Source organism: Petromyzon marinus, chromosome 24, assembly GCF_048934315.1.
Source record: "Petromyzon marinus isolate PM22_M1 ecotype Great Lakes invasive population chromosome 24, UKy_Petmar_22M1.pri1.0, whole genome shotgun sequence".
Taxonomy (NCBI): domain Eukaryota; kingdom Metazoa; phylum Chordata; class Hyperoartia; order Petromyzontiformes; family Petromyzontidae; genus Petromyzon; species Petromyzon marinus.
In genome coordinates, this window is record NC_133690.1 from 7,793,780 (window position 1) to 8,037,572 (window position 243,793).

At 49.5% G+C, this 243,793-nt stretch overlaps 2 protein-coding genes and 1 non-coding gene across 3 annotated transcripts; all 3 read right to left on the reverse strand.

Annotated features, from left to right (window-relative positions):
• Nucleotides 1-94,744: 94,744 nt before the first annotated feature.
• On the reverse strand, nt 94,745-98,143 carry LOC116945509 (uncharacterized). Its single transcript, XM_032959844.2, has 2 exons — nt 97,040-98,143; nt 94,745-96,263 (listed from the first exon to the last, which is right to left on the reverse strand). The coding sequence occupies exon 1, from the start codon at nt 98,024-98,026 to the stop codon at nt 97,055-97,057; it is 972 nt and encodes a 323-aa protein (XP_032815735.2). The 5' UTR covers nt 98,027-98,143; the 3' UTR covers nt 94,745-96,263; nt 97,040-97,054.
• Nucleotides 98,144-116,306: 18,163 nt separating this feature from the next.
• On the reverse strand, nt 116,307-243,174 carry LOC116945510 (inositol 1,4,5-triphosphate receptor associated 1-like). The gene is made up of 24 exons (XM_076069385.1): nt 243,010-243,174; nt 230,695-230,792; nt 182,519-182,659; nt 178,789-178,933; nt 175,723-175,846; nt 170,085-170,166; nt 168,250-168,375; nt 162,834-162,940; nt 159,818-159,903; nt 158,737-158,916; nt 158,190-158,258; nt 154,683-154,775; nt 146,425-146,462; nt 132,208-132,660; nt 128,416-128,512; nt 127,710-127,818; nt 127,151-127,178; nt 126,542-126,682; nt 125,169-125,300; nt 124,441-124,594; nt 123,095-123,150; nt 122,520-122,627; nt 119,777-119,877; nt 116,307-118,079 (listed from the first exon to the last, which is right to left on the reverse strand). Exons 1-24 carry the CDS (start codon nt 243,020-243,022, stop codon nt 117,926-117,928), a joined length of 2,835 nt encoding a protein of 944 aa, XP_075925500.1. The 5' UTR covers nt 243,023-243,174; the 3' UTR covers nt 116,307-117,925.
• Nucleotides 224,999-225,103, reverse strand: LOC116945683 (U6 spliceosomal RNA). The gene has a single exon (XR_004403359.2). It is a non-coding gene; the product is annotated as a U6 spliceosomal RNA (small nuclear RNA).
• Nucleotides 243,175-243,793: the final 619 nt, after the last annotated feature.

Genomic DNA, 243,793 nt, shown 5'->3' on the forward strand with positions numbered 1-243,793 from the left:
TTCAAGTCAAGAGGTCATCGCAGCCGCTGCTGGTGATGATGCTGCCACACAACGTGCCATCGCCCCCTTCTCTCTGCCAGAGCCCTCGTTCGCTGATGAGGGATCTGCATTCTTTCACGTTCTGTAGTTGAAACAAATTTGTAGGCAAGCGACGAACATCGACACGAAGTCACAAGGAGGCAAGGTCTGGTTCCATTTCGTTCAACTCCACTTAGTCCTGTTTCTGTATTCACATCCCAGACGAAACACTGCATGTGTTAGTAGTTTCTAGGTGGAGGCTCGTGAAGGACGCTACTGAGCGGTCAGTTGGAGGCAGTCGCTCTCCAACAACAACAGAGGGCAGAGGAAGTGACGCTCACAACAACGAGCGGATAAAATGGAGCAAGTTGGCACAGTAAGGGGGTACAGCTGGCACATCTGCCGGTCATCTCACTCAGTCAACCCATGGCACCTGGGTCTGTCCCGTTGACCTCCTCTCAACGAGCCTTCGACACTTCACGTGGCCTTAAAGTGCACCTGGCTTGGCACAGGCTCCGTGGTGACGTCACCGTCACTTAGTGGTGAATGACGGGTATTGGATTTTGGCTGGGTTGTCACTCATCCAAGCACTATCCAGGCTCAAAACCTGCTTAGCTTTTAAAGGGGGAGCCAAAAGAAGCCGGTTAGAGGGGACAGCAGGGGACAGAGTTGTTGTCCTGCTTAGCAAAATCGCGTTGCGGACACAAGTGAAGGAAATGTTCGGGATCAGGTTTTGGAGCAAATAACGAAGAATCCGAACACCGCTAGAGGCGAGAACAGGGTTGGACTGAGCAAAGCAGTTTTAACAAAAGATATGTTTTGCCTGATCTTCATATCAACTAGAATGCGCCCCATCTCACAAGGTCTCGTGAAGCTTTAAAGACCTTGTGAGATGTGGCGCATTCCAGATGATATGAACATCAAGCAAAAAATATAATCGGATTCTTCGTAACGCGCTCCAAAACCTTGTGTTTGCAACGCGAAACCGACAAGCAATATAAATGATTAATATCGATCAATCATTATTTATTTCACGTGCCAATATCGCCATCAATAAAGTAGTCATTGGTGCACATTACAGCGGAAACGGGAGCGGCACAGGGCCGTAGAGCAGCAACAGGGATGAAGAAAGAGACCCGTCACGACCTCAGCGGCTAACAGCAACAGAGCAGAGCAAATTTCAACCGCGTGCAAAATAAAGTGCAACCCTGCGCAGCGAGTAGCGTAATAAAGGTAGTAAATCAAGTAAATAAAATAAATACTAACTGAATGAATATGTCTTTATTTTATTTTAGATGTTATGGGAGGGGCGCGCCTTGCACAGACCACGAGATCGAGAGGCGCTCGGCGCGTTTCGGAACCCCGGTGGCAGGCAGCGAGGTGGCGTCCCTCAATGTTTTGTGGGCGCTGCTTGAGGAGGCTTCGTGCCCCCCCCCGCCCCCCCTCCCGGCGTCGCTGGGTCAACCACCCTGGGCTGGGCCAAGCCTCGCCGGTCCCCGCGGATTCACGGAGTGGACACAATGTGTGCCGGGCGATTGGAGGGAGATGCGGTTTTTGCGGGGAGACAAAGGGGCGAAGCCACGCAGTGCTTTGTAGATTAGGAGAGCAAACCATGATTGTCATTATTGCTATGAGCGATTATGGACGTGTGATCACGCAGCGGAAACAACGCGGCTGACCGAATAATAAACGCTCGCGCTCAAGGGACTGTCTAATGCATCAAGGCAATCGGCTGAAGTGTGCACTGCGTTGTATAATTATTATTCACGAGTGTGGGAGCTCCCTGAATGATAATTCCAGGAGCTCACACACTCGTGCCATCGACCCTGCAAACCAAGGCCTCGCCTCCCTCGCAGTGCCCCCGCCTCCACAGCGAGAGAGGACCTGTGGCCATGTCCCCTCTGTGCCCATCCCTCTCAACCCACATCCCCTAACTAGCACCCGTGCCTCCCCCCCTACTCAACACACGCCTGTGTCACACTGTGGCACTCTGCCGTGGTGTCATGGTCAGCATTCTGGACTTGCCGTTTAAAAGTCGCCGGCTCGATCTCCCGGCGCGGCTGCTTGGACCATGGGCAAGTTGCTCCCTCTGCCGTCTCTCCACCCGGCAGTATAAATGGGCACACCGCAGTTAGAGTGAAGGCGATCCGTAGGGTGTGGGCGCTCTCACTTGTTCCAAGAGCACCGTGTTGAAGAAGAGTCGGCGACATAACCTCGAGAAGCACTCGCTCGAGCCTCATCTTCATCATCGTCATCATTGCAGTCGTCGTCTGCCACCATGACGAGTGCGAGATGGGGCCACCCGTAGGCAGCCGGGTACTCGGCGGGGGGAGCTGGGACCGAAGCACATGGGCCCTTCATCCATCCGCACTGCCCAGTGTCGTGGGAATTTAATTAAAGCATTCGGTGACGCTGTTGCTGCTGCTGCTGTATTGGATAAAGGCGCGAAAGGCCAAATAACAAGGAGAACGTCAACGCGTTCGTCAATAACACCGGCTGAAAAGGGAAAAAAATAAATTCAAATCGTTGACGTTTCGGGCAATGGCCCTTCTTCACAGCACCGTCCCCCTCCATGAACGACACACATAGCAACCGTGATTGCCTTGAATGTTTAGGGGAGGCGGTGCCTGACCTCCAGGGTGGGTCCAGATGTCTCGTGATCACCAATTAATTGACCCACAACATTTTGTGCTCCTTTGCATATTTTCTTCCCTTCTAAATAAACCTCACTTAAAAAAGTGTCGCGTTTCAGAGAATTAAATGGGGGTCACAAGACATCTGGACCAACCTGTCCGCGTAACATTTTGATAGGACAAGCACCGCACCTCCTCGACCACCTCTGATTGATTGGTGTATTTTTTTAAAACATGTTTATTGACAGTTTCATGAAATGCAAAATTTACCAAAACCAAAGTAAGTTTTAAAACCTGGAATACGCGATTATGTCATTGATTAACTCTCACGATCATCGATATAGATTATTGAACGCATCAAATAATACTGAAACAGTTTCAAAAAATGCACACACCTCTCTTCCCACCTGTGCCCCTGGACGGGAGGTGATGGGCGGGGCTTGGTGATGTCATCGGCATGATCAGCTGAGTCGTGCTGGGCGTGGCTTGTAGGGGGTTTCCTGCCTTCAGGAAGCCTCAATGTCGAAGCAGCTGCCGTTGTTCAATGGGGCCTGAGTAACATGCCGCAAAAACAGTGCTCATTTACCATTTCAGTGGCTTAATCCACGTATCGTGCCGACTAATCGGAAGTTAAAGGGCCGATGAAATGCTGCTCAAGAAGTCAGCGAGAGACACGACGCTTTCCTTTGCTGTAAAAGCAAGTCCTGCAAAACAAACCTACCACAGACGCCTGCTGCAGCTGGCAAGATCTGTTTTTCTTTAAACGAAGATAACTTTGTGCCCATCACCTTGCTTAGGTGTAGTATATTATTTTAACCAAACAAATATTGACGCGCGCACAATGGGCTGAAAGGAAGAGCCGCTGACAGCCTGGCGAACGGCTTCACGGGGAGCAGGGGCAAGAGGGTGCTTGCTGTTTGTTTGCGTCTGTCACGGCCGCTTTAGGAACGTCAGGACGAGATGAGCGGGGCGTAATAGAAACGGCGGGTTGTTTTCCCTCTCTGCCGCCACGGGGAAATCGTGCAGCTCGCGAGAGGCTGGGGGAAGCATCACCGTCAACCAGAGCCGGGCCCGACGGCACAGGGGGGTACGGGGCAGGGTTCTGCCAGGGCCACACACGGTTGAAGGTCGCGGGGACTTTCAGCCGATCGCGCACTTTCAGATAACGCTTCTGCGGCCGTCTGGAACGCTCTTCCTTCCGATATTAATGCTGTCCCCAGCACACAATGAGGAATATTGAAATACATTTTTTTTAAAGCAAAGAATCGAACCGACTCGTTTGGTAAATACTGAATGTAGGGTAAATGGAGTTGTAATTTTGTGGATAATAGCTCAGCCACATATTTCACGTGTGAAAAGTACTTTCATTTGTTCATAATAAAGGTTTTTGGGTTAGATCGCGTTATTTATAAATGTGTCGTAACCCTCCACCACCCGACACGGCCAATCAGCAAAAAAGGTGTCACGTTGACAAAAGACAAATAATTCACTACTTTAGCCCACCGGTGTGTTGAAGAGTGAATCCACAACATTTAAAGTTTGAGTACGACGTTTCGCTGGTAATTACATCCAGCATCATCGGGCAATTCGCCAGAATGGTAAAGCCCTCGCTTGCTCCCGGTTTTATATAGAGCAGCAGGGTGACGTCATCATTTAACTCATTTCAGGTGGAGTGATTTGAGGCGGAGGGGGGGGTTATTGTAATTATATAATCGATTAGTAATCAGTCAATGGTTATGATTAGTAATGAGTTGTAGATTAGTAATTAGTTGTAATGTGTGTTAGTGATTATATGCTATGTTAGTAATCCGTTAATTAGTACGTGTTGCCCCTATAAGGAATTGTAATGTGTATTATTTAATAATACGCTTCCATCTGTTTCTCCATCCCAGGTTAAAATGTGCAAACGCCTGAGCGTCTCAGATATTCTATCACTGGCTGCAATGAGGGCAGCCTAAGTAAAATTGCTCCCTTTAACAGTGGAGAAGCAGGACAGGACCTGGATGGGCCTCCAGCCAACTGTATTATTGTTATTATTGTTGTTGTTATCTCCCGGGACCCCAATGTTTCTCTCGACAGAAGTGACCGCAGCATCCCCCCGGTCAACGTGGAGACAGGACACAAGTTTGTCGCGATCGCAGTCTGCCGGGTAATGCATGCATTGCTCGTGAATGGAACAGAACCGCATCCCTAAAAATGCCCTGAGGTGGACGCCTGCGGGCAAAATAAAACCGGGGGGCCCAACTAACCACGTGGCGAAAAATAGTCACCGAAGAACTTGGTCAGATGAAGCTCCCGTGGGGGAGAGGCACAGCATGCAGCCAAGGACAGGAAAAGATGGAGAGAGCTCATTGTAGTATAATGTCCCATAGCGGATGAAGAGGAGTAAGCATAGGCTCGCGACTGGGAAAATGTGATGATTTCTTGTCATTATCAAGTGAGCCACCAGTTCTACCATCTGCCTCAAGAGAAGAGGCTGAACCATGAGTGACGATAGAAAATGACACTGCTTTGTAATGTAAACATTATATATGACACGTTTACAGCAATGGCCCAGCTTGTGATGAAGTCCGTTCTCTTATAACGTGGTAGTAGTTGCGTTCCTGAAGAATATGGCATTATGGAAAAAATCGCGTGATAATAAATAATATAGGGTAAGGCACAGTCCACGGTATAACGCGTGAGATGCGTGCGCAGGCTGAACAAAGACCGAGGCGCTTGGGTAGCGTCTAGAAGTATCCAGCAGCATCCCGCCTCGTGTGATGCTACGGCGAGGCGGCCGTACGCCCGCTTATTCCTACTCACGCGGCGTTGTTCTGTTCGCACGATCGCGTTATAACCAATTCGCGTTATGCAAACAAGCTTTACATTCGAACAGACTGCATATAGTTCAATCTTGATTGAGTAAAACTCTTAAAAAAAAAAGTTGCAATGGTGAATTCTCGTGGTGCAGCCCCTCGTCTCATCCACCCAGAGTGCTATCGGCCGTACAGATGAACTCAGGCTGCGAATTCCCACTGCCACGTTTCCCTTTGCTTCCCCTGTCCAACACCCCAGTGCGGTTCTGTATTTGGATATCTGACTTGAAGTTGATCGAGAGAATATGGTGGTTTACGGAAGCCCAAGCAGTAATCAGATCCAATCACAGGGATCTGTAATTTCAATCGTGGCTTTATTATTACGGGCCACCCATCCACACTCCTGAGGCTCGGTCACGCTTTTCCGCCTAAAAAGAAAAAAAATCACATTGGTCATTAGTATATCACCGTTATTATAAATGAGTAAGCCTCTGAGCGATTGAGCAAAGCCCTCAATCGCACGTTCATTCGCGGAACGTGGTGATGTTGAATCTCTCTCTGTGTGCGTTTACTTGAATCCGAACGCGTCGATAGGCGGCACGAATTAATGTGCGGAATCGCCCACGCCTCTCATTTGGGAACCACGGTGGCGAGATGTTGTCTCTCTCGCATGCTGGACAGGAGGTTGTGTACATTTGTGTGTGTGTGTACGTTTGTTGAACTTCTTTGGCACCGTACGTCGCCGACCGTGTTAATCGGAGGTGCGCGGGAAGGACAGCAATCTAAACACAAACAGCAGTTCTAGAGAAATTAGTCTTTTTTTAAATCTAAATTTTAAAGTGCACAGCTCCAGTGGCTTCCTAATATCGAAAGAGAGAGAGCATTCTAGACGGCGCATCTGAAAGTGTGCGATGCCGTGACCGTATAAGAATGGGTTTCACCCATTATGGCAATAAAACAGTTGTGCTGAGATGTTAAAACGCCAACCTGAAACCATTTGCAAGGAATCCTGTCTGCATGAACCACATATAATTGTGGTGAACATGCAAACAAAGCAACACGCTCCGGTAGTATGTGCATTGACTTTGAAACTGATTGGTCCACACCAGAGAGAACGGTGGCCGTCTTTGTTCGATGGCTCGCAGTCAAAAGCCACTCCCGACCCTGACCCCTGTCTCCCTCTCTCTCTCTCTCATTCTCTCGCTCCTCGTGGTCGCGTGGATTTTCTTCTCCGTGTCCTCCGAAGTTTTCCCCTCCACATGTTTCGTCCGCATTCACTTAAAGGTGTTTTTTTGGCAGCGATACATTTCCACGTGATAATAATAATAAGCCACTTCGTCGGAGCTATCATTTGTGATGGTGGCGTCGCTTCTGAAAGAGAGCGATACAGCTCAAGTTGGCCTTACATGGTAAATGAAAAATAAAAAAGTTAATAAACCGGCTGCAAGGTCACCCTGCGGAATATGGAACGGAACAAAGCCATGCACAGTGTCGTGAGTACAGGCCCGTGAACACAGGCCCGTGAACACTGCCCCATCAACACAGCCCGGTGAACAATCCCGTGAACACAATCCCGTGAGCACAGGCCCGTGAGCACAGGCCCGTGAACACAATCCCGTGAGCACAGGCCCGTGAACACAATCCCGTGAGCACGGCGTCGTGAGGTCGCCTGGTCACGGAGTAAGAAACCGCGCACTCTCTCCGCTCTCTTTTGTTCAGCCCGTCCGCCGTGTTCCTTCAAAGCACAGCACTCAACAGCTGCCGTCAGCCAGCGCAGCCCGCCACAGCGAACCTGACCCACCCACACTCACAGGCACGTCCAGCAGCATACCTGGCCACAGCCATCATCAGCAGGTTGGAGACCCCTGGCACAATTGAGGGGTGGGGGGGGGGGGCTTTTCTAATGATAAATACGGGCATAATCAGACGGGACACACGCTCAGCTGAAGCTGCCCCCCTCTCTCCCTCCCTCTCTCCCTCCCCAACCCCCCACCGTCGCTCGCTTTGTGCTCGTTCTCTAAGCCGGCGTGGAAGAGCCCTCCCCTCCCTTACACCACACAACGACGTAAATGGTGCTGACAGCGCTGCACGTGGCCACCCCCCTCCCTACCCCGAGCAGCCCCCCACCCCTAGCAGTCACCCCCAGCCCCCCCCCCCATCTAGCAGCCCCCTCCACCAATTGCAGGCCCCCAAGCCCCCCCTCACCCCTAGCAGCCCCCCCCAGCCCCACCCTCATCTACTGCAGCTTCTGCACACTCACACAAAGACAAAGGTCCCCCCGTGTAGCCTGTAACAGACTGTAGGGGCAAGTGCTGTTAGCGAGCACCCATGAAGGCCAGATCGGCACACGAGGGGGTGGGTGACCAGCGCCACGCCCGGCCACCTTTGTCTCCCCAGTAGCGATGCTTACACACCGCGCCGTGTACTCTCGTCTTAGGCTGAGTCGACCCTAGCGGAGGTCGAAGACCGGTTCAGATAATCGTCACTGGAGTTGGTGGCCGTCAGCGGGACTCGAACTCGTGTCGCCGGGTTTTCGTAGCGCAACGCGCTAACCGCTGCGCCACCTCTCCCCACGAACACAAAGATGCCCCGCATAGCATTGACAGACCGTCGGGGCAAGTGCTGTGAGCGAGCTCACTCGCTCACGCGCAGACAGCACAGGCACACAGGGAGACGCACGGAGCGGCGGTCCCAACTTATGAACGCCCAGCGCGGAATAATGAACGAATGCCCCGGAGCGGCCGAGTCAAGCGGACCTCCGCGGATTATGCAAAATAATTAATACGTCCAACGTCACGGAGAGTGATCGCTTTAAATACGGTGCTGTGTCAGGCAGCACCGCCGCGGTAGAATGCTCAGCAGAGAACTGGACTTGCGATACGGAGGCTCACCGGTTCGATCTCCCGGCACGGCATTTGAGACGACGATCCTCTCAGTCGGGGCAGAGTGTTGCGCTCGTCCGGGAGCCCGTTCGCAAAACTGCCAGGTGCACAATTAAGCACGCGATGTGCATCAACACTGAAGCTCTAAAACCGACGCCGATCCCGTGGCTCCTGGCCGCGGCGATCATCCTGCCGCCAAATATCCGCAGAGGCATCGCGTGCACTGCAGGGAGGGTGTGCACGTTTCCTTGCCAACAACGATCGACCCATCAACCAAGACCTCGACAGTGCACCGCGCCACCGATTCAGGTCCCGATTCCCATTGTGCGATCGCGCCCTTCTCGCCAACCCGAGAATCGCGTCCAGATCCGGAGGAACGCTGGCGATCAGAGCGGAGCAACGCGGACGTCCGGAATGAATACACTATTCGAGACCGAGACATCATCGCACATCTCCTGGCTTTGACATTCCTCCTCGAAGACACTCGTTGTGTAACCATCAACTGCATCAGAACATCAACAGCAGGCTGTTGTGCACATCCCCTCCACAAGCCACAATGCGACTTTGGCCATGCAACCCAAAAAGCATGGACCGTATTGGTAAACCACTGAAGTCTGCGCTCCTTCAATGGAGGAGGAGCAAAACCACAAGTCTCTCCTGAAGCCCTCTCGTGGCGAGCAGAGCTCGACATTGGCATTTAGCTCCTGAACTTATGGGAAAAAATACCTGAACATATGAAATAAAATATCCGAACATATGGACTAAAAACCTGAACATATGCAATAAAATACATGAACATTCCTGAACATATGGAATTAAATACCTGAAAATAGAGAATAAAACACCTGAATATATGGAATTAAATACCTGAACAAATGGAACAAAATACCTGAAGCAATGGGGAAAGTTTCATAAATCCGCCCCCACCACTTCCGTCCACTCAGCAGTGTAAGTGGGTTCACAGCAGTCGGTCGATCAGCAGGAAGGCGCGTGCGGCGGGCTAAAGTGTGGGTGCTCCCTCCTCTCTCAAGACATCTGGCCAGTGTGGAGGGGTAGCCCTATATCCCCCTCGTCAAGGAACGTGAACGCCATCGAACAATGACGGCCACCGCATCGCGCGCTTTCGGATGCGCTTATGCGGCCATCTGGAACGCTCTTCTTTCCGATATTGGTAAGCCACTGGAGCGATGCACTTTTAAGTCAAGATTAAAAAAAACAAAATTCAAAACTGCTTTTTGCGTTTAGTTTGTTGTCATTCCCCCGCACCTGCGATAAGCACGGTTGGCTATGTACGGTGCGAAAGAAGTTAAACATACACAAATGCGTAAAAAAAATTACAAGAAGAGACATTTTTTGTTTTCTAATTCTGGTTAAAGTCACGAAGCATGCGGCTTCGTGACCCCTGCCCGAGGGGCATGGACGCTTTCTCGAGCTCCCGTGAGCAGTGGCGTGAGCGGGCAATTGCAGGGCCGCGACTTTACCCCGTTGCCACAATTTTTTACCGGGCGAGACAAAGCAAGCGATGCAAACCTACCTGTGTCTCTTGCCCTGTGGGCTGCACATCTCGAGGTATGTGTGTGTTTTGCCGCTCGCTGTCGTCGCAACATCAGTCGCACGCCACCGCGGGAACTTCACCTGAAGTCCATGAGTGAGCCCCTTCGACTCGTTTTTTTTTTCCTGCTCGTTACCAACGCTTCTGACTCGCACCGGGCAGCTCCGGGACACACGGCCCAGGCGGATATCTCTCTGGGCTTCTGTGGCCAGGCCCGGACTGGCCGCAGGCGAGCAGTCCTGGCCGGTACATTCATTCTGAGGGCCGGTCGGTGTGGGAAAATAGCAAAACGTGATGAGAGTAAACAAAATCTATAACAAAATTCAAAATATTGTATGACCTCTGTCTACGTTTCATTGCTAATTTACGCTCTCCATTGGAATTAAGTCCCCATATTCCGCAGCCCCAAACAGTCTTCCTCACCGGCCCATTTATTTATTTTTGGACCCAGCCCCAAATGGGCCAATGAGATTGCACGCAATTTGGGCCCCTCTGTGTGTTCACAATGCCTGGTGCGACGTGCAGTCCCAGTCCGTCAGTGGGATGTGGCTGGTGTTTCTCTTCGAAGAGACATCAGCAACGTCTATGCGAGCGCACACAGCCACGCTGTAAGCGGGACAGCGTGATGCGTCGTGTTGCCGCTGTGTGCTCACTCCACGTGCGCGTGGCTGCATTCATTCGCAAACAGCAGCAACTGCAGCCAGTGGGAGCCCTCGCTACCAGAGGCATTCATAGACACCGCAGATATGACAGTTACAGACAAGCGGCTATAGATGCCCCGAGCAATAAACGCAGGAATTGTCTGTCATTGAGAGGGAAACGTCTCGATACGTTTGGCTATTTTTTTCTTTTCTTCCTACCATGAACAAAAGTAGAGACACCGTATTCTGCGGATTAAAAGACGCACTTTCTCCCCCTGCATTTTGTGTGTGTGAACCAGGTGTGTCTCTTTATTGTCAACGGGCACAAAATTTTGGGTGTGTCTCACTTTCCAGCGCATTTTTTTTTATAATGCGACGCAATCAGAGAGTGCAATGTCATGGAAAATTTTTGCCAGTATCAAAGTATGAAAAATAAGAATAGGTTTCACCCGTTCCGACAATAAAGCAGGTGTTAAGATGTTCAAACACCAACTGACTTGTTGAATAAACATCCAACATTCACCCCGCGTGTGTGGGGCTCGGTTCTTGGTTCGTGGGTAAGGCAGAGAGATGGATGATTGTGGAGGACCCACTGGAAGTAGCCGGCGCTGAGTGACGCCTTCCCACCTCCAACATCCCCATCTCGACACCCCAGAGTGCACCCCCTCCCGCGTGGCAAGCACCAGGGCCCCCCATCCAAACCCCCCTAAAACCGATTTGACGAACCGAATGTAAAGTGAGGGAGGCGGGGAGTCTAAAGGCTCCACTTGGTTCAGGTTTCACGGATTCCCCCGAGCCGATGTTGGGTGAATGTCTCCCCATGCCCTCTCAGTCGCGGGGGGGGGTGTTTAAACCACTCACGAGGTGGTGCATCTGGCAGTCATCTCGGTCAGTTCATCCATAGAACCTGACTGTTTTCCACGATTTTTCTCCAGGTCCTCCGGTTTTTCCGTCCACATTCAGAATCAACATCACGCGTTTAGAGCATTTGCCTGCTATAAATTTCCAAATCATGAGCCACTTCGTTGAACTATCATTTGTGGGAAGGTTGCTTCTGAAAAAGAGTTATATAGCTCAGTGGGCATTAACTGGTAAAATAAAAATAACTATTAAATCTACAGTTTAATTTACTCATTGCCGGCAGTGCGAGCAGCTTTTCACACTTCACGTGGCGGCCTTAATGTGCACCTAGCCTGGCACAAGCGCCAAGGTGACGTCACCGCCACTTAGTCTCGAATGGCACTTGTTGTTTATCATACTTCGCTATGCTGGTCAGTGCAGCTTCATCGGAGTGAGAACCGGTCAAGTTGCCGATCCTGGGAATCGAACTAAAGTCACCGACGATGCTTCATCGCCTTCTCTTATTATTATTATTACCATTATTGTATTCATATCGAATTAGATCAATATTATTCTTAACATTTTTCTTATTTGGCTCCGTGATACCCACATTTTTATTCCTTATTTTAATTAAAAGCACTCTTGCAACGGACAATGCAGCCTATGCGTGTATATGTGAACCAATTGAGGGCCTCTCCTCTCGATAAATGAATCTATTTTTTATTTCACCAGGTAAGGCCCACTGAGCTATAAATCTTTTTTTCAGAAGCAGCTTGGCCACAAATGATAGCTCAACGAAGTGGCTTATCGTGTGTAAATGTATAGCAGCCAAATACTCTAAAAGCACGTTTCTAAATGTGGAGGGAAAAACTGAAGGACCCTAATAAAAATCCACACGGCTACGGGAAGAGAGACGCGCAATCTCCAAATATACAGCAGCAGGTGTCAGGGTCGGGATCGAACTCACGCCCTCCAGCACACCAGGCGAGGTAGTTAACATCTCATAGCCACCGCGGTGCCCAGCTTCACCTCTTCTCCGGACTCACCCCACGCTTCCCGGCTGTCCGTGGCGAAGAGAATTCGTCTCTCTCACCGCTGTCACTGCTCCGTGAGCTGGTCGCCCATGGGCCAGAGCAGACCTCGGTACCTACCGCATTAAGGTGCCGAAACGTCGGTCGTGCCGACTTACTGACGTGGCAAACGAGAGTGAATTACTCGATAAGCTCAATCCTGTCAATTCATTACCGCATTATGTATTCACTGTTACTGGCCACGTGATCAAATTGGAACCGCTAAAGGTGACGCCGCCTCCTGTGGTGCCGACGTGAAGTGACGCACCCGGTCTGGGGTCATGGACTACGCACGCTGAACCTTGACCCCAGATTTAACACCACGTGTGGCCCTCAATGGAAGCCACACTCGTTGTTGTGTTTTCTCTCTCTCTATGGCTGTTGAGGGACTGCAGTTATTCAATCAATGTGTGCATGTGTATACTATATAGGTTATTTGTTTTTATTGTTATTTAATTTCTTTATACTTGTCACCGAGTCTCAAAGACTCTTGTTGAAGAGGGTCCTGCCAAGTTTTTCGCGTTAGCGGATGGGGGGGGCTGATTATGCCGCTACTGCTGTGTGTGTAATCCCCCAATTGAGTAATTTTCAGGTCATTTTTCAGCATTGGGATGTTTGGCCAAAACCAGTTCCATTGTGCGGATTTTAGCTACGGGAGGAAACCGGATAACTTGGACAAAACCCCGTGCAGAACAGAGGCAGAGCATACAAAACGCCAAACAGAGCGGAACCAAAGTTGGGATTCGAACCCAGGATATTATTGATGTGAGGCACAACTGTTACCAATGCACTACCCTGCCACCCTAAGCGAATCGATTTTACTTGCATCCTGGTGTGTAGAAAATGCGTAAAACACGATGGCAGTTAATAGAGAAGAGAAGAGGGAATACCCGGAGAATACATTTTGTTTTATAGACACGATGCGTTTGGAGGGACTGGCAATGAGAACTTAAAGATGTCATGATGTTCGAAGCAAAATATAACGCTACTGTGATTTGCATGTATGTTATATTTAACTGAACTTATTATTTTACCAGGTAAGGTTCACTGAGCTACGTAGCCCTTTTTCAGAAGCGAACTGGCCACAAATGATAGCTGGACTATGGGGCTTATCGCGTGGAAATGTATAGCAGCCAAATACTGTAAACTGAACTTTCGCACCCATACGTAGCCAACCGTACTCATCGAAGGTGCGGGATTTATATCTCCAGGAAAGCCTCACTGAGCCGGAAGACTTTTTCAGGACATTCCTGCATCGGAATGATTGCCCAATTCCATTGTCAGTGAGTGCGTGTGCGTAGGTACGTTGAGGTTATTTTTGCGCCGTACGTAGCCAACCGCTGGCCATGTGGAAGGCAACATAAAGACACCCCAACATACACGACGGCATGACTCTCAAAATCCGCCCACACAGATGGGTTCACGATCCCCAGCTGCTGCACTGCCATTTCGTGGCCAACTTGCAACACATTGACGTTCCCCAGTGTCACAAATCTGCGTGGTCCGCCAGAGTTGCGTGCCACCACCGTGCCCGGCTCCTCGCACGATGGGGCACAGGCTCGCGAAGGGTTACGAGACAAATTGCAATGGTCTGGGCTAAGGGATGCATTTTGCCTCTCCCGTGTTGTTTTTAACGTCGTGCTGAAATGTATTCGCGAAAACAATTGATAGTTGATACTGGCTCAGTGATTATTTACAGTCGAAGTAAGAACACGGTTGTGAATGACGATGCAGGCAGTGATGAGCAGGAAACTGGCACCACTTGGACACACGTGTAGGATGGACAGCAGGAGGACAATTAACAAGTGCGTCGTTTGGAACTGTGGAGGGAACTAGAAAGAGAGGAGGACCCAACAGAGAATGGCTTGACGATGACATCATAAAATATTGGTGGCACTGCTTGAGTGTATTGGCACAGTAGACAGAGAAGAAAGTGGAAAGAAATGACGCAATGCACAGTGGACACCTACGGGATATCTGCCCATGGATCGTGATGATGATGATGATGAATAATGATTTACAGCGCTTTGTCAGTTTGTCGCTTGATCAAGCTGGTCCATGCATGGGGGGTTTATTTGACCATATTTTGACGAAAACGGTCACAGCAGGTTGGTGAAGGTGGGACCTGGGACTTGTTCAGCTATAACTCACCGCTGATGTAAGCCAGAGCTGGAAATCCAACTCCAGCGACCAGGTTCATAGGCGAGGACACGAACCGCCGCGCGGGAGAAAACCCAGCAATCACAATGGGTCATGCGTGCCCACGAGACTCGGAGCATGCCAAGAAGATACGGGATTATTAGCGAGGAGCTGGGGCATGGCAGTTTGCAGGTGAGCGCTCCACTTCACATTTTTCCTCGGTCCAAAGAGCCCATCTTTACCTCGATGTTCTCACCGCGATTTCACCGGTCTGAGTGCGTGTAGAGTGAGCCGCTTCACTCTGTGTGCGTGCAGGTTTCTCCTAGGCTTAGCGGCGGGCGGCGCACTGGCCCTGCAATCCAGAGGGTCGCCGATTCGATTTCATCTCACGGCGCAGCAAGTTTAAAGAATTGGCAAATTTCTTGAATCACCACCCCCACCAGCACCTCCAGACACACACCTATCGCCTGTGTCAACCCAGCAGCGTTAATGGGTGCACTGCAGTTAGTTCGGCGGCAGTGAGAGTGTGGTGGGGTAAAGTGTGGGTGTGCTCCTTACTCCTACCTCTTCCAGGGTGCGCGGGCCGCATGGATGGCGCGGTTAATATCCTCTCACAGGAGCTGTGAGACCCCTTTTAGCCGGTATGAAGATGATGGAAAAATAAAAGGGGTTACCCTTCACGACGATAATACAGGCGGTGTTAAGACACGCCTATTACAAGGCATCATCAAGTCTGCATTTACCACAGATGCGTATGGTAAAACGTGCGCGCAAACGTGCTTTGATAACAACGTGCGCATTGCCCTTGAAATTGATCGTCCTGCACCAGAGAGAGCCTCAAACACACACCGAAAGGTGAACAGTACCGAGGGCGATGCAAATGTCCAAAGCATTCACACTCGCAGCCAGCTACGGCCCAATCTCCCTCCCATCAGTCCCCTACAACATCCTCAAACGCCTCATTCTCTACCGCGCATCCCCTGCCGCTGAAGACGTCCTCGGCGTGGAAAAGGGACGCAGCACAGCAGGACAGGTTCTGGCCCTCAGCACTTACATCGCAGAATGTCTTCCAGAAATAAATAATAAAAACACGACGACAGGAGCTGTCTTCCTCAACCTCACAGCCGCCTATGACACCGCCTGGCGCATTTGGCTTCTCTTCAAGCTGCCATGGTCCCTCCCCAACCGGGACAACGAAAATCATCACCACACTGCTGAGCATTAGACGTTTCAAAGTTCACCTCGGAGAGGCAAAGAGCGCACGGAAGGGACAGACCAACGGGCTCCCTCAAGACTCCAGTGCTGGCCCCCCACTCTCTTCAACCTCGACACAAATGACCTCCCAGAAACCACCTCCCGAAAATTCATACACGCTGACGACATCTGCCTGGCAACGCAAGCTCCCAACTTCGACACCCTGGATCAGACCCCCAACTCGAACAATAATTACGCAACACGTGGCGACTCAAACCAAGCCCTGCAAAAACTGTGCCCAGTGCATTCCACCTCCACAACGCCAATAAGGAGCGCAACATCGATGTGGACAGCCACAAGCTACAGCACCACCCCCACATGCCTCGGGGTGACCCTGGACAGGTCACTCACCTTCCCGGGAGCACCTGAGAACAGCAGCATCCAAGGTCAAAACCAGGAAGGGACCTCATCTCCAAACTAGCCAGCTCAACGTGGGGCGCCGCTACCACCACCACCACCACCCTCCGTACCCCAGCGTTGGCCACTCTCATTGTCAGCAGCACAATAGCGTGCACCCGTCTGGTCAAGGTCGTCACGCGCACACACAGAGTCGACACACAGCTACACAACACCGTGCGCATCGCCGCTGCTACACCACGATCCACCCTCATTCCCTGGCTCGCTGTCCTGGCAAACACCCCCCCCACCACACACACACACACACATATCCGGAGACTCGCAATAATCCACAAATGATTGAAAAAGTCCGCAAACGCGCCGCACCTGCCGCTCCACGAGGACCTCTTCAACGCACCAAAGATGACGCCTTCCCCTCAAGAAAGCCGATTTTGAAAGACCCAGCCACCCACTCGCCCAGCCATCCACTCACCCACTCATTTACTCATTCACTCACCCACTCATTCACTCACCCACTCACTCACTCAGCCACCCACTCACCCAGCCACCCACTCACCCAGCCGCCAACTCACCCAGCCACCCACTTACCCAGCCACCCACTCACCCACCCCCTCACTCACCCACCCCCTCACTCACCCGCTCACCCAGCCACCTACCCACTCACCCACTCACCCAGCCACCCACTCACCCACCCCCTCACTCACCCACCCCCTCACTCACCCACCCACTCACTCACCCAGCCACTCACCCACCCACTCACCCAGCCACCCACCCACTCACCCCCTCACTCACCCACCGACTCACTCACCCAGCCACTCACCCACCCACTCACCCAGCCACCCACCCACTCACCCACTCACCCAGCCACCCACTCACCCACCCACCCACTCACTCACCACCCACCCAGCCACTCACCCACCTACTCACCCAGCCACCCACTCACCCAGCCACCCACTCACCCAGCCACTCACCCACCCACTCACCCAGCCACCCACCCACTCACCCAGCCACCCACTCACCCACCCACCCACTCACTCACCCACCCACCCACTCACCCAGCCACTCACCCACCTACTCACCCAGCCACCCACTCACCCACCCACTCACTCACCCACCCACCCACTCACCCAGCCACTCACTCACGACGTCAACACAAATCTCACCTGGGCACAAGAACGGGAGTCACTGGACCAGGCAAATAACTACCTCATTACTACCGCCACACAACAGCCTCCCGAAGAAAGCAGTGGGTCCACCCTTAACAGGTCCAGGACCGGTCACGGCCCACGCCTCGCTAACCCCCACCGATGATGGCATAAGAGCGAGCCCGCTCTGTCCCTGTGGGGTGGTGCAAACCGTGACAACCGCATCCCAGAAGTCTGCCCGATCCACCAACGCAGAGGAGGCCTGCTCAGCCTCAACACGGCAGGAACGGAAGCAAATTGACATCTCGGTTTTGTTTGTTAAGCAGGTCCGGTATGCATCCTCTGCAGCGTTGATGGAAGAAGGGGGCCCCTCTGTGGAGGCATCTTTCCTGGGGGGGGGGGGCGGGGGGGGGCAGTTGGGTGAGGGGCCCGTGAGCAAAGCAATTGCAGGGCCGCGCCTCGACTCTGAGTGTGCGTTGTTTATTGTTGTTGTGGTTGTTGTTGTTGTTTCCTCTTGGCGAGGCAGAAGGACGCGCGACGCGACACTGCCGAACAATTTGCGGCGGGCCCGCAACAGGGAGCTGGGAGCGATGTCCGAGCGTCGGCGGCTGAGCGCGCGTGGACTTTATGTCCGGGTACGGCGACTCGCAGTTCAACAACAACAACAAACAACAAAAATCAACAACAACAACAACAACAGACGCGCCCGTCTTCCAGCAGCTCGCGAGCAAACCGAAGCACTTCAGCACCGCCAGCCGGGAGCGCGCGACTTTGTGAGAAGAGAGGCTGGGAGGGGGCACGACGACTTCGAAGGTGGACGAATGTTGTTGTTGTTGTGTCGCACGCACGCACACACACACCTGCTAGCGTTTCTTGTTTTGTTTCGTATTCCATGCGAGTCAAAGAACCAGGGAGGGACTTATGGGGGTGTTGTTGTTGTTACAGGAAGAAACAAAAACTTTGGAGTGGGACTTTGGAGTGGGCCTTGTCTCTCGCCACTGGTTTTCTTTTGTCGCTTTCAATTTAATCCAAGAAGCAGCCGCAGCGGCAGCAGCAGCAGGCGCTCGGCACGAGAGTGAGCGAGTGGGTGAGCGAGAGGGTGAGCGAGAGGGTGAGTGAGAGGGTGAGTGAGTGAGCGAGAGGGTGGGTGAGTGAGCGAGTGGGTGAGTGAGAGGGTGAGTGAGTGAGTGAGTGGGTGAGTGAGAGGGTGAGTGAGTGAGCGAGAGGGTGAGTGAGAGGGTGAGTGAGAGGGTGAGTGGGTGAGCGAGAGGGTGAGTGAGTGAGCGAGTGGGTGAGCGAGAGGGTGAGTGAGTGAGTGGGTGAGTGAGAGGGTGAGTGAGTGAGCGAGAGGGTGAGTGAGTGAGCGAGTGGGTGAGCGAGAGGGTGAGTGAGTGAGCGAGAGGGTGAGTGAGAGGGTGAGTGAGTGAGAGGGTGAGTGAGTGAGTGAGAGGGTGAGTGAGTGAGTGTGCGAGAGGGTGAGTGAGAGGGTGAGTGAGTGAGAGGGTGAGTGAGAGGGTGAGTGAGTGAATGAGAGGTGAGTGAGTGAGAGGATGCGTGAGTGAGCGAGAGGGTGAGTGAGTGAGAGGGTGAGTGAGTGAATGAGAGGGTGAGTGAGTGAGAGGGAGAGTGAGAGGGTGTGTGAGTGAGTGAGTGAGAGGGTGAGTGAGTGAATGAGAGGTGAGTGAGTGAGTGAGAGGATGCGTGAGTGAGTGAGAGGGTGAGTGAGTGAGAGGGTGAGTGAGTGAGTGAGAGGGTGAGTGAGTGAGTGTGCGAGAGGGTGAGTGAGAGGGTGAGTGAGAGATGAGTGAGAGGGTGAGTGAGTGAATGAGAGGTGAGTGAGTGAGAGGATGCGTGAGTGAGCGAGAGGGTGAGTGAGTGAGAGGGTGACCGAGAGGGTGAGTGAGTGAGAGGATGAGTGAGTGAATGAGAGGGTGAGTGAGCGAGAGGGTGAGTGAGAGGGTGAGTGAGTGAGAGGGTGAGTGAGAGGGTGAGTGAGTGAATGAGAGGTGAGTGAGTGAGAGGATGCGTGAGTGAGCGAGAGGGTGAGTGAGTGAGAGGGTGAGTGAGTGAATGAGAGGGTGAGTGAGTGAGAGGGAGAGTGAGAGGGTGTGTGAGTGAGTGAGTGAGAGGGTGAGTGAGTGAATGAGAGGTGAGTGAGTGAGTGAGAGGATGCGTGAGTGAGTGAGAGGGTGAGTGAGTGAAAGGGTGAGTGAGTGAGTGAGAGGGTGAGTGAGTGAGAGGGTGAGTGAGTGAGTGAGAGGGTGAGTGAGTGAGTGTGCGAGAGGGTGAGTGAGAGGGTGAGTGAGAGAGTGAGTGAGAGGGTGAGTGAGTGAATGAGAGGTGAGTGAGTGAGAGGATGCGTGAGTGAGCGAGAGGGTGAGTGAGTGAGAGGGTGACCGAGAGGGTGAGTGAGTGAGAGGATGAGTGAGTGAATGAGAGGGTGAGTGAGTGAGAGGGTGAGTGAGAGGGTGAGTGAGTGAGTGAGAGGGTGAGTGAGCGAGGTGTGTGTGAGTGAGTGAGTGACAGGATGAGTGTGTGAGTGAGCGAGGTGTGTGTGTGAGCGAGGTGTGTGTGTGAGTGACAGGATGAGTGTGTGAGTGAGTGTGTGTGTGAGCGAGGTGTGTGTGTGTGAACGAGGTGTGTGTGAGTGTGTGAGTGAGCGAGGTGTGTGTGTGTGTGTGAACGAGGTGTGTGTGAGTGTGTGAGTGAGCGAGGTGTGTGTGTGTGTGAACGAGGTGTGTGTGTGAGTGAGGTGTGTGTGTGTGTGTGTGAACGAGGTGTGTGTGTGTGTGTGAGTAAGGTGTGTGTGAGTGTGTGAGCGAGGTGTGTGTGAGTGAGTGAGTAACAGGATGAGAGTGAGTGAGCGAGGTGTATGTGAGTGTGTGAGTGAGGTGTGTGTGAGTGTGTGAGTGAGCGAGGTGTATGTGAGTGTGTGAGTGAGGTGTGTGTGAGTGTGTGAGTGAGCGAGGTGTATGTGAGTGTGTGAGTGAGGTGTATGTGAGTGAGTGTGTGAGCGAGGTGTATGTGAGTGTGTGAACGAGGTGTATGTGAGTGTGTGAGTGAGGTGTGTGTGAGTGTGTGAGTGAGCGAGGTGTATGTGAGTGTGTGAGTGAGGTGTATGTGAGTGAGTGTGTGAGCGAGGTGTATGTGAGTGTGTGAACGAGGTGTGTGTGTGTGTGTGAGTGAGGTGTGTGTGTGTGTGTCAAGGCAATTGAACACCTCGCTGCACAATGCGCCCGCTTCTACTCGCAGCAGATGGATGGAGAATCCCAACATTTTTTTTCTTTAAATCTCTTTATTTTGTTTCGCAAAAGCAGACTCCTCCACATTCACTTGTCGCAGTCGCAAAGCGTTTCATTAATATTATTATTATTAATATGCCCGGTGCAGTTTTGTTGACGTTGTTGTTTTCACATCGAGTGAACAATTGTGTTAAAGATTACTATTTTTATGCCTTTATACCTGATAAGAACTTTAACGTTTATGTGTGAGGTAATTGTACACCCTGCGTCCATTTAAAACGTTCATCTTTTTCACTTTCCCTGAAGATAATGGTCAATAATCTGTAAAAAAATATATAAATACATATGTTTTCCTTTTTTTAAAAAATGACCGTTTTTCTTAACAAGACCCCTTCTTATTTCCACGAAGACCAAGTGTGGGTCCGTTTGAAGCTGGTTGCGTTATTTACATCTCGCTTCGCATCGAACGGAAATACAGAGAAAGCAATCGTGAAGCCAAACGAAACCGCCACTGAAACCGCCAAAAATCACTCGCCTGCCGTGGAGAACACACACTTCGGGTAAAAAAAACAAAAAAATTATTGCTGTGGTTTTCACACCTGATGATGAGTGCTTGTGTTGCAAGCGAAACGTCGTGATTTAAAACAAAAAAAAAATTTCCACGTGCGTGACTTCACGGAAAGCACCAAAGAGTATAACTCCGGTGCCGGAGAGACCGCACGGCGCCGATGTTGTTACTGGGACTGCCTGGCGCCGGAGACATTGGTCCGTGCAGCGTGGAAATGCGGCTGGCCGCCAGGCAGCAGTGCTCTGCGTGAGCTTTGGGGTGCGCGTTTTTGACTTTCGCGAGGGATTTTAGAAACCGTTCCATTATTCGCGGGACGCGGGTTTATCCGCTCCCCCCACCTCGTTCGCGAGACACCACGGTGGGATTCCCCGTCGAGAATTTTCCCCTGCCAAGTGACGGTGTTATTTCCCGAGTCGTGACCACCAACACAAATAAACACTGGCCAATGTTCATCTGAGTACTTAAACACCATCAATATCAGAAGGGGGAGGAGGGGGCAAAGGTCACCAAATATAAAATAATCGCTCGTCCTTTAGACGTGACCAACCGTACGTCCTGCCATCACTCCCAGCCAGCCAGCAAAACTTGTAATCTTACATAGGGCCCTTTCTCTTTCCACCGTTCTCTGAGCTGTGTATCTGAATTGATCTCGATTTCTCGCTTCGTCACTGTTGCTCTGTCCGCTCTTCGACCTCTGCTTCCACTCGACATGCTTAAATGTGGCCGTTGAACGGATACGACAAATAGATCATAAGTAACGGATGTATAGCAAATAAATACAACAAATAAATAATAGCTAGTCGAACAAATAATGAATAAATAACGAATAAATATAGTGCATAAATAATAACCAATTAATAAATAAATAGCGGGCGGAAATGACAATTAATTGAACTAATAACGAGTTATTATGCCTAATAAATAAAAACTACCAATTTCTATAAAATGTTAATATAAATTGTAAATAAAACAAAAAAATAATATGTATTACAAATATTAAACTCGGTTTTCTATCGCACAATTCCCACAATGCCTCAAAACGCTTCGCATGAAAACGGACGTTATGGAGAGTGCCTGGAGTGAAAAGAGGTGAGTTTTAAAATGTGATTTAAAAATTGTAACAGACTCAAGACTCCATAATGGGCCGAGGAAGGGAAATTCACAGTCGCGGCACCTCCCATTGAGAGATTTCATTTACACCATTGAAACCTCCTTTGCCAGTAGCAAAATATGATAATAGATTTTGTACCCTTTTATCTGGCAACAAAACTGACACCTTTTTTGCAAGGAGTCATGTTTGCATTGACCACAATACCTGCGGTCGGAATGCAAACAAAAGACATAACTCTGATAATGTATTGGCACTGTCCTTGAAATTGATTGGTCCACACCCGAGACAGCTTTCCTTAGAGCCTAGTCTCACGTGGTGTTGGACCAGATGACGTCATGCACTCCGGCCGCCTCCACCAATGTGCACTGACCGGCGTGGTGAAGTAATGATCAAACATCCCTCCTGGCATTCACGGGCGGAGGGAGGCCCCCATCAGCAGCGGACTGACACGGCAGGGCTGCACATGGCCAGTTGTCAGTCTTGATCACACCCGCCACGGTGGCGAGATGTTAACCACCTCGCCTGGTATACAGGAGGTTGTGGGTTCCATCCCGACCCTGACGATGCCTGTATATATTGAGTGTGCATGTGTCTCTCCTCTCCCCCTGGCCGCGTGGATCTTTCTCCGGGTCCCGCTGCTTTTCTCCAACACATCTAGAATCAACACCACCACGCGCTCAGAGTTATTTGGCCGCTGTTTCATTTCCTCGTGGCGGTAAGCCACTGTCGTTGAGATAGCCAGGTCATTTGTGATAGCCAGGTGGCTCCAGTAAAAAGAGCTATATCGTAGCTCAGTGGGCCTTACCTGGTAAAATAAAAAAACAGAGCTGTTGTAACCCCACCGGATACGGCCACAGTCGCCAGCTCAGGCGTCTTCTCGCGCTCGGAATGCACTCACCACGACCTCCGCGCGTTCAATCGAAGCCCCCCCCCCCAAAAGGAATGGGGGGTTGGCTCTTCAAATGCGGCCCGTTCTTGAGGGAGACCCCTTTCGGAATTAAAAAACACATCGCGATGCCTTTCAACGGGAAATGTTTGCAACGACGGAGCTGTGACACGCTGCTGCGAGTCTACATTCCTTCCCAAACGGCGCCTCCTGGCAGTGTGCGTTGACCTCGTGAGTGTTTGTGTTGGGGTGATTGTCTTGTGCAGGATACGCCACGGCAGGGGCTGCATACCGCACGTGTACAGCACTGCATTCGGTGCAGCGATGGCGGGATGTTAACTATCTCGCCTGGTATACAGGAGGTCGTGGCTTCAATCCCGTCCACGACGATGCCTGTATATTTAGAGTTTGCATTTCTGTCTCTCCCCCCGTGGTTTCGTGGATTTTCCTCCGGGTCCTGCGGTTTTTCCCTCCACATTGAGAATCAACATGCGTTGAGTATTTGACTGTTATAAATTTCCACGTGATAATAAGCCACTTCGTTGAGCTATTTGTGGCCAGATTTCTTCTGAAAAAGAGCTGTATAGCTCAGTGGGCCTTACCTGGTAAAATAAAAAGAGTTAAGTTTTACTGTGTAATTTGTAAAACACATTCCCACACCTTCGATCAGGACGGTTGTCTACGTATGGTGCGAAAAAAGTTCAATATCCTTACAAAACAGGGCAAGGCAAAGGTGCAGGCCTGTACCTTCATGCCCACACAGACACTAGACAAAGAGCCTCCACTGTGGGAGCTCTACGGGGTATTTTTTGCCTACTCTTCCATGCATCTGGAAGTTCCTAAAGAACACCGCATTATGAAAAAAATAAAGTTGTAATAAATCATATAATATAGGGTACAAGGCCGTAATTGTAATATATATTTGGGGGGACACATCCCAGACATCCCCCCCCCAATATTCAAATATGCTCAAAATGTCCCCCCCCAATATGTCGCTATAAAATAGATTCGTTTATATGATTGTGGTTATGGTTGTACTTTATTAATCCTTAATCTCTGCCATTACATACAATGAAACAGGAAAAGATAACAAAGAAAAAACAGTAATAAATACACTATTATACATTATTGTAAAAAATAAATAAAAATCCCATAATCTGTATTAGTGATTTTTTTTCATATTTTAGGCAGGATATTCGTTTTCAAATTTAGATTTTTTTTCTGGGGGGGGGACCCCAGACCCCTCGGAAGATTTGGTCTCCCCCCAATGTTGACTCCATGGCTACGGCCTTGATAGGGTAAACCACAGTCCGCGGTAACACGTGAAATGTGTACGCAGGCTGAACAAAGACCGAGACGCGTGGGTAGTATCCAGAAGCATCCAGCAGCATCCCAACGCCTCGTGTGATGATGCTACGCCGAGGCATCCGTACAACCGCTCATTCCTACTCGCGCGACGTAGTTCCGTTCACTCAATCGCGTTACATTCAATTCGCATCCGCGTTATAAACAAATTGTTCCCTAATGCATTCATCACGTTATATCCAATTCGCGTTATGAAAACAACACGCGTTGTCAGAGGAGAACAGCCTGCACTGTACTGCACTTTAGTGGAACTTTTCTTGTTTCGATTGCAACGCGCTGAGCAGTAACGCTGGCCTGGTGCCTGCTGTGGCACCCTGACGCGACCTCGTCGCTCCCACTCGTCCAGTCCCCGGAGGAGCCGCGGGCTCTCACGTGGGCCGAGGAGCCACTCGAATCGTTCACAATCGGACCGGGACCTACAGACGTACGCGTCGCTCTCCGCATCTGCTCCTCCACTTCCATCACTCTCGTGAAGAGATCAGCGACCCCGCCGCCATCACCGCCGCACTGCCCGGTTTCCATCTTCCACTAAAACAATGGGCACCGCTTAGCCGGGTTCGCACAAAAACTCCCCCCCCCCCTCCCCACGAAAGATGTGGACACCTGACGCACAAGTGGAGAATGAAAGGCTCTCTCTCTCTCTCTCCTGTGTGTGTCTGCGGCTACGAACACTAAAAGCCATTGAACGCGTAACTTCGCACGGCCCCAAATGTAACTTTGAAGGCGACGTGTAAGTCATTCGCCGACTCTTAGACAAAGCATTTGAATTGGCTAAATCACCTGGAACTGAATCTCTAATACGTGGCGCTCCAATTGGCCGAACGAAATCATCATCATCATAATCACCGCCAACGAAGAGAAGCGAAGCAGCGTTAGCTCTATGCCCTGTTGGGTGAGTGCGCGGCCCGTGGGGGCGGTCTGGCTTTGTCATTGTGTGGACAATTGCATTCACGCGGTGCCGCTTGGATAAGGTGTGAGAACAGGCGAGCAGGAGTGCCTCTGTACCTGTGCAGGTGTCTTTCATTGCCACCGCTTCCCAGACGGCGAGCAGATCTGATTACCGCTTTGAAGAAACGTCCGCTTTTGCGCGAAGCAATTCCTGTAAATGGGCGTGGAAATCAAAGAAAATATTGGTGCCGCCAAGAAATCAGAGAGACACAAACGCCTTTCCTGTTTTTTTACAATATTCTCTTCCACGCTTATGGAAATAGCAATCTTGAATATCTTCATACGGCATAACTTACTTAGGTATCTTACTTTATACACAAATCCTATTGAGGATGTTATTGGATCTGCAATAATGGTCAAGAATTAACTCTTTGTTTTGTTTCTATACCGTGTTGTTCGTAACCTCTTTTTTTAGCTATCGTTTTACGGTTGTGTTCATTCTACTGGCCTACGGATAAGACGTGGATATAATTTGTGTTTCATTTCACAATTCAGAAATAACAGATATAATAACACACATGATTCGATGCATGTATCGCGACCGTAAGAATGCATTTCAAGTGATGAATCAATGCATCACTCCATTTAATTGCTGCTGTTTACGGCCATGATTAGATATTAAATGATTATTTTAAAACATTGTGGTTAATGTAGCGGCCACTAGTGTCTGCAGTGCTCAGTGAACCACTTGGACACAAAATACACGAATCGAACAATATTTATCCTTGTGCACGTAATTTGGTTCGTGTCTACCAGTTGAATGATCGATATCAATTGATGCGTCGTTACACTTCCAATAACCACGATGAAGTGGACATTATGGTTTGCCATAGAAGGACACTCCTTACAGGGCCTGAATGCGCTCCATTCGGTGTTAGGTGCAAGTTCGTCCTCACAGCAGCGGATTTTGGCTGCTGACCGTCGAACAAAGACGGCCACCGCATCATGCGGCGCTTTCAGATGCGCTTCTGCGGCAGTCTGGAACGCTCTTCCTTCCGATATCAGGAAGCCACTGGAGCTATGCACTTTTAGATCATCTTGTATGAAATCTAATTTCCTTCAAACTGATTTTTGTGTTTAGTTTGTAGTCATTCCCCCCCCCCCGTACCTCCGATTAGCACGTTTGGGTACGGACAGTGGGAACCAAGTTCCACATAGGTGCATGCGAGGGGCCTTTTGAAGGGATCCACAATGGTCGTGTGGCCAAGCGGTAGTGGCGCTGTAAAGTGCTGATACTAACTTGCGATATATGGAAAAATACATCATTATTATGATGCGAAGGCGTGTCGTGGCGAAACACGGATACCCTGGGGGCGTGTAATTGCCCATATAAGGAGTGGTGGAGCGTTAATTGAGACTAAGAGCAGTTCCACTGGAAGCTAAGGTCAAACCCATGCTCAACCCCAAGTTTGAACCCATACTCGAACCCATGCTCCTAATCCTAACCAGGTTCGTGGGTTTGAAAATGGGTTCGAGTTTGGGGTCGGGCACGGGTTCAAGCATGGGTTCGAGTATGGATTTGAGCATGAGTTTGTGGGTTCGAGGGTTCAAATACAAAAACAATACGAGTATCAGAGCACGTATAGCTCGGGTCGAACAGTTATATCTATGGTACCTTTTTCGCCAGTATCAAATATGATGACAAACAAGAATAGGGTTTTCCCCTTTCTGACAATTAAACAGGTGTAACGATGTTCAAACACCAATTGAATACCTTTTATTACGTATCTATTAAACATCATTATTAATCATGCGCGTCCAATACAACTGCAGCGTTCAAAGCGTACACTTTAGATGCAATAACGGAACTCGGCTGCTCTCTTATCTTGTGTGATGTGTTCAATGTACACGGGGTTTTTTTTTTTTGGGAGAGAGCGAGAGTCCCACTAGCACCTGTGCACAACCGGACAGCGCATGTCAGCGGGCAAGCAATCCCCCGCCGTGTGTGTGTTCTTTAGCTGTTTTTTTCGCCACCACTTTCCCTTCAGTTCCGACCACTTGTGGCGTATAAAAGGGTGACATTTACACTTCCCTTCGTGGGGGGAATTTAGTGCTGTGTACTTTAGCAAGCAGGACGCGCGAGATTGTGCTGCACGCCATGCCAAGCGTTGACCTTACATTTTAAGCCTTTCTTAAAGCAGGTATGCGTCTAGTTCGTCGGTGAATGTTTTACTGTTATAGTAACACGTAAAGAAAAGGATAACAACTATATCCCTGCAGTGTGGCAGACACCTGTACTCCTTTGAAATGGACCTGATACAGTACCAGCAGTGTACGTTTTGAACAAAAAAAGTCACTCTCCTATATAAACACAAATGTATTTACTCTTTACAGCGAATGGCCAAGCCTGTGGGCTAATAGAGCGTTTATATAGGTCGGGTTAGATACCCTCGAGAGCAGTAGCTAATATCGCAGGGGAAATCCTGGATTTGAATATTAACGGACACGTGTGATTTATCCCAATTCCAAAGTCTGTCCTCGCCCTAATCCACATTACCAATGTTTCCAAATGTCTGACCCAATCGGCAGCAGGAATTTCCCTTAATCCGCTTGAACGTGAGTGCGTTGGTGATTATTGAGTCACCAACTTGACATATATATGTTTTTAAATTGGTGTAACTTTTCCATTTGGATTAGATGGTTGATCCATTTTTCCAAAATAAATGTACAACATTGCTTTGTTTTTTTGCAGTGTAAGAGGCAACTTGCAGAACCGCAAGTTACTGTAATCTTCTTTGGTTCTTTCGGTAAAGTCACGTAGAATGATAATAAAATAATAAAATAACAATGAAATTCTCACGACGTTTCGGCCACAACACAAGCAGCCTTCTTCAGGTGATAGAACATAACTGTCGGGACGACAGAGCTTCAATGTCGTCCCGACAGTTCTGTTCTTTCACCTGAAGAAGGCTGCTTGTGTTGTGGCCGAAACGTCGTGAGAATTTGATTGTGTTATTTTATCCTATTATTTAATTATTTTATTCTCATTCTACGTGACTTTACCGAAAGAACCAAAGAAGATGAATCCTTGCAGTCACGAAAGCTTTAAATCAACATTTTTTACTGTAATCTCTCATCACTGTTGTGATTCCCATATAAAAGTTTCACAAACATAAGAGCGAGCCAAACAATACAAGCCTGATGAAGCTGCTTGTAATTAATTACCAGCGGAACGTAATACTCGAATTGTAAATGTCGCGGATTTACTTTCCAACACACCTGTGTGCTGTACTAGTAACTAACCGGCATGTTTTGATTACGTGACAAACCTTACTGATTGGCTGTATCGGATATTGGCGGTTTTAACGACGCATTTATATTAACGCGATCTAACCCAACCAACCTCTGCTGTGGATAATACAAGCTTGATTTGCCATTCGACCGAAGTGGCAGTCAGCATTCCGAAAGGTTTGTACCCAAATTCACACGTACCATTATTCATTAGATGACTTTGAAACACGAACAATAATCCACATTGACATTACATATACACTTAAAGTACTGGCGTGTGTAAGATCGTATGCCCTCTCATAAGTTTGCAACAGTCTCTGCATACTATCAACAACAATGGGTGGAAGCCTACACACATCAAAGTCACCGTAGACAATTGTCCTTTAGCATCATGTACACAAAACGAGATCTTGTTTTAGCAGGTTGAGAGCATGTAACGCGTGGGCCACAGCTCTCCAGCACAAGCATTCACGTTAAGTCAGTTATTTTCGATGCGATGTTTTATTTTCCGGTCACGATTAGTTTCAGTGGCTTTTAAACCAACCAACCAATCAACAAAAAGTGGAATCGTCCCATTTGTTTAAAACGACATTGGAAGAAACGCATTGAAGAAGAGTATTTCGCCAGGGTGAAAAAAAATATGCAGTTCGCTCCCCGCCCCCACCAGACCCCCTCCTGGGAGTCTGAGACTTCTAAGAGACGGGGAAAGCGGACGGGCAAAAAAAATAAATGAGCGCGCGGTACACAAAGTGCGCGGAGGCGACATCGCGCAGTTTAAATCTGCGGACGTTTCACAACGAGGCCCCCTTTCAGATGGATTCACAGCTGCGCTGAATGGCCCCGTGTATACCGAGGCGGGCTGATGTCCGCTGAATAGCTCCACACTCCGGGGCCTTTTCTCTCGCGCGCTCAATGGCTGCCACCTCCATTCACCACCCTATTTTCAAGTTCAAGTTATTTTCAAGGGGTTGGGCAAAAAAAAATTTTTTTTTTGGTAATCCACCACCGCCGCCGCTACCACCACCACCCTGGTAAAAATGTGAACCCACTTTTCATCGACGTGCAGGGGCGTTGAAGAGTGGGGGTGGGGGGGGCGGCGGGTTAACGGGGGGGGGCCGAGGGCAAACTCGCACGCAATTATCAGCCCGTTCGCCACGCGCGAAACGTCAATCGGGGCGACGTTGCCGAACGAGGGCCGCGCCCGTTGCCGCTCTGCGAATTCTAAAGCCGTATTCCTGTTTGATGTACGGAATGTAAAGCAATGTACTTGTGCGTTGTGCGAAATCTATAGCCACGCGCCTATCCGCTGTATACAATCTAGAGCCATACCTGCGCGCTGTTGAGTGTCGCGGTTCGCTGCACTAAGTTCGATTCCCGCTCACGGACAACGCCGGCGACGATTATCTGAACCGGGTCCTGAGCCTCCCCTAGGTCGACTCAGCCTCAAATGAGTACCTGGTGCGGTGTGTAGTAAACATCGCCACTGGGGAGACAAAGGCGGCCGGGCGCGGTGCCGGCCACCCACCCCGGCGCGTGCCGTGCCGTGCCGGCCTTTCGTCGGCGCTGCTCGCTAACAGCACTTGCCCCCACAGTCTGTTGCAGGCTACACGGGGGACCTTTGTCTTTGCCGCCACAGTGGCGTGAACGCCGCAGAGGAGCGGCCGGGCAACGCGGCAGCGCCAAGTCGCTCGCATCGCCACGGTGGTCACCGCACGTGGCTCTAATGGGGGGGGGGGGGGGGGGGGCTCCCCCCGCGTTCAAGACGATGGGTTGTTTTATTTCGATTTGAAGCTTTCGTGACTGCAAGGATTCATCTTCTTTGGTTATTTCGGTAAAGTCACGTAGAATGAGAATGAAATAATAAATTAATAAAATAACATAACACTAAAATTATCACGACGTTTCGGCCACAACACAAGCGGCCTTCATCAGGTGAGACAGTCTCGTCCCTTAACCTGATGAAGGCCGCTTGTGTTGTGGCCGAAACGTCGTGAGAATTTTATTGTGTTATTTTATTATTTTATTATTTTATTCTCATTCTACGTGACTTTACCGAAAGAACCAAAGAAGATGATGGGTTGTTGTTGTTATTTACACGCTTTTATTTAACTCACTCTGTCTGTTGTTGTTGTATTCTCAAATCTTGTAACTCAATTTTAACCCACTTCCCAATGTGGTATCGACTGTAAACTCGGCACACTTATGTCACACTGATGACAATACTATATTCTATCATACAAAATAAAAAAAAACACACATTTTAAAGCATTATTTTTTTTATATGTTATGTTTCGGCTTGGGTCTAATTGTCCACGCTCAACTGACGTTGGCTTTAAATCACCACGGCCCTCTTAAAGTTGTGGCAAGCTTCGGGGCCACTTCCTGGAGTCGTGGAGTTATTCCAAGTTTTTTTTTTTAATATTACTTATTTTTGTTGTGTATTGTGTAAAGGCCATCAGGGTAAAGCGGGATCCACGGTGGCGAGATGTTCACTTCTTCAGCGCGGTCGCGTGGTGGATTTCCTCCGGCTCCTCCGGTTTTTCCACCCAAAACATTTAAAATTACCATCACGCCTTTTAAGAGTATTTGACCGATATACATTTCCACGTGATACGCCACTTCGTTGAGCTGCCATTTGCGGTCACGTCGCATCTGAAAGAAAAGCAGCTACATAGCTCGGCACGCCTTACCTGGTAAAATAATAACAATTGCTGAGTTTCGTTTTAAAGGTACAGCAATTACTCGCAATCAGGCAGACGCTAGCGGAAGGGTTGCCACGAGAGAGAGCTCAAGAGATAGCCTCTCTAGAGGACATTGAGCCTGTCCTTCAACGCTGGCCAGATGTCTTGGAAGATGTGGTGGGAGTTCCCACGCTTTGCCCCACCACACGTTACCTGCCCATCGATTAACCGTGGTGAACACTTTTATACCCGCTGGGTGGACAGAGGGTTGGCGCTGTGACGAGATGTTAGCTCCCTCGCTTGGTACGCAGGAAGTCGTGGGTTCGATCCCGACCCTGACGCCTGTTCATTCGGAGTTTGCGTGTCTTTCTCGCTGTGGTCTCGTGGGGTTTTCTCCGGGTCCTCCGGGTTTTCCCTCAACATTTAAAAAAACGTGCGGTTGGAGTATTTGGCTGCTATACATTTCCACGTGATAACCCACTTGGTTCAGCTATCATTTGTGATAACCAGGTGGCTTCTGAACAAGAGCTTACCTGGTAAAATAAAAACATGCAGTTTAGTTTTAGAGGGAGGGAATTTAAGAAACTTGGCGATCGTTTCAACTACCATGCCAGGAGATCGCACCGGCGACCTTAGGATTGCAATGTCACTTGAAACCAATTTCCATTTCTCTCTTCCAGCAACTTTGCTAATGTCAGTCATGTTGTAAAGGGGCCGGCGCTGGGAAAACTGCCTCGCGTGATTGTACCTGTACAGCACTTTGTCTATCTTCTGCTGGATGAGGGCCGCGCTGGTCAATGCACGTTGGTCAAGGGCAGACTCCGGATTGGTTCAGATAACACTCGCCACTGATGTTAGCCATCTGCTGGGAATCGAATTCAGGTGAGCGTGTTCATCGCAAACCGCACTAGCCACTGCTCACGTGCTATTGGGTAGGTAAATGCGCCTGCATGCCGCCCAACGAAGGCGACATCTCATGGCTGTGCCGAGTGATGATGCCATTGGGGTCAAATACATCCTAGCCAATTACCATGGGGGCTCTAGCTGTGGTCACGTATGACTCACGGAGGTCAATGGGCCTTATCTGGTAAAATAAATATAGTTGAATGGTTCTATGTTGAACTTCTTTCGCACCGTAGGTAGCAAACCGTGCTAATTGGAGTTGCAGCAGGAAGGACGACAAACTAAACACACAAAAACTGTTCTGAAAAAAGGAGTTTTCAATTTAGATTTAAAAGTGCATAGCTCCAGTGACTTCCTCATATCGGAAGGAAGAGCGTTCCATGTGTACATGTGTACGCATACATGTGTACATGTCTACGCGTACATGTGTACACGCGTACACGTGTACATGTGTACGCGTACACGTGTACATGTGTACATGTGTACACGTGTACGCGTGGCGCGACTGCATGACGTGGTGCCAGCAGCTACCGAGACAGAGCACAGAACGTGTGCCCACCTACACGTGCAGTCCTTTTGTCACTCCACTGCCGGTCGAGGGCCTTCTCAGGCCACGCGCGTCGTGAGGATTGTTTGACCATGCTTCACCACGCTGGAGAATATAGGTGGGAGCATAGCAGTATAGTGCAACAGCGGATTTTAATCTACTGCCCTGGACTGCCTGCACCTTTGACTCAGGGCCTAAAACAACTTGCTGTGCATAGTTGTCACCTATCCATGCACTATTCAGTCTGAACATCTGCTTAGTTTGTGCATTATTGAACGCATGTATTTGGTGGTTTAGGTTGCTGTTAGTGGTGCAAAAGCACAACAGACTCAACACATTCATCAATAACACAGTGTGGCTTTATCAGGAATAATGCGTCATAGGTGACGTTTAGGCCAATGGCCCTTCTTCATAGCGCAAGAGGTAAGGCCATTGCCTGAAATGTCGTTGCTGAATGTGACGAGGTCCATGTTGTTGTTGTTAACTTCGGCAGAGCTGATGAGCTCTGACCAAGGCGGCCAGAACGCAGCACCAGGTGAGTTGCAGTCACTGAGTGGCTGCAATTGCGTCGCGACGGCGTTCGTCTGGCTGCTTATTGCTTCCACAAATGCAGAAATGACATAAAACGCACACGTGTGCGCGCACGCATACAACAAGACACTCCTCACATTCGCCAATCTCTTAAGAACTTGCTTCGTGCGTTTGGCTTGTTGTCCTTCCCCCGCAGCTCCGATTAGCACGGTTGGCTTAGGTACGGCGCGAAAGAAGTCCAACATAGATACGTACTTGCCCATAGTTCCGTGCTGCGCGCTCTGGAGAAGGGCCATTGCGCAGAACGTGGCGGCGCGTATGTATCAAACGAAGGCGGCGTTACTGACGAACGTGTTCAGTCTGTGTGGGGTCATTTGTCCTTGCGCAGCGACTGATGAATTACTTAACGACACTATCATCATCGTCGTCGTCTCTAAGAGAGGCTTTACGAGCGCGACGAGGGCAAACGCGGCAGTGCTTGCCTTTCCTTTGGATGATCCGTGTACTGTGTGTTGAACTTCTTTCGCACCGTACGTAGCCAACCGTGCTAATTAGGGATGTGAGGGGTGCATTCTGAATGCCACCACCACCACCCCACCACCGCCGTCGCGGCCGCGGGAAGTCTGCACCCCCTCCACTCCATTGTCGCGATTGAGAAAGGGGCGGGCAGCGTCCATCGCTCACGAGTCGACGCCGACGTGGCCCAGCGTGAGTCTTTGTCGCGCCCCTGACCCCTGAGCCGATGGCCGGCTCACCTTGTTGTTTGCGACGCAGGGAAGTGTGCGGTGTTGCGCACGCGTCTCGGTGCGTGTCGCCGCGAATGTGACGCCAGAAATGCTGGAAATGTCACAGCTAAATAGAGGGCGGAGGTGACGGGGGGCGGGGGGCGGTGGTGAGGAGGAAGACACGCGGGGGGCTCCCTGCTGAGCTCGTGCTGACGATGAGTCTCGAGCAGCTGCAACGAGGAGTGAGAACTCCATCACTCGGCCTGTCGGCAAAATCCAGACTCGCGCTGCTTGCGCGCCCGATATCACTGCTCGTGGCGATGGTGCGCGCGCCTGTGTGTGTTGGACTTCTTTCGCGCCGCGCTAAGCGGAGGTGCGGAGCCTTAATCCGGAACGGTGGAAGTAGCAGCGAGAGTTTGCGGATCGTACGAATCCTGTGAACCCGCCTTATGGTTGGGCGTCCAAGTGCCATAAACCGCCTTCCTGGCTAGCCAGGAGAAGGCAGGACAGCAGGTGAACTAATCGCCATCTGTTTCCATCTGCACGGGAATGGAGCGTTGTCCCCTTGCGTGCGTGGATTTTCTCCGGGAGCTCCGGATTGCTCCCCACGTGTATAATAAATGCAACCCCTCATTGATGAGCTCAAAACATTCAAATAATAACCAAATGCTGCGGTAACCTTCTGAAAATAGATTTGCAACTCAGTGCGGCCGCCGCGGTGGTGAGATGTTAACTACCTCGCCTGGTATACAGGAGGTCGTGGATTCGATCCCGACCCTGACGCTTGCTGTATATTCGGAGTTTGCATGTTCTCCCCGTGGTCGCGTGGATTTTTCTTCAGGTCCTCCGGGTTTTCCCTCCACGTTTAGAATCAACATCACGCGTTTAGATTATTTGGTCGAGATAAATTTCCACGCGTAATAGCCACTTTGGTGGGCTATTACTTGTGGCCAGGTCGCTTCTGTAAAAAGATACATCGCTCAGTGGGCTATAAGTCGTAAAATACAAATAGGTAGGTTATAGTGTGTGTGTGTGAAGACACGGTAGTGTAGCGGTTAGCGCGCTGCACTACGAGTTCGATTCCCGCTCACGACCAATACAAGTGACGATTATCCGAACAGGTCCTGGACCTCCCCTATGTCGACTCAGCCCCAAATGAGTACCTGGTGAAATGTGTGAACATTGCCCCTGGGGAGACTAATACAGCCGGGCGTGGTGTTGGCCACCAACCCCCTCGTGTGCCGTGCCGGCCTTCATAGGTGCTCGCGAACAGCACTTGCCCCAACAGTTTGTTAAAGGCTACATGGCTTATATTTGTCTTTGTCCTGTATCGCGGCCATGCGCCTTACGTGACGCCAGGAGGTCATCGTAAATGAAAGCTCGACTCAAAGGAGCGACTCTACATATGATGCATGCAATACGTTGGTCAATTTGTCCGGGGCTGTAATTCGTAGTTATGGACAATGATTAAACTAAAGAGTTTGTGATGATGTTTCTGCGTTGGCAGTGGTGCAAAAGCACAATTAACAATAAACGTAACACATTCGTCAATAATATTGTGTGGCCTAACAAAGAAACAAAAATATACAATAAGCGACGTTTCGGGAAATGGCCATTTTATATAACACGTTTCATTGATGTCCTATATTAATGGGTGCCCCCATCACCGCCCCATAATGATGGGTATTTATTGTTAATTTTTAAGCACGATGCGTTGCAATACTGCGCGAAAACTATAGTTTACCCCAGCGCTCGTTTACCATGGGGCCCGTGATGCAAACCATTGTTGTTGTCATCTTTAATTGCCACGTTTGGTTCTCGACCGCATTTAGCTCACGCTCAACGTATGAATAATTGGACCTCCCCCCCCCCCCCCCCCCCCCCCCCCACATTCTCCCCCTCCCCCTTACAGCTGAAGCCCTCCATCACTTCCAGTTGTCAGTGGAATGCACGCACACACAAAGATCCCCCGTGTAGCCTTAACAGACTGCGGGGGCAAGTGCCGTTAGCGAGCACTGATGAAGACCGGCACGGCACACGGGTGGGGTGGGTGGCCAGCACCACGCCCGGCCATCTTTGTCTCGCCAGTAGCGATGCCTACACGCTACATCAGTTACCCATTTTAGGCTGAGTCGACCTAGAGGAAGCCCAAGATCGGATTGCATAATCGTAACTGGTGTTAGCCGTCAGCTTGAATGAAGACAAAGATTCCCCGTGTAGCCTTAACAGAATGTCGGGGCAAGTGCTGTTAGCGAGCACCTATAAAAGCCGGAACGGTACACGAGGGGGTGGATGGCCAGCACCACGCCCGGCCGCCTTTGTCTCCCTAGCGGCGATGTTTACACATCCCTCCAGGTACTCATTCGAGGCTGAGTCGACCTAGGGGAGGCCCAGGACCGGTTCAGATAATCGTCAATGGGTGTTGGCCGTGAGCGAGAATCGAACTCGGGTCGCCGGGTTCGTAGCGCAGCGTAGCGCTAACCGCTACACGACCGCCATCCCTCCTTGTCCCGTCGATCATTCTCTCCGGGGGGTCGTGCTCTCACCCAACAGCTGAAAACCACCGGCTCTTAGACAACGCAACACCGAGGGTAAAACCGCAATGAAACCTTAAGTCCCTTACTTGTACGGCGTTGCACATCAACCACTTTCTCCAGTTGTTTCCAGAACCGCCCTTAGCTTTGGGATTGAGTTTCTGCGCACAGCCCCATCCATATCTTACCCCAACAGATGGCTCATTAGGCCGGCCAGCCCTTTGCCATAATAGTCGCCAACTCCTCCAGACTATACAATGGAGCCGCACAGTTCAGCTAAGATGAGTAGGGCTGGCAGCCCCCGCCATGAATGTAAACTTACCCTTCCACAATGGGAGCCCACAATCAGGGCGGGCAATGGCTGGGAGCTTAATTAGAGTGCGCGTGAGGGCTGCCCACGTGCGTAATCCCCCCCACCCACAGGCCCTGCCACGTCGCGGTGACCGGTAGTCACATCCACACCAGGGGCCAAAATGCCAGCAAACTTACCAACGTTGAGCTAACGTTGGGCCAACGTTGATGCAACGTTGCGCCAATGTTGAGCCAACTTTGGACCAACGTTGGGCTCACGTTGATCCAACGTTCAACGCTGAGCCAACCTTGGAATGTAGTTGGAAAGGTTGGACCAACGTTGACCCAACCTCGGCCTAACGTTCCATGTTTACTGTGATGCTGTTCATCAGCTTGTGGCGAGGAAGTGCCAATACAAGTTTCGGATGGCAAATCTGGACAATAATTTGTTAAATATGTCTATTAGCATTGTCCGTTCTTCCGTTCAAATAATTTTAACTAATTTTCTCATGAATAATCAACTCAAGTGTTTCAGAAGCACAAGTTCACATGGACACATGGCACGCCCCATACCTCCACATGCATTGTAAAGATCCTTTGCATTTAGTGCTTTGAAATTATTTACAATTGACTTGCTTTACCCATAGGACTTGGCCACAGCGGTGCAACTCTGATGGTGTACGTGTGTGGTTTACGTGTGTCATGTCTCAATGTTTGTAAACTGTAATTGTACAATTCATCGTTTAAACTATTTAATTGAATTAATATGAAGGGAGTGAAGCAGTGGAATAATTGTTCTCTATTGATTTGAAACTTTCGTGACTGCAGGAATCCATACTCTTTGGTTCCTTCGGTAAAACAAAATAAAATATATATATATCACTGTGATATATTATTTTTCTTTTCCTTTATTTTTCTACCTACGTGACTTTACCGAAAGAACCAAAGAGTATAATTGTTCTCTTACTGAGCTATGGCCCCTGCCGCTGTGATCTGAGTGTGATTCCCGGCCGGTTTAGACATCACTCTGAGTTACATCAAAACTAGGTTCTGTGCTCTGTCTTCACGAGGCCGCACCTGTTAGTGCGCTGTTTGTGAGATAAAATAGCAGTGGATTGCCAAAGGGATCAACGTGACTATTTGGAATTCTTTACATTATCAAACATATTCTTAGTTTTTTCGGTAAAGTCACGTTGAAGAGAAACAACAAAATAACAAAATATATATAAAACAATAAAAAAATTCTCACGACGTTTCGACCATAACTCAAACGGTCATCATCAGGTGTGTCGGTTTGCATAAATTTATTTTTAAAACGGCACATTTATTTATTTAAAAAAATGATCTGCTACGGCCGAGGTGTTGGTCCTACCGTGTTTAAGGTCTGCTTTATGTTCACGAATGCGGTCCGAGACATGGCGTTTGGTTTCTCCAATGTAACTACTACCACAGCGGCAACTTAGTTTGTAGACACCAGGGTATTGTATGTCCGGAATCACATCTTTTACAGACGGAACCAGATCACGGATTTTATGTAATGTGTTGAAACGGACCTGGATCTTGTGTTTATTGACTTTTCCAAGACGGAGGTTCTTTGTAAGCCATCTGGCTTCCATGAGAGATTCGTTCATGAGGCTATCCACATATACAAGCACAGAGACAATTTCAACCGAGAAGATGGATTCTATCTTAGCAATCATTGGAAAGATTTGATAAATCATTTCAGTTCTTGATTGATTGTTCACGCTTACAGTGGCTTTCAGACAGCATACATTATAAAAAATTTCGTCTCCCCCCTCCTCTTTTAAAAAAAAATAGATGGACTAGTCCTGGGCAAACTGCCAATCGCTGCGCGTGACGCCAACGTTTTTTTTTTACTAAATAAATGTGCCGTTTTAAAAATAAATTTATGCAAACCGACACACCTGATGATGACCGTTTGAGTTATGGTCGAAACGTCGTGAGAATTTTTTATTGTTTTATATATATTTTGTTATTTTGTTGTTTCTCTTCAACGTGACTTTACCGAAAAAACTAACAATATGAATTACTGCAGTCACGAAAGCTTTAAATCAAAATTATCAAACATGCTTGAATGTGAGCACAGTTGTGTTGAAGGGAACGCACGGAACACCCGTGACATGACAGAGCCACAGCTCTCCCTCTCTCCCGTCGAGCGTCATTCGTGCAGCGCAATAATCGCAGCATCTTAACGATTATTGGGATTTAAACATCGTCAATGGGAGCACCCCCCCCCACCCATCCCTATCCCCCACCCCCATTATCAAACTCTTACGCGACATTTGGCCATTCTGTGTTTCTCAGACCAGCACATCATCCGCCATGATCAAATCCAGTGCTGGATGAGGGCATTCCCAAGCAGTCGCCGTCTCTCACAGTCTTGAGATGCCACAATCCATCAAACGCCTGCCAAGTCCATCTCCTCGGCGTGTTCCACTCACGAGGCTGCCACTCCGGTCTCGACCAGCAGACACGGTGGTCGAGATGTTAGCTACCTCTCCCGGTATACAAGAGGTCGTGGGTTCGATCCCGACCTTGACGCCTGCTGTATATTTGGAGTTTGCGTGTCTCTTCCCGTGGTTGTGGCTTTTTCTCCGGGTTCTCCAGTGTTTTTCCCTCCACATTTAAAAAAGAAAACACGCGCTTAGAGTTACTTGGCTGCTGAACATTTCTTAAGATGAGCCACTTCGTCCGTCGAGCTATCATTTGTGGCCAGGTCGCTTCTGAAAAAAGGGGTGACGCAGCTCAGTGAGGGCCTTACCCAAGCACCGTCACTTTTTTCAACAATGTGATGTCTCGAGCTGGGTGAAGTGAGCACTGGGCAGAGGTATCCATCACATTTCGCAGGTCTCACTCTCTCTATACGGCAGTATGAGTAGTAGATGCGTTCCAAAATGATGGCGCACAAATCGAAACCGCCCGAGAAAACAGCTGCCTGCCGAGTAGCGCACACAGTACACACACAGTACACACACAGTACACACACAGTACACACACAGTACACACATAGTACACACACAGTACACACACAGTACACACACAGTACACACGCAGTACAACATCAACCGCCATTCGCCACTAAGTGGCGGTGACGTCACCACGACGCTTGTTCCAGGCCATGTGCACCTTGAGGCCACGTGAAGTGTCGAACGCCCGCGGGCAGGAGGTCACGGGGCAGACCCAAGTGCCACAGGTCGAATGACTAAGATGACTGAGATAACTGGCTGATGTACCACCTGTGCCCCCTACTGTGCCAACCTGCTGTGCTTTAGCCACCCGGCGCTCCGCTCGTTGTTGTGAGCGTCGCTCCTCCGCCCTCCGTTGTTGTTGGAGGGCGACTACCTCCAACTGCCCAGTAGCGTCCTTCACGAGCCTCCTCCACAGAGGCCGATCTTGACACCGCTGGTACCAGTCATCGGCAAGTCCACTCAGCTCCACGTCCTCCCGTACCACATCACTCCATCTCTTCTCTAGCCCGTGCCGCGCCTGTTTAGCCCCCTCGATCCGTCCGAACAAAAGCTGTTTCGGCATGCGGTGGCTGGGCATGGGGGCTATATGACCCAGCCAACGCAGCCTTGCCTGCCGGAGGAGCTCACCAATGGGACTTTGCCCAGATCTTTCAAAGATTTGTGAGCTCCTCACACAATCCAGCCTGGTTAAACCCAGGATGGATCGTAGGCAGGCTAGCCTAAATGTTTCTAACCGGCGAAGATGTTCCATTAGGGGGGTCCACGTTTCGCAAGCGTAGAGAAGGGAGGGAATGACCGTGGCCGAGAAGACCTGAAGCTTAGTGCGGAGCGACAGACTAGGTAGCTTCCACACAGCGTTACACAACCGATGAAAACATATTGCCGCTCGACTGATTCGGAGTGAGACCTCTGCTGTTAAACTGGAGCCGGTCATAAGCACACTGCCCAGGTATGGGAAACTCTCCACTCTCTCCACAACTGCCCGATCACCGATTGGGAGTTGTGGGGGTGGAGTGTCCGATGGTACAAAATACCCAGGCAGGTGCTTAGTTTTGGTGGGGCTGATGGTAAGGCTTCATCTCTTAGTAGCATTCTCCAGTCTCAGCAGCAGCGTCTCCAACTCCTCCTCTGAATGAGCAGCTATTACCAAATCATCGGCATACATAACGTGGTTGAGCAATAGGGAGCCATCCCTTGACTGCACCCGGGCATCGATCAGCCTCCCATTATATCTGTACCATATGGAGATTCCCCCGGTACAGCTATTGAAGGCTTCACGAACTACGTGGTCAAAATAGATGTTAAATAATGTGGGAGCCAGCGGACATCCCTGTCGCACCCCAAGGTGTACAGGGAATGGCTCTGACTCCCGACCATGTAGTTTTACCCGGGCCCGCTCACCATCATGAAGGTCCTTAATGATCGTGAGCAGAGGGTCAGGTACTCCAAAAGCACGAAGAACAACCCAGAGCCCAGGCCTACTGATGGTATCATAGGCCTTGACCAGGTCAATAAAGCAGAGATGTAGGTCTTGCTGGAATTCCCTACACCTCTGCTGTAGCAGACGGACAGAAAATATGGCATCTGTGCAGGACCGCCCTTTCCTGAAACCGCATTGGGGCTCCGCAAGCCTCTCCTCAGCGTGCCTGGCAAGGCGATGTTGAATAATCCTTGCCAGGACCTTTCCCGACACACTGAGGAGTGCGATGCCCCTGTAGTTGTTACAGTCTGTGCAGTCCCCCTTCTTAAAGAGGGGGACCACCAGGGCATCCTTCCAATCCTGCGGAACCCGTCCAGTGGTCTAGACTGTTGTTATGATGTCATATAGGGCAATCTGTGCACAAACGCCATCCTCCCTCAGCATTTCGCTTGGGAGATCATCTCAGCCCGCTGCCTTTCCTGGTCTCAGACTCCGGATCGCCTTCAGTACTTCCTCAACAAATGGCACTTCAGCCAGCCACTCACAGGGGGTGACTTCTTCCAACATTTGAGGCACCGCAGCCTCAACAGGGTCATCCTCACTTTGTGCCACGATGTTTTCCTGGCTGAGGGATTTTCCTTCCCCCAGGACCTCACAGAAATGCTCAGCAAATCTGCAAACCTGTTCCTGGGGGTCGGAGATTGGATCACCGTTTTTTCCCCTAATGATGGTAATAGGTGTGGCGCTGCAGGTTACTTTTTGGATGGAGTTAAATAGAGATTTGTGATCGCGGGCCACTGAGGCAGACTCCATCTCCTCAGCAACCCGTGACCACCACCCATCCTTGCAGCGCCTCACGGCTCTCCGAACCTCCGAGCGAAGGCTGTGGTAAGCCTCCTCATTCTCTGACGTGGGATTCTGTAGCCGATGACAGTGGGCCTGTCGCTTTTTCACAACCATCCTGAACACCTCCTCTGTCAGCCAGGGTCTCTGGGGAGGTCTGGACCGCGTACCCAAAGCAGCCATTGCAGCTGCATGAGTCACAGTCCTAAACCTCGCCCATTTACCCTCGACATCAGGAGGAGTGGGGGACGATGCCAACCCCAACCGCAAGCGATGATGAAAATCTCGCTTGCAACTTTCATCAGATTACTGAGACCAGGCCACTTCAGGTTGGAATGGGGTCCTGGGTGTACACCCACCACCGGAGTAGAAGAATGGCAGGCGCATCTTACAGATGACTAGTCGATGGTCAGAGGGCAGATCAGCTCCACGGTAGGTCCTGGTGTCAAGGACATGGGCTGGCATCTGCTGGTCCGTCACTATGTAGTCCAGCAGATGTTCTTGCTTGGACCCGCCATGCATCCATGATGTTCTGTGGATGCACCGATGCCGGAACAGCGTGTTGGTAATTACAAGCCCATGGGCTGCACAAAAATCTAGCAGCCTCCTACCGTTGTTATTGAGCTGATCTGGCCCATGCCCTCCAATCACTCCAGACCAAGTGCCAGCATCATGACCAACTCGGGCATTGAAGTCACCCAACAAGATTACTCTATCCCGAGGGGCCACTTTATCCAGCACCTGTGACAGGAGGTCATAGAAGGCATCTGACTCATCGGCTTTGCCTGCATCCCTCCACGGATTTTCGTCTTCGGTGGGGGCATAAGTAACTACGACCACCACTCCTCGCCTCCGGTTGATGGGAAGGCGAGCCCAAAGTAGCCTGGGGCTTACAGCTTCCCACACCTCACCGCCACGCTCCCATGCCCCCTTAATTATTTTGTACTGTGTGTGTACACACAGTTCACACGCAGTACACACATGTCACACACACAGTACACACGCAATGTTGTCCCACGTACGACTGCATCGCCACCTATGAATAAATTAAAACAGCATATCGAGAATTTTAGGGCAGCTGTGGGTTAGCCGCATATGGAGCCACGAAATCTCACAAACGACGGAACCTTGCGCTGTTTCATTCCAGGTGACTTTAATAGCCCACGGGTTAGCCCATGGGCTTTGAGGATCTATCGCTTTTGCAAGGATCATATCCACCAGTGGTGAGCATTTGGCAAATAACTTAAAATTATTTTTTTTACCGAATGTATGTTTAAGCTGTAATATATGTACAAAGTCAACGCAATTGTAAAGAGGAATGCAACTTTATTCAACCGCGTGACACCCCGAAGCAGTACGAGTGTTGCCAAAGCAGACGCATCTGTTTCTTAACAATGCAGTGCGATACAGACGCATGCGTGATACGCCCTGAGATCATACGCGAGAGATTAGATTACATTTCACTTGCTTCAAGCTCCACGCCTGGCCGCTTCCTTCCCCACTCGTCTGTTGTTCCCCCCTCCGAGTCGCTCGCTCTCTCTCTCCTCTCTCTCTACGAGAGCGAGCAAACCGCGTGCGGTGGCAAGAGCCCCAGTGCCGGATTCTCCTAGTAGCAAAAGTAGCTACATATGTAGTAGCTACGGGCCTCGCTAAATGCTTTCAAGCTATAAATTCCGGTTCAGTGATTCTGCACTTGCTCTCTTACTATAGTACTATACCGCCTTCAGCTTTTACGAACGACTGGGTTTTTAAGGTTAGCAATATGTCGTATTATCTGGCTGTATATCAGATTTTAAAATCCAATTTCTTTACTATGTAAGCTAAACATTTGTGTTTTAATATTTGTGGGGGGTTTTTTTTAATTTATTTTGGGTCCCTTTATAACATATGCTACAGGCCCCGCACTAGCTTAGTCCGGCAATGAGGAGCCCGTTGCAAGTTGAAGTCGTTCTTATTCTCATCATTATAAGTTATTGTAAGTGAACTACCACACAAAGTGCACACCTAAACTCGATCATTAAAATTGAAAGCTCGTTGTAAAAGCGTATAATTATTACACTGTATATAATCTCCCCTTGACTTTACGTGCTTACGGGAGTCTATGATTTACCCAATTTGCACGTTAATAGGAAAGGTAAAGCAAAGTCTCAGTTGTGTGGCACGTGGATCTTTATTTTGGGTTACGTGGACAATTCCATCGCACGAGTCGGAGGTCGCCGTTTTGAAAACAAAACAGTCGAGCGCGTTACGCAGAGTATCGGGGAAATCTCACGGCAGTGTATCGATGCGTCGATTCAATTCGATTCTCAAGCTCGCGATACATGGGGTCAAGTATTAGGTGCAGGAAAAAAAATTCCTTGTTGCTGTTCAAGGGGCGCTTAACCCATCGGCCACTTGAGGCCTCGGAAACAAGCGACACCCAGTGAGAAGCAGTTGGGAGCGTGTTTCATACTCTCGCAGTATTAACCAGTGCGGCCGCTGGAATCCGAATCGCGAACATCCACAATGAGCGGGGGGGAATGCCACCACTCTGTGTTGTGCACAGCATTGGAGTTAAAGTCTGCTCCGTATTTAAACCGAATAATTGTCCCTGGTATGCTGGAACTCAACAAGGACCCAGGACACACGAGCGGGACGGGCCACACCTCACTTTCCCTGGCAACACTCCGGCACTACTACACTATACACTACACTATACACTAGTATACACTACTACACTATACACTACACTATACACTACATTACTATACACTACACTATACACTACACTATACACTAATATACACTACTACACTATGCACTACATTACTATACACTATTATACACTACTACACTATACACTACACTATACACTACACTATACACTACATTACTATTTACTATACACTAGTATACACTACTACACTATACACTACACTATACACTAATATACACTACTACACTATACACTACACTATACACTAATATACACTACTACACTACATTACTACACACTAATATACACTACTACACTATACACTACACTATACACTACATTACTATACACTACACATTACTATACACTACAGTATACACTACACTACTATACACTACACTACTAACACTACACTACTATACACTACACTATAGACTACACTACTATACACTGCATTACTATACATTACACACTACTATACACTACACTATACACTACATTACTATACACTACACACTACTATACACTACACGATACACTACACTACTATACACTACACTTTAGACTACACTACTATACACTACATTACTATACACTACACACTGCTATACACTCACGATACACTACACTACTATACACTACACTACTAACACTACACTACTATACACTACACTAAAGACTACACTACTATACACTGCATTACTATACACTACACACTACTATACAGTACACTATACATTACATTACTATACACTACACACTACTATACACTACACGATACACTACACTACTATACACTACACTATAGACTACACTACTATACACTACATTACTATACACTACACACTACTATACACTACACTATACACTACACTACTATACACTACATTACTAAACACTACACTACACTATACACTACACTACTATACACTACTATACACTACACTATGTACTACACTATACACTACACTATACACGACACTACTATACACTACACTACTATACACTACTATACACTACACTATACACTACACTACTATACACTACACTACTATACACTACACTATACATTACTATACACAGACTCTGGGGAATTTCCAGGCGTTCCCAGGCGAGATGAGCGACGTCGTCTCGCTCGTGTGTCCTGGGTCCTTGTTGAATTCCAGCGTGCCAGGGACAATTATTCGGTTTAAATGCGCAAGTGGCGCGATCCATCACAACCCGCAGGCAGACACCGACTCACTCCACTTGCGATCGAGAGACTGCTCCCTGCCACGCAAGAGGCTGCTGAGAGGCACGCGACTCTTGCTTGGTCTCTGCGCGTGTCCGTGCGGCGAGTTGTTACGCCGCCAGCAACATCGAACCCCATCGAGAGACAACAAAAAGCAAATCCATCTTGCACCCGGTCAGTTCAGGGTGTAACGTTTGTTCAACACTGATTGTGCCTCACTCCCTCACTCACTCACTCCCTCCCCCGCCCCCTCTTTGAACAATGGCACACCGCTGCCAGGGCCGAATGCACGAGGCGTGCGCCGTCTCCTCCTCCTCCTCATCATCCCTCGCGCGCGCGTGAACGCGACCCGTACGAGACGCGCGCCTCCACAAAACAGCCACCACCACCACCACCACCCCTAAGTGCAGAGGCGGGCGAGTCACACTTTACAAGCCCGGTACGCCGACGTTAATCCCACGAATTGTGTGTTGATGTTCTGACGCTTTCTTTGACCTACACTCTTAACCTATGAAAACAAGCAGATTTTTTTGTTGTTGGTAATACCATCTTGTAGACTTTTTGCCACTCTTTTCGTAAGTTCATGGTGGGGTTTGTTGTTTTCTCCAACCTTGCAGCCGGTTTCAGAACAAAGCCCCACGGGGCAACGGATAGTGGCGAACTTTGAACTTGTACAGCCGAGACGCCCCGCGCCTTTGGATGTGAGCTGGATCGGGCCCTGCAAACGCTACGGGACAAGTATCTCGTTGAATCTAGATAAGGATGTTATTAACCAGGTAAAACCCTAACTGCTTTGTAGTGGTAGTCGTCTATTATATCTGCCAGGTACTACTACACCACGCAGCGCCCCCCCTACCCCACACCCCTCCCTCTCCCCCCTTGCACCTCCCCCTCTCTTACCTCTATAACCTCTTACCACGGCAACTCTCTCTCCCACTTCAGCAAAACAAATTCTTGCTGTGGTTTTCCCACCTGATGATGATTGCTTGTGCTGCAATCGAAACGTCTTGATTTAATTTATTTTATTTTATACCTACGTGACTTTACCGAAAGAACCAAAGAGTAATTATCTCGTTGGTGGTTCGTAGCCGGTGTCGTCTTTGTTGTAGAGAGAGCGCCTCATCCTGCCACACACTGACTAGGGGCATGGTGCGTGTTGTAGAGAGAGCGCCTCATCCTGCCACACGCTGAGTAGAGGCATGGTGCGTGTTGTAGAGAGAGCTCCTCATCCTGCCACACACTGAGTAGAGGCATGGTGCGTGTTGTAGAGAGAGCTCCTCATCCTACCACACACTGAGTAGAGGCATGGTGCGTGTTGTAGAGAGAGCTCCTCATCCTACCACACACTGAGTGGGGGCATGGTGCGTGTTGTAGAGAGAGCGCCTCATCCTGCCACACACTGAGTAGAGGCATGGTGCGTGTTGTAGAGAGAGCTCCTCATCCTACCACACACTGAGTAGAGGCATGGTGCGTGTTGTAGAGAGAGCTCCTCATCCTGTCACACACTGAGTAGGGGAATGGTGCGTGTTGTAGAGAGAGCTCCTCATCCTACCACACACTGAGTGGGGGCATGGTGCGTGTTGTAGAGAGAGCGCCTCATCCTGCCACACACTGAGTAGAGGCATGGTGCGTGTTGTAGAGAGAGCTCCTCATCCTGTCACACACTGAGTAGGGGAATGGTGCGTGTTGTAGAGAGAGCTCCTCATCCTGCCACACACTGAGTGGGGGCATGGTGCGTGTTGTAGAGAGAGCTCCTCATTCTACCACACACTGAGTAGGGGCATGGTGCGTGTTGTAGAGAGAGCTCCTCATCCTGCCACACACTGAGTGGGGGCATGGTGCGTGTTGTAGAGAGAGCTCCTCATCCTACCACACACTGAGTAGGGGCATGATGCGTGTTGTAGAGAGAGCTCCTCATCCTGTCACACACTGAGTAGAGGCATGGTGCGTGTTGTAGAGAGAGCTCCTCATTCTACCACACACTGAGTAGGGGCATGGTGCGTGTTGTAGAGAGAGCTCCTCATCCTGCCACACACTGAGTGGGGGCATGGTGCGTGTTGTAGAGAGAGCTCCTCATCCTACCACACACTGAGTAGGGGCATGGTGCGTGTTGTAGAGAGAGCTCCTCATCCTGCCACACACTGAGTAGGGGCATGGTGCGTGTTGTAGAGAGAGCTCCTCATCCTACCACACACTGAGTAGGGGCATGGTGCGTGTTGTAGAGAGAGCTCCTCATCCTGTCACACACTGAGTAGAGGCATGGTGCGTGTTGTAGAGAGAGCTCCTCATCCTACCACACACTGAGTAGGGGCATGGTGCGTGTTGTAGAGAGAGCTCCTCATCCTGTCACACACTGAGTAGAGGCATGGTGCGTGTTGTAGAGAGAGCTCCTCATTCTACCACACACTGAGTAGAGACATGGTGCGTGTTGTAGAGAGAGCTCCTCATCCTGCCACACACTGAGTGGGGGCATGGTGCGTGTTGTAGAGAGAGCTCCTCATCCTGCCACACACTGAGTAGAGGCATGGTGCGTGTTGTAGAGAGAGCGCCTCATTCTACCACACACTGAGTAGGGGCATGGTGCGTGTTGTAGAGAGAGCTCCTCATCCTGCCACACACTGAGTGGGGGCATGGTGCGTGTTGTAGAGAGCTCCTCATCCTACCACACACTGAGTAGGGACGAGCCCCCCCCACCTCCCAGGCCACTGTGAGTCATGGGTGCCATTGAGACCATACTTCACCACGCTGGTCAGTGCGTGCTGGTGAAGCTGGTAAGCAGAGGTGTAGATGCATGGCCGCAATGAGTGGTTGGTTGTTGCAGTCATCCCGTGAAGTGAACAAAGGACCTCAAATGGGCAAAATGCTCCTCCATCTTCACCAATTAATTCCTTTGCTTGGTTGTTGTTGTCCAGTAGTGGCCTCCGAGCTCTGTGACTCCATCTCAATGCCACCACCACCACCACCTCCTCCTCCTCGCCTCTTCCCTCGCACTCCACTCAAGGAGTCACTTGTCCTGATCTCCCGGCATGCCGTGCGCCACCCATTTCCTCTTCATTTCCATTGATGGAGCAGTAACACCACGTTGAATTGTTTAATTGACACGTACGCAGTGGTGGATGTCCACACCCCCCGCCCCCTCCCACCGTATGTATTTCAGCAGCCAGCGTGAAGAAGACTCTCGTCTCATTGCTAACACGCGATAGTGCCGTACGCGGCTACACCTGTTCAGTGCGTGCGCGTGCGTGTGTGGGGAGCGGTGGTGTAGCGGTTAGCGCACTGCGCTACGAACCCGGCGACCCGGGTTTTTGACTCCTGCTCACGGCCAGGACCAGCGACGCTTATCTGAACCGGTCCTGGGCCCTCCCCTGGATCGACTCAGCCTCAAATGACGTGTAAGCACCGCCACTGGGGAGACAAAGGCGGCCGGGCGTTGTGTTGGTCACCCCACCCCCTCGTGTGCCTTGGCGGCCTTCATAGGTGCCCGTCAACAGCACTTTCCCCGACAGTTTGTTCAGGCTACACGGGTCATCTTTGTCTTCGCGTTTCATGGGTTTTAAGCGGCCACTTTCCTTCTCCGGATGTGTGACTCTGACCGCGCGGCCGCGAGACGCGCCGCGCTCGGGGCGGAAAGTGGCCGACCAACGCCTCTAATTTGCGGCATATGGCTGACGCCAGGAATCCCAGCCCCCACCATCACCACCACCAACCCCATTCATCGCTGCGCTGGCTCAGTTGAAACAACAACACAAAAACGACGTGCCGCCGAATCAGAAGGAATTCACCCGTCCGACACCCCCCTCCTCCTCCTCCTAACCCATTCTAGTTCAGTAGCAGCAATTCCGCGAGCGACATTTATTGGGGGTAAGGGAGCGAGCGGATGCTCTAAGTGGCCGGATTGTTTAATACAAAAAAAAAATAACGACGAGGACGACGACGATGACGACGTTCGAAAAAAAGGGCCCAACTCAAAATTTGGGGGAATTGTTTCGAGCGGCGTCAAACGCGAGGATAAAGGAAGGCGCGCCGCTGACGGCTGCAGATGCCCGTGGAGAATCGTCCCCCGGCGGAGCGGGTCCCGAGCCGCCCCCCCCCCAACCCCGGGGGCATTGTGCAGCGGGCAGCTCCTGATGGGCCGAGCACACCACCACCACCTCGCCCGCCCTCTCGACACCACCCCAACCACCAGCTCTCCCTCCCTCCCTCTCTCATAGAGACAAACATCCCCCCCGTATAGCCTTCACAGACTATTGGGGCAAGTGCTGTTAGCGAGCGCCAAGAGGACAGCAAAGCCCTTCACACCCTCTCTTCACGATCCCCTTCAACAACACCACCACCACCGTCTCTCCCGCCCACTTTCTCCACCAGCCCCTTCAGCACCACCTCCTTCAGGCAGCTCGTCCGCCATCGCCTTCAGCAGCAGCTTCTCCCGGTCGTAGCCAAACCTCCACCGGCCCCTGCACCACCATCCTCGCCGTCGTCTCCCGCCCCTGAGTGGCGGTCACCTCCGTCGGCTGCCCCCCCACCACCCCCCGCTGGGAGCCGCACGCCGCGTACACAAAGCGCGCACCGCTTCATTTAACTCTTTAGCCTCCCTCCACGGCTCCCTCCTCCATCCCTCCACCTCCCTCCCCGCTCCTCCTCCTCCCACCCATGCCGCCGTGCATTGAAGAAACACGCGTTTAGATTTTGTCTTTTGACGATTACTGTTTTTTTTGTTGTTGCGCTGCGATGAATTTCCACGTCGCGGCGAACGAACAACGCCGCGGTGGAGGAGTGGAGAGAGAAAAAGCCACATGGTGGTGGTGGGAATCGTTCTCCCTTCCAGTCGCCCGCAACGGACCAAGCCGCCTCGGGATCCACGCGCGCCTTTAGATCGTTTTGGGTTATTTCGAGAGAATTAAAAAAAATGTGGCTGCCCGAAATGTCCACGTGTTGAGCTTTCATTTGCGGCCGGTTCGCTTCTGTATTTAAAAAAAAAACAAATAGCTACAGTATGCAGCTCAAGTGCGCCTTACCTGGTGAGGTCAAACTCAAATAGTCGTTTAATTTGTTTTGTATTTTAAGTGATTTGTTTACCTTTCCTATACGTTGTAGTCCTATCGTGTTTGTTGGCATTGTCTGTTGTCGTAACGTTTTCAACTCGCCCCGACTGGACATCTGTGAAAAAGAGCTTTATAGCTCATCGGATTACTCCCACAGCATGAGTACAGATTCTGATTCCACGCGCGCTCAAACGCGTTATACAGTTGGACATTGACAACAATCAGCGCGCTGCTGTTTGTCCGTGGGTCTGTAACGAATGCTATTTGTAAGCCTTTGCAAAAAAAACGTGCCTGCCGTATACCTAGCTATGCATTCATAAAACTTGGTTCGGGCGCTTATCTGAAGCGTTCCTGGGCCTCCCCTAGGTCGACTCAGCCTCAAATGAGTAGCTGGTGAGGTGTTGACACTTCGCCACGAGGGACACAAAGACGGCCGGGCGTGGTGGTGGTCACACCGCACCCTCGTGTGCCGTGCCGGTTCTTGCCTGACAGCACTTGCCCCAATAGTCTGTCAAGACTACACCGGGGATCTTTGTCTTTCTTTGCACTCGAGCTTCGTAGCTGAAGCAGACAGCTTTAATAAGGTTGCATGTCTAACGTGACTTTGTCTATTTTTAATGCAAGACAACATTTATCTTTAAAATATCTATTTATTTATTGGAAGTCAAATGACCAATCCGCTGGGTTATTGTCTCCAATTTTACAAAGCAGCAGCAGAGTGAGAATTCTGCCCTTAAGAGCCCCGGGTAGATCTCACGGCTCTCACGCCAGCTCTGCGTGGGACGTCTGGCCAATACCTTTGAGGAATGAAAGTATGGGTGGCGAGGTGTTAACTGCCTCGCCTGTTACACAGGAGGTTGTGAGTGCGAGTCCGACCCTGACGCCTGTATCTTTGGAGTTTGCATGTTCTCCCCGTGGTCGCGTGGATTTTTCTCCGGGTCCTCCGGGTTTTCCCTCCACATGTAGAATCAACATCACGCGTTTAGAGTAGTTGGCTGCTATAAATTTCCACGAGATAAGCCATTTAATTGGGCTATCATTTGTGACCAGGTCGCTTCTGAAAAAGTTATATAGCTCAGTGGGCCTTATCTAGTCAAATAAAATAAAATAAATAGTTTAGTTTTAGTTTAAGGAAAGTGTTAGGAAATCAGAATATCATCTTCTCACTTAACGCCATCACACGCCTTTAATTTAACAACCTACTGTCTTACAATTTCCACCTCCTTACACCTCTGGAAGCGAGCGATTGGCGTACATAGTGACTGATGACCGTCCATCCATCAAGTCCACGGCTCACAAAGAGGTGGATTCCAGCTGTGCCACCATCACCTGTCCGATGAACTTCTTTCGCGCCGTATGTAGCCAATCGTGCCACAAATCAGTGGCGCGGGGGAGAAGGACAACGACCTAAAGACCTCCTCGCCCAGCCACGGGTCGCGTTGTGTGCAGCTTCCTCCCCCCGTATCGTCGTCCACCCTCTTGGTCGTGGGCCTAGTCCACAAAGGGCCTAGTCCACAGAGGGCCTAGTCCACAGCGGGCCTAGTCCACGGAGGGCCTAGTCCACAGCGGGCCTAGTCCACGGAGGGCCTAGTCCACGGAGGGCCGAGTCCACGGAGGGCCGAGTCCACAGAGGGCCGAGTCCACAGAGGGCCGAGTCCACAGAGGGCCGAGTCCACAGAGGGCCGAGTCCACAGAGGGCCGAATCCACAGAGGGCCGAGTCCACAGCAGGCCCTGGCTGTGGCTCGTCTCGGCTGGGGTGTGAATTAGAAGGAGGGGTGGGGGGATGCGGTAGAGTTGTGAGGTCACCGTTTTGCTACCTAGGGTGGCAATATGTTAAATACCTCACCTGGTATGTATGAGGCCGTGGCTTCAATCCCAACCCTGACGCCTGCTGTATATTTGGAGTTTGTGTGTCTCCCTCCACGTGTTTGCGTGGATTTTTATCCGGGTCCTTCGGTTTTCGCCATCCACATTTAGAATCAACACGCATTTAGAGTGTTTGGCTGCTATACATTTCCACACGATAGGCCACTTAGTTGAGCCATCGTGTGGCCAGGTCGCTTCTGCGAAAGGGCGATGTAGCTCGGTTGGCCTTACCTGGTGAAATAAAAAAAATAGTTTCGTTTAGTTGAGACATCTGTGAAAAACAGCTTCATAGCTCATTGGATTCTTCCAGTAGGCCGACATGCCCTGCAGGGCTGTACCGCCAGCGGTGGTTCGAGCAGCGAGCAATTAGCGAGGCTGGGCACTTCACCTGATCACTGAGAAACTGAGAGCAAACGTTCATGGGTTAAATCGCTTAAATTTAAATGTTAACCCGCCACCCCACCGACACAGACAATTAATAAGGAATTTGTCACGTAAACAAAACGTGCCAATTAGTTACTACTTCAGCACACCGGTGTGTTGGAGAGTAAATCCATGGCATCTACAATTTGAGTACGACGTTTCGCTGGCAATTGCATCAAGCATCATCGGGCGCGATCTAACCCAATAAAACGAAACGTTATTATGAATAACATTGGTCGCGAAAGCCTACAACGTGTCAAACTGAGGGCACACACAACCACGCGGTGACTCGGGCCGCTATGTCGCTTGTACATTCGCGCACGTGCACGTTGCAAATCAGTGCATCTGTTGCTAGCATTCAGACGTAAGCGGTTACCGCTTTGTGACTTACGTAAACCGGTAACCGATTCTGGAAACGGTTAACTGGTTTGTCGATTTAACAACCGAAGTTGCTTCCCTCGGCCCACCACTGTCCACGGTCAATCGTAACCACGCGTCCTGTCCCCTCTCTTCTTCACGTGAATGTTGGTGACACGTGGCACCCGAACGTTCTGGCATTTTAATGAGTCCTGTTATTTCCTGATGTTTACCTCAAGGAATATTTGCAGTACGTTTATCTGACCTTTGAGAATTAAACTCGCCTCAGCGAGCATCCTGAGCATTCAGCAAAACCTTTGAGGGCCCTTAGGTTTCAAACGACTTGTGTGAAAGGCACGCAGCCATTTGCGCATTGTGTTCCTCTGAGCAGCGGTGATGCAGTGAGAGAACCCCATGGACTGGTTTTGTCATAATTACCATTCATCAGCACAGTATAGCCACCAATGCTCACTGCTAAAAAAGTCTCCCTCTGGGAACCATATATGTGAAATCCCCACATCAACACTACGGACGCAAGTGGGGGGACCATTAGCTTGACTAATGCCAACAAAAATCACATCCGCAAATGGCAAGAAAAACCCATGATAACAGAATGATAGAGCAGGCTGGCAAGCCATACGTTTCAAAGAAGATGCAAAATCGTGTAAAAAGCACGCGGCTTCTTGCGTGAATGCAAATGCACAGATTCATTTCCCAAAGAAGTGCGCTGTGGTCAGTGACGGACTGGGACAAAAAAATCGGCCCCAGAGTTTTGGAAACACAACCGTCCCAAATTCGGGCTATGGGTATTTTTTTTAAATGGGTTGCGTGAGACAAAGTGTGACGACAGATTCGCGTGATTTTCCCGTGCGATCTCATTGGCACGCTTGGGTCTGGGTCCAACAAACTAAATGGGGCCCGGTGAGGAGGAATCCTTGGGGCTGCAGAATATGGGGACTTAATGCCAGCTGAGAGCACAGATAAGCAATGAAGCGTACACATAAAAGTTAATCAAATGTTTTAATGTACCAAAAATATTTAAATTTTATTACTCTGATTACATTTGCAATTATCTCCACACAGACCAGGCCCACCGGCCCTCGGAATGGACCGGCCCCACCGGGCCCTACAGACTGCTGCCCTGTGGCCCGTCCGGGCCTGGCTGCGGCCCTCTCGTCTGCGATCTCCACCATCGACTGACAGCAGCAGAGGCCTTCGCAGAGGATAAACTGAGGCCTAGGCGAGGCACTCCGCAGCGTGCGACAGAGGCAATGGACGTCCGGTTCTATTTGCAACGACGAGTCGAGCGTAAGAAGGTGTGCCACAGAAAGTCACCGGATGTTGACGCCGAACTCATTCTACGGTGATGGAACCAAATCCCCCCCCCCCCCCTCCCCCATACTAATGACGCTCAAATATGTTAACACAATCCAACTTCCCTTCTCATTACTTCTCAAGTTACTGGACATCCTGGATACCCTCTGCAAACGAGACGTTCCATCTCAGAGGATTATCTAGGTTAAAATATTTGAGTAAAAAAAAGAGAGTACATACAATACATATATCAGGAGCTTTGCTCTTTAAATGTTGTTTTCTGAGTTTAAAATCTGAGAATTAAACCAACGTTCGACCGTCACTTCAGTGGCCCCCACAATGCTCCAGACAATCCCTGAGCCGTGGCTCCGGGGCTCGAAGCAGCTTGACAGGGACGTCTCCAAGTTGGGGCTTTTATGAATGGAAAGTTAAACATTCAAAATTCATTGCTCCATTGTGTTAGCACCTGTCAGACCCCAACTGTGATAATAGCCATAATGAGGCACATTGGTGACTGCAGACAGGTGACAGGAATGTTCTCATGGCCTTGAGTAGGATTATTTATTGAGCTTTCGCACCTCGGCTCTCACAGCTACTCGTGATTCAAACGCGCAGCCTTTCGTGCCGGGCAGCGTGCTAGAGCGAATGCTTGCCTCGAGCTGTCTCCGCGCGCAACTAAGGGCACCTTCATTCTCAATTTCACCGTACGGAAGGTTGCCGCGGTCGTGCTGCGCGGAGGAACGCTTGGAGGGAAGAAGCCGTTCGACGTGAAGACCACGCTTGGGAGAGAGTTGAGCCGTAGCCAAAAGCTGTTCAAGCCTCTTCCTCAAATCCCCACCCTCAGTGGGTCCTACGCTGCTCGATTCCAACCGCACGGCGTGGCAATTTCAGACCGATGACCGGGAAATATCTCCTATTGGTGTAGTCAAACCGTCGCACTCGCTAGATAAACTTTGTTCGTACAACTTAGCAAGCTTTCGTTGTTGTTGCAAACGTGTGCCACCGCTGCAGTCGATGTTTCACTCGTGTTGTGCTTTGCCCGTGTGGCATTGCGCTGCCGTGCGTTGGGGAAATGAGTGGTGGTGGCACCCAAGCCCTGCCTGCTGTGGTCTTCAAAACCTCAGCCGTCGCGGTCGCCCGCTCGCCTACCTGAACCTGACAACGAGGGATTCCGCGAGATGAATAAACTATTGAACAATTATTATTGTTTTACCAGGTAAGGCCCATTGAGCTACGTGGCTCTTTTTCAGAAGCGACCTGGCCAAGGCCATAGCCTGGGAGTCAACATTGGGGGGGACCAAATCTTCCAGAGGGTCTGAGGGTCCCCCCCCCAGAAAAGATCTCAATTTGTAAACGAATTTCCTGCCTAAAATATTACAAAATTCACTAACACATAGGATGGACATTTTATTTATTGTTAACAATAATGTCTAATGGTGTATTTTGTATTACATTGCTCTTTTTTTACTTTTTACCTTTTCTTGTTTCATAGTATGTAATGGCAGAGATTAGGGGTTAATAAAGTACAACCATAACCACAATCATATATATTGGGGGGGACATTTTGAGCATACAGTATGTGAATATTGGGGGGGATGTGGCCCCCCCAATATATATTATAATTACGGCCTTGGACCTGGCTATCACAAATGATAGTCCAATGAAGTGACCCGGACAAGACTCCACTCGACCACGGGGAGAACATGTCAACTCAAAATATACACAGGCTTCAGGGTCGGGTTCGAACCCACGACCTCCTGCAAACGAAGCGAGGGAGTTAACAACTCGCACAGCGACACTTTTGCCTGCAAGAGACCAGCCGCCTGAGCATTCACACAGATTATTTAGATTAGTTGGTTGCTGAAAATGTCCACGTGATCAGCCGCTTCGTTCGAACTCTCATATGTGGCCAATTCGCTTCTGAAAAAGAGGCTAATAACTCAGTGGGCTTTACGTGGTAAATAAAAAGAATAGTTTTTTTTTTGTATTTGTGCGATTTGCTTTGCTTTATACTTTGCACTGCTATCGTATTTTGGTGCTGTTTGTTTTTGTAACGTTCTTACCCGTCCCACACTGAACATCTGTGAAAAGAGCTTAGTAGCTCATCGGATTCCTCCAGTACAAATACATATTCTGATTTTGCTTCTGAAAATTAGCATAACCTCTGGCCAAGATCCGATTTGCAACATCTACGATCTCAATCGCTGTGTTTATCACTCCGATGTATTTGTCTATGCTGGCTTTCCATTATTGTGCCATAGAAAAAAACCCGCTGGCCAGGCTTTCTATGTGGCTTACGCTAAATCCTTATGAATACATTTACAAAAGATTCTCGGGCCACCGGCTAATCCGCGCAATCTGAGATGTGACTGAGCTTGTATGCCACATCCAAAAAGTTAATGCAAATGTTGCTTTCAAGTTATTTGTGTGAGATGGCTCAGCCACACGGAATGAAATTGCATTCACGCTAAAATTAATATTACCTTTGTCCTCCAATCTAAAGTTCACGTCTAACCAGTGAACCAATGTTTTTGTAAGCGATGCGTTTAAAAATAAGAATTATGCAGTTAACTTAAATCATGTACTTTGGTGGAGTAGGACATTTTGTAACTTGTAAAACAAACAGAAAATGCTTCTACCGGCTATTTCACATCTGCGTTCGTCATTTTGTCAAACGCAAACTCATGGGCGTTTCTCTCCAAAAACACTTAAGTTCATCACCATCACCATCATCGCCGTTGGCCATGTTCACTCCACTGCTAGATGAAGGGCTGCAGCACACTGGGACGCTCCATCTCCACGGCGTGCGTCAACTCGGGCGCCTTTCGTTCCGTCACCAATCTCGGCCGCCAGCCCTTGCGGGCACGACGCCGCCATCCCCAGGCCCTCCTCACTTTCCCCGAGAGACAACGCGATGTCTTTGGTGTTCCATCGAAGGGATCACCTTGTTATACTATACATAGAAAAACACATTTTTTTCACTGCACGTTGGTTGTCTTCGAAATGTTGGTGGATAGGAGATGTTAACTACCTCGCCTGGTGTACAGGAGGTCGTGGGATTCGAACCTGACCCTGACGCCTGCTTTATATACAGAATTTGCGATGTCTCTCTCCCCGTGGTCGGGTGGATTTTTCTCCGGGTCCTCTGGGTTTTCCCCTCCACATTTAGAATTGGCGTGCGTTTAGAATATTTGTCTGCTGCTATAAATGTCCACGTGATAATCCACTTATTTGAGCTGTCATTTCGGATAGCCTGGTCGCTACTGAAAAAGAGCTACATAGCTCAGTGGACCTTGCCAGGTAAAATAAAATAGAAATATATTTTAAACAGTTTAAATAGTTATTTAAGGAGGGTAGGTATAACTGTATACCCATATACTCAGGGTAGGTATACCTATATTCCCAGGATAGGTATTCCCATCTACTCAGGGAAGGTATACCAATATACGCAGGTTCAGTTCAGAATACAATATACACTTCGCTTCGTGTTTGGGGTATCTTATGGTGACATCGCAAAAACAATGAAGACGTTTTGAGAAAATCCTCACAGTGCATCAAGAGTTCAGTCCGTGCCACAGTGACATTGTCTGAAGGAGCCGAGAGACGTAACTTGTCTTACAGATCAGAGACATCACTTGTCTGAAGGAGCTCAGACATCAGTCGTCTCTTGCCTTAAGGAGCTGAGACGTCACATATCTTAAGGAGCTGAGACGCCTCTTGTCTTAAGGAACTCAGACATATTATCTCTTGTCTTAAGGAGCTGAGACGTCACGTGTCTCTTATCTTAAGGAGCTGAGACGTCACGTGTCTCTTGACTTAAGGAGCTCAGACATCAGTCGTCTCTTGCCTTAAGGAGCTGAGACGTCTCATATCTTAAGGAGCTGAGACGCCTCTTGTCTTAAGGAACTCAGACATATTATCTCTTATCTTAAGGAGCTGAGACGTCACGTGTCTCTTGTCTTAAGGAGCTGAGACGTCACGTGTCTCCTGTCTTAAGGAGCTGAGACGTCACGTGTCTCTTGTCTTATGGAGCTGAGACATCACGTGTCTCTTGACTTAAGGAGCTGAGACGTCACGTGTCTCTTGACTTAAGGAGCTGAGACTTCACGTGTCTCTTGTCTTAAGGAGCTGAGACGTCACGTGTCTCTTGTCTTAAGGAGCTGAGACGTCACGTGTCTCCTGTCTTAAGGAGCTGAGACGTCACGTGTCTCTTGTCTTATGGAGCTGAGACATCACGTGTCTCTTGACTTAAGGAGCTGAGACGTCACGTGTCTCTTGACTTAAGGAGCTGAGACTTCACGTGTCTCTTGTCTTAAGGAGCTGAGACGTCACGTGTCGCTTGTCTTAAGGATCTGAGACGTCACGTGTCTCTTGTCTTAAGGAGCTGAGACGTCACGTGTCTCTTGTCTTAAGGAGCTGAGACGTCACGTGTCTCTTGTCTTAAGGAGCTGAGACGTCACGTGTCTCTTGTCTTAAGGAGCTGAGACGTCACGTGTCTCCTGTCTTAAGGAGCTGAGACGTCACGTGTCTCCTGTCTTAAGGAGCTGAGACGTCACGTGTCTCTTGTCTTATGGAGCTGAGACATCACGTGTCTCTTGACTTAAGGAGCTAAGACGTCACGTGTCTCTTGACTTAAGGAGCTGAGACGTCACGTGTCTCTTGTCTTAAGGAGCTGAGACGTCACGTGTCTCCTGTCTTAAGGAGCTGAGACGTCACGTGTCTCTTGTCTTGAGGAGCTGAGACGTCACGTGTCTCCTGTCTTAAGGAGCTGAGACGTCACGTGTCTCTTGTCTTGAGGAGCTGAGACGTCACGTGTCTCTTGTGTTAAGGAGCTGAGACGTCACGTGTCTCTTGTCTGAAGGAGCTGAGACGTCACGTGTCTCTTGTCTTAAGGAGCTGAGACGTCACGTGTCTCTTGTCTTAAGGAGCTGAGACGTCACGTGTCTCTTGTCTTGAGGAGCTGAGACGTCACGTGTCTCTTGTCTTAAGGAGCTGAGACGTCACGTTTCTCTTGTCTTAAGGAGCTGAGACGTCACGTGTCTCTTGTCTTAAGGAGCTGAGACGTCACGTGTCTGAAGGAGCTGAGACGTCACGTGTCTCTTGTCTTAAGGAGCTAAGACGTCACGTGTCTCTTGTCTGAAGGAGCTGAGACGTCACGTGTCTCTTGTCTTAAGGAGCTGAGACGTCACGTGTCTCTTGTGTTAAGGAGCTGAGACGTCACGTGTCTCTTGTCTTAAGGAGCTGAGACGTCACGTGTCTCTTGTCTTAAGGAGCTGAGACATCACGTGTCTCTTGTCTTAATGAGCTGAGACGTCATGTGTCTCTTGTCTTAAGGAGCTGAGACGTCACGTGTCTCTTGTCTTAAGGAGCTGAGACGTCACGTATCTCTTGTCTGAAGGAGCTGAGACGTCACGTGTCTCTTGTCTTAAGGAGCTGAGACGTCACGTGTCTCTTGTCTTAAGGAGATGAGACGTCACGTGTCTCTTGTTTTAAGGAGCTGAGACGTCACATGTCTCTTGTCTTAAGGAGCTGAGACGTCATGTGTCTCTTGTCTTAAGGATCTGAGACGTCATGTGTCTCTTGTCTTAAGGAGCTGAGACATCACGTGTCTCTTGTCTTAAGGAGCTGAGACGTCACGTGTCTCTTGTCTTAAGGAGCTGAGACGTCACGTGTCTCTTGTCTTAAGGAGCTGAGACGTCACGTGTCTCTTGTGTTTAGGAGCTGAGACGTCACGTGTCTCTTGTGTTAAGGAGCTGAGACGTCACGTGTCTCTTGTCTTAAGGAGCTGAGACGTCACGTATCTCTCGTCTGAAGGAGCTGAGACGTCACGTGTCTCTTGTCTGAAGGAGCTGAGACGTCACGTGTCTCTCTTCTTAAGGAGCTGAGACGTCACGTGTCTCTCGTCTGAAGGAGCTGAGACGTCACGTGTCTCTTGTCTTAAGGAGCTGAGACGTCACGTGTCTCTTGTCTTAAGGATCTGAGACGTCACGTGTCTCCTGTCTTAAGGAGCTGAGACGTCACGTGTCTCTTGTCTTAAGGAGCTGAGACGTCTCTCGCTTGAAAGCCACATCAGCTGCCCTACACAGGAGACTATTTCGAGGAGGCCTCCGTGTAAAGACGACGAGAAGGTACACAAGATACGCATACGAGCTCAATGTATGCTTTACGTCATTCGAATTTGTTGTCTTAATATGATATACAATATTGGCCATGATATATGCTGCATTTTGTCTCGATGCAAACTGACGCTCACTATCTGCAGGTTATTTGTTTCATTGTTATTGTTGTTATTAATAACATTTGGGAGGGAGGGAGGGAGGAGGGGTGACGGGCTTGATTTCTCTTTTTTTATTAGCCTGCGCCAGATTTTAATCGCATCCACAGCGCCACTTAATTGATACGGCGTCAAGCCATGCGGAACGTAGCGACGGAGCCCGGATAATCTGCGTGGATATAGCCGGGGCATCTCCGGCAGCGACGCGCCCGAGTGTCGTGGCCGACGGGGAGAGATAATGCCAGGGGCGGAGGCAGCTGGTGACGGCTGCTGGATTTGCACAATTCACGTCCGATCCTTTAAACGCTCCCCCTCTTTTTTTGTCAAATTATTTTTTGTTCCCCGTTCAGAGCGCAAACAAAATCTGGCTTTTGTACCCCGGCCGAGGTGGCCGGCTGACCGAGGCCCGAGGCCCCTTTTATCGCCACCCTGCAGCGACAATCGGCCCGCCTCTTTGTGCGGGGGGAAAAGAAGTAATTCTTACATTTTACCACCCGACCACCACCCGACCACCACCACCACCCCCCCAACCACCCCCCCACTAAGAACCGATGCAAATTGGTTCCACTGCGTTTTACGGTTTGATTTTCTTACGCGCGACGCTAATTATTCCGCGCTTATAAAATAATCGCGGGCGCACATCCATTTAGCGTCGGTTGCCTAACGACTCGCGAGAGCGCCCAAAGGTGCCGGGCCAGACAGAGGCCCGCGTGTTGGTGGTCGTAGCCACCTGCGCGCCACACTCGGGCTACTGGACGTGGCCTTGCTGCAGTCTCCCGAGTGTGGGTCGGAGGCTCTGAAAGGGGGGCCGAGCACCCCTCCTGTGCTGAAGTCACTCAGCCCCCTTTACATTGTTATAATTTAAAGTTAGTTTCACAGTGAGGGTGTCGTGCCAACACTGCGTTTTGGATGCCCAGCACCGCTTCTAAACAGGGTCAATCGACAGGGCTTGTGGGCCAGATGTTAACTACCTCGCCTAGGTATACACGAGGTCGTGGGTTCGATCACGACCCCGACGTCTGCTGTATATTTGGGGTTTGCGGTGTCTCTCTCCCTGCGGTTGCGTGGAATTTTTCTCCGGGTCCTCCGGTTATCCCCTCCGCGTTTACAATCAACATCACCACGCGTTGGGAGTTATTTGGGCCGCTGTACATTTCCACGCGACGACAAGCCACTTCGTTGGGCTGTCATTCGTGATGGCCAGGTTCGCTTCTGAAAAAAGAGCTACATAGCTCAGTGGGCCTCACCTGGTGAAATAAAAAAAAATAGTTTTACCGAGAATGTGAGACGTCTCTCGGAGCGAACGAAGCGGCCAGGACCTGTGGGGCCGTGACAACACAAACTCAAACCCAGCTATCGACCGCGTCGGATAAGGTTCTTTTTGCGCATTGACGTTCGATGGGAAATATTATAACAAGAGAAAACAAAAAAACATACTCACGTGTAGGAGAGGACAAACACGGGGCTAAATTCATGCAATTTGATGCATATTTTATCACGGAGCATACGGATGCTTTGATTTAACAAAAAAAAAATGTGCAACCACTGGAAGTGTTCCGTCTCAGTTACCTGGAAGTTTGGAAAACTTGGAGATTTTTTAAATTCATTTTTTTTGTATCTCGCCACAAAAAAGATGCGAGGCTGGCACAGACAAAGTACACGCGCGCGTGCGGCACCATCATCGCGTAAGTAGACTCGCCCAGACACGTCGCAGACATTTACGGCAGGTTCCCCGTAATTTATCCGAAGATGTGTTGATATTGAGCCGAGGTACTTGTGTGAAGGCAAAAAAAAAAGACCATACGGAACAATGTGCAGTGGATAGGTTCGTGATCGACGTGACGAAGTTTGTCCGTCAGCGGGTGAGTGATCGCACCCGGTGATCATGCCACGCAACCTCGCCGCTACCCACCGCCCGCTCCGTCTTGAGCCAGAACCTACACTGAAGGTCCACACTGGTTGGCCTGTGGAGGGGCCCGACAACAAAAACGGGCGTCTCTCGACCGAGTGCGCCGGATAGTTTTTTTGATGGATGTAATTACCAGCGAAACGTCGTGCTCAAATTTTAAACGATGTTAATTCACACTTCAAAACACCGGTGGGCTAAGTAGTGAACTATTTGTCCTTTGTAAACGTGACGCATTTTTTGTTACTGTTTGGCCGTGTCGGGTGGTGGAGGCTTACGACACATTTATAAATAACGCGATCTAACCCAAAAAAAAACCTGTATCATGAAATTGAGATGTCAGAGGCCATTCACCAGCTCCTAGTGGCACGGTTGGCTACGTAAGGCGCGAAAGAAATCCACATACAACCATACCTAGAGCCATCGTGCAGTGGTTCGTAAACCCGGTGAGTTCGATTCCCGGTCAGGGCTAACCTGAGTGGCAAGTTACATCTGATTCACTCCTGGGGCGACCAATTGTCATACCTGCATGGCGAAGTATGGTCAAACAATCCCGGTGGACTGAAAGGCACGAGGAATTCCCTATTACAAATGTAGAATGATGACAGCGGTACACATTCCAAAGGATGGCACAAGCATAACTATCTCCGGGTGAGAGAAATGTAAAACAAATAAAATATGAAGAAAATAGAAAAAAATATATGGCTAAAAATAAAGATCCATTCGTGGAATTCTTAAACAAAAGTAAAGTTGCCGTCGTGGCAACTTTGCCGTCTGCCACATAATAGACGTTCAATAGGGCCTTCATCTATACATTTAAAGGCAGCCGTGCTGAGGGGTACATCAGTAGCAGCTGCTGAAGCTGGACCACCTGGGGAAGAATATCTCCATTCAAATCGTTAATCCACGCGGCATTGCCATGATTCAATTACATTTACACGCGATACCGCACCAAACTATTTTAATTAACGCTTAATAACAAATAACCACACGCTTGAGATGGGGTATGTATAATTCGATATACACATTAACTAATGACCACTGCAGTGCGTTCTCAGAGTCATTTAGCAAGAGTATGGATCCTTTAGCAAGAGCCTGAAGCAGAGGTGGAAGGCGCATTCTTAGTCCCAAGGAGCCAGTTGGTTCTCAACGGTTGGATGAGTGAGAAGATCTTCATAGCTCATCGGATTCCTCCAGTATAAATCCGTACCCTGATATTCTGCGTTTTGTAAATGGAGAGACTATGGAATTAAAATATACAATTTGAATGTTATCAGGTAAGGCCGCACTGAGCTACGGATATCTTTTTCAGAAGTGACCTGGCCACAAATGATAGCTCTACAAAGTGGCGTATCGTCACGTGGACATTTATATCAGACAATTACTATTAAATGCATATTCATTCTAAATGTGGGGGTGGGGGGGGGGAACTGGAGGACCCGTAGAAAAATCCACGACCACGAGGAAAATCGCAAACTCCAAATATACAGGCATCAGGGGCTGGATCGAACCCACGCCCTCACGCATACCAGGCGAGGTAATTAACACCTCGTCACCGAGAGAGCCCTAGTAAAGCGCTTGGATGAATTTATCATGAAGTGCACGGGTTCATGCAGCAGATAAGCACAGTGTGTGTGTGTGGTTTTAGGAATGCACATCGCCAGTGCGCCACGAATCCGGCAATCCAAGTTTATGTCCCGCTCACAGCCAACATCAGTGACGAATACATCCGAACCGATCCTGGGCCTGCCCTAAGTCGACTTAGCCTCAAATACATTGCCTGGTGCGCTGGGCAAGAGTCGGCACTAGGGAGACAAAAGTGGTGGTCGTGCGTGGTGCTGGCCACCCACCCCTTCGTGCGCCGTACAAATCTTCATCGGTGCTGGCCATCAGCATTTGCCCCAACAGCAAGGGGAGGGTGCACACACACAGAAAAAGACAAAGGTCCCCCGTATAGCCTTCACATAATGTAGGGGCAAGTGCTGTTAGCGAGCACCTATGAACGCCGGAACGGTACACGATGGGGTGGGTGGCCGGCACCACCCCAGTGGCGATGTTTACCACACACCGCCCCAGCTACTCATTTGAGGCTGAGTCGACCTAGGGGAGGCCCAGGACCGGTTCAGATAATCGTCACTGGTGTTGACCGTGAGCGGGAATCGAACTCGGGTCGCCGGGTTCGTAGCGCAGCGCGCTAACCGCTACACGACCGCTCCCCACTCACACAGACACACAAAGCAAAGACAAAGATCACCCGTATAGCCTTAACAGACTGTAGGGGCAAGTGCTGTTAGCGAGCACCTATGAAAGGCCGGAACGGTACACGAGGGGGTGGGTGGCCAGCACCACGCCCGACCGCCTTTGTCTCCCTAGTGGCGATATTTACACACCGCACAAGGTACTCATTTGAGGCTGAGTCGACCTAGGGGAGGCCCGGGACCGGTTCAGATGATCGTCACTGGTGTTGGCCGTGAGCGGGAATCGAACCCGGGTCGCCAGGTTCATAGCGCAGCGCGCTAACCGCTACACTATCGCTCACACAGACACACACACACAGGCACACAGACACACAGACACACAGACACACACACAGACACGCACACAGACACACAGACACGCACACAGACACACAGACACGCACACAGACACGCACACAGACACACAGACACACACACAGACACACAGACACACATACAGACACACAGACACACACAGACACACAGACACACACACAGACACACTCGAACCTCACGCAGCTTCAGGGTATTCTGATCAGGGTTGTTAATTTTTTTGTTCACCATAATGAGATCATCCTAGAGTGTGAAACAATCTTAAAATTGGCTGATGACGCATTCTACTGTACGCAGAATCAATAATAACAAGAATAATAATTCCGCTTCTACCTGAAGGCCTCCCCTAACATTAAGCATCGTCAGTCATGTCGGTTGTTTGACCATACTTCACCACGCTGGTCAGTGTGGGTTGGTGTATACTTGGTCGGGGGAGGGGGGTTGGAGGGGGGAGGTAGGGGTGCCAGATATCACTCGCCACTTGTGTTAGCCGTGCCCGCGATTAGAACTCAAGTCGTTGGGTTCAGAGTGCAGCGCGCTAACCGCTGCGCCACCACTCCGCTCAAGATAATCTCACGCAGCCGGGACCCTGCGGGATGGTGACACTATGGGCAGCAGGGCTCCATCGGGCAGCGGGTGGACGATGGCCCTTTGACGAGGAAGATGTTGACGGGGCGATCAAATCTGTTTGGACTACGAATAATTTATGTTAAAAAAACGCGACACCGCTGTTTAAACGACGATTAGACCGGAGCGCCCGTGCTGTACAAAGTCGCAGGAAGCCAAGCAGAGCCGTCGTGTGCGCGCGTTAATTACGGTTTTTTTTTTTAATTACGGCTGTCAGAAGGGATCGCTCGTCAAACTCGTGCACTATTCAAAAAGGACTTTGTGTCCTCCTTTGGTGAACAGTTGCCGGGGGGGGGGGGGGGGGTGGTGGTGAGGGAGCCGCCGCGTGGTGAACATGAAAGTTCCAAAACCCCAAACGGGGAGTCGCGTTTGTTGGGGTCGCGGAAAGCAAACAGCGCGGGCCTCTGAGGCACGGCGGAGCGCTGCGTGGTCTGCTCCTTTGGAGATAAGGAAAATGTGACCGCTCAAGTGTGCAGCTGATTTGCATCGAAGGCCACCCCACCCACCCCTCCCCGCAGTGTGAGACGCGGGTCTCCATTCCGTGTGCTCACTCGATCGTGCCATCCGTGATTCCGAAACCCCATTTGTCGTCGCCAGAGATTGCGAGCGATATCTCTAGACGGCAGAAAGGGGAGAAGTAAACCCGCTCCCGGCTTAACGGTGTCGAACGCAACGATTGCAACGCGAAGCAGCGCACGCCACGGATAGCGCGGCGATCCTCCTCTCACCTGCTGTTTCACATTTCGGAGAGGGAATGCGTAAATAATTTCACAAATTGCACGTTGCTCGAAAAAAAAGTAAACAATCCTTTCAAGCAGCCATCCTCCATGGGTGTGTAGGAATCAGTGTGAAAACACAGTGCAGAATCAGAAATATGTATTCATGCTGGAGGAATCCGATGAGCTGCAAAGCTCTTTTTCACAGATGTCCAGGAGGTGTCTGTCAGATCGTTACAACAGCAAACAATACAACCACACGATAGGAGTGCAAGGTAAGCAAATCACAAAAGCAATAACTGAACAATATTTTATTTTCACCAGGCAAAGGCCACTGAGCTATTAGCTTATTTTTCAGAAGCGACCTGGCTATCACGAATGATAACTCAACGAAGTGGCTTATCGTCGCGTGGAAATTTATAGCAGAAAACATAATTCATGAGCCATGATCAATTCGCTACTGGGTGAAGGCCTTCCCCAGCAGTCACCCGCTGGTTCTGTGATGTAACAATACATTTCACCGTTCCATCTCCCCGGTGTTTCATCCCCAGGGATACATTCCAATCCTTGACTCCAAACTCCGCCATTAATCTCCACCGCCGGTCACCGTTCCTTCCAGCGATGTTGTCCTGCTCAAGCCCACTGACTTTCCCTAAAAGTTGATGATGTATGCCTTCAATTTGCGTATGTCATCGAATCCACGTGCTCCTCTCTCCGTCCCAAAATGTTATTCCAGTAATGCTTCTCTCCGTGCTTCTTTTGTGAACCGTCATGACCATTGTTACAATTCTTATTATGTTATTGTATTCTGCTAATTCACGTTGGACTATTGGCATCATGGCATGAGACAAATACATCTTGCAGAGCAGCGCGGAAGAGATCTTTTTAAAATCACATCTTCCTAGAAATCCTTCAAGTAGGGCATATTTATCGTAAACCAGTTGTGGTTGCCCTTTGCCAGACACATTGCGATGAAACTGCCACGTGGCATGCAAACCAATACACTACTTAAACTATTGTTATGTTACCAGGTAAGGCCGACTGACCAATATACCGTAGCTATTTTTCAGAGGCGACCTGGTTATCACAAATGATAGCTCGACAAAGTGGCGTATCACGTGCACATTTATATCTGCCAAATACTCTAAACGCATGTTGATTCTAAATGTGGAGGGAAAACCCGGAGGACCCGGAGAAAAAAAACCACACAACTACGGGAAGAGAGACAACGCAAACTCGAAATATAAAGGCAACATCAGGGTCGGGATCGAACCCAGCCCCTCCTGTATACCGGGCGAGGTAGTTTACATCTCCGAGCAAACTGTCCCGGGATGACTTCACCGTTTGTTAACCCAGGCAAGCCTTGCCAAGTCTTTTCAGGAGAGTCCTGCCAAGTTTTTGCATCATTGGGATTTTTGGCCAAAACCAATTACTTTGTACGTTTTTTTATATTCTTGGTTCTTTCGGTAAAGTCACGTAGAAGGGAAACAATAAAATAATAAATATAAAACAATAAAAAATATTTTTACTTTATTTTTTCCCTTCTACGTGACTTTACCAAAAGAACCAAGAATATGAATCCCTGCAGTCACGAAAGCTTTAAATCAAAATTGTGTACGTTTTGTTTAGCGATGGGAGGAACAGGAGAACCACAGAGGAAACCCAATCCGAACAGGGGGAGAAAATACAAACTCCACAATTAACAGCACCTAAGTCGGGAATCGAACCCAGGTGGTTCTTGCTGTGAAGCACAGACGTTACCACTGCGCCGCCACCCTGCTGCCCAAATTAATATGACGTATTCTTTTATTTTTTATTTAAAGCTTTCGTGACTGCAGGGATTCATATTCTTGGTTCTTTCGGTAAAGTCACGTAGAAGGGAAACAATAATATAATAGAAATATAAAACAATAAAATTCTCACGACGTTTCGACTGCAACACAAGCAATTATCATCAGGTGTGAAAACCACAGCAAGAAAATTTGAAAAAAAGTGGCGTTTTTTTAACATTAGCACCACGGAGAGCGATTTGACAGTTTGTTCAGATGGACGAGTCCATCTATGTTCGGAAAAGAGGAGGGGGGAGACGAAAATAATGGATGCGGTCTGAAAGCCACCGTAAGCGTGAACAAACAATCAAGACCCGAAAATGGTTTATCAAATCCTTCCAATGATTGCTAAGCCAGAATCCATCTTCTCGGTTGAAATTGTCTCTGTGTTTGTATATGTGGATAGCCTCATGAACGAATCTCTCATGGTAGCCAGATGGCTTGCAAAGAACCTCTGTCTTGGAGAAGTCAATGTCATGTGAGCCTACTGAATTATAACAGTGATTTGCCACGGCCGAGGTGTTGGTCCTACCGTGTTTTAGGTCTGCTTTGTGTTCACGAATGCGGTCCGAGACATGTCGTTTGGTTTCTCCAATGTAACTCCTACCCCAGAGGCAAATTAGTTTGTAGACGCACAGGGAACTGTATGTCCGGAATCACATATTTTACAGACGGAACCAGATCACGGATTTTATGTAATGTGTTGAATCGGACCTGGATCTTGTGTTTATTCAAGATTTTAGAAATGTTTTTGTAATCCCCGCAATGTAGGGTAAAGTGATGGTTTTAAAAGGCTACTCAAGAGGGTCCTTCTTCATGGTTGGAGTGATTGTGTAGTCGGAGTAACCATTAGCCTTAAGAGATTGGTGTACGTGCTTGAGTTCACTGGCTATGTGTTCCTGGTCGGATATGCATTGGGCTCTATGGTGCAGAGTCTTGATGAGGGAATTCTTCTGGGATGGATGGTGGTGGGAATCCGGTTTCAGGTAAGCTTCCGTATGGCTAATTTTCCTGTAGACTGAGTGGATCATTGAACCATCAGGTCTCTTTTTTATTTGGACATCCAAAAACGGTTGCTTGCCATCTTTTTTCGACTTCCATGGTAAATCGAATGGCTGGGTGTATGGAATTGATGTGGTCGAGGAATTGGTCTAGAGCATGCCGGCCATGTGGCCAGATGACAAAAGTGTCATCCACGTACCTCTGTTGAGTTTGGGATTTTCTTGTTGTGCAATGAATCCGTTTGTGACATCTGGGTTTCGTGTTATTGTCGTGCAATTAATCGGTTTGTGATATCTGGGAAATGTGAACAATTTCGTCGAAAGCCGTCGCATCACTCGGCAAGGCCCTCCCTCCCTCCCATTGTGCAGTGCGCGGTGCAGGGGGCTGTAGCAGCAGAGCGGTGCTGCTGCTGCTGCTGATCCTGCTGCTGCTGATCCTGCTGCTGCTGCTCCTGCACGGTGGCCCTCTCATCATCACCGCGGAGGCGACCACTCACGTGGGTGGTGACTGCCCCCCGGGTGTGAGGACGCCAATCATGATTCCCGCCATCCATTATTAATCGTCATTGGCAGAAACAAAATGGCTTTAACTGGGCTTGTTGGCTTGTGCAACCCCCCCTCCTGACAACTCGAGATAATCCCCTATAACTAACACACACACACAAAGACACAGTATCCATTTGCCGCCTGTTTTGAATGCCAAAGCTCTGGAGCGTAAGAAACTTTAGCTGACTGCAGTTGTGCAAGATACTGCATTCACTCACTAATTTATTCAAAGGGGAGATCTATAAATAGCAATAGCATTGAACTCAGTTCTTGAAAAACTTTTTTTTTTTGCGTTCGCACTTGTGCCCATTCGCTTTACGTCTTTATGTTAACCCTAAATGGGATTTCTGGTCTGGAAGAAAACGCCCCAGTGTCTGAAAAGAGAGAAAGAAGGATAACAACAAAAAACTACGTTTTTTTTTTAAACGAAGGGGTGTTTAAAGCACGGGGCGCTCGCTGGCTCCGAGCACCTGCGTTGCATTCAGGTCACCCCGGGCCACGGGGGGGTGGTGGTGGTGGTGGGTGAGAAATCTGCATGTCAATGAAAGTAATGGTTTAAAGGGAGTTGATGAAGAAGGAGAGCCGCCTTTGATTAATATCAAAACGCTGATGAACGTTGAGACGCGCGGCGCCCACACGGTAGGTACCCCCCACCACCACCACTACCTCCTGCTGCTGCTGCCCCGTGGTGATTGTTCATCCGTGCCGCGAGGATGCCACGGAGGGTGCCACACGCGGGACACGGGGCAGAGCCTCCACCGCTTAGTGAAATTAAATAAATGTAAATCTGTTTATAATTATGGTTAACTAATTAACGGAAATTTAAGCAGTGTTTGGGGAGCGGTATGGGTGTTGCGTGTGTGTTGAACGTCTTTCGCCACCCGTAGGCTGTAACGAAATTAACAGAAATTCCGTTCGTGGATCCACGTACAAGTGTCATGGGATGTTGATGTTGTTGTTTGTGTTGCTAGTCCCAAGGGTGGGCAACGAAAATAACAAGAAGGGCCATTTGTTTCGAATTCGATCAAACAAAAACACGACTCAATGTTTCAAGAGCCGCAATGCACTGTGTGGTGAATACGAAACGGTGATGGTCCTTGATGAATGACGTCACGAAGCGGGTCCTTAATAAGTGACGTCACGAAGCGGGTCCTTAATGAGTGACGTCACGAAGCGGGTCCTTAATGAGTGACGTCACGAAGCGGGTCCTTGATGAATGACGTCACAAAGCGGGTCCTTGATGAGTGACGTCACGAAGCGGGTCTTTGATGAATGACGTCACGAAGTGGGTCCTTAATGAATGGCGTCACGAAGCGGGTCCTTAATGAGTAACGTCATGAAGCGGGTCCTTAATGAATGACGTGACGAAGCGGGTCCTTAATGAGTAACGTCATGAAGCGGGTCCTTAATGAATGACGTGACGAAGCGGGTCCTTGATGAATGACGTCACAAAGCGGGTCCTTGATGAGTGACATCACGAAGGGGGTCCTTGATGAGTGACGTCACGAAGCGGGTCCTTAATGAGTGACGTCACGCGGCTGCCGAGTCGCAGGTCGCCGAGTCCTGCGCTCGTCCGTCAGACCACGGGACTTGTGGACCAGAATCATGCAGCAGCAGCAGCTGCTCGCGAACTTGATGTACTGGTCAATATACGGGACGACACCATCTAAAGAGGTCTCCCATTCGATTTCCCCGCGCAGGCAATTGACACAATGGGGCGAGTTTATTAAATCTCTTCCCCGCCTCCCCGCCGTGTAAATGGGTTCACCACAGACGATGGGCAGGTTCGCGTGTGGTGGAGTAAAGTGTGGGTGGTGCTGCCACTTCTTCCAAAAGGTCCGGTCGGCGTGAAAGAGGAGAGCACCGCTGTGGCTATGAGATGTTAACTCCTCGCCTGGTGTACAGGAGGTCGTGGGTTCGATCCCGACCCTGACGCCTGCTGCTGTATAATTTGGAGTTTCCGTGTCTCTCTCCGTGGTCGCGTGGATTTTTCTCCGGGTCCTCCGGGGTTTCCCCTCCAAGTTTATCATCAAAATCACGCGTTTAGAGTGTGTGACCGCTGTTCTACATTTCCACGTGATAAGCCACTTCGTTGAGCTATCATTTGTGATAGCCAGTGGACCTTACCTGGTCAAATAAAATAATAATAGTAGTTAATATCATGGGACTAATAGTTTACTATCCTTTAGAGGTGCTCTCTAGAGGGATGACATCAGCAAGAAATTGCAGTGCTGCGCCTTTACCATGTATTATCCACGTAACTTCTGGTAAGTGTCGCCCTTCCAGCTCATCAGCAGAGCCAGGCTTGTTAAACTGTGCTCGATAATAAAGGTTTTTTTTGTTGGGTTAGATCGCCTATATATAAATGTGTTGTTAAACCCGCCGTCACACCCGACACAGGCAATTGGGAAGTTTTATCACGTAGACAAAACGTTCCAATTAGTTACTGCTTCAGCACAGCGGTGTGCTGGAGAGTAAACCCATGAAATGTACAATTTATTATGGATCATACTGGTCGCGAAAGCCTGCTGTGCTGCTAAAGCACCGAATGTCATCGTTGACATCACTCCGTCGACGAGACAGGGCCCGTTGTCAAATCATCAGGAACCAGAATCTCTGCGCCAATTGTTGGAGGAAGGGAAATCGTTTTTGTCATTTCACAAAATTTGCCAGGCTTGTTGTCGCTAGGGAAGTGTCCTCGTGAAGCAGGACACACTTGAAGAATGTCAAACAACTCACCGATGTTGACACTCAGTGCCGCCTTCAAACACCGGCACTGCATGTGATACTTTCACGTTTCAGAGATCCCAAGACATCTCAGCTCTCTGCTCTGCAGACAGCGCATTTCCCGAAAAGTTAGACTATTGCCGTAATCTCTGGATCACAAGATGCACCTCCTTTTTTCCCTTTACCGTACGGTATTTGAAAGACAAATGTAATGGTCCGTCTTGTAATCTGGGAGCTGTGTGTGCGTGTGACCAGGTGTGTTAGGAGCGGTGGTGCAGCGGTTTGCGTGCTTTGCTACGAACTCAGCGACCCGGCTTAGATGCGAACACCAGCGTCGGCCAACACCATGAGTGACGATTATCTCAGCTGGTCCTGGGCCTCCCCTAGGTCGACTCAGCATCAAATGAGTACCCGGTGCGATGTGTAAACATCGCCACTGTGGAGACAAAGGCGGCCGTGCATGGTGCTGGTCACGCACCCCCTCGTGTGCCCTGCCGGCCTTCATAGGTGCTCGCTAACAGCACTTGCCCCAACAGTTTGTTAAGGCTATACGGGGGATCTTTGTATTGTATGACGTCAATAAGACCGTGCACGAGTTTGGCTTGCGTCTTACTTTCAAGAGCCTCTATTATCCAGGGAATGCGGTTCTGCTGTAGGAGGGTAAACCTCCGATTAGCACGGTTGGCTACGTACGGTGCGAAAGAAGTTCAACATGCATACACACACACCCCGCTTGTTTAAGGAGCGACGATACGAACACGCGTGTTCATATCGGTTTATCTCCGTCTACTCTGTGACCGCAAGCCACACCCAGACGGTTGACGGCTCACATTAATCCTAAGGCGGCACTTTGGGAACTACATATTTATTATTTAGTTGTTTTGTCTGGTGAGGCATTCTGAGTCACATAGTCACTCTAAGATGTTTTACTTGTTCGTGTTTTTGTTTGTTGCGGTTGCACCCGATTCAAGAGCCGAATGGCTCACAGGGCTCGATACCAAAATAAACCGAAACTGAGTGCTATTGCATGCCGTGGAGTGGCTTTACAAAAATAATGATTGCAAGTGAAGCCTGCTGCTTTTCTCAAACGCCATACGATTTTATTTTTTTAAAAATTCAGTTCTCATAAGGCCCGGTGGTCTAGAGTGCTGTCCACAACCCTCATTACCCACTCGATCTCTCTGGGCTTTGTGTTATAAATAAGGGCCATTGCCTAAAAACGCCAACTGTTATATTTATTTTTATAAGTGTGTTTGACGACTGTTGTGGGACGCCGTGGTGGTGAGATGTTCACTACCTCGCCTGGTATGCAGGATGTTGTTGTTTGGATCCGTACCCTGACGCCGGGCTGTATATTTGTAATTTGCGTGTCTCTCTCCCCGTGGTCGCGTGGATTTTCCTCTGGTGTTTCCCTACACCTTTAGAAACACGCATTTAGAGTATTTGGCTACTTTACATTTCCACGCAATAAGCCACTTCGTTGAGCTTATCATGTGCGATAGCCAGGTCGCTTCTGAAAAAGAGCTTTGTAGCTCAATGGGCCTTACCTATTAAAATAAAAAAATATATATAAATAGTTTAGTTTAGTGTTGAATGGTTATTTAATGTTGTTTATACGACACTGCCAACGCACACAGCAGCAGCAGCGTCACCAAATACTTTGTTAAAGGGGTATAACTGTTTACATAATAAGTGCATTGACACGAAATCGTCGCCCACTGCGTGTGGATCCTGTAACGCGATTTTTTAGCACGCGTTTCCGCTGGGAAGTGTTTAGTCAAACGATAACAACGATAAAAAAAATATTATCATCACTCTGTAAGCTGTGATTGAAGGTCGACCTTACAAGATGACGTCACGTCGTGACATCATAGGGAAGAGGAGAGGCGACGTGCAAAATAGTTGTGACGTCATCGCCCCGGCTAAAACGGCGTAATCCTGGGTTTTTCATGTGATCACCAAACCGGCCACGTGTACCGCATGATGAAGAACGTTGCCGCGTGTTCTCCAGGGTCAGTCCCTGTGGCAGCAACGCAACGTCCCATTGCCATTTGAATTCATGCTGGATCATGCTCGCTGTTGAACCGTTGTGACCTCGCCCCCCTGGTACGGACGGAGAAGGCAGCAGGGGCGAATCACGAGAGTGCTTTCAACTGCAGTTGAAAGCGTTTAATAATTAAACCACGGGACATGGGCCGCATCCGCATGCATTGTCGTGTAACCACCGTGGGAGGTGGGGATGAGGCGGGGAGTGTGTGGTAGAGGGAGAGCCGGGGCTGTGTTGTGTTTGTGGACCTATCTCTGTGATTGTTAATAATTGTTAACAATTACAGAGATGATGCGTCCATGCGGAGCGCTGGTGTAGCGGTTAGCGCACTGCGCTATACGAACACGGCGACCCGAGTTCGATTCCCGCTCACGGCCAACACCGGTGGCGATTATTATCTGAACCGATCCCCTAGGTCGACTCAGCCTCAAATGAGTACCTGGTGCTGTGTGTAAAACATCGCCACTGGGGAGACAAAGGCGGCCGAGCGCGGTGTTTTCCGCCCACCCCCTCTTTGTGCCGTACCCGCCTTCATAGGTGCTCGCTAACAGCACTTGCCCCAACAGTCTGTTCAGCCTATACGGGGGACCTCTGTCTTGTTATTGTTATAGCGGTGGTGAAAGTGATTAACGCACCGACGAGCGAAACCCCCGCGAAAAATGTTCCATTTCCGATCGTGACCGATAACAGTTTGCCAATATATATAGGTCGGTTCAGCCGTAAAAATTAGTACCCGGGGCCTGAGCACAGAAATATTGCGTAAATCTTCGTAGCAAACGATTGTCGAATGCTACGAAATCGCGAAGTGGGAAAAGCGAACTTCCTGGGAGCGTCACGACCGCTTCGTAATCCAGGAGACTCTTGATTGTCCGCGCCAATTCAAATATCGCGGATAATCCAAACACATCCATTTCCGGCAGATCTCTACGCTACGAATAGAGGTGTGCATTGTGTTCAAGTTAAGGAAATTTATCAGAGGTTGTTTTTTTGTTGTTGTTGTTATATCGCGTAAGTATAAATGTGTTGTTAAACACCAATTACTGAAGTTTGTCACGTAAACAAAACATGCCATTACTAGTTCAGCACACCGGTGTGTTGGAGAATTAACCCCACGACATTTACCATTCTGTAGAGGCGATCACGTGGATGTCAGATTAACCGGAGCAACGTATTTGTTCGGTTTAAGCATGTGGCGTGTAATTAACATTTCCAAGAATAACAATGTTTGCCTAACTGTTTTTAGATTATTAACTTGGGCTTAAGGGAAAACTCCATGAGTTATGAATTCACGTCAAAATCTCAGGTGCGCGGTTAATCCGCAAATCGGATAAAACCGCACGTGGATAATCGAGAGCCTTCCGCATACGGACGCGACACAGGAGTTGCTATTTATGACGTAATCACTCCACCGGCCAATCGGCTGCCACCGAGTATTTTGGCGCCAATTTCAACGGCCACTGCTGCTGCTGCTCCTGCAGCTGCACTTGTTGTCAGCGATAGAGGGGGCGACGTCCGCGCGTGATGGAGGTGGCCACCCTCGTTCGCTGACGCCGGTGGCGGCCACCTCCGTGACATTTAACCCAGAGTTGAGCAGCAGCGATGTTGTCAACGTTACCAGAGTTTATTGTATTGTCGTGAACAATGAAGGAATGGTGGCCGATGAGCAATCATAATAACAACAATAATAATAACAATAACAACAACGACGACGACGACGACGTTTCAAGGAATGAAACGCTTCCGAGAGCACGGCAACCGGTGGAAATGGGGCGATGCTCCAACGGGACTGTATGCAGGAGCTTGGTGGTTTTGTCACATCGGCAGGATCGCGAGAGGTGGGCGCAGGCTCGCGGAGGCCTTTATCCAGCAGTGGATTGACCAATGGCTGACGACGACGGTCGTGCTGCTGCCGCTGCTGCAACTGACGACGACGACGACGATGATGAATGAAGCCGGGGAGTCAATGGCTAATTCCTGCCCGCCAAAGGTCACCCGCGGCTTTGTGGGCCAGGCGCCCTGTTGGCAGGGGGCGAGGGGCAGCCGCCGGCACCGCGCGCCCCCCACCCCCACCCCGTGTCGTCGTCCCCCCGTGCCCCCCTCCCCGTGTCCTCCCCCCACCCCCCGTGCCCCCCCCCCCGTGTCCTCCCCCCACCCCCCGGAGGATGCAAAGCGGCGTGCAGGGGCACGAGTGGAGTCCGGGGTGGTTAATTTCATTAGCGCTGTCCAGCCCCTTTGCGCGTTTCACGACGAGGTCATTCGCATTTCTCGCAAATTGGTCACGGGCCCGTTGGTTTTCTTGCTGGTTTTTTGTTTTGCTGTTGTGTTTGTCCGTTATTTTTGTTGTTGTTGTTGTTTTGTTGTTGCATTGTTGGGTTTTTTTGGTTTATGTGGTTTTGTTGTTGTGTCTGTAGTTTTGCTGTGGTTTTGGTTGTTGTTTTTGGTTTATTGTTTGTTGTTGGTTTTTCGCAGTTGTTTTAGTTTTGTTGGCGTTTTGGTGTTGTTTTTTTGTGATTGCTTTTTGTTGTTGTTGTTTTTGTTGATGTTGTTTTGTTGCAGAGCGACTCAATGTGCACGCAGGCCACGCGTTTGCTGGCCAATCAATCCTCGGTGTAACTGTAGCCAGGGCTTCGTTTCTCACGCGACATTTTCCCGAACGCTGCCTGCTTATAAGCATGGGCTCGGAGTAGGGATTGTCGGCGTAAGGCACTACCACTAGTGTACAAGATACGCATGTCCATATCAATTGTGTATTATTGCACCATACATTCCTTCAAGCCTATTAGCAGGTTCATACTCGTGAGTAACATGGTACGGTGCGAAAGAAGTTCAACATACAAGCGAGGATGAAATAACGCGCCCAGATGGAAGTGGAGTGCCAAAATAATTTGCTGGGGCAAGCTGAAACGCTCACTGTGCCACCATCTCAGTTTGCATATGAGCCACATTTTATTGATACATCGCTAAGCGTGCATGTTTCCGTCTCGTTGCGCAACGTAGACATATATATTAAACTGTTCATGAAAATAAAGGAAGCTGGGGTAGAGCACATGGCTGGAAGGGACGTTGATCGATGATCCGGAATAATTAAGCGGAGTGGCAGCCAAGGAATGGAATGACGGTCAAGGGCAACGATCCACCGGGGAGATGGAGCGACGTCATCAGCACCACGTGCACGAACTTTGCAGATGATTGCGTGGCAGGATCACGATCGATGTGGCGGATTGAAGAGGCCTTTATCCAGCAATAGAGAAACCACGAGCGGTGGGAATGATGTGTGCACATTGGCCACGCTTTTGCAGGGCATGCGGTGACTTTGCTTCGGCACACGTACTTTTTGTTTAATAAGCTCAATACGTACAATATAAATGATATACTATTGATATGCTATTGACGATATACTGTTGAACTGCACTTTGCATGATGCAGCGATATCCGCGTTGTATTATTTTAATATTTTACCAGGTCAGGTGCGCTGAGCAATCTCGCTCTTTTAGCTTGCCACAAATGATAGCTTAACGAAGCGGCTTATCAAGTGGAAATGTATAGCAGCCAAATAGTCTGATATCATGTTTCTAAATGTGGTGGGAAAACCGGGAGATCCGGAGAAAAATCTACGCAAACACGTGGGGGAGAGAGACACCGCAAACTCCAAATATACAGCAGGCGTCAAGGGTCGAGATCGAACCCACGACCTCCTGTATACCTGGCGACGTAGTTAACATCTCACCACGGAGAGAGAGAGACACCGCAAACTCCAAATATACAGCAGGCGTCAAGGGTCGGGATCGAACCCACGACCTCCTGTATACCTGGCGAGGTAGTTAACATCTCACCACGGAGAGAGAGAGACACCGCAAACTCCAAATATACAGCAGCAGGCGTCAAGGGTCGGGATCGAACCCACGATCTCCTGTATACCTGGCGAGGTAGTTAACATCTCCTAGCCACCGCGGCGCCCCTCATAATGAGCAACGCCAGGATGCGGAGAGACGCACACAGCAGAGCTCATTGCAATGTCTGCCCACGCTCTGTTGTGGTGGTGGTTGTTGTTGTTGTTTGGGGCCACGTGTGGTTGGCTCCGCTCTCTACATGTCCCGTGCAGCACGGACCCGGCACTGCAAGACACGAGGCTGCAACTTCCAGAAACGACATCGGCGTCTGACGCAGCGCTGCGCTGTCAGGAGCGGACATCCCCGACTCAGTGTTGGATTTAATCCACAAGTGTCCCGTGCTGAGCTCCGGAAAACATTCCGTGACAAATGAAACCCTGCCCCTAACGTTCCCCTAAACGGGATGGAGGCGCTCGCATGCCCATCCGGGCGTGTGGGAGCCGGGCAATGCTGACCCGGCCGACCCATCACACTGCACACACCGTGTATGATGATGATGTCACATCACACTGCTCACACCGTGTATGATGATGATGTCACATCACACTGCACATACCGTGTATGATGTCACATCACACTGCACACACCGTGTATGATGATGGTGATGTCACATCACACTGCTCACACTGTGTATGATGATGGTGATGTCACATCACACTGCACACACCGTGTATGATGACGATGATGTCACATCACACTGCTCACACCGTGTATGATGATGATGATGTCACATCACACTGCACACACCGTGTATGATGATGATGATGATACATCACACTGCACACACCGTGTATGATGATGATGATGTCACATCACACTGCTCACACCGTGTATGATGATGTCACATCACACTGCACACATCGTGTATGATGATGATGTCACATCACACTGCACACACCGTGTATGATGATGATGTTGTCACATCACACTGCTCACACCGTGTATGATGATGATGTCACATCACACCGCACACACCGTGTATGATGATGTCACATCACACTGCTCACACCGTGTATGATGATGATGTCACATCACACTGCACACACCGTGTATGATGATGATGTCACATCACACTGCTCACACCGTGTATGATGATGATGTCACATCACACTGCACACACCGTGTATGATGATGTCACATCACACTGCACACACCGTGTATGATGACGATGTCACATCACACTGCACACACCGTGTATGATGATGATGTCACATCACACTGCACATACCGTGTATGATGATGTCACATCACACTGCACACACCGTGTATGATGATGGTGATGTCACATCACACTGCTCACACCGTGTATGATGATGGTGATGTCACATCACACTGCACACACCGTGTATGATGACGATGATGTCACATCACACTGCTCACACCGTGTATGATGATGATGTCACATCACACTGCACACACCGTGTATGATGACGATGATGTCACATCACACTGCACACACCGTGTATGATGATGATGATGTCACATCACACTGCACACACCGTGTATGATGATGATGATGATGTCACATCACACTGCACACACCGTGTATGATGATGATGTCACATCACACTGCACACACCGTGTATGATGATGATGATGATGTCACATCACACTGCTCACACCGTGTATGATGATGATGATGATGATGTCACATCACACTGCACACACCGTGTATGATGATGATGTCACATCACACTGCACACACCGTGTATGATGATGATGTCACATCACACTGCACACACCGTGTATGATGATGATGATGTCACATCACACTGCACACACCGTGTATGATGATGATGATGATGTCACATCACACTGCACACACCGTGTATGATGATGATGTCACATCACACTGCATACACCGTGTATGATGATGATGTCACATCACACTGCACACACCGTGTATGATGATGTCACATCACACTGCACACACCGTGTATGATGATGATGATGTCACATCACACTGCACACATCGTGTATGATGATGATGTCACATCACACTGCTCACACCGTGTATGATGACGATGTCACATCACACTGCACACACCGTGTATGATGATAATGTCACATCACACTGCACACACCGTGTATGATGATGTCACATCACACTGCACACACCGTATATGATGATGATGATGTCACATCACACTGCACACACCGTGTATGATGATGATGATGTCACATCACACTGTACACACCGTGTATGATGACGATGATGTCACATCACACTGCTCACACCGTGTATGATGATGATGTTACATCACACTGCACACACCGTGTATGATGATGATGATGTCACATCACACTGCACACACCGTGTATGATGATGATGTCACATCACACTGCTCACACCGTGTATGATGATGAGTCACATCACACTGCACACACCGTGAATGATGATGATGATGTCACATCAAACTGCACCCACCGTGTATGATGATAATGTCACATCACACTGCACACACCGTGTATGATGATGATGTCACATCACACTGCTCACACCGTGTATGATGATGTCACATCACACTGCACACACCGTGTATGATGACGATGATGTCACATCACACTGCTCACACCGTGTATTATGATGATGTCACATCACACTGCACACACCGTGTATGATGATGATGTCACATCACACTGCACACACCGTGTATGATGACGATGATGTCACATCACACTGCTCACACCGTGTATGATGATGATGATGATGTCACATCACACTGCACACACCGTGTATGATGATGATGTCACATCACACTGCATACACCGTGTATGATGATGATGTCACATCACACTGCACACACCGTGTATGATGATGTCACATCACACTGCACACACCGTGTATGATGATGATGATGTCACATCACACTGCACACATCGTGTATGATGATGATGTCACATCACACTGCTCACACCGTGTATGATGACGATGTCACATCACACTGCACACACCGTGTATGATGATGATGTCACATCACACTGCACACACCGTGTATGATGATGTCACATCACACTGCACACACCGTATATGATGATGATGATGTCACATCACACTGCACACACCGTGTATGATGATGATGATGTCACATCACACTGTACACACCGTGTATGATGACGATGATGTCACATCACACTGCTCACACCGTGTATGATGATGATGTTACATCACACTGCACACACCGTGTATGATGATGATGATGTCACATCACACTGCACACACCGTGTATGATGATGATGTCACATCACACTGCTCACACCGTGTATGATGATGAGTCACATCACACTGCACACACCGTGAATGATGATGATGATGTCACATCAAACTGCACCCACCGTGTATGATGATAATGTCACATCACACTGCACACACCGTGTATGATGATGATGTCACATCACACTGCTCACACCGTGTATGATGATGTCACATCACACTGCACACACCGTGTATGATGACGATGATGTCACATCACACTGCTCACACCGTGTATTATGATGATGTCACATCACACTGCACACACCGTGTATGATGATGATGTCACATCACACTGCACACACCGTGTATGATGACGATGATGTCACATCACACTGCTCACACCGTGTATGATGATGATGTCACATCACACTGCACACACCGTGTATGATGACGATGATGTCATATCACACTGCTCACACCGTGTATGATGGTGATGTCACATCACACTGCACACACCGTGTATGATGACGATGATGTCACATCACACTGCTCAGACCGTGTATGATGATGATGATGATGATGTCACATCACACTGCACACACCGTGTATGATGATGATGATGTCACATCACACTGCTCACACCGTGTATGATGATGTCACATCACACTGCACACACCGTGTATGATGACGATGATGTCACATCACACTGCTCACACCGTGTATGATGATGGTGATGTCACATCACACTGCACACACCGTGTATGATGATGATGATGTCACATCACACTGCTCACAGCGTGTATGATGATGATGTCACATCACACTGCACACACCGTGTATGATGACGATGATGTCACATCACACTGCACACACCGTGTATCATGATGTCACATCACACTGCACACACCGTGTATGATGATGATGATGATGTCACATCACACTGCACACACCGTGTATGATGATGATGATGAGTCACATCACACTGCTCACACCGTGTATGATGATGATGTCACATCACACTGCTCACACCGTGTATGATGACGGTGATGTCACATCACACTGCTCACACCGTGTATGATGATGATGATGTCACATCACACTGCTCACACCGTGTATGATGATGAGATGTCACATCACACTGCTCACACCATGTATGATGATGATGTCACATCACACTGCACACACCGTGTATGATGATGTCACATCACACTCCACACACCGTGTATGATGATGATGATGATGTCACATCACACTGCACACACCGTGTATGATGATGATGATGTCACATCACACTGCACACACCGTGTATGATGATGATGTTGATGAGTCACATCACACTCCACACACCGTGTATGATGATGAGTCACATCACACTGCACACACCGTGTATGATGATGATGATGATGTCACATCACACTGCACACACCGTGTATGATGATGATGATGATGTCACATCACACTGCACACACCGTGTATGATGATGATGATGATGTCACATCACACTGCACACACCGTGTATGATGATGATGATGTCACATCACACTGCACACACCGTGTATGATGATGATGATGATGTCACATCACACTGCACACACCGTGTATGATGATGATGTCACATCACACTGCACACACCGTGTATGATGATGATGATGATGTCACATCACACTGCACACACCGTGTATGATGATGATGATGTCACATCACACTGCTCACACCGTGTATGATGATGATGATGTCACATCACACTGCTCACACCGTGTATGATGATGATGTCACATCACACTGCAAGCGACAGGCGCTACTACCAGCAGCGCCGTCATATTCCCCGATCTGCGCATTGTCCGCGCCCTGACACGAAGACAAACGAGGCCATAGTGTTGCCATATGGCTGCCGCAAACGCAATTCGCTACGCGTCGGCCGGCGTCGGCGACTCCACCACACCCCTCCCTCCACTCTCTCCGCTCCCCGTCTCCGCCAACGATCATCACCATCATAATCATCGCACGCCCTGCCGCGTCCCCATCATCACGGCATCGGCGGGCAGCGATAGATCCCTCCCCCCCCCCACTCACGCCGACCCAACTTTCTTCCCTCAATCTCCATCTTCCTTCCGTCCGTCCGTCTTTGTGTTTCCGACACAGCGCCTATCTATGGCTGGGGTCACGCGGCGCTGACCCGCGGCATTGTGGGGCCTCATAAAAGAGACATTCTCTCCCTCTCTTGCAACTGTTTACAAAAAGGCCGTCCGCCGTCACCCCCCCCCCCGTCTCATCTCCACTTTTGAGCATTTATTCCGCGGACTTGCAAGGGCCTGTGAGGAGTCGGGAGGGGTTTGAGGGCATTCAGCCTTCGAATGATTCCCCGTACAGGCGCCGATGACGATCTATCAAAGTCGCCACGGAACGCCGTCGCCTCTTACACCTGGGGCCCACGGGACGCCGTCGTGCCCGGGACGCGTGCACCCACAGTTGTACCCCCCCCCCCCCCATAGCCCCCCTTAGCTTATTCCTGAATCCCATACAATCTCACATTCATTGAGGTCATTCGGTATAAGCAAGCAAGGGAAGCAAGCGACGACACAAACGAGAACCGCCACCACCGCCACCACCAGAATTCGGGATGGAGCGAGCGGTGGCGCAGCGGTTAGAGCGCCGCAGCTCCTCGGCTCCCACCCAGCCCGGTGCGGCGAGCCGCGTTGCACCCTCGCCCACGGGGGGAAGGGGGCAAGGGGAGTGGCGGTGACGGAGCTGAATGAATACATTCATAAATGCATCCGCCCACACTGACCAGCGCGGTGAAGTATGGTCAAATAACCACCGGAGACCCACACAGCGTGGGGCGGGGGGGTGGGGGGCTCATCCAGCAGCACATTGACAAAAGGTGTTGTACATTGTATAAGTATCACTATTACGTTAACACTTGGCCATTGTTGAAGTCGCTTTATTGCTTTCTGCTTTCCTTCACATTCGGTGAAGACGGCCTTCTTGCTTGCTCTACGTTGCATGGCTCCGCCTCTCTGGACACATTACGTTGTGCCATTCCATCAACTGTTGCAGGCCACTTGGGCGAGTTGTGTATACTGCCCTGTAGCTGGTGCACAGCAAACTGCTCAACCCGAGCTATAAGTGCTCTGACGCGTGCATTGTCTTTGCGCTGTTCGCCTTTTGGCGTTTTCTGATCTAATACTGGTGGTGAGACTCGGCCATGGAGAAGGCTGTGTGGTGTAGGCCAATCTGCTTCAAAGACAATGCGTATATTGTCAAAGCAAGCTTGTTTGCATGTTTTGCCACAAGTACCCTGTGTGGTTAATGCAGACCTGATTGCCTTGCAAAAGGTATCTATTTGACGTTGGAACATCTTAACACAACACCTGCTTTATTGTTTTACTAGCGGTAAGTACCCGGCGTTGCCCGGGCGAAAAAGACAGACACACACATCGACCTACACACACAGACATTGACCCACACACACAAAGATATCGACTTACACCCACACATATGGACACACACAGACATAGACTTTAGATACACACACATGGAGTTACTCACAAATACAGCGACTCACACACACACACACATACGTAGACTCTCACACACACATCGACCTAAGCACACATATGGACTTACACACACACACACATGGACTTACACACACACATGGACTTACACACACACATACATAGACTCACAGACACATTGGCCTACACACACATACACATATGGACTCACACACACAGACATGGACTTCAGATACACACACATGGAGTTACACACACACATATCGACTCACACACACATCGACTGACACACAGACACACAATGACTTACACATTCACATGGAGCCATGCACACACATCGACTAACACACACACACACACATCGACTAACGCACACATGGACTGACACGCACACTTGGACTTACACACACACTTCGACATACACATACACACACATCTGGCGTTGACCGGGCAAAAAAGACACACACACACATCGACTCACACACACACATCGACTTACACAGCAATCCCCGATGATGGCACAGCTAAAGCAATTTTTTTCTCTGGCAAGCCTTAGCAAGGAGCGGTTTGAAAACCAAGGTCTTCCCAGTACTGGCAGGTGCATCAAGGAAAAAATAGACTCTACTTGTGGTCTCAATGTCTTCCAAGATTTTCGTGTAGGCTTCTATTTGTGTATCCATCAGCTTTGGTGAATTTTCCTGAATAAATGTAAGAAGCTGTAAAGCATAATGGCCTATTTCACGTAGGATCTCTTGAGCAAGGGCATGCAGGTTGTCCCTGTAGGGTGTTGGTAGTCCCATAGACACGAGGTATTTTCCACCAATGGAGTACAGTTTGTCGTCAAGGAGGATGGGGGTCTGTTTGAAGATGACATCAGAAAAGTTGACGTCGAGGTTTGTATTTTGTCATTGAGCCCCATGGAGGATGTCCTCACTCATACCCTCTTTGAATTTTTGCCAGAGTCCCATGGGGTTAGATGGGCTGCAATCTTGAAGATTTATGCAGAAGATCAATGTCAGTTGGAAAGGTGACTGACCAACAGAAGCTTCTGTCATAGCTTTATGAAGATGGTGATCATGCTCAAGAAATGCACGAACATTGCAAGCTTCCCTGTATGTTTGACAGACAACTCCTCCCACTATTTAGAGGTCTTGGAAGGATTCGTGCCCTTTCGAAACATGGAGTAGCATTGGGAGAAAGTAGCACTGCTGATTGTTGGGATGAACTGTGTAGACTCGTCCTAAGGCATCAGATTCACCGTCAGCAGCACGTCACTTCCATTTTTTTTAGCAGTCCATATATAGTAGGAGGGAACTTAATGGTAGAGCAGGTTGGCAGCAAATGGGTCACTTGTGCACAAAATAAAGAACGCCATCAGGGTGGTATCTTGTGGAGCCAGGGCCTGTTGTTGGGAATTCCCTTTGGTGATGTAGATGCGTTGACCATTTTGGAGGTGAAGTGCCAAATGGACGACTGTGGGGGAACGGTCATGGATGGGGAAGCCAAAAATTCTGCAAATGGCCTCATTGTTGCTGATGTATCTTCCTTGGAAAAAAAGTTTTAGCTAATGCACACTTTGCCCCTCTGTTTTGTAAGGCAAAGACAGCCATCTCAGAGCATTTGTTGATGTATTGACAAACATATTTGATGGATTTTTGTAGAAGAGCAGAATTTCACATTAAAGTGGGCCTGGAAGATCTTGCACAGAAGAGGGCAGTAGGGAACGATCCACCGGTTGTCAACCTTCATTTCCAAGTTAGTGGCAGGTCTGAGCGTTGTTTGAAATCCACCATGCTCAGTATTTCTGTGACGATATAGAGGATTGCCATCATGGGCCGACTGAGTGCGTTTCAAGTAGTTGCATGGATACCTCTCGGTACAGCTGTGGTCTTGCATTCATGGTGCATTTGGATAGAACTGGGCACATGGGCCATGGACCATTTGGTTGCAGACCACATAGACAAAGGGCAGGGTCTTGATGGGGGTGAGGTAGCTCAGCACTGATAAATGTGTCAATGTGACTTACATGAATTGTTTCCCTCATCCATAGCGAAATGTGAGCACGAGGAAGACGACGTTTTTGCCAGCCAATGGTGTGCAAGTTACTGCTTGTCTATCCAAAGACACCGCCTTCGTTGGTCGTAATAAGCTTAATGAGGTCATAAACTTTGAGTTTTAAGACCCTCGCTAAGATGTCATGTCTGTCTGGTGGCTTTTGGTTTGGACAAAGGTAAACCTGGATCTCCTTTAATTTGGGATTGCAAGTGAAAGTAATGAAGAGATGGGGCGTGGCATATTAGCTGATGTACATCATGGCATCCTGAGTCTTCTCATGCATGTATCTTGGTGGAGCTGTGAAGGATGAAGGCAAAATAACTAATCAGCCCACATTGTAACCGGTTGCATCTGCTTCGGCATTGATGGCGTCCCAGAGATGAGCATACTGTTCACACGCATATGGTTTTGATTCAGTTGAATGTAAAGAAGGTGCTCACTCTCAATATTGGCATACTCATCGACAACATACTGGTGAAAGAGTTTGGCGCACCATAATATGTGGTTTCCTCCTCTGTCCCTGATCACGAAGGAATAGAAGTTTTTTTAGAGGAGACAGTTTTGTGAAGATGTCTTAGTCCTGCAGCGTTGTAATTGGAAGAATGTTGACGTGGTGCCCATCTTGGCCTTGCGACAGGAAAATGTGTTATTGTAAGGCATCGTATCATCTGTTAGTGTCAGAAAATCGTGCGATGGTGTTTTCTTGGTGTGGAAGAGCAATGTCATAATGTTCCTGACCCAACATAAGAAAGCAAGGTCAACAATATTTGGGGCATTGAACCTCCCTGCGTGCTCCCCGCTTTGGTGGAAAGTAAAGGTACGGTACGGCAAAATTTAAATGGGTGATGTTCCCACGAAGGTAACAAAACAATAGACGAAATGCAATGGGCTGTAGCTAAGAAAGTCCAACGTATTGAGCAGTATAACATATTAATCAGCATCGCAGTACTACGTAACAGTAAATAGCGTAACGTGAGCAATATAAACAATAGAAATGCATTGAAGAAATAAGCTGAAATAAGTGTACATTAAAGAGCAGCAGTACGCACAGGTAAGTTGAGAATCAGGCTACAGTCGAGATTACAGACTGGCAGTACGCCGACTCATTGACACATAAGCATTGCTACAGTCAACATAAAAAGCTGGCAATACGGGCAGCAGCTGGAAAAGCAGGATACAGTCGACATGAAAGGCTGGCAGCACACTTAGTGAGGTAAAGAAGCAGCATACACTCATAATGGGCAAAAGCAAAAATTAGCAGTGTAGATAATAGAGTGGCAGTGCACTGACGCTCATTAATCAGCAGGCAGCAGGTCACAGCACAGACTGGCAGTACACCGTCGCAGCGTCATAAACACACACACACATAAAAAAGGAAATATTTAGCAACCTAATAATGAAATATTAGTTTTCTGCACACAAACGTTATTTTTTTAATATTTGCCAACTTATTAGTTTCATAATAGCAAACAATGAACCTGAGTTCTTAGCGAAAGATTCAATAAAATTGTACTTGGTGAGGCCTAGTCCCGTGAAGAACCCGCGGCCTCGCCTAGATTGCCCACCTGGAGGAGGTGACACATTTCCAGGCTGGAGGCTGGGCCTCTCTCCCCACCCGCGCTGCAATAATGCTATGTAAGCGCTTTCATATTAATATCTACGGACTTTATATCAGTAACGGCACGCATTTTGGATGGCGGGGGGGGGGGAGGACATAAGACTGTGAAGAATGAACCTCAGCGTTGTGTGTATATTGTTTAAGCATTGTTGACGCGATCGTGCGTGCGTTGCTAGGGGCAACTCCTGTCAGCGTTTCGCGCATGCGCAATTGGGTGCTTTGCCCCACAGCGGGCGGCAAAACTAACTAAATAACTAAATAAAAATCGCCAAAAAACGCAATTTTTTTTTATATTTTGAAGGTGAGTGACGGGAACACGGCATAGCGCTTGCCCACCGCGTGGCTTACGGCGTGCTGCCTGGCAATTGTTTTTCGATATAAACCACCACCGTTTGAGAGCCAAAATCCCTCGCAAGCGCGCGTGCGCAGACAGACAGACGGACAGACATACGGACAGACAAAAGATGCCTTTTTGTAGGTTAGATTGCCAGAAGGGCTACAACCTATTCTTATTGTTCCTTCACACAGGTAACTGTTGGGAATGTGATCCTCCGTACTAGTGTAGCACCCTCCCACGGGGTGCTAAGCCGTGCATTTGTCTGCAAATATTCCAAAGACAAAGGTCATCCGTATAGCCTTCACAGACTGTTGGGGCAAGTGCTGTGAGCGAGCACCTATGAAGGCAGGCACGGCACTCGAGGGGGTGGGTGGCCAGCACCACGCCCGGCCGCTTTAGTCTCCCCAGTGGCAATATTCGCACACTGCACCAGGTATTCATTTGAGGCTGAGTCGCCCTAGGGGAGGCCCGGGTCCAGCTCAGATAATCGTCACTGGTGTTGGCCGTGAGCGGGAAGCGAACTCGGATTCGTAGCGCAGCCCGCTAACCGCTGCACAACCGCTCCCCTCACACAGCCCCATCGCATGCAGCACGCATCCTACTTGGGTGTTCACCAATCAACGGTAAAGGCGCAGCCCTGCAATTTCTCATTGGTGCCACTGCTGACGGAAGGTGTCGCCACCGGAGGGAGCTCTCTCGCGGGGAGCTCTGGAGAGGCTCCCTTTAGAATCTCGACGCCACCAGGGGCCGCCTCTGGAACCTAGAGGGAGCGGGTAAAGATGGCCAAATACCTTCCAGAGCAGTGGTTTTCACAATTCACTTTCGCCGACGAGACATCATCAGCGTGAGGGCGGACACACATTTCAAACCGTTGGGATTTGACAGTAGCACGATGATGATCTCGTCGTGTGTTGTCAGGAGGCCGCACGTCGAGAGCCGCACTAAAGGCCACCAGGGGCCGCCAGCAGGCCACGGGCCTTGGCAATGAAGACCACTCCTCTAGACTTTAGCGGTCACGTGTGCGTGGAGATGCTCATACCTTTAATGTCCAGAAGCAGATTCATATGCTTTTTGTGCGTACGTCACACAATGTCCCAGCTAATTACATCGGCCCAAATGGTTAAAGAAAGGCTCCTGACCTCGCGCGCATTATCATCTTATCTGTGAGTCCTAGGACCTGCAGGGATGCCCATCAAACCCACCGTTTAACCGGGCGATGGTGGCTTCGTAATCCAGCACTCTTGAGGCTCGGGATGGTTGAATCGCGCAAATATTTGTAAAACTTCCTTCTCGTGGGAGTCCACGTGCCGTGCCCTGGCTTAACAGGCAAGTGCGATACAGCAACGTGCAGACTAATACCGCGTCCCTTCTGTATGGGATAGAGTGTTGTACCCTAGCACGTGTGGGTTCTCTCCGGGCGCTCCCATTTCCTACCAAATGTATAAAACACTCAATAATTGCCTGAAATCACCTCGATATGCGGAGGACCGCAGAGCTTGGGAAATTGTTGACGCTGATTCATCGCCTTGCTGGCTGACAGCGATTGTGCATTTTCACGATGGGTGACGCTAATAAAACACGATAAACTATTGTCATTTTACCAGGTAAGGGCCACTGAGCTGTATATCTCTTTTTCAGAAGCGACCTGACCGCAAATTATAGTTCAACGAAGTGACATCTTGAGGAAATGTAGAGCAGCCAAATACTCTAAAAGCATGTTTCTAAGTTTGGAAAGGAAAAAAACCGAAGGAGCAGGAGAAAAATCCACGCCACACGGGGAGAGAGACATGCAAACTTCACGGGGTTGGGATCAAACCCACGACCTTTCTGCATATCAGGCGATGGAGATAATATCTCGCCACCACGGCGCCCCTAAAATTGTTATTAATATGATAAAACCTGTGAACCTTCAATGACTTGCATACAAGGTGCGTGATAGATGTCAAAAATGCAGTTGATGCTGGATATAAGCACACCTTAAATAAGCACAGTTTTGATATAAACAACACGCGCTTCCATCACCCTGGTGGTGCGAAGTCAAAGGGCAACTTCTGATACAAGTGCAGTGGAACACAATCCTTATGTATAAAGGAATTGAGAGGCTATATGATCAAGGAAGATGACGCCACAACGGGGACCTGCAAGGATGAGACCTCCGACTTGTGGTGCTGAATGTGAACGTTATCAGCACCACTGAGTGGACAGAGCCCCGCTCCGATAGCTCGTGGATGTGAGGTTGAGAGGGATCGGCGGGCAGCCACGGGGCTGTCAGTTGGGGCAGTTGACGGGCAGCCACGAGGCTGTCAGTTGGGGCAGTTTACGGGCAGCCACGGGGCTGTCAGTTGGGGCAGTTCACGGGCAGCCACGAGGCTGTCAGTTGGGGCAGTTTACGGGCAGCCACGGGGCTGTCAGTTGGGCCAGTTTACGGGCAGCCACGGGGCTGTCAGTTGGGGCAGTTTACGGGCAGCCACGGGGCTGTCAGTTGGGGCAGTGAACGGGCAGCCACGGGGCTGGCAGTTGGGCCAGTTTACGGGCAGCCACGGGGCTGTCAGTTGGGGCAGTTTACGGGCAGCCACGGGGCTGTCAGTTGGGGCAGTTATCTGGCGGCTGCTAGAAATTTCCACGTGACAAGCCACTTCGTTATACTATCATTTGTGGCCAGGTCGCTTCTGAAAAATAACGAATAGCTCAGTGCGCTTTACATGGTAAAGTAAAAAAAATGTTTCGAAAATAGTTGAATGTGCTTCTACACAAACCGTGGAGTTCACTTTTCAAATCAATCAGGGGCTCGGCTTGTCAGAGACTATTGACCCCGATTGGACACAGGGTCGAGGCTTTACATGGTCAGCGTATTGAAAGTTTCAGCACAAAGTACCAATGAATAATCATTTCACGGTGCACGTATCAATGATTTAATTGACCATTTATGTCCAGCTGATTCATTTTCAGAAGATAGATAAAACATTATAAAACATACAGCATATATAATGTACTTCCTTTTGCCAATCAATTACTGAATTTACATCCTCTCCAGGTCCTGTTGGTTGTGGGGGTTGTTTGACCATACTTGACCGTGCTGGTGAGTGTGGGTTGGTGAAATTAAGAGAAAGGGGAGGCTGTAATGACTGATGCCATGGCTGAGAACCGAACTCGGAGTCTCCAGAATCGTCCCGCAGTGTCTGCTAACCACTGCACCACAGCTCTCCCTTGAGCAGGGTACAAGTGGTGTAACGTGGTAAGTAGATCGATGCAATGAAGGATTCAGTCAATGACCATGACAGTTCTGCTGAACTCGCTTATTGGGTAACATAAACAAGGAGAGGCATTTTTTTTATCGAATTCCGAAAGAAAAAAAAACGACCTCAATATTTCAAGATCGACAACGCACTGCGTGGTGAATAAGACTCGGTAGTTGTGCCTGATACATGACGTCACGGTGGACGCAATCCTTGAAGGGCCGCACGCGGTTCCGAAGCCGCAGGTTGCGTTATAAGTGGCTGCGCTTTGAGGTGCTCAGAGCACTGCGAATCGGTGTGGAGGTGTGTCACGAGGGTTTGTGATTTTAAGTCGACATGAGGCTGTCAACATCGGGTGGTCACCAAGGGCAATGCCATTGATGCCACGGTGACTCGGTACCGTCGCAGGAGGCCCACTAAATAGAGCCTAAGAGCTAATCGGGCCCTTCTTGCTGAAATAAACAAAATATATATTCTGGAACATCTTTTTGTAGATGATTAACTTATTCAAAATCTACTTTACATTTGTGTGCAAGCAAAATATAATGCGACACAACTTTCCTTGGGAAACCAAGTGGGGGGAGGGGGGGCGATGGAAAGCAAGTCTATTGTAAAGCACGATTTTAACAAAAATGAACATGTTTATAAACTCCTTAATGTATGTATGCTGAACTTATTTCGCGCCTTACGTAGCCAACCGTGCTAATCGTGGCCAAGCATGGGTGAATTATGTTTTTTTTTTAGATCATTCCCTTTCCCGTGCAGAAAAGTGCGGTGATCAAAGGAACTATAACTGTTTAAACAAGTTTCACTTGTAACCGCGTTGTGTTTGCAGTGGTGGTGTTCTGTGGTGTACCACAATTCTCTCCTGGCAGGGTCTCGTCACTCCAAATCCACTCCGGCCATCCATTCATCACGCGACGGGGAGATGTCGTCTCCCTTGCCTGCGATGCAGGAGGTTGTGCGTTTAATCCCAACCCTGACGATGTCTGTTATTGTACATTTGGAGTTCGCGTGTTCTCTCTCCCCGTGGTGGTCGCGTGGCTTTTAGTCCCGGTCCTCCAGTTTTGCCCTCCACATTTAGAAACGTGCGTTTAGATTGTTTTGGCTGCTGCAATAATTCCCGCGTATGATGATGCTGATGATAAAAGCCGCTTCGAAGAGCTATCATGTGTGGCCAGGTCGCCGCTGAAACATAGCTAATAGCTGTGGGCTTTACCTGGTAAACTTTAACATTTGAGTTTACTTGACACACTGTGTCAATATCAAGCGGCTGAGAGCGAGTGCAGTGTGGTATGCTCCGTACACCGGCCCCGCCTCTGTCAGTCCCAAAATACAAATGGGTGCACCGGTTATGCGGTCAAGGGAGGTGGTCGTGTCGTGGGGTAAAGTGTGGGGACTGCCCCCTGCGCCAAAGAGACCGGGACAGCGCGGCAGGAGGCCATGCACGTGCAACAGCGGCGTGAGCGAGACTTTGGCGGACGCTGCGCCCCCTGTACCTTCGTTAAGTAAGTGGACATTGTGTGCGTGCTGTACCACAAACAAACGAAAACAGCCCAAAGCAACGTTCAAATATATATATATAAAAATGTCTTTATTTTTATTTTCAAAAATAGCCCCTTCCGGCATTACACCAGAGACGATTTCTGCATAGTATGTGCTGAATTTATACAAAAATATGAAAACCCTGAAATTGTACAAACGTTGTGTTTCTATCACGATTTAAATAATAAGCCCTAGTTTCACGTCTACACATTTAAAATGTGCTCTATAATTTAACAGCTCCTTAGACGAGACCCATAATAATAGTAGTAGTAACGCACAAACCGACCTAAGGAAAGCACCGTGTAACCCAACCGAAAGCCGTGAGAGGTTTGGGTCACCAGACTGCGTGTACAGTGGGACCGGGCACCTACTATCTGGGGACTTTATCGCGTGAAATGCTTCTGGACCACAGAGCTGGCAGTGACACAGCTGACAACGGCTCATTGTTTAAACAAAAATAATAATTACAGAACGTACACAATTTACAAAATATAAATTCTCTTATGTACAAAATAACATACACATCCAAAATAGAGCGCAATCTATCGTAGCATATTACAAAATACCCCTCCCCTCCCCCTGCCATCCATGGACAGCGTTCTAACACGGTACGGTGCGCGTGTCGGTGTGTGTGTCGGTGTGAAACTCTTAGCAAGGACAATGGTGAATATTGCCAAAGTGGTTCATACGCAGGGCTTCATTTCAGCCGGAGCTGTCCAGCGGCTGAGCTCTGTAGAATCTCTCTCCGCCTTCCCTCCCTCGCTGTCGCCGATGGGGAATGCTCACGAACAACCCCGGGTCAGAGATGAGACCACACGCGGCGGTATGCCGTGACGTTGAACTATGGCCTATGGGCTCAACAACAACAACAAATTCACGTCACACTTTGGGAATTGCTCGAACGGGCAGACCGACCGTCGTCCTAACTGAGCGTGGAGCATTCAAAGTGCCGTATTATCGATGGACCCATAAGCATTCGCCACGTTCCAAGCCGACACACACGCAGTCGCCCACAGTCGCCCACAGTCGCCCAGTCACCCACAGTCACCCACAGTCGCGCACGCCACGCGCACGACTGTGGACGACTGTGGGACGGCAGCGCGTTGGTTCGATCGCAAAAGAAAGCCACAACTCGCTTCAAATTCTCCAGCACGACCACGCAGACAAGCGTCACGGTGCAGTGTCGAGCTCCTCCGTAGCACTGTGTCACCGTGCTACGGCCGAGGATTGGCTGCCTGCGAGTCACTTCAAGCCCCCTTCGCCACGCCAGGAATGGGTTGGGGGTTGGTGGGGCGGTGCAGGGATGGGTGGGGGGCTAATGTTCATTAAGGCAGCGGCGGCGGTGTCCCACAGCCGGATAGAGGCAGGGGGAGTCCGTGGTCTTGAGTCGAGGAGTACAAATGAGGTCTCGGGGTGGAGGGAATCTCTGAGTGTCGTCTCCAAGGGTCAGTGCAATTTCTCGGATGGGGAGCACGGCTCGCTCCCTCTCTCTCTCTCTCCATGCTCAAGTGCCAGACGTGGGCGACGTGAAGCGGCGAGCTTGAAGCAATCCTGCGGGACGAAGGGACAGAGAGGGGGCGGCACGGTCAATGAGACGCACGGCCCCCCGACTCACTCGCGCGCCACACCGAGTGAACCGAGAGACACGAATGTGTGTTGAACTTAATTCGCACCGTACGCGGCCGGGCGGGTGGGGGGGGGGGCGGGGAGCGGGGTGTGGATGGGGAGGATAACAAACGAAACACAAAAAAAGCTGAGAAATTAAGTTTTCCATCCAGGTGATGTAAAAGTGCACAGCTCACAGAAGCATTCCGCGTGAGCGCACGTGAGCACCGCGCGCTGCCGCTGCCTCTGCGCGACTTGTGACCCTGGCATCGGATCCGTCGATCGCGTGCCCCTATCCGGTTCCTGGACCCCGATTCGTATTCCTATTTACATTCCCTTGGCGTTATTGCATCGAGCAGGCGCCCTGCTTAATTAGTAACGAGCCGCCTCAACGTTTTTTGTTGTTGTTGTGAAGAATCCGTTATGAGCGGAATTGGCACGCAAACACACGCGTCTAAAATATTGCTTAATTAGAACTCTGACGTGAGCACATCACCAAACTCATTGCAGTTGATCATTCTCCACCGAGCGTGGCCGAGTAATCGACCGAATCTTTGGCAGCGACTGCTGTGGGCCCAACGGTGAACCCGACCGGAGTGACCCCGACGCGAACTCCGCGATGCACGTGGCAACGCAAACCCCGCCTGACTCGCACCGAGCCGCACGCAGCCTGCTCGGAGCTGCTACGACGAGCCCCAAGCGGCGAGCCCCGCGGCACTCACCACCGTGGTGGCGCACTAGAACCAGCTGGCGAAGTCGAGCAGCTCCTGCTCCTCGGGGCTCAGCGGCTCGTCGGACGAGGAGGAGGAGGAGGAGGACGAGGAGGACGAGGTCTCGTCCGACAGGGAGCTGCCGCCTGGCGAGCACGACGCCAGAGACGCCGCGCACGATGAGCACGCGGCGGCGGCGCCAGCCCCACCAGCGGACACGGAGCACGCCAAGGAGCACGACGAGGAGCACGACGAGGAGCCGGGCGCGGAGCCGCCGCCGCCGCCGCCGCCGCCGCCGACCCCCATCAGCAGCGTCGCGGGGGAGGCGGCTCGCAGCGAGGGTGCCACGGCCGAGTCGTGCTCGCGGAGCAGCGCCTGCAGGGCCCGGATGTACTCCACGGCGGCGCGCAGCGTCTCCACTTTGCTCACGCGGCGACTCGCGGTGGCGGCGGCGGCGGCGGCTGCGGCGGCGGCGGCGGCGGCGCCCGCGGGCGGCACGCGCTCGCGCAGAGCCGCGAAGCCCATGTTGACGAGGCGCACGCGGTTCCGCTCGCGCTCGTTGCGCCGCGCCACCGCCACGGGCGGAGCGCGGTGCTGCTGCTGCTGCTGCTGGTGGTGGTTGTTGTTGTTGTGGTGGTGGTGGTTGTGGTGGTGGTGGTTGTGGTGGTGGTGGTGGTGCGGGACCACACCGCCACCAGCGGCGGCAGCGGCCGCTGTCAGCCCAAGGCGGCGGCGACAGCGCAGCAGCTCCGGGGACGGGGAACGCGGCGGCGGCTGCTGCGGCTGTGGCTGCTGTGGCTGTGGCTGCGGGGACGCCGCCAGCTGCTGCTGCTGCTGCTGCTCTTGCTTGAAGCTGCCGATGCCACCGAGCACGTCGATGGGCGCGGGGCTGCTGAGCTGGCACGCCTTCGGGCCGCCGCCGCCGCCGCCGCCGCCGCACACGAAGAGGCATGCGGCGTGGGGAGAGAAGGGCGCGCGACTCAGGACGGGGCTCATCATGGCTCGCGGAGCGGCTCCTCGCTAGGAGCAGGAGGAGCAGGAGGAGGAGGGAGCGGCGTGTGGCTCGTGCCGCGCGCGTGCGCCTCTTATAAAGGCGGCGGCGGCGACTCCGCGGCGCGCGCCCGTGGCCCGGGGCCGCGCGCGTGCGCGTGCGACCCCCCCCACCCCCAGCCTCTACCCACCACGCTCCTCTATTGACACTCGCCTCTTGTTATGCAAATGAGGCGCGGTCGGGCGCGTGCCGCTGCGGGCGCGGCCCCCCCTCACCCGCCCCCTCCCCAGCCTGGGCTCACCCCTCCCCCTGTTCCTCCTTCCCCTGCACCACCTCCACACTCACCCCCGTGCGCGCGTCGGTGCGCGTGTGGGTGTGTGTGTGTCGGTGTGTGTGTGTCGGTGTGTGTGTGTCGGTGTGTGTGTGTCGGTGTCGGTGTGTGTGTGTGTCGGTGTGTGTGTGTGTGTGTCGGTGTGTGTGTGTGTCGGTGTGTGTGTGTCGGTGTGTGTGTGTCAGTGTGTGTGTCGGTGTGTGTGTGTGTGTCGGTGTGTTGTGTCGGTGTGTGTGTGTGTGTCGGTGTGTGTGTGTCGGTGTGTGTGTGTGTCGGTGTGTGTGTGTCGGTGTGTGTATGTTGGTGTGGGTGTCGGTGTGTGTGTGTGTGTGTCGGTGTGTGTGTGTCGGTGCGCGTGTCGGTGTCGGTGTGTGTGTCGGTGTGTGTGTGTGTGTCGGTGCGCGTGTCGGTGTGTGTGTGTCGGTGTATGTGTCGGTGTGTGTGTGTCGGTGTGTGTGTCGGTGTGTGTGTGTCGGTGTGTGTGTCGGTCCGCGTGTGTCGGTGTGTGTGTGTGTGTGTCGGTGTGTGTGTCGGTGTGTGTGTGTGTCGGTGTGTGTGTGTGTCGGTGTGTGTGTGTCGGTGTGTGTGTCGGTCCGCGTGTGTCGGTGCGCGTGTAGGTGTGTGTGTGTCGGTGTGTGTGTGTCGGTGTGTGTGTGTCGGTGTGTGTGTGGGTGTGTGTGTGGGTGTGTGTGTGTCGGTGCGCATGTCGGTGTGTGTGTGTCGGTGTGTGTGTGGGGAGCGATAGTGTAGCAGTTAGCGCGCTGCGCTATGAACCCGGCAACACGAGTTCGATTCCCGCTCACGGCCAACACCAGTGACGATTATCTGAACCGGTCCCGGGCCTCTCCTAGGTCGACTCAGCCTCAAAAGAGTACCTGGTGCCGGTGTGTAAACATTGCCACTAGGGAGACAAAGGCGGTCGGGCGTGGTGCTGGCAACCCACCCCCTCGTGTACCGTTCCGTCCTTCATAGGTGCTTTCTAACAGCACTTGCCCCTACAGTCTGTTAAGGCTACACGGGGGATCTTTGTCTTTTGTCTCGGTGAGTGTGTGAGCGCGCGAGCGCGCGCACGCGCGTGGCTACGCGTGTCTGTGTGTCTGTGTTTTTGTATTGTGTGTGCGTGTGTCTATGTGTGTGTGTGCGTGTGTCTGTGTTTTTGTTATGTGTGTGCGTCTGTGTGTGTGTGTCGGTGCGTGTGTCTGTGTGTCAGTGTTTTTGTATTGTGTGTGTGTCTGTTTTTGTTGCGTGTGTGCGTGTGTCTGTGTGCGTGTCGGTGCGTGTGTCTGTGTGTCTGTATTTTCGTTATGTGTGTGTGCGTGTGTCGCGATGGGTGTGATGGTGAGCGCGCTGCGCTACGAACCCGACCACCCGAGTTCGATTCCTGCTCGCGACACACCAACACCAGTAACGATTATCTGACTCGGTCATGGGCCTCCCCTAGGTCGACTCAACCTCAAATTAGTACCCGGTGCGTTATGTAAACATCGCCACTGGGAATACAAAGGCGGCCGGGTGTGGCGCGAGCCACCCCATCCTCTCGTGTGGCGTCCCGGCCTTCACAGGTGCTTCTCGCTAACCGCACTTGCCCCAAACGCCTGTCGAGGCTATACGGGGCCTCTTTGCCTTTGCGTGCGCCGCTCCCCATCGCGAGCCGCCACTGCCGCACGCGCCTCCCCGCCAGCGGCGATTTGGGCGACTCCGCGAGGGCCGAGCCGAGGGAGCGGCAGAGAGAGCGAGAGCACAGGGCGGGGGAGAGCGGGAGGGAGGGATACGGAGAGAAGGGAGATTTGTCTTTGTTTGGGTAGCCAGCGAGGACTGCGCGTGTGGTGGAGACTGTGAATATCTCCTGTGCAGGGCCAGATTAAGATTTTGTAGGCCCCTGGGCTACAGGCACTGTGAGCCCCCCCGGTAATATTCTCAAAGGAAGAACAAAGTTAAAGAAAACGAATGAATTTTTTTTTTCACAAGGCTAACAACAAATTAAATTCAGCGTTCACAAATGAAATCACTTTTCGCTTCATCTCTGGAGGCTCTCCGGCTGGTGGAGGCCCCTGGGGTGCAGCCCCTAAAGCCCCCCACGCCTTACTTAATCCGGCCCTGCTCCTGCGCGACGGTGAATTGTGAGATGGTGGACGGGCGAAACGTGGTGAAGACGGGAGAGAGAAAGAGAGAGATAGCGCGTGCTCGACCTGGGACGTGCCAATGGGTGATGGACTGAGTGAATGCGATGAGACTTTGCGCAAGCCTCCGACAAGGGAGTTGGCAACTTGCGGCACTTTTAAGGACTCGCTCCGTGACGTCATTCATTAAGGACTCGCTCCGTGACGTCATTCATTAAGGACTCGCTCCGTGACGTCATTCATTAAGGACTCGCTCCGTGACGTCTCTCATTAAGGACTCGCTCCGTGACGTAATTCATTAAGGACCACCACCGTTTCTCGTATTCACCGCACGGCGCATTGCGGCTCTTCAAATGTTTAGGCGTTTTTTGACCGAATTCGATGTTTTTGTTAACTTGTTGTTGTTGTTGTTGTTTTGGTAGCCGGCCCCCGGGGGCTAAGACTTAACACTTTCGGGACCAGGTATCGAACCTGTCGATACGAACGAGATCGAGCATGATGCGTTGTGAATGCGTCGCCAAGTGCGAAGAAATATGAGCGTGCAGCGAATGTGTGAATGGCAAAGACTGCGTATGAGATTGTGACTCTGTGTACGGATAAGCCTTGTTCATGTGTAAGGCGGCGTGCATATGGATCGCTAAGACTTGCAATGTGAGCCTGAGTATGTAATGAGAGCGTGAAGTGGTTTCGTGAATGGTGATGTGGTTTAAGCGACTTAATGAATACATGAGATGCGAGAAATCGCGTATAAGGTTGAGATCGCATGGGGGAGACGTGAGTGCATGAAATTGTGAATGACATTTTGTGAATGGTCATGTGTGAGTGTGTGAATGTGTGGCTGAGAGGGTTGTGAATGGGAATGGTTCAGGCTAAAATGAATTGGTTTCTTTGTGAATGATAATACGTGCATTCCTAAGGCTGTGTATGAATCGGTGAAACTATAAACGTTTTATTTGAGCAGGTAAGACCCACTGAGCTATACAGCTCTCTTATTCAGAAGCGACCTGGCCACAGTTGATAGCTCAACGAAGTGACTTATCGCGTGGGCATTTATAGCAGCCGGTTGGCTGTGTACGGTGCGGAAAAAGTTCAGCACACATACTTACAAACGCATGTTTATTCTAAATGTGCAGTGAAATACCAGAAGACCCGGGGACAAATCCACGCGACCGCGGGGAGAGAGAACATGCAAACTCTAAATATACAGCAGGCCATCAAACCCACAACCTCCTGTATAGCAGGCGAGGGCGATAACGTCTCGTCACCGTATAACCCCAATGTATTATGCTGAATATTTGAGAGTGTAAATAGATGATGATTGACGTGGTGGCTGTGGACTCGCTTCGGCTGTGTAAACGTCTGCATGCAACACTCTTGCCCAAGCAGACGTACAAAGCGACACACGATATGTGTGTGTGTGTGTGTCTCGTGATAAATAACTTTGATTAAAACCCGGCTGACCAAGTTAAACTCCAAACCACGGCTAACATCAGTGGCGAGTGATCTCTGAACCACTCCTGCCCCCACCACCACCATTCAACCTCTTCACCAACCCACGCTGACCACAGTGGTGAAGTATGGTTAACCAAACAACCCCCACGAATCGAGGCCTTCATCCAGGCAGAGGTGTCAGATCACACCGACGCAAGGCGTTGAGAGAATGTTGCCCAAGCAACGCTTTTGAGTCGGGTGTCCTACACCTTTGCAATGGTGACGCGTTCAGTAGTTTCGAGCTGGTGGTCAGGATTGGATTTTTGGGGAAGTTTTGTGGGTGCAATGCTGCACGCCTTTGTGCGTTGTTACAGTAACTCCCGCCCTGTACAGAGACTCGAGGCGCAGTGCCTGCCCCGAGTTATTTTTTTTTTATTGTGCCAGGTAGGGCCCCACTGAAATCTAGAGCTCATTCTTTCAGAAGCGACTTGGCTTATCCTCTGAACGCGTGGTGATGTCGAAGGACCCGGAGAAAAATCCACGCGACCACGGGGAGAAAAAGACGCGCAAGCTCCAAATATACAGCAGCAGGCGTCAGGGTCGGGATCGAACCCACGGCCTCCTGTATACCAGGCGAGGTAGTCAACATCTCATAGCCACCGCGGCGTTTCCGTGGGATCGTCTACAGTTTCACGGGGTGCGCGACATCCATCTTCAAATCTGCAAGCGACCGAGAGACACCGTCCCAGCAGAATGAGTAGAGTGTGACATTCACAGGTCGATAACAATATAGATTTAATTTCAACTCGTAACGCGCAACCTCTGCACGGTGTTGGCTCCTCGCTCTCGAAGAGAGAGGTCGACTCAGAGGCACCAGGAGGAGGAGGAAACAACGGACGAGCGGTGAGCCGGCGCCAAATTCCCCACTCCCTCTCCAAGCTCTGTGGGCCTCCATATATTGAGGTGTCGTCGGCCAATTAACAACCAGTGTTTACGTAGAAAAAAGAAACCCGGAGCACGCGCGAGAAACCCCGCGCGTGCGAGGGGACACCACTCTCTTCCCACACGCACGGAACCAAAGGAGTCCACGTTCTACTGCGCTGCTTTCTACTGGCGAGCCGGAGTGCGGCACCTCCTCCATAGGCCGCGGGAATGGGCGCTTCGCGTCGTCCGTGCGCGATCCACACCCCCCCCGCCGCCGCTGCCATCCGCACGGCGCTGAGACTCGAGGCCGCGAGCGCCCTGCCTGGCTCTGGAGGCGCGCTCCGCACGCAGGCCCCCATCTCGCGGTTCGCCCCCCGGGTCCTGGGCCCTGTGCCGGAGTGCCACCGTCGAGTGGCCCCGTCCCGCTGGGCTCGCGGTGCGTGCTGCTCAGAGACCGGGGCGCTGCTTTGGGGCTGGGGTTGTGGGATTTTAAACAGGAGGGGAGAGAGAGAGAGAGAGCCTTGGTCGTGGAGCGAGCACGAGGCGACAACATCCACCGGACCGCTACAAGCGTTTTTTTTTAATCGTACGCAACAAAGACAAAGATCCCCCGTATAGCCTTCACATATTGTTGGGGCAAGTGCTGTTAGCGCGCACCTGTGAAGGCCCGGCACGGCACACGAGGGGGTGGATGGCCAACACCACGCCCGGCCGCCTTTGTCTCCCCAGTAGTGATGTGTACACACCACGTCCTAATTTAAGGCTGAGTCGACCTACGGGAGGTCCATGGCCGGTTCAGTAAATCGTCACCTGGTGTTGGCCGTGAGCGGAAATCGAACTCAAGAGATCAGGTTCGTAGCGCATCGCGCTGACCGCTACACTACCGCCACCCCCCAAATGACTTAAACACTCACGCAGACACAGACGGACACGCAGTGAGACATTGAGTAGACAACACGAAGACAGCAGAGTCTTGGGACTCTAGGATGGGACACGTGTGAACTCCTCACTCACTCACTCCCTCCCTCATTCACTAAACCCGCAGTGACCAGGAAGGTGAAGTATGGTCAGAACGGCGTGGAGAGAGTTTCATCGAGCAGTGTATTGACGAAGGGCTGAAACACATTACGACTGTGTGTGTGTGTCCGTTATGCAGCGGGGAGCGGTTGTGTAGCGGTTAGCGCGCTGCGCTACGAACCTGGTCCCCCCGAGTTCGATTCCCGCTCACGGCCAACACCCTCTCCTGGGCCTCCCCTATGGCCAACTCAGCATCAGATTGGTGCCCGGTGCGGTGCTTAAGCATCGCCACTAGGGAGACAAAGGCGGACGGGCGTGGTACTGACCACCCCCCCCCCCGGTGCTCGCTAACGGCACTTGACCCACAAGTTGGTTTAGACATTACGGGGGGTCTTTGACTTTGCTGCTCTAATCGCCCACGGATCACAACGTCCCCTGCAGACATTTGGTCAACCCACTGCCAAATGAAAGCTGAATGCTCACCAGCAACGTCAAACAGCTTGCGATGGTAGAGTGTGGCTGGCTAGTTAGTTAGGGGTAGGGGTAGAGTGTGACTGGCTAGTTAGTTAGGGGTAGAGTGTGAGTGGCTAGTTAGTTAGGGGTAGGGGTAGAGTGTGAGTGGCTAGTTAGTTAGGGGTAGGGGTAGAGTGTGAGTGGCTAGTTAGTTAGGGGTAGAGTGTGGCTGGCTAGTTAGTTAGGGGTAGGGGTAGAGTGTGACTGGCTAGTTAGTTAGTGGTAGCGGTAGATTGTGACTTGCTAGTTAGTTAGGGGTAGAGTGTGAGTGGCTAGTTAGTTAGGGGTAGGGGTAGAGTGTGGCTGGCTAGTTAGGGGTAAGGGTAGAGTGTGACTGGCTAGTTAGTTAGGGGTAGGGGTAGAGTGTGACTGGCTAGTTAGTTAGGGGTAGGGGTAAAGTGTGACTGGCTAGTTAGTTAGGGGTAGAGTGTGGCTGGCTAGTTAGTTAGGGGTAGAGTGTGGCTGGCTAGTTAGTTAGGGGTAGTGGCAGAGTGTGACTGGCTAGTTAGTTAGGGGTAGGGGTAGAGTGTGACTGGCTAGTTAGTTAGGGGTAGAGTGTGGCTGGCTAGTTAGTTAGGGGTAAGGGTATAGTGTGACTGGCTAGTTAGTTAGAGGTATAAGTTGAGTGTGACTGGCTAGTTAGTTAGGGGTAGGGGTAGAGTGTGACTGGCTGGCTAGTTAGGGTTAGGGGTAGAGTGTGGCTGGCTAGTTAGTTAGGGTTAGGGGTAGAGTGTGACTGGCTAGCTAGTTAGGGTTAGGGGTAGAGTGTGACTGGCTGGCTAGTTAGGGGTAGGGGTAGAGTGTGGCTGGCTGGCTAGTTAGGGGTAGGGGTAGAGTGTGGCTGGCTGGCTAGTTAGGGGTAGGGGTAGAGTGTGACTGGCTAGTTAGGGGTAGGGGTAGAGTGTGACAGGCTAGTTAGTTAGGGGTAGAGTGTGACTGGATAGTTAGGGGTAGGGGTAGAGTGTGACTGGCTGGCTAGTTAGGGGTAGGGGTAGAGTGTGACTGGCTGGCTAGTTAGGGGTAGAGTGTGGCAGGCTAGTTAGGGGTAGAATGTGGCAGGCTCGTGTGCTTCGCTCCTTCACTGCTCGCCTCTATGAAGTCCTTTCCAGGTCCTGGTCAGGCGTCCCGTCTCTGGGGGCACACCGCCCCCTGCTGTGAGCCCACATGTACGTCACTCGTCTGTTGCGAAAGGAAGTAAGATGCCAACTAGCCGCTGTTGGCGTGTAACCAGAGGCAGACCTCGCAGAACGCGTGGGTTACGTTCCGGGACAATACCGTGTTTGGAACAAGCGCGTTCGACAGACAATAGAGTTCATGGGAAAAATAGCGTTGCGTTCCTGCATACAACATCATTACACCCTCCTTTAACTAATTCTAAAATATTTCCGCCCTTGTTATTGTAATGAAATATTTTGAATGGCTCTCAATTTCGTGCGTGTGTGCACTGCGTACATTGTTTTTCAACTTTCACCTTGATGCAAAACTCTTCCCGCTCGCCAGTGACACTGAATTACCAAGCTCGACGCTAGCCCCGGCAAGCCGCTTCAGCGTTCACGATTCCTCCACCTTAAGCGTCCGCACGACAGCCGCCCTCAACGCGTGGACGGCTCCAAAGCATGCACCAGCGTACGGCTGGGTTTCATTGTCCCGAAAAAAAAACACACACACACACACCAAAAAAAACACATCTGTAAACTCTTTTTGTTTATTACGTTCACAATGTTTATTTCACCAGGCGAGGCCCACTGACCTACGTAGCTCTTTTTCAGAAGCGACCTGCCCATCACAAATGACAGCGGGCCCAACGGAGTGGCTTATCGCGTGGCAATGTCGCGCAGCAAAGCCTACGACAAGCGCGTTTGTAAATGTGGAGGGTCCGGAGAAAAATCCACACCTACCACAGGGAGAACACGCAAACTCCAAATATACAGCAGCAGCAGCAGGCATCGTCAGGGTCGGGATCGATGCCCACGACCTCCTGTGTACCAGGCGAGGGAGATAACATCTCGTCATCACGGCGCCCTGGACGCTTCTTTCGCACCGTACGTTGCCAACCGTGCTAATAGGACGCGCGCAGGAAGGACAGTTATTTAGTCGATCGCGTGTGTTCCGTGCCGAGTATGGAAGAGTAGGCCCATTACCGGACCATCCTTTTGGCGGAGGCCTTGTGGCGCGAGCAACTAAATCGCTGGGCTGCATTTTTCAAGGTCAGGGAGTCAACAAGAAGGGCCCCTCTGTTACTCAATGATCGCTGCATTTCGATGTCAACTGTTTCACGAGGCCTCGGGGCTGTTTTCGCTCCGATGTCACCGCAGCAAACCCATGAGTGGACAATCACGTCCTGAAGTGCTCTAATGGAGCCAACTTTCTCAGGTTCCAAGGCAAAATAAGAGATTACGATCTACCTAAACACATTTCAGCGTTAGCTCAATGACGTTGTCTCCACGAATATATGACGTGAGCTTAATGTGGACCTGTTCTAGTGCTTAACGCACCATACAGATCATTTTGACAGGCGCTCGTTACGCGCATGTCTCCTATCGGCCGCCTTGCCCAAGCTTGCAGAGTTCACCTTGACAAATCTCTAAGAATGTATGCAAAAGTTAATTTGGAGCCGTCCATAAATGACGTCACACGATTTTGGACGATTTTTGACCACCACCCCCTCTCGTCACACAGCGTCACAAAAAGTCAGACCCCCCCCTCTCAAATAAACTATTGTCATTGTAGTGCGTATTTAATGTGGCCGCTGCACTCTGATGTTGTAGGAGAAAACATTCATTAAAAAGTCTATTTAATTAAGTAGAACGTGTTTGTCTATATTCATTAAAAGTTGCGCATTTTGATGTGACGTCACATTTCTCAACCTCACCCCCTCCCTCGTCACACATCGTCACAAATGTCTGACCCCTCGCCCACCCCCCCTAAGTACGTGACGTCATTTATGGACGACCCCTTTGCACTTCCATACTGTTTTTATATCAAGCGACTTGCTGAACTTGTGTCGATCTCACCCTTGTGGTAACTGTCCGGCCCGCCCACTTTATAACCATTCAATTGTAGAGAGACCCAGTGATCAACCATCTCGGTTTGCCAAGTCAACGCTGCTATTCAGCGGCCTAAAATAAAATAAAATGTTTCGCTCCGGATGACCGCAGCAAAGTATTATCTGTATTTTGATTTAGTGTGCTGATCTTAAAGGTGCATTGAACAATTTGATACTCCGACTGATGCTCTTGTTGTTTGTGGAGTGACTCATGCAGCCAGCTATGGCTCTAGGGTTTGGTGTTACATGTTGTTTATGTCGTTTGTTGTGAATATTTGGTCACAGTCCCTGTGGTCACTGTTACATTGCTTTTATGGCTTTATTTTTTGGTGATTTCGAAAAAAAATTTTTGGTTTGGCCATGTTTGTTTGTTGTAGTACGGAGTTAGACTGATGGGCTAATTCTAAGTTGTCTTGTGGTTGTTGTTGTTGTTTGACTTGCATCCCACTGGGATTTTTGCACACAACGTTGGTGTACGGTGCTTTTTCTGGAATAATATGCTGCTTTTTCCTGGATTTTCTGTTTGCACAGTCACATAGTCACTTTAAGATGTTTTCTTGTTCATGTTTTTGTTTTTTGTTGCGGTTGCACCCGATTCAAGAGCCGAATGGCTCACAGGGCTACACCAAATAAATGAAACTGAAAATCATGGCAAACATTCATTCATTTCGGATGCCAATGCACCTGTGGTACAGCAGAGGGTGCTGTTTGGCTGAAATAAAAGGCATTGTGGAGTTCTCATCACGTTCGAGAACTCTTTATCCACGTGATCTTGGGGACCAATATCGCAGTCGCCTGTTACCCGCGGGGTTGTCTGCGATTCTATTTCTTGGATAGCCAAAGGTTGCAGCATGATTTTTACGTGCTCAAATCTACTGATCGGCACGCGCAAACTTTACATTCGGCTTCGTGATTAACTTTAGCATTCATCTTCTTTGGTTCTTTCGGTAAAGTAACCACGTAGAATGAGAATAAAATAATAAAATAATAAAATAACTATAACACAATAAAATTCTCACGACGTTTCGGCCACAACACAAGTGGCCTTCTTCAGGTGAAAGGAACAGACCTGTCGGAATGACAGCGCTTCAATGAACGTTGTTAACAACGTTCAATGAACAACAACGTTAAATGAACAACGTTCATTGAAGCTCTGTCGTCCCGACAGGTCTTTTCCTTTCACCTGAAGAAGGCCACTTGTGTTGTGGCCGAAACGTCGTGATAATTTTAGTGTTATTTAATTTTATTAATTTATTAATTTATTCTCATTCTACGTGACTTTTACCGAAAGAACCAAAGAAGATGAACCCTTGCAGTCACGAAAGCTTTAAATCGAAATTTAGCATTCTTTTCATGCCGTTTCCCTGGCAACTGAATTTGGGGGTAATATATTGCTCGCTATTTTCAAAGACAAAGTCTTCCTTAAGCGGCGAGTCCTCGCTTAACGCGGTAGATGGCGTTCCTTGGAAATTCCCGCGTTAAGCGAAAACAATTTCCCCATAAACAATGTAACGGTGCAGTTTGGCGGCATGCGATGCACTCCGGCACAACCACAGTGAGGTGGTGGGATACGTCCCTGAGGGTACTCCGTCGCCTTACTGTATCATTCCGCGTAGTTGCATCACTCCACTCAGCCGCGCTTCTCAAAAAAGTAGTTAGTCGTCGACCGCTTGGTGAATCGCACGCAAGTTTTTTGGTGAGCACGCGCGTATCGATTGGTGAGCACCGTGAGTGATTGATGAGTAGGAAAGTGGGCAGGTGAGTGAGTGCAGAGTCGATATTGAACACTGGAGTGGGATGTAATTCACGATTTTTATTTTACCAGGTAAGGCCCACTGAGCGATGTAGCTCTATTTTAGAAGCGACCTGGCCACAAATGATCGCTCTACGAAGTGGCTTATCACGGTGCAAATTTATAGCGGCCAAATACTCAGAACGCGTGGTCATTCTAAATGTGGAGGGTGAAAACCGGAAGACACGGAGAAAAATCCACACGACCACGGGGAGAGAGAAGAGACACGCAAAGTCCAAATATACAGCAGCAGCAGCAGGCGTCAGGGTCCGGATCGAACCCACGAACTCCTGTGCACCAGGCGAGGTGGTTAACATCTCCTAGCCACCGTGATGATGAGAGAGAGAGAGAGACACGCAAACTCCAAATATACAGCAGCAGCAGGCGTCAGGGTCCGGATCGAACCCACGAACTCCTGTACACTAGGCGAGGTGGTTAACATCTCCTAGCCACATACATCAATCACATTGCTCACATGCAGCTGAAGGCTCACGAGTGATCAGGGATGAAGCCAGTGGCGTAGTAACGACACTGGCAGCTCAGGGGGTGTGGCAATCGGTCAGGTGGGGGCCTCCAATATATGATTTGTCTCGCAAGGTTGCCAAAACGTCACTGCTATCGTGACATTAAAATAAAACGCGCAACGTAAGTGAAAACATTGTCCTTTAAAAAAAGAAATGTGAACCGCATTTTGAATACTCTTTGTTGTTTCAACACTGCTGTTGAAAACATATCTCGCGGTGATTGTCAAGGGGGACCACTCAACTCGTCGCTTTGGCCACTGGGTCACAGACGTTGATGCGGCAACGCCGACAACGTGGCGAACTGATTCGGAGATCGAGCAACCCATGAGAAAAACCTGGGGGCCCTGGTCCAGGGAATGGGTGGTCTATACACCAGGGACGTGCGGTCAAGGGAGACAGGGAGGAAGAGCCTCACCTGTCACACTCCAATGAAAATAGCTGTTACGAAAAGTAAAAAAAAAAGAATAAATAAAATAAATATTACGATTTTTCCACTGATCTGTGTTATCAATGTAATTTCTATACTATTCCAATCATTTTTAGAGTCAAAATCGCCAAATTTGCGGAGCTCCGCTGCAAACGCAGGGAGAGACGAGAGGTGAGGCAGCGACGAGCTCAGCCTCCCCTCTGATTGCGCAACCCCTCAGTAACTGGATGGAGCGCGGGCAATAAGCGCGTGCCTGTTACTATCTCAGTGTGTCACCAATGTAATGTTTGTAGACCCATTCATTTCATGTCATCGCCTTCCATACTCCAGGTAACTTATTTCACGTATGTGTATAAAGATATTTAGGCTCGCTGGTCTCGTCATGAAACTGCAATGAAAAAGCACCAGGGGAGGCAGCTATCACATCTGCCTCACTGAGGGGGGACGTGTCTAACACGCCCCCCCTCCGTGAAGCTACGCCCCCTGCGTGAGGCCACGCCCCCTCCGTGTGTGAATCTGGCTCTGACACGAGCCAGTGCCTCCCCAGCCATTGACCTCTCACCGCACGTCACTGCGATATACGGCACGCAACAGGGGGCCTCTCATACGACAAAAGCTGACGTGAAATAAAAACGGACACTTGGGAAAGTTTGCGTGCCTTTGCCCATATATGTTGTCAAAAAACGGCGTCTTAATCAAAGAAAGGGAATTCAGGGGGGCTTTGTTTCATGTCCTCGTTTATCGTATTACAGCGACTGTGTACCCCCTCCACCCCCCTTCTTTCTCCCCACTCACGTTTATAGAAATAGCTACGGATGTTCTGAACCCGTACACAATAACATGTAGGCTATAACTATGCTGTATATATTCATTTAGGTGCGCCGTGTATTGGGCTTAGAGGAAGACAGTCTCACACGGTGACAGTTATTAATACAAAAGATTACCAGGTAAAGCCTACTTAACTATTCGCTTTAAACACTATATTTTACGGAATTTTTCACAAATAAAACTTTTTCATTTGTAACATTGTTTTTTTTGGCATTTATGGTTAATTGTTGAAATTTTAAAAAACGCCACATGTTTTTGTAACTTGTTGATATCTTATTCTTGGTTCTTTCGGTAAAGTCACGTAGAAGGGAAACAGTAAAATAATAAAAATATAAAACAAAATTCTCACGACGTTTCGACTGCAACACAAGCAATCATCATCAGGTGTGAAAACCACTTTTTTCAAATTTTCTTGCTGTGGTTTTCACACCTGATGATAATTGCTTGTGTTGCAGCCGAAACGTCGTGAGAATTTTATTGTTTTATATATTTTTTTATTTTATTGTTTCCCTTCTACGTGGCTTTACCGAAAGAACCAATAACATGAATCCCTGCAGTCACGAAAGCTTCAAATCTAAATTTGTTGATATCTGTTGACACGCGGGCTCCTGGTGCCCGACTGGGCCTCGATGCATCACATATTAAACGCTGCCGCTACTCCCCCCCCCCCCCCCCCCAGAGCTGCGCCCCTGGGCGTGCGTCCGTGGTATAGAGGGAGGCAGCGTGGGGCAGCGGTGATGACGACGACACTTGGTCGTCATAGGAAGCATTCTAGGGGGGGGGGGGGGTAGCGGGGGGAGGGGCGATCGGCCGAGTCGTGGTGCGCGCACTGAAACGTCGCGAGTCCGTCTCTCCGTGTCACAAAGCGACGCGCGGAGGTCGACGCGCACACAGTGGCACGCGCACGCTCACGGCCACGAGACGGAGACGCACGCGCACACAGTGGCACGCGCACGCTCACGGCCACGAGACGCACGCGCACACAGTGGCACGCGCACGCTCACGGCCACGAGACGCACGCGCACACAGTGGAACGCGCACGCTCACGGCCACGAGACGGAGACGCACGCGCACACCGTGGCACGCGCACGCTCACGGCCACGAGACGGAGACGCACGCGCACACAGTGGCACGCGCACGCTCACGGCCACGAGACGCACGCGCACACAGAGAGAGAGAGGGGGGGGGGCGATGGTCGAGACGCGCCCAGGTGTGAGGTGTCACGGTAAAGTCGAGTGTCACGACTCGTTGCTGTGGGTGCCAGTGGTCGGCCAGGAGTCCATAGAGACACGGGTGAGAGTCTCGCTGTGTCTCCTCTGTCCGCGTGCTTCGCTTCGGTGTCTTTGTGTGTGTGTGTTCTAACTCTCTGTGTCTTGCGTGTCTCCTTGTTTGTGTCTGTGCGTCCGTGCCCGTGCGTGTCTCTCTATTCGTGTCTATTTCATATTCAAAGCAGCTGGTGTCTGTGCACCGTTCATGTTTGTATTTTAAATACATCGCGAACAACCGCGGATATCAGAAATAATGTGTCGTGCAACTCCTGTTATCTGCAGAAAAATCGCGAATACTATTAGAAAGGCCTCCTATGCGTTGTGGGTAAAAGCGCGTATAACAGCGGATCATAGGAAGAAATAGGGCTGCGGAATATATGAGTTTTCGCGGACCCTACAGCTGCCGCAGGTAATAGGGCCGCTGATAAGAGTATGTAATTCTGCACCATGTTTAGCCTAACGTCCAATGAACAAAGGGCCGATCTCTAATCATATACTGTCACCTACACCTTAGACTCGAGAGTTAAATCGTTTCACAGAGTGGCAATAATAATGTACTGCTCAATCGGTGGCGTGATCTTATCTCCCTCGCCTGGTAGACAGGAGGTCCGTGGGTTCGATTCCCATTGCTGACGCATGCTGTATATTTAGGAGCTTGCGACCTGCCAACAAATGATAGCTCAACCAAGTGGCTTCTCGAGTGAAAATGTATAGCAGCCAAAGACTATAAACGCGTGCTTCGAAATGTGGAGGCAAAAATCGGAGGACCCGGAGAAAAGTCCACGTGACTACAGGGAGAGAGAGAGAGACACGCAAACTCCAAATATACAGCACGCGCTAGGGTTGGGATTGAATCCACGACCTCCTGTATACCAGGCGAGGTAGTTAACATCTGCTAGCACCCTTATCATTTGCTCTTACTACCATCACGACTGCAGAAGCAGTGGCGATGATGACAACGTCTGAAAGCATGCTTGCTTGGTCCATGACAGTATTTTTCTGCACTCCTGCATCATGATGATATATAATTGGCATCCCTCCATCCCCATCGTCGATTGTTGAGCCATGGATCTAGCCTTGGACACAGAACTAGAGAGAGCCCATCACCAAGACGTGAATCGGTTCAGTAATTTGATTTGGGTATTAAAAATAACATCTCAACGATGACATTATTTAGATTGTGTAAAGACAATATACACCTGGAGAGTTACTATTTGCCCTCCTGCTATGTAGATAACCCTCCAGCATGTACAGTTATTCACAAAAGCCGTAGCCAGACCACCAGCTCAAAAATAACTAAACGAGGGGCCATATCTTCCACGGTAGACCACCAATAACTAAAGCGAGCTGAGGAAATGTGGCCATGCTCCAGATATTCCAAAAGAACTCACTTCGAGTATCATAGACTCTTGTAAATCTCGTCGGAGGTGCACGAAACGCACTCACAAAATAAATAAATAAAATGCAAATGAAACATCTTGGAGAACATAAAACCCGCCTCATCTGGAGATGAGGCCAATGACGCTCAAATTTGATGCACCGGTTTACGTGAGTCTACGTGTTTCCCCATTAAAATTGTGTCCTGTTCATGATACTAATTACTTACTATTTACCATGTTTTTTCGAGAGAAAACATTCACCTGCGTCAATCATCGTAAACTTGTCACTTAGAGCGCAAGGCATTGTTTTTGGAGGCGAGAGACTACCGGAGAAAAATATTCGTCTCCAATTCGGTTGATCTGGAACAGGGGCAGAGCCAGGGGGGGTGACAGGGGTGACATTCTGCGTGTGAGTGTACGACACTCGGTCTGGCGGACTCCGTGCAACTGCATTGTCAGAGTGTGTCGCCAACCGATGGCGTCTAGTTCAACAGCCTGACTCTCTCTTAATCATTCTTGAAATTAACATTTGTTGAATGTCACCCCGGCCTGAAATCCTGGCTCCGCTCCTGATCTGGAAGAGCCCCGAAGCAGGTGTAGTTATCTCATTAAGGGTCAATTTGGGAAGCCTTCACCCTCTGGCAACCTCTTCCTCGCAGGCCACGCAGCGTTACAAACAACAACATAAAGTGAATGTACACCCACGAGTCTGCGACCTTTAGAGCCCCCCACGCCACGCCGAGCCGGGCTGATGGGGCCACGTGCCGTTCATAGCCCCTCGTAGACAACTCGTGCCGGGGTGCCTTCAACCGCATGGCTGGCCACCTTTGACCCCGCCGCCCCCCCCCCAACACTTAGCGGCTCGTGCCCAGACCCCCGGGTACACCCCCCCCGACTCCTCCCCCCCCCCCCCGTGTCTGGTGTAAGCGAGTGTGCGTTTCGAGGGACGGCGATTATCCCCAGCCGTGTGATTGTTGCTTGGGGTGGGTTTATGCGGACACAATGGTCCCTCCCCGCGGCCCTGTAAACACAGCTGGTTCACGCGGTGCCATTCACAAAACAACGTGTTTTGTGTGTGTTTTTTAAGAGAGGAGGTGGTGGGGGGGTCGCAATAGCAGGGGAGGCTCGTGAAGGGGACGTGGCTGAGCAGTTGGAGGCAGTCGCCTTCCAGCAACAACGGAGGGCAGAGAGAGCGACGCTCACAACAACGAGCGCCGGGCGGCTAAAATTCAGCAAGTTGGCACAGTGGGGTGGGTGGGGTGGGGGGTTCAGCTGGTGGTGCATCTACCGGTCATCTCAGTCATTCAACCCACGGCACCTGCTGGGTCTGTCCCGAGACCTCGTGTCACACTTCGCGTGGCCTCAAAGTGCACCTGGCCTGGCACAGGCAGCCCAACCGCGCTAGTCTGAAGTGCTGCGGGTTGTGGCATCCCAAGACCGTGTGGACTGCCGGACGCGTGGAGGAGGCCTTCGCCCAGCAGTGAATACATTGCAGGCCTGCAGTACATTGCAAAGTATATATTACAGTCGTGCACACTCCAATGCGGAATTGCATTGCATTCATTCTGGCCATGAACACACGAAAGCACTCCGATTAACACGGCTGGATACGTACGGCGCGAAAGAAGTTCAACATACATACGTAATGCAAAATACACCCTCGGAATGCCAGCCCGGGTAATATAAATTCAACTAGTCTTCACATATGCTGAATTTAAACAGTGCCAAATCTAACCTCTTTATAGTTATTCATTTCTGATTTATTGGGTGTTTCTAAAGATGCTTGACACAGTTACAAGTGAAACACTGAATCTAATTGCGATGTTGTGGTTGTTGAGAATCGTTCTTCAACTTACCACGTGAGCTGAAACAACAGTTGGCGCGTTCATTGCTTAGACAAGTAACGGTTCTATCTTGCTTAGGTTTATCGGGTGGTGGAGGGTCTTACCGACACAAATGTGGCCAGGTGATTGTGTCGCCTAACCCCGAAAAATTCACTTTCAAATCTAGTTTGAAAAGTAATTTCTTTAGAACTTGCTTTTTGTGTTTAGTTTGTTGTCCTTCCCCCGCACAACCGATTCGTACAAAAATCTATTATGAATGACAACAGTCGGATTATATTACCTACTGTCATGAGTCCAATAAAAAGGCTTTCAGTTGAACACGTAGGCTTTCGTGACCGATATTATCCACAATCGTTTTTTTGGGTTAGATCGTGTAAATATAAATGTGTCGTTAAAGCAGCCACTACCCGACTCAGCCAATTAGTAAGGTTTGTCACGTAAATAGAACATGCCAATTCGTTACTTGTACAGCGCACCGATGTGCTGGAAAGCAAATCCACAACATTTATAATTCGAGTACGACGTTTTGCCAATAATTACAACCAGCATCATCAGGTGACAGCCAGATTTGTGTAGAAATCCTCCTGTTTCGTTCCTTAGAGGGGTAGATGTGATGGCATCAGTTGTAAGCCTTTCTTGAGCGAAGTACGGGAGGATTAATAGACTAGTGACGAATTGGCATGTTCTGTTTACGTGACAAACCTTATTAATTGGCTGTGTCGGGTGGTGGCGGGTTTAACGACACATTTACGAGATCTAACCCAAAAAAAACTCGTATGGAAAAGGCTTTTGCTCATAATAATCAAAGATACTCCACAGAAATAGAACGGACAGAGTCTGCATATCAAGCCCAGAAACCATCAGCAAACTGGATTTAATACATACTTCCTCAAAGATGCACGCAACATTCCACAGATCTGTACTGTTATACAATCACACGCTTTGCATATCCATGCAAAATCCACAAATGTACCGGACAGATTTTCCTTGACAAGTCGCAAACATCTACAGCACTTTGCATTTACAAACCCGCGCTAAACCCAGTTTGTCCTTCACGTACATTCGCGCGAATGCGACGGTATGTGCCTGTGCAAGTGTCCACGCGCACGAGGTGACCCGGGGTCACTGCTGCAGACCAACATGTCGGTGATAGGAGGATGCACGTGAGTGCGCGCGTCAAAACTCGTTCGGAGTCTACATCCGTCGGTACCAGGAGGCTGGTACGCCGTGCCAGCGTTTGCGCGATGCCGCGGGGAAGCCTCGCAAGATTGTGGGCGCACACCCGCCAATGTCCCTCTGGAGTTCACCGAATGACCCTCTCTTGTGGCAGCGCAAATAGATGTTGAAAAAAAAATACAAGCCGTATTAAAAACACACGCGCGTTCAGTGCAACGCTTACACGTGTGCATGCATTCGCACATGATTTCAAGCAGGAGGTCACACGTTAAGAATACAGTGATGAATATGTTAAGTTGTATAACTTATGAATAATTTATATTACTTCACTGCATAAATCTCTTTTAAGTGTAAAAACGCGAACGCAGAAAATCTTTGGAAATAACCTTGTATAAATGTACCTTTGTTACCAACAATATAGACGTGTTCGCCAGTTATTTGATCAGCAGGTCGTGTCCGGTGCGGTGTGGGCACCTTCACCATTCCTAAGACATCCTGGCCAGCATGGAAGAGTAGGCCTAAATAGCCTCGCGAGGGGCTCTCTCCTCACGAGAGCTCCCTCTTCGTGGAGGTCTTTCTGCCAGCAGTGACGTGAGCAAGCCATTTCAGGACTGTGCCTCGATCTCTGTTACATTGCTGTAAACCTGCCACAATATCCATCGCCAGTAACAATGGTCAATATTATTAAACGTTACATGAGTGGTGCTCAAGAAATAAAATGCGTTTGCAGAAACCCTAACCCAGTTTTGCTAACCGCAAAAAGGATGAATACTGGGAAATGCTTCAATACATTTGTGGTGGCAAAAGTCTAAGGCTGTCACGAATGCACAATGCCGAGATGTTAAGTACATTGCCCTGTACGCAGGAGGTCGTGGGTTCGATCCCGACCCTGACGCCTGCCGCTGCGTATTTGGAGCCTGCGTGTGCTCCCCGTCGTCGCGTGGATTTCTCTCCGGGTTCTCCGGTTTCTCCCTCCACATTTAGAGTCAACCTGCGGTGAGAGGATTGGGCTGCTGCTGCTGCTATAAACGTCCACGTGACGATAAGCCACGTCGTGGAGCTATCATTTGTGATAGCTCGATCGCTTCTGAACAAATAGCCGTGTAGCTCAGTGGGGCCTTACCTGGTCAAACAAAACATAGCCTCGTTTATAAGCCAGCCGTCATGGCAATTGAACAGGACTTGGCAAAATCATGTGGTGTGTCTGTACGCCTGTGTAGCATTGAGGACGAGAGCAATGGGCACTGACAACACAAGGCAGCGACTGGGTGGGGGAAGGGGGGGAAGTCAACTCCTGACGAAGGTCTCCTCCTCCACTTTCTCCTGGGCCAAGGGGTTGAGCGGCCTCGCACCCACGATCTTGACGCCTTGAGCCCCTTGCGGGATGAGCGGAGGACTCTCCTTCAGTGCTGCCCGTGTCAGTCCCACGAGCATGCGTCCGCTGCCATCCGATAGCGCGCGGGCACGGAGGGGGCAAACGTCGGGTCATCACCCCGCGTTCAGCAACAAAGACACAAAGACACAAAGACACAGATCCCCCGTAACAGATTGTTGGGGCAAGTGTTGTTAAGCGAGCACCCATGAAGGACGCTATGCCACACGACGGGGGTGGCTGGCCAGCACTCCACCCGGCCACCTTTATCTACCCAGTGGCGATGTTTTTGCACATCGCACCAGGTACTCGTTAAAGGCTGAGTCGACCTAGGGCCGGTTCAGATAATCCTCAATGGTGTTGGCCGTGAGCGGGAATTGAACTCGGGTCGCTGGGTTCATAGTGCAGCGTGCTAACTGCTTCGCTACCGCTCCCCACCCACGTACATCCACAGCCAGCACAGACACTTCACTCTACTCACCGATTTACTTATAAACTTATTCTGCTTGTTTATCCAGGAAAGCCTGAGTCTCAAGATTTCTTATTCAGGAGCGTTCTGCCTCCTGAAGATTAGCACGGTTGGCTACGTATGGTGCGAAAGACGTTCAGCATACATACTGCCACGGATTGACAGTAGTGGGCTGATGTTACGATGTGTAATGCCAATTGAGTGATATGCAGGCATTTTTTCAGCATTGTGATATTTGGTCCATGGGGCAGTTACATCGTAATTTTTTGTTTGTAGCTATGAGAGGAACCGGAGATTCCAGAGGAAACTTGTGCAGAACAGGGGAAGAACATACAAACCACATGCACAAAGGCATACCGAGGCAGGAATTGAACCCAGGTCCTACTTGCTGTGAAGAACAAGCATGCAGCCATGGGTCTCAACGAGAAAGATGAGCTATTGGTTCGCTCTGCGTAATGAAACGTCTCGTATGAGGCCATGCAGGAGCCTCTAAGGTTTACACCAAAGGGCATCATTCTGAGTCTCCTGGGGCCAGGGTTGCAGCCTCGAGAGGGGTCGCCCCGCTCTCAGAGCGCAGCGCCTGGAATGCTCGCTGCATCTCTCGGTGGCGTTGATCGAGACCCAGCTAAAGTGCGGTTATTGGAGTCCCCTGCACTCGATTGCCTCGGATTTCTCACTCTATGCGACAATGCCTGAGCGGCAGTGCAATTGCCAACTTACTGCAGAGGTTCCCAGTTTGAGCCCAGCGGCCGCCCTGGTTAATACTGCGGATTAATTCACCTTAAGTTTGCACCATCTGTTGCACAGTGGATGTCAAACATCCCGTGACAATATTAGAACAAAACAATGGGCCGTGTCTGCCGGCGTCATGGCCCAGATGAGCCACATTTGATCAATTTACTCTCAAAATACCAAATTGGGAATAACCATTCACCTTGTTCCACGCAGGGGCAGCTGCCACTGAGGGTCTCTTTGACTAGACCGGGAATCGGCAACCTGCGGCTCTTTAAGGACTGCTGCTTCGTGACGTCATTCATGAAGGACCACCGTCTCGTATTCACCGCGCAGTGCATTGTGCCTATTAAAATATTGAGGTTTTTTTTGGACCGGATTCGAAAAAAAAATGTACTCTTCTCGTTATTGTGGTTGCCGGCCCCTGGATTTGACTGCCACAAGGCATTGGAACGGCTGAGATGAGACCGAAGGTGCCTTGGAGATTCATAGGAATTGAAGAAAGTGCCCTGTGCATGCAAATGCTTCTCCTTGGTGGGCGTGTGTTTGTGTGCAGGTCAAGCACCTGGGCTGGCTCGTTTCCTTTGGGGCTAGGAAAGCCGGGATGATTTTCTCCGGAGCGATGATGGATGCTTCTTGATTTTTCACCTCGTTTATCCTCGCTTCCTGAGAAGAGCACAGACACCAACAATTAGAACGCACACCCAGACTTTGCCCACCGTGGGTCTGGTTATGACGTCCTTGGAAAGAGCCGCAGTCGACAAATCCGCGATCTGCAAACTCAAAGGGCATTCTGGGAAAAAATATGGTTTGGTTCACGGGTTCGTAATACGACACCCACCCCTTTTGTTTTATGTCACCCGACGTTATCCCAAATGTGAAACAGGAAGCACGTTTAAGGCCAAAATGTGATTCAAATGTTCTGTAGTGTCAAATGGAACTTGAACAGTAAATCTATGGAATGCTGGACGCTGGGAATCCATGAACTGAGACCCGCGATGGGCTGCTTGGGGGAGACAAAATGGCGTCTGTATTCTTCCGTGGCAGCATCATCGCGAGCAGTGCAGTGGAGAGTACGGTACCTCTTTACGATAGATACAGGAATCTCGTAGTCAACCGTGGATGGTCAAGCCAAAGGAGTACGTTCGGCGATAAAATACAGGAATCTCGTAGTCAACCGTGGATGGTCAAGCCACACGAGTACATTCGGCGAACTATACCGACAGAAATTTGGTGCGAATGGTCAAATCCGCGATGGCAAAACACGCGACAGGCGACGCTTTTGTGAAATTCAACTCGTTAGGGGCCAACGATGTTTTCGCTTGGCTAGTAACGCACGCTTCTGCTGTGAATGGTAAAGGCAGTGTTTCATAATTAGGGCATCATTTTCAGAGAAATGTACTCCCGTTTCCCGTGTTCAATTATGATGACCTCTCAGGGTTTTATATAGATATATGAAATCATTGAACAATAATTAACACTTACAAAGTGCCTTTCACCCAGAGATCACAAGGCGCTGTACAAAACGCACGCATGCACGCAGGCAGGCTCACATCAAATCAGATACAACCCCAAAACAAAGGATGCAAGGAAAATATAAAAAAGCCCCTTAAAAATAAGTGGCGTCTTCAGGCGGGATTTGAATAAAGCGAGGTGGGGGGGGGGGGCGGAGGCAGTGGAGCGAAGGTCCGCTGGAAGTGGATCCCACAGCCTGGGAGCCGCACGAGGAGATGAGCTGAGCGCAACCCCTGCCCATCAGTTTCAGGAAGGCAAAGCCACGTGGTGAAAATGGCGTGCGCGTAGGATAGCCAGAGCCAACCCGGGACAAACATTTCACGAGGGTGCCGGACAATTAGCCTGCATTGCAATCATCAATGTTTTCACACATTACAGAAAGAGGCTGCCCTCCTAACACAGACCTGAACAACTCAACGCATCCGTCCATAACACATGCGGCCTTAATGGGAAGTTACATAAATGTATAACTGCTTTTTGTGTTTAGTTTGTTGTCCTTCCCCGCACCTCCAATTAGTACGGTTGGCTACGTGCAGTGGAAAAAAAAAGTTCAACATACATACGCGTATGTAACAGGCCATCTATCAGGTAATGGAACTTGATTCATAGCACATAAATAGAAAGGCCAGATAGAGTGTTGGAGACTGCACTTTAAACCGTGGGGCCTGATAGAAATTATAATTAAAGATGTTTTATGATGACCAGTTTAACTTAATTCTCATCAGGCCCCATAGTGTAAATGCAGTGCCCAACACTAATTATCCAACCCATCTCTCCGGTCTCTATTTATGTGCTATGCCCAAAATGTCGCCCGTGATATTTTTTTTTATTTTAAGGCCACAGCGTTATTGACGAACGTGTTGAGTGCTCTGTTGTGCACCACTTTCAACGCAGCAGCAGCAGCAGCATCACCAAATAATTAGTTCAACGGACCCATTTCACCATCCTTCCTGAACAACACTCGAGCTGGGATATTCGTACGTTAAGTCACCCGATTGCTGATTAACGCTTCTCTAACTTAATTGTGATTGTGCTATGATCAGTGTAAAAATAATCTGCTCGAACTGGACAACGCTTACGGGAAGTTACCATTTCACATTTAGATTTGTGCAACATTCGCGATGGCCCGTATAGCCCAGTTACTTTTCGATTTAAAGCTTTCGTGACTGCAAGGATTCATCTTCTTTGGTTCTTTCGGTAAAGTCACGTAGAATGAGAATAAAATAATAAATTGATAAAATAAATTAACACAATAATATTCTCACGACGTTTCGGCCACAACACAAACGGCCTTCATCAAAGAAGATGAACCCAGTTACTTTTGGACTGATTTATATTTGCTGCATTACTATACTTGATTCGTTTTGCTGTTGTCGTTGCGAATGTGACTGTCACGGTTTCTCAGGTTCTCACCTGGTCAAACAAATAAACTTTCGACTGTCACAGTGGCGAGATGTGAACTACCTCGCCTGTTGTACAGGAGGTTGTGGGATTGATCCCGACCCTGACGCTTGATGTATATTTATCTGCGTGGTCGCGTGGATTTTTCTCCAGGTCCTCCAGTTTATCCCTCAACAATTTTTAAAACAGGCGTTTAAGAGTGCTTGGCTGCGATATATTTTGCACGTGATAAGCCACTTTGTCGCGCTATCATCGGTGGCCAGGTCGCTTGTGACAAAGAGCTACACAGCTCAGTGGGCCTTACCTGGTAAGTAAAAAAAAGTATAGTTTCATGCCTTGAGAGGATCGTCGTCCATAGGAGTTTGCGCGTGAGCCCAGAGGGTGGAACTCACCAAGATGGGTTGTGCGCCGGAGGGACTGGCCAGTTGGTTGCCTCCTCCACTGGGGAAGTTAAAGAACTTTGGGATGACGGAGACGCTGACCCTTCGGCGAGCAGTCGGCTGCAAGTCGTGAAAAAAATCAACGATACATTTGTTAACTCCCGCACCTCCGATTAGCATGGTTGGCTACGTACGGTGCGAAAGTTCAACATACATACACTACGTAGTCGCCTGAAGCAGCCAAAAACAGAGGTCACTCTTTGGCTGTGAAATGTTGGTGTGAGGGGCATGCAATCTCTCACTCCCCCTCCCCCCCCCCCATCATTATCAGCTCAGCCACGAGATCAACTAAATCTTCTACGTACAGACTCGTTACATTCGCCTCATCACAGCCAAGCGGAGGGCTTTCGTGGGAAGTCGCAACCGATGTAAGACTTAGTGATCTCCATCTATTTTGACAAAAAATTATGGCGACAAAAATCTCCGCTGGCAAATATCTTCGTCACCGACTGCGCTCACGAATGCAAACGCCGCTGTGGATTCGAGGGACAATCGCGAGCTAACGACGTTCTCTCGAGGTTCTTTACCTTGCCGAGCGATCCGATGATAGACATGGAGCGGTTCCCACGTGCCATGCCCTCGTCTGAGACACACGCGGGTGACAAATCGCATTAAGCCACTTCTCGTTGTGTTCTGAATTGCTCTCACCACTGTGTAATAGACAATGGTGAGTCTGTGTGTACCACTGTTGTCTAGAGACAATGGTGAGTCTGTGTGTACCACTGTTGTCTAAGAGACAATGGTGAGTCTGTGTGTACCACTGTTGTCTAAGAGACAATGGTGAGTCTGTGTGTACCACTGTTGACTAGAGACAATGGTGAGTCTGTGTGTACCACTGCTCTCTAGAGACAATGGTGAGTCTGTGTGTACCACTGCTCTCTAGAGACAATGGTGAGTCTGTGTGTACCACTGTTGTCTAGAGACAATGGTGAGTCTGTGTGTACCACTACTGTCTAGAGACAATGGTGAGTCTGTGTGTACCACTGTCTAGAGACAATGGTGAGTCTGTGTGTACCATTGTTGTCTAAGAGACAATGGTGAGTCTGTGTGTACCACTACTGTCTAAGAGACAATGGTGAGTCTGTGTGTACCACTGCTGTCTAGAGACAATGGTGAGTATGTGTGTACCACTACTGTCTAAGAGACAATGGTGAGTCTGTGTGTACCACTGTTGTCTAAGAGACAATGGTGAGTCTGTGTGTACCACTGTTGTCTAAGAGACAATGGTGAGTCTGTGTGTACCACTGTTGTCTAGAGACAATGGTGAGTCTGTGTGTACCACTGTTGTCTAAGAGACAATGGTGAGTCTGTGTGTACCACTGCTGTCTAAGAGACAATGGTGAGTCTGTGTGTACCACTGTCTAAGAGACAATGGTGAGTCTGTGTGTACCACTGTTGTCTAGAGACAATGGTGAGTCTGTGTGTACCACTACTGTCTAGAGACAATGGTGAGTCTGTGTGTACTACTGCTCTATAGAGACAATGGTGAGGCTGTGTGTACCACTGTTCTCTAGAGACAATGGTGAGTCTGTGTGTACCACTGCTGTCTAGAGACAATGGTGAGTCTGTGTGTACCACTACTGTCTAGAGACAATGGTGAGTCTGTGTGTACTACTGCTCTATAGAGACAATGGTGAGGCTGTGTGTACCACTGCTCTCTAGAGACAATGGTGAGTCTGTGTGTACCACTGCTGTCTAGAGACAATGGTGAGTCTGTGTGTACCACTACTGTCTAAGAGACAATGGTGAGTCTGTGTGTACCACTGCTCTATAGAGACAATGGTGAGGCTGTGTGTACCACTGCTGTCTAAGAGACAATGGTGAGTCTGTGTGTACCACTGCTCTATAGAGACAATGGTGAGGCTGTGTGTACCACTGCTGTCCCCGGAGCCACTGTGCATGGAGCGAGAGTTGTGCTGCAGCAGCTTGCGCACGTCCTCCAGCTCGGCGTGCTCGCGCGCGTACAGCCGCTTCAGGTTCTCCACGTGCTGCACCATCACCTCCATGGCCCGGCACAGCCGCCCCTCCTACGACCCAGCAGCAACGCGCCGAGGTCAACCGCCACCACACTGCGGGGCGGAGCTGAGGGGCGGCCACAGAGACTAAACACTGCACGGCTGAGACGAAACTCACGTCTTGATTCACTCTCGGGAACGCTTGCGATATCACCTCGTATAAAGGGGGCACACACGAATTTAGGGGGGGGAAGGGCACGGCCCAGACAATGTCAATCAAAGTTTTAATAATTTTGAAGAGGGGATGAGCCTTCGGCAACGGTGGGGGGGGGGGGGGGGGGGGTGCAGGCTCACGCAAGAGAGTATTCTTCAGTCGGTCAGGGCGATCGACCCTGACGCCTGCATATTTAGAGTTTTTGTGTCTCTCCTCCGGTTTTTCCCTCCCAATATACAAATGTAGAAACTGCTATATAAATGTCCGCACAATAAGCCACTTCGTTGAGCTATCATTAGTGGCCAGGTGGCTTCTGAAAATGAGCTATACAGCTCAGTAGGCCTTACCTGGTAAAATAAAAATAAAAAAAGTTCGATCTGTGGTGGCCTCAGATCTGAGGCGCAGGCGAACGGCTCTGGAGGTGGCGCTCACCTGGTTCACGGCTCCCAGCTTCTCTGAGCAGCTGGAGGCCCTCATGGTGGCCTTGCGAAGCACCTGCAGGTTCTGCTGCAGCTGCTGGTACGTGTCCCGCGTCTGGGAGTCCTGGCACAGCGGCGCGAACGTCTGCGGCGGCAGCGAAGATCATCAGATAAATCATTCAGCAGAGCAAATGGAAACGTCCGAGCGTGCCGTTGACATCGTTGGCTGCACAGCAACAGCGGTGCACCACGGTGGCTATGAGATGTTAACTCCCTTGCCTAGTCTGCAGGAGGTTCGTGGGTTCAACCCCGACCCTGACGCCTGTATATTTGGAGTTTGCGTTTCTTTCTCTCCCCGTAATCGCGTGGATTTTTTTCCGGGTCCTTCGGTTTTTCCCATACTTGGCTCCTATGCATTTGCACGTGGCAAGCCACTTCGTGGAACTGTCATTTGTGGCCAGGTCGCTTCTGACAAAGAACTACACAGCTCAGTGCGCCCTACCTGGTAAAATAAAAGTAGTATTAGTCGTTTTTAAGTTTAAACTACTGCAGGCAGACAGGGCCCTCTAATAGCAGATTTGCAGGTGACAAAAAAACTCAATTGGCAATGGAAAAATATCTCTAGTAGGCGACGTTTTGGGCAATGGCCCTTCTTCATAGCACATGGGCCATTGGCTGAAACCTTCACCTAGTATATATATTCTTTTTAATTTTAAGGCCACGAGTTTCTTGTTATCTGTGTCCGTGGCACCAGTGCCAATGTGGCAGCGGCAAGAATACTTTCTTTGTATTTGCGCGTAGAATAATTATGTTATTACACCATGGAGTTCACACGTGAAAGTATCATTGTTCATGTGTATGGCCAATATGTCAATATAAACGCATTAAAGGTACATGCTTCATGTACATTTTGGGGGGCAAAATATGTGGCGTGAAGACCCTCCATCACACAACAAGGCCCGAACAAATAGAATTGTCACTTGTACAAGCAATTTAACGAGCCAATTATTATCGTCTTAGTCGTCAATTCTGACATGTACAGGAACACTGGACGAAACGTTTTGGTGATACGCGTCTCTCACTCAGGAGGGCAGGCATGAGTGGCGCAGAAGGTGATGCGGGTGTGAGCAAGCGTACTGAATGGCCGCGTGCAGAGCTGCTCCCAATCATTCTACACTTCCGGTGTGAATGCGTTACAGTGCTTGTGTGCTTGCGATGCAGTGCGTGCGAGGAGCAGGGAGTGCTTTGAAAATGGAGGAAGTGTCAATCATTGGCACTTTTATATGACCAAGACAACAGGTTAACCTTGGACGACTGAAGCAGACCCCCCCCCCCCCTTGAGTGAGTGACACAGACCCCCCCCCCCCCCCCGAGCGAGTGCCGTGCCTGCACTGTGCTGGAGACGGCGTCGATCTCGCGAGAGACGTTCTCCTCGGCGAGGTTCCTCGCACGCTCCTCCAGGCGCAGGCGCTTCTCCAGCGAGAACATGTCGTTGCGGAACGCCAGGGAGAGGCGCACGAACGCTGTCTGCCACGCACGCACGCGAAAAACTCAATGTACAAAAACGATGCTACAAAAGCACGATTGGGGCAACGCTGGGGATGGGGCAATTTGCATGGCACAAATGCCACGAATGACGGTGTTCCATGCCAACAGAAGCTGCATGTAAGCAAAGCAGGTCCAGGTGTGATTGTATCCGCAGCAGTGTGCTGCTTGTGTCAGAAGTTGCCCTTTGCCTTCCACCTGCGAGTGTAACGAATGCGCGTCTCCGTCGTGAAAAAAACTATGCTTGTGTCAGGTGTGCTCATATCAAGCTTCTGCGTGATTTGTGTTTTTGAAAGCCAAAAGATAATTAAACACCAAAATATTACGCGACAGTTTATATTGTAGTATTCGTTTAAAATGTAACAGTTACAATGAGTGGTCTGTGTGGAAACTTTTTCTACACACAGTTGCTGAGCAGTTGCTGGGCCACAAACTGCAATTAAATCTTACCTCGACTTCTTGTTCACTGAGGGAAGGTCTAAAGAGAAATCAGGGAGACATATAACAACAAAGAACAGTTATACGGGAAAAAAATATCCTCTACCCATCCAAACCACATTGAGTCACAGCTGGCAACCAGAATTGTGAGTCAATGACCAAGCCTCATGCAATACTATAACTGGAGGCCTGTAAGCTTAGATACAGGCTCAATGCAAGGCCGCTGTACCTGGAGGCCTGTAAGCCCAGATAAAGGCCCAATGCAAGGCCATTGTATGTGGGAGGCCTCTGAGCTCAGATACAGGCCCAATGCAAGGCCGCTGTACCTGGAGGCTTGTAAGCCCAGATAAAGGCCCAATGCAAGGCCACTGTATGTGGGAGGCCTCTGAGCTCAGATACAGGCCCAATGCAAGGCCACTGTGATGTGGGAGGCGTGTAAGCCCAGATACAGGCCCAATGCAAGGCCGCTGTACCTGGAGGCTTGTAAGGCCAGATAAAGGCCCAATGCAAGGCCACTGTGATGTGGGAGGCTTGTAAGCCCAGATACAGGCCCAATGCAAGGCCGCTGTACCTGGAGGCTTGAGAGCGGTGTAGCTGCAGGCTGTGAAGGAGCTTGTCCGACACAACTGGCTTGGCCGGAGGCTTCTGGGCATCCTTGCTTGCTTCCACGACTTCACCTTCTGACTCACAGGCAAGAGGAACAAACGGCAATGCACAGCTAAGCCGGTGTTCAATGGTTAAACTGGTCTTTGCGGTAGAAAGGTGGAATTACCACCACCGGATCAAGGGGTTGTCATGGGGGTTGTCTTGCCATACTTCACCATGTTGGTGAGTGTGGATGAGTGAAAGGACCAGAAATAGTTCAGAAATCACTTTTCACCAACATTAACCGTTGCTAGGAATTGAAATCAAGTCACAGGGTTCGGAAAGCAACGTGCTAACCACTGTGCCACCGCTCCACGCCATGCTAGTATATCCCTTCCTGTTGCGTAACACACCTACGAGTATTTGGCTGCCATAAATATCCACGTGATAAGCCACTTCTCTGAGCTATCATTTGTGACCAGGTAGATTCTGAAAAAGAGCTATACAGCTCAATGGGCCTAACCTGGTGAAATAAAAAAAAGTTTAGTTAAATAACGCTTGAGCCTCAGACTCACACCGTGACTGGGAACTGAACTCAGGTGGTCTGGTTTATAGTGCAGTGCTTTAACCACCATACCGCCACTCTCCACCACCACCACCGCCACAGTGTGTCCCTGAATGTGTGTTCGTACCATTGTCGTCCTCGGTGTCGCTCTTTCTCTCGGCAGCCTCGGCCAGCTCGGGCATCTTTTGGTCACCCACCGTCCTGCACCAATTTTGCTTCTTTCCCTGCCCACAGCAAACAGAGACATCACGGTGGCATTTGTTACGCGGTGAATATCTCTCGGGTTTCCAATTATAAGGAGGAGCAATAACTCTGCTTGCCTCAGTTAAATTATTGCAGTGACCAAATTAAAGATGCTGCCACGCTGGACTTGCGATCCAGAGGCTGCCGGTCCGATGTTCCGGTGCGGCAGCTGTAACATTGGGGCAAGTTTATTAAATCCTCCCACCACCCAAAAGCATACGTGAGTACGCCACAGTCATTCGATTGGCACGTCGCATAAGGTGGCATCAAGTGTGGGAACTCCCACCTCTTCAAAGATGTACTTGCTAGCGTTGAAGAGTAGACCAAAATACCCTCTAGACTAGGGGTCGGAAAACTTGCAGCTCCAGAGCCGCATGTGATGGCTCTTCGGCTGCCCCTATTGCGGGCAGCCGTTTTTTTGTTAGAAAAGAGACGTTATTCTTCACGCAAAGATAATTACCAAAATTATTAAACATGACCGGGAACGGTTCACGATGGTCTAAGTGACAACAAAATGTAAAAAATCGCAAAAATATCGCTAAAGGGACGCAGTTTATTTCATCACCTATTCCGTTTAAGTCAGAATGTGCTGTTGTTATTGTCATCTGCTGTATACCAGCTGCTGTGCTTGTGTACAAGTAGCTCTGCGCGTGATGAGGCTCTCGAACAATTTTTATCAAAGACAAAAACAATGGCTCTTCGTTGAAAGGTTGCCGACCCCTGCTCTAGACGCTAGAGGGGCTCCACAGCTCTCCGGAGCCCCCTTGAGTGGAGGGCCTTCCGCCAGCAGTGCAGTGGGAAAGCGACTCCATTGATGTTGTGATTCAGTCGCGTGTCGTGTTTCCACCCTGCTCTCCGAGCACTATCGTCTGTGGATTACCACTCATCACCCTGCTCTCCGAGCACTATCGTCTGTGAATTACCGCTCATCACCATGATCTCTAAGCACTATCGTCTGTGGATTACCGCTCATCATCCTGCTCTCCGAGCACTATCGTCTGTGGATTACCGCTCATCACCATGATCTCTAAGCACTATCGTCTGTGGATTACCACTCATCACCCTGCTCTCTGAGCACTATCGTCTGTGGATTACCACTCATCACCATGATCTCTCAGCACTATCGTCTGTGGATTACCACTCATCACCCTGCTCTCTAAGCACTATCGTCTGTGGATTACCACTCATCACCATGATCTCTAAGCACTATCGTCTGTGGATTACCGCTCATCACCATGATCTCTAAGCATTATCGTTTGTGGATTACCACTCATCACCCTGCTCTATGAGCACTATCGTCTGTGGATTACCGCTCATCACCCTGCTCTCTAAGCACTATCGTCTGTGGATTACCGCTCATCACCCTGCTCTCTAAGTACTATCGTCTGTGGATTACCACTCATCACCATGATCTCTAAGCACTATCGTCTGTGGATTACCACTCATCACCCTGCTCTCTAAGCACTATCGTCTGTGGATTACCGCTCATCAACCTGCTCTCTGAGCTCTATCGTTTGTGGATTACCACTCATCATCCTGCTCTCCGAGCACTATCGTCTGTGGATTACCACTCATCAACCTGCTCTCTGAGCTCTATCGTTTGTGGATTACCACTCATCACCCTGATCTCTGAGCTCTATCGTCTGTGGATTACCACTCATCAACCTGCTCTCTGAGCACTATCGTCTGTGGATTACCACTCATCACCTTGCTCTCCGAGCACTATCGTCTGTGGATTACCGCTCATCACCATGATCTCTAAGCACTATCGTCTGTGGATTACCACTCATCACCCTGCTCTCTGAGCATTATCGTCTGTGGATTACCACTCATCACCCTGCTCTCTGAGCACTATCGTCTGTGGATTACCACTCATCACCATGATCTCTAAGCACTATCGTCTGTGGATTACCACTCATCACCCTGCTCTCCGAGCACTATCGTCTGTGAATTACCGCTCATCACCATGATCTCTAAGCACTATCGTCTGTGGATTACCACTCATCACCCTGCTCTCCGAGCACTATCGTCTGTGGATTACCGCTCATCACCATGATCTCTAAGCACTATCGTCTGTGGATTACCACTCATCACCCTGCTCTCTGAGCACTATCGTCTGTGGATTACCACTCATCACCATGATCTCTAAGCACTATCGTCTGTGGATTACCACTCGTCATCCTGCTCTCTAAGCACTATCGTCTGTGGATTACCGCTCATCATCCTGCTCTCTAAGCACTATCGTCTGTGGATTACCACTCGTCATCCTGCTCTCTAAGCACTATCGTCTGTGGATTACCGCTCATCATCCTGCTCTCTGAGCATTATCATCTGTGGATTACCACTTATCACCCTGCTCTCTAAGCATTATCGTTTGTGGATTACCACTCATCAACCTGCTCTCTAAGCACTATCGTCTGTGGATTACCACTCGTCATCCTGCTGTCCGCTGCAGACGTGCTCCCATTGCTGGTTTGTGACATCTTGCCATGTTCCGGGTTCTTCGATTTCTATTCTCATCCTTTTCCTACTCATGACAGACAGGGAATTCATTGTATTTTTTTATTTTCATAGATTGCCTTTTTCATGTACCATCAAATCTTGGGTGAGAACCTCCTTCCCTCAGCCAGGGCATTGAAAATGGGTCGTGGATGGGTATTCCAGCATGACAATGACCCAAAACACACGGCCAAGGCAACAAAGGAGTGGCTCAAGAAGAAGCACATTAAGGTCCTGGAGTGTCCTAGCCAGTCTCCAGACCTTAATCCCATAGAAAATATGTGGAGGGAGCTGAAGGTTCGAGTTGCCAAACGTCAGCCTCGAAACCTTAATGACTTGGAGAAGATCTGCACAGAGGAGTGGGACAAAATCCCTCCTGAGATGTGTGCAAACCTGGTGGCCAACTACAAGAAACGTCTGACCTCTGTGATTGCCAACAAGGCTTTTGCCACCAAGTACTAAGTCATGTTTTGCAGAGGGCTCAAATACTTATTTCCCTCATTAAAATGCAAATCAATTTATAACATTTTTGACATGCATTTTTCTGGATTTTTGTTATTATTCTGTCTCTCACTGTTCAAACAAACCTACCATTAAAATTATAGACTGATCATTTCTTTGTCAGTGGGCAAACGTACAAAATAAGCAGGGGATCAAATACTTTTTTCCCTCACTGTAAATCATCTCCTTGCTGCTGTAAAAGTAAAACATTTCTAGACTAAAGTAAAGATTTAAATAATTAATTATGATACTGTCATCGGGTGCGAGCTAGTCTACTCAATAATCCAGAGAGAAAACAAAGATTCGCTTGACTCTTCCCTTCTTCAGAATTTGGCTAGTCATCAAACAAAGATAGTAACCGCATCACGTGCTTTCAGATGCGCTCCTATGGCCGTCTGGAACACTCTTCCTTCCAATATTAGGAAGCCACTGGAGCTATATTAAAATCTAATTTGTTTAGAACTACTTATTGTGTTTAGTTTGTTGCCCTTCGCCACCCCCACATCTCCGATTAGCATGGTTGGCTATGTACGGTGCAAAAGAAGTGCAGCATACATACTTACATCAGAGATATTCTGTCAGCGCTTTCACATACTTTCAATACAAAAATTCAGCATCACCCGGCTTCACGAGACTTGCTCAACCAAGCGGTGGATGACGATTCGGAAACCATTACCTCTCTGAGTTTGATCAGCTTGTGCTGCTTGATGGACAGCAACGGGCCGTCATTTAGCCCGTTGGTGGCTTGCGAGTCTCCGTTCGGGGACGATGCCGAGCTCTCGGGGAACTTGAAGGTAACGGAATTGCTCTTGAGCAGGGGCTTGTGCTGCCGGGGGCTGCTGGGCGGCTTCAGGTTCCCCGGCGCGGACGGGTCGGCCGTCAGCTGCTTGGCGCCCTGGGCGGCCGTCTCGCGGGCGCTCCCCGCGGCCACGGAGCCGGGGCCGCCGCCGCCGCCGCCATCTGCGGAACCCCGAGCGGGGCCTCCCATGCGAGCGGCGGTTTGAGGGGCCGCGTCCTCGCCGGGGCCCCTGGGCTGCACCGAGGGGCCGGGACCGGGCGGCTTGTCTGCTGCCAGGGAAGGCTGCACGGTTGCTGTTGCATGAGCGACGTTGCCTTCCTTGTCGCCCCCCTGGAAGACAACAAGACATGGCGGGCGAGGTGTTAACTACCTCGCCTGGTATGCAGGAGGTCGTGGGTTCGATTCCAACCCTGACGACACCTGTATATTTTGAATTTGCATATTCTCCCCGTGGTCACGTGGATTTTTTGTCGGGGCACCTCTGGCTTTTTCCCGCCACGTGATGAGCCACTTTGTTGGGCTGTCATTTGTGGCCTGGTCGTTTCTGAAAGAAGAGCTGTATAGCTCAGTGGGCTTTACCTGGTAAAATAAAATAAAAAAATAGTTTAAAAAATCCACCATATAGCCTCAGCAAACTTTTGGGGCAAGTGCGGTAAGCAAACACCCATGAACGCACGCGCGCGCGCTCTCATTGGCCGACCGGGCGCGTGACATCACACCCGCCGTCGCGAGGCGCTCGCCAATCCCAACGTGCCGTCCAGCGAGAGCGCGCTGACGTCAGCGAGATCGCGCTGACGTCAGCGAGATCTCGCTGACGTCAGCGCGCTCGTCGTCACGGCAGGGGACTCCCTCTCTGACCTGCTCGTGGTTGTTTTTTCCGGCCTCCGCTAATCGCACCGTATAATCATTCCGTTACATCAATCAAATTAAGTGGCAAGCAAATCATTTCACGTGGTTCGATGCGGTTTCCGATGAGGATGCGGTGATGAATGCGTGTTCAGAGGTTCCCACGTATGCTGCACGATTATTTTATTGGGGGGAAAACATCGACCTAAGTGGGGGGGGGGGGTCCTAGTTCGACACGAAATTTATATTGTATTAAGTTTCATATAGGATTGCATTAGACTCAGACCCATTTCTAGCACAACATGGCCTTCCTTTAAACATCTGGCAGGTCTTCTTTGGTTCTTTCGGTAAAGTCACGTAGAATGAGAATAAAATAATAAATTGATAAAATAAAATAACACAATAAAATTCTCACGACGTTTCGGCCACAACACAAGCGGCCTTCATCAGGTGAAGGGACGAGACTGTCTGGAGGACAGCGCTGGAGCGAACACAGCCAAGCTCAGACCGCGACCTTTAAACTGTGTGAGAAGCTGAGCTTGGCTGTGTTCGCTCCAGCGCTGTCCTCCAGACAGTCTCGTCCCTTCACCTGATGAAGGCCGCTTGTGTTATGGCCGAAACGTCGTGAGTATTTTATTGTGTTATTTTATTTTATCAATTTATTATTTTATTCTCATTCTACGTGACTTTACCGAAAGAACCAAAGAAGATGAATCCTTGCAGTCACGAAAGCTTTAAATCGAAAAATCTTGCAGGTCACCAGCATCGATTTGAGCAATTTTTGACTTCGCTGATGAGACAATGAGTATCAAAGCTGGCCCAGAGTTTGCTCGTCGTAAATCTATGCTGCTTACAAAATGCACTCCCAGAAGTCTGTGCAGCTGATGGGATGTAAAAAAAAAAAAATTTATGCCAAGAGATAAATACGGGAAAGAGGTGTAATGTCTGCTTATTTTGTTACTTATGTTTTCCACAGTGGCGCTCAATGATTATCAAATGTTTAGACAGATGTTCTGCTTGTGTACTCAGGTGGGATACTACGTACGAAGTGGAAATGTTTCACTGCGATCCCACACGGCTCTATATTGGGGCCCGTATTATTTATTTTGCATCTTATTTAAAGACGGAAAATAACTCCAAACTTTTCAAACCTGCACTCTGACCAAGATTGTACACTCACAAACACCCTTTACTGATCGGCTTCTTCGATCCCGCAACCATTAGGGCATGAACATTTAGCGCTTCACAAACTCATGGCGCATCGCTTTAGCCAGATGCTTACAGCACACAATCTTCTCACGCCTTTGTAATCATTCAAACGTGCATCAGGCGCAGTGTTCGCTCACTGTCTCAGAGAACGACTCGCACGTGAGGGAACCACAGATAAGCGGGGAAGGCAGCCACGCGGTGAGCCATGCCAACGACTGCCCGAGATCTGCGGGTCTCGATATATGAAGGCGTCATCGGTGAATTCGTATGGTGTCCGTCGCCGAGACGGAATCGGAAGTGGGAGAGCATGCGGGAGGGGCGTGTGGCACAGTTTGGCGCCAGCTATCATAAAGTGCGGCGGTCATGTGGCTACGTTTCTCGAGCGGTGAGTCCCATGTCTTTAGAAGAAAAAAAAACACAGCAGCGCTACGCCTCTCTAATATAAAATGAAAACTGAGCCGCTCGCGTGTTCCAAGATTCAGCGGTAAACGGGACACCCACGCCCTGCAACTTGCAAACGTCTCCGAATGGGCAAGGGTTAATGGGTGTTTATACATGCGGGGGTGAAACCGGAGCGCCTGGAGAAAAAACCCATGCTTGCGAGGGGGAAACACTCTATCCCATACAGATTAAAGCGGTGGAGTCCACATTTCTACCGTATTGTCTTCTCCTGGCAAGCCAGGGTATAGCTCCTGGACTCGCAAGTCGACATTAAACTACTGTTGGGAACAAAATTAAGAAGCAACACCTAAAGCCTCCTTCACACATCTGTCCGTCCACATGAAACTGAATATTTGTTTACACATCCCATCAGTCACAAGGCCTTCTGGGAACTTTTCATTAGCAATTGGTTAAATGCAATGGCAAAACTCTGGACCGGTTTTCACATTTGGTGTCTCATCAGCAGTCAGGCTCGTCCAAATCCAATGCCGGTGAATTACCACGTCCATAGGCAAGGACGCCCCCTCTTAAAGATACAGGGGTCCTATTTTGACGCAACATCATATATCACCAAATCAATGGACTATTTTCATGATTTTCTATGCTCAGCCACGCGGTGGATCAAGAGGCGTGAGGCTGTCACGTGTGAAGCAGCCGCCTGCTGCAGGGCAGTAGAGCCGCCCTTAGGGGGCAGCAGAGGCGGCAGATTTCTGCAGACGAAGCTCCCTGCGGGCAGGGAGGGCTTCAGTGTTCATCGCTCTCAAGCACTCGGGATGTTGCCCCAGGAATTTGTTTCATCTCACACGCTTTAACATACTCGACATAATAATAAGAAGAAAAAATAATAAGCCAAGCATCCCAAAGAGGACCTTCTTGTTGAAGGATGATCATCTTAAATACAATTTTGGAGTAAAATAATAATTAAATATTTGTTTAACTGTAACTAAAAACGATTCTATTTTACCAAAGTAGAGCCCACTAAAGCTATGAGATATGTTTTTCAGAGGCGACCTGGCCAACACACAATAGCTCACCGAAGTGGCTTACAACATCACCATCACAGGTGGGAATATATAGTCGCGGCCAAATAGTCTAAATACACGTTTCTAAATGTATAGGTGACAGAACCGGAGGAACCCGGCTAAAAATCCACGGAACCACCACGTGGAAAAAAATAACACGCAGACTCCAAATATACAACAACATGCATCGTCAGGTTCCAGGGTCGAACCCACGAACTCCTTGAGTACCAGGCAAGGGAGATAACCTCTCCATGACACCACGGCGAGATGTTATTAACATTGAGATTATTAGCCCACACATAGGAGCAATGCAGCAAAATTCAGATGAATTTAACTCGTATTTTACTTTGATTCGTTTTGTCCATGCAGTTATTTGCTCGTTTCGATACGAAGAGCGGGTGCGCTGCTCACTGGACTTGCGATCTCCCTGCGTGGCAGCTGAACCAACGGTGCAAGTTTACTAAACCCGCACCCCCCCCTGCCACCTGTGTCCACCTGGCAGTACACCGTACTCTATACATGTACACACCGTACGCTATACATGTACACACCGTACTCTATACATGTACACACTGTACTCTATACATGTACACACTGTACTCTGTACACACCGTACTCTATACATGTACACACCGTACTCAATACATGTACACACTGTACTCTATACATGTACACACTGTACTCTACACATGTACACACCGTACTCTATACATGTACACACTGTACTCTATATATGTACACACTGTACTCTATACATGTACACACCGTACTCTATACATGTACACACCGTACTCTATACATGTACACACCGTACTCTATACATGTACACACTGTACTCTATACATGTACACACCGTACTCTATACATGTACACACTGTACTCTATACATGTACACACTGCACTCAATACATGTACACACTGTACTCTATACATGTACACACTGTACTCTGTACACACTGTACTCTATACATGTACACACCGTACTCTACACATGTACACACTGTACTCTATACATGTACACACCGTACTCTATACATGTACACACCGTACTCTATACATGTACACGCCGTACTCTATACATGTACACACTGTACTCTATACATGTACACGCCGTACTCTATACACACCGTACTCTATACATGTACACACTGTACTCTATACATGTACACACTGTACTCTATACATGTACACACCGTACTCTATACATGTACACACCGTACTCTATACATGTACACACCGTACTCTATACATGTACACACTGTACTCTATACATGTACACACCGTACTCTATACATGTACACATCGTACTCTATACATGTACACACTGTACTCTATACATGTACACACCGTACTCTATACATGTACACACTGTACTCTATATATGTACACACCGTACTCTATACATGTACACACTGTACTCTATACATGTACACACCGTACTCTATACATGTACACACCGTACTCAATACATGTACACACCATACTCTATACATGTACACACTGTACTCTATACATGTACACACTGTACTCTATACATGTACACACCGTACTCTATACATGTACACACTGTACTCTATACATGTACACACTGTACTCTATACATGTACACACCGTACTCTATACATGTACACACCGTACTCTATACATGTACACACCGTACTCTATACATGTACACACTGTACTCTATACATGTACACACCGTACTCTATACATGTACACACTGTACTCTACACATGTACACACCGTACTATATACATGTACACACTGTACTCTATACATGTACACACCGTACTCTATACATGTACACACCGTACTATATACATGTACACACTGTACTCTATACATGTACACACTGTACTCAATACATGTACACACTGTACTCTATACATGTACACACTGTACTCTATACATGTACACACCGTACTCTATACATGTACACACGGTACTCTATACATGTACACACCGTACTCTATACATGTACACACCGTACTCTATACATGTACACACTGTACTCTATACATGTACACGCCGTACTCTATACATGTACACATCATACTCTATACATGTACACACCGTACTCTACACATGTACACACTGTACTCTATACATGTACACACTGTACTCTATACATGTACACACCGTACTCTACACATGTACACACTGTACTCTATACATGTACACACCGTACTCTATACAAGTACACACTGTACTCTACACATGTACACATCATACTCTATACATGTACACACCGTACTCTATACATGTACACACTGTACTCTGTACACACTGTACTCTATACATGTACACACTGTACTCTATACATGTACACACCGTACTCTATACATGTACACACCGTACTCTATACATGTACACACTGTACTCTATACAGGTACACATCATACTCTATACATGTACACACTGTACTCTATACATGTACACACCGTACTCTATACATGTACACACCGTACTCTATACATGTACACACTGTACTCTATACATGTACACACCGTACTCTATACATGTACACACCGTACTCAATACATGTACACACTGTACTCTATACATGTACACACTGTACTCTATACATGTACACACCGTACTCTATACATGTACACACCGTACTCTATACATGTACACACTGTACTCTATACATGTACACACCGTACTCTATACATGTACACACTGTACTCTATACATGTACACACTGTACTCTATACATGTACACACCGTACTCTATACATGTACACACCGTACTCTATACATGTACACACCGTACTCTATACATGTACACACTGTACTCTATACATGTACACACCGTACTCTATACATGTACACACTGTACTCTATACATGTACACACCATACTCTATACATGTACACACTGTACTCTATACATGTACACACCGTACTCTTCGGTGCTAAGTGGAGGCTCTTCCACCAGCATTGGTGTGAGCAAGCAATTACAGGGCTGCAGTTTCAGTCAATCATCAGGTGGCAAGATGTTAACTACCTCGCCTGGTACGGAGGAAGTCGTGGGTTCGATCCCGACCCTGAGGCCTGTATATTGGAGTTTGCGTGTCTCTCTACGCAGTTCCTCCGGTTTCCCCCTCCATATTTAGAAACGTGCTTTTAGAGTATTTGGCTGCTATAAATATCCACATGATAAGCCACTTCGTTGAGCTATCATTTGTGGCCAGGTCTCTTCTTCAGTGTGGCTTCACCTGGTAAATAAAAAATATATATTTTAGTTTCGTTTCGAGAGTCGGGACGGATTCGATTTACAAGGTAGAACTGCTCATCACGCCTGACCTCTCTCTGTAACGGGCACACGTAGGGCCCTGTGGACGAGTGTCCACAGATGACCACCGCCAGCAGGAGCTCACTGCCAAAGTGGCTGCGATCCGTGCGTGCAAAGTGAGAACGTGGATTAACGAGCAACATAAACCCGTCCCGGACGCGCGACGTTCCATCGTGCAAGCGGCGGCGATGCTGTCACGCAAAACAAACACCACCGAGGGAAGCCGCCTCAACCGCCGTACCTCGCTGCGTTCTCAAGTAACCTTGTTGTTGGTGGAGTGTTATATGGGAGGAAAGAGCGATGGACCACCTGCTCTTGGGCATAGGTTGAAAATCAAGATCGAATTCTCTGCTCGGTGGCAGAAGGAAGAAGAGTGCAGAGCTTCGCTACTTCACACGTGTGGAATTTGCATTAAATTTACCGTGAAATTCACGGTGAGTTTCATGGGCCCTCGTGAAAGCCATAAAAAGCAAAGCGATCGTGCACTCCGGCCAGTGCTGTGCACTCGGAGATGACCTCTGCGGGGTCTCTTTTCCACATTCCGCAAGGGTGCGGGCGTTCACTTTTGCGCGTAAATCCACTGCCCGTGTTCCCGCCGCCGCACACACTTTAAACAAACGATTAACAGCCATCCATTACATCACACTTCCCAAACACTGAGTCACGGTCGGGTTGGGTTCCCAATAGGGTCGGCCACCCACTCAGACTATTGAGCAGCACCGTGTCCCGTAAACCCATAAACAAGGCATTTGTCTTGGTAACAGAGCGGCCCTATAACTTCCTGTGACGTCGCTGGGACCGGCAGTATTTATAATAAATTGTCCACCTCAAAATTGTGGGAGCGTGACTGCGTGGGTTTTGTGCGGCGCTGCCGTGCAGCTCTGTCGCGTTCTTCGAGTTGTTCCCACGCGTTGCTCCGCGTGATGTCTGACGTTTCGCTCCCACGTACCGGTAGCTCCATCGGGAATTGAATGGCGGAGAGAACCGTCGGACAACACGTGCAGAACAAGACAGGGTGCCATCCGGAAACACAACAGGGAGCTGTTCACAGGAATCGCAAGAGACAAAATAATGCGTGAATTGTAAATAGCAGTGGCGAGATGTTAACTTCATCGCCTGCTAGAGGTCGTGGGTTTGATTCCGACACTGATGCCTGTATATTTGGAGTTTGCATGTTCTTCCTGTGGTCGCGTGGGTTTTTCTCCGGGTCCTCCGGTTTTTCCCTCCACATCTAGAAACGTGCGTTTATAATATTTGGCTGCTATACATTTACACGTGGTAAGCCACTGCATCGGTCGCTTCTGAAAAAGAGCTATATAGCTCAGTGGGCCTTACCCGGAAAAATATGGAAGTTTAGTTTTTGTTTGGTTACTGTGTTAGGGTCTTCAGTTTATATATTTTCTCAAATTAAATTTCAAAAACATAACCGCCACCAATGTGACTTTTAAAAAGTGACGTTAAATATTATCGCGCAAATCTATTTATTCTAGGATTATGCCTTCAACTCTCTGGGACACGGTAAACACAACACGGTGTTAAACTCGGAAACACAAACAAACTATCTGCCGCAGAAAATAATGTTGACGAGAGGAAACGCTGGTTTAAAATTACCCTTTACACGTAAGATTTTTTATTTAAACATGTAGATATTTGGAAATCTTACAAGTTATATGTTTATTTGCACACCACCGGCATGCTGTTTTTTTGCCATCCTGAATTGCCATGCTTTTGCCCAGTGTCCTCACGAAGCCCTCTCCCCTGGCCTAAACGCTATCAACAAAAAAAACCGAAAGTAGTGATTCAGAAACGCTTCATCGACCGTGTCCGTCCAGTGCTCGGCGAGCTGCATTGGGCTTCTGGTTGCCGAACGCATACATTCTACGTTGTCAGTCCTTACAGGCTTGCCACAAATGAACCACAATACTATGCTGATCTCGTAAAGGAACATAAAACGTCACGTGAACTCCAGTCATTCGCACAGCAGCGGTTTTTGGCCAGCCATTGAACAAAGACGGTCACCGCCTCGCACGTTTTCAGAACCGCTTCTGCGGCCGTCTGGAACGCTCTTCCTTCCGATATTAAGAAGCTACTGGAGCTATGCACTTTAAAATCAAGACTGAAAACTCATTTATTTAGAACTTGCTACGTACGGCGCGAAAGAAGTTCAACATACGTACTGTACATGCGTGCAGCAAACGCGGATCCACCACCCAATCTGACCAAGGGGTTCAGCGGTGGGGCGGTGGAACTCGCAATCAGAAGGTTGCGAGTTCGCATCCAGGCTGGGGGTCGACTCAACCCATCATCCTCTCCTTGGTCGATAAAATGGGTATCGCTTTGTGAGGAAGTCAACCACAGTTGTCGATTGGATAGACTCATCCACCCCCCCCCCACCCCCCCATAGGAATGTGGAAATGCTACCACTGGCTCAGGGCTGTAAATGGGAAATGAACACCGCCTCAATGGCTATTTCAGCCGCAGGCCGCTTGTTTTTTGTTGTTGTAAACGCCAATTACTATCGTATCCCCGCCTGCCTCACGTCACACGGTGGTACACAGCAGCAAATATACACTGTCTTGGCAACGTTCACTCCAAGGAAACCATATCCGCGAAATGTGTATTGCAACCTTAGCTGTGCGCACGTGTATAAAAAAAAAAGTTGGAGATATAATTTCAAAAATTTTAAATCAAGTAACGTCATAAAGTTGTCATGACTAAACATTATTAACGTCGTACACACTGTGTATGTTTACAATTTTCACATCTTAAGTGCTGATTTATGCAGTGTACTACATACTGGAATTTGCAGAACGACAGTAAATTAATCCGTTTGTTCAACCTGAAACGCCTCTCAACAGGAACTCGATGCAGTCTTTATAATAAAAAAAAACACACAAACACAAGTATTCCTCTTTTGAAATCAGATATGGGGAGACTAAAATAGCATTCTGCCAGTTCCACTGACATCTCAGACCGATCTCGGACTGGATATTCCACAGAATGCGACGTAAAATCAGCGATGAATCCGCTCGAGACAATGATCCTGGACAGGGGCCCGAAGGCCAACTCCCGAGTTCATGCTCAAATCCTGGGTCGGGAAAATTCGCTTCAAGTGGATGGATCAGCAATTCACCAATATTAACTATGTTACCCTATTTGTCTTTTTTTATTTCTTTTAAGATTGTATCTTATCGCTATTTTATATTCTATATTTTCGTCAATTTTATATACTTTAGCCCCTTGGTGTTAGTTAGACTTTGAATCCTTATTATAGTAAGACTTGTTTCCCACTTATTTAAGATTTTAGATTTCTATATGTTGAATGTATGCACCATCCTGCCAAAGTAAGTTCCGTGTCTGCGTGAACTTTCATGGCGAATAAAACCCTTTCTGATTCTGATTCTGACTTGCAGTGGCGGTCGGTATTAACAGGGCCGATTTGTCGTTCGTGAGTAAAGTTTTCTTTTTATCTTTTAAAATATAAAAAAAATATTTTATTTTACCAGGTGAGGCCCACTGAGCCATGTGGCTCTTTTTCGGAAGCGACCTGGCCACGACAAACGATAGCTCAACAAAAAGTGGCTTCTCACTGTGTGGAAATTTACACCAGCGAATAACTCTAAACGCACGTTGTTTCTAAACGTGGAGGGGAAAAACCGGAGGACCCGGAGAAAAATCCACGCAAGCAGGGGGGAGAAAGACACCGCAAACTCCAAATATACAGCAACAGGCGTCAAGGGTCGGGATCGAACCCACGACCTCCTGTGTACCGGGCGAGGGAGTTAACATATTGCCACAAGGTTCAACGGGGAAAGGTGCGTGCCAATGGATGGCAGAGAGACACCCCTGTGATCATGAGGGTAACGCCTGGCAACAACACGTAGGCCCCACTAGATGCCCCTGTAAACAATCCCTCTAGAGAAAATGAAACAATGACTTAAAATCCACCCATCTTCATCTCGAAGGATATAGCACGACATTAAAGAGCAGTGATTTATAATCACAAAGTAACGCATCTTACCCAAGCTGATGTGGATTAGAAACATCGCTAGATCCTATTATCCATGTTGTCTGCAAATTTGCTCGATACATCCATGATATAATCTCAGGATAACTGCAGATAATATAGACTCGGATAATAGGAGTTTTCACGTATCCTACAGGCTCTGGTGATAATGGAGTTATGGGCAATAGGCTCATGGGTAAGAGGACTTGTACTGCATTAAACTAAAATCTGAAAAAAATGCAATGGTTATTCTATCGGAGAGCCCGTTGGTGTTTTTTGAAGCTTCTCGAGAATTCTCTAAAATTCCATTGGAACAAAAAAACGAGGTGCGTTTTACAGTGTCTTCGACAAGTTCATAAACTGTGGGATTCATACAGAGCAGACTCTCTTGCGAGGAAAGATCAAGACTGGCACCAGTCGGGAACCTGTAAATTATCCTCCTTGCGCTGGAATTTTAGAATACACAATTAAGGTTTTACATTTGACTTTTGCCGCAGCAAAAGATGTGGATTTCTAACCGTTAATTTGACCTGTTTAACCCAATGAGACGCATTATTATCACAATCTACGTAACTTTCTGCTGAATGTCCATTAGCTAACCGGTGCCTCATTTTCAGAAATCAAATATTTCATTAAAACAGAAAGCCTTAAGTTCACGAGTGGATGCAAAAGTGTCACCACTTGTTCGCCACGTTACGTTGTACACGTGATGCCTCCTTTCACTGCAGTGAAATTGTACTCACGGTCAGTGGGCAACAAAACGTGGAAATAATAATAATACTGTATATATTATTTGATGAGGCTGGTTGTAATTACTGGCGAAACGTCGTACTCAGTTTGTAAATGTTGGGGCTTTGCTCTCCAACACACCGGTGTGCTGTACTAGTGACGAATTGGCCACGTTCTGTTTACGTGACAAACCTTACTAATTGGCTGTGTCGGGTGGTGGCGGGTTTAACGACACATTAATATATTTACGTGATCTAACCCAAAAAAACCTGTATTATGGATCGTATATTGTTTCCCAAACTATTTAAATTCATAGCCAGGGACGAAAAAGGGAATAAATAATATATACATATTTGTATATATAGCTGCAGGACAACAACAAAAATATATGTGGACCATTACAACTTAAACTTTCGTTTTTTGTTTAAGAACATTTCTTTGCTACGGCTTCAATGACAATGAAACTGAAAACCGATTGGTAGTTCACCAATGTTATAATATCCTCATGTTTAAACACGTAATTTATTAAAATAATTTTGTCTGTTTGACGAATCCGTACATTGAAGAGGTAAAATGATGAATGGGGTACTCGGTGTTCTGCCCAAGTGAAGGCGTTGTCAAAACATCCCCCATGGAAAAAAAATGGGCAGCGCTTAACCGCATCAGCACAAACCACGGAAGATAGAGGCACTTGATGCACACAAGTGGAGACGACAAGACTCTCTCTCCTCTCTATGTGCCACTGTGAATACGAACACTAAACCAAGGCCAACAGACCTTCGCACTGCAACACAAATATACATTTGAAGGTGGTGAGTCGGTCGGTGGTTGAATGGGCGAGTGTATCGGTGGGTGAGTAAATTAGTGGGTGAGTGGACAAGTGGGTGAGTGACTGAATGGTTTGGTGTGGAGGCGGATGGGTGAGTGAGGGAGCACTCACCCATCCACCTATGAAGCTTCAGGTCTTCTCGGCCACGGTCATTCTCTCCCTTCTCTACACTTGCGAAACCTGGACCCCCCCTAATTGAACATCTTCGCCGGTTGGAAACATTTAGGCTGACCTGCCTACGATCCATCTTGGGTTTAACCAGGCTGGATTGTGTGAGGAGCTCACAAATCCTTGAAAGATGTGGACAAAGTCCCATCGGTGAGCTCCTCCGGCAGGAAAGGCCCGCATTCCCAGCCCCCGCATGCCTAAACAGCTTTTGTTCGGTTGGATCGAGGGGGCTAAACGGGCGCAGCACGGGCTAGAGAAGAGATGGACTGATATGGTACAGGAGGATGTGGAGCTGAGTGGACTTGCCGATGACTGGTACCAGCGGTGTCAAGATCGGCCTCTGTGGAGGAGGCTCGTGAAGGACGCGACTGGGCAGTTGGAGGAAGTCGCCCTCCAACAACAACGGAGGGGGGAGGAGCGACGCTCACAACAACGAGTGGAGCGCCGGGTGGCTAAAGCACAGCAAGTTGGCACAGTAGGGGGCACAGGTGGTGCATCAGCCAATCGTCTCAGTCAGTCGACCTGTGGCATCTCGGTCTGCCCCGTGACCTCCTGCCAGCGGGTGTTCGACACTTCACGTGGCCTCAAGGCGAACATAGCCTGGCACAAGCGTCGTGGTGACATCACCGCCACTTAGTGGCGAATGGCGGTTGTTGTTGTTGTGTAGATGATTGAGTAAGTGGGTGAGTGCATGAGTAAGCGTGCGTGTGTGTCACTATTCATGTGGGGGACGGTGGCTCAGCGGTTAAGGCTATGTGGGTGTGTGGGAGGGTGCGTGCGTGGGTGGACGGATCAGCAATTCACCAACCCTTATATTGAACAATTAAATGTCTAAATCACTTTGAAACGAATCTCCAATAGTCGCTCTTCATTTGGCCATCGGAAATAACACAATAGGACAGGTTCAATCATTCCACACCATCAACGGTAAGCGCAGAGTAATTCCTGGTCAGGCAATCGACGCTGCGTGTTAATTTAAGGAAGGCACACTTCTGGAAGTCACTTTAAAGTTGGTATTTCACTCATCTGACCCCAAAAACAAATCACTTACGAAGGCAAGAGGCCCCCACGTGAGATGGAACAACAACCAATCCGTCTCCAGCAACACTTGCCAGCAGCGCTTGCCAGCCCCCGTGGATTCCCCCCGACCACCGTCCCACACAGTCGAGATTTTTTTTTTCTTCCACGTGGACAACCACGGCACAGCACCAACGACAGATCGTTCGAAATTAAAACTTCTCCAGGGGCGCCGTAAAACGTTAAGTAGAAAAAGAGTGCGACTGGGGAGTGAAACGTCCGGTGCTTTGTTGGCAAAAAGATTAAAGCATCTGCAGAGTTTCCCCAGGACCGTGTCCCAAGCCGCCGGGGGTCCAGGGATCACACGTTGGGGAGATTTACAGCATTGCACACCTCCGATTAGCGCGGCTGGCTACGTACGGTGCGAAAGAAGTCCAACATGCATACAAACACAGAACCTCCGATTAGCGCGGCTGGCTGCGTACGGTGAGAAAGAAGTCCAACATACATACATACAAGATGCTTCTCACCGTCTCGACCAGCGGCTTGGGGCCTTTCTTGATTCCACCTGCAGGAGGAGATAGAGACCTCGCATTAACACCACCAGGGGGGAGGAGGAAGAACGGCGATCGCGATCTCATCAGCGAGGTATCGTGGTTCATTTGTGGCGAGCACTGTGTGTATATCGAGCGCGGCGACGACTCACATCGGTGGAGAGTGGTATCTGAACCAGTCCTGGACTCCCCCACCACACACCACCGGCACCCACCCCTTCACTAACCTCCACTTAACGGCGCGGTGAAGTATGGTCAAACAACCGCCACGGCTAACGTTGCGCGTGGAGTGACCTTTGTGCAGCAGCGGATTGACAAAGGCTTGTACGTATTGTCACGTGGTAACAATAATTATATATATTTTTTTATCTGGAACGCGGCGCCACACAGCATTCGCTCACTCGGAGAGACGGAGAGGACGACTCGGAGGTGCGAGCAGGGACCACAGACACGCAAGGAAGGCAGCCACGCAATGAGCCATTGCCAACAACTGCCCAAGCTCTGCGGTCCTCTATATATCTCTCTTAAGGTGTTATTGGCGAATTAATGAGCGTTTACATGTGGGAGGAAACGGGAGCACCTGGAAAAAGCCCGCGCGCGTGAGAAGCAAACAAATGGAGCCGGTGGATGGCACGTCTTTTTTGCTGCACGCGCACGGGAGGGCAGTTCCTCAACATTTGTGCGGTCCACCAACCCTCGCTGTCGCCACGATGCTGAACCAGAGGCTTGTGTAGCGACCACCGCCCAGCTCAATCGCACCATCGGTCAAGGCAAGAGGCAATGATGAACCCTGGGCTCATCTCAAAGACAGCGCAGGAGAGTGGTATCCAGGATCTCAGCAGTAGCTGTCTCATGGCCCTGACAACGACCATTCGTTCTCCGCGCTTCTCAGCTCCCTGGGACGTCTCTTTTTCACCTTTAGAGAGTTTTCACAGCTCTCGCGACTTGCCTCGCAGACTGCGAGGATGTATACTGAACGAAATTGAGATTTGAGCAGCAAATGCCACGGGTAATTATCTTGCATCGCTCAACGGTTAAGCCTCGCGCTCAGCTCCTCCCCCGCCAGCATCGCCTATCAAGCGCGCAAAGCCTCCCTCTCTTGCCGCTGTCGTTACCATATCGCCGGTTCGCCCTCCGTGTGGTGGGACTGATTGTCACGATTTTGACGATCGCAATGTTTCGCCGCATTATTATTATTATTCCATGGAACACGGACATCGCCGGGGGGGGGGGGGATGGCGCAGATTACGAGCACGTGTCCGTCTGGAGGCTCTTGGCCTCAACAGCGCTACCACTGTGTGGGGTGAACAATCGTGAGCAGCAGATTCACGGGGAAGGGGAACAAACAGCACTTGGCCCAACGCTGCGTTAAGACTACACGGGGGATCTTTGCACGACACCAGCGCACACCTTGCGATGGGATATGACAATGACGACGGTAACGCACACCCCCCCTCCCCGACCCGATTGCCACGTTTGGCTACGTACGGTGCGAAAGAAGTTCGACACACACACATGCGAGAGGGAAGGGGGGGGGAATGTAAGCAAATGAAACAGGAAATAAAGTAACGTAACCGCGGTGGCTGGGTTCATCTTCTTATTTCCCCCCTAGGAGCAACGGTCGACAGGTGCTGACCACAAAGTCTCAGCGTCAGGAGTCCATCGCGATGACTTTTTAAACACAAGAACACGAATTGTGCGGTGGCCCTCGGCGTACCAATTTGTGTCCACCGTTTTGTGCGGCATCTCATTTTACATTTACAGAGTGCCTTCGCTCGAGGCGTCTAACCAAAGGAAAGGAGCCGCAGACAAAATAAGAATGATTAAGGTGGTAAGCAGTGGGGGGGTGGGGGAGAAGAGGAGAATGGGGAAACCAGAAACGAGGTGAGGCTTTAAGAGTCTCGCCTCGACTCGCTGCCTCATTTGTATTTGCTCCTCACATTTGAACTGCCCGATGTCACTTGCCCGGTAACGTGTGTCCCGCCTCTTCTCGTCCGTGGTTCCGTCCCAAGCGATTGAGCCAATCCTCATCTCGTCCGTCTCGTCTGCAGTGATCTCATTTGTATTGTTTAACCTGTAGCGTCTACACAGTCGTGTCTCCTGTCTGCCCCCGTCGTTTACTCTCTCTCAATTTAGACTTTCTGTTTTGTCTCGTTCATTCTATTTAGCCCCGAAGGAAAGCGACTGCACGAGTTTAAAGCAATCGATTCCTCAGCGCGTGATTTGATTCATGCACTGCGAGGGGTAGAAGCAATGCCTTCTCAAATGCGCCCTCAGGTTTAACCCAGTTGTGCTCTGTGTGTCAAGTCGGGAGATAAAGAATCGATTTGTACTTCTCGCAGAGCAGTGCAACCATTCGTGCTAGAGACCGGCCCACGGCAGCGGATACCGCAGAGCTACTGCTGAAATCCCTTCACGTGACCTGGTCTACACGGTCAAAGGGAGATGTGATATTTAACGCTTCCAGCTGAGAAGCAATGTTAATGTGATGGATGGACGTAGGATATCAGCAGTGCCGGCTCAGCGCTCTGAACTCTGGCCCGCTGTGCCACCTCTCGAATCGATTTCAACAAATCAATGTAAGCAAGTATGGAAGTACGTGTGTGTTGAACTTCCTTCACATCGTCCGTAGCCAAACGTGCTAATTAGGGGTACGGGGGAAGAACAACAAACGAAACACAAAAAAAGCAGTGCTAAAGAAAGTAGTTTTCGATCTCTAGTGGCTTCCAAATATCGGAAGGAAGAGCATTCCAGACGGACCGCAGAAGCGCGTCTGAAAGTGCACGACGTTCGAAGGCCAGCAGCCAAAAGCCGCTGCTGCGAGGATGATCGGAGTTAGCGGTGATGATTCTTGCTCCGTGACGAGATCAGCAGTCATGCCTCATTCCATAGCCCAATGCTGAGCAATGCCTATAGGCCACACAACCAGGGCCTCTCCTGATCACTCCGTGGTTCGGGTAATCCCTCTCGGACCTCACGGCTGACAAAGGCCGTCTTTGGGCAGAGACACATTGGGCCCATAGGACGCAGAGCCAAAAGAATACTCATCAGAGCCATTGTGGAGAACATAAATAATAAATATATATAAGCAGACAATATGTCTCTTTCATGTTATCGGTCTCTCCGTGTAAGGAAAAAAAATGAAACTTTTTTTTTCTCGCACAACCCATCAGGCTCCCACGGCCATCTGGGAGTGCATCGTGTCAGCCACGTTGATTTAGTACTGTTTGTACGGAATCACTGCAGAAGAGCGTGAGGCCGCTGGGGTTCTGTAATTTGTTATTTTCTACGTGGAGAGGCGGGTATACGAAGACGACGTATGTGTTTGCTTATCTACTTTGTTGCTTGCAAATGAGGGAAAGTCCATAGCACGGACCTCCAGGGATTGGTAGAAGATAATGCAGTACACGAGTTAATTAACAATGTGCGTTGTCCTTGCATTTTTTTAAACTTACGATTTAGATATTAAAAAAACGAGGTGTTTTCCCCACGTACCAACCTACTCAAGTGAGTTCAGTTATTTATAACGCTTGTCAAGATCACGTAGCAGTGCGGCAGTGCAGTAGTGCAGGCCCTTTTTTGTTTAACTGGCCGACGACGGGACAGGAATGTTACCGTTGCCATCTGTTGATACAAACGAAGCTCAGACCAAAACACACTTCTATCCACAAACGTGTCCTTAAAAACCAGCCCTTGGCAATTGCAAGCGAGCTTCAGGTCAAGCGATCATCCTAAAAGGTGGCTAAGCGCCCTCTAAACGTTTCCAGTTACGACCCTTTTGAATAAACGTGGGTGCGAAATTTTCTTCAAAGGCTGAGCGTTTGGACGTATTGGCGGTAAACCGGTGGTGCGCGATATGAAAAAAAAGGACATTTTTAGCAACCATTCTTTATTTTCCCCGCGATTAACCGGGCGGTGGGGGTGCGTCAAAATCAGTTCTCGTGATGTCGAAGCAGTCGGAAGGCGAATGTCGGTTCAGATTTTGATTCCGGACTGTTTTACGAGGACCGGTGTGTTATGCTGCACCGGTGTACCGCCAGTTCCACTGCTGGATTATTTTTTTTTCCGCCTGAGGACGATCGCTTGTGTTGCGATCGAAACGTCGTGATGTATTATTTTTTATTTTATTTTTCTACCTACGTGACTTTACCGAAAGAACCAAAGAGCATAACAGAGGTTTTTTTTGGGGTTAGGTCGGGTGAATAAATATATAAATGTGTCGTTAAAACCCGCCACCACCCGACACAGCCAACTAGTAAGGGTTGTCACGTAAACAGAACGTGGCCAATTCGTCACTAGTGCAGCACGCCGGTGTGTTGGAGAGGCATGTTCTGTTTACGTGATAACCCTTACTAGTTGGCTGTGTCGGGTGGTGGCGGGTTTTAACGACACATTTATATATTTACGCGATCTGACCCAAACAAAAAAACTCTATTATGGATGATATTGGTCGCGAAAGCCAACGTGTTAAAGCTTCAAACACACAAAACTCAATGCATTTGTCAGCAACACTTTGTGTGGCCTTAAAAAGAAAAGTGTATACAACAGGTGACCTTTTTGGTCAATGGCGCTTTCTTCGTGAAACAAAGATGCGTGTCAACAACTAATTTGGTTAACTTTGAAACGTCACTTGGGCATTGCGCAATATTGTCAGCATCAATGGTGACGGCACAAATCATGTTCTAGGGGGGAATGGGAAGTGCGCGATTTTTTTAAATACTTTTTTTTTTTTTAAATCGCTAAATATTAAACTCTTTCTCCAAAACTGAATGCTTGGATATATTCCATCCGCGGTTCGAAAACGAGAATGGCGTTTCAACTTTAGAGGGTCGTTTGGACGATCGAATGATCTCCTTGCTTGCGAGCGCGACCTTCGCGTCTTCTCACGAAAGCGCTTCGTGGAGAAATAACAAAAAAAACATCACGGGAAACAAAAAAAACTCAAACGCCCGTAGTCAACAACACCGCAGGCCTTAACAGGCAAGGTTTTCAGGCAATTGTCCCATCTGTCACAGCACACGATATCCAGATGATAACCCGCTGCCTGGCCTAGAAAGCTCTCAATGGGTTAGCCCCACAATAATTGCAGGAACTGGTCCGTGTTGACTCTGCAACGAAGCCCCTGAGATCTTCGGGATCACCTTCTTCTAAGCACACCGAGGTCAAGGCTCTGTCCCTGGGGTGATGGGGCTTTTTGCCAGTGCAGCTCCCAGACCGTGGAACAACGCTTTGCCTTTTGGTGGTAAAGACAACCAGAGTCGTTATAGATATTTAAGTCTGTCTTGAAAACTCACCTCTGCAGACTGGCCTTCACCCGCTAAGTTCTGGCCGTTTATCCTGCAGGTTCTGTTTATTTCCTGCTTTCCAAACAAGCTGGCGCTTTGGGATCCACGAATGAAATGCGACTTACAAATGTGAATTATCGATACTGGCAACACATTTTCGCCAAATAATTAGTTTTACCCGTGTTGAAGTTCGTCATCGAAGGATTTGCCAAATGTGACTTCACAGGGAGACTTAAGTTCTCTGACTTGGGCAACATTGAATGTATTGGTGTGAGAAAATGTTCGTCTTAAAGTTACCACGGTGAAAACATGTTTGCATTCAAAAAGAATTACATGCTAAGCCCATAACTTAGCATTGGCTCATAATGCACACGAATCCACTGCAGGCAGTCCCCGCTCTAATCATACATTCACGATAAAGGTTTTGGCTTAGAGAGCGTAAATATGAATGTGTCGTTAACCCACTACCACCCGACACAGCCAATTAGTAAGGTTTGGCACGTGAACAAAACATGCCGATTAGCTATCACTTCAGCACATCGGTGTGATGGCGACTAGGACCAACAACATTTGCCAATTGAGCACGACGTTTATCTGGTGGTTAACAACAAGCTTCTTTAGGCGATTTGCCAGAATTGTGGTCGCGAAAGCCTACGTGTTCATTTGGTCCCGGCTTTTACGACGCAATGCATTTCCGGAAACACCGCCGTCATAAATCGGACCCCTATTTTCCCATAGACAGCAGAAACTGGAGAAACGTCACTTGCCCTATGTGTTCTTCCTTTTATCAGCCGTATTTAACAGGGTTTCATAGGTATACATCCAAAACAGCACTCGAGAATAACAAAAGCTCCACGCCAAGTCACATCGGAAACCAGACCGACTGGTCAAATACATTCGGAGTCGAGTCGGAGGATGCCCCGCAAATCGATCCATGCTTTGCGTCATACAGACGTCGCAAATGTGGACTGTCGTAAAGCGGAGACTGCCTGTATTTTATTTCACGCAAATCACGTGCGATGGATATTCAGACGGTAAATGTGTCACCCACAGGCGAACTGAGCAAACGAGACAGTGCAAGCGACACAGCACAAAACTAACAACTAAAACTAAACTTATTTTTTATTTTACCAGCTAAGGCCCGCTGAGCTATGTAGCTCCATTGCAGAAGGCCACAAATGATAGCTCGACAAAGTTTCTTATCACGTGGAAATGTATCGCGGCCAAATACTCTGAATGCACGAGCAGACTCCAAATATACAGCAGCAGGCGTGAGGGTCGAACCCACAACCTCCTGTATACCAGGCGAGGTAGTTAACATCTCTTAGCCACAGTGATGATGATGAGAGAGACACGCAAACTCCAAATATACAGCAGGCGTCACAGGGTCGAGATAGAACCCACAACCTCCTGTATACCAGGCGAGGTAGTTAACATCTCTTAGCCACAGTGATGATGATGAGAGAGACACGCAAACTCCAAATATACAGCAGGCGTCACAGGGTCGAGATAGAACCCACAACCTCCTGTATACCAGGCGAGGTAGTTAACATCTCTTAGCCACAGTGATGATGATGAGAGAGACACGCAAACTCCAAATATACAGCAGGCGTCACAGGGTCGAGATGGAACCCACAACCTCCTGTATACCAGGCGAGGTAGTTAACATCTCATAGCCACCGTGATGATGATGAGAGACACGCAAACTCCAAATATACAGCAGGCGTCACAGGGTCGAGATAGAACCCACAACCTCCTGTATACCAGGCGAGGTAGCTAACATCTCTTAGCCACCGTGATGATGAGAGAGAGAGAGACACGCACACTCCAAATATACAGCAGGCGTGAGGGTCGAACCCACAACCTCCTGTATACCAGGCAAGGTAGCTAACATCTCACCATCCTAACGAGACGGTAAAAACTAAATAAAACAGAAGCAATTCTTGAATTGAAACGCGACGCCAAAGCCTGACTATTTAATCAATGGCAGGAGAAAGCGAATCATTTCCCAACCAAACAAATACAATGTACGTTGCGAGGTGGAGAATGTTGATAAGGGGGTCGGGACATTGAGCCAGAGCCGTTGACATCCTGAGTTAGAATCTGGACTTGATCATAAACCGGGTTCTCCAGCGTAGTGTAGCAAGTTGGTGACTGTGCACCAAAAAAACATCATCATAGTCACAGTTGGTTTTGCACTCAATCTGGAACGAATAGCAGACATGAGAAATTTTAAAAAAGCGCTTTCACCGACGCGCGTTTTAATCTCATGGCAAGGTGTGTGGCGATGCAGGCCTTATACTGTGTCACGGATACACGTTTGCCACTTGACGTATGGGGTGTGCTGCTGCTCCGAAAGATTTTCCACGTCAATTCTTCACCTCACGACGCGATTCCCGTAGCACAATTGAGGTGAACCGAGGACAAAAACGGAAACGTGCAGCGTTACATTGCACCTCCGATGAGCACGGTTGGCTACACATGGTGCGAAAAAAAAAGTTCTACGAACGTGCATTGAGATTATCGAGATTATTCTGCTGCTATAAATGTCCACGTGATGCGCCACTTTGTTGAGTTTTCATTTGCGGTCAGGTGGCTTCTGAGAAATAAGTTAATACACTCAGTGGGCTTTACCTGGTAGGATGGGGATAGTTTCGTTGAAATGTGTTTACGTGGTTGGGTGATCTGTTTACCTTTGCTGTGCTTTGCACTCCTATCGTGTGTGTTGTACTGTTACTGTAACGTTCTTACCTGCCCCACACTGGACATCAGCGAAAGAGAGCTTCATAGCTCATCAGATTCCTCCAGTGTAAATACAGATTCTTGATGCCGACATGCATTGCGCCGATCTGAATTAAAACGAAATCCCCGAACAAAAAACTGAACCGCGGTGAGCGACGCTCCGGGCTCCGGGCGTCGCGTGGCGCCGCTCGGAGTCAACCCGTTCACCTTCGGCGGAGGCCCCTGCGTCGGCGGTGCTGTCGAGGCAGGGTGCCGGGGCGCACAGAGGGGGCACCCGAGCGGGCAACGGGGGCGGCAGCGCTGACGACAACAGAACGGCGGCAGGGCGAGGCGTTAAAGAGGCGTCGCTCGACCGCACGCACGCACGCACGCGTCAAAGAGTGCGATGCGTTCGAAACTCGCCGGCTTCATCATTGGCATTGCTGCTTAATGGGGATGTAAATGTACTCGAGTCTCTGTCAGGCCAAGGGCTCTTTATTCGGGCAGGGTGTAAAGAGGAACCCAATAGACCGGCTGTTACAGATCGCTCCCCCACACCCCCCACAGTGCAATTACAAACGAGTCAATCTCTCTGCAACTCTCTCTCTCTCTAAGCTCTGCAGGGCCACTGCCGCTCAGCGCCTTGATCCTGCTGTTGATTTTACCGCTATTATGTGGCGATATTGACAAGGTGGCGAGTGGCTTTGAGTTGGCTCTTTTAACACTGCTGCCAAAGCAGCCCCTAGATAGGTGATTTGATTTATTTCTGACGAGAGGTTGCTATCTTGATTCCAATCCCTGCATATTCAATTTACTATCCTATTGGAGCAGAATGTGACACCTCCTATCTGTGGGTTTTTAAGCTTCAGCTAAGTCCCACGTGACTAACAAATGTCCGCGGCTTTTCATGTTTAAATCAAGAGACTTTTGAAGGATGACAGGGAATACAAAACGCGCGTATCACCTGAATGGCAGACAAGCTGTCACTTTGTAAGTTGCTCATGGCAAAGTGAATGCCGTCATTGCACCGTGCTATAATCAACTTATCAGTCGTGTACATTTGCAGCCATTTATCAGCCCACTGCAGAATCGTGGCGTTCCCACGCTTTTCGGTCATAGCGTTTGTTTGACCATACTCAGTGCAAGGTTGGTGATGCGAGTGGCCCAGGACCGGGTTCAAACATCACTCACCACCGACGTTAGCCGCTTGCCAGGGATTGAACTCGGGTCACCGGGCTTGTAGTGCCACCTCAGGCCCACTGAGCTACGTAGCTCTTTTTCAGAAGCGACCTGGCCACAAGTGATAACTCAACGAAGTGGCTTTATCAATGTGGGAATTTATAGCAGCCAAATACTCTTCATTCATGTTTGTAAATGTGGAGGGAAAAACCGGAGGACTCGGAGAAAAATCCTTGCAACTACAGGGAGATAGACATGACAATCCTAAATATAAATATTCTTTGGGTCTTTCGGTAAAGCCACGTTGATAGAAAAAAATGACAAAAATCGCAACACAAGCAATCGTCTTCAACCGGAAGTGGCTTTACCAAAAGACCCAAAGAATATGAATTCCTGCAGTCACGAAAGCTTTAAAGACTAAATATACAGTTTAACACGTAGGCTTTCGCGACCAATATTATAAAAAAGAGCTTTTTGGTTTTGATCAGGAGGATTTTTCCCCAGAACTCTGGCTGTCATCTGATGAGGCTGGTTGTAATTACCGGCGAAACGTCGTACTTAAATGTGTAAATGTTGTGGGTTTGCTCTCCAACACACCTGCGTGCTGAACTAGTAACGAATTGCCACGTTTTGTTTACGTGACAAACCTTACTAATTGGCTATGTCGGGTGGTGGCGAGTTTAACGACACATTTATATTTACGCGATCTAACCCAAAACCTTTCAATCATCAAAATATACAGGCGTCAGGATCGGGATCGGGATCGAACCCACGACCTTCTGTATACCAAGCGAGGTAGTTAACATCTCGCCACCGCGGCACCCCCCCCTGCACCACCGCTCCACCCCATTTAAGCGGGCACCCCCTTCCTGTGACGTTAACGCCCCTACGATACCACCTTAGCCCCAGGACCTCCTCGCACAACAAGTGTATACTTTGGAAAAAGAAAAAAAACAAGAGAATAACATTCCCAAAAACTGTACATGTGCAGCGTGCCACTCAGTGACAAGAGCAGCAATGTACGTTACGCACGCCAAGTGACCTAATTGCTTCCCTGCCTGCTTCTGGAAAGAACGACGCTGGCAATTAGGGGGCAAAGTATTTGTGCACGTCCCCACATTTTCTATTCGTGGATGAGTTTTCTCCTCGGCAACTGACTCGCACGGTAAACTGTGACCTCCTTGTAAACGGGGACGCTTATTTACGCTATTAGCAAAACATATAAATAGACACGGCAGGGTAAATGAGATGAACAATAGGAATAATTGCGCGTGCTGAGTCATCCCATGTGCAATCTACCCTGCCCGCCGGGCTCCGCCATGGGTGGAGAAAAAATGTTGGCCGAGGCAGGAATACCCGGAATGTTTGTCGCTGCCTGTTGCCTGATGAGGCTGGTTGTAGTCACGGTATTCGAATTGTAAACGTTGTGGGTTTACTCTCCAACACACCGGTGTGCTGAACTGGTAACACATTGGCACGCTTTGTTTACGTGACAAACCTTACTTATTGGCTGTGTCGGGTGGTGGTGGGTTTTACGAGACATTTTATATTCACGCCACCTAACCCAAAATAACCTCTATTATGCTCTTTGGTTCTTTCGGTAAAGTCACGTAGGTAGAAAAATAAAATAAAAAATAAAAATAATACATCACGACGTTTCGATTGCAACACAAGGGATCGTCCTCAGGCGGTAAAAAAAATAATCCAGCAGTAGAACTGCTGAACCAGGAAGAACACAGCGAGAGAGCTGCTACGACTAGAGGTTATAGATGTTGGCCAAGGGCAAGCAGGCGGGGTCCGAGCTGGAAAGGAGTCCCATCCCCGCACGCAAGCACGTCAGTTGTGTTAATGGGGGAGATTAGGGAGAGAAAGATTCGGGAGAGAGATTAGCATGCCAAAATAAATGAGCTTCCGTTGCCGCATAAGAGCTCCGTCGCCGCATATGGGTACCATATGGACAAACAAATGGCGTAACATCTTCAGGCTCTCAACTTGGTAGAAACCTCAAGAAACCAGGGCGCCTATGGCACGTTGATGTGGCTATGAAACGTTTGTTGAACTTATTTCGCACCGTACGTAGCCAACCGTGCTAATCGGAGGTGCGGAGGAAGGACAACAAACTAAACACGAAGCAGCTGTAAAGAAATGAGCTTTCAATTTAGTGCACCCGTGGCACTCGAGGTTTAACTGAGGCATGCCGGTGTGGCTATGGCACGGGATTAAGATTACCACCTCTGAGGTTCAAAAACTTGGCCATATAGGAAGCTGGTTATCTCACAATATCAGAAAAGGAGAAAAATACATGTAAACGCATTGTCTTGAATTACACAACTGACAAAACTGGGACATTTAATGTCCATGGAAAGGCTTACAGATTTCCCATAACAGCAGTGTTTTCAAAAGTTACACGGATGATCCCGTTTAGCCAGTTGCCCGGCTATTTTACAAGGGGAGATCCGTGTTGTGTGAGCACAGCAACAACAGAGGACGGTCCTGGGAAAAAAAAAAAAACAGGGCAGGTGGCAACCCTAGGCATCGTGTACGTTGTGAAGTTACCTGGTGGTGTGCCAGCCAGAGACGTGCCACATGACGGGAGTGGAAAGGGAGTGGACCGAGGGGACAGACCTGGAATGAAGCAGACTTCTTTACAGGCAAAGCAAAGCAACGGTGCAGGTAAAGTAATCGCGGACGGGGAGCCCGCGAGACTGGCGAGGTCCTCTGCCCATCCCTTCCCCTGTGCCCCTGTGCCCTCGTGCCATGTCCCCGTGCCCTCGTGTGCCTCTACCCCCGTGCCCCTGTGCCCTCGTGCCATGTCCCCGTGCCCTCGTGTGCCTCTACCCCCGTGCCCCTGTGCCCTCGTGCCATGTCCCCGTGCCCTCGTGTGCCTCTACCCCCGTGCCCCTGTGCCCTCGTGCCATGTCCCCGTGCCCTCGTGTGCCTCTACCCCCGTGCCCCTGTGCCCTCGTGCCATGTCCCCGTGCCCTCGTGTGCCTCTACCCCCGTGCCCCTGTGCCCTCGTGCCATGTCCCCGTGCCCTCGTGTGCCTCTACCCCCGTGCCCCTGTGCCCTCGTGCCATGTCCCCGTGCCCCCCCGGCCACGCACCAGGCGAGGACGCCGCCTCGGAGAGGCTGTGCCGTGATCGGCGGCCGGGGCGCGCCAGGAAGCGCTGGCTGGCACGCGACGCGTCCTCCAGGAGCTGCAGGTTACGCCGATGCTCCTCCTCGGCGAGCAGCGGCTCGGGCAGCTCGTCCCGGAGCAGGTCCAGCACTCGGCCATCCTCGTCTCACGCGGCGAGAGGGGGCGGGGGGGGGGGGGAGCGTGGACAGAGAGGGGTGTGGGCGTCAAACGGGGGAGCACCGACCGCCGCACGTGCCAAGATCAATGAATGTGCGGTACGCGTTGCAGAAGCCGGAAATTGTGAATGTTCTTCGTTTGCAAGAAGATTCAAGCTGTGGAGCACGATGAGTACCTCTGAAGAACAAAAAAAAAATGTAACAAATATTCGCGAATTGCTTTGTTTCAAAAATACCGTCGTGGCTGTACTTTGCATATCGAGTGTGGGGAGCGGTAGCGCAGGGGTTAGCGCACCGCGCTGTGGAACCAGCGACCCGAACTCAATTCCCACTCACCACCAAACAGTGACAAATATATGAATCGATGCTGAGCATTCCCGAGGCCGTCTCAGCCGTTAATGAGTACCTGGGTGTGGTGGGTAAGCATCAGCACTGAGGAGACAAATGCGGCCGGGCGTGGCGCTGGCCACCACAACCCCTTCGTGTCCCGTGCAAAACACAATACAGTAGGTGCTCGCTTAGAGCACTTGTCGAACCGGCCTGTTAGAGGCTATACGGGGTATATTTGTCTTTGTGTATCAAGCGTTTCGTGGTGGAGGCTGCGGCATATTGCTCGTTATTAGCTGTGGGTTCCGTAGACTCCAGGTCAGTGCTCTTCACTGCAAGACCCACGGCCCCCGACACAACATGTTAATAATCCCCCCCCCCCCCGATCATCGTGGTGCTGTCAAACCCCCAATGGTTTCAAATGTGTGGCGGCCCTTACACTGATTATGTCTTATCGGCGCGAGTGAAAATGAGCGAAGAGCGCTGCCCCAGGTGATTTGGCAGTGCCCTTAAAGGCACGGTAGAGAATTGTATCCGCCGTGAAACGAGAAGCTTTGAAGTACCTGCTGTCTTACCGACAGAGGTGATGGAGCTGGACGTCGAGGAACGAGACAGGCGGATGGAGCGCCTGTGGTTGAAGCTGTGAGGCCTGCCGGGGAGAGGGGGAAGAGCGGTTCGCAAGCAGCGTTCACGATCGGTGCCCGCGGCATTATCGACAACATTCCATCCATCGCTCGCAGAAGTATGACGGGGTCGTGACACGCAAATCAACACCCGGCTCCCGCTGAACTTTATTGCTTTGCTTTTTTTTTGTTTCAAGGGCCGTTTAAGAGCAGCCGCTGAAAGAGCCCACACACTATACGTCAGCTCTCTAGGTTGTGAGCGTTTAATTAAATGCATATTTCTGTTAAAAGTGCAAAATGGATCTAAATCGTGTGCCCGAGAGCTGACGACTGTAACCTCTGACCTATTGTACGCAGAGAGCTGAGAGAGATGACACTTCTAATGTCTTGAAATTGACTTTCGAATGATGTGTAAACTGCTCTGTTCATTTGACATTAAAAGTGGAAGGTCACTTTATGTAACCTTTGACCAACTGTAACTAATAAACCTTTTTAAGGTTGCTTGAGTAGCTTCATATATGTATGTGTGATGAGTTTACCCAATTTGTAACTTGGGGTAGCAATACCATTGTGAGGCGTACATTCCACACATGGAATGGCTTAAGAGAAACGTGTGCTCACATCACAGGATCGTTGAATACATTTAACCACAATCATTCTGCAAGCATGTACAAGTTATTTTGTTAATAAATAGCAGCCTGCACATCCTTTGGACATGTCCCTCAACCACCCCTCCCCCATCACCCCTAACTCCCCTCCCTCGACCTTCCCACCAGTTAGCCAGCAAATTTTGTCTCTGACATGGTATGATATATCTACGATTTACTCACCAGTCTTCTACCCAGTGGACATGGAACGTTGGGCCGACGTTGCGTCAACGTTGGTCCAATGGTTCCAACCGCACATGCCATCATTGGCCCAGTGTGAACCACAATATCATTCATAATAGAGGGGTTTTTTGGGGGGGGGGGATTAGATCGGGTAAATATATAAATGTGTCATTAAACCCGCCACTACCCGACACAGCCAATCAGTAAGGTTTGTCACGTAAAACAGAACGTGCCATTTCGTCACTAGTACAGCACACCGGTGTGTTGGAAAGTAAACCCACAACATTTACCTGGTTTAAAACCACCAACACCTTGCTGATCTCGTCAAGGAGCACAAACCATCGCGTGAACTCCGGTCATCCTCGCAGCAGCAGCGGCGGCTTTTGGCTGACTATCGAACAAAGACGGCGCTCACCGCATCGTGTGGCGCTTTCAGATGCGCTTCTGCGGCCGTTCGGGACGCTCTCTCTTCCGATATTAGGAAGCCGCTGGAGCTATGCACTTGTAAATCATCTAGATTGACAAACTCATTTCTTTTGAACTGCTTTTTGTGTTTAGTTTGTTTAACCCGTAGGCTTTCGCGACCAATATTATTCATAATAAAGGTTTTTGGGTTAGATCGCGTTTATTTATAAATGTGTCTTAACCCTCCACCACCCGACACGGCCAATCAGCAAAAAAAGTGTCACGTTGACAAAAGACAAATAATTCACTACTTTAGCCCACCGGTGTGTTGAAGAGTGAATCATCGATGATGCTGGATGTATTTACCAGCGAAACGTCGTACTCAAACTGTAAATGTGGATTCACTCTTCAACACACCGGTGGGCTGAAGTAGTGAATTATTTGTCTTTTGTCAACGTGACACTTTTTTTTGCTGATTGGCCGTGTCGGGTGGTGGAGGGTTACGACACATTTATAAATAAACGCGATCTAACCCAAAAACCTTTATTATGTATTTAGTTTGTTGTCTTTCCCCTGCAACTCCGATTAGCGCGGTTCGCTACATACGGTGCAAAATAGTTTCACATACATACAACGTTGCACGTTTACTGAGTCTCGAGTCTTAATCGTGTTGAACACTGCATCATGTCTTCATGTTGTCAGAGGATAGTTTGCAAGTTTCCGATCCTCGCTCGAGCCTTCGGCTCCTTGGTATTTGCATCCTGATGACTCGTCTTTATGAGGATTGCTTCGATAGAATCTTTCACAACGCGATACAAGAACAAGGTGAACTTTCGCGACACGACCTGGCCTTCGCGTGCACCAGTTACCATTAACGCTGCGATTGTACTTTGCGAATGTTTTCCAGCGTTAGCTGGTGCATTGCTGCACGGGTCCGGCGCAGGTACAGATCGCATGGCAGGTCCTGCAAGCCTAGCTCACTCCACTTGGGTATGGCATGAGACAATCTGTGACGTGTCTATAACGCACGTGCCCGTCAGCTATGCGAGAAATAAGCAGGTGACCAATGATCAACTACGGATACGGAGGTGCCCAAATAACAGGCGTTAGTTTCGCCGGAATTTGTTTTGTTTGCCGAGGACGAATGAATAGGCAGAAAGACAGCAGTTATTCATTTCCAACTTTTAACGAATGCGCTTTTTTTTGTTTGCTTTCGATTTTGTAAGTCATGTCGTGGGAAATACGAGACACGAGCAATGGTATTCAAGATAGGGCGATATTTTAACGAAACGATATTTTAACGAAACGACATTTTAACGAAACGGACGATGCAATCATCGCGGAGCTTACAGCGTAGCAACACCGCTGTGCCGCCGCGATGCTGCCATTTAGTCCACCGGCAAATCGTTCCACCGCGAGCACGGCGTTTTGGGTGAAACAATTCACTTGCGATTTTCAATTGTTATGGTTCAGAAGACAGTTGTCGTTGTTGTTGTTGTTTTGTAATTACTACAGCTCTCGTGAGGTTCAAACCGTGAGTGGAAGAAACAAAAACCGCACAGGTGAGCTGGATTTTTTTTAAAAAACAAAAACAAAAAAAAGAAAGAGTGCCAGGAAACAATCCGGCAGCCAACCGCGCCAACGGAAGCGTTTCAACGAATCCGCGAGGCAAGGGGAAAAAGAAAGCAGCGCACGCAAGGGGCGAGGTTCGATGCGCTCACATTATTTGAACCTTGCCGCTGGTGTCGATGCCGGGCGAAGCATCGGAGGCGTCCGATGGACTCGACGGAGTCGCGGTTCCTGGAGGCAGCCGGCTGCGGGCCGCGCACTGTGAGGGCAGCGGAGTAGCACAAGGGGTGGGGGGGGAGGGGGGTTGGTGGGTGGGTGGGCAGCTGTGCGGTCCAGCAGAAGGCTTGCCCACGAGAATGTTTGGGGTTAATCGCTGCCGCAGCCAATGAGGCTGCCAACTTTATTTTCCCACAACCCAAGTTTCCGATCGTGGCGCGCGCACACACACACACGCACACACACGCGTTGATACGTTTGTAAGCGTCGTGTATTGATTTGAATCAAAATCTTTCATAATCTGTATCTTGTGGTTTGCTTCTACCACTGCGACAGGAAGTATAGTAGGCAAGTACAGTCTCTATCGTAGCCAGTGGGAGGACACAGCCGGATGATAACACAACGTTGAGTAATTTTTGCCAAAAACAGAAAATACACGCATTGCCAATTTGACGTCACATTAGGAACGGCCAATTCTATTTTCAGCCCAAAGCTTTGAGAATTAAACGTAACTTTCAGTATTGCATAATATTAAGCTGGAATCGTCTCCACAGCGTGAGGTACATTCTCGTAAATAGAGATGAAGCTTCGGCAGATTTAAACTTGTACAGCAGTGTTCATGAAAAAAAAAATAAGAATAGGTTTTACCCTTTCTGGCGGAAGATGTACAAACACCTAATATAAACTCTTTGCAAGGAATCACGTCCGCATTAACCACATGTACTTGTGGTGAACACGCAAACAAACATAGTTTGATAAAAGATGCATTGTCTTTGAAACTGATTGGCCTACACCACAGACAGCCTTCTTTAGGGTCTAGTCTCACCAGCAGCGTTACATCAGAGAATGCCAAAAGTTGAACAGCACAAATACGACGCCACTCTCAGGGCATTCATAGCTCGGGGTGAGCAGCTTCAAAATGGGGCCTTTTTTGCCAGTATCAAATACTGGCAAAAACAGGTCCCACATTTTGTAGCAATGTTCTCATATCCCCGCCAAGTTATTTAAAAGTTCCTTTTAAGACGATTCAAGTCGGTGTGAAATTCGTGACCAAAATGCACACACGGTTCCATTTGACGTGGCCCCTGTGATGTTACTGGCCTAGAGTGAGGGCACGGAAAGGGTTAGGCGGTGACAGGACAGGGTGGTGACAGGACAGGGGTAGCAGGAGACAGGGGGGTGAAGGGACAGAGTGGTGAAGGGTCAGGGTGGTGAAGGGTCAGGGTGGTGAAGGGACAGGGTGGTGAAGGGTCAGGGTGGTGAAGGGTCAGGGTGGTGAAGGGTCAGGGTGGTGAAGGGACAGGGTGGTGAAGGGACAGGGTGGTGAAGGGACAGGGTGGTGAAGGGTCAGGGTGGTGAAGGGACAGGGTGGTGAAGGGACAGGGTGGTGAAGGGTCAGGGTGGTGAAGGGTCAGGGTGGTGACAGGACAGGGTGAAGGGTCAGGGTGGTGAAGGGTCAGGGTGGTGAAGGGTCAGGGTGGTGAAGGGACAGGGTGGTGAAGGGACAGGGTGGTGACAGGACAGGGTGGTGAAGGGTCAGGGTGGTGACAGGACAGGGTGGTGAAGGGACAGGGTGGTGAAGGGTCAGGGTGGTGAAGGTACAGGGTGGTGAAGGGACAGGGTGGTGAAGGGTCAGGGTGGTGAAGGGTCAGGGTGGTGAAGGGACAGGGTGGTGAAGGGACAGGGTGGTGAAGGGACAGGGTGGTGAAGGGACAGGGTGGTGAAGGGTCAGGGTGGTGAAGGGACAGGGTGGTGAAGGGACAGGGTGGTGAAGAAACAGGGTGGTGAAGGGACAGGGTGGTGAAGAAACAGGGTGGTGAAGGGACAGGGTGGTGAAGGGTCAGGGTGGTGAAGGGACAGGGTGGTGAAGGGTCAGGGTGGTGAAGGGACAGGGTGGTGAAGGGTCAGGGTGGTGAAGGGACAGGGTGGTGAAGGGACAGGGTGGTGAAGGGTCAGGGTGGTGACAGGACAGGGTGGTGAAGGGTCAGGGTGGTGAAGGGTCAGGGTGGTGAAGGGTCAGGGTGGTGAAGGGTCAGGGTGGTGACAGGACAGGGTGGTGAAGGGTCAGGGTGGTGAAGGGACAGGAAGTACTGCGGAGGAGGATAAATGGTGGAGAAGAGTGTGGGAAAGGGGTCACGGCTGCGTGAGAGATGGGGCGTCGGGGATGATGGGAGTGTGGGAAAGGATAATAAGCGAAGGAGCTGGGCGTGGAGACGTGAGGAGGAGACCGTGGAGGTGACCGCCAGAGGAGGCGAGTGAAAGTCTGCCCTGGGGGGAAAGTAAGAGCATGGGAAGTCCCATGAAACATTTAAATGGGCTCTGTTTACATATTTAGCTGTGGCAGATACACAAGCAACACCAAACATTAAGATATAAACATTTCTCATGAAATCTGTTTGATTTAGCCAGGGGGTTTGGCTTGGGTCGGACGTGTGTTTAATTGGAGTGACTTTTTAGAAAACCCATTAATAGCCGCAAATGTGGTGCCGACGGAGGGTTCTTGAAATAAAAGACCCAAAAAAACATTTATACGACGGGATGTGTTGCTGTTGTTGCGGTCAACAGAGAACGGACAGGTGCTGAAGGAGGTCGGCTCGCAATTGCGTTTTGTGATTGTGAAAATTACGTCAACATGAAAATCAGAGCGGCGGCTTGAAGCAGTTTCAGATGCCAGCCGTGACGGACGGCGTGACGTCGTCAGCTCATGTCACCCACGACTTCAAATCCTGCGTCCAACCGCTGCACTGCAGCTCCGTTTGCTGCTCCAACTCCCACTGCCCTCGCTCAATTCAAGAAACGCCTTCAAATCTTTTCCGCTGCACCGTTGACGGCGTTGTGCCGTTGTGGCGTGTTTTGTGGCCTTTTTTAAAACATTGATTGAGGCAATGTGCGAGGCCCGTTGGTGTACGGTGCTTTTTTTCAGGAATATTTTGATGTTTTTTTTCTCTCTCCCTGGATTTTCTGTTTGCACAGTCACACAAAGTCACTTTAAGATGTTTTTCTTGTTCGTGTTTTTTTTTGTTTTTGTTTGTTTGTTGCGGTTGCACCCGATTCAAGAGCCGAATGGCTCACAGGGCTATACCAAATAAATGAAACTAAACTAAACTATACCGTTACATCACGTTGTGACGCACGTGTACACACCGTCAACATAAGCTAAACCAAATTTTGATTTAAAGCTTTCGTGACTGCAGTAATTCATAATCTTAGTTTTTTCGGTAAAGTCACGTTGAAGGGAAACAACAAAATAATAAAATATATATAAAACAATAAAAAAATTCTCACGACGTTTCGACCATAACACAAACGGTCGTCTTCTGAAGACGAAACGTCGTGAGAATTTTTTATTGTTTAATATATTTTTTATTATTTTGTTGTTTCCCTTCAACGTGACTTTACCGAAAAAACTAAGATTATAAGCTAAACCAGTTATGAAAAGCAGGAGATAGAAAGACGGGGAACGGGCTCGCTGCAACAAACAATAACGGTGGGGGGGGGGGGGATCCCACGGAAAAGGAAAATATAAGGAGGAAGGGATGACAAGGGGAGAGAGAGAGAGAGAGCGGGAAATAACTTAAACACGACTGACATAAAGAAAATTAAAAAAACGTGAGATGCAACCTATACGAGCATTTTTTTTGTATTTCCACCCCTCCGCAACTCGCGGCCTTTTTCGCGCGCGCTGCCCGTCGCTCGAGCCGTCGTTGACATCGAAAACGAACCAAGTAAACATCGTCCTCTCCGTGGCCGCCCTCTGGAGGTGCACGTGCCTTTACCGGGCAATTAACCCCGTGCTATTTCTCGCTGCGCGGGCTGCGGTCCCGGCAAACGCCGCGCGGTCGCGGGTGGGCGTTGCCTCGGCGGTCCCCCGGGGCCGCTCCCCACCCGCGACCGCTGCTTGCGGCCCCATCGGAGTCGCCGCGGCAGGCGCCGTGCTGCGTCCTCCGCGAGTTTTGCGCGCAGAGACGCACGCCCCCAGCTGCTGGATGGGCGCGTCCCACGTGGAGGTGGAGAGCGGCGATTTAAATTACGGGTGGGGGGGTGGTGGGGGTGGTGGGGGCGTTCGCTGAGCCACGTAGGACTCGCACACGCGCGCAGGCACGCACGTGGGATCTGCGCGTGTGCGCGTGTCCAGGCTTGTCATCATTTCCTTTTTCTGGTGTTGTCCCACGTTTGTTGCCTCTTTTTGCCGTCTTTACCCATCACCTTCTCCTTTCCTGCCCTCGGCGCTGCGTGTTTTATGGCTTGCGCTCTAAAGCGGTCCGAGAAGCTTCGGCATTTTGGCACCAAACACATGCAAATCCTCATCCTGTAAATTCCGTACCAGACCGGTTCCCTCCTTGAATGTGTTGAATCCAGGCACTGCCCCTCCTGAATTCAGAGCCAACAATCACTTTGAACCTACAGCCTGAGTTGACACGCACCAGCAAGTGCCTGGACGACGGCATCACGCAATGTGCAACGTGAATCCTGGATTCTGCCGGTGAGACCTGCGAGATTGTGCGGTCTGCAGTGACAGGCCGCCGTCCCTCCGTCCCACGGCCATCTCACATCACCGCCTCGTCCTGAGCGTGTGCCTCAACTCTTTATGGTACACTTCTATTTCACAGCCTCCCAGTTCGGGTGGTGGGGGGGAACCCCACGTGTAGCCGAGTCGTGGTGACCACTTGTACGTACGTCCAAAGTTGGGCACATATTTGCGAAACTCTCAAACGCACAGGGACTGTGGCGTGGCCAGGAGATGGGATTACCACCGGTGGGTTCGTGAACCCATCTGTGTGCATCTCTGAGTTGTTATCCGCTTGTATTGGTGGGTGTTATCCCGTGACCCTGGTGTGACCTGGACAGGTGTGTGTGTGCCGCTTCCGAGCATCGATGGGGCATACTACATGACATCCCCGCTGTGTGAGTGCGGGGAGCAGGAGACCCTGGAGCAAATCGTCTCCGGTTGTGTAGTGGGTCACAGCGTGCTGGGCGGGCTGGTTGTTCTTGCCCTGCACGTGCTGGAGGAGGAGGCGGCTGTCACATGGCTCTGTGTGACTACGTGGGCTGACGTCCACTCACAGAACATCGGCCATACATATGAAGTTAATTAATTGCCTTGTATACCTGCTTTCCTCTCACTAGCAAAACAAAACAAAAAAACCTCCTTCAAAATGGAACACGACTGCTCAAACAAACCCCGAGCGATCCTCCTGAAAAACTCCCGAGACTCGGTGAGGCTCTCCCGGACGTTACCAACCGGAAGCGCGCTGCTGAAAACGCATCGCTCCACGCCGTGCGGTTTCACGAACGATGGACCGGCCTTGAATCGTTGCAGGGCCCGCACCCTGCCTGGATTAAAAAACTCACCGCCGCGCCTTCTGCGCCGTCGATCCTGTCGAGGCCGGAGCTGTGGGACACACCGATGGCGCCGGACGACGGGGACGGAGGCAGCCACAGGCCCGGGTGGAGGCAATAGCAGGGCTTGTCCATCACCTGCCGGAGTTGGCCACGCGTTGACGACAACAAAACCGTTCAGCTCCGCTCGCGGCGACCGCTTCCAATGCCCTACGCAAACCCCCGTAATGAGAACCCTGCAGAGACGACCAATCGGATGACGGGAACAGAATAGGCTTGACCTTTTCCGGAAAAAAAAATACTAAACTACAAACATAAACGTTTTGTTACTGTACAAGGTAAGACACACCGAGCGAGCTATGTCGCTCTTTTTAAGAAGCGACCTGGCCACAAGTGATAGCTCCACGAAGTGGCGCGTCACGTGGACATGTGTACGCATGTGCGTGCACGTGAGCGAGTATTTGCAGGCAACATTTGTATGTTTATGTCGTGTACATGTGTAGAGTCATTTTTTTTTAACGAGGCCACAAAATTTACTCGGTTAGAAAAGGGGCTCATTGCAAAAAGGCTCAATAACAATGTGCATTGTCTGCTGATGTAAATACTTCCCACAAACCAACGCTATTTTGGTTTAGCACATTGGCTTTCCCGACCAATATTATAAATAAGATGTTTTTTTTGGGTTTGATCATGGAGGATTTTTCCCCAGAACTCTGGCTGTCATCTGATGAGGCTGGTTGTAATTACCGGCAAAACGTCGTACATGAATTGTAAATGTTGTCAGGTGGCGGTCGGTTAACGACACGTTTTTATTTATGCGATCTAAGGGGGCCGTCCATAAATGACGTCACGCGATTTTGGACGATTTTTGACCCCCCCCCCCCATCGTGACACGGCGTCATAAAAAGTCAGACCCCCCCTAAAATATGACATCACAAAGCTCTGCCCCCCCCCAAAAAAAAACACAAGCTTCAAATCGCTTTAAACTATTGTATTGCGTATTTAATGTGCCGCTGCACTCTGATGTTGTAAGAGAAAACATGTATTAAAAAGTGTATTTAATTAAGTAGAACGTGTTGTCTGTATTTATTTAAAATTGCTAATTTTGATGTGACGTCAAATTTCTCAAACCCTCCCCCCTCGTCACACATCGTCACAAATGTCTGACCCCACCCCCCCCTCCCCCCCCCCTAGGTGCGTGGCATCATTTATCGACGGCCCCTAACCCAAACAAATCCTTTATTACAAACAAAGTTACGCTACCTTCACACAAAGAGGCAACGCGATGGACATTATGGTCTCATCGTCGACCCGGCGCCTGCGCTCGCTCAAGCGCCGAGCAACGAGGACACCGCTTGCTCGCTAGCGGAGGGGCCACGTGCCAGCGGCCGTGCGTGGTCCGTGGCGACTTCGCAAAAAATTCCCACGCCTCGGGTGCGAGCGAGCGAGCGACCGACGACCGACGAAGACGACCGACAACTACCGACGATGGTGACGACCGATGACGACCACGACCGACAACTACCGACGATGACGATGACCGATGACAACGTCGACGACCGACGAGGACTACGACCGACAACAACCGACGATGACGACGACCGATGACGACCGACAACTACCGACGATGGTGACGACGACGATCGACGACTACCGACGAAGACGACGACCGATGACGACCACGACCGACAACTACCGACAACGACGACGACCGACAACAACCGACGACGACGTCGAAGACTGACTACGACGACTACGACCGACGACTACCGACAACGACGACCAACGATGACGACAACGACGACCGACAACTACCAACGACCGACGACAACGGAAGCCTCGCTCACCTCGCTGGTCTGCGTCGCCGCGGAGACGCGCCGGGACTTGGGCGCGTGGTGGCCCTCCCTGTGCTCCGTCTGCGTGCCAACACTGGGCGAGAGCGGTCCGTCGTTCGGTACGACGGAAGCAGAAGGGCGATGCCTTCGCAACGCAGCCGCGGGCACGGCGCGGTTCGCCCGGCCAGGAGGGGGGGGGGGGGAAGGGGCTGAAGGTCCATGGGCAGCAGCGATCCCTGGGCCTTCCTTCCGTGACTGCCCACGGCTGTGTCAGGAAGTCCAGTTCAGTGGGGATATTCAAGTCCCGGCCTAACGGACGTTTCTCTTTCAGAAGGCATTTTCCATTTAAACTTCGCAACTCCTCTCCCAATCTCACCGCCCCATTGGCAATGATGTCAAGTACCTCCAGATTTTAAAAGCTGTAATTATTATTATCATTATAATCCTTCACAACAAGTAATGGGGGGAGGGGGGGGGGGTGCGCTAACTAGAACCTTGCATTGTACCTGCTGAACGACTGCACAAGAGAAACTCTGCCGAACAATTAACAAGAAACCCCAAGACAACAGCGATTCTCCTTTGCCACCCGGACTCAAGCTGTGCAGCAACACTCATAGGCACATTGTTGTGCGTTATATAATGAAGTGAACCGCAATATTTTAAATGCGTAAATCGACGAGTGCCGTGCACGGGGTCTATGCCCCACACAGACGGTCGTCATTGATCTCATCTTATTTTTTTTATTTATATAGCAGCTCGACCAAGGCGCTGAACAAAGAATTAGCTCTTTTATTTAAAGCTTTCGTGACGGCAGGGATTCATATTCTTGGTTCTTTCGGTAAAGTCACGTAGAAGGGAAACAATAAAATAATTAATATATAAAAAACAATAAAATTCTCACGACGTTTCGACTGCAACACAAGAAATCATCATCAGGTGTGAAAACCACAGCAAGAATTTTTGAAAAAAGTGGCGGTTTTTTGCTAATTTTCTTGCTGTGGTTTTCACACATGATGATGATTGCTTGTGTTGCAGTCGAAACGTCGTGATGATTTTATTTTTTTATATTTTTTATCATTTTATTGTTTACCTTCTACAGTACGTGACTTTACCGAAAGAACCAAGAATATAAAGAATTAGCTCTTTGTACAGCCGAATAGTGTCTGATGAGATGAGATGAGTAGGATGCTAGTACATGATGATGAGCGAGTGCGATGAATGGGTAGGGAAGTTGGGAAGAGGGATGACGGTGTTAACGATGGTGGAAGGGAGGGGGTAGGATATTTGGGGTAAGCGAGGGAAAGTAAGAGAATTTTAAGGGAAGAACAAAACATGAAGAGTGAGGCTGATTGTTTGAGGTTAAGGGGCAGCTTGTTCCAGTGTAAGGTGGCCAGAAGCGATAAAGAACGCCATGGTGATTGGGCACGAGGAGGAGGTGGAACAGAGACAGAGAGACAGCCGGGATTGTGAGCGCAAGGACGAGATGAGGGAAGCGAGATGATACGCTGGGGCCAGACAATGGAGAGATTTTAAAACTGGTGTGACTACGCCGATGGACACCAAATGAACGGATGAACAGGTCCAGTGCGCAACTTATTGCGACCGCAGGACAGAGGCCCTGGCAAGGACACTCGGATTCCACGTGGGACCTTCCCTTGCACAGACAGGGCCTCGTTGTTTCATTGGCTGTGATAGCGCTGGTGACGAGGATTACGTGAGCGAGTGGGTATTATTGTGCGCTATGTTGAAGTCGCTCTGTGATGTAAACTTCCGGAATGAGGGGGATGATGATGAGATTGATGGGTTGCTCCATTCATTGCGGAGTCGTTTCGACTCAACATCGTGAGGGCAGCGGGTCAACAGCTCTTCAGCGGGCGATTGCCTCCCCGAGCCTTCAGGTCACGAGGGTAATTTGACCACAGTGGTCAGTGCCTGTTGCTGGAGGGGGGTAGCATGGACGAGGACGCGCGCATGTACGCAGCCACAAACGGATTGTGCTGGACTGCCTCAGCGTGCATTGGAGTCTCCATGTCTACGGTTGCTTTGCACGGACGAGCACCTGCTTTAACAATCCACAAATTAAAACCCGGAACTAAGGTGTCAGTCAACTTTTAAAGATAACATCCTGCCGCTCGGTGTGCCACCAGCCTGAGCGTCACTGTGTTTCCGAGGCTAAAACGTGACCACCCTCAGTGGTGCAATCTGAAGGCAATGACCCAATGTTTCTATCGTTCTGGCAAGGACTGCAAAATAACACATCTGTATTTTACCAGGTAAGGTCCACTGAGCTATGTAGCTCTTTTTCAGAAGCGACCTGGCCATCACAAATGACAGCCCAACGAAGTGGCTGATCACGTGGAAATTTATAGCAGCCAAACACTTTAAACGCGTGCAGCTGATTCCAAGTGGAGGGAAAAACCGGAGGACCCGGAGAAAAATCCAGGCGGCCATGGGGAGAGAGACTGGCAAACTCCAAATATACAGCAGGCATCAGGGTCGGGATCGAACCCACGACCTCCTGTATACCAGGCGAGGAAGTTAACATCTCCTGGCCTCCGTGGCACCCAAAAACAACACGCAGTAAACTTTGAGAAGCTGAAAGGCCCTGCCATGATTCGAGCATTCAACTTCCCCTGGTGATCCAGTGAAATGGATCGGCACATTTCTGACTTTTAAATGTTTGTGTTTACACTGCAGTGAATCGAAGCAGCTGCGCTGGGCTCGGCAAAACTCGTTAACACGAAATAAAAAATAAAGACGTTGATTCTCACGCACGCGAACCCCGCGCGTGCCTCGTTAATCAACTAATCGATCTATCCGTCGTTCCAGCCCCTAGTGTTCGGCTTAGTTTGGCGGCGTCAACTCACGGTGACGTTCCGTGATGCGACGCGTTCCTCTGTGAATCGACGGAACTCCCAGCACCGTGTTCCTCTGTCTCGTTGACCGTGCCCGTCCGTTGCTCGCCGAGCTGCATTGGCTTCCAGTTGCCGAATGAATAACGTTACCGGGTCACACGATTGGCCACAAATGAACCACGAGACCTTGCTGATCTCGTCAAGGAGCGTGAACCATCACACGTCGACTCCGGTCATCCTCGCAGCAGCAGCAGCAGCAGCAGCGGCGACTTTTGGCTGCTGCCCGTCGAACAAAGACGGTCACCGCATCGCGCGCTTTCAGATGCGTTCCTGCGGCCGTCTGGAACGCTCTTCCTCCCAACATTAGAAAACTACTGGGAGCTGTGCACTTTTCAATCCAGATTGAAAACTTTTAACAGCTTTTTTGTTTTCGGCTTGTTGTCCTTCCCCCGGCACCTCCGATTAGCACGGTTGGCTACATACAGTGCGAAAGACGTTCAACATACGTACATTACGTGACTCAAGCAGCAAACCTGAGCTTGCAGCAAAAAAAAAACAACAACCATCTCCATCGCTATTAACCATTCTCTATCCACTCCTGGATCAACACATTTAGAGTATTTCTCCTGTAGTAAGCACTGGACATCCATGATTTAGTGAGGCTGGGAACGACATTCTTTCCTTGGATTGCTGGCTGCCGTGTGATTTTACGATCATTTTCCAATGACGCATTTTACATGCTCGTTAGTGGGTTTCGTGTTCCTTGGGGCGCTGCGGGTATTTATTGTAGAACAAGCACTTTATAAATAGAACTGTCATTATCTTCTGCAAGTTGCAAAACAGCTTTGGCAGGCACCGCACGGAATTTACACTAAACATGGATATTTTGGCCGCTTTTTGTTTTCTTGCGGTAAAATTATTTTCCTCCGCCGCTGTAACGGGAAGGGGTCTGTCCAGAGGAGCCACACTGAGGGGGAGTCACGTTGACGCGGAGACCGCGGGGTCAGAAAACACGGGCACCGGACAAACAAAATGGAACAAAGTCTGGAAAGTCTGAAAATAAGCGTGAATAGATTCATGCTGGGAATTGAGAGAGAGAGAGAGACAAAGCCTCTGGAGTGGGGAGCGTATGCAAATCATACCACGGTGGAGAGATGTTAACTCCCTCGCCTGGTATGCAGGAGGTCGTGGCTTCAATCCCAACCCTGACGCCTGTATATTTGGAGTTTGCATGATTTCCCCGTGGTCGTGTGGATTTTTCTCCTTGTCCTCTGTTTTTCCACCCCACATGTAGAATCAACATCACGCGTTTAGAGCATTTGGCTGCAATAAATTCCCACGTGATGATAAAGCCACTTCGTTGGGCTGTCATTTGTGGCCAGGTCCCTTCTGAAAAAGAGCTAGATAGCTCAGTGGGCCTTACCTGCTAAAATAAAATTCGTTTATAGTTTAAATCGTGGAAGTAACCGAATTTGGCGACTACAGAGCAGGAGTGCGTGGGAGTCCACCCACCATCTAACGGTTATAAAACCCATCGACGATTACCCATACACCCCATCTCCCTCTCAACGTCTCGCTGACGTTCCCAACAGTAAGCGGACCGCTCTTCTTGTGCACGAGCTGACTTCACAGTTCCATCCCCGAGGTGCTCGCCACGCTGGGCGCACGTTTCTCTACGCTGGCTGCCATTCCATCCACCAGGCCCTGCCCAGTCGCATTTGCTTTCTCTCACAGTCAATAACACTAAAACTATCAGAGTAAACTTTTTATTCTAGCAGGTAAGACCCACTGAGCTACTGTGCAGCTCTTTCTCAAAAGCGACTTGGTCACAAATGATAGCTCAACAAAGTGGCTTGTCGTGTCGAAATTGATAGCAGCCAAATAATCAAAATGCACGTTGATTCTAAACGTCCCATTTAAAAAAAAAAACACGTATTGTTAACGTCGGCCTTTGAATGATTATAACTTGATTTGGGTGCGCTTTGCGTCTTACGATGTATAATATTTTTTTGTATTGTTGTTGCCTTGTAGAGCATTGGGGGATGCCTCTGTGCGTGAACGACGCCACATCATATGACACAACTATTATTATTATTAACAAGGACAGCGATTTTTGGTTTTCACACCTGATGATGACCGTTTGTGTTTACGGTCGAAACGTCGTGAGGATTTTTATTGTTTTATATTTTTTTTTATTTCATTGTTTCCCTGCAACGTGACTTTACCGAAAGAGCTAAGAATATGAATAAGGCCAGCGATGTCAACACGCAAACTGGGTACAATTTTTAGCGTTTACTTACTCCGACCTGGAAGGCCGGAGAGACAGAGAAGCTGAACAAGGAGACTCAGCGCAGAGGGAACGCAACCGGAGGGGGGGTAGGAGGTGGGGGCGGGGGGGTGGGGGGGCGGGGGGGGGGCAGGGGGGGCGGGGGGTAGGAGGGGGGGTAGGAGGTGGGGGGGTTGGGGGCGGGGGGGTGGGGGGGGGAGGTGGGGGGGTTGGGGGCAGGGGGGGTGGGGGAGGGCGGGGGGGGCAGGGGGGTAGGAGGTGGGGGGGTTGGGGGCGGGGGTGGCAGGGGGGGTAGGAGATGGGGGGGTTGGGGGCGGGGGGTGGGGGAGGGCGGGGGGGGGCAGGGGGGGGTGGGGGAGGGCGGGGGGGGGGGCAGGGGGGGTAGGAGGTGGGGGGGTTGGGGGCGGGGGGGTGGGGGTGGCAGGGGGGGGTAGGAGGTGGGGGGGGTTGGGGGAGGGCGGGGGGGCAGGGGGTAGGGCAGAGGGGGGGCAGGGGGGGGCTTGCTTACTGCTGGTAGGGCCAGGGGGTCGTGGCGTGGCGGCCCCAGGGTGAGGGAGGCCGGCGAGGCTGCAGGCGGGGGTGAGACGGCCGCAGCTGGGGGTGCGTCTGTAGCAACTCCAGCGTGAGCGCGTCTGGGGGCGGGGGAAAGACGTTCAACGTGCACACACAGACAGACATACATAGAGACATAGACACATACATACAGACATACATAGAGACATACAGACAGAGATACATAGAGACATACAGACAGAGATACATAGAGACATACAGACAGACATACATAGAGACATACAGACAGACATACATAGAGACATACAGACATACATAGAGACATACAGACAGACATACATAGAGACATACAGACAGACATACATAGAGACATACAGGCAGACATACATAGAGACATACCAGACATACATACATAGAGACATACAGACAGACATACATAGAGACATACAGACAGACATACATAGAGACATACAGACAGACATACATAGAGACATACAGACAGACATACATAGAGACATACAGACAGACATACATAGAGACATACAGACAGACATACATAGAGACATACAGACAGACATACATAGAGACATACAGACAGACATACATAGAGACATACAGACAGACATACATAGAGACATACAGACAGACATACATAGAGACATACAGACAGACATACATAGAGACATACAGACAGACATACATAGAGACATACAGACAGACATACATAGAGACATACAGACAGACATACATAGAGACATACAGACAGACATACATAGAGACATACAGACAGACATACATAGAGACATACAGACAGACATACATAGAGACATACAGACAGACATACATAGAGACATACAGACAGACATACATAGAGACATACAGACATACATAGAGACATACAGACAGACATACATAGAGACATACAGACAGACATACATAGAGACATACAGACATACATAGAGACATACAGACAGACATACATAGAGACATACAGACAGACATACATAGAGACATACAGACAGACATACATAGAGACATACAGGCAGACATACATAGAGACATACAGGCAGACATACATAGAGACATACAGACAGACATACATAGAGACATACAGACAGACATACATAGAGACATACAGACAGACATACATAGAGACATACAGACAGACATACGCAGAAGGGAAGGCTCAATTTGTATACAATGACTATGGGCGGTCACGTGGATTTTCCTGCGGGTTGTCCAGTTTTTCCCTCCCCATTTGTAAACACGCGTTTAGAGTATTTGGCTGCTATACATTTCCACGTGAATAAGCCGCTTCGTTGAGCTATCATTTGTGGCGAGGTTTTTCTTAAAAAGAGCTATGTAGCTCAGTGGACCTTAGCTGGTAAAATAAAAAAATGGTTTATATAGACTAGGTTAGCTTTAGTTTTTATTTCTTTAAAAAGAAAACATTCTCCCCGATGTTCATAGCCACTAGCACCCCTAAGCCGAGCCAGTGGGGGTTAATCCCACGTTCCTATGGTCAGTCTCTTCATTGCTTGCAAACTGGGTGGTGGGCTTAGTCGACCCCTAGCAGGGGTTGAACTCGCATCGTCCAGAGGTGCGTCGAGCACTCCACGCCGGGCTCACGAGAATTTGACAACAACAAAAAAAACGGCCTTCAAGACCGACAATTAATTTCATGATGGATATGAAATGTTAAAACCTGATCAAATGACTAACACCTGCTGTGTTGCGTAAGTGGCCTCGCGAATCGGTCTAGAATGAAAGAGGCTGCTCAGAATGGTAACTCATGAATTTCATGCATTCCCAGTAAATTTGACATCTCAAAGCAGTGCCAGGAGAATGACAAAGAGCAAGAAAGCTATCGCTAACCCCAACTGCCGGCGATGATTTTGGCCTCACGAAATTGCTCGGTCTTGATGCCAAATAAAAGAATGGTGCGACAAGAGGCTCATGAATGTCAAGTTCTCAACACTAGGGTGAGGGAATAATAATTGATCGTAATGATTTCAGCCCGGGACGCGTCTCCGTTGCAGAGTCTTCTTCTCTGCTCGCTCGCGAGGGGAGAGATAAGTATTCGGTGGCGCTAGGAGGAAACACAGACGAGCGGGGAAGGCACCAGCAGCCACGCGATGAGCCATCGTAAAATTCACCGTTAAGCTCTGTGGTCCTCTATAAATGAAGGCGATATCAGAGGGACCACTCACGAGCGGGGAAGGAGGCAGTAGCGACGCATTGGGCCCTCGACAAATTCCACCCCCAAGCTCTGCGTTCCTCTGCTTACGAAGGTGATATCGGCCAATTAACGAGCATTTGCACGTGTGGGCAGGACACCCGGAGGAAAACCCCATGGGTACGTGTGCACCTCGGACGCTCCGGGATGATGCACGGCGGCCCCGGACCAGGACAGTGCCGCTACAGGCAAATCAATGTTGGCCATAGGCTGCGGCTTCAGTTTCGGCACGCTGCAGCCTCAAGGCCAAGCCGCTGTCACTCAGTCGGGGCACAACGAGGCCCCGGAGTTCCCGGGCTGTCCCACACGAGCGTCCGGCTCTTTACCGGCAGCAGGGGTTCACTGCGCTCTTGTAATTAAATTCAGTTGCCACGCCAATTTGCGGCCCCTTAGAACACTCCACTGTTGGACGCAGGCCTCTCCATGCAATGTTAGTCGTGCCAGCTGTTTGACCATACTTCACCACGCTGAGGTTAGTGAAACCGGCGGGGTGGGGGGGGTGGGTGGGAGGGGGGTGGTCGAGGATTGGTTAGGATACCACTTGTCACCGACGTGGGCTGTGGCCCGGTATCGAACTCAGACCACATGCCCCCTACTCCACCCATCCTCCTCTGGATTCACAATCCACACGGGAGTGAAAGGCATGGGCGGCGTCACACGAGAGCATCTTGAAGTGCTACGCGGGAAGAGCGATGGTGGGCGCAGGGCCCCGGAGAAGAGGAGGCTTCGGGTTTGCTTGGCGCGTCGGTGACTCCACCACGAAGCGGGAGACGTGCCCGCGACGTGCCCGCGACGTTCCGCGCCGTGCCCGCGCTGGAGACGCACCGATGAGCGGCGTGTCCCAGGGCCGCGGGCCGACATGCGAAGCCAGGCCGGAGCAGTCCCTAAGCTCCAGCGGGCAGCAGGAATGATGGGCACAGCCCGCGGCGAAGCCCTCCACTCGGCCCGGGCCAACGCAGCGTGACTGCAGCTGCTTGCGAGGAGGGGGGGGAGGAGGAGGGGTGAGGAGGGGGGTGGGTGAGGAGGGGGAGGGAGGGGGTGGGTGAGGAGGGGGAGGAGGGGGGTGGGTGAGGAGGGGGAGGAGGGGGGTGGGTGAGTAGGGGGAGGAGGGGGGTGGGTGAGGAGGTTGAAAAGGGGGGTGGGTGAGGAGGGGGATTGGTGAGGAGGGGGAGGAGGGGGGTGGGTGAGGAGGGGGGTGGGTGAGTAGGGGGAGGAGGGGGGTGGGTGAGGAGGGGGAGGAGGGGGGTGGGTGAGGAGGGGGAGGAAGGGGGTGGGTGAGGAGGGGGGTGGGTGAGTAGGGGGAGGGAGGGGGGTGGGTGAGGAGGTTGAAAAGGGGGGTGGGTGAGGAGGGGGATTGGTGAGGAGGGGGAGGAGGGGGGTGGGTGAGGAGGGGGGTGGGTGAGGAGGGGGAGGAGGGGGGTGGGTGTGGAGGGGGAGGAGGAGGGGGGTGGGTGAGGAGGTTGAAAAGGGGGGTGGGTGAGGAGGGGGATTGGTGAGGAGGGGGAGGAGGGGGGTGGGTGAGGAGGGGGGTGGGTGAGGAGGGGGAGGAGGGGGGTGGGTGTGGAGGGGGAGGAGGAGGGGGGTGGGTGAGGAGGGGGAGGAGGGGGGTGGGTGAGGAGGTTGAAAAGGGGGGTGGGTGAGGAGGGGGATTGGTGAGGAGGGGGAGGAGGGGGGTGGGTGAGGAGGGGGGTGGGTGAGTAGGGGGAGGAGGGGGGTGGGTGAGGAGGGGGAGGAGGGGGGTGGGTGAGGAGGGGGAGGAAGGGGGTGGGTGAGGAGGGGGGTGGGTGAGTAGGGGGAGGAGGGGGGTGGGTGAGGAGGTTGAAAAGGGGGGTGGGTGAGGAGGGGGATTGGTGAGGAGGGGGAGGAGGGGGGTGGGTGAGGAGGGGGGTGGGTGAGGAGGGGGAGGAGGGGGGTGGGTGTGGAGGGGGAGGAGGAGGGGGGGTGGGTGAGGAGGTTGAAAAGGGGGGTGGGTGAGGAGGGGGATTGGTGAGGAAGGGGGAGGAGGGGGGTGGGTGAGGAGGGGGTGGGTGAGGAGGGGGGAGGAGGGGGGTGGGTGTGGAGGGGGAGGAGGAGGGGGTGGGTGAGGAGGGGGAGGAGGGGGGTGGGTGAGGAGGGGGAGGAAGGGGGTGGGTGAGGAGGGGGAGGAGGGGGGTGGGTGAGGAGGGGGAGGAAGGGGGTGGGTGAGGAGGGGGGTGGGTGAGGAGGGGGAGGAGGGGGGTGGGTGAGGAGGGGGAGGAGGGGGTGGGTGAGGAGGGGGGTGGGTGAGGAGGGGGAGGAGGGGGGTGGGTGAGGAGGGGTAGGAGGAGGGTGGGTGAGGAGGGGGAGGAAGGGGGTGGGTGAGGAAGAGGGGGAGGGGGGGGTGGGTGAGGAGGGGGGAGGAGGGGGGTGGGTGAGGAGGTGGGTGGGTGAGGAGGGGGAGGAGGGGGGTGGGGGAGGAGGGGGAAAAGTGGGGTGGGTGAGGAGGGAGGAGGAGGGTGAGGAGGAGACCAGGCGTCAGCATCGCCACAGCTCGAGAAGCAAGCGTCTCACAACAATAATAATTTAGCAGGGAGGAAAACATTTTAAATCTTATCTTATATCGCGACGGAATACTTTGATTTTTACGTGAGATAAATACGCAACGGAAATCTACGCAAATGACTATTCCTTAACCCTTTATTTAGGTTATCTTAACACTTTTACACGAACAGGTTTCATATTCTTGGTTCTTTCGGTAAAGTCACCACGTAGAAGGGAAACAATAAAATAATAAAAATATAAAACAAAAAAATTCTCACGACGTTTCGCCTGCAACACAAGCAATCATCATCAGGTGTGAAAACCACAGCAAGAAAATTTGAAAAAAGTGGCGTTTTTTTTTTTACGAGCAGGGTTATTTGTTCAGGGCATTTTAATTCCATTGGCCCCTCTGTTTGCATTTTCTTATATTCCCTCAGGGTATTCTTGAAACGGGAGATTTGTGCCTAAGTGGGCTCGAGGCCTGGTAAAACAGGCCGACAGGGAGCGGTGGCGTAGCGGTGCTGGGCCTCCCCTAGGTCGACTCAGCCTCAATCGAGTCCCTGGTGCATTGTTTCAACATCGCTACTCGGGATACTGGCCACCCACCACGTCGTGTGCCACTCCGGTCTTCATACGTGCTCGCTCACAGCACTTGCCCCAACAATCTGTGAAGACTATGCGGTGGATCTTTGTTTTTGTTAAGCAGGCCTACGCTGCCCGACTTTGACATCACTAGGAGGCCGAACGAGGCAGCAGTCGTGGGCTGTTTCGCGAGTCCGACTCGTGATTCGTCAAAACGAACAACAATCTTTAAAAAAAATGGGACCTTTTATTGCCGGTGAAATGACACCGACGACCGTGTACTAGGAGACCTCTTTATTTTTGACACAAGCACAACAACCAGGCCCGAGCTTCGTTCTTCTTCTTCTTGAAACTCGTCCCCTTTTATCCTTCTCGGGGCCCCGCTCTCTCGAACTTTCCCCTCACTCTTTTTTTATTTACCACAGCCAATCCCCGTCCTTCTCCTCCAACGGTTTCCCAACCGTCGCCTGCGGGCGGGCTCCGCTCTGTTTCCACGCTTTTTCGACGTTTAAACATTTTCCTCCAATCTCTTAAAACCCCTGCCTCCCGACCAATCATCGTGGAGGCCTCTCTACGCCAATAGGAGGCCTTGGGCTACTTTTTAAATTTACGGTTTGGCTGCAAATTGGCTTGGGGTGAGTGCCTCATAATTTAGGTCATTACACCAGTCTCAAAGTATGAAGAAATACGAATAGGCTTCATTGCGAGAAAGACTAAAACCTATTCTTATTTTTTCAACAATCTTGCAACTTTCCTGTGTCCGCAACCGTGCAACAGTGCGCATCCGCATGCGATGTCACACAACCATCAGCCGCATCGGAACATCACGGACAGGCCGACTCGCACGCCTCCTTCATGAATGGAAAATTAAAGACACAATCCAGGGCAGTGCAATTGTAGCCATTCAACCCAAACCTACACAGACTCTCTCCTGAAGCCCTCTCGTCATGGCTGACATACCTCGACATGGGCATTAAGCTGCAGATCCTATTGCCAATATGCAATCAGAGAAAAGATCACAGGAAGCAGTCACTACACCCCGGTGGAACATGCCGTGCCCATGCATTAACCATGACAACCTTGATCGTTGGTGGCGTAAGAGCTACTGAAAGCAATGCGTTCACAATACAAATGCTCATTTGCCACCTATGCTGGGTCTCAACTCACAAATGTGAGCAATAACTCCGATTATTCAAACACATTTATTAATGTACGTCGAGTAAACGTACCAGAATTGTTCCTTAATTCAAAATAATCCACCCCCGGTGGCGTGTAGAGTGATTAATGCATCATCATCGTCGTCGTCATTCTAAGAATTTACACCTCGGAGTGGGGGGGTTAAGTCGCGCGATGCCTGGGTACAGCGATCAGCTTCCCGCCGTGAGCTGCGATGCCGACGGCATTGTAAACGTCATAATCACGGCCACACGGGGGATGTGAGAGGTGGTGGTGGGGGGGGGGGGATGGGCCTCACCGACAGGACGACATCGGGCTGACTCTTCTGCAGCTGAATGCTGAGGGAGCTCTTATCGGTGGCCACTTCCCACCCGGCTCCACCCTCCGCCTTCTTCGCGGCGGCGGCGGTTGATGACGACGCGGCGGCGGTGGTGGCAGCCTGGCGGTGGGTGCGGAGGGAGCGTTCAGCGATCAGAGAAGAGATGGAGGAGGAGGGTGAACCCTCGTGCCCAGGCAACGCTCTCCTGCGACGATGCGTCGACCCATTGTCATTCCCCACACCACCGATTTTGTACCACGTAGCGCTCTGGGTGAAGCTCATAGTTCGCAGAGCAGTGCAACCCTTTTGTGTTAAGGAAACGGCCCGAGGAAGCAGATATCACAGTGCTACTTCTGAAATTCCTTCGAGTGACCCCTGGGGTCCACACGGTAGAGGGCTGCTGTGCTTTACCACCTGCTCTGCATATGAGAGTAATGTTCGCTGCAAGAACAGTCGAACCTAAATGTTTATTCCCAGCGCTAAAATGCTGCCACGTTAAGTGCAGACGCAATTTTAACTTGATCTTTTTTTGTGCGCAGCCATTGGTGACCAGGCTGTGGCCATCATCCACTCACTGCACTTGAGAAGCGCGTTTAATCACAGGCGACTGAAATCTGGATTGGAACCCGGGGGCCTCAGTGGTGTCAGCTCAGCGCCCCGAACTCTGACCCACCAGACACGTGCATCGGCTCGTGCGTGTGAGGATTTGGCTTTTCAATCAATTGACGTAATGGATTAGTGCGGCTTGTCCAGTCTCAAGAGGCTGCCACAGTAAATGGATAACTTCCTTCACGAATTAACTCTTGATTGAATTGTGGCCCTGGGTTGAGACATTTCACTGGATCGTGAGGAGAAGGAGGAGGAGGAGGTGGGAGCGGATCGTTACACCCCGAGCGGAAACATAATGCGTCATTAACAACCCTCTGTCAATCCAATGCTGGATCAAGTCTTCCTCATGTCGTGCCAGGCATGGGGGCGGTTTGACCATACTTCCCCACGTTGGCGAGCATGGGCTCATGAAGGGGAGTGGAACCCGTGAACCGGTTCAGACATCACTCGCCGGTGATGGTCGAGAATGGAACTCGGACCGATGGGTTAATAGCGAAGCGTTGCCAACCACTGCGCCACCATTTCACCCCACGTCACTTCACGCGCGTCTCAGGCCACGCCGGTTCGAACAGCGCAGCTACTTCACAGCGACCCAAGTGTAGTTTTTTTTGTTAATAAACAACCACACACATCTACATTGCAGACAACAGGAAGGCTTGAAAGATTCGCGGCCTCCGAGTGATAACAGGGTACAAGGAGAATCTTTGGACAGAAAACAAGAAACCTTGATAAGGAAAAATATACATCGGTCTCGATTAAGTGGAAGAAATGCGGGATGCAAACTTCGCACTGCTACAGAGTGTTAACTACCTCGCCTGGTATGCGGGAGGTCATGGATTCGATTCCGATCCTGACGCCTACTATATATTTAGAGTTTGCATGTCTCTCTCTCTCCCTGTGGTTGCGTTGATTTTTCTCTGGGTCCTCCGGTTTTTCCCTCCACGTGTGTTAGAGTATATGACTGCTATAAATGTCCACGTGAACATAAGCCACTTAGTTGAGTTGTCATTCGTGATGGCCAGGTTGCCTCTGAAAAAGAGCTCAGTGGGCCTTACCCGGTAAATGGAAAAAAAGTGAGTGAATAATTATTGATATTTCGATTTAAAGCTTTCGTGACTGCAATGATTCATCTTCTTTGGTTCTTTCGGTAAAGTCACGTAGAATGAGAATAAAATAATAAATTGATAAAATAAAATAACACAATAATATTCTCACGACGTTTCGGCCACAACACAAGCGGCCTTCATCAGGTGAAGGGAGCGAGTGAAGGGAGCGAGACTCGCTCCCTTCACCTGATGAAGGCCGCTTGTGTTGTGGCCGAAACGTCGTGAGAATATTATTGTGTTATTTTATTTTATCAATTTATTATTTTATTCTCATTCTACGTGACTTTACCGAAAGAACCAAAGAAGATAATTATTGATAGTTGTGTAGTGACATCGGGGATGTCACTGTATGGTGCCGGCCCGGGAGGGCCGTGGCGCGCGATGTCCCTACATCGCGGACAGCACCGGGTGGGTTGCTGTGTGAGGCCGGCTCTAGCACAGCACGGCGGGCGATACACCGTCATCGCGTACACCCCGTGGGTGGGTGTAGTACCAGCCCTAGCGGGGCTTGGTGAACGCTGGAATAGCGCAGGCACCACGCATAGCGCGTAGTGCGGGCTCCCACCAGGGGGAGTGGGAGAGTGTCAGCCCAGGGGCAGGGTTGCCCCGGGCCATGGCACTCTGGTTGACCCCGTAGACACGTGATCCGGAGTGTCCATAGAGAGGGCCCCAGGTTGGGGGGGGCTAGGGGGCGATCACGTGTCCGGGGAGAGCTCTCGAGAGGGATCGAGAGGGAGCTAGAACGCTCGAGAAGGCGGGCGGGACAAGGGCGGAGCGGCCCCGACCCGGGGGGGATATAAGGCGGGTCCCTGAGAGGGACCGGGGTTCTTTGTTCGACAGCTGTAAGCTCCACGTCCTACAAGCTGGAAGCTCCACGTCTACAAGCTGTAAGCTCAACATCTACAAGCTGGAAGCTCCACGTCTACAAGCTGGAAGCTCCACGTCTACAAGCTGAGAGCTCCACGTCTACAAGCTGTAAGCTCAACATCTACAAGCTGGAAGCTCCACATCCTACAAGCTGGAAGCTCCACGTCTACAAGCTGGAAGCTCCACGTCTACAAGCTGGAAGCTCCACGTCTACAAGCTGGAAGCTCTACGTCTACAAGCTAGAAGCTCTACGTCTACAAGCTGGAAGCTCCACGTTTACAAGCTGGAAGCTCAACACCTACAAGCTGGAAGCTCCACGTCTACAAGCTGAGAGCTCCACGTCTACAAGCTGTAAGCTCAACATCTACAAGCTGGAAGCTCCACATCCTACAAGCTGGAAGCTCCACGTCTACAAGCTGGAAGCTCCACGTCTACAAGCTGGAAGCTCCACGTCTACAAGCTGGAAGCTCTACGTCTACAAGCTAGAAGCTCTACGTCTACAAGCTGGAAGCTCCACGTTTACAAGCTGGAAGCTCAACACCTACAAGCTGGAAGCTCCACGTCTACAAGCTGGAAGCTCCACGTCTACAAGCTGTAAGCTCCACGTCTACAAGCTGTAAGCTCCACGTTCTACAAGCTGGAAGCTCAACATCTACAAGCTGGAAGCTCCACGTCTACAAGCTAGAAGCTCCACGTTCTACAAGCTGGAAGCTCCACGTCTACAAGCTGTAAGCTCCACGTCTACAAGCTGGAAGCTCCACGTCTACAAGCTGTAAACTCCACATCTACAAGCTGTAAGCTCCACGTTCTACAAGCTGGAAGCTCCACGTCTACAAGCTGGAAGCTCCACGTCTACAAGCTGTAAGCTCCACGTCTACAAGCTGTAAGCTCTACGTTCTACAAGCTGGAAGCTCAACGTCTACAAGCTGGAAGCTCTACGTCTACAAGCTGGAAGCTCCACGTCTACAAGCTAGAAGCTCCACGTCTACAAGGAAGCTCCACGTCTACAAGCTGGAAGCTCCACGTCTACAAGCTGGAAGCTCAACGTCTACAAGCTGGAAGCTCCACGTCTACAAGCTGTAAGCTCCACGTCCTACAAGCTGGAAGCTCCACGTCTACAAGCTGGAAGCTCCACGTCTACCAGCTAGAAGCTCTACGTCTACAAGCTGTAAGCTCTACGTCTACGAGCTGGAAGCTCCACGTCTACAAGCTGTAAGCTCCACGTCTACAAGCTGGAAGCTCCACGTCTACAAGCTGGAAGCTCAACACCTACAAGCTGTAAGCTCCACGTCTACAAGGAAGCTCCACGTCTACAAGCTGTAAGCTCCACGTCCTACAAGCTGGAAGCTCCACGTCTACCAGCTAGAAGCTCTACGTCTACAAGCTGTAAGCTCTACGTCTACGAGCTGGAAGCTCCACGTCTACAAGCTGTAAGCTCCACGTCTACAAGCTGGAAGCTCCACGTCTACAAGCTGGAAGCTCTACGTCTACAAGCTAGAAGTTCTATGTCTACAAGCTGGAAGCTCCACATCTACCAGCTAGAAGCTCCACGTCTACAAGCTGTAAGCTCCACGTCTACAAGCTGTAAGCTCCACGTCTACAAGCTAGAAGCTCTACGTCTACAAGCTGGAAGCTCTACGTCTACAAGCTAGAAGTTCTACGTCTACAAGCTGGAAGCTCCACATCTACCAGCTAGAAGCTCCACGTCTACAAGCTGTAAGCTCCACGTCTACAAGCTGTAAGCTCTACGTCTACAAGCTGTAAGCTCTACGTCTACGAGCTGGAAGCTCCACGTCTACGAGCTGGAAGCTCCACGTCTACAAGCTGTAAGCTCTACGTCTACAAGCTGTAAGCTCTACGTCTACGAGCTGGAAGCTCCACGTCTACAAGCTGGAAGCTCTACGTCTACGAGCTGGAAGCTCCACGTCTACAAGCTGGAAGCTCCACGTCTACAAGCTGGAAGCTCCACGTCTACAAGCTGGAAGCTCCACGTCCTACAAGGCATCAACACGTGTTCGGCGACCCGAGTGAGGGCCCGACCCTACGTAGCTGTAACTCCTACGTATAGTGCAGTTAGCTGGGTGGTCACCACCCTAGGCTGTATCTGGTGAAGGGGCAGTTACCCCTTCGTGTTAACGTGTTGATGTTACAATAAAAGTGCTGCCTCTAAAGAACGTCTGCGACTCAGTTGGACTCACTGCAGTTGTATTAGCACTGCGTAGGTCTCCGCGGTTGTGCTGTGCAGCTGGTTGACGTGCGAGCGCGTCGGGCGTTGTACAGATTGCTCGCCGCGATGAATCTCCGACGTTTCACTGAACGCGCTGCCTGCGACCGTGCGAGCCTCTTCTCCGATTACTGAATTCAGTTCCCGGGGTAAGAGAAACTCCCCCAAAGCTGCCGGAACATGTAGGTGAAACGTCGGACATCACGCCGAACAACGCGCAACGGTCAAACCCTTACGTGGTGGTAACGGAGAGCTCAAAGGGTTTTAAAACGTAGTAATACACTTTCGTGAGCAATGTCATCCATAGTAAAGTTGATTTTGGGTTATATCGCGTCAATATAAATGTCATTAAACTCGCCACCACCCGACATGGCCAATTAGTAAGGTTTATGTATATTACCAAAACATTTATATATTAGTTTGGTTAGTCACAGTTGATCAAATTACATTAAGTATTATATATCCGGTAAAGTCACGTAGAAAGGAAACAATAAAATAATAAAAATATAAAACAATACAATTCTCACGACGTTTCGACTGCAACACAAGCAATCATCATCAGGTGTGAAAACCACAGCAAGAACATTTGAAAAAAGTGGCGTTTTTTTAACGTTTGCCACTTTTTTCAAATTTGCTTGCTGTGGTTTTCACACCTGATGATGATTGCTTGTGTTGCGGTCGAAACGTCGTGAGAATTTTGTTGTTTTATATTTTTATTATTTTATTGTTTCCTTTCTATGTGACTTTACCGAAAGAACCAAGAATATGAGTCCCTGCAGTCACGAAAGCTTTAAATCAAAATGTATTATATATCCATTGTAATTTGTAGGACTACAATAAACCCCCCCCCCCCCACCCTCTAGGCATTGCACCTGATTGCCTCACAGTGACGAAATAAAATGTACCCCCTCTATTTAAGACCGATACAGGAGGAGGATTTCTCAACAATTCTGGCTGTCGCCTGATGATGCTGGTTGTAATTACCGGTGAAACGTCACGGTACCCGAATTGTAAATGTTGTGGGTTTTACTCTCTAACACGCCGGTGTGCTGAACTAGTAACTAATTGGCAAGTTCTGTTAACGTGACGAACCTTACTGATCGGCTGTGTCGGGTGGTGGGCGGGTTTAACGACACATACATATGCAATCTAACCCAAAAAATAACCCTCTAATATGGATGAAGGGGCTTTTACTGACCAGAAACCCGCAGCGGTGCCAAGTGCCACGGCCATTACCCACACAGGAAATAGCGGCGACGTCAAGCTTGTGCACAGCCTAAACCTTTTTCCACTCAGCAAACCGAATCAGATTTTGTCTTTGCCGGCAAAACAAACGTTCAGCTCAAATGAGAATGTTCTCATATCGAGCATAACGCTGCCCCTTTACTATAGCCGGATGAGTGAGCCGATTGAGACTCCGAGTCTCGTTTTCAAGGGAGACCCGGCTTACAGGGACAAAACAGCGCACAACGTCACATGGGGATGGTGCAACAGAAAAAAACTGGGTTAAAAATATTAAACTATAAAAAATGACCTTATCGTGACAAAAAAAAATCAAGCGTATGAAATGATACTCGGTTGTAACATTTCCCCGCACCTCTGATTAGCACGGTTGGCTACGCACGGTGCGAAAGAAGTTTAACGTGCGTACATAAAACAGAACTTAAATTCCAGCGAAATACACTTTAAAAGAGGGACAAGTTACGTTTCTAAGGCACTTGCGTTCACATTTATTTAAGAAATGAGTTCAATTGCCCATAAAACGCTGACTGGGAGGATCCAGTTTCGTAGCTGTAGCCAAGACGCAACGCTATGATGGAACTACGGGCATCATGGTTCAAAGGGCAATTTCCAACTTAAGTCTTCACCCTCGGAACACAACACAAAGCACTTGGGATGGGCGTCTGTGTCGCGAGCGTTTAATTCTAGATTCAATCAAGCGGACAAAACTTGCCAGTAATTTTTTTGGAGGCTAAGATATGACGTTCAACTGTGCCAAAACGCTTGTGATAAATCAGTGAAGGCGAACCAAGCATATGTTTGTGTTTTTAATCAAACAGCCGTGAACATCGTTTAGAATTGCAGAGCTAGCGGTCATAATACGTTTGCCGGATCATTGAACCTGTTCACTTGTAGAGAAGGATCTCATTCTGTTTCATACGAGAGATGCGAGCCACTTCGTTTTGTATGTGAACTTTGACAAGAATGTCGACAGATAACAAACATTTTACATGTTTACCGTGGGTCATTCACTGCTTTGTTGATGTCTCTTCTCATCGAGACTGATATAACGCCACCATATTATCCAAAGGCACTTCATAGAAATTGTAAAAAGTGTACGCAAGGTGACAGCGGTTGAGATAGAGAGTGGGGTTATTAAAAGTGGTTGTGTAAGAGACACGCGCGCACAGAAACGAACAGATTCTTCAAACGATGGCGAACTGGGCTTGCAAACGAGTTCGCTGACCGTTTTTAAAGGGAAGCAGTGGCCATGCCACGAGGCAAAGCCGAATGAGACGGCTGGGCCTGATGATCGAGTCGATTCATCCATTTAAAATTGGAATCGGCTACTTTTATTGAGGGTGATTTCTCGGGGGCCTTTAAAATTTTCAGCCTCCTCCCCCCCACACCACTACACACCTTGAAGGTGGGAAACCCTCAACTAGCCACGCCGGGCACAATGCAGCTGATGATGATGTCGTCAAGCCCTGTTCATAACCTCCCATCCAGCGGCACATGGGGCGGGGGGGGGGGGGAACACTTTTTTGTCCGACCGCTGTACTCCGGTGTTATCCGATTGGTCGAGTAAGCGAAGCAGTCATCGATTACTCAGCCAATCGGATTTCTCAGCTGTAGCTGGGTTCAGCGAGCCTGAGCCCTCCACTTCTCTTTCCCCCAGAGCGGAGCAATGCAACGTAACAAATCGAGGCCCTCAAGACGTTAGAACCCGAGCGGCTTAAGGCGAGGCAGAGGAAAAGTTGACGAAGGTTATCATTAGCCAAGGCTTTCCTCCAATTCAGCAAAATGACAGTTTAAGACATCTTAAATGAGACTTCACACCCCTATATAATTATCCTTCACTGGAATAGAACTTTGTGAAATGTCGCTTTGAATAAGTGGAATTGCCGACAAAAAATTCAGTAAATTTTACTTTTTAAATCCTCAAATGCCGTCCTGAGGCGACTGGATTTGGCAGTTTAGCCGGGTCGTGGTGGATACACACGTGGCCTCTAATCTAGCACGGCGGAAGCAACCAGGGTTGGCAGATCACGCACAGTTTGTAAAACTCCCTTCCCGTGTAATAAAATATTCAAACTAAATTATTGTTATTTTACCAGATAAGGCCCACTGAGCTATGTAGTTATTCTTCAGGAGTGACCTGGCCAAAAAAAGTGGCTTATCATGTGGAAATTTATAGCAGCCGAATACTGTAAATACATGTTTTTAAATGTGGAGGGAAAAACCGTGACTTCGAGGAGAGAGATAAGTAAATTCCCAATATACAGCATGCATCAGGTCGGGATCGAATCCACGATCTCCTGTATACCAGGTGAGGTAGTTAACATCTCACCACCGTGACGCCCCAATACCCTGGCTCACCAGGAGAATGCAATAGGGCAAAATGTCGGCTTGACCTTTTCCATCCGTATGGGATCGACGGTTGCCCTACTGCACGCGGGGGGTTAATCCCTGGTGCTCTGGTTTCCTCCCACATGCAGACACTTGTTAATTGGCTGAAATCATCTTCCTATATAACAGCATCACTCTGAGGCTTGGGCAATTGTTGGCACAAGTTCACCGCATGGCTGCTGCCTTCCCGCTCGTCTGTGGTTCCTCCTCGTGCCTCCGAGTCCTCCCTCCTCGAGAGTGGGCGAATACTGCGCAGCGTGCTGCAAGTTGAAACTGTTACTATTATGATGAGTTCCAAGTTCTATTGTATGCAGACTTCTGAGTCGGTGAAAATTCGAAGCTGTGTGCAGGCGTTTCGCTGTTTCAGCAAGGACTCGTGCAGTGTGCCTCTCGACCAGTGGTTCTTAACCCGGGGTGCACGCACCCCCTGGCGGGTGCGAGATGCCCTTTCTGAGAATCAAATGGGTGCAGGCTCCAGCAATGGTTAAGAACCACTGCTCTAGACACATGCGTAGGTCACCGTGGTGAGGAATCGGCGGCCAGTGTGGTTGTACGAGTGACCGGCTTTTAGCTGCGCAAACTCTATTTGTACTGCATACTGCCCGATACGTTTTGAACAATGTGTGGGGGCAACAGGCGGCAAGGGCGGTGTCATGGTCAATAAAAAATAACCCGTACATTTCCATTGTAATCACGTTAAGTTGTACAAGCGCTGCGAGAGCACGTTCCTGAAACGGCACTGGAACAAGACTGCTGTAGGTGCATTTACACGACTTCAGTGGGATTACCACTCCAGTGGGATTGGCACTGAAATAATTTAAAGGGGAATCTTATTTTGTATTGGCAACACAAATGCACCCCACAGCTTTATTACCGTACTGCGCGGTTGCGCAATGGTGCATCCGTGCCGTCTCCCCACAACCTCTCATTGACCCACAGCATGAATGCTGATGGACAGCCTCAAGACTAACCCAAAACCTCGACACTAACCCACAAGCTCCACACTGACACACAGCCTAAACGTGAATCCACGGCTTCAACATAAATCCATACCCTCAATACGAACCCACAGCCTTAAGCCACAGCTTCAACGATAACCACACGACCACACAGCCCCGATATGAACCCACAACCTCATCACTAGGCCATAGCCTCACACTATTTGTTCCACCTAGATCCACCAGGTGGAAGCTCCGTTGGCACGATATGACCAGGGCACGTCGTGGGAGCTGCTGATCCGTGTTGGTCCGTGCTCAGTGCACGCTTGGGGAATTTTAGAGCCGTAATTTCGGGGCAAGGTCCCCGGAGAAAGAAGGGTGCCTTGCATTCACTGTTTTTGTTACTTGAAAAAGCAGCTTCAACCCGCTGAATTACCATGGAGCAATGTTGTTTTGGTAAACAAATAAATCAGCGCTAAATTACTTTGTCGGATACACCCGGTAAGCACGGCATGTTGGGCGAATATTCGTCGAACGGTTCTAACCACCCATAATAGAGTTTTTTAGGGTTAGATCGCGTAAATATATAAATGTGTCGTTAAAACCCGCCACCACCCGACACAGCCAACTAGTAAGGTTTGTCACGTAAACAGAACGCGGACAATTCGTCACTAGTACAGCACGCCGGTGTGTTGGAGAGCCAAGCCACAACATTTACAATCTGAGTACGACGTTTTGCGAGTAATTACAACCAGCTTCATCAGGCGACAGCCAGATTTGTGGATAAGTCCACCTGTTTTGTCCCTTATATACTGTACCTTAAAATTAAACGAGATCCAACCAGCACCTTGGAACGTAAAACAACGGCAATCATTGCCAAGTCATCAATTCCCAAGGAAGAGCAATACCTGATCAAACCAAGGGCATCAAAACCACCAAGACTTTATGGGTTACCAAAAATGCACAAATGTCCCATTAAGACCCATAGTTAGTATAACAGGCTCTGCCACGTACAAATTATCACAATACGTAGCAAAACAAAAACAGCCCTACATCGGTAGGACCTCTTCGTTCATCAAAAACTCTGAACATCTCGTAAATATAATTAAAGATATTAAGCTTAATCCTAATGGTGTTCTCGTAAGTTTTGATGTGACCTCTCTGTTCACGAGGGTTCCGGTGAACGAGTCAATTAAATTACTCGACACTCTGGTAACGAACAAAGGTTTAGCCAAAGATATCCCAAGACTAGCTGAACACTGTCTAAAGAACACATACTTCTTGTGGCAAGGTGACTTCTATAAACAAAAGGAAGGAGCAGCAATGGGCTCTCCTTTGTCTCCTGTGAATTTGTACATGGAAGATTTTGAAACAAAAGCAATAGCTTCAAACACACTAAAACCATCTGCTTGGTTTAGATATGTGGATGACACATTGGCGGTCTGGCCAAACGGAAAAGATGGGCTGAACGCATTTCTAAATAATCTCAACTCGCAAAACCCATCCATCCAGTTCACCATGGAAGTGGAAGCTGACAGAACTCTACCATTTCTGGATATTCTGCTAGGACGGGGTCGAAATGGTAAAACAACAGTGTTTACCAACAGAAAACACATACTGACGCCTATCTGAATGCAGTCACACCATCACCCCGCACAGAAATCTGCTCTTATCAATACGCTCATTCATCGAGCTAAGAAAGTGTCAGATGGTGACAGTCTGAGAAGTGAAATTAAACATGTTAAAAAAGCAGTGCAAATGAACGGTTACAATGATGCACAAATCAACAGGGCATTGAATGCCAAAACCAAATCAAATAACACGAGCATATAAACTGCCAAAGTAATTAAAATATCAAAATACCGCACATTGCGGGAGTAACTGATGAACAAGCCAGATTTTTGGAAAAACAAAACGTCCGAGTAAGATTTGTCACGGTACATAAAATACAGAAATTAATATCTGGTACAAAATATGTTTTACCGAAGCTATCAACAGAAGATGTGTACAGGATTAACTGTGCAAGAGGACAGCTGCGTGGTCACCACATCTACGCCTCTATATAAGGAATAAAACAGTAAGACTTCTCCATAAATCTGGCTGTCGCCTGGTGAAGCTAGTTGTAATTACTGGCGAAACGTCGTACTCAGTTTGTAAATGTTGTGGCTTGACTCCCCAACACACCGGCGTGCTGTACTGGTGACGAATTGGCCACGTTCTGTTCACGTGACAACCCTTACTAGTTGGCTGTGTCGGGTGGTGGCGGGTCTTAACGACACATTTATATATTTACGCGATCTAACCCAAAACAACCTCTACCATGGATGATAACGGTCGCGAAAAAGCCTGCCACGTGTTAAACTGGTTCTAAACACGTTCCGACGTTGGCCCAAAAAGCTGGCATGTTTATTTACTGTGCTGCATCTTTCTTTCACGAGCCTTCACGTTGCCCGCATTCTCCATCCCGAGGACACGAGCAGTTGTTATGAACGGCTGTGCTGAAGATCACCAATCCGGGTGACTCCTTGTACACACCTTGTACACACGGCGTCGTATTCAAGAGCTGCGGGGGCGCGTGACACTTTAAGCCAGCGATGAAATCCGACTGCTGCGAGCTAGATACGCAACACATTTTCCAAATATTTCTTCATGGATCAATGAGTGGTTTCCTTGCGGCGAGATCGTATAGGTATGCCATTTCTGTTATTATAACCATCCAATAACCAGAGAGAGAAAATCAAATCTAGTTGCCACGTCACGGGCAAATATGCCGATTGGTTTGGTTATTCAGGAAAAGTGGAGGAATGTTGAAAAGCCAGAAACATCCTGACAATTGTTCACTGGATATTGCATTCAGCACCACGCGGTGTTGAAAGCTCAGCTCTCCTCTGTGAGAGCTTCCTGATCTGCGTCCTTAAACCGATGCCTTTGCGTCATCAGAACAGCAGTGCAGGTGAACCAGTTTAATCGTTACGAGAGTTGACTGTCAGTTGGTTGGCTGCGATTGGCAGGTTAGATTGGTGTAATAAGGTAAAACTAGTTTGTGGTTAGTACAAATCGGCCATCCTTAATCATGCTTTGCACCTCCGATTAGCAAGGTTGGCTACGTACGGTGTGAACGAAGTTCAACATATTAAGGTGCATTGAGTTGGTAATAAAGCTGGCGTTTTAACGCTATTGTGATCCTAAGCTCAGCATGAGTTTGTGAATATGGTTAGTTCGTATTGTTCGAGATTCGCCCTATGAGAAATCAGCGATACACGTTGATTGAAGAGAGTTGGTGCAACATTGTAATAATTAATTATCAATTTAAAGCTTTCGTGACTGCAAGGATGCATCTTCTTTGGTTCTTTCGGTAAAGTCACGTAGAATGAGAATAAAATAATAAAATAACACAACACAATAAAATTCTCACGACGTTTCATTGAAGCTCTGTCGTCCCGACAGGTTTGTTCCTTTTACCTGAAGAAGGCCACTTGTGTTGTGGCCGAAACGTCGTGAGAATTTTATTGTGTTATTTTATTATTTTATTCTCATTCTACGTGACTTTACCGAAAGAACCAAAGAAGAATTAATTATCAATTGATTTAACCTACATGGCTGAGTGGTTTACTCTCTCTATGAAATTAGTGTAGTCTTATATAATAAAATTAACCGAACTAGCTCAGAGTAGGTTACCCAGTTCCCACTCGCTTGGAGCACGGTGTATATATATGCGAGCCACGGTGGCGAGATGTTAACGACCTCGCCTGGTGTACAGGAGGCGTGGGTTCGATCCCGACCCTTGACGCCTATTTGGAGGTTGCATGTTCTCCCCGTGGTTGCGTGGATTATTATCTGGGTCCTCTCGTTCTTCCCTCCACATTTAGAATCAACATCAAGTGTTTATAATATTTGGCTGCTATAAATGTCCACATGGTAAGCCAACTTCGTTGAGCTATCATTTGTGGCCAGTTCACTTCAGAGAAGAGCTAAATAGCTCAGTGGGCCTTGCCTGCTAAAATAAAAATAGCATAGTTAGTTTTCGTGTCTATATTTTCATGACACCCATACTACACAGTAATAAAACCCACAATAAACCAACTTTGCATCAGAATCTTGATCGTGAAAGCCCGGGTGTAAAATTCAGAAAGAACCAAAGAGTATTAAATAGTGTTACTGATATTCCTTGGGTATATCGGTAAAGCCACGTAGATAGAGCAAAAATATATATAATTAAATGGCTTTACCGAAAGACCCAAAGAATATGAATTCCTGCAGTCACGAAAGCTTTACGTCGGATGTTGTTGCTGTAGGTTGCAGCAGCGCGTCTATGCAGAGACGCAAGTGGAATGCTGCGACAGGGCCGCCCACATAACTGTGGGTGGCCGTAACTAAAGTACTACTTTTATAATGATAATAATAGGGTTTTCCCCCTTTCTTTCTGGAAACAAAACTGAAACCTTTTTTTTTTACAAGGATTCATGTCTGCATTAACCACAATACCTGCAGTCAAAATGCAAACAAAAAAAACCTACTATGATAATATATGCATTGTCCTTGAAAGTGATTGGTCCACACCAAGGGACGGCTTTCTTTTGAGCCTCGACCCAATTGGTGCTCGACCAGATGACGCCAAAAGGCGTACATGCTGTACAGATCGATGACTGCAGGTATTGTGGTTAATGCAGACATGAATCCTTGTAAAAAAAAGGTTTCAGTTTTGTTGCCAGAAAAAAGGGGAAAAACCCTATTATTACATTTTGGTACTGGCAAAGGAGGTCTAATGATGATGATACTAATTTTATTTTACCAGGTAAGGCCCAATGAGCTATGTAGCTATTTTTCAGATTCGACCTGGCCACAAATGATAGCTCAACAAAGTGAATCAACAAAGTGGCTTCATCACGTAAAAATTATTGCAGCCAAAGACTCTAAACGCACACTGATTCTAAATTTTGGGTGGAAAACCGGAGGACCCGAAGAAAAATCCACACGACCACGGGGAGAGAAAGACACGCAAACTCCAAATATATAGGCATCAGAGTCGGGATCGAAACCACGACCTCCTGCACACCAGGCGAGAGAGTTAACATCTCACCGCTACTCAACCTCTCACGGCGATCACTCATTATAAAAGCTGAAAGCATTCTAAGGCACGCTACTTAGAGGGGGTTTTGATCCTCGAGCATAAATTTAACCGACTCTGGGGTTTGCACGGCATGGCACGGTTGAAGCAGTGCGACCTTCAGCTTTGGTCAAGGAGCGGTGGCGCAGTTATTAGCGCGCTGCGCATTAAACTTGCCCACCTGAATATACGTTTTCAACGACCACGGCTGACACCACTGGCTAGTGACGAATGAAACGGTGCTGGAGTGCGCCCCCCCCCCCCCCCCCCCACTTCACCAACTTACACCGACCGGTGTGGTGAAGCATGGTCAAACAACTCCTATGAACTTCATTGATGGGGATGCCTTTGTGCAGCGGTGGATTGACAAAGGGGGCTGTACATCACTCAGCATCTTTATTTTTCAGCTTCATTTAATCGAGAGAGAGAAATAAAACCCTCCTAAGATGAACGTCTCTTTCCCACAGGGTACCTGGCAACATGGCAGCAGTACATCATTTCCAGAGCGAGCGTAAACCATGTCTCACCAGGTGGAGTTACAACGCCTTGACCTTCCCTCAATACCTTCAACCGCTGTTCGCCGAGCCTATATTTTGTTTTATGAAGTCTTAGCCTTCGTCTCATGTACAATTCCGTGATTTTAGCCAAAGTCTTAAGTCTGCGGACTTAAGACTTTTATTATTCATTGTTGGTGGGAGGGGGGGGGGTGAAATTACACCTTCCCCCAACGTTATAATAACTAATTTTAGTTATATTCCTAGTTCTTTCGGTAAAGGCACGTAGAAGGGAAACAATAAAATAATAAAAATATAAAACAATAAAATTCTCACGACGTTTAAATCAAAATTATATTAGCTATAGTCTATTATTGTGCAATTACACCTTCCCCCAACGTTATAATAACTAATATTAGTTATATCCTTAGTTCTTTCGGTAAAGTCACGTAGAAGGGAAACAATAAAATGATAAAAATATAAAACAATAAAATTCTCACGACGTTTAAATCAAAATTATATTAGTTATATTCTATTATTGTGCATGACGGCAGTATTGTTCAGGAGCAAAATGCCACTGTCGAGGTCTGCTGCTCGCCACGGCGAGAGGGCTTCAGGAGAGAGTTCGTGTCATTTTGCTGTCCCTCCTCCGTTGAAGGAGTGCACATCCCAGTGGGGTTAGTTACCGCACGGTCCGTAGTTTGGGTTGCATAGCCACAATCGCACTCCTCTGGCTCGTGATTAGTTTTACATTAACGGACGAGATGTGAGCATCGGCCTGCCGATGTTCCGATGCGGTTGACGGTCACACCACCAGAGTCTTCGAGGCGGAATGTCAAAGCCAGGAGGTGCGCGATGACGTCCGGGTCTCGAACGAGGTGTTCAGCCTGAACGTCCGCGTTGTTCCAGACCGCGTGCGTTGCGATCGTTGGACGGTGGCAGCCAAATCGGCGAAGAACTCAGTGGCACTGCAGTCTCGATTTAACGTGACCAGATCGCTATCTCGGTCTGCGTCGCCGCTCAGGCTCTCGTTACCTTCGTGTCGTCGTCACAGACGCCGGCGGTCACGCCCTGCTCTCTGGTGGGAGGCGGTCGTCGACGTGGCCCACGGACCCAGGTCACACATTTCACTCGTCGGCACCTGAGGCGGCTTAAACCTTAGCGGGTGCCACTCTCTTGATGTGGCCCACGGACCCAGGTCACACATTTCACTCGTCGGCACCTGAGGCAGCTTAAACCTTAGCGGGTGCCACTCTCTTGATGTGGCCCACGAACCCAGGTCACACATTTCACTCGTTGGCACCAGAGGCGGCTTAAACCTTAGTGGGTGCCACTCTCTTGATGTGGCCCACGAACCCAGGTCACACATTTCACTCGTCGGCACCTCAGGCGGCTTAAACCTTAGCGGGTGCCACTCTCTTGATGTGGCCAATGAACGGTTGACTCATGCGATAAGCATTTGAAGTGAGTTGGGTTATTTAATAATTAGACTCTCGATAGCGTGTAAATTCGTCGGACTGCGTAATGTTTTGGCACCTTAGTTGGTACCGATATCCGTTCTGCGCCATGGACCATCGTCACGCTCTTAAACTATAAACTATTTTTTTATTTTAACAGGTAAGGTCCACTGAGCCATGTAGCTCTTTTTCAGAAGGGACCTGGCCACAAATGATAGCTTGACGAAGTGGCTCATCACGTGGAAATTAATTGCAACCAAATACTCGAAATGCATGTTTCTAAATGTGCGGGGGGGTGGGGAGGGAGAAACCAGAGGACCCAAAGAAAAATCCACGCGACCATAGAGAGAGAGACACGCAAACTCCAAATATACAGCAGCAGGCGTCAGGATCCAGATCGAACCCACGACCTCCTGCGGTACCAGGCGAGGTAGTTAACATCTCATAGCCACCGTGGCGCTCGATGGTTTCCATCCACTAGGTAGTCATCGCTCTCTAAAATAAATTAAAAACTCAGATGATGAATATGTTTGTTTCTAGTTTATTTAACAAAGTTAACACTGATTTCAACCCCACAAATATTGGCTCTAGTTTCAAACTGCCGGCCACTTACTCCCTGTCGGTACAACGTGCCTTCGGAACCATAAAACACCCAGAGATACTCTGCTCATCCACGCTATTTTGGAACTAAAATGTACTCCGGAATCACATTTTTTATACGGCGCGCGGGCATTTACGAAAAATACCTCACAGCTAACCTCGTAACGGTGCAAATACGCAGCTCGTGTATATCAAAACCATTTAACATTTAAAAAAAATAAAGCGATAGACGTCACAATTCATGGCACCTTTCACGCGCATTGATTTACCATGCCAGTTGGACACACAACTAGACGCTAAGCAGCAGCAGCAGCAGCTCTTAATCACACTCGGCACACGTGAAAAATACACGGAGATATTTTTGCAGCTCTAGGTCAGCCCGTTAAATTGTGCGTTGCGGCAGCCAAGGGGACACGGAATTCCCCCGGGATGTGTTTGGGGAGGACAAGTCAAACAAAGACGGGTTACCGCGTGCGGCCTACGCTGGGAAAACAAACGCACCCACAGTCTGGAAAACATCCACCGGCGTGATGTTGGCCGCGATAGTCCTACGTTTCGCTCCCGCGTGCTGGGCGATCGGCCGGGTTCGTGAGGTTCTAACAAGGCGAGGTTACACCGCGGGCGCCACGGTGGCCAGGTGATGTCAACGCCCTCGCCTGGTACACAGGAGGTCGTGGGTTCGATCTCTCGAACCTGACCGCTGTATATTTGGAGCTTGCGTGCTCTCCCCCCATGGTCTGCGTGGATTTTTCTCCGGGTCCTCCGTTTTGTTTTTTACCCGCCACATTTAGAATCAACGTCTCGACGCCTTCAGGAGTATTTGTGGCCGCTGTACACTTCCACGCGGCGAGCCACTTCGTTTGTGATCGCCAAGTTGCTTCTGAAAGAGAACTATATAAGCCTTACTTGGTGAAAAAAAAACACACACAATAGTTTAGCTCTGGTTTACAAACCCCCGTAAACGCATCGGAGAGCTAAAGAGTAAAAACCGCGACAAAAAAGCAGCTTGGCAGTGCCGGACTAAGCGAGTGCGGGGCCTGTAGCCTATGTTACGAAGGGGCCCTAAATATGAAAACAATCATAAAGATTAAAACACAAATGTTTAACCTGCATAGTAAAGTAATTGTATTTTTTCATTTGCTACACAGCCAGATAATACGACAAATCGCTAACCTTAAACACCCAGTCGTTCATAAAAGTTGAAGGCGGTGTAGTACTATAGTAATAGAGCAAGTGCAGAATCACTGAACCGCAATTGATAGCTTGAAAGCATTTAGCGTGGGGCCCTTGACAGTGCAGGGCCCGTAGCTACTACTACACTTGTAGCTACTACACGTGTAGTAGTAGCTACTACACGTGTAGTAGCTACTACTACACGTGTAGCAGCTACTACACGTGTAGCAGTAGCTACTACACGTGTAGCAGTAGCTACTACACGTGTAGCAGTAGCTACTACACGTGTAGCAGCTACTTTGCTACGCGGATATAATCAAGCACTGCAGCTTGGCCTGAACGTCAGGCAAAGTAAAGAGTGTGAGGTGTGGGGGGGGGAGCTCCTCTGGAGGGACACGACTTGCTCCACCGCTCCAGCACCCACCCACGACAATGTCCTCCCACATGGTCGTCACTGCCGTCCCCAAGCGAGGCCGCGAGGCCGCCGGAGTGGGAGGCAACGTCACTGGGGGGGGGGGGGAGAGGTTGCAGGCGACCTCGCCGGGGGTTGCAGGCGACCTCGCCGGGGGTTGCAGGCGACCTCGCCGGGGGTCGCCGCTGCACGGGGCGCGTGCGTTCCACGACAGCCTTGCGACGGTCTACCCAGAGCCCCGCGTGGTTGTCGCGCGTAAAGACGCACGCTTCGCGTTCCCCTTCGGTGGGACAAACATTTCCCGGGAGTTTCTCTGGGGCTTATTTTTTGCATTTGTTTTAAACTGGGATGTGTTCGTGGAAAATATCAACAGCAGCAGCAGCAGCAGCGGCCTCGATCAATCCACTGCTGGATGAAGGAAGGCCTCCCTCGATCACCACCATTGCCCAAGGTGCCCTGAGATGGCACAATCCACCTCGCTCCTGCGCGAGTTAGCTCATCTCGTTGCCTCATCCCCCGGGCTGGAACGTAATCTTACCCCCAACAAACGCTGCTCCTTTTAACACTCGGTCAAAGTTCAAGTTTTCGTTGCTCTGCGAGGTCAAAATCGGAGCGTGCTCATTGCCTCGTCACAGATTCTGGAGCCGAGAAGGGCCTTGGCAATGCCGGGGACTATAAAAGGAAGGCTTCTGCTTTAATACTCCCGATGTGACTCAGCTCCAGAGGCAGGTTCTCGAAGTCTCCCATGAGAAATGGCTTGCCATCACGGTGCTAGAGGCATTATCGCTAGTATTATGGTCCTATGGTAGATCTCGATTAAGTAAGTACGCATTTCTATGGGTCTCAACGGTTGTTTGAGGATGTGGGGGAGGGGGGGGGGTAGCCCCCATCTCCCCCTTGACCCACCACCTCTTAGAAAATCTGATCACTACAAGTCAGCCATTGCGGCTGAATATTTTTGCATTCGCATAAATTGTCAGATTCACGGCCATTTTTGGGAAAGGGTTTTTCTCTATAATTAATGGGATTTCATTTTATCAGGGGAGATAAGTATTTGGCAAAAAATGCAATGGAGAATGCTCGGTAAAATTAAAACAACTGGTAGCTCTGAATGTATAATCACATGGCTTGCACCCGATGAAGTGGAAACGATTCAAATATGCGTACTGTACTAACACAGCTGGCCACGGGGAATAAACACTCCTTTGTTTCAAACTAGATTCGAGGCGTTCGTGACTGCAGGAATTACTCTTTGGTTCTGTCGGTAAAGTCACGTAGACATTTTTTTTTTACGTGACAATCTTTGGAAGAATGTAATCAACTGGGTGGGGTGTTGACCGTTGTGTTGGCCGACTCTCTGTGTTGTAGTGCATTATATTTCCAAGTTTACTCGGTTTGTTTTCTCATTCATTTGTACCTGATGATGGGTTCTCTTGTTGCAATCGAAACGTCGTATTCTATTATTTTATTTTATTTCTACATGACTTTACCGAAAGAACCAAAGAGTAACTCCTTTGTCTTCTTTGGTTCTTTCGGTAAAGTCACGTAGAATGAGAATAAAATAATAAATTGATAAAATAAAATAACACAATAATATTCTCACGACGTCTCGGCCACAACACAAGCGGCCTTCATCAGGTGAAGGGATTCCAGCGCTGTCCTACCAGACAGTCTCGTCCCTTCACCTGATGAAGGCCGCTTGTGTTGTGGCCGAGACGTCGTGAGAATATTATTGTGTTATTTTATTTTATCAATTTATTATTTTATTCTCATTCTACGTGACTTTACCGAAAGAACCAAAGAAGATAAATCATTGCAGTCACGAAAACTTTAAATCGAAAAGTAACTCCTTTGGTTTATGAACAGTGAGAAGAATTTCGATTTAAAGCTTTCGTGACTGCGAGGATCCATCTTCTTTGGTTCTATTCGGTAAAGTCACGTAGAATGAGAATAAAATGATAAATTAATAAAATAAAATAACACAATAATATTCTCACGACGTTTCGGCCACAACAAAGAAGGCCACTTGTGTTGTGGCCGAAACGTCGCGAGAATTTTATTGTGTTATTTTATTTTATTAATTTATTATTTTATTCTCATTCTACGTGGTGACTTTACAGTGAGAAGAAGGTTGTTGTCTTACGTGAGAGATTTTGCCTTGTTCAAATGTAGATGTGACTCCCTGAAAGGCAACAGATCTTAATTTTTGGGTCACGCGAGCTGAACCCAAAAAAACACCTATTCTGAATCATCATGGTCAAACAGATATAATAATTTCATTTTATAGAACGGAATGCATGCACTTTCATCGCACAACGCTGCACATCAATTATCCAGTTCCATACACAGACACTACAAAAACACCACTACTTAGCAAATAAAAAAATGAATATGTAACAAGATTAAAATAATCGCAGAGGCAATAAATACAATATTAAATCAGATATGTATGCCATGATATTGGTTGAAATTTATGATATTTATATGTTTGATAACATTAAAATGCGGCATTACATGTTTAATAATTGAATATTTAATATATATTGATTGAATATGTCCTCGACTAGCTATCAAACGCTATATAATGTATTAATAATTTTAATATGTCCAACGAAAGTAAGTGTTGATCCTTGAAAATGATTTAATGTGTTGTCAATAATTAACGACGTATTTATGAATTCAGTTAATGTTGTCGATAATTGAGGATACATCAAAAACGTGTATGACATGTTTGTGATTTTTGAACACGTATAAAAATCAAAGAGAGCAACACGTTTTAATTATTAATGTTATTTATATCGCGTCGTTCATGCAAAACTGCATCTCACAACGCTGTGCAGGGCACAAAATAATTCAAACAAATAATAGTCTACATCGCGAGACGCACCCAAACCAAGGTCAACTCAATTAACGGGCGAAAGTAAACAACAACAACAACAACACGGGTTTCAAATGGGACTTCAACAGTGGAATGGGACTCAAGTTGACAGATATGTAGCGGGAGTGCGTTCCGCTCCGTGGAAGCTGCAGATGAAAAGGCCCGCCGACACACTGCCTTGCACTCAGCAACAGCAGTGACATACACTACAACAGCAGTGACATACACAACAACAGTGACATACACAACAACAGTGACATACACAACAACAGTGACATACACAACAACAGCAGTAAACAACAACAGTGACATACACAACAACAGCAGTGACATACACAACAGCAGTGACATACACAACAACAACAGTGACATACACAACAACAGCAGTAAACAACAACAACAACAACAGTGACATACACAACAACAGTGACATACACAACAACAGTGACATACACAACAACAGCAGTAAACAACAACAACAGTGACATACACAACAACAGCAGTGACATACACAACAGCAGTGACATACACAACAACAACAGTGACATACACAACACCAGCAGTAAACAACAACAGTGACATACACAACAACAGCAGTGACATACACAACACCAGCAGTAAACAACAACAGCAGTGACATACACAACAACAGTGACATACACAACAACAGTGACATACACAACAGCAGTAAACAACAACAACAGTGACATACACAACAACAGTGACATACACAACAACAACAGTGACATACACAACACCAGCAGTAAACAACAGCAGTGACATACACAACAACAGTGACATACACAACAACAGTGACATACACAACAACAGCAGTGACATACACAACAGCAGTGACATACACACCAACAGTGACATACACAACAACAGCAGTGACATACACAACAACAGTGACATACACAACAACAGTGACATACACAACAGCAGTAAACAACAACAACAGTGACATACACAACAACAGTGACATACACAACAACAACAGTGACATACACAACACCAGCAGTAAACAACAACAGTGGCATACACAACAACAGTGACATACACAACAACAACAGTGACATACACAACAACAGTGACATACACAACAACAGCAGTAAACAACAACAGCAGTGACATACACAACAACAGCAGTGACATACACAACAACAGCAGTGACATACACAACAGCAGTGACATACACAACAACAGCAGTAAACAACAACAGTGACATACACAACAACAGCAGTAAACAACAGTGACATACACAACAACAGCAGTGACATACACAACAGCAGCAGTAAACAACAACAGTGACATACACAACAACAGCAGTAAACTACAACAGCAGTGACATACACAACAACAGCAGTAAACAACAACAGCAGTGACATACACAACAACAACAGTGACATACACAACAGCAGCAGTGCACAACAGCAGTGACATACACAACAACAGTAAATAGCAGTGCCATACATAACATCAGTAAACACCATCAGTAAACAACAACAAGCGCACCCAGGCTGTGTTCTGCGCTGCCAACACCAGACTAAAGTATTCCTCGATGAGAAAAAAAAACACTGAAATCATGACCAACGTACGTAAACGTATGTTACGTTGAACTTCTTTCGCACCGTACCTAGCCAACCCCGCTAATCGGAGCTGCGGGGGAAGGACAACAAACTTAACACAAAATGCAGTTCTAAACAAACGCGTTTGTCGATCTAGATGACGATATACAAGTGCATAGCTCCAGTTGCTTCCTAATATCGGAAGGAAGAGCGTTCCAAATGGCCGCAGATGCACATCTGAAAGTGTGCGATGCGATGACCAGCATTTGCTCGATGGTTATGAGATTGTTCATGGTATAACGCTCCAACACACCGGTGTGCTGTTCTAGTAACGAATTGGCACGTTCTGTTTACGTGACAAACCTTACTAATTGGCTGTGTTGGGTGGTGGCGGGTTTAACAACACATGTATATATTTTTACACGATCTAACCCAAAAAAACCTCTATTATGGATCGTTTATCTTCTCTGTGCATGAGAGCGCTCTTCTAAATGTCTCTCTATTCTTTCAAATGTGCGATCACATCTACACAGACGTGGACATTAAACGAGACTGACAGAGGTAAGATACTGGCACTCGAAATGTATTGCTACAGAAGGAGACTGCATCTACGCTGGACCCAAAGAGCGAGCAACGTGGAAGCAAGAGAAAAGGTTGTACACAGAAGAAGACAACCTGATGATGATGACGATGATGATGCAGGCGATTATGAGAAGGAAACTGGCGCTATTTGGACATACATGGAGGATGGAAACGTCGTGAGAATATTATTGTGTTATTTTATTTTATCAATTTATTATTTTATTCTCATTCTACGCGACTTTACCGAAAGAACCAAAGAAGATGAATCCTTGCAGTCACGAAAGCTTTAAATCGAAATAAAAACAACAGGAACATTTGAAGTGTGTGTTGTTGTTGTTGTTTGGAAAAATGGAAGGAACCGGAAAGTGAGGAGGAGAACTGAGAGAGAATGCCTTGACGACGACTTCACAAGAGATCGGTGCCGGAAAGACGTGGCAACTACCTGAGTGTATTGGCACAGTTGACAGAGAGGAAAGTGGAAAATAAAAATGACGAAATGTGCAGTGGACACCTACGGGCTTTCTGCCCATCGGTCGTGATGATAATGATCATCATCATCATATCAACGCTAATTAAATTATCATACCTCTGATCGCACTCGACTGAATACAGCACATTTGTTTTTTTCTATTACATCTCGCTATCTTTCCTACGGCTGCGTACCTCTTCAAAAGTGCTTTCATCTTCTGAAACCAATTACTGAGCTTCCATTCAGGACGACTCACCCTTAAAACGAGTACCTGGTGCGATGTGTAAAACATCAGCCCTCGGGAGACAAAAACATCAGCCCTCGGGAGACAAAACCATCAGCCCTCGGGAGACAAAACCATCAGCCCTCGGGAGACAAAAACATCAGCCCTCGGGAGACAAAACCATCAGCCCTCGGGAGACAAAAACATCAGCCCTCGGGAGACAAAAACATCAGCCCTCGGGAGACAAAACCATCAGCCGTCGGGAGACAAAGGTGGTCGGCCGGGCGTGGCGCTGGCCAGCCAACCCATCGTGTAGCGTTCCGGCCTGAATAGGTGCTCGCTAAGAAGCACTTTCCCCAACAGTTCGTTCAGGCTATACGGGGGTCCCACGACATGACACCGATAGCACGATCGGAAAACACGATGGGTAAAAGCGACAAAACAGATGTTGCACAGAAAAAAATTAAATGCTACTGTTGAATTATCCGAGCCCCTCCGCCTGCCAACTAAACACAGCCATGCAAACTATTTTTTTTTGGGGGGGGGGGTGCATACACACGTAGAGATATATTATGTAGCCACAGCACGCCTGTATCACATCACAAATTCTAAAATTCAGACGCGCACTCCCACCTTAACATTTCCCCTCTGCGGCACACATTTCCGGTGAGCCTGACAGATGGCTGTTGGTGAAAGCTGGCAAAATATATGATGCAATTTATCAACCAAACCACAGCGGTAAAACACGATTCACGGTAATCGTCATTGTAATTATTGTACGTGCTTTTTTTGTTGTAAATTAGCACCTTCATTACATTGTCAAGTCAAATTTGTGGAATATTTTTGTTTAAGCGAAGGTGAAAGCCCTGCAATTGCTTGCTCACATCGCTGCTGGCAAAAAGGGTCCCCACTAAACTAAAACTATAAACTATTTTTTTTATTTTACCAGGAAAGGTCCCGGTGAGCTATGTGGCTCTTTTTCAGGAGCGACCTGGCCACAAACGAAAGCTCAACGAAGTGGTGACTTATCTTCACGTGGACATTTAAAGCAGCCAAATGCTCTAAACGCGTGTTGTGAAAGAGAGAAAAAATCCACGCGACCACGGAGAGAGTGAGACACGCAAACTCCAAATATACAGCAGCAGGCGTCAGGGCCAGAATTGAACCCACGACCTCATGCACACCAGGCGAGGGAATTAACATCTCGCCACCGCGGTGCCCAAGGGAGAGTTGCTGAGATCTCCTCTTGGAGGGTAGTTCTGGCCGACTCCTTCTACGCTGGCCAAACATCTTGGGAGTGGCAGAAGTACCCACACTTTACCCCACCACACGTGACCTGCTAATCCACTGACTTGTGATGCTGAATCCATTTATTGAGCTGCTGGGTGGACAGAGGAGGCAGGCGGCACGGGGGGCACGGGCAGGGGAGGATTTCAGAAATTCGCCCCATTGTTTCAGCTGCCACGCCGGGAGATCGAATTGAACCGGCGACCTCTGGGGTTGCATGTCAGCGTGCTGACCACTCCACTACGGTGACAGTGACCCTCAGTACAAGATTGTTCCAGATGTATTGTGACCCACAATTAATTGATCCCAACATTGTTTTCATTTTGCAAATTCGTTTTCTGTTTCAAATAAACCCTTACTTTTCAAAAAAGAGAAAGTTTTAGAGAAATAAATGGAGGTCACAAGACACCTGGACCACGTGTATTATTGTTATGCGTTTCCATGCGTGAGGTTATGTTGCGGTAATATAGGGTGATCGATTTATGGACGCCCCGCTGAAATAATAAAGGGAAATCATCGAGCAAACAACAGTCTATTCTAACGCCACTACACGTTTCCCACAAATCTCAATAAATGAATTAAACCTTTGAACACTCCCCTGATCACACTTTGCCCAAAACACAGCCGGTGTGGTTTTGCTTACAGCATCATTCAGCTGCTGCGGGACATTCGACATGAGAGGGCCTCATTAGAAACCAGTGGGGGTATCTGTAAATGGATCGCCCTGCATGTTGTAATCGGAACGCCGTAGTGCCACGAGGAAAGAGGGGGGTGGGGGGGGGGGATAACTACTAGAACAAAGTGATTAACCAACGAGCAACAAAACGAAATGGAGAAACACCGGCCACCACAGCCGCGAGCGATAACATCGAAGTCAACAAATATCAGCGGTGTGCCGTGGAGAACTGCCGATAAAGCAGAGGGTTAAACAAAAAAAAAACGCTCGCACGAAATTTTAACGGATGAGGTCTCTCAAAAAAACCAACTATCTTGCGGTCTATCTCAAGCCTAGAGATGCGATACAATGACACACACACACACACGCGCGCGCACGCAGAGACACACGTCCCCGGATGGATGCACGGGAACCCGGGGCAAGGCACGGGGGAGTCTTGACAATATTATGTCCTTGTAAGGACATTCGTGAGCACGGCTGGGCACAGCGAGGCACTTGGCCAATCCTGCCGTTTCAAACAAACGGTGAATTCCTGGCGTGAGTGCAATTGTTGGAGCTTTCCTTAAAGGGACACCGATCACTTGAAACGGATCAGGTAAAACCTTAAATAAAGCGCAGGGAAGAACAAATATATACTGATTATTATTATTAATTTATCGGGCGAGTCAGTTTCAAGCGGACCTTACATGGCATCGCTATGAATGAGGCCCTCATAAATATTTACACGCCAAAGTACAAAACCACCATCAACGTGTCACAAGATAGGCCAGATGAAACCGAATAACAGCCAAGTATAAATGTAACATTGAATTCTATCCATCGGCACGAGATGTACAGCGTTAAACGAGTTATTGGCTGACGCTGCTGCGTTGGCAAGTGGGTGCACAGATAAACAAACAAACTCACTCCTCAACAACACTGCGGCCTTTAATATATATCTGAAGAGACGTCGCCAATTCAAAACCATTGCATGAACTTTCGCCAATTATTATTTTTTCTTTCAAAGAAATATTTTACCGAGGAGTGAGTTTTTGTTTTATGTGTACAGGATGCTGCCGTGGGTGTTAATGGTCAGCGCACTGGACCGGCAATGCAGAGGTCACCGGTTCAATCTCGCAGCTCGTTTGGATGCAAGGGTTGGCGGACCCACGACTCCCAAACCCACTCGGCCACGAGGTGGCCGGTTCATGGCAGCAGCAAAGCATAGCGGGTTCGTGAATCCATCCGTACGGACCTTTTTGTTGTGTGCCGCGCACTCATACGTGCCGGGTTTCTCCTGGTACTTTGGTTTCATGCCATCGGAAAATCACTTAAAAGAAAAGGATTTGACCAGAACGTCCCAATGGAGTACCCCCTCTAAAAAGTAAATCGGACTCCGTGAAATTTTCTTGAATGAATCAATAAATAAATAGCACTATTTATTGTGCATTACAGTACTTGGTAACATTACAATTTCCATAAAATGTGTTGATACAAGTAGCTGACATCAGATCACAAGTGGCTGCTATTAAAGAGCAAGCACATTTTCAGATACAGAATAAAATAAACTAAAATTGAGCTATTATTCGGGTCTTTCGGTAAAGCCACGTAGATAGAAAAAATAATGACAATAAAATAATGCAAATAAAAATAAAGTGAATAAAAAAATAATAAAAAATATCACGACGTTTCGATCGCAACACAAGCAATTGTCATCAGGCGATATAAGAGAAAGCTGCTGATGCAGGCTGTTTTACACGCTTTCTTTAACTCACTCTGTCTGCTGTTGTTGTCATTGTTGTCGTTGTATCCTCAAATCCTGAGGATACAACGACATTGTATAGCTCTCTTTCAGAAGCGACCACAAATGATGGCTCAACGAAGTGGCTTATCATCTGGAAATTGATGGCAGCCAAATACTCGAAAACGGACGTTTCTAAATGTGGAGCAAAAAACCGGAGGACCCGGAGAAAAATCCACGCAACGATGTGGAGAATGTGCAAACTCCCAATATACAGCAGGCGTCAGGGTTGGAATCGAACCCACGACTGCCTGTACACCAGGCGAGCTAGTTAACATCTCGACACCACGGCACCAATCACGGAGCACCCTGACAAATGAATGATGGGACTATCCAAACTACTACAGCGCATTCTCTTTCACAAACTCTGTCCACATTACATGCAAACACCACAGGAGCTTGCGATATTATTTTTTTTTCAAACGTTTTCCCAATGTTACTCCGATTTAGATGTTGCAAGGCGAAGAAGCGTCCATTCGGACCTCTCGGAGAGCAGCTCAAATGCTTCTCGCGAGACAACGGCACCCAGGGAAGCAGGTATCACAGAGCTACCTCCGAGATCCCTTCAAGCGACCTCTGCCCCACAGAGAGGGGGCAGCACTTCCCCACCTGCTCCTGCCAACGAGACAAACCCGACGTTATAATTCTCAGAACCAAATTGAACGTTCCTGTTTTTGTTGCTGTTGTTGGCTTGTGTCTAATAATTGGCGAGCGAGCCGAGATCGTCAAATCGCCGCTCGAGAACCTGGTGCGATCACCAGCAACTCCCCTGGATGTCAAGCAACGTGGAACAAGCACTCAGCCTCGGTGCAACATGCCAAAAAAAAGAGCCGTCGGCAGTTTCTAAAAAAAAACATTGCATCGCCATCCTCTTGCCTGAAAGTCACCCATCAAAATAAATGTTGGCAAACGTCACCGGCTGACTCGGAACTCTGGGACCCGGCGGCGCCAGCCCCAGCCGCCTCTGACCTCCGAAGCACCCGGCCACCTCCGTGAGAATATTATTGTGTTATTTTATTTTATCAATTTATTATTTTATTCTCATTCTACGTGACTTTACCGAAAGAACCAAAGAAGACCTCCGTTACTGTGATACCGTGCTCTGGAATGAACCGCCACACAGCATACAGTTGGCATCCCCCGCAGGATAAATGTATCTATAAATCAACACACCGTAACCACCTGAGTGTATACGTATATATATATTTTTTATATATTTTTTTTTATAGAGGCGGTGTGCGGCCCCGATACATCACGTTGTGACGCACATGCACGCACGGTCAACATAAGCCGAACCAGTTTTGAACGGCAGGGGGAATACAGAAAGACGGGGAATGGACTCGCTGCCCCACACCATACGGGGGGGGGGGGGGGTGTCCCACCGAAAGGGGTAAGGGTGACTTTTTTAAGTCAGGGGAGAAGGGATGACAAGGAGAGACGGAGGGATATAACCAAAACACGCCTGATATATAGAAAATACAAACATAAGAGGCGACCTAAACGAGCAATTTTTTTCTTTCCGCCCGTCCGAATCGGACCCCCGTCTAATGTGCAGTGGCTATGCCGCTTGTCCTCGCTCCCTGTCTCGAGCGTGTACATGTCTAGGCACAAGAAGGTTCCCCCATAACCGTGCGCTGCTACTACCTTTCCGAGGAGGCTTTCGGGGACTGCGCGGTGTGGCGGTGCCTCATTATCCCTGTGCGCATATGGAATGCGTTTTGGTAATTTAATCCCAAACTCTGTTAAATTGTCACCGCTTTCATTCGGAGACCCGAGAGAGTGCACCGGAGCCAAAATAGAAGATGAATTGGCACAACATTACACGCACGCAAATGCGGGACTGCGGGCTAACATCGCGACTACGGAGGCTGCAGTTGGGTATGGAGGGCTGGTCCGCTGTAAGAGCCAGGAACGCTGTGTGTGGGTCATGAGCCCATTCAGTGCTGATGATAACCCTAAAGAGTGAACCTTTCCACGGTGGGCATTGGTGGGTGGTTTAAATTGCCCGTTGTTTTTGTTGTTGTTGTTCTTCTTCTTCCGCTGCTACGCTACGAAAATAACTTTCGTTATCGTTTGGCGGTTTTATATTTTTTTTGTTACGTAAGATTCTTTTTTTTTTCAAGAACAGGGGGAGGAAATAAATTGCCACACATTCCCGATGGCAATCCCCCAAGCGAGCAACGCTGAGCTCAACGAAGGTTTGCGTTTTCTGTTCCACCGGCCGACTGCACACACTTCAGAGGGTCTCAGTCAAATGTAAGCACGTGGCCCCCCGCTATTCTATCTCACGCCACTGCTGGCGGAAAGTGCCTCTACGAGTCGGGGACCCTAGAAAGCCACCTCTAAACGGTCCTTTGGCCTACTCTTCCAACGGCTCGGCAGATGCCACGGTAGAGATGGGAGTACCCACACTTCTATCCCACTGCATGCGGCCTACATGCCCAATCCAAAAGCTATGGTGGTATTGGGTTTATACTTCCCGGCGGACAGAGTCGTGGTCAATTTATAAACACGCCGATTGCACGCATTGTCATGTGGAGTTTGGTCCATCATGGGCAGAGGAAAAGACACACGTGTCTTGCATAGTCGTCAATAAGGGGATAGAGTGGGCAGCACGGAGGGCAGGAGGAGGGATTCTGAGCTCCTCCGGGGCAGCAGCAGAGAAGAAGCGACCTCCATCTGAGTGGAGATTAACTCTGGGTTCCGAGAGAAGGCTTTGACTGCGTGGATGGGAGTGAATGGAGTGAGATGAGAGGGGAGAGGTATGGGAGTGTGTGGAGGGGAGTAGAGAGAGATGAGAGCTAGGGGAGTGTGTGGAGGGGAGTGGAGTGAGATGAGAGGTAGGAGAGTGCGTGGAGGGGAGTGGAGTGAGATGGGAGGTAGGAGAGTGCGTGGAGGGGAGTGGAGTGAGATGAGAGGGGAGAGGTAGGAGAGTGCGTGGAGGGGAGTAGAGTGAGATGAGAGGGGAGAGCTAGGAGAGTGAGTGGAGGGGAGTGGAGTGAGATGAGAGGTAGGAGAGTGTGTGGAGGGGAGTGGGGTGAGATGAGAGGGGAGAGGTAGGAGAGTCAGTGGAGGGGAGTAGAGTGAGATGAGAGGGGAGAGCTAGGAGAGTGTGTGGAGGGGAGTGGAGTGAAATGAGAGGTAGGAGAGTGAGTGGAGGATTTGAGGATGGACCGTGTGCTCTGCTGGTTGACTCAGGATTGGGAGCGGGAGCCGGTGGAGGGTCGGGATGAGTTGGCTGTCACGCAGTAAACATCATCCACTCTGAGTTTACTGCAAGGAAGTTTGGAAAACTAAATCAGCAAGGTGATTTGGAGTAATGAAGACAGGAGAATAAGCAATAGCCATCTTAGGTTAGCCAATGACATTGCCTTTATACCAAACGGGTAACAGACAGAGACAAAAGTCCAGCAAAAAAAAATCAACGAACATCATGTGGAACACATCAAAGTCACAGGGCAATACAAAAACACAACAAGGCGTGCAGGAGATGGGCCGGGTTGGTGCAGGAGGACTCCTGCCACGTGCGGACACAAGGGGCCACTGAGGGCCCGGGTTCAAATCCAATCTCAGCAGTCACCAAGTCAAATGTAGACTTGGTGGAGAAAGAGAGCCTCCACTCGTGGGAGGCCCTGCGAAGTTTTTGGCCCTTCTCTTCCATGCTGAAATAACCCAGACGTCTCGGAGCAGAAGAGGCGGGAATACCCACACCAATTACCCCGCCACACATCGAGTTGCTGATCGGCTGAGCTAGTGCACAGTCATGCCGCCGGGTGGAGAGGGGAGTCGGTTGGAGAGGATTTAAGATGCTTGCACCAATGCCTCCAACACGGGGAGCGCCAGACAGCCCCTGTAACCTCCTCCATGCCAGCCAGACAATCCCGGCCCTGACGACACCTGCAATGTTTTGAATTTCCAGGTCTCTTCCCGTGGTCACGCGGATTTTTCCCCGGGTTCTCCGGTTTTTCCCTCCACATTTAAAATCAACGTGCGTTTTAGAGTATACATTTAACCACACGATATCTCAGTGAGCTTTACCTGGTAAATCTAAAATAAGTGTTATGCTTTTAAGTGCGCTTACCCACACTTTAGCCCATTGCACGCTCCAGGCCGATCAACGTAGTGTACCAATTGTCACATGCTGGGCAAGGTGGTGGGGGGTGGGAGGTCGGATATAAAAATAAAAAATAAACTTCCAGCGTTGTTTCACAATCGTCGCGGTCCGACGGTTGAACCGGCGACCTCTGCATCGCAAGCCCGCTGCGTTGCCCGTCATACCTCCACGGTAGCTCGACACGCACACAACACGAATTCAGATGTCTGCGCGCAGAACGAATGCACGTGACCCGACGCCCAAGCGGACACGCACGCACACTCGCCCGGAGAGTGAAGACGCACGCGCGAGCGTGAGAAACGCGCAGGACGAGTCACTGCTTAATCAGTCCACGCTTCTCGCTGCAGGGTTTACCGTCGAGCCAGTTCTGGCTCTTCGCGTGTGCGCGCGGGCGAACTTACCAAACTTGGTGAATAATTCGCTTTCACGACGGGGATCTTGAGGTTACGCCAATCACAACAGGTCCCGCGGAAGGCAGAGCTAAATGCCCGCGGTGCCTCGTGCCCGTTCAAAGTTATAAAAAGCCGCCGATAAAAATAAAACAACTTGCAATGTGCGCAAAACGGGCAAAAAGCTGGATTGTGAATAAAAAATATATACTCTTGGTTTTAACAGAAAAAACGTTTTACCAGCATTCCACTTCCATAAAAATGTATCGTCTCTTTAACAAAAAATGGCGATATTCGTTCTTGGGACGTTTACCAGCCGGCCCCACGGCTAGCGAGCGTATGGTCTCTTTCCCCGTGAATCTGCGAACGTTCTCAGTCATCTTTAGCTGGGCAAGGGATGCTGATGGAACCTTCGGAGGGGCCGATTCCCGCACCCCCGATTATCACGCTTGGCAACGTACGGTACACGCAAGAGGTTCAAGGTACGTCTACGTACATACGGAGGGGTAAATCGTGTTGGTGCGTCCCATGCTGCAGACTGCAGCATCTCTCTCTTTAAGTGCTGTTGACTGAAATGTGCTCCATGCGATGCTGTTCTAGGGGCCCGGTGGCTTCAGCGGTCGGAGCGCCGAGCGGCACCGCTGAGGTCCTGGGTTTGAATGCGGGTCCTCCGGTTTTTCCCTCCACATTGAGAATGAACGTGCATTTAGATTATTTGGCTGCTGTAAATTTCCACAGGATAAGCCGCTTCGTTGAGCTGTCATTTGTGGCCAGTTCACTTCTGAAAAAACAGCTCTATACAGCTCAGTGGGCCTTACCTGGTAAAATAAGAAGTTAAACATTTAAAAGGGTTTCAGCCGCCTGTGATCGAATGTCAGTTGATGGTCTCAGCCCGCTCACCAACGGCTACACACACAAAAACCCATCAGTTAAAATTAGGTTCTGCACTTAATTCGGCTAAACTCCAGCTCCGAGAATTCAAACATCGTTTTTTTTTTTTACTGTCACTCAATAAACGATACTCTCGCGTTTGTCTTTGGTGGGGGGGGCGGGGGGGGGACAATTCTGCCTTCTGCTGTGCGTTACAGAGGTCGCTCGCCAAGATCCCAGAGGTAGTTCTGCGGCATCCACTTCCAGGGGCCGTTCTCCCAACAACCAGGTGCGTACCGCTCTGCGAGAGATGCGGGCGGATGCTGCGTCTCGTGCCACGTCGCCTAATGGTGGCGCAACCTGGATAATTTTTTAAAAAAATTGCGCGAGGGCCCCCCGGACGCTGCCAGGCGGGCGCGAGACCGAAGCGGCGCCGATGCCGAGATGAAGCCGAGCTGCTAGGAACGGCTATATTTGGCGGGGAACGTGATGCATTGCGTGCGTTATGGAATGTACGGCCGGTCTAATTAACGGCGGATCTAATCACCGTCTAAAAAAACTCGCCGTCTGAACAAGGGCGATTGCGACTCAACGTGCAACACTCAACCGAGCTTTCTTAATTTCGGTTGCGGTGTAAAGGAGGCGTTTCCGTCGGCGTGTTTTATAGCAGCAACACGAACGGCTGAAGGGTTTTCGTTACAAACGTGTCGGTACGTTACCCGCCATGGAAGAGGCGTTGCTGTAACCGCCGCCACTGCCGCTGTCAATAAAGTAACGCATTCGCTTCAGGCGTTTGCGTGCAGGGTTGTGGAGGCCCCTGCTCGCTCCCACGTGCTGGCAGCTGCTGCGTGAAAACTAAACGAAGTTGAAACTAAACTGTGTTTTGTTTTAACCAGGAAAGGGCCCACTGAGCTATGTGGCTCTTTAACAGGAGCGACCTGGCCACGAACGAAAGCTCAACGGAGTGGTGGCTTATCTTCACGCGGAAAATTATTTCAGGCAAAAACTCTCAATGCACGTTTCTAAATGTGAATGGCAAAAACTGGAGGAACCGGCGAAAAAAATCCACGCGACCACTGGGAGAGAGAAAGACACGCAAACTCCAAATATACAGCAGGCGTCAGGGTCGGGATCGTACCCACGACTTCTAGTATATTAGGCGAGGTAGTTCACATTTCGCCATCGATGTGTGCGCTCAGAGGCTACAACGTGGACCTGGGCCGGACGCCCGCGATGGCCGTCAGGGATGATGGGCATCGGGCGAGACAAACGCCGTGGCAGGGCGATTCACCCCGCGGTTGGGGGGGGCAGCTGCTCCGTTCACATTTTCCCCGGGATGGGCCACGTCTCCTCGTTCCCCTGCTGAAGATGGGATCGCGTTTCAGACGTCGCATCAATCAAAAAAAGTTGCACTGAGAGAGAGAGAGAGAGATGGAGCGGTGCGCCATCAGAGACTTCAACTGGGAGTGCGTTTTTTTTTTATTTCTCCATTTATTGCAAAAGCTCGGACGAACCTGCAAACGAAAAGATTTGCAACCCCCCCCCCCACCCCCCCGGGCTAAGACGCTTCACAGATAAGAGGGTGACGGATAAGAAGATGTTAACAGTGTTTCCAGATGGCGTACCCATTCCCCACGCTCGGCGCTGCTCACCTGCTACTAGTTGCGACCGTTGCAATGTCACCGCTAAACCGAATTTTACACGGCGGCTCGCGATGCCTCGGGCGAAGTTCTCCTGCCTTTTGTTGTTATTAACTTTTTGTCCTTCCCCCCCCCCCCCCCCAATGTATTTCAACTGTGCTGTCGGCATCAACAGACGAAGAGTTTCAAGTGGTCGTGTTATGCTTTACACAGCAGTGAATTCACTCTCCCGTGTACTTCTGCCGCGACATTATTTGCCACGTGACAGGCAAATTGGGATGTGTTCACTCGGAGCTGGCATTCAGCCACACGAAGTGCACACGCCAGGATGCAATACGATTCGTTTTGCAGTCATTAGTGACCGGGATGAAACTTGAGAACCCGGTTCACTCACCGGGAGCCGCCTACCTTGGGCGCTCCGGTGGCGAGACGTTAACTACCTTGCTTGGAATGCAGGAGATCGTGGGTTCGATCCCGGCCCTGACCCCATGTATATCTGGAGTTTGTGTGTTCTCTCTCCCCGTGTTCGCGTGGATTTTTCTCTTGGGCACTCCATTTTTTTTTCCTTCAGATTTAGAATCAACGTGCATTTCGAGTATTTGGCTGCTATAAATGTCCACGCGATAAGCCACTTCGCTGAGCGATCATTTGTGGCCAGGTCGCTTCTGAAAAAGAGCTGTATAGTTCAGTGGGCCTTACCTGGTAAAATATTTTTTGTTAAATGTTGAAAGTTTAAATAGTTTGAGTTGCCATCCAACTTGGAGTTTCAGTCACGCTGGCTCTGAGCCACCACCCTGACTAACGGCCTCTCAACTCGGAGCCGGGTGCGTGCACGTTTGAAATGGCGCAAGTTCTTAACATCGGAAACCAAAGGAGACACTCTTTAGCGAAGCAAAAAAATCATCGTTTCTTCACTTGGTCGAGCAGCGCTCGACCAAATTCGACTTAAACCAAACAATAATAAACCATGCTCTTTGATTCTATTGGGTAAAGTCACGTAGGTGAAAATAAAATAACAAAAAATCACGACGTTTCGACTTTACCCAATAGAACTCAAAGAGTATGGATCCTAGCAGTCACGACAGCTTTAAATCTAGAATAATAAACCGCTCCGTTTTAAAACCCATCCCATCACTGTCCCCCCAGACCCACCTCCGCAACTCCTGCCCACTCCACTTCTGGCAGTGGAGCTCGCGGCGACACCCCAGGTCGCACGCTCGAGCGCAAACACCTCCCCTCTAAAGTAGCTCGGAAGATAAAGAGCAGAAAAGTTATAGTAATGGGTTTTACCCTTTAAACTGGCACAAAAACTGACACCGTTATTCAAGGCATCATGTTTGCAATAACCACAGCACAAGCAGTCAAAATGCAAACAAAAGAGACAACTCTGATAATAATATGCACTGTCCTTGAATTTGATTGGTCCACACCCGAGACGGCTTTTCTTAGAGCCTAGTCTCCACTGGTGTTGGACCAGACGCCAAAAGGCGTACAACTCAAAAACAGCGCACTATCAGAGTATTGGGGGCTCGGGGTGAGCATTTACATTATGAGACCTCCTTTGCCAGTAACAAGATATAGTAATAGGTTTTACCCTTTTAACTGGCACAAAAAGACTAGGCTCTAAGAAAAGCCGTCTCGGGTGTGGACCAATCAAATTCAAGGACAGTGCATATTATTATCAGAGTTGTCTCTTTTGTTTGCATTTTGACTGCTTGTGCTGTGGTTATTGCAAACATGATGCCTTGAATAAAGCTGTCAGTTTTTTGTTCCAGTTAAAAGGGTAAAACCTATTACTATATCTTGTTACTGGCAAAGGAGGTCTCATAAAGCGGAAAAGTTGTCTCACATCACGAAGCGGCCGGCTCCAAATCACCAACGGCGCGCGTCTCGGTGCCTGCTGGGCTGCCGCTGCGCCTGCGGTCCGGATAAAGTGCCCACATCAGGCTGGCACGACTCGCGCGGCTCCATCACGCCGCGGCGGTATACAATCGCGCCTGACATCCAGCGCCAGAATGCGGCAAGATAAAAAAAATAAACGGACGGCACGTGGCCGGGCGAAGTGCGGGCACTCGCCCGGCGGTCTGCAGCAGGAGTTCTGCCCGGGCGACACCGCGCACGCCTCGCCCCGTACGTCCGGCCGACAGCAACGCGGCCGTGAACTCGCGGCCGTGAACTCGCGGCGGCGAGACGGCGCGTCCAGGGAGCGCAGCCTCACACCGCCGCCGGCAAGGGCGACGTCGTCGCCAGGGCGGGGGGGCGAGCGGCTGCCCGGCTTCTTGGAGCCTCTCCACCGCCGGCGAGGTGCGGCTCGGCGGTGTCCAGGGGCTCCGACGCGCTCCGCCGTGCCGTGCACCGGCGCATTCGCACCTCCGACGAGCGTGGCCGGCTACGTGCGGTGCGGAACAAGTTCAACGTGTACAGCCGTTGTGTGGCTGTACTTGCGCTCTGGCCCGAGGCTTGCTGCACACTTGCCGCACGCCCGTTTCACCCCGTGCTACAATCCCTGGAGGGGTCACCACTTCCATTGTGGGTGCTTAATTAGCTGCGGAAGACCCGGAGGAAACCCATGCAGAACAGGGGGAGAACATAAAAACTCCACACTCTGTAGAACAGGGGGAGAACATACAACCTCAACACTCTCACACTCTGTAGAACAGGGGGAGAACATACAACATCCACACTCTCACACTCTGTAGAACAGGGGGAGAACATACAACCACCACACTCTCACACTCTGTAGAACAGGGGGAGAACATACAAACTCCACACTCTCACACTCTGTAGAACAGGGGGAGAACATACAAACTCCACGCTCTCACACTCTGTAGAACAGGGGGAGAACATACAAACTCCACACTCTCACACTCTGTAGAACAGGGGGAGAAGATACAAACTCCACACTCTCACACTCTGTAGAACAGGGGGAGAACATACAAACTCCACACTCTCACACTCTGTAGAACAGGGTGAGAACATACAAACTCCACGCTCTCACACTCTGTAGAACAGGGGGAGAACATACAAACTCCACACTCTCACACTCTGTAGAACAGGGGGAGAACATACAACCTCCACACACTCACACTCTGTAGAACAGGGGGAGAACATACAACCACCACACTCTCACACTCTGTAGAACAGGGGGAGAACATACAACCCCCACACTCTCACACTCTGTAGAACAGGGGGAGAACATACAACATCCACACTATCACACTCTGTAGAACAGGGGGAGAACATACAAACTCCACACTCTCACACTCTGTAGAACAGGGGGAGAACATACAAACTCCACACTATCACACTCTGTAGAACAGGGGGAGAACATACAAACTCCACACTCTCGCACTCTGTAGAACAGGGGGAGAACATACCAACTTCACACTCTCACACTCTGTAGAACAGGGGGGGAACATACAAACTCCACACTCTCACACTCTGTAGAACAGGGGGAGAACATACAAACTCCACACTCTCACACTCTGTAGAACAGGGGGAGAACATACAACATCCACACTATCACACTCTGTAGAACAGGGGGAGAACATACAAACTCCACACTCTCACACTCTGTAGAACAGGGGGAGAACATACAAACTGCACCCCGAAAAGTGCTCGAGTTGGGAATCGAACCCAGATAATTCTTGCTGTGAGGCACTGGTGTTACAACTGCGCCGCCCTTACCACCCATAATTGGTCAGGGCGGAAATGCGATGCGCTCCTGTAAACATCATGTTGCCGTTTCAAGCACCGATGCACTTTGAGGAGACACCCTCTCGGATTGAAATCCTGACCAGGCCTTTGCTTGTTAAGCGGGGCTCGCCGTACAGTTCTTAGAGGAATTATCAATTCGGTGCATCTTAAACGGAGCATTCGTCGCCTCCTGCGCCGCTACCGCGATGGCAACGCGTGCGCACGGCAGCCCCTTGTTGCTACGGCGCTCTGGGCATGGCCTGCACCAGCCGGGCGGTGACCCGCTTGGCCCCCAACTTACATATTTGGCAACCGGCCGAATTGCGAGACGTCCGGTGTAATTCCAAAAGGGGCTCCAGAGTGGCACGGGGCATGGGATGTAACGATTCCCCCACCCCAATCCAAGATTTTTTTTAGGGGTCCTGGTTTCGACCCAATGGCGCGGTTGCACGCATCTGCGGAATCCACCATGGTGCGATTTGAATAAAAGCAAAAACAAAACTATGAAACTGAAATAAATCGCTTCTTGAACTCGATGCACTTACCACGGATGCAAGAATCCAATGTACCGACCGCGATATCCCTGCGATGGTGATCAGTGATTTTGTTACTTCTCAGTTATATATTACTGACATTCTTTGTTTGCCGACCATTCTGATTGTAAGCGACGGTCGGCTGCAACTGGTTGTAAATGCCGCAGCGAGGGTGCTTACACATGCTGTTACTCACAGCACATTTATTTCGCTCTTAAAATCACCGCACTGGTTTTCTGTGAACATCCAGGATTGATTAGAAATGTCCGCTTAAGAATGTTACCGGCCTACACATGGGCCTTCGTATTTACCGCAACCGCAAAAGTTATTACGATTTTAATATTTTTATTTTACAAGGTAGGGCCCACTGAGCTATGTAGCTCTTTTTCAGAAGCGACCTGGCCACAAATTATAGCTCAACGAAGTGGCTTATCATGTGGACATTTATTGCAGCCAAATAATGTACTCTAAAGGCATGTTGATTCTAAATGTGGAGGGAAACACGAGAGGACCCAGCGAAAAATCCATGCGACCACGGGGGAGAGACGCGCAAACTCCAAATATTCAAACGTCAGAGTCGGAAGTGGACCCACGACCTCCTGTATACCAGGCGAGGTAGTCAACATCTTGCTACCGTAGATATTTCTCAGAAGCGACCTTTCCAAAAATGATAGCTCAACGAAGTGGCTTATCATAACGTGGAAATGTATAGCAGCCAAATACTCTAAACGCACGTTTTTAAATGTGGAGGGAAAAACCGGAGGACACGGAGAAAAATCCACCCGACCATGGGGAGAGAGACACGCAAACTCCAAATATACAGCAGCAGGAGTCAAGGTCGGGATCGAACCCACGACCTCCTGTACACCAGGCGAGGTAGTTAACATCTCCTAGCCACCGCGGCGCCCGTGTGCGCCTCAGTTGCACCATGGTCTCGGTGAGCGCTGAACTTGCGGTGGTTCTGAGAAGTCGTTAAAACCCAGGAAGGGCGAGAAGCCTTCAGTGGCTCCGCTCCCTGCTTCCGGAGCTCTGTAGCAGTCATATCAGCGATGCTGCTGGCACAATCGAATATGATATTTTAAAAAACACCGTATTGAACGATACAAATTATTATAAAGACGGTTTACGACGCGTCTATATATTTCGCGAATCAGGCGCGGAGCAAGAGCTCAAAGTCCCTTGCATGCCACCCTGAACCAGGTGAGGGCCTGAACCAGGTGAGAAGCTGCACCAGGTGAGAGCCTGAACAGTTGAGAGCCTGCTCCAGGTTAGATACTGAGCCAGGTGAAAGCCTGAACAAGGTGAGAGCCTGCTCCAGGTTAGATACTGAACCAGGTGAAAGCCTGAACAAGGTGATAGCCTGCTCCAGGTTAGATACTGAACCAGGTGAAAGCCTGAACAGTTGAGAGCCTGCTCCAGGTTAGATACTGAACCAGGTGAAAGCCTGAACAAGATGAGAGCCTGCTCCAGGTTAGATACTGAACCAGGTGAAAGCCTGAACAAGGTGATAGCCTGCTCCAGGTTAGATACTGAACCAGGTGAAAGCCTGAACAGTTGAGAGCCTGCTCCAGGTTAGATACTGAACCAGGTGAAAGCCTGAACAAGATGGGAGCCTGCTCCAGGTTAGATACTGAACCAGGTGATAGCCTGAACAAGGTGAGAGCCTGCTCCAGGTTAGATACTGAACCAGGTGAAAGCCTGGACAAGGTGGGAGCCTCAGCAGGTCACCATCTGAATGGTAGAGAGCAGGGACAGGTGAGAACCTGAACCAGGTGAGAACCTGAACGATGTGAGAGCCTGAACCCACGACCTCCTGTATACCAGGCGAGGGAGTTAACATCTCGCCGCCTTTAAAGGAAACGTATGTGATGCCAATGGCCCTTCTTCAGAGCACACGAATATGCACGTGTGTTGAACTTCTTTCGCACGAGGTGCGGGGGAAGGGCAACAAACTAAACACGAAAAATCAGTTCAAAATAAAAGAGTTTTCCATCTAGATTTTAAACTGCGTAGCTCCAGTGGCTTCCTAATGCAGACGCGAGCAGTCACGGGGAAAGCGCAAGGATCCATTCGTTCGTTACGCAGAGTCAGCGAGAGACCGTTGCCGACAAACGTCGTGTGACCTCTGGCGACAGCTTTCGCACGAACTGCTCTTGGCTGCCATACACCGGCGTCTCGGGTAATTTGTTTAATCCACGAATCACGGTGGGGGGTGTGGGGGGGAAGGGCGACCGTAGCAAGGATGCCGAATCTAATCTCGTGCCTAGAGCGAGGAAGTCGCCCCGTGTGCACGGTGAGAGAAAAAAAAAGAGAGTTCAAAGTCACGACCAACGTATGCATGCGCGTGTGTTGAACTTCTTTTGTACCGCACGTAGCCCGACCGTGCCATTCGGCGGTGTGGGGGAAGGGCAACAAACTAAGCGCAAATAGCAGTTCTAAAAAAATAGGCTGGGTAATCAAGAGTCGGAGAACACTTATTACATCGTTTTCTGATGACAAGTTCTTAAGTTGCCAAGTGCAGTCTCCGACCCTCATTACCATCCAATCTGTCTCTCGAGCGTTTCTGTTTGTGAGCTATAAAGAAGCCCCATTGCCAGATACGTCGCCGATTAGGCCACAGTGTCGCTGACGAACGTGTCGAGCTATTTGTCAATTGTGCTTGTTGCAACACTGCCAACGCGGTGGCATTCCTGTCATCCCCTTATCAGGGGCTGCCTACCTTATTACAGACCTTATTGGTCACCCCCGTGCCCCTTAAACATCTCAACGTTCATCCTACGAAGTCCTATCACGCCGTATGGACCTGAAAACTCAATTTTCCTCGACAAGAATACGGGTAAAGCGTATGGGTTGACACGGTATATGGTGGCATCGACAAGCTAAGGACAATGAACCATGTGCCGCCTAGATCCTGGGTTTGGATCCGGATATCATCCACCCCGATCCTCGAGCATGTATGCACGTCTGTATGTTGAACTTCTTTCACACCGTACATAGCCAAACATGCTAATCCGAGGTGCGGCAGAGGGACGACAGTCGACACACAAAAAGCAGGAGTCAATAAATGAGTTTGAAATTTTCATTTGAAAGTGCATAGCTCCAGTGGCTTCCTGATACACTAAACCCTCTCTGTAAAAAAATATATGGAACGCTTCACGAATTTGCGTCTCACCCTTAGGCAGGGGCCATGCTAATCTTGTCTGCATCGTTGTCAATGTTGGACACATGCTGCGGTCGAGTGAGTTGATGGTCTCCGCCCGGTCGTCAACGACCACGCTGTAATGCGTTTTGTCACTTAATTTGCCTTAATATCTGTCTTGAGAAACACCCTGCAAATCAATGATTGCCACGTGAAGAACACTTTGCAAAGGGAATTGTAAAAATGCGTGCCCCTTTGTAAAGCTTTGGGAGGGGCGTCTCCATGAGTGTCTCTCTGACACATGGGTGGTACAGCACTGCTGGCTGCAAGAATTGCCAATAAAACATTGCCTGGCCTTGCCGTATGATCCCCAATTAAACAGCCGTAGCATAATCGGGGGAAAAAAAATCATAAATGAGAAACACTCGGCACTGTTGATCGTCATACTATGGATAAGGAGGATGATTGTTTCACAGATGCAAAACAACACTGAACATTCCTCCCATCCGTGAATTTTGTCGATCTGCAAAACCCCCATAGTCCAAAATCAGTTTTACAAATGAGGCGCGCTGTGCCTCTCGCTGTGCCGCTGCAGAGCTGCCAAGCCAAGCTCTCAGCTCGTCATCCGTCAGCTTACAGGTCCAGTGCAAGGGACGTGCTCCGCTTCATCTAAACTAAACCGCGGATACACACATATATATACGACCTGTGTTTATAAAATCGCAGAAATGCTGCTGGGAGAACAGCCTGGAAGGATCGTTGACACTGCCTGGCCATGTTTGGTGAAGAAGTAGAAGAAGGCGGATGGAATGTGACTCCGACGTCCGAGCGAGGCGCTACGACACCTCGTCAGGCTCCACTCTTGACCGCCAGCTCATTCGCTTGCCGATGCGCGGAGTTATTTAAACAACAAAAAAATCTCCTCCATCAGGGCAAGCAAAATTGACTTGCGGCACAACTGAATGCTCAGCGATTAATAATAAAAATAAGATAAAAACACCGCGTGTTTTAGTGTGTTGGCGCTCCTTGGTTCCGTGCACAAAAAGAGTTTGATGTTGGGGCTGTATCCGGTTCACACAAAATGCGTTTTGGTGTGTCGCCCCTCAAAAGAAAAAGCGTATCACAGGCGACGTTTCGGGCAATGGCCCTGCTTCACAGCGCGTAATTTGACGAACGTGTTGAGCCTGTTGCCCTCTGTGCTCGCGCGCCGCCACTGCTGAGGCTGCCGCATCACCAAGCGATTTGCTTCGGGGCCCCTCACTGCTCCCGTCGACGGCCGTGAGAGTGAAGGGAAGTCATCACCCGTCGTTTCACGCGACCGGTCACTGGCCTTCGCACAGCGTGCCGTGCCTTCTCTTTCAAGCTTGGCCAAAATTAAACTCCGGAGCGAGTGACGTCACGACTGCAGCCTCGCACACGGCGAATCGTTGAGAGCTTCAACTTTTTATGGGAAGATCCACTAATGCGAACGCCGTGATCTCCGAGTGAAATAGCGTGCGTCACGACCGCAGTTCAAGCCGGTAGGTTGTTGGTGATGCATCACGTGATCAGAGAGCAGGCAGCAGGGCCTCAAAGCAGCCCTGGTGTTTTTTGCCGCATGCAACAAAATTCCATTGGGAAGAACCCGTAGATGACCCCAAGCTAAAATAAAAGTGGGGGCTTTTTTTTTTGCTTTTTATATTTATTTTTAAAAAATGTATGCGCTAAAAACGTATTGTTTACAAACTGTCCCAGAATCTATGTGGCACCACGATCACAAATCCTACCACGTACAAAACGTCATCCCACGCTGATGAATCAGTATTAACTCCTGTGTGCAAATGAACAAATGTTAAGTTTTATCTTTGGAAGGGATGATGCCACAAACAGGCTTATCTTCTTGACGCACCCTTCACAATCTCTGCTGCAGATCTTTCCACCAACAACATGGGTTGTGAGTGAGTGGACAGTTGGTGGCGAGGGTTTAACACGCAGGCTTTCGCCACCAATATTATCCATTTTAGAAGTTTCTTGGGTTAGATCGCGTAAATATAAATGTGTCGTTAAACCCGCGAACACCCGGCACAGACAATTATTAGGGTTTGTCATGTAAACAAAATGTGACAATTCGTTACTAGTTCAGCACACCGGTGTCTTTGAGAGTAAACCCACAGCATTCATGTGACAACGTTCCTGCTCTTCCGATTAGCACGGTTGGCTACCTACGGTGCGAAAGAAGTTCAACATACATACGTCTTTATTAATTGGCTGCGTTGGTTGGAGGGGGTTTACGGCACGCATTTTATTTACACGATGTGACCAAAAATATAAACTATGAACTTTGCCAACCACCAAATCGTCTGGGTACGAGATTTATGAGCTTAAGTAAACTCAACGTCGCTCCACTGGATCACCAAATGTATTATTATCATGTTTACACGGTCTCACGACTCTCTTTCAAGAGTGCCTGCCAAATGTTCGCAGCAGGTGGAGGATGGTCGCTCTGTACCATCGCAATTTTGAAATTTGCGGAGGAAGCGTTTTAAAATTTGGATCTCACAGGAGCGAGATGGACTTTTCCAGGACAGCCTCGATTCTATACTCTTTGGTGCTTTCGGTAAAGTCACGTAGGTAAAAAAATAAAAATAAAGTTAATCAAAATCACGACGTTTCGGAGGCAACACAAGAAGCTTCCGTCATCAAGTGGCAAGTCACAGCAAAATTAATTTACTGTGGTGAGCAGAGAGAGCGAGAGCTGTATGTGACACGAAAACTTCTAATCTAGCCTCAATTCTTTTGTCTCGAGCAAAATGATTTGGCACAGATTGCCAGTGGCTGGCACGCCAGCCGACGGAAGAGACCAATAGGGGCGTTAAAGAGTTGAGTCTACGCCCTGCTAATGGCACGTACCTGACTGAAAACCATCGAAAGATGAAAAAAAAGGCTTTGTTCACAAGTTTCGATGGCATTGAACCCCCGAAACGTCTCTCGAGAATGAACTTCCGCTCGGCACGATAATTCCTCCACGAGAGCGACAGCCGGTGGCGCGGGGCCAGGGTGGCGGAGACCAATACATCGCGACGCGCAAGGATCACCACCGCCGCGGTGAAGGTGGGGGGGGGGGGGGGCACGCAGATGTACCCCGAGCATGCGAGACCTGCGATCGTACAGCTGGCTGCAAGGTGCATGCCCGCGTGCACGCGTTTGTGTACCCGAATTGCTCAATGCGTTGTGGATCGCTCTCCAACACAGCGGTGGGCGCTGCTGAAGCAGCGGTGAATTGGCCACGTTCGTTCATCACGTGACAACGTTGTCAATTGGCTGTGTCAGCTGAAAGGCCCACAATACTTCACAAACGAACCACGATAACTTGCTGACAATCGTCACAGAGCATGAACCATCACGCAAACTCCGGTCGTCCTCACAGCAGCGGCGGCTGTTGGCTGCTGACCATCGAACAAAGTCGGTCACCGCATCGCGCGCTTTCAGATGCGCTTCTGCGGCCGTCTGGAACGCTCTCCTTTCAGATATTTGGAAGCCACTGGAGCTATGCGCTTTTAAATCATCTAGATTGAAAACGAATTTCTTTAGAACTGCTTTTTTGTGTTTAGTTTGCTGTCCTTCCCCCGCACCTCCGATTAGCACGGTTGCCCATGTGCGGTGCGAAATAAGTTCAACATACAAACACACGTAGAGGAGGGTGTGCGACACACAATTCACTCAAATAGCGATCTGACCCCAAAACCAATGATGAACCAGACTGGACGCGTTCGCTTCTGCCCGCTGACCCTCTGCCTACGCTGTCCTCTGGACAATCACAGAACCAAGGACACACAACCGCGACGCTGCAGGCGGTACAAAAAGTGCCCGACTTTGCAAAATTCCCCCCCAATGAGTCTCTCGCTCACCGCGCGCGTGTGGAGTCGAGTCGGCGCGGGCGAGATAGATGAACCGTTGTCGATGACGCTTTCAACGGGGGCAATTTTTTGGGGCCTTTGGGCCTAGCCCTTCCTCCCCCTCGTCCTTTTACGCTGAGGCGGCCGAGCCAGAAAATCGGGTCAGGAGTAGCGGAGTGGTGCAACCGCTCAACGTTCCAGCCTGTGCTCGGCAACCGTAGTTTTAAAACAAAAAACCACGCACACACACACAAACTGTGTTCTCCTTCGCCCTGGGGCTGAGAGGACGTTTGCAGACAAAACGCGATCCACGCAGGCACAACCGTCCGCACCTCCGATGAGACCGGTTGGCTGCGTACGGTGGGAAAGAAGCCCAGCGTACATCCATACGCAGATACAAAGAACAAAGACAAAGATCCCCCGTGTAGCCTTAACAGACTGTAGGGGCAAGTGCTGTTAGCGAGCACCTATGAAGGCCGGAACGGTACACGAGGGGGTGGGTGGCCAGCACCACGCCCGACCGCCTTTGTCTCCCTAGTGGCAATGTTTACACATCGCACCAGGTACTCATTTGAGGCTGAGTCGACCTAGGGGAGGCCCGGGACCGGTTCAGATAATCGTCACTGGTGTTGACCGTGAGCGGGAATCGAACCCGGGTCGCCAGGTTCATAGCGCAGCGCGCTAACCGCTACACTATCGCTTCCCATTACGCAGATACACACACGCACACACAGCCGTGTAACCGCAGCTCCCACGGCGGCAACGGCGCAGCCGCGCTGTGAACCGCTGACACTCGGAGACAGCCACCTAAGCACAGGCTGAGAGACGCCTGGAGGATATCACTGCGTCTCTGCCTCTCCGAGAAGGAGTGGATGCACAGTTTGCATTGTAAGCAGCCTTTCACACATGGCCATCTAGGGTCTATTGGCAAAACAAATGAACGACTCTTTTTTTTTATATCATGAAAATGGACAAAGCCGAGGAATTGTTTGATGGCTCAAGAGGCCACCTGCACACTGGCTTCGACGAGAGAGTGCACGGCCGTTCGTAGTTGGTGGAGCGATTTGTCTGGTTCATTCCCGATAACGAACGAGACTCCGAAAGAGAGCTATGAGAGCGCGGCCTTGTAGAGATGGAGGGTGCATTCGCGCACGTGCAAATATGCATGTAACCATTCACAAGCGGAAGTACACAGATGTGTCTTTCCCTATGGGAGACTGGCACTCACAACCACCATGTGATCGTGGATTCGACACTACTGGATCATAGGCAGAGGACATCGCCTCATGGTGTTTTGCACGGATGTTGAGCTTCCGGTTCGCACGGTACATAGCCGTCCGTGCGAACCGGAGGTGCGGGGGGAAGGACAAACAAACTAAAGACAAAGAAAAAACTGCTTGAAAGAAATTCGTTTTCAGTCTAAATTTAAATCTGCATGGCACCAGTGGCTCCCGAATGTCGACGCGAGTCGTCACGGGGGAAAGAGCAAGGATTCATTAAAATCATCGCGCTCAGTCAGCGAAGGTCCGTCCGTCGCGCCAAACGTTGTTTGACCTCTTTTGTTACAGCATTCACATGAACTGCTGTTGGCTGCCGTACACCGGCGTCTCCAGTCGTTCGTTTGATCCACGGATCACGAGGCGGGGGGTGGCGGTGCGACCAGAGCAAGGAACGCAGGAACTAATCTCGCGCCAGATTGAGGAAGATTGCCCCGTGTCCACGGTGAGGATGATTCCGAAGGTTTTAACCGTGAGCTCTCGCTAATCCGCGGGCACGTCGCTCGTGGCGGGGAGCAAGAGAGGCACGCGACGCCGCTCACCTGCGGCGGAGCCTCCTGGGCAGCCGGGACCGCTGCGTCCATGGCTGGAGGGACGCGCAGCCTCCCAACCGAAACCCTCGCTGATCTCGCTGCTGCACCTGCAATGACACCCCACGAAACAGAGGTGAACATTCCCCCCGTAAATAGTCGCGCAACACTGCTGGGGGCAAGAGCTGTACTGCTCAGTTGAACACGTGAGCTCTCGTGACCAATGTTATCCATAAAAGAGTGTCTTTTTGGGTTAGATAGCATAAATATAAATGTGTCGTTAAACCCGCCACCACCCGACACAGCCAATTAGTAAGGTTTGTCACGTAAACAAAACGTGTCAATTAGTTGCTAGTACAGCACGCCGGTGTGTGGGAGAGTAAACCCACAACATTTACAATCTGAGTACGTTTCCGGCGAATTTTCCTTCAGCGGACCGAACGTGGCGACACGCGACGATTCTCGTCTGAAGCTGTGCCAACAGCGAACGTCTGTTTCCGGTTTATTGTGGGAAGGCTGCCACTCCAATGCAATCGGAGTGATTTTTTGCAACCTTTCATAACTTTTAGATTTGCCTCCTTTTCGGCACGACCTTCGATGGACCGTGTGCATCCCGAACTAATTTAAAATTCATCTCGCCCTCTTGCAGACCCATTTTGGGCAACAAATGAAAAGCAAAACAAACACGATCATCTCTTTGTTCATGCACGGATATTGAAAACGCTCTGCGACAGGGCAAAAAACATGTCTTTTTTAATATACATAAAAACAGCGTGCTCTGTCCACCCAGCAATTTGAAGGAGCACGCCACAGTCGGTAGGTCGCATGCGGTGGGGGAAAGTGTGAGTACTCCCACCAGCGTGAGCTAACACAGTGTGAGTACTCCCACCGGCATGAGCTAACACAGTGTGAGTACTCCCACCGGCATGAGCTAACACAGTGTGAGTACTCCCACCAGCGTGAGCTAACACAGTGAGGGTACTCCCACCGGCGTGAGCTAACACAGTGTGAGTACTCCCACCGGCGTGAGCTAACACAGTGTGAGTACTCCCACCGGCGTGAACTAACACAGTGTGAGTACTCCCACCGGCATGAGCTAACACAGTGTGAGTACTCCCACCGGCATGAGCTAACACAGTGTGAGTACTCCCACCGGCGTGAACTAACACAGTGTGAGTACTCCCACCGGCATGAGCTAACACAGTGTGAGTACTCCCACCGGCGTGAACTAACACAGTGTGAGTACTCCCACCGGCATGAGCTAACACAGTGTGAGTACTCCCACCGGCGTGAGCTAACACAGTGTGAGTACTCCCACCGGCGTGAACTAACACAGTGTGAGTACTCCCACCGGCGTGAGCTAACACAGTGTGAGTACTCCCACCAGCGTGAGTTAACACAGTGAGGGTACTCCCACCGGCGTGAGTTAACACAGTGAGGGTACTCCCACCGGCGTGAGCTAACACAGTGTGAGTACTCCCACCAGCGTGAGCTAACACAGTGAGGGTACTCCCACCGGCGTGAGTTAACACAGTGAGGGTACTCCCACCGGCGTGAGCTAACACAGTGTGAGTACTCCCACCAGCCTGAGCTAACACAGTGTGAGTACTCCCACCGGCGTGAGCTAACACAGTGAGGGTACTCCCACCGGCGTGAGCTAACACAGTGAGGGTACTCCCACCGGCATGAGCTAACACAGTGTGAGTACTCCCACCAGCGTGAGCTAACACAGTGTGAGTACTCCCACCGGCGTGAACTAACACAGTGTGAGTACTCCCACCAGCGTGAGCTAACACAGTGTGAGTACTCCCACCGGCGTGAACTAACACAGTGTGAGTACTCCCACCAGCGTGAGCTAACACAGTGTGAGTACTCCCACCGGAGTGAGCTAACACAGTGTGAGTACTCCCACCGGCGTGAACTAACACAGTGAGGGTACTCCCACCGGCGTGAGCTAACACAGTGTGAGTACTCCCACCGGAGTGAGCTAACACAGTGTGAGTACTCCCACCGGAGTGAGCTAACACAGTGTGAGTACTCCCACCGGCGTGAGCTAACACAGTGTGAGTACTCCCACCAGCGTGAGTTAACACAGTGAGGGTACTCCCACCGGCGTGAACTAACACAGTGTGAGTACTCCCACCGGAGTGAGCTAACACAGTGTGAGTACTCCCACCGGAGTGAGCTAACACAGTGTGAGTACTCCCACCGGCGTGAACTAACACAGTGTGAGTACTCCCACCAGCGTGAGCTAACACAGTGTGAGTACTCCCACCGGCGTGAGCTAACACAGTTTGAGTACTCCCACCGGCGTGAGCTAACAACTTTATTCATTTCTTTTCAGTAAATTTTGATTTAAAGCTTTCGTGACTGCAGAGATTCATATTCTTGGTTCTTTCGGTAAAGTCACCACGTAGAAGGGAACAATGAAATAATAAAAATATAAAACAATAAAATTCTCACGACGTTTCGACTGCAACACAAGCAATCATCATCAGGTGTGAAAACCACAGCAAGAAAATTTGAAAAAAGTGGCTACTTTTTTCAAATTTTTTCAGTAGTTCACAAGGAAGATAAAGATTGTTTAATTAATTAAATGCATCCGCGATTCCGAATGCGAGGGACAACGCGAACCCCCCCCCACCCCCCCTCCCCCCAAAATATAGAAGTCAAACTCTGCCTATACCAGTAACTTCAGGCAGCATGAAAAGCCTGCTGACTCTGCTGGTGAGACCGAGAAGATCGGAAAGGGTTTAGATTTTTGTCTCCCCCAACGGACGTCATTAAAGACACGAGTCAACAACGCCCGCAGGCTGAGTAAGTTCGACGCAGAAGAGTTGTTGCCGTTGTTGCCTGTTTGTTTTATACTCAGCGGGATGGCCCCGTAAGCCGTGGCTCCGCGGTTCGTCGCGTGGCGTGTTACAAAAAAAAAAACGTATTCGGCAAATTCACGCGACTCAGCTCCACCAAGGCAATGTGGAATTTCCACCACTGCCTCGAGGTGGCTGCACGAACGGGCCGAGCGCTGTCCTGCGCTCGTCCACGTGGGGAAACCCACTTTGGCATCGTTTATTTTTAAACTACGGGAAATTGTCATGTTTAAGCCCCAGCAACCAAAAATCCCAGTGGGCCGATGAGAAGACGCGGACAGCTGGAAGCACAGAGGGGTCCTCAGTTTACTCTGCGCCTCGGGGTTGATGCTCTGGGCCCCATGTCCACAGTGGTGGCGAAGTTTTAGGTGACCGGTGGTCGTTTTGGGGAGAATCGTTGCACCGTGAGAATCGCGGGGAATGTACGCACTCTTGCGGCCGTCTGGAACGCTCTTCCTTCCGATGTTGGGAAGCCACCGGAGCTATGCACTTTGAAATCTTCGTGGAAAACTCGTTCCTTTTAGAACTGCTTTTCGCATTGAAGTTTGTCGTCTTTCCCCCGCACCTCCAATTAGCACGGTTGGTTACGCGTGTATGAAGTTCTGCATCCGTCTTTCGCACCCTACGTAGCCAAAACCGTGCTTATCGGAGGTGCTCATCAGAGGGGGTGTGATTGACAGCCCCCTGTGTGTGGAATCGTAGCGCCGCCGCGTCTCTCCTTTGGTAAAGGTAATGAATAATGCACAACCTTGTTCTCTCGTCAGTGAACACTGCCAGTGGCGGGCACAGCTGCCGCTGCCGCAACGAAGCTGCATGATCAAAACACGTGCAAAAAGACACCGCACACACGCTGCGCATTATCTCCACTGATCCGCGTTAGTCTCCAAAAATTAGAATTGCATAACATCTCGATTACGATTATCTAATCCGGGCAACGGTTTTACTGTGTTTAGTGTCGAAAATTAATTTGTCTTTTGGGAGGGGGGGCGGGGTTTGTACTCCTGCCCCTATTTTACAACTCATTAGAATGACGCAAAACGGTCTCGCATTTGCGCTAGGAACGCGAAAAGACGTCGACACGCCTGTCGCATGTGCAATGCGCCCTCGTGTTCTGGCAAGATAATTTCTTGGGCTTTTATTTATTTTCCCTTTTAAGTGCAAATTTAAAGGCCAATTTTTTTGTGCGTGTGCATGTGTGCCAAAGCTCAATGGCAATGGCACTGCAATTACTTAGTACGTCATAGGCGGAGCCATAACTTGATAATGCACGCGGAGTTTATGGGAAAGGGAAGCTTTAAATAAAGCCCTGTGCCAGATCGTGGCCTTAGCCGTCACGGCTGAGAAACGGCCCGCCTACACGCTAGCGATGTAATCGTCTCATTGCTCATAAGCCTGCCGCAACACGACAATGCCGCGACACTGAACACAGTAAAACCGTTGCCCGGATTAAGATAATCGTAATCGAGATGTTATGCAATTCTGTTGCCGTGTTATTGTTTTAACTTTTTATTGCGCTTTTTTGGTATTTTCCTCCAATCTCGTCTCGGTGTTACGTTACCTTAAGCAAACATCCACAGAAAGGGCCCGTGGAAGGAGGAATCACAGAAAAGCTTCTGAAATATCTTAATGTGACCTCTTAAGCACATTAAGAGGGCAGCAGTTGCCCCGCCAATCCCGCTGCAGAGAAAATTGTTCATCGCATGATAATCAAACTCATATTTTTTTTGCTGCAGACTTTGGCAACCGTGCTGAGATCAGCAAGTCGCTCCACTTGATAACTCGGTTAAATCACGGGGCAGCTACCTGGACTCAAACCCAAAAATATCAGCACTCTGACCTCTGAGTCACCCTGCCACCGCATGGTGAGGATGAAGATGGTTGGATGGATAAGGGATGGATAATGATGGTAGTAATAATAATGGTGGTGATTAACATCAAGATAAAAATATGAATTATTGATGATGATGATGACAATGATCAATGCACATGCCATCCACTAATGGACTACCCATATTACATAGAATGCTAAGTTTAGAGACAGTTGGGCAGTGCAGTCATGGGTTCGTTGATTTCATTTCAGACTACATCAGCTTCAGGCTACGGGACCCGAATTCTGATTGCTCCGTGGTATGCAGTGTTTCCTGTGGCAACCGTTTAATTACATTAAATGGTTTTCTTAAAATAAAGGTTTAGGAAGCTGGCTCAATAACAACAAGAGAAACACGGCGTTCCAACAAGTTAATAGCAGAGGAAATCACATGAGATCGCAGACTCGCCGTGTTTGCATTAATCTGCAAGTTGAATTGAATTTGCCAAAAAATATCAAAACTCGCCAGCAAAAGCGAATAAAAGCGGCTGACATTAGTGCAACCAAATCACCCAGAATGCAACGGCTCTCAACAGATCCTGGGAGCCTAACGGGATCGAGCCACAGTGCTTCGATGGGCAGCCACCCTGCATAACAGGTGTTATAGGCTGCAGGATTGGGCGGTGTGCATGAGGTAGAGAGCTGCATAATAAATTACATCGTTGTGCTGTACTTCCATGCTTCCTGTCCTCACCAACCCGCACTGATCATCGTGATAAAGTTTAGTTAATAATGCCTACAACCTGCACGGTGTAGGGAGGAAGTCATCCAGCAGTGGATTGAGAAAAGCTCTGTATCGTATATGTACATTACTGAATTAACAATAACACAACATGGCTCTTTATTTTAGTTTTCAGCTTCTGAGGACCAGCGGCTCGATATCGGCGTTACATTTTACTCGGCTGTAATTTTCTCGTGCACGTTTTTTTTTTAGAGAGGTGACAATCATCGTCATGACTGACTCTGATGTCCGCTTGAAATAAACTGCAGGAAACGTTCGAATAATTTAATAATAATAAAAAAGGCTGCAAAGTTTGGGCTCAGGATGAATACGAGGTCACGTAGCAACGAGCTCACGAAACAAATGGAGATACATGTCGGAGGGACGCAACTGGAGCACATCAGGGTGTGTGCACCTGGTAACTATTTAAGATGAACTAAAATCACAACCATTCAAATATATAGGTGGACGAGAGCAGGTTGGACTATTCTAGATTTAAAGCTTTCGTGACTGCGAGGATCCATACTCTTTGGTTTCTATTCGGTAAGTAAGTCACGTGATTTTTGTTGTTTTATGTTTTGGCCTACGTGACTTTACCGAATAGAACCAAATAGCAGGTTGGACTACTTTAGCAAAGGTGAACTTCTGAAAAGTAACGTGCCAATCTTCTTTGGTTCTTTCGGTAAAGTCACGTAGAATGAGAATAAAATAATCAATTAATAAAATAAAATAACACAATAAAATTCTCACGACGTTTCGGCCACAACACAAGTGGCCTTCTTCAGGTGAAAGGAACAGACCTGTCGTTATTTGTGTTGTTGTAGTCGTCGTTCCTTTCACCTGAAGAAGGCCACTTGTGTTGTGGCCGAAACGTCGTGAGAATCTTACCGCGTTATTTTTTGTTTTATTAATTTATCATTTCATTCTCATTCTACGTGACTTTACCGAATAGAACCAAAGAAGACGAATCCTTGCAGTCACGAAAGCTTCAAAACGAAATTTAACGCGCCAATGTTCCGCAGGAAGGATCTTCGTGTCATCGGTGCACACTTCCTGCCATGAGAGTTGGGACACATCGTTAGTCACGAAAAAAACTGAAAAAAACCCCCTGAAAAGTGCGACCCAGCCGCAGCAAGAGACACAGAGGGTCGAGAATGAAGCCGGCATCCAAGGAGGCTTCGGATGAAGGAGGCGTCGGATGATGACGCTGCCCCGGAGTTTGAGATCAAACACACATGTGGATGCCTTCTTCCCACAGAGCTGCTACGGGCATGATGAGGTAAAGGGGCAGCCCTGCATTTGCTCGCTCACGCCACCGCTGGCGGAAGGGGCCTTCAACAAAAGGAAGCTCCGATGAGCCCCTCAGAGGGGATATTTTGGCCGACTCTCCTACACTGGCTAGACACATCTTGGAGGTGGTGGGAGTACGCACGCTTTCCTCCACCGCACGCAGCCTACCAATCGACTTTGACGAACCCATTTATACAGCTGCTGGGTGGACAGTGGCGGGCGGCGGGGGGGGGGGGGGGGGTAGATGACGATTTTTTAAAAAACTTGCCCCATTGTTTTAACTGCCACTCCGAGAGATCAAATCGAACCGGCGACCTCTGGGTTGGAAGCCCTCTCGGCTGACCACCAAAGCCTCTCTGCATACCTTGAAGGAGCAGGAACCATTCGGCATGAACCCCCCCCCCCCCCCAAAGTTGATGTAGACAAAAAAATAGACACGCGGGGGGTAGCGAGTGGCCAAGTGGCTCTCCTTAAAAGATTGATGTTGGAAACATTCAGAAAACTTAATTGACGGTACACTTTAAAAATATATATATATACGTGAAAACAACGCATTTTACTGAGTTTTGATACTCTATGCAGCTTATGAGGTGCAGATATGGGTGTAAGCCTTGACTCTTCCCCTCTGACCTATGTGCTGGTGTAGAAGGGCCGTCGCCCGAAACGTTGCCCTATCATACACTCTTTGATTTGTTTTAAGGCCTCAGTGTTACTGTTGAATGTGCCGCGTTATTTGTGTTGTTGTAGTCGTCGTTTGAGTGCACGCAGAAGTGGTGACCACCGAGTAGAGCGCTGCCCTCTCTCTCTCTTTCCTGTACAGCGTGGCTGTCAGTGAGCTCTCGCTGTGTGGAAAATAATAATAAACAACCACGCTGTTACGTGGAGCAATTACTAGCAGCTCTGGCTACTGCATTGGTGGCTTAGCAGCACGGAATATTCGAGTTAAATAAACACATTATGCGCTCAAAAACAAAACAAAAAACTACATATTTTATTTTAACTAGGTAAGGCACACTGAGCTGCCATATAGCTCCTTTTGAGAAGCGACCTGTCTATCACGAATGATAGTTCAAATAAGTTAGCTTGTCAAGTGGACGTTTATAGCGGCCAAATATTCTTAAACACGCGACCATGGGGAGAGTATGCAAACTCCAAATATAGAGGCATCAGGGTCGGGATCAGACTCACGACCTCCTGTAGACTAGGCGAGGTTGTTAACATCTCACCACCGTGGCGCCCACCTCATTAAACGGTGACCCATGTAAATAACTGGATCACGTAAAGGACAGCATATATATATATATCTCTGAACCTGTGTTGTATTTATTAAAGTACCGTTCTAGGTGTATAAATGTCACGTAATCGGATTCGCTTGTAAACAATCGTGTCTTAATTATGGGTCATGTACACGTGACGATGCTTCTTCTTCTGTACGGCCGATGTAGTTGCAAAGCAACGACTACACTTTCACATGCAGGTGGTCAAGCCAGAACAACTGCATCAGGAGCAGCAGCGGAGTGCATCGCCGTTGTGACGATGCTGATGATGATAACAACAATAATAATAATAATCATTTAAACTCGTAACACGCCACCGGCCAGTATTCGGCTACTCCTGAAGAGACGGAAGACGACTCAGAGGCGCAAGGAGGGACCACACACACTAGCGGGAAGGCGGCAGCAGCAGCAGCAGCAGCCCGGTGCGCCGGCCCTTCCAACAATTGCCCAAGCTCTTGCGGTCCCCTCCATGTGAAGGTGGTATCGGCCACTTAACAACGAGTGTTTATATTTGTGTAGTGAGCTCAAACGGAGACTCAGACTTCTAATGGAGGCAACACGTTAATTTAACATCGACACGCTGACACAAGGGGTAACTGCCCCTTTACCAGATAACCCGCTATAGTGGTGGTGGACCACCAGGCCATCTACGCTAACCACTGTAGCTATAACGGACTCGACTCTAACTCGGGCCCGAGTCCCCGTGTTGTAGAACGCAGAGCGTGGAACGTGGACGACTTCTTCTTCAGGATCCCATCACAACGACCCCGGTCCCACTCGGGGACCCGGCTGATATTGGAATCCTCGAGGAGGATCTCCACCTGGACACGTGGTCCCCCCAGCCCCTCCCCCCCTCCCTTTTAGGGGTCCCGGGGTGGACACCTCCGGTGACGTGTCCTCTGGGGTCAACCTTGGAACCTCGTTCCGAGGCTGGCACCCTCCCCCCACGCTATCCTGTCGGGGCTGACTCCCCACGCTGTGTGCAGACAATCCGTAGCTGTGAGGCAGCGCTCCCTGAGCCACGCTAGGGCCGACACTGCATCCACCTTCATCGCACGCCGTGACTCTCCCAGGCCCGGCTTCACAAAGTGACGTCCAACGATGTCGCTACATTTGGAAGGAAACCGGAGCACCCGGCAAAAAATGAAGAAAAAAAAACCAACCCACACGTGGGAGGGGGCAACACTCTATCTCCCATGCAGATCGGAACAGATGGAGACTAGTTCCCACTTGCTGTACTGCCTTCTTCTTGGCAAGCCAGGGTATGAGCACCTCCTAAACGCCCGCACAGAAATGGGAGCATCACAACATTTCTGCGATCAACCCAAAATCCTCCGCCGCCTCCGCAGTTCTGGATTAAGCCCGGGCGGTGGGCGGCCACCACCGACCGATTACAGGAGGATGGATGTGGCCTCAATCGGCATGCTCCTAAAGAGTTTGCGTGTGTGTCTCTCTCTCTCTCTCTCGCTCCCTGTGTTCGCGTGGACTTTTCTCCAGGTCTTCCAGTTTTTTTCCCCCCTGCACATTTATAATCAACGTGCATTCAGATTACTTGGCGACTGCTATAAATGTCCACGTGACAAGCCGCTTTGTTGAGCTATCATTTGTGGCCAGGTCGCTTCTGAATAAAAGAGATATAGAGCCTCAGTGGGCTTTACCTGGTTAAAATTTCAACAAATATGGTAGCTAATAGAACATCACGCAGCCCGCTGAATCAAGAATCGCACCATCACCTATAACAGCCACCCTCCCTCCCTTCGGCCACCACCACCACCACGAGAGGTTCTACACGATACAGCGACACCACAATAATACACCATCGTAAGATCGGGGGCGACGAGAATCTTGCGGGTACGCTTTGTGAACGAACGTCGTGATTATCCGTGCTCGTTTAATTTGCCGAAGCATTATATTGTGACATAAACATATTGATTAGTCGTAAAGTTAATATTAATAACACTGCGTAACAAAATTTGTTTCTGGGTAGTAAGTGTTATTTCCTAATTGCTTATGCCTCAAAAGTACAGAAAACGGCTGTTATTACTCCCCACAAACTTTGCTTTTGTGACCAGGACAGCGATGTTTAACACGTAGGCTTTCGCGACGAATATCATCCATAACGGAGGTGTTTGGGTTAGATCGCGTAAATATATAAATGTGTCGTTAAAACCCGCCACCACCCGACACAGCCAACTAGTAAGGGTTGTCACACATTGTGCAAGAGCGCAGAAGGGTGGTCAACACATCTACGCCTCTATATATAAAGAACGAAACAGGTGGACTTCTCCACAATCTGGCTGTCGCCTGATGAAGCTGGTTGTAATTACTGGCGAAACGTCGTTACTCAGTTTGTAAATGTTGTGGCTTGGCTCTCCAACACACAACCGGTGTGCTGTACTAGTGACGAATTGGCACGTTCTGTTTACGTGACAACCCTTACTAGTTGGCTGTGTCGGGTGGTGGCGGGTTTTAACGACACATTTATATATTTATGCGATCTAACCCAAAAAAACTTTATTATGGAGGACAGTGATATTTAGAAGTGTACCTATTTTTAATGAGAAAACGTGGTGCGCATTTGTGGCATTCCTTCACGTAAAGTCCTGGTCACAAAAGCAAACTTTGTGGGGAATCTTGACTTAAAGCTTTCGTGACTGCAGGAATTCATATTCTTTGGGTCTTTCGGTAAAGTCACGTAGATAGGTTCAAAGAAAATAACAAAAAAATAATTAAAAACTACGACGTTTCGATCGCAACAAAAGCGGTCGTCTTCTTCAGGAAAAAGGTGGGGAATAATAGCCATTTTCTATACTTTTTAGGCATAAGCAATTTAAAAATAACACTTACTACCCAGGGACAAAAATCGTGTTACACAGTGTAATTATTTTTTTTTTACAATTAGCTGCGCATTAATTATCAGTCAAGCTAACCCTTTGTATCATGATTTTCTGCACAAACTGACGGCGAGACGCATGACATGAAGCTATAATCGTACGATGAAAGTAAAGGGCCCTCGTTTAAAACCAGTGGTCACGTGCTGCGTGCGGCACTTGCGCGCCACCAACCCCCACCACCGCGCGTGCCGAGTTCGATTCCCGCTCACGACCCCCCAGCATCGGCGCGAGACCAACATCCGCACAAGGTCGTGGGGGGGGGCCTTCCCTCCCCTCCCTCCCCTACGTCGACTCGGCCTTAAACGAGTGCAGTGCCGGGTGCGTAAACGTCTGTGGTGGGACAGAGGGAAGGCTGCCCTGGGCAGGCGTGGTGGCGGCCACTCGACCGCCTCGCGTGCCGTGTCGAGTCTTCACCGGTGCCGCTCGCGAACAGCACTTGCCCCCTTACAAGCTTCGCGGGCTACGGCTGGAGCACCTTTGCCTTTGTCAAAGGCGCTACAACGTCGCGTGAAGTCGCAGCGGCGATGGGAAGACTGAATGGCACATCGTCAGGACGAGAGGAGTGAACTGCGGATGAAGAGCGTCGACGATAATAGGGGCTCGTGATCGCGATAATCGTCGTATCGTGGTGACGATATCACAACAAGCACTCATATATACTAACACCATGTCCTCACACCATCACATCATACCATCACACCATCACACCATCACATCATCACATCACACCATCATACCATCACACCCTCACATCATCACATCACACCATCAATATCATGCTATCCCCTTTCCTCACATCATACTTTCACACGTTTATCTTCATACCATCACTTCATAACCTTGTACTGTGCACTATATACTGTATACTATATACTGTATACAGCAGCAGCAGCAGGAGGAGCAGCAGCAGCAGGAGCAGCAGCAGGAGCAGGATGAGCAGCAGCAGCAGGAGGAGCAGCAGCAGGAGCAGCAGCAGGAGGAGCACCAGCAGCAGCAGGAGGAGCAGCAGGAGCAGCAGCAGGAGCAGCAGCAGGAGCACCAGCAGCAGCAGGAGGAGCAGCAGGAGCAGCAGCAGGAGCAGCAGCAGGAGGAGCAGCAGCAGGAGGAGCAGGAGGAGCAGCAGGAGCAGCAGCAGGAGGAGCAGGAGGAGCAGCAGGAGCAGGAGGAGCAGCAGCAGCAGGAGGAGCAGCAGGAGGAGCAGCAGCAGGAGGAGCAGCAGCAGCAGCAGGAGCAGCAGGAGGAGCAGCAGGAGCAGCAGGAGCAGCAGGAGGAGCAGCAGCAGCAGGAGCAGGATGAGCAGCAGGAGGAGCAGCAGCAGCAGCAGGAGCAGCAGGAGGAGCAGCAGCAGCAGGAGGAGCAGCAGGAGCAGCAGCAGGAGCAGCAGCAGGAGCAGCAGCAGGCGCTGTACCTGCTGAGTTCATGGACGCGGCGCGGACACCCGAAGCGGAGTGCCCAGATTCTGGAGCAGCAGCGCCGAGAAGTGAACCACCCAGGAGGGCTCCTCCTCGTCACTGGGCACTCCTCCTCCTCCTCCTCTGTGAGTCCCCTCCTCCTCCTCCTACCCCTCCTCCTCTGTGAGTCCACTCCTCCTCCTACCCCTCCTCCTCCTCCTCTGTGAGTCCCCTCCTCCTCCTCCTACCCCTCCTCCTCCTCCTCTGTGAGTCCCCTCCTCCTCCTCTGTGAGTCCCCTCCTCCTCCTCTCCCTACCCCGGGTGTCTCCACCTACCCCTCGTGTCACGAGAAGCTCCCCCCCCTCCTCCCACCTCATGTCTCCTCCTAACGTCTCGACAACCTCCTCCTGGTGTCCCCATCTCCCCCCTCGCGTCTCCACTTCCCTCCCCCTCCCGAGCCTCCTTCTCCCACCCCCTCGTGTCCCCCCCCCACCCCCTCGCGTCCCCCCGCCCCACCCCCTCGCGTCCCCCACCCCACACCCTCGCGTCCCCCCACCCCACCCCCTCGCGTCCCCCCCCCACCCCCTCGCGTCCCCCCCCCACCCCACCCCCTCGCGTCCCCCCCACCCCAGGCCATGTGCACCTTGAGGCCACGTGAAGTGTCGAACGCCCGCTGGCAGGAGGTCATGGGGCAGACCCAAGTGCCACGAGTCTACTGACTAAGATGACTGAGATGACTGGCTGATGCACCACCTGTGCCCCCTACTGTGCCAACCTGCTGTGCTTTAGCCACCCGGCGCT

What these genes read in the sequence shown, in the direction of transcription:
- LOC116945509 (XM_032959844.2), bottom strand. Translation starts at nt 98,026, where the DNA reads ATGATGAGCCCCGTCCTGAGTCGCGCGCCCTTCTCTCCCCACGCCGCA.
- LOC116945510 (XM_076069385.1), bottom strand. An exon ending in CGGCGACGCAGACCAGCGAG is followed by an intron (nt 168,376 to 170,084) that starts GTGAGCGAGGCT and finishes CAACTCCGGCAG; the next exon opens with GTGATGGACAAGCCCTGCTA. An exon ending in CCGGCGCACAACCCATCTTG is followed by an intron (nt 119,878 to 122,519) that starts GTGAGTTCCACC and finishes TGCTCTTCTCAG; the next exon opens with GAAGCGAGGATAAACGAGGT.